Source organism: Antedon mediterranea, chromosome 6 (genome assembly GCF_964355755.1).
Source record: "Antedon mediterranea chromosome 6, ecAntMedi1.1, whole genome shotgun sequence".
In the NCBI taxonomy this organism is placed as follows: Eukaryota; Metazoa; Echinodermata; class Crinoidea; order Comatulida; family Antedonidae; genus Antedon; species Antedon mediterranea.
This window is the reverse complement of record NC_092675.1, coordinates 26,812,101-27,063,431: the sequence shown is the minus strand read 5'-3', so window position 1 is coordinate 27,063,431 and position 251,331 is coordinate 26,812,101. Positions and strand designations below refer to the sequence as shown.

The following is a 251,331-nucleotide window of genomic DNA, read 5'->3' as shown; positions in this document are numbered from 1 at the left end:
AACAAATTATATTTTACGACAATGACATCAATTTTTAAACTGAATTTTTAAATAAAATATTTCCAGCTGTTTTAAAAAAAATTTCATTTCTTTGCGCCTCACTCCACAAAAAAAAATTTAAAAATGCGAAACAACACATAAACAAAATAAAAAATAAAACCCAACAATTCAAGAATTTAACAAAGGAATCAATTTGGCGACCACTTGTTAATGGTGAAAATGGATAACGAACAAGCATTCAAAGTAAGTAATATACCTTGCAAGAATTTTTCCAAATATATTTCAGTAGATAGGCCCTATATTATTATATAGCTAATCTATCCAATATTTAGTCTGATGGCAAACTCTACAGCTCACTATGTTGGTCGGTCGGTTGGTTGGTACACACTAACTAAAATGTGTGCACTCGACTACACCCATGTATATGGCCTTGTTGAAATTGCTTTCAATCTTCGATGCAATAGCGAAGTTTGTCCTACTGCATTTTTTTTCATGTAGACTCATTAAACTAATATATATTATAATTATTACATAATGATATTATTATATTTAGCTTATGTTCCATAAAGGACAACTTCAAAAATGTTTTAATTTCCTTATTTAATATATTTCATACTTTCATGCACATTATGATATATACTCGAAAGACAACTACCGTACTGTAATAACATTAAAACTAACCAATATGGGTCAGCAAGTAGGCCTGGTTATAACATAGACCCCAAAGTTAAGGAATCAACTTGCTAGAATTATAAGGAAGAGAGTAAAAATATATCAATGTTTAAAAACAATTCTATAAACAATTATATTTGTGAAAATTGCCATTCATAAACTTCTATGAAACTGCATTTCCCAGGCTAAAAATGATCTTAAACCCGGAAGTACAAATACGAATATTTTATTTCAATGGTTTGAGTTCGTGGTAAATAGTAATTTCCGTGTTATTCCATACATTTATCGACCCTGAAAGCAACACCACTATGCTTAGGGTTATACAATGGCTAATATGTGTTTCAGTAGTAATATGCATGTTAAAATGGAAAATGGCAGAGGCTGAACAATCATGTCCTAAGTAAGTATTCATTGTTCATGTTCCTTACATAAGTATGATAAAACCAAACTATCGCATACAGTGATAACTTTATATAGACTACGGCGGAATTCACTATGTTATTTTTCACCAGTGGTAGATCTATCAGTAAATATATGAATAATATGTTATATTACATAGCCTATGTAAATACGCTAACGTGATTGGTTGAAACTGCATCACATGACTACCGCTGCGAGGATCGTAAATCGTATATATCCTCGAGAACGATGATATTGACTGTGTAATTTTCGCGTAATTATCGTGTCCCCTGTCATTAAACATATAGATTCTCGAGTACGATGATATTGACTGTGTAATTTTCGTGTGCCAACACTCGCATTGCCGATAAATAAACAAAAGTCATCAACTCGATCTTGAACTCGGGTGGAATTGTCACTCCATCGCAAGACAACGCTTCAACCGTTGCGCCACGAAAGTTGCTTGAAGAAATTAATCTTCTAAACTATTTAAACTATGCATACATAGCGCCCTCATTTGTTATAAGTCCACCCTAAATGTGATGAAACACCGTTTGTGATTGGTCAATACTCACGGTAGTAACCTAGTAACTAGTACGCGCTGAACATCCGGTGATTCGGCTCCTCGAAGAAGATCGAGAAGAAGACGAATTGTTTATTCGGCCTACCTGATTATAATTATTATTATTTTTAATAGGCTTATTGATGGAAATTCTTCTGTTAATTTAAACGACCTAGGCCTAAGTGAATATTTTATTGCCAAGGAATCATTAATTAGTAATTATCTGTATATTATTCTTCGCAAGGTAAGGTGTCTTTCTAGGCAGGCTTGTTTAAATACAACAATACAAATACTATAGTAGGCCTAGGCCTAGTCTAGCTTCACCCAACCCAGCAGACTTGTTCTTGGCTATATAATATAACAGATATTGCCTTTTATATCGGTTAAATATAAGATTTGACATCCCCTCGGGAATGATATTAAGTTCTCGTGGAATATATATTTCCCTCAGCTGGCGCTTCGGGAAATATATAGGCCCTATTCCCTCGAACTTAATATCATTCCCTCGGGGATGTCAAATCTTATATTTAACCTCTAAGCAGTCAATATCTGTATAGTATTGTATTCACAGCACGGAATGTATAAAAACAAGCGATGAACAATATATTTGTTATTCTAGTGTTATTTCACCCAATACATTGCTACCTGATATACCCTGAAGATGGAGAATGGAAATACAAAAAGGGACGACGCGGGCCGAAGTTTAATAGAGGTTAAACAATTGTCACCATTATTGGATTCAAGTTTGACTTTTATATATAAGATATAGATGTGTTTAATCAAATTAATATTATAATTAATATTTAAACAATTGTTCCATCATTGATCTAAATAATTATTAAAACAATGAGGAACGTCTAACTACTATCTACTTTTATCTTTGTAATTATTAAATATATTTAGCCTACTAGTAATAGTATATTAAATGTATTAGTATAGTATTAATGTTATTGTTTCATATTTAAATTATAATAAAATCATGATGAGTGAGACAACGTGTTATTAGTAAAAATATGAATTGATATAATTTTATAGACAAAATGTGTTTCAATTCACTTATATTTAAAAGTAAAAACAAAAACAGTAATGACTGATTGAGAACAAGTCATAAAAGACATTCTAATCGTGAAATTGAATACTAATTATTTTCTTACATTCACTATTTCGTCATCAGTACAATTGATTTATTTGCAGGCGGACCCGTATACAGCAACCCCAACTGCTATAAATTTATAAAAGTGGACAAAAAACCTAGATCGTGTATTGATGCCCAACGTGAATGTGAAATGGTTGGCGGGAATATCACGGTTATAAATAGCGTTGAGGAATATGATCAATTGACAGATCAAGTTTTAAATGTTCTTAGTAGCTATTCTATTAGTACGTTTAATGTCCATGTAGAATCAGAACGACTCAAAAGAAATATCAACAAGGGATGCGCAATAATCAATGTGCATGATGGAACTTTACATTATAATACCAAAAAAAGCGAAAACACCAACTGCACAACAACTGGTGAGATAAACACCATTATCTGTGAATCTACTGGTGAGTATAGACAGCATTTTACTACATTGAGTACACTATACCTATTTAATGAAATCTAATTTGCACAAGCCACCCGTATAGTCTATTCGAATCAATGATGTTGCAAAAAAATTAACAAACCTGGTATTGGTAATTGTAATTTAACTCTTCCCTGTAATAATACAGTGTGGCAACAATATAAGAATTTTCGATTAAATTTTGATTGTCTGTGATAAAATTGATTGCAGACAATCAAAATGTAATTGTAAAACTAAATTATTATAATATTGTGTGACAACCGTTCCGTCAGTACTTTTATCAAAATGACATTGTAAAATGTGTGTTTTGATGTATTCATTAAATGCCGATGGTAATGTCCAGTACAAAAAAGAGTAAAACAAGTCAGAAACTATATATATTATGCATTAAGTTATTATTTTTTAAAGTATTATTTGAAATATTGTTGACGTATAGAAATCAAATACGCCTGCAGAAAATCAGTATTTATAATAAAATAATAAAGTTTGGAATTCAAGTCCTCAAAAATACATTACCTCTCAATAGAAAAGTTGCAAAATGGCAACAGGACAATGATAGCACATGTCCATTATGTAATAAAGGATCTGAAGATCTAATTCACTTCGTGTTTATGTGTAAATGTCTGAATGCTATCAGAGCCAGTTTAGTTTAATAGTTTTAATAGAGTTATTAATCTCGAAAGTGCCTTGGTCTCATAATGTTTTGTTTAATTATTGGTCTCTTTTTTTATTCATGGTGATTTAGTTTTCAATTTAATTCTTGGCAACTCTAACTACTTTAATAATGACCCGAAATTTAATCTTCTGTATGATATATTTTTATATTTCTGTAAAAGTTATATTAAAAAGACATAGCTTTTACGTTATTTACTGTAAATGTTCAATATATTATATTTTTCTTGTTTATTTTGATTGTATTGTTTTATATTGTACTTTTGATAATGTTTTAATTTGTATATTTAGGATACACTATCATTTGGTTTGTGCCGCGTTGTAAAAGCGTTAATCCAAATAAAGTTATTATTATCATTATTATAATAAAAAAAACAATAATGAATTGTCGATTCTCTTCTATCTACTTTTGGCCATTAATATTAAGTATTTTGTGTGTTTTTCATGTTCTAAAACCGGGCGGTTGTCCAGTGGAAATGTATATAGCTTGGTGTATACTTGATATAATACTTTGATCTTTCGTTTATAAATTATTTTTACAAATGGAATCTAGTAGGCCTAATTGAATTTGTTTGATTTAGCATTATTAATATCATTAGATCATAATTTTATTGAACTGCTATTCTTAAAGATGAAAAAATAATTGTTTAAAGTTTTTTGTTTGTATAGATCTGAAAAAAAATTTACCTGGAAAGCTTTATTTAAAGCAAGAAATACTCAAATTGGCTTCCAACCAATGATTTATTTGTTGAATTTAACCATTTATTATGTTATTTTATAAGTGAAAACATATTTTTTTTTATTTTGTGTTTATGAAAACTATAAAATAACCTATTCAAAGTCTGATTTAAATAATCTTCATATATAAATCTTTAATACATTTGCAATTAAATTCCAAGTTTCATCTGAGAAAATATAATATATTTGAAATTTCTACAGATATATCTCCTGAAATATGCCCACTACCGGCCACAGCAATAACCTCCGTGTCAGAATTACTGGAAACGTCATCAGTAACGTCGACAGGCGGCTATACAGATTCATCAACGAATAACATAATATCTCAACCAAATGCATCTGAACAATCAAGTACTAATTTAGTGGTTGCTATTTGTGTGCCATTAGTCGTGGTTATAATCTTGATTGTAATCATTGCTTTCTTTCTCATTCGACGGAAAAAGAAAAAACGACAGATGGTACATAAAGGTGCGTAAAGTTTGATACACAGGGTAACATTTTGTTAGTAATGTTAGAAAGGTGTAACTTTCTCTTCTAATATGGTTAGGTCTGATATCCTTTATTTTTCATTTTATGCTATTTTATGTCTATTAATACTTTATGTTCTAAGTTTTTTAAAGATAAATTGTTACAATTTTCTACCGATATATTTCCTGGAATATGTCCCTTCTTTGCCTTCGCCAGAAACCTAGATAAACAGCAACCGTGCTTTTATAAGTTTTTCAATCATATCCTTTATTTATGTTTGTTGTTTATTTTAGCAGGTTTTTCATATGGTGATGGAGTACTTATCCCCACACACTCAGACGAGATAACGTCACCACCAGAAACACCAATGAACGCTGCTCTTTTCAAAGGCACAGAACATACCCAACATGACATGGAAGCAGCCACGTCCTCACCAGCAAATCCAAACAATGTGGCAATGGCCCTCTATGCCGTACCAAATAAAAAGAAACACAAGGATGAAGATTCTAGCGAAGCTTACGATTCGTTAACTGCTTCGGACATGCCACCGGATAAAGCAACAGATAATAATGGTGACGTAACGTATGTAAACACAGACGAACTACAGACTGGTGGTGAGATGTATGATTGCATAAATGCTGCCGAACTGAACTCGGGCAAGGAAAAGCATAATAACGAGAACAAAACATATGAAAACACAACAACAGAAGCTTATTACGCTAATTCTACCAACATGCAGTCGACAACAGATACAAACACTGACGAAAAACCCGATGGTGACATTTACAGTGCGGCCAATGAAGAAGCTCATAATAATGACTTCGGCAATGAATATGGAAAGCTGGACATAGATACTTCACCACAAAATGACGGCATGTACTCTTTTGTGGACACATCAATAAATACGTCACCAGAAGATTCTACGTATGATCGGCTTCAACGTAATAAATAATAAACTTGTAACATAGTAACTGACTGTACTCTTTTAAACATGTTCAAATATTTTACTTCAAAAGAAGATATTTCATAAATTACTTGCTTAATTTATTCATGAGATTGATCATTTTCATCTAATTTTTAAAATACAGTATATAATAATTAAGATCAATCCAAATCATGAAAACAATAATGTTATTTTGATATGTAAATACACAACGTAATTAAACCAAAGATATAGTAGCAAGGATTAGTAGTAGCATAGACTGATACGAGTATGGGTTGGTGCATATCTTGGAGAGGTGAAACCATGTTGCTCCATGGTGGAACTATTTTTAGGACATTTCCGGGGCTGGAAGCAGAATGAACAAATGAAACTGTACTTGATGACAGGAAATTGTATCTTACACTAAAAAAAAGAGAAGAAAAGATCAAACGCGACTCTATAGCTCACTATGTCGGTCGGTCGGTAGGTAAACACTAACTCAAATTTGCGCGCGCGACTGGGCCAGCCAATGTATATGACCTTGTTACTTTCAGAATTAAAAATAGCAACTAATCTGATTTTGTACTGGCCAATGCAAATTTAAAACCCCGGAACCAACCATAAACCCGTACTTACAAATTTTACTTTTAGACCAATAGCAAAACATTGGGGTTCCTCTAAACGCACACAGCTAAGTAAGTAATTAGTGCTATACGTTTTAATACAAAAAAATAATAATATAAAAATATGGAACAGATGCAATTGCAAATAAGTAGAGGAATAATTGGTTGATATTGTTTGACGGAATATTAATAATTTAATTTGCACACCAGGCGTCCCTTCTTCTTAAAACTGTTATAGCAGCAAAAGATGTGAGCTTTTTTGCTTGTTAGAAGCGGCACCAATGCACCATCTGAATACCCCACCTACATCCCCCACCCCCTCCATTCCATGCCCTTATTAGAAACACAATACAACATTCCTACATTTGCCTACATTTTGCACTATTGCACTTTAACCCGTCGTTAACATTTTCATAAATGTTCTGAGTGAACAAATATATTAGTTTTTATTTGTTTATTTTGTGTAGGTGTGGCGACTAAACATCATTTAGCTCGCTATATGGATGATGATACTGAGAGTATAATGTTTCTAATTTTTGGAATTTTACTTTTGTATTATTATGTCGAATTGTCTGTATCTTTATATGGTTTTTTTTTATGCTATAAAAGATTTATGTATATTAATATGTATTTCTATGGTGTTAAATGCTGAAATAAAAGATTATTGATTGATATTGATTATACTGGTAGGCCTAACCTAGTCATGGAGAATTAGTTTAAACAAACTACTGTCAGTGTCCATTCTATAAATAGTTGTAGGGAATATCCCTATGTTGTTTGCCTTCCAACGATCTTAGTGATAATACAAGGAAATGTTAAATCAACATTAAACTACTTGGCTTAGCCGCATTACATGCCATTCGAAGTTAATGTGTTATTATGTGTACACTCGAAATGCGCCATTAAAAAAAATCAAAATCCATTATGTTGTAGCATGACTATGTTGTAGCATGATTATTTGTAGCATCATTATTTAATACCATGAATTCATTTACACTTATCTAACTTGCATACACTAAATATATTTAAAAGCTGAATAATTATGATTAAACTTTTTAAGATTTGATAGCATTTTATTGCAATACCTACTGTAGGCTATAAATACAAACTGGTACGGAAGAAATGAAGGGAAATGTGTTCTTTAGAAAAACTCGCTAAATCACTCCATTTTTACCATGTTTATTATGAGGAGTTCAACCTTACATTTTGTTGAGTAATACAATTATTCTTTTCCCTTAACACGTTGAAGGTTGTTTTTTTTTGGAAATTAATAGCAATAAAATTATAATGTATTACAAGTGTGTATAATGACACGTACGTCTTTTAGTGAAAGATGTTTGGCATACGTGATTTGTACTTTTAAACATTCGCACGTAATGGGACTCGAACCCATGACCTCCAGATCACAAAAAGTATGCACCTAATCTTTCCAATGTTTGAATTCCTACTAAAAACATGATTCAGTAAATTGCATAAAATCATGCATGGCGATTATAAGAATATATATCATGATTTGTTTAACTAAAAGTACGGCAGACAATCCATTGACCATTCTTAGAATAGATAAATGGATCTCTTTGTGGCGCGAAAACTGGAAATAATTTCTGTATGAAAGAATTAATATTGCGTTTTACACGGAACAATGTCTGTAAAACAACTTTCATTCATAAATGTATCCGTGTAATTCAATATCATAACAAGGACATACTAATACAATCTTAAGATTTCACTTTTGTGGTATAATTAAGCAGTAACTTCCGTGTCGTTCCATACACGAACAGCTTAGCCTGGAAGCAGTAGGCCTAAATATGCACAGGTTTATACAATGGCCGAAATGCGGGCCGAAATGTGTCTCAGTAATAATAATATGCATGTTAACATGGGAAATATCATGGACTGGATCATGTCCGGAGTAAGTATTAGTAACATAAATATAAGTACACGGAAGTAGGCCTAATAGTCTTTATATTTATAAGAACTGAAACTTTTTTTAAAGAAATGTAGGTCTAAATACAGTATAGTACTATATTGCAATTTGAAATTGTAGACACATTTTATTGACAAATGTTTAGAAATTGATATGAGGTGTAGCTCACTCATTTAAGTTACTGCAATGTACTGTATTTTGCTTAAGCTGCCCCTGCCCGGCATTTCATATCTTTGTTGTTTTGTTTTTGATTTATTTTTTAATACCCGGTATATTGTTTTGATTTCATGCTGGTCAAATAAATAAACGAAACACTAGGAAATGTAAGCATTAATGAAGTAAAACTATATAAAAAATGTTTAGAACATAATTGTATTACTGTTCTGACAAATGCGTTGGTACGTTGATAATTATGTGTACACATAATAATCAATAGCTGGTTTAAGGTTTAAATCTAATGTATCACTCATTTAATGTTACGTTACGTTTGGTTTGTTTTAGTGGTTTTGAGTGTTCGGGTAAGAATTGCTATCTGATATACCCTGTGAATGGGAGATGGAAATACAAGAAGCCAAATGGAGAAACGAGGGATGCAAGTATGTTCTTCACATTGCTTGGTTAAGATAAAAATAAAAAACAATAGAAACAATCAACTAGGTCAAAATAGCAGTATAATAATAGTGATAATATAAACAAAACCATAAAATTAATATCCGCGAAATGATGATATATTCATTGGATAAAATAATATAACAATTTCAATAAATGAGGCATGCCTTATTAAGTTGAATTATTCTTGGATTATAGTTATGTAATAATAAAACAAGTTCAAAGTTCAAAGTTGCAGGCACTAAAATATGAAATAACCTACCAACTGAAATTAAATATTCCCCAACAATATTGCTTCATTCAAAGCTAGATATCGATCTTATTTTTTTTTAAACAAAACTAAAAATGTGTTTTTCCTGATTTATTATTATTTATTATTATTTAAGACAGGACCACAATGCAAAACAGGTTTTATTTTACCGGATTGTGTAATCATGTATAAAGATGTTGTTAAATAAATAAATATTATATACGTCATTCAAATATGCAGAAACTTCTAAGTCAGTTACGTTTTTTGAGCAGGTGGAGATGTATATAACAACCTTAACCACTATAAATGTATAAAAGTGAGTAATAAAAAAGATCGTGTATTGACTTAAATGTGAACACAAATAAATATTCACAAAGTAAATATTACACAGTATTTAAGATAATCATTAGTAATACTGTACATTCGATATATACTTTATGTATCTTTTGCAGATGACGGACCCGCATACAATAACCCCAACTGCTATAAATTTATAAGAGTGAGCAAGAAAAGATCGTGTATTGATGCTCAACAGGAATGTGAAAGGTTTGGTGGAAACATCACTCTCATAAATAGTGTTGAGGAATACGATCAATTAACAGATAGCGTTTTAGATGTTCTTAGTGTCGGGTCGGGTAGTAAGTTTAATGTCCATGTGGAATCAGAACTAACCCTGAAGAAAAGGCTAAAGAAGGGATGCGCAATAATCGATGTGTATGATGGAATTTTGAATTCGCATGACGTAAACAGTGAAAACATGGACTGCTCAACAACTAATTTGATAAACACCATTATCTGTGAATCCACTGGTGAGTATAAAAACAATCTTCAAGAAAGTAGACAACTTAACCACCTACAAAATAATGTGTATGGCCTAAATGGATATTTACCGACATTTTGTGACAAATTAAATCATTATTAAACCGACAGCAGACACTATAAAAGTATAATTGACAAAAAACAAACAGAAAAACCACCAGACTAAACTCAGTCTATATGCGTTGGCTCGACAATGTTCCCAAAATGGGCTGTGCAGAGGGGCGGTATAAATTGATATTTTAAACGATCATATCTGTTTAAGGGCAGTGTTTATGATATCATAAAATAATGTGGATTGTTCCCACTCTACAGATATACATCCTGGACTATGCCCAGTTGGGTCACCAACGACCCCCAGATCAGTATCAACGACATCTTTGTTGAAAGCGTCATCAGTAACGTCGACAGGCGACTATACAGATTCATCAACGAATAACATAATATCTCAACCAAATGTATCTAAACAATCACGTACTAATTTAGTCGTTGCTATTTGTGTGCCGTTAGTCGTGGTTATAATCTTGATTGTAATCATTGCTTTCTTTCTCATTCGACGGAAAAAGAAACAACGACAGATGATACAAAAAGGTGCGTAAAGTTTGATACACATGGTAACATTTGTTAGTAATATTAACTAAAGAGGCGTAACTTTCTCTTATTGAATGGTTAGGTCTGATATTGTATTAATAATGTTTTCTTATCTTTCTTTCATTTTATGCTTTGTCTATTTATAATTTATGTGCTAAGTTTCAATTTTTTTAAAAGCTTAATACTTATTTAATTATTACAATTTTCTACCGTATTTTAAGTGTAAATTTCTTTGCAACTAAGACTACAATTATTGACGGTAAATTCTACGCTACTGAGGAGAATTAACAAACTATCAAGTGTTATGGAAAATAACATAATATTTTGCTCAAGAAATAAACCTGTTTAATTGTTGTTGTTTTTCGCTGGTTAACTTCACGTCACCTTTAACAGTTTACAAAATAACAAATAAACGTGTTATTAGTGTATGCATTTTTTAATTGGCCTAACTGTATTGGAATGGTAATCCTTGATCTGCTTTTTATGAAGGTTGATAGCTTTTCAAATTCCCATTTTTAGTACATTGCTTGTAAGCTTGTTCTCATATATTTTCTAACTGTTTTTGACCAAATGATTAAATAAAAAAAAAATATTTATATGTTTTCTTCCGATATATATTCTGGAATAATGCCAATTGCAATCAACATAATCCCAGATAAGCATCAGCAACGTCATATGATTTGTATCATTGTTTTTTAATTTATTTTCATATGGCAATGGAGCATTCATACCCACACACCCAGACAAGATAGCGTCACCACCAGAAACACTAGGCAATACATGTGAAACACATGGATGCTGCATTACCGAATATGGATATGATGAGCAATCTAGATACAATTGACCATAAAGATATGTACACTACTCGCATAAATGTGGTCGGATTGGCTATACATGTTGGTTTGGTTACAAAACTATACAGATGAGCAACTATGGTGGTCAATTTTAATTTGTTAATTTTATCTTTGTAGATTCTAAGGTTGACGGTAACTCTATTAAACAAGATAAACTCCAGACTGGTTCATATAAGCATGGTGCTGCTGTTCCATCAATTGACCAGAGTGAAATGTACCATGATACTGTCGTTAAAAATGAAGTGTATGGTTTGATTTCATAAAGATGTTGCACACATTAACTATCTGTATGTCCTAAGCCTAAATTTCATCATAAAATGCATTAGTGGCATGTTAGCTACAAAATCGTTACCTGAATAGGCCCTATCCTAAGTATTTTATATAAAATTTAATTATACTAATTTATATCAATTTTCATTGTAATTAAGTGCAAAGAGCAATGTAACAGTAACATACACATAATACGTATGATATTGATGTTTCTTTTGCTTGTGATTTTATTTATGTGTATTTAGGGATCTAACGAGAGTAAGTATTTTTAATTTAATTCCTTAAAAAGGTCGTTTATTCTATTGCTATTTTTAAAATAAATTTAAAATAAATGTCAATTAATAAATATAAATCATTTAATATTTAACTATAATAATTAATACCAGAAAAGTGCAGTAATGAGGTTGCTAATAATAGTCTGTGAATAATGATCAGGCAATGCTTATTATTTATAAAATTAATAACAGAAAAAGTGCAGTATTGACCTAGCTAAAAATAGTTTGTATATAATGTTATTCGGTGCTACTAAGCTTGAAAGCTTATCAGCTGAAAAGTTTAAATAAAATATATATTGAAGCACATCGTACCAAGTTTCTATGAAATATAAGCGTTTATTTATTATACTGTAGAATTTACTTCTTTTTTTTTCGAAACTGTCGATGATTTAATTTTGGACAGATGTGATTTTAACGGTCGACTAATACTCAACATTGATTAAATCTGCATTAAATGAAAACGACTACCACAAACATGCATTGACTGAAATGATAATTAAAATGCATCAACTAAATGCTTTCTACATCGACTGAGAATACACTGTACTAAATCTTCTTTGACAAAATGCATTGACTAAAATTGAACGACTCAACACAATCTACTAACATGTGCTGACTAAAATGCATTACTTAAAAATATGAGTAAATGAGAAAAACGAAGGATTCCTCCACAAAACAGTAAAACAGTTAATAGAAGGAAGAATTTGGTTTCTAGCGGTTGAAACATAAATATGATCCTGAAAAGAAATCATATTATATCTAAATTTAATTGAGTTATTAAGTACAATGCAGTACACTGAAAAATACGATATAATAATAACAAATTATATTTATACGACAATGACATACATTTTTAAACTGAATAGGATGTGCTTCATTGTTGTTCCTCAAAAATATTTCCATTTTTTTTTTCATTTCTTTACGCCTGACTCCACAAAAAAAAAACAAAAAAAATGCGAAAACAACAAATAAATAAAAAAAATAAAATAAAAAAACCAACAATTCAAGAATTTCACAGGGAATCGATAGGTTTGTTTGACGACCATTAGTTAATGGTGAAAATGGATAACGAACAAGCATTCAAAGTAAGTAATATACTTTGTAAGAATTTTTCCAAAATACGCAGTACCGTAACTAAATCTATCCAATGTTTAGTCTGATGGCAAACTGCTAAAATAAGCGGTAAAATACAAAGCTATGTTAATAAGCGCACACCGTTTACTTTTTAGTCGCGTGCTCGCGACTCTACAGCTCACTATGTCGGTCGGTTGATCGGTTGGTCGGTCGGTCGGTCGGTAAACAATAACTAAAATGTGTGCATGCGACTGCAGCCATGTATATGGCCTTGCTGAAATTGCTTTCAATCTTAGATGCAATAGCGAAGTTTGTCCTACTGCAATCTTTTCATGTTGACTCATTAAACTAATAATAAATTATATATTATAATTATTACATAATGATATTATTATATTTAGCCTATGTTCCATAAAAGACAACTTTAAAAAAATGTTTTAATTTCCTTATTTAATATATTTCATACTTTCATGCAGATTATGATATATCGAAAGACAATTACCGTACTGTAATAACATTAAAACTAACCAATATGGGTCAGCAAAGTAGGCTATAACATAGACCCCAAAATTAAGGAATCAACTTGCTAGAAGTATAAGAGAGAGAGTAAAAATATATCATGTTTAAAAAACAATTACTAATATAAACAAATATATTTGTGAAAATAGGCATTCATAATTAAACTGTATTCCCCAGGCTAAAATGATCTTAAGCCCGGAAGTACAAATACGAATATATTATTTCTATGGTTTGAGTTCGTGGTAAATAGTAATTTCCGTGTTATTCCATACATTCATCGACCCTGAAAGCAACACCACCATGCATAGGGTTATACAATGGCTAAAATGTGTTTCAGTAGTAATATGCATGTTAAAATGGAAAGTAGCAGAGGCTGCACAATGTCCTGAGTAAGTAATGTATTCATTGTTCCTTACATAAGTATGATAAAAACACTAACTATCGAATTGTTTAATATCGCATACAGTGATGTCTTCAAATTTAATAGAACGGCGGAATTTACTGTCACCAGTGGTAGATCTATCAGTAGGCCTAAGCATAATGTGTATTCATATATAGTATGTTGTATTCACAGCACGGACGGTATAAAAACAAACGATGAACAATATTTTGTTATTCTAGTGTTATTCCAGCATCACCTAATACATACTCTCCTCCTCTTCTACATAATCTGATTGATTAAATTCTAAATGCTAATCGTATTATTATAATATTTTTACACATTTTACGCCCTCTATGGGCCCGCTTTCAGACGTTTGTTTTTAGTTACCCGGTAATTTGGTGACCTACTATCCCACCAAAGTTAACGATAATTGGCCCCTGAATTTGAAATAAATTCATTCAACTGAATCACTGACTCTTAAGGTCAATAGTCAATCACCATTATTTGACAGCTTTAATTTAATCAAAATAGGCCTATAACAGATAGTAGCCGATATAATTAAAAAACTACTATTAAAAAATTACTATACTACTGTACCTGTATGTATTATTAATATGTATGAAAGTAACCCTCGTAATACGTATTTGAAGATTTAATGAAATACTATAGCAGTAGAAAATTAAAAACCGTAAGCCACATAAATAAAACACAACTAGTTTTAACACTACAAAATAGTGTTGGGACATGATTCAATGGAGGAAATACGTTTCTTTGACACTTTTTAATTGTGCTACATTATAAATCTTTTATTTTTAATTATTAATTATCGTTGTTTTTTATGTTGCGTAACTCTGTTAAATAAAGTAAAATAAAATTTAATTAGTGCATAATGCTGTATAGAGAATAGATAAGCAAAATGAGAACATATTATTGAGGCGCATCCCGTCAACACTAACGAGGTCGACCTCGTCAACACATGTTTCGTTTCACGGCGCTGTCATCCGTTTAGTTTTTTTGAATTATTATCTGTTATACTTTTGTGTTATAGTGGTTTTAATTGTTCAGGTGTGGATAAGTGCTACCTTATATACCCTGAAAATGGAGAGTGGAAATACCAAGATCCAGAAGAAACAACGTATGATACAGGTTAAACAATTGTTTGTATTTGGATTACAGTGTAGCTTTTTTTATATAAATATATATGTTTAAAAAAAATTAATAATAATTATTATTTTAACATATTGTTACATCATTGATCTTAATAATTATTAAAACCGTGAGGAACGTCTAACACAAAATACTTTTATTACTAGTAATAGTATATTAAGTAATAATAATTTAAAAAAGTATAATAAATGTATAATTTTAGTATTAATGTTATTCTAATATCAAAATATTGTTTCATATATCAATTATAATTACTTGTTTGCATAGCTATCCCCATTATTGGGGACATTTCGCCGTCATTGACATTATGTTGACATAGCACAACAATGAGAGACATTAATTTTGATGAGAAGGTCATGGAACACTAATTAATTTTAAAAACAACAATGTTTGAGACAGTGTTATTAGTGAAATATTTATTTGTATAATTTAATAATAGACAAATGTTTACAAAAGTAATGACCAGTAAATAGTGATTGTGATCAGACATCAAATTATTTGATACCATAATAAATATAAATATTATTTGAATATCTAAATCAAACAAATGTTCAAAAAGTGTTTCAATTCAATTCAATATTTTCGTCCAACAGACAAAAAGGTAAAAAAAAAAAAACAGTAATGACAGATTGAGAACGAGTCATGTAAGTAATAAATTATACTCGTGAAATTGAATACTAATTATGTTCTTACATTCACTATGTCATCATCAGTACAATTGATTTATCCTTTGCAGGCGAATCCGTATACAGCCACCCCAACTGCTATAAATTTATAAAAGTGGACAATAAACAAAGATCATGTGATGATGCTCAACGTGAATGTGAAATGATTGGCGGGAACATTACTGTCATAAATAGCGACGAGGAATACAAACAATTAACAGATCAAGTTTTACATGTTCTTAGTGCCCCGTCTAGTAGTAAGTTTAATGTCCATGTAGAATCAGGAATAGGTCTACGCCTACCCAAGAGAAATCTTAACAAGGGATGCGCAATAATCGATGTGAATGATGGTGCTTTCTCTTCAAATACCAAAGACAGTGAAAACATGGACTGTTCAGCAACTGATGACGTAAACACCATTATATGTGAATCTACTGGTGAGTATTAACAATATTTAAATACACTGAGTACACATAATACATAACCAATGGCATATCATTTGTACAAGCCTCCCGTGTAGTCTATTCGAGGCAATGAAAAAAATCCTCTTAAAATAATTAACAAACCTGGCACTATGAGTTTATGGTATTGGTATAGGATTTATTTCTATTATTAAATAAATAACACTAATAACACAGTATGGCAACAATATAGGAATTTTCTATTAAATTTTGATTGTCTGTGATAAAAATTGATTGCAGACAATCAAAATTTAATTGTAAATTATTATATTGTGACAACCGTTCCGTCAGTACTTTTATCAAATTGAAGATCACATTGTAAAATGTGTGTTTTGATGTATTCATTAAATGCCGATGGTAATGTCCAGTACAAAAAAAGAGTAAAACAAGTCAGAAACTATATCTATTATGCATTAAATTATTATTTTTTTTAAGTATTATTTGAAATATTGTTGACGTATAGAAATCAAATACGCCTGCAGAAAATCAGTATTTATAATAAAATAATAAAGTTTGAAATTCAAGCCTCTCAAATACATTACATCTCAATAGAAAAGTTGCAGAATGGCAACAGGACAATGATAGCACATGTCCATTATGTATAATAAAGGATCCGAAGATCTAATTCACTTCGTGTTTATGTGTAAATGTCTGAATGCTATCAGAGCCAGTTTAGTTTAATAGTTTTAATAGAGTTATTAATCTCGAAAGTGCCTTGGTCTCATAATGTTTTGTTTAATTATTGGTCTCTTTTTTTTTATTTATGGTGATTTAGTTTTCAATTTAATTCTTGGCAACTCTAACTACTTTAATAATTACCCGAAGTTTAATCTTCTGTATGATATATTTTTATATTTCTGTAAAAGTTATATTAAAAAGACATAGCTTTTACGTTATTTACTGTAAATGTTCAATATATTATATTTTTCTTGTTTATTTTGATTGTATTGTTTTATAACGTTTTAATTTTTATATTTAGGATGTACTATCATTTGGTTTGTGCCGCGTTGTAAAAGCGTTAATCCAAATAAAGTTATTATTATTATAATCAAAAAAACAATAATGGATTGTCGATTCTCTTCTATCTACTTTTGGCTATTAACCATTAAGTAATTTGTGTGTTTTTCATCTTCTAAAACCGGACGGTTGTCCAGTGGAAATGTATATATAGCTTGGTCTATAATTGATATAATACTTTGATCTTTCGTTTATAAATTATTTTTACAAATGGAATCTAGTAGGCCTAATTGAATTGCATCACATAGAAGCTGTGATATAATTCCTGTTTTGTTTGATTTAGCATTATTAATATCATTAGATCATAATTTTATTTAACTGCTATTCTTAAAGATGAAAAAATAATTTTTTAACGTTTTTTGTTTGTATACTCCATTTTAATATAACATAATAGTTATCCACTTTGAGCAAAAATTGGATCTGAAAAAAATTTACCTGGAAAACTTTCTTCAAAGCAAGAAATACTCAAATTGGCTTCCAACCAATTATTTATTTGTTGAATTTAACCATTTATTATGTTATTTTACAAGTGAAAACATTATTTTTTTCCGTTTTTTTTCTACGAAAGTGAAAGTGTTTATGAAAACTACAAAATAACCTATTCAAAGTCTGATTTAAATAATCTTCATATATAATCTTTAATACATTTGCAATTAAATTCAAAGTTTCATCTGAGAAAATATAATATATTTGAAATTTCTACAGATATATCTCCTGAAATATGCCCACTACCGGCCACAGCAATAACCTCCGTGTCAGAATTACTGGAAACGTCATCAGTAACATCGACAGGCGGCTATACAGATTCATCAACGAATAACATAATATCTCAACCAAATGCATCTGAACAATCAAGTACTAATTTAGTGGTTGCTATTTGTGTGCCATTAGTCGTGGTTATAATCTTGATTGTAATCATTGCTTTCTTTCTCATTCGACGGAAAAAGAAAAAACGACAGATGGTACATAAAGGTGCGTGAAGTTTGATACACAGGGTAACATTTTGTTAGTAATGTTAGAAAGGTGTAACTTTCTCTTCTAGTATGGTTAGGTCTGATATCCTTTATTTTTCATTTTATGCTATTTTATGTCTATTAATATTTTATGTTCTAAGTTTTTTAAAGATAAATTGTTACAATTTTCTACCGATATATTTCCTGGAATATGTCCCTTCTTTGCCATCGCCAGAAACCTAGATAAACAGCAACCGTGCTTTTTAAAGTTTTTCAATCATATCCTTTATTTATGTTTGTTGTTTATTTTAGCAGGTTTTTCATATGGTGATGGAGTACTTATCCCCACACTCTCAGACGAGATAGCGTCCCCACCAGAAACACCAATGAACGCTGCTCTTTTTAAAGACACAGAACATACCCAACATGACATGGAAGAAACCACGTCCTCACCAGCAAATCTAAACAATGTGGCAATGGCCCTCTATGCCGTACCAAATAAAAAGAAACGGAAGGATCAAGATTCTAGCGAAGCTTACGATTCGTTAACTGCTTCGGACATGCCACCGGATAAAGCAACAGATAATAATGGTGACGTAACGTATGCGAACACAGACGAACAGCAGACTGGCGGTGAGATGTACGATTGCATAAATGCTGCCGAAATGGACTCGGGAAAGGAAAAGCATAATAACGAGATCAAAACATATGAAAACACAACAACAGAAGCTTATTACGCTAATTCTACCAACATGCAGTCGACAACAGATACAAACACTGACGAAAAACCCGATGGTGACATTTACAGTGCGGTCAATGAAGAAGCTCAGAATAATGACTCCGGCAATGAATATGGAAAGCTGGACATAGATACTTCACCACAAAATGACGGCATGTACTCTTACGTGGACACATCGATAAACACGTCACCAGAAGATTCTACGTATGATCGGCTTCAACGTAATAAATAATAAACTTGTAACATAGTAACTGACTGTACTCTTTTAAACATGTTCAAATATTTTACTTCAAAAGAAGATATTCCATAAATTACTTGCTTAATTTATTTATGAGATTGATCAGTTTCATCTAATTTTTAAGATACAGTATATAATAATTAAGATCAATCCAAATCATAAAAACAATGATGTTATTTTGATATGTAAATACACAACGTAATTAAACCAAAGATATAGCAGCAAGGATTAGTAGTAGCATAGACTGATACGAGTATGGGTGCATATCTTAGGGAGGTGGAACTATGTTGGTTTATGGTGGAACTATGTTTAGAAATTTCCGGGGCTGGAAGCAGAATGAACAAATGAAACTGTACTTGATGACAGGAAATTGTATCTTACACTAAAAAAAGAGAAAAGATCAAACGCGACTCTATAGCTCACTATGTCGGTCGGTCGGTCGGTCGGTAGGTAAACACTAACTCAAATTTGCGCGCGCGACTGGGCCAGCCAATGTATATGACCTTGTAACTTTCAGAATTAAAAATAGCAACTAATCTGATTTTGTACTGGCCAATGCAAATTTAAAACCCCGGAACCAACCATAAACCTGTACTTACAAATTTTACTTTTAGACCAATAGCAAAACATTGGAGTTCGTCTAAACGCACACAGCTAAGTAAGTAAGCAGTGCTATGTTTCCTTAATACAAAATAATAATAATAATAATAACACTATTATTAATAATAATAAAAACAAAAAAATATGGAACAGATTGGACTAATTGGCTAATTATTGGAATATTTTTAATTTAATTTGCACAACTGGTGTTGTCGTCCCTTCTTCTTAAACTGTTGTAACAGCAAAAGGGGTGACTTTTGTTTTGCTTGTCAGAAGCGGCATACACCATTGCATACACCACCTACAGCCCCCCCCCCCCAACTCTTTCCCACCCCACGCCCTAATATTAGAAGTAGACAATGGAACATTCCTAAACTACGCAAAGCACACTATGATGGAGATTTTAATTGAAAACCTTTTCTATTGCCTACATAACGTTTTTCCTTGTCTGGAAATCGCGTTTCCATATTATCAGTAAATATAGATGAAGATCTTAGCTATTGCACTTTAACCCGTCGTTAACATTTTGTATAAAACAGTTCTGATTAGCTTTTATTTGTATATCATTTGTCTAGGTGTGGCGACTAAACATCATTTTGCTACGCTATATTACATGGATGATGATACTGAGAGTATAATATTTCTAATACTTGGAATTTTACTTTTGTATAATTATGTCTGTATCTTTATATGACTTTATATGTTTTTTTATGCTATAAAATATTTATGTATATTAATATGTATTTCTATGGTGTTAAATGCTGAAATAAAAGATTATTGAGTGATATTGATTATACTGGTAGGCCTAACTAGTAATGAAGAATTAGTTTAAACAAACTACTGTCAGTGTCCATTCTATAAATAGTTGTAGGGAATATCCCTATGTTGTTTGCCTTCCAACGATCTTAGTGATAATACAAGGAAATGTTAAATCAACATTAAACTACTTGGCTTAGCCGCATTACATGCCATTCGAAGTTAATGTGTTATTATGTGTACACTCGAAATGCGCCATTAAAAAAAATCAAAATCCATTATGTTGTAGCATGACTATGTTGTAGCATGACTATGTTGTAGCATGATTATTTGTAGCATCATTATTTAATACCATGAATTTATTTACACTTATCTAACTTGCATAAACTAACATTCAAAAGCTGAATAACTATGGTTACACTTTTTAAGATTTGATAGACATAGACATAGACATCGCTTTATTCATCCATAGATTTGGAAATTATAGATAGCATTTTAGTGCAATACCTAGTGTAAAATACAAACTGGTACGGAAGAAATGGATGGAAATGTATTCTTTAGAAAAACTCGCTAAATCACTTCATTTTTACCATGTTTATTATGAGGAATAGTTAAACCTTATATCAATAACTATACAGTGCATTTGGTTGAGTAATACAATATTCTTTGACAAATTTATTATGTATAATATTTATCTTAGCTCGTCATTGAAGGTTGTTTTTATTTCTATTTGGAAATTAATACATTTATGATGTATTACAAGTAAGTATAAGAATGAACTTTTAGCTAGTGACACGTAGGCCTACCTCTTTAGTGAAAGATGTTTAATGCTAAACGTGATTGTACTTTTAAATATTTGCACGTAATGGGACGCGAATCCATGACCTTCAATGTTTGAATTCCTACTAAAAACATGATTCAGTAAATTTTATAAAATCATGCATGGCGATTTAAGAATATATACCATGATTTGTTTAAAGATGTATTGTCCCTTGAAACACAAAAAAATGAAGGTCAAAATATTCTAAATTTAAATTGGCCATATCCAAGTAATATTAAAGTTATTCACTTTAATTCGAAAATTCGAGCCAAAAACAACAAGTTTACGTAATTAACAGGTACATTGATTTGCCGATTACATTTCGTCTGGAAAATCGTCGCGAGCAAAAGTAAACAAAGATTTCAAACCACGAGTACTACGCATTATGCATATGCTAATTAGGATTGTTTACAACTCGTCACGGTTGAGAAGGTATTTTTACACAGATCGTGAGGAAGTTTTATGATTATGCATACAGAGTAGCCAAACAAGCGCGTTTCATTATGGGATATGTTTTGATTGAAAACTTTGACTGGAAGTCAATGTTATTTTTTTAACAAAAAAACGTCTGTATTTCAGTTAAATGATTTTTTTTTAAACAAATTTTTGGTGATAGTTAATAACTGTTATGATACTTCAAAATGACCCACCTTTTTTTGAAATCTGTTATTTTTTATTTTTTTGGAATTAGTCAAAGGGACAATACATCTAAAAGTACGACAGAAAATCCATTAACCATTCTTAGATAGGATCTCTTTGTGGCGCGAAAACTGGAAATAATTAATATTGCGTTTAACACGGAACAATGTCTGTAAAACAACTTTTCTATTCATAAATGTATCCGTGTAATTTAATATCAAAACAAGGACATAGGCCTACTAATCTTAAAATTTCACTTTTGTGGTAGGCCTATAATTAAGCAGTAACTTCCGTGTCGTTCCATACCATGAAAAACAAGAGCACGAAGCAGTAGGCCTAAATATGCACAGGTTTATACAATGGCCGAAATGTGTCTCGGGGGTAATAATAATATGCTTGTTAACATTGGGAATATCCGGAACTAGATGTCCTAAGTAAGTATTAACATAATGTAGGCCATTGTCACGAATAGAGCGGAATCAGTGAAGAAATGTAGGCCTAAGTACTGAGCAACACTGTGTTATAGTTTGCAGTCTAGGAGTCATATCTAGGTGTTAGGTTAGGGAAACAAACCTTAGAACAACATCAGAAACAATTCAAAACTGTTGTTCTATAAGTGTGATCGTTTTCGGATTCAACTGAACCATCAATTTCAAATTTTTTGATGTTATTATTGTACTATTTTTATTATATTTATACAATTGTTAGGAAATGTAAGTAGGCCTACACTCATGGAGGAAAAAGTAAATACATACAAGTACCGTATCAATACGACATTTCGAAATCAAACACAACTAAAAAAGGAGTTGTCTATTGAATATAGAGGAGGAATAGGAGGAAAGAAATAATAAAATAAAAAATAAGAACACAACAACAGTTTTAGAAATGAATGTGTTTTATGGGCAATTGCATTCCATACATTTAACATTCTATAAATTTGCGCTAAAAATATAACATTTGAAAATATTAACGCTTATTCAATTACGTTAATACACCGTATTCGCCTAATTCACTTGTAGATCAGAAGTTATGCAGTTTAATGTTCTGTCAAATAAAATGCGTTGATATGTATATATTGTATAAATTAAGATAATCGAATAGCTATTAATCGTTACTTGTAGTACCAAGGTTTAAATTTAAATGCATCACTTATTCAATGTTACGTTACGTATGTTTGGTTTTGTTATAGTGGTTTTGATTGTTCAGGTGTGAATAATTGCTACCTGATATACTCTAAAGATGGAGAATGGAAATACAGAGACCCGAAAGGAGAAACGCATGGTGCAGGTATGCAGGCCTACAATACTGTGTTAATAGCATTAGCCTATACATAATGAAAAAATACGTTATATATGTATTGATTTAGTTTTTCATAACATTATCAAAATAAACAATGACATTTGTTTTGCATAGGTTTTTTAATTTTGTGATTGTCATTACATTTTCCACTTTTTGTTGGTAGATGACAATGTATACAGCCACCCCAACTGCTATAAGTATATAAAAGTGGACAATAAACCTAGATCGTGTGATGATGCTCAACGGAAATGTGAATTGGTTGGCGGGAACATAACTGTCATAAATAGCCTTGAGGAATACAATCAATTAACAGAAAATGTTTTACATGTTCTTAGTGTGGGGAATAAAAATCGATTTTATGTCCATGTGCAGAACATGGGATGTAAAATAATCAATGTGCATGATAGATATGGATTATCGAATACCGTAACTAGTGACATCATCGAATGCTCAACAACTGTTAGGGTAAACAGCATTATCTGTGAATCTACTGGTGAGAAAAAGCAACGTTTCTGACATATGTTCACGACCAGAGTAGCATACAGTTGTTACTTAATGGGAGGATGTACAAATAAAATATGGTCTCATAACCTCTCATACCCGCTGATATTCAATATTTACATTTTCCTGAATTATTAGGAACATATATTTTAACGTTATGTCTAAAGATACGGTACCGTATCCATACTTTTAAAAACTAAAGGTACGGTAATTATAGAGGGCGCTATGTAATGTGGATGTTAATCAAATAGGTTATTGCATTGGGTTACTGTAAGCCGGCTGTGTAGCCTTGTGGGCATGTGATGAGGCTTTGGCTTAAGGTGTAGGGGGTTCGATACTCTTCTTGACGTCTTTTTTTTATTTTTTTTTTTAGTTTTTAATTTAAGAGAGATTATTTAGAGGGTTAGGTTTTTAATATTTAGGAAGGAGTTTAATATTTAGGAACGAGTTTTATATTTAGGAATGAGTTTTATATTTAGGTACGAGTTTTAGGAATGCAATTTTATACCGTACTTTTAGCAAACGGAAGCGCCCTCTATATTTACCGTATCTTTAGTTTTTAAAAGCATGGATACGGTACCGTATCTTTAGCAACGGCGATATTTTAAAGGTCCACCTTCTTACTGCAAAATTGATAACAAATTATTCCACTCGTAATTACATCTAAATTTAATTTAAAATTGTGTTTTTTATTTAGGCTTCAGACTGTTAATTAGTAGCAACCTCTCCATTTTTCTGTAATTATATATTGTTATATCAATTTAATTAAAAATTCAGATAATTATAACTTTTTACAGACAAAACGAAAATATGCCAAGTGCCGACAACATCGACTCCCAGATCAGTATCAACAACATCTTTGTTCAATACTCAACCAGAAATGTCGACGTCTGAAAATTCACACCCAATCAACACAGACAAAACGATTTCATCAACGAATATGTCTTCACCAAATTCAAATTTTACCTCCGGAAATAAACAGGCTAGCGATGATTTATTGGTTATTATTTGTGTACCGTTGGTTGTTATAATCCTGGTAATAATCATTGCTTTATTTCTAATTCGACGGAAAAAAAAAAAGCGAAATACTTCAAATAGCAATTATGCCAAAGGTACGTACATTTTGGTAGGGCCTACACAGGATACGGTAAAATCTATCGCCGCATGTACACTTATGAAACCATCAGAAAAGTTACTTTAAATTGACGTGCCTCTTTAAAACGCGGTTAAATAATGTGTTCGGTTTCATTTTTTGATTCTTTTATCAAACTAATTACGAGTACAAAAATCTCAAAGATTCAAGAACAATTAACTTTAAAAAAAAAATCCCCAGCGGCGGATTTATGAATGTCACCCAAACAATCCCTTTCTTCTTGGTTGAGAACCGGAGACATTTCGGCTTCTCGTTTAAATCCACCTATGTGATCGCCATCTGTATAATTTGTTCAAGATTTAAGACATTTTATTGGTCCACTTTAAAACGGAAATTTGTTTTGCTTGGCATAGTTAAGACAATAAAACAACAAAGCAAAAATATATAAAATTGCATATGGCAATGTTAAAATACTATTAAAATGTTAAAATACTGTTTAAAAACTATTAAAAGCGCCAAAGGCTCTGTAAAATACTGTTAAAATTTAAATTTAAAAAATACAACAAATATTTACGACGAACGTTACAATTGTACATATTAATGCTATTTGCAACAAAGGACTTCCGTGTTCTACATACATTGATTTTAGGGAGTCTTAGTCTAATACCAGATCTATTAAAATTGTTTCCTTCAAGTTTGAAGTATTGTATACGTTTTGTTCTCTTCTATTCAATAGGGGGCCGAGTTTCATATTCTAATGGCGTACTTATTGACACACATTCCGGCGAGTGTACGGAGAACGCAGCCATGTCACCACCCGCAAACCAAAACGACGTGGCGTCAAATGTGTATGCCGTACCGCCAAATTTGTATGCCGTACCAAATAAGAAGAAACACAAAGATTCCGGCGAAGCCTACGATTCGTTAAATGCTTCGGACATGGTACCGGATACAGAAACAGATGCTGACGTAACGTATGGAAACACAGAATTTCTTTCAATTAAGAATGGTGGTGAATTTTACGATAGTATAAATGCTGCCGACATGCAGTCATACAGGGTAGGGAATGACAACGAAAACATACCATATGAAAACAAAGCAGAAGCCTACTATGCCAATTCTACCAACATGCAGTCGACAACAGGTACAAACACTGACGAAAAACCCGATGGTGAGATTTACAGTGCGGTCAATGAAGAAGCCCAGAATAATGACTTCGGCAATGAATATGGAAAGCTGGACATAGATACGTCACCACAAAATGACGACATGTACTCTTACGTGGACACATCGATAAATACGTCACCAGAAGATACTACTTATGATAGGCTTCAACGTAATAAATAAACGTTTACAAAAAATGACCGTATTAATATTACGCTTTTACAAATAGTTACGAAAAGAAGATATTCAATTATATCACTGGCTTATCAAATTGATACATTATTTATAATTCACAGTAATTAACATCAATTCAAATTAAGTATAGGAAACGCTCCTAAACTAAAATCTATACAAATGAAAATGAAAAGGAAATGGACATTTTAGATCTATTCATACTGCATTCGGCCACAACAAGATTAGTATGTTCTTACTTGTCTGTTTAAGTCATCAAAAGTATTAGTTTCCGGATTATTAAGTACAGTACGACTATACGATAGTTCCGATCCTGTGCACTTTACCCACGCAAACGGGAAACCTTTTCATAAACCAATTTTTTAAAGCAGGAAATAATTTATATATTTTGCTATGGGCCTAGGCCTACATGGGTTGTAACTAGGTAGAAATTTGCTATGCAACACATCGTCTAGAATATTCCATAACTTTGCTAATTGGATAATTAGTTTAAAATGTCAAGAGATTAAAAAAAATCTATAAAAAGAGAATATCTAGGTTTGTTGTAGACTGCGATTAAAAGATAGCATGTTGGCACACATACTGTAGCGTTTCATGGAAAAAGACAATAGCTATATATAAACTAGATGTTGGGGAAAGTCCCTATGTTTTCCTGGTGTTCCAAACCATCTTAGATTTGAAAGGAGGAAATGTATTTACTATGTTATATCAACATTAAAAACTGTTCGAGCTTAAAAAAATACATTTATATTAAAGGCAAATTATTGTACAATTAATATTTCCATGTAATGCAGGAAGTCAATACTGTAGGCCTACATTATTCAAAATGCAACCATTAAATAAAAAATAAAAACCAATAATGGTATCATACTATTCATTTAATATCACAGAAATCATATTACATTTATCTCGGTTACATCAATTATAATTAGAAAGCAAAATTTAATTATTATTTTGTTCAAGGTGTAGTAATTTTACAGTAAAATAATGCTCAATGTAAACTATGAAAAATAATGCACAAAAAAAGGTGGGGAGGGGTTCTTCAGAAATAGCGCTAACATATGCTTTTGGCTGTATTAATGTAAAATATAATTGTTATTGCATTAAATACATTTTTATTATACAATGTATATGTATATTTTTTTTCTCAAAGAGTTTTAAGTATGTTGCAAAGAAAGATAACACAGCACACATTCATATTTGGAAATTATTAAAATTTAACAATAAGACAATTAAAAATAAATATAACTTTACTACATTTTTTTCAACCATCAAAGTACTTGGCCTTGGCTGTATTGGCCTTGCCTTCAGAAAAATCATGGAACTGTTACAGGATTTGAACCAATGTCCCTGGGATTGGTAGGCAACCACTAAGATTGTTTTGCTTTTGCTATGTACCTTAAGCTCTGTCTACACTTTATGTGATGTGCCCATATATGGACACGATGATGTCATATCACTACCATAATTGGGCAAAGCTTTTTGTCTAACAAATTTGATAGTATAGAGTTCTAGTTAAGGGTCTCATAACATTTTATTGTCCAATCCTCTTCTTCATCTTTTGGAAGTAAATGAAGTGCAACCTATAAAAATATTAGTAATGTTAAAAAGATTGTTGCTAATAATACAGTATTTTATAGTATTTAAAAAAAAAGTTACAGTTACACTCACTTAATTAGACATAAACTTACATACTACTTCCTTATTTTGTTTTTAGTTTATAGTTTTTACTGTACATTATAATTTAAGTACTATTTTACTGCGTACGTCGCATGATGATGATTTGGGAGTCCATGATTGTTTGAAATAAAATAAAGTTGAACTTTAAGCATAAAATAAATATGTCTATATTTTGTACAGTAAAAATACAGATAAATGTCCACGTATAAAGGAATACTTTCTGTTTGCAGACAATGTACCTTGCTAGGTTGATATAACAATGATGTATTATTCACCATATGCTTATTAAAAAATCTGATAATGAGTAAACTTTCTCTTTAAACCGAAAGACAGAGAATTTCAAAAGGATATTCATTCATTCATTCATTCAAGTAAACATTTGTTTCTTTCAAAATTAGATTTAACGATAAAAAACATTTCTTTCACTTTACAAATAAATTATGAGATTAAAACATTAAAAAGAAAGAAGTTTCTATAAAAAAAATGCTAATAAATTTCCTTAAGTTATGAAAGTGGCAAAGTCCAAAAAACTACAATAAAATATATATAAACCACCGAACAATGTGTAAATATAAATACAACTTACTTTCATTGATGTTGGTGGAATCTGCATTGTCCTTTCCATATCATTGATGTTACTGACACAGTTTTGGCTTTTTCCAAAATCCAACTTGACTACAGCACGACTGTTGGACTGTTAATAGATAAAATTGTGTAAGATAGTGTATAAAACTACAGTAAAATATCAATATTGAAGAGCTTAGGGAGGCTTTCAACTAATCTTAATTAGATGCACAAACCCAGTTATTATTGATTGCAGATCATAAACTGTGTTTAAAGTTAAGCGTGAAGAGAAAAGATTTAAGGTAATCCGAAATTATATCCTGTGTAAAGAGTTGAAAACTCGAAAATTCTCCAAAACTTTTTTTGAGGTCAAAAAGGACCTAGATTCTTTTGACAATTGAAACATTAATTCAGATACCAGAACTCATTACTTTCGCAATATTGGACGGTTGTAATATAAACTTAAAAGTAAAAAACAAAGCTCAGGATGACCCAATAAAACCTTACGGTTTACTTCCGTTGGGGTCCTATAACAAAAAATTACCGGTACACTCCATAACATTTAAAATACATTAACCCCCAAAAAGAAGTCCATCTTTTTAAAAAGCCCATCCAAGAGTACTAAAACAGAAAGAAGCCTTCTTTTCGAGGTAGTTCAATTATTTAACTCACTTGATTCTGTATAGCAACAGTAACTCTACTGTCTCCTGTGTAGTAAAATGCAGTTACATCTTGGCTTATACTACTTGATTGTACATCTTCTGTGGCTTTGACGGATTCACATACGGCCCGATCTAAAGCCCGCCCTCCCATCTGAAGCTGGAGAACTTTCAATCGACCTCTCGATTTTTCAGTGTATATATCAATTCTATATGGGCAAGCCTAAAAAATAACATGATTAATACAGTGTGTAAAATATTGCCATAAATAATAGTAAAATAAGCGCTTAAAGGCCAATTTACAAAGACGATCGGTAACGATTGGTAAAGAAAACAAGCACACCATCTTTAAAAAAAACAGGTATACTGTACCTCATCCAGTTTCAAGTCATCAGCAAACCCCATGGAGTTAAGGGTAACCCAGAGGTCTTCAGTGTCCCCCTCTTCGTCATTTGCTTCCATCTGGTTAAGCTCCATGAAACCTTTTTTGGTGAGTTCGCCTTTCTTTAGTTCAAAGTTTTCTACAAAATATAAAATGGATAACAAATAATGCGTTAACTGTTAAATCAATGCTGTAAATCATTGTGAACTTAGCCTAGGTTTACAGCGGACATGTTCCATGATTTTTATGAAGTCTTTTTAGAAAAGCTACAGTGTACACAAGTACACAATTTGTTGTTTAGAGGATATGGACATTACAACACAAATATTATTTAATGATTTGTAATGCCACATTAATACAACAATATATGTTCAATTTTTGTTAACTTTAACAACTTTGTGATCCAGAAATATAAAATTGTTACTTTATAGCTTATTCTCAACTGAAACTAACTATAGTATTACATTGCCTTCTTCTAATAATACTTCCTTAAAAAAAAAAAAAAAAAAAAAAATACCTTATGTGATCATTGTAAACTACGGTAAAATCTAAAAAAAGTTTGGTTCTCACTCACTATCATTCAACGCAAGGACGTAAGACGAAACGCAAGACCAATCCAAGCAATGGATCATTCGAACGGTTTCTTGTGATTGCTCAATTCACTTGCGTTGCGGCTTACATCGTTGCATTGCATTATAGTGGGAAGGGAACCAAGCTTTATCGAAAAGAAACCCCATAATATAGAAAAGAAAACAATCTAGAAAAGAAGCTCACCAGACACCCATGGGCTTGTTTTAGAGGTTTTACAATAGGCAAATTACAAATAAGAAATTGTAATATGAAACTATATCAATACCTTTTTAATTAACAACTTTCCAATCATTATTTAGTGTTACCTAATTGCTTACTATAAACCGAAACTAAACTCATTACTTTCGCAATAAAAGCATTTGAGTTCCCTGTGAAAACAATGCCACAATATCGAATTATGAATGTTGATTGGCTATGTAGATTGCAGTCAAATATTTCAAAGATTATGAAGACTTCAAATATAATATTTACTTTGGATTAATTGTTTGATTTACTACAATAACATTATTTGTTCCAATGTACAGGTTTATATAAGGCATTGTGTAAAAAACAGTGTGATTACCCCAACTCCTCACCAACAAATGTTTGTTAAAAAATTGAATAAAACTGAGTAAAGAGTAAAATATAGTTACTGCAGTACAATTATTTTGACATGGTCCCTCCTTTTTTTTACTGGGCACAGCATGATACATGCAGTACAATGTAACCTCCAGTACTCATTAACAATATGTTGGTTTTTTAGTGTTGTATTCAATAGAACTGTGCTAATAATGTTCTATTTACAAATTTCCTGGAATGTACAGTGTTTTTATTGCACATTTCGTAAGAAATGGTAAATGCGATACAATAAGGATATTATTCACATTATACAAGCCTTAATTGTTTCCTATTCCTTGTTTATCTAACACTTGATTCATTTTAGAACTAAAACAAACTCATTGTCTTCGTATTTATAAATTTTAATTCCTCTTCCTCATAAAAGCATTGATAATAATAACCCCATGGACCATTCTAAACTATGAATTGGCAAGTTTTCCTGTTTCTTTATATTATATTCAATAGAATTACCTTTATTATCAGTGAAACACATCATTAAATTGTGGATTCAGATTACAAAATACAAATTACTTATACATGTATTAGTTATTCCATGCTTTAACTATTGATTGAATATAGGGAATGGTCCAATCTTAACTTCATATCATTCACATTCCATTTGTGGAAAACAATGTGGGGACTTATTCTTGATAGTACTGTGTATATACGTACACATACAAGGCTATGAGACTGGATAGCAGGAATCCAACAAGAGAAATTTATTCACAGAACAACATTTGAAACTTGTATATAATTTTTATTGTTATTGTTAATATATACTGTGTTATATGTAGCTACAGTATACATATTTATATAAATCCAAGGGCAAATTACTCAATGATGTGGGTATCAGTGGCTGAATCTCAATGGAAATACAAAAAAATAGCGAAAAGCTAAATCAAAACGATAAAATAAAACAGCCAGAAAAGTTAGCAAAAAAAAATGACTGTGGTAATAATGTTCAGCGTATAGAGGTTTCACAACATTAGGCGCTATATAAATCAAGGATATTATAATACAGTACTACTGTATATTATTTTACTGCAATTAACTTATGATCATAGTCTATTTCAATATAGAGATTAGAAGGCAGTTACTGCAATAAATAATCTTGCTAAATAATTGTATAAACAGGTTAAAGAGTAAGCAAAATGTAGTTACTGCAGCAACCGCAGTAAGAATAATTTTTACATGGTCCCAAATATTAAATTATTTTTACAAACCTTCAACAACTTCCCAAGCATCATCATCAACTGCTTCACCACTTGTTCTTAGCTGGAACAAACTAAACTCATCTCGACTGAGAAGTCCATTGCAATCTAAATCAATTATTTCAAATACATCCGTTAATGTGTCCCTGAAAAGAAAAAAGAAGATGGAATATTGTTGAACATGGCCAGACTCCATGGTCTAATCGCTATTATACTTAGTCTGTGTTGAAACTAATATTTGAGCACATCACACTTGTTTTGTCAAACTTGTTTGATAGTCTAGACAGAGCTTTACCAGTCCTAATTCTCAAATAGAAAGATAATTTTCAATTTTCACTACCCACCCCAAATTGCATATAAATACAATGAAAGTAAATTCATCATTAATTCAACATTTTTGTTCTTTGTTTTGCTGCAGGTATGCCGTCCGACGTGAATTGCCTGTACAGTAGACTAGTAGTAACTATCATTGTAGTTCTGAACACAACAATTACATACTAATATTTATATACAGTACCAGTTTCTCACATAAATATAACCTCTGTCCACATTCCTTGAATCATCAGATTTTTTTTTAAATGTCAAAAACTAGTAACAGATTTGAATCCAGCCAGAGAAATGTTTTCATCATTTCTTGATTGTTCATGAGCACTATACTTATTTTTTCTTTGTATTGTTTATATACATTTAAATCAGCCAAAGGCACCCACTCCATAACATACTACATTATTATATCTACCGTCAGTAATTCTACATGCACACTGCCCTCTATAATTTGCGTTAATGCCAATGAATTATTTCTATTTGTGATAATTAATATTTCTTCTTTAAATTGAAATTTTTCATGAATGCGCTGCTTGCACAGCATTTATTGTCAAATATATTAAAAAAAATTGGATTAAACTAGTGTTCGCCAAGCTAAAATGATTGGTCAAGTGGTATGGACGTATAATACCTCAATGGTCTAAGGTATCGATACTCATCGATAGATTATAAAGAGGGTTAGGTTCAGTTAAATTTAGATAGGTCAGTTATCTTGAAATTCTTTTATCACAGAAAATAGTGTATTATTCATGATTTCTGCTGTAACCAGATAGGAAAAAAAATAATGCATCCTGGGTATGACCTACAACACAATTCCAGATCAAATTTCCACATTCTTACTGGCAGTGTTTGAGGGCTCACTCTCTATGCTCACCTGAAGGCTTTAGTCAGCTGATATTCATCCCCACTTTGTTCAACTAACTTGGCCTTGTCTTTTATTTTCCTTGTCCGAGGCTTAAAGAGACATCCGGAAGTGAATGGAATCAAACGATAGCTTCCTGCTTTGAGGCTCTTATTAAGACAAAATTTCTGTAATGAAATTAATAGGATTATATTATTGTTACTGTCAATTGCAGCACAGATTTAGGTTACAAAACATATGACCTTTGAATTTCTGAATGCAATTTTAGATTAAATTATTAAAATTAGATGGTACGCTCGCGTACCATCTAGGTTGTGCCCACAGATGGTTCTCGAATACATAATAATTTCAGCGTTAAAAAACTGGCGATTTCAAATGTACGTACCGCAGAACAATAATACATGTTGTTTACAGAAACGAATAAATAGTCACTGTGATTTATGTACTCAACTAAAATTAGCACCCTGGGAATTACTTCCGTAAAAGAAACTTGTCACAAAATGTGTGTCAAATTTAAACAAACTTAATTTGTGTTTTATATGTAACATTAGGGTTGAGGGATGGGGAAGAGGATGGGTGCAAAGAGGAACAATTTTTAAATATATTCTTTATCCATTTAGTAACGAAATATTAATTGTTTTCATGTTGTACAACTAATATACCACTAAACACAGTAAAACATTGCGATGTAATACTTGTTGAAACTATCACCGTCCTAGTCGATTGAAATAGTACAGTAGGCCTACAGTACATGTAACGATACATCACTACGACAACGTGTATATGTTTATATAATGTAAAACAATTTGTGAAAACCACCTCTATTCGGGGCAAATCATAAATTCGACTTAATCGTCAATATATATTAAATTATCTAACTCAACTTAATTAGTAGGCCTAATGGTTTTCAATTGTTTCTTAGAGCCAATTCATACTTAAGTTGGTTCCTACCCTACCCACCAAAGTTGTTCTGCGTTTAGGGCATGTGATGCACTGTAGGCCTATCCTCTACTGGATTTACAACGCTACTCATGCCAGTGAGGGATGGGTGGTTTAACTGCAATAATAAATATTTGTACATAAATATACGGCGACTGAAAACGCTAGCTCATTATCTGTTTAAAAAAAATGTATATCCAACCTCTGCAGCACAGATTGAAAAAAAAAATGGATCGAATTTCTGTTATGAGTATACAGTACTTGCCTTTACGACGCCTGAGGGAATAGACACTTGTGGAACAGAGATTGGAATATTCCATTCATCGCAAATCAATACATTTGTAAAAACGTATATTAAATCTATCAAAATAGCATTTTTAAAATAAAATCGGCCTGTCTTCAACATTATGATGCTGTACTCGAACTGTTCAACCGGTTTTCAGCTATTAAAAACAATTATCGTAGGAGGAGATGGGAAAATACGAAGTGTCCTCGTATTTTTCAAATTGGACATCCATTAGACAGTGTATACCACGATCGGAAAACACCCCTATTTGGGGCAAATCGTTGAACCTAAATTCGTTTTAATCGTCAATAACTAATTATCGAATTCAATTTAATTAGTAAACAGGGTTACATCAGGTGGTTAAAATCAGTACCGAAAGTACGAACCAACTTTACATGCCATCGAGTATTTTTCTAGAAATAACGCGCGATTTACCGAATTTTGCCCTTACGTAAATTTATATATAGATATGATTAAATGTTAAAAAGAAATTAACATTTATTTTATGGGAAGATGTAATATCCTATCCCCTGTTTAAGGTGGGACATAAATGAAATGAGATTTTCCCATTACGTAAATATTCTCTGAGAAAATATTCTGAGAAATGTACTTTATGGCTCAGCAATGGATGATGCAAACAGGTCCATGGATGGATGATTGTTATTGTATCTGGTTTTTTTGTATAGTTGTGTATATAAAGAGTCAATTTTTTTTATGTCATATTTTTATATGTACAATGATTACAAAATAAAGAATAAACGAATGAATAAGTTGTGCATAAAAGAAAAAGTATTGGAAACATTTTTTAGTATTCTTTTCTCATAGTTTGGATAAAGATAAAGATGTTACTGCATGTTATGTATACATCTACAAACAAATTCACACAGACACTAAAAAATAAAGTACAGTAATAACATAAAAACAAATCAAACCTGTTGATTTTTAAGGTGTGTGTAGCCAACATACTCTCCTAAAGTTCCATCATCATTTTGCTCAACAATAAATAGCAAAGTGTCAATAACCTTTTGATCTGAAATATTGTTTTAAGACAAATTGAGTATCAATGCTGTATTCATTTTAAAGTAATATATACTTATTTTAATATAAGTAAAAGGAAGAGTTACATAACACTTAAAAAGGGTTGTTAACAATATAAACAATAGACTCACAGAAATAAGTCAGAAAATATTTTATGAAAATATATGTATTTTGATGATCACCAAAAACAGATCATAACAATTAAAATACAGTAAAACTCGTATTCAGGAGGAGGAGGTGCCTGTTTAAAGGGACACTTTAGTGAATCAAATCCCTTATAGCTCTGTCTACACTATCAAACTGTATGTGACAAAGAAATGTGATGTGCCCATATATGGACATGATGATGTCATATCACTACCATATTTCGGCATATCACCGGCCTATTTGAGCACATCACACTTTTTGTCAAACTCATTTGATAGTGTAGACAGAGCTTTAAGGGGACACTTTGATTGGTCCTGACGTTATCTTCTTAGGAGTTCTACTGTAGTTTTATTATGCTAATTACTTACTTATTTACATAAAATATGTCCTATTGGTATATAAGCACTTTAGGTGTTGTTTACTGTTCTGATGATGAGAATAGTTTCTTGAAACATGTCACATTTACATTTTAAGGCAATTTGCCTTTTTATTAAATGCCTCGCTATAGTCATCCTAACTCGTAAGTTTGGTGGTATTATTCATGATTTATCTACTGTAGTAGTTTTTACCTGGTTTTAATATAGATGGTTTTATTGTCATCCATACTGTAGATGCTGTTGGTAGTTCTAATAAATACTGATGTGAAATAATCGAGCCATTCTCCTCAAAATGGAAGCATCCTTTACTGAATACATGGTGCCACGACTTGAGCATGCGTGGTTCCGTTACACGGGGCGCCACACGTGTTACTGCTGGAAGGGTGAATTGAACAGGTTCCGACTTCTTTGTTTTTGAGGAACTTGAATCCCGCCTTCTTATCTTGGATTCTGATGAGCTTGGACGTCGGTCTGTACATAAAAAAAAACATAAAAGTAAATTGTATATAAAGGAGGTACAGACTATTATTAAGGCCAGGTGTGTGATGACGATGGGAGTACCATCTCTGAACATAAAAAAAAAATGTAGTAGTAAATTGTATATACATGAAGTACAGACTATTATTAAAGCCAGGTGTGTGATGACGATGGGAGTACCATTTCTGAACATAAAAAAAAAATGTAGTAGTAAATTGTATATAAATGAAGTACAGACTATTATTAAGGCCAGGTGTGTGATGACGATGGGAGTACCATCTCTGAACATAAAAAAAAAATGTAGTAGTAAATTGTATATAAATGAAGTACAGACTATTATTAAGGCCAGGTGTGTGATGATGATGGGAGTACCATCTCTGAACATAAAAAAAAAATGTAGTTGTAAATTGTATATAAATGAAGTACAGACTATTATTAAGGCCAGGTGTGCGATGATGATGGGAGTACCATCTCTGAACATAAAAAAAAAATGCAGTAGTAAATTGTATATAAATGAAGTACAGACTATTATTAAGGCCAGGTGTGCGATGATGATGGGAGTACCATCTCTGAACATAAAAAAAAAATGCAGTAGTAAATTGTATATAAATGAAGTACAGACTATTATTAAGGCCAGGTGTGTGATGATGACGATGGGAGTACCATCTCTGAACATAACTAAAAAATGCAGTAGTAAACTGTATATAAATGAAGTACAGACTATTATTAAGGCCAGGTGTGCGATGATGATGGGAGTACCATCTCTGAACATAAAAAAAAAATGTAGTAGTAAATTGTATATAAATGAAGTACAGACTATTATTAAGGCCAGGTGTGTGATGATGATGGGAGTACCATCTCTGAACATAAAAAAAAATGTAGTTGTAAATTGTATATAAATGAAGTACAGACTATTATTAAGGCCAGGTGTGCGATGATGATGGGAGTACCATCTCTGAACATAAAAAAAAAATGCAGTAGTAAATTGTATATAAATGAAGTACAGACTATTATTAAGGCCAGGTGTGCGATGATGACGATGGGAGTACCATCTCTGAACATAACTAAAAAATGCAGTAGTAAATTGTATATAAATGAGGTACAGACTATTAAGGCCAGGTGTGTGATGATGATGATGGGAGTGCCATCTCTGAACATAACTAAAAAATGCAGTAGTAAATTGTATATAAATGAGGTACAGACTATTATTAAGGCCAGGTGTGTGATGATGACGATGGGAGTACCATCTCTGAACATAACTAAAAAATGCAGTAGTAAATTGTATATAAATGAGGTACAGACTATTAAGGCCAGGTGTGTGATGATGACGATGGGAGTACCATCTCTGAACATAACTAAAAAATGCAGTAGTAAATTGTATATAAATGAAGTACAGACTATTATTAAGGCCCGGTGTGTGATGATGATGGGAGTACCATCTCTGAACATAACTAAAAAATGCAGTAGTAAATTGTATATAAATGAGGTACAGACTATTAAGGCCCGGTGTGTGATGACGATGGGAGTACCATCTCTGAACATAACTAAAAAATGCAGTAGTAAATTGTATATAAATGAGGTACAGACTATTAAGGCCAGGTGTGTGATGATGATGATGGGAGTACCATCTCTGAACATAACTAAAAAATGCAGTAGTAAATTGTATATAAATGAGGTACAGACTATTAAGGCCAGGTGTGTGATGATGATGATGGGAGTGCCATCAACAGTTGGACACTAGATATGTACACAATGGGAGGTAAAAAACCACTGTCATACAATGTGCGTGCGGATGTGTGTTTACATAATAGGAGGTAAAAAACCACTATAATACAATGTGCGTGCGGATGTGTGTTTACATAATAGGAGGTAAAAAACCACTATAATACAATGTGCGTGCGGATGTGTGTTTACATAATAGGAGGTAAAAAACCACTATAATACAATGTGCGTGCGGATGTGTGTTTACATAATAGGAGGTAAAAAACCACTATAATACAATGTGCGTGCGGATGTGTGTTTACATAATAGGAGGTAAAAAACCACTATAATACAATGTGCGTGCGGATGTGTGTTTACATAATAGGAGGTAAAAAACCACTATAATACAATGTGCGTGCGGATGTGTGTTTACATAATAGGAGGTAAAAAACCACTATAATACAATGAGCGTGCGGATGTGTGTTTACATAATAGGAGGTAAAAAACCACTATAATACAATGTGCGTGCGGATGTGTGTTTACATAATAGGAGGTAAAAAACCACTATAATACAATGTGCGTGCGGATGTGTGTTTACATAATAGGAGGTAAAAAACCACTATAATACAATGTGCGTGCGGATGTGTGTTTACATAATAGGAGGTAAAAAACCACTATAATACAATGTGCGTGCGGATGTGTGTTTACATAATAGGAGGTAAAAAACCACTGTAATACAATGTGCGTGCGGATGTGTGTTTACATAATAGGAGGTAAAAAACCACTATAATACAATGTGCGTGCGGATGTGTGTTTACATAATAGGAGGTAAAAAACCACTATAATACAATGTGCGTGCGGATGTGTGTTTACATAATAGGAGGTAAAAAACCACTGTAATACAATGTGCGTGCGGATGTGTGTTTACATAATAGGAGGTAAAAAACCACTATAATACAATGTGCGTGCGGATGTGTGTTTACATAATAGGAGGTAAAAAACCACTGTAATACAATGTGCGTGCGGATGTGTGTTTACATAATAGGAGGTAAAAAACCACTGTAATACAATGTGCGTGCGGATGTGTGTTTACATAATAGGAGGTAAAAAACCACTGTAATACAATGTGCGTGCGGATGTGTTTACATAATAGGAGGTAAAAAACCACTATCATTTGATTATGTGTGTGTATGCATAATAAGAGATAAAAAACCACTGCCATTTTATGCCTTTATATGATAAGAGGCAAAGACCACAGTCTAATATGTGCATAATAATGAGGTACAGAGCATGGTTAATGGGGAATAGCTACAGACTAGAGTCTCCCAATGTGTCAATGTGTATGTTTTCTAATGTGTATAACATAAGCTTCAGACCGTTATAACTCGATGTATGCGAGTGTATGATGATAAGTACAGAACATTTTACATGGTTGCCCAATACAATTTTTCAAGACCACATCTAAACATTTACCGTTTTTGATATCTCTTGAGCTCCCTCTGCGAGATGATGAATCGGCCTTTGCCTTGCTATCCTTTGATCTGTGCTCTATTCTGCTTAACTTATCGGCACCTTTTTTCTTGCATTGTTCCACGGTTGAAATAAGCATCTTACAAAACTGAAAAAAAAAGTATCATCATTTTTAGCAAGTTTCTTCATTATTTAAACTTTACAGATATAGAAACAAAAGGAATGTAATTAATTTACCTCTGTATAGTTCAGCTTTTCATCACCATCTTCATCAACTTCTTTTATCATTGACTTAACTTCTGATTCAGACATTTTTTCTCCTCTCTAAAAAAAAACAACCAAGCTTATATAAAATCAAGGGGAACTATGGGTACATAAGGGGAATTGTATGTGACCCAGTGTATATTTAGATAGACTATGGTATTTCTAATAAAAAACCCCTATCTTTTTCAGTTCTAATCCGTTCTTATTTTGTACTTCCCCATCAATCAATGCTTTTACTATTAAAGATATATTGTGACCCTGAACAAATTTTGTTTATGAAATTTGTTTGTTGAATAGGCCATTTTAATATCAATAGTTATTCCCTTTGACCAAAATTTGTATAAAAAAAAAATGTAATTTAAAGCAAGAATTGGTAACAATACATTGAAAAGTTTTTTTTTTTTTTTTTAAACTGTGAAATGGACTATTCAATATCTTTTTTTTTTTATTAATTTTTATTTCATGTGTTTATACATCTTTAAATGTATTATGAATAGCAGACTTCCTAGAAAACTGACATTTTTGATTTGGCTAGCCCAGATATGGGAAAGTTGACTACTGTATACACATCTTACCCCAGTTAAAACCTTTTTCAATTCTTTATATGTAATAAAGCCATCTCCATTCACATCTATCTTTTTGAAAGCTTTCTCAAGTTCACGTTCATTCATCACTTTTTCATCTTTCATTATCTTGCAGAAGTCTTGATATGTTAATGAAGCTAGTATAAAATAATAAAAACATTGCATTAGAAACTTTATTTAAAAAATTTGCCATTTAACTCACAAATGGAACTTTAGAAGATGGACTACTCTACTACTGTTATGGTAGTAGAACAACATTTTAAAATTAATGGCGACATTGATACTTACTTGTATTGTCCTTCCAGTATGTTTTAAGGCTCTTCTGTGAGGGGTTACGCCCAGCATGGTGCAACACTGTATAAGTAAAAAGAATTAATTATGCAAGTTTAACAAAAAACAAATAAATAATATTGATTGCTAGGGGTTAGACCAAGAGCTATTCCAACATCTGTTGTACTGAAGTAGGTTTTTAGTGATAAAATTAGAGAGTCCGACAAATCAGATAGAATTCACCATACTGTAGGTAGATTCAGAGAAGGGCACAAACCACCTGATCTTTTGAAAAGGAAACTTTTAAGTCATGTTTGCTGTGGCAGGACCCTCTACTACAAGTCACCCAGCTACCTGGGTATGCGGATACTTGGAGGTCTGCTTACTTTGAACGAGCTGGCTTTTGGATTTAATATTGTCTTTCATGTTGCCAACAATCAGTTTGTACGTCATTCGGCACTCATCATCAATGCTTTTCTCATCAGGATTCAATGCACTGAAGTTGGATGCACTTTTAAAACTTTTCACAGACATCGTCAGGTTTAGCAGCTTCTTGATTGATATGATAAAAGAAAGAATGAAAAGAAATTACATTTTGAAATAGTTTATATAGGCCTATGTTCAAAATCAAAATAATATGATTAAATATAATCAGGCTCATATTGTCATTATTTACCCATTTTGAAGAGATTATAACTTTTAAAAAATAAATAAAAATCATTATTGGTGAACTGGAAGTGGCTTAGCCTAGCTAGGGCCTATGATAATCTAGTTAGGGCGGTTCTACTAATATTAATAACACTCGCCAGGGCGGTCCAACTAACACCCGCCTGGGGCTACTACTGGCTGGGGAACACCGAAGGACTAGGCTAGAAGGCTGGCTAGGCTAGGGCCAGTTAGGGTCTAGCTAGGCTAGTAGCCAGCACTAGCTAGCTAGCTTTTAAGTTTTATTTATTTTAGGAGGCCAAGAACAAGATAATCGCACCCAGCAGGCTATGCTAGACTCTCTAGGCTAGGCCTACTACTTTATTCTAGACGGACTGCTAGGTACGCCTAGCTAGTCTATATTATATCCCGCCCGCCCCTACTAGTAGGCCTACCTAGCTAGCTAGCTAGGCCTACTAGTACTAGGCCTAGTTAGGCTAGGCTAGCTAGGCCTAGGCTAGCCCTAGGTAGGCCTACTACTACTAGTACTAGCTAGTAGTAGGCCTAGGTAGGCCTAGATAGGCTGGGGCCTATGATGCTAGATTACGGCCTAGGCCTAGCCAAGTCTATCATAAACGTTTTTGTTGACTACCTTATCTTGTTATAATGTAGGCATATTATGTTAAAAAGCAAAGGCCTACCTAGGCTAGGCTAGTCAGTCATTCTCTCTCGACGAACCTTTTTTTGTTTACCACCTCCTATATTTAGATGAACTATGACCCAACTTTGATCACTAAGAACTATCCTCGTTCAAAAAGATATAAAATATTATTAAATTAGGAAAAAAATTAAAATTACTGATTCGAATAAATGAATTATTATTTTTTTAAATGCGATTAAAAAATACAGCATAACTTACATAATCGTTACGTTTATTTTAAAAATATATAACAAGAAAACACAAAATCTTATACTGTAAAATATAATATGATGAGCACTTTTTCGTGATGAGCGCCATCATGGACGAGTAAAAAGTTTTTCCTAGCGTTTTTCCTAAAGATTCAATGAGATGTAAGTTAAGACTAAAACAAACGTATCGTGCAAATAATTATGTAGACTCCCACGATTTCTAAGTTGTGGTTACGACTACGATTATATTACCCACTTTCGAGTTTCGATGCTGGTACAATTAGATTTAATTAAACTTCTGATTCAATGTAGACCTAATTTGTGTAATTGAGCAATGGGAAGGTATGTTTTTATTTTCAGGGTTTGATAATAATAATTTGATTTTTTAGGATAACAAATTCAAGTTTAGGTCTGTGGCGTGCCTACATGGTAATTGATTTTACAGATAGACACATAATTATTGTGTGATGGGACTTTATATACACCTTCTTCTATGAATATATATATATAGACCTACTGTACATTATAGGCCTACTCATTAAATTGTCTTAATTATGAGCCGACCAATCGGCGTCTTATTTACACAACGTGCTTAGCAACTAAAGCCAGATGTCAATATCATCAACTTGTGGTGAGTACGTAATTCCGGAAATTATACTAATGTCTTCGTTGTACAAATCATACGCATAAGAACTCTTTTATCGACCGGACACTCGGCAAATGTCGGAAAAATATAATTGTTTATATTTTATTTAAATCAGACGGTTATTGTCACGTGTTGTTTTTATAGAAGTTGAAACCGATTGCTAGCTGTTGTACGAAGACCGGGAAATATGATCCAAATGTCGACTTGTGTCGAATCAAACTAAATATTCTTGACAGGTAGAAACTTCAGTTTATGGTTTGACAGCACACAGCATCACGCACCTTAAAAATTGTCATAATTCAATGTGTTGGTTTATGAAGTATCTTTACCTTCAGTTTGTGCTGAATGTTGGCTTATACACAGTTTGAAGTTAACAAGAAACATGTGGACATCTACGTTTCCTATTGTTTTGGCCGTCATTGCCGTAACGAATTCCGTCCAGGTAAGAAAGGCCTAGGCTAAATTATAATTAGATTTAATAGTTTGGTTATTGTTTACATGCCTACTTGATCCATTGAAAATGGTATTTAATGTTGTGCTGGTATATAAATCACGAAGGGGTATATATTGTATTATACCTCCATATTATTTATATTAAGACATTTAAAACAGTAGCGGATTAATAGGCACATTTTAAACTCTGTATAGTAGAAACGAATTCGATCTAAAGTTATAATAAACGTTATAAACATGTTTTAGTTTTCATGTTTTGATAGATGCATTTAAGCATCTCATGAGAATTTGATTATAGGTGCGTTGAGGGATTCCGCCATTAATCATTTGGTTTTATCGGTTTGTCATTTCCTTTATACATGAGTCATGGGTGTTACATTCGTAATTAATATTTTCCTCACGCACCGAGGAGCTGCTTTAAGTTCCTTTTAAGTCCCCCTTTGAACCGCAATGCATGCAACAAGTAAAGTTGGTACCGGGCCGTTTTACTGAGGGTAATAGCTTACTAAATGTATTTGCCGCAGAAGAATTCTCTGATCTCCCCACCCCAATATAACACACCGCCGATTGGTGCATTTACAAAAAAACAGCAGTTTAAATTGCTTTTATATGCCTACAAATAGGATCTCGATGTTGTTTTGTTCAATCTTTGATTTGTTGAAGGAGTGAAGGAGTAAAGGGGTGGGGGCGTTGGAGAAGAGGGTGAATTTGTCGAGATTGGGGAGTGGGAGAGGTCTGATGGCCAGTCTGATTAGGCCTACATGCATGTTCCCAAAGCAGCCTCGCACTATAAGTTTCTTTGTTTCAACGCCAATTATGTTACGCTTTCCTTAAGCCATGAACAGAGAGATGATTATTAAACCTCAAATTAGGTAACGAACAGTAATTAGTTCCATCTGATCGGACTTGTCAAGTCGCACGCTTTTCACACCGAACAATAAGCCCTTGTGTTCAAGTACTTTTACGTGTTTCTCATTAAAAATAATTATGCAACTCAAAATGTCACTCAAAAACGCAAAGAGGAAATATTGTCAACACCAAACATTTAGGAGTATTCATTTTTATTACATTCACTTCTCAGTAAATTTCAATTTATAATCATCATCACCATAAACACAATTATGCCTAATTTATTTAAAATTATGTTTTAATAAAAATGTGGTTTTTTTTCAGGTAGACCAAATTGAAAATATTTTATTTAAATCAGGTAGGCTACTGAAATTAATAAAAAAATATATTTGGCCGAAATAACTCTTTTTGGAGAACCTTTGGTATTAGAGGTCTTTCTTCCAATTTCTGCTGCACACACAAAATGTATGGATTTTTGTTTAATAAAGACACCACCAGTATTTATTTATAACAACTCAGTTGTTTTGAAAACTCGTATATTATTATAGGTATAGGCTCAGACAAGGAGGTAAATACAGTTTAAAAACATGACATACAGCACAGTAATAATATATCGTATCGTTCTTTCTTATTTTCTATTACCTTCAGATACAATTGTTGTACCATACAAATCAACTAAACATGGTGAATTCCTTAGTTTTGATTTATCAGAAAACGTGCCGTTATTATATATTACTATTAAGATTTACGATATTAAGTATACAATGGACTTGGTAAGAATTGAAAATAGGGAAATGTTCTCTGTTAAAACTTCGAACAATCGTTCAACAACATACGACATAGGCAATGGATATTATGCAGGGAACATCAATGGAATCTTCTCAACAGTTGAAGTAAAAGTGAATTATGGAATGGTAAGTTGTTTTAAATATTTTCTAAAAAAATTCCATTGAGAAGAAAAACATTGAAATTTACAAGAAAAATTTACAAGAAAAATCTACAAGACGATACAAAACAAGTCGAACCAAGTTGTTAAGCCCTACATAGAAGACTAAGATAGGGAGGTTGCGGGGGTTGTGGGGGGCGGGGAGGGTGTTGGGGAGGTTGTGGGGTTGTGTGGGAGGGTGTTGGAGAGGTTGTGGGTGTTGGAGAGGTTGTGGGTGTTGGAGAGGTTGTGGGTGTTGGAGAGGTTGTGGGTGTTGGAGCGGTTGTGGGGGTTGGGGAGGTTGCGAGGGTTTGGGAGGTTGTTGGAGAGGTTGTGGGGGTTGGGGAGGTTGTGAGGGTTGGGGAGGTTGTGGGAGAGGGGTTGTTGGGGATGTTGTGGGGGTTGTGGGAGATGGTGTGGTTTGGGTTGGGTGTGTGCGACTAGGGAAGAGTAATTTCACTCTTCCCTAGTGTGACTGTTAATGTAACAACTGCTTACAATTAATTTTGCAGCAAGGTGTAATAAAAGTTCGGGACCATGCGTGTATAATTGAATACGTCACAAATGATGAAGATCAGTGCCGTCAAAATGGCTGCCCCCATGTTCTTTACTGCCACGCAAATAATAACGGAGTAAATCCAGTTGACGGTGCTAGGCCTAGTACTAGTGATCCAGTTGAAAGTGAGTAAAAGCCTGTTAATAAATCATTATTGTTGGCAATATAAATGCTTGATTCAAATATTCATATAAGGCCTAGAATTTGAGTAACTATTCGTTCATCTTAATTACATTGTATTTTATTAAAGAATCTGTCCAAAGAGCACGAAATCGTCGGTCCCTCAAAGGACCGGTCCGTTATATCGAAACACTGCTTGTTGGTGAATTTAGTATGAGTGAATTTTACCAAGATACCGTGACTGAATATTTAGAATCACTGATATTCAAGGTAAGCAAACATTCTCTTAAAATATTAACAACTTATCATTATTACGCATAGTCCAAATCACACATGCGTTTAGGCTCGTTACCTGGAACGCAGCGCAACGACGTAGGCACAACGCAAGTGAGTTGACCAATGACAAGCTTAACAGTTTGGGTGATCCATCCATCTAAATTACTTGCGATGCGTTTTAAACGTCATTGCGTTGGGTCTAAAGCGTGGTTTCCACTAGAACGCAACGCAGCGAGGTATCGACGCAAAGTCCTGTATTGCGTAGTCAGAAGTGGGAACCGACTATGCAACAGTGCTGCAAACATCGCAGGTTTGATTTCACGCAGGTGGGGACAAACACAATTATTGGAAGGAAATTTTCTTACGTTGCGTCGGTTGCGTTGCGTCGCGTCGCCAATGGGAACCAAGCTTAAGTGCGAACAATCTTTACAGGTATAACAGATATCAATTGTAGGTAAATAATTCAGAGAGCAAAAGTATAGTATATTATTTATTAATACTATTACTTATTATTTACTTATTATTTGTTTAGGTCAATGAGATCTTACAAGATGAAACTATCGGCATAAATATTCAAATTATCATCACCAAAATAGTTCTTTGGAGTGAACAAGAGGTAACAATGATTGTTTTTATCTCTGCTGGTAGGCATGATATAGAAACATTTTATAACATTGTTAACTACATTATACATAATACGATACGTTATAAGAAGGAAGGAGGAGTCCTGTTGTAACTAGTATGATTAGCATTACTAATTCAAAGTATTCATCCGTTTTCTAACATTGTTAAATAGGCCTACCCAACTAATACATTGTATACATTTTGTCGGATTAGTCACTTGTAACTACTATACTATCTTGTATAATTATGAACGACGATGGATCGCTTATTCATGAAATACCTTAAATATATTGCTAAAATATTTACCGTGATATACCGGTACACTTTTCTAAATAACGAATTTATAATTCTTTTTTTTATCAATCAATCGATAATAAATTTATTTCTCAAATAAAAACAAAGTACAGTTAAAATTTTCTAAAATAATAGATAATAAATGAGAAAAGGTGTACCCCACTGGAAGCTTAAGCTTTAAAATGTGGGGTCCAGGCAACATAATTAATTAAGGTAAGAAACATGTAAAAAACAATATGATAATGAACCAAAAAGGCATTTAACTTAACGAATGCAGTTATGATTTAACTTAAAACAGATATAATTATTATAACCTTAAACAATAACAGTAAAAAAGGGGGTTTTCATGAATTTGAACTTAAAACAAGATCTAAAATTAATAATTTTTTTTAATACAGTCGGCCAACAAAATAGTAAAGACGAGTTTACAGCTGAGTCGTAGCAGAGTGTGCTCGTGGGCTAGGATGAATCAAGACATTGATGATGCAAGCGAAGATCATTATGATTTGGCCTTATTTCTTACACGGAAGGAACTTTCAAAATCTGGTTAGTGCATTCGCATTTAGTCAATTTGTTTTTAAGCGATTATGTATGTTTATCGTACTAAATTTGGCTCACTCGGAAAAATATTAAACCCGTGACTAGTGCGTCTTGCTACGATAAGCGGGACTGATTGAACTTTTATTTCAGTTTTAATAATTGAGTTCCTACACAGAAGGTAGTATTATTCATCATAAACTTAAATAAGTATAGGCCTATAGAAAAATAAATTTGTGTGCGTATTGAATTGCTTTACACACACATAACCAAAACATTCTATCTCATATTATCCCTGAGCGGAATTCGTCAAATATAAAATAAGGTTTCGGAGAATATTACAATACTGTATCTGCTTTATACTAATCCATGCTCTTACAATATCAGCCGTTTAAATTTGTATTACAATAGGAAACACTCTTTGTCGGATTAATTCGTTCAAATTTGTCCGTGGGATAAACCCTCTCTAGTACTAAAGTGGTGTCCAAAAAAACAGTCTCCGAGAGTCGAAGGACTTATGCCGATATTTATCGTGGTGTGGGAACCTTCCGGTTAAATTGTTGTGATATATTGAAGTTAAACAAGGGAATTAATTATTATCATAACTATGCAAAGTAACTTCCAAGAGGGATTAGAGCAAGTTGTATATTTTTTAACAGACACGCCAACTCGCCAATTAGCGAGTTGGGTACACACTGTAAAACAATATAGCGAATCGCGATATGTTTTTGTATGCAGGGAAGTTTTTTTTTAAAGAAAGATGTACACAAAAGTGTGTACAAACTGCAAAATTTGTATCAAAATATCACCTCAAACAGTTTGTTATGATTCCATTGAATTGTATACGTCTGGCCCATTTCTCTCTATTGTCACGCTAAACATCAGATTCTGTGAATAGATCTATATTAAAAAACGACAGGCCTACAAAGTTATACATAGTTCGGCTTGATTGTAGTTTTAACTCCCATTATATTATGTTTTATTGCGAAAATAATTCAAAAAACAAATTTGCTAATATTTTGTATTGCAGGTTATGAACAAAATGGCCAGATGTGTAGCGAGTTTAGAAGTTGTGCTTTAGTACAAGACGAAGGCTTCACTACCTCATTTGCAATCGCTCAGGAAATAGGTCACCTGTAAGTCTCGTCACCATGATTATTGGAGTCATACCAAGAATAACAGTTTCTCAACCATTTATTTATTTTATTTTTTTATTTTCAATCTTTCTACATAGCAAAAAAACAAACATATAAGTATAACAGGGGAGTAGCGGAAAAGCAAAAGTATAAAACTGTCATCTTGTGATGTGCTTGACCAGCCCCTGTCAACTAGAACGATAGAATAACACCGACATTTAACAAATTTAGAAAAATACAAAGAAAAATATGGTATAATAAAATGTTAACAAAAGTGTTATAAAAATGCAATTGCTATCTGGAGTTCTAGTGAGTTCTAAATTGTACCATTTTGCTTGCTCTCACACTCTCACAGGTTATTATTATTGTCTGTTATTCCCATTTGTCATTTATCTCATTTGTTGTTGCCCGTGTTATTATTGTGTCCAGTTCTAGTTTACTTTAGGCCTATTGCGTTGGTGTGTCCAATTCCCTTGCTTGATCTAGTCCCTATATCCCCTTTACTTGTAATCTGCGGATTGCTCCAGTGCGTTCAAATGTTTATAATTGCTTTCTCTAGTCTCTATATCCCCTATATCCCCTTTTATGGATTGCTTTAGTGTGTTCAAATGATCATAATTGCTTGTCCTAGTCCTATATCCCCTTTTATGGATTGCTTTAGTGTGTTCAAATGATCATAATTGCTTGTCCTAGTCCTACATCTCCTTTTATGGATTGCTTTAGTGTGTTCAAATGATCATAATTGCTTGTCTTAGTCCTAGTCCTATATCCCCTTTTATGGATTGCTTTAGTGTGTTCAAATTATCATAATTGCTTGTCCTAGTCCTATATCCCTTTATTTACGGATTGCTTTGTGTTCAAATTTTCATAATTGTTTGCCCTGGTCATTATATCTACCGACCTGCGGTCTGCGGGTTGAGTTTGTGGTGCGTCCACTTCCCCTTTGATCTAGACCCTATATCTCATTTACTTGTCTGCGGGTTGAGTTTGTGGTGCGTCCACTTCCCCTTTGATCTAGACCCTATATCTCATTTACTTGTCTGCGGGTTGCTTTTGGTGCATTCAATTCTCATTATTAGTCACTCCAACCTGATACTACCCCTATAAAAGGCCCCTTCGGTTTCGTACTGTCATTTATTTTATGTAATTCGGCTTCAAACGAATAGAGAAAACGTGAATGCATTTTTGTATTTTCTGTATTTGTAAGATTAACAATTTAATGCTATTATTATAATAATTAGTATTCTTTCCATTTTCAGACTCGGGTTGAAGCATGATGATGACAATGGATGCGCCGATGATATCTTCCGTGGTAGCATCATGTCAAAAGTCATTCGGTCAACATTCATTCGATATCTCTGGTCAAATTGTAGTCGAGAAACCATGCAAAAGGATATCAAGTAAGTATAATTGTAGCGTATTTATGATTGTGGTTTATTTGATTTTATACTATTATTTAGCCCGTGGCTTAAAAGCTAAATCACGGCTAAATAGTGGCTAAATAGACACTACGGTAACATTGTAGGCCTGTGAAGAAACTCTAATTTAGGCCTTGGTATTACTTGGTTGGAATCCCCTTTTCCATGATGCAAATGAAGGTAACAACTTTAGTCTAATATCAAACATTTGTGTTTTAAATTCTTCTAGATCATTCCGATGTTTACGGGACTATCCGCTGTCTATTCCTTACCCACAGCCGAACAGGAACATCGGAGAGAAATTTTCCTTAGACGAACAGTGTCAATACATTTACGGTGGAAACTACACTGCCTGTCCATGGGTTACGATAGAAAACAGGGTATTTGCATTATTGTAATATTGATTGCGCTGTTGGCAAATGATTAAGAAGTGCAAGCACATTACTCAATTAATATAAATATATAGGCTTAAAATGTCAATGTTTTTAACACTACTGTGTCATTTTTTTTAGGCTGACCCGTGCAATATTCTACTGTGTTATAATCCGGATGAAAGCCGGAATTGTATTCCAGAGAAACGGCGCTCGCCGCCATTAGATGGTACGCAATGTGCGCCAAATATGGTAAGTTATCTTTATCTTTACACTCGCTTCAAAAAACTTATATCTTCTTTTATAAATAATGTTTCAGACTATGCTATGATAATATGCTTACTTTCGTTCACTTATCCAACTCAACCTCTGATGCAGTTGCACTGTCACATTGTAGATATACATATGACGGTCTTATATTCTTATTTTAAAGATAGCTCCGAATTCAACATTGTTATAAAATATAACCCTCTGCAGCAACATTGATAACAACCCGACTAAAGCAGAACGAGCGTGACATAAGCCCTACTTTTAAAAGTGGTGCAGACAGGTTTATGTTTTAAAATAAGAATAATCGTTTTAACCCCGGAGTTCCCTTTTAAGAAATTAGTAAGGAATTCACAGCGTAATTGTTTAATCACCATCATCTCTGAAGGCTCTAAAATAGCGAAGGAACTCTTGGGTATAACATTTTATATTTGATATTTATTGATGTACACGTCCATGCTTATAATTATGTTTATACATGATCTTCATCTAAATATACAATCGATCTTCATTCAAATATATAATCAGTTTACAAAAACATATCTGATGATTGTAATCGGCTATAGATTTCAGCACAGTGTATGCTCATAGCCTCTCCAAACACACTAATATATACGTAGGTTTGATTTTTAATTACTTTGCTGTACTTTATAGTGGTGCCTGGGAGGACGATGCTTAGCTTACAAGAAACGGAATGGGGCATGGGGTCCATGGAGTGCATGGGGGCCTTGTACTAAATCGTGTGGGATTGGTGTTAGTAAGAAGACAAGGAGGTGTGATAATCCACCGTAAGAATCTTCATTTTAATGCTTCATACTATTAACTGATTACTGATCATTTTCTGATGATATATTGACACCGATGATGATATTAATTGGAATGGGATTAAAATAATCAGTTACTATTTTGATTAAGAATAAACGCTATATTTCACAGGCCTCTCAAAGGTGGCAGAAGATGTAGAGGTAAAAGTAAAGATTTCAGGTTCTGCAATGCTGACGTAAGTATAATGCAGTCCTACTGTACTTCTAATATAATAAACATTTTAGTATTGTTGTTGCACATAATGAATATAGACAATTAACGCCCTCTAATATGATAAATGAATAGAAAAATGGGTTGTATGTGGTCGGTAACGCTTGGTTCCCACTTGCATGCGACGCAAGTACGTAGGCCGCACGCAAGCGAATTGACCAATCACAAGCGATGGATTATTCCAACTGCCGCTTGTGATTGGTCGATTCGGTTGTGTTGCGGCTTACATCATTACGTAGTGTCTTGGTGGGAATCAAGCTTAGAACATAATTTTCTTATTGAACTACTAAACGGGGCTGAACTTAAAAGACATGGTTTGGTTCAAGATTAGAATTACAAAACATTAACAATGCTTTTCTAAATTAATTAACAATGCTCTTAATTGTTTTTTTTTTTTATAAGGATTGCGTCAGACCGACTGAAGATTTTCGGGAGTTACAGTGCCGACGTCGTTCCAATGACGTAGATAACCTATGGGTACCATATGTTACTGGTAACGGTACGACACAAAAAAAATTATTATTATTTAAAAAAAAAGTAACTACAATACTTTGAATAGTTTTGACACTGTCTATTATCTTTAAATATTTCCGACAATAACTGTCTATTATTTTTGATTATTTCCGTTACGAGCTAATCTGTTAGAACGATAAAAGATAATCGTCTTTTTTAAAACAGAAGTTGCAAAGGAACAGTGCCAACTTTCATGTACATCGCTTCTAACCGGATCCATTAACAAGACAAGACAAAATGTTATCGATGGAACACGTTGTAACTACGACGATACTAATTCAGTGTGTGTCAATGGAAATTGCTTGGTAACTATGTGAATTTTGGTTAAATCACAAACAGTTCTCTGATTTAACTTAATTTGGGATTTCATCTAAGCAACCGTAAAAAACAAATAAACATCTTCAATGTTCAATTTACAAAGGCCTAAAGTCTAAATTAATGTAAGCTATGTTTGTTTTATTTATACCTGCCTGGTTTTATTTAGCTAGTTGGTTGCAATGGCATCAGAGGCTCGAAGCGTGTCCATGACGTATGTGGTGTATGCGATGGAGATGGCTCGTCTTGCCATCAGAAACAGGGACAGTTTGATGGAATTATAGTGCCATGTAAGTCAGTAATGATGGCGGCCTAGGATGCTAAAATAGGACATAAAATTATGAAATTAAGTGCTGAATATTATTCATATTATTCGTATTTTTTGCAATTTTTTGTAATTTCAAAATTTAAGTAGAGGGAGGGCGGTGTGGGATTTACGCCGCTCCGGATGTTTATAAATTTCTATTCCTTTACGTCTCACGGGGCAGAAATCATCCTAGACGTTCACAAGTCTGTAGTATTGTCTTTAAGCCTTTTTTTTTAAATTTCAGTCCACCAGTACGAAACGGCCAAAATATTTAATCTTTTTACTAATATTAGGTAAAAAAAATCAGTCTACTATAAAATAATCCATGCTCGAAATACAAATACTAATTTGATTTAAAAAATGAGGAATGTTATATACACAGGTACCATATTCATTAAACTATAGGCGTATCAGAAAGGGGTTTCTAAAAATTATCGTTTATCTCCTAAACTATTGGAGTTAAGATATTCGTAGTATTTAAACTATTTTCAGTTTTGTTTAGTCCGATATCAGTGTTATTGTTGAACTTATATCTTTTCAGATGGTACTGAAAGTGTTGTGATAATTCCTAGAAGGGCAAGAGAAATAGTCATATCTAAACCAAGAAATTTATATGTTATTTTTGGTAATTTTTTTATCCTTATCTATGGAATAAGATAATACAATAAAGTGTACAATGTATGTATATACATTTTTTTATTTGCGACATTACCATTTTTTTATTTAGTTATTGAAGATATAGTATCAAACCACTATGTTTTCGAGAGTTCTAACAAAAATGAAACTACAGGATTTGCCGTATGGGCTGGTACGAGGTTTGCGTATGAACTTGGTAGAGAGAGGGAGTTCATAGCCGCCAAAGGACCACTGTTAAAACCCATCCGTGTTATAGTAGGTGAAATTATTATTACACAACCTTTCAATCGATTCATGACATAATTATATCGTTTAATTGTTATCTACTTCAACATTTTTATTAAAATCACTGAATAGTCAACGGAATATAATTACTGTATAAAATATAAACTTTATTTACTCACGAGACTGATACAGTACAACTCGTTCAACCAACATTGATTGTTTTTACACAAGTTCGTAATATTAGCCTCTAAATAATCCAACACCATATAAATACGAAAAAATGAAACATCTGACACCCCTATTTAGGAAACACAATACCGGTACTTCCCGCGTAAACGGGAACCCCTATTCTACTTAACTGTACAGTACAGTAAAATTGTCTTAGAGTCTCACTTATATTCAAAACATTATGTGCAAACTATAGATAGGCCCTACTCCTGTCTTCAATTTGATCAGTCTGCCAAGAGAAACAACAAAGACCCATGATACATATTCATATTTATTAGTATTATTATTACTTTAGGTGAGTTCAACGGTTGGCTATTCGCGTTTTGTTGAAGTACGATACCAGTATGTTATACCTAATGAACCAGACTTGACCACACCCATTCCTACAACTACAATTGCAACTACAATCCCGTCAACAACTCAAAAAACAACCGTTGCTATACCATTATACAGATGGGAATCATATGGATGGACAGTGTGTACAAAAACGTGTGGTGGAGGTGGGTACTAATAATTAATTTGTACTTTCAATTCGGAATGAAAACAATTTTAGCGGATAAGCAAAACTATAAGTGAGCGGGGATGGTGCGTTGTAACCCGAATTATACGTATAACCAAATTCTAATAGTGTGACTGCCCAATTTAAAATTCAAGTCTCGCTTAATCTCGATCGCGGTAAGTCGCGCCAGCCTTGATACTGTTGTGTGACCGTAGCCATATATAAACACTTGGCGAACTAACACATTTTATAATCGTTATTATATTTTTAGGTTGGCGATATTTTCAGCAAGAGTGCCGAAATACAAAAACCCGTGATCGTGAAAATGATTCAAAGTGCGACTTCAAAATCTTTACACCAATGTCTATCCGAAAGCCTTGCAATGAAGAAGAGTGTCCTTCGCCAAGGTCCGTTATTTTAACAACATTTGTGTTATTATATTAGGAATAATAATAGAAATCTAATCTAGAAAACTGGCTGTACACTATCAAACTTTATGAGTGACAAAAAAATTGTGATGTGCAAATATATGGACACGATGACGTTATATCACTACCATATTTGGGTACATCACATTTTTTTGTCACAAAGTTTGATAGTGTAGATCGAGATTTACAATCTGTACGTTTCTTACCTTTATTCTTCATTCTAACTTCCTTTAGAACATACAGTAGTAGGCGCTGAATCTGCCGTCCGTACATAATAATGGGACAATTCCTATCAGGCCTAGGCCTGCACACATTGAATAACTAAATGTAGTCGGTCAAAGCCTTCTTTACCTCTCCTACAAAGTAGATTAATTTTCTTTTTTGTTTATTACGGTGTACAATTTCCTTGCAGGTATCTTTGGGAAACAACGGGTTGGCAACGTTGTTCAAAGCGATGCGGTGCTGGTGGCATTCAAACGCGGTCTGTACAATGTGTCCGCTTGTACAACGGCACACAAACATCTGTACGTTCCAGCAGATGTCAAGGAATGTCTCCGCCACCTGTATCAAAAACATGTAATCAGAGACCATGTCCTGCATACTGGAAAACAGGAAAATGGTCTCAGGTTTGTTTATTTGTTGTTGTTTTTTTTTTTTTTTTTTTTTTTTTTTTTGTTGTTTTTTTTTGTTTGATTGATTTATTCATTCATTTATAAACCTCTTACCATGTTTGATACTTTTCGTATACATTACAGAAGAGCTAATTTTGAGAGACGCTCAAAGCTAAACTACTTTTTGCTTGCTTTCTCTTTGATATCGAATGTTCTAAAATTAATTAACTTTGTATCTGTAAGGTAGAAAAAAAGAAAGTTTGGAATCTATTTATTTATTTAATTTTTGCAGTGTTCGGTAACATGTGGACTGGGAGTTAAAATGAGGTCTGTCAAGTGTTCCAAACCATCGAATGCGGATAGCGAGTATGTGTGCTATGATTCTAAGCCAAAAACAATAAAACAGTGTCTCAAACCGTCTTGTGATGAAGGTTAGTGTAATGTCTAGGACCGTCAAATAAATTTATTTATTGATTATACAACGGTATTGATTAAATCCAAGATGTAAAGCTTTATAATTCTAATGAATTATATGAACATAAAAACAAAATTGATTGATCTCTATAAGCAAACTTTAAACGCCATGTGTGCCAACATGTTATCAAATAATAAGTCGAATCACCGCCAATTAACAGTAGTTCTATTACATTGTTTATTTCAGGGTGCAGAGTGGTGAATAATCCCATGTGCGGACCAAGTTTATATGAAACATACTGTACTCTACGTGGATATAGAAAGTTTTGTTGTAGATCCTGTGAGGAAATGGAATTTATTTTCTCAAAAAGTCAAAAGAAAGGAAGAAAGAAAAAATAATTTTGTAAGAAAGAAGTGACAGAAAAGAAAGAACCATTAGGCCTATTAAGCAAACATGTTGCCGTAAATTGAAAAGATTATGGTGGTCTATTTGTAAACCTATTTCAGTTACTTAGTTTAGTTAGGATATAACCCAAATGTCCGTCTATTTATGTATAATTAGTAAGGTATCATTATTAATATTTTATACATTTATATATTTAACGTTGTGTAGTCCAACATTGTAAGTACTTTAAAATGGAACTATTATGCTGTACCGTGATCTCAATCCAACAAATAAAAAGTAACGAGATCAAATTAATAATTAATTTACAACATTGATGGCCTGTATTAATATTGTTGAAATAAAATAAATAAATAACGAAAAGTAATTAAAACAAGAAACAAGTTATGTCAAATAAAAAGTTATTTATCAAAATTGAACATTACGATTAATTGTACATATGGAAGTCGAGTACTTAAGTAGATAATATTCATATCTGGTTACTTAAGAACCTATAAGCTAATACGATCGTCATAAGAGTAAATACTGTATCATGTTAAGCTTTATGTAGACCGGCATTTACATAATATATGCAGAGCAATCATTTAGCAGTATTTTTTTAACATAAAATGCGCTCTCTCCAGCTGGTACATCCAGATAACTAACGACTGCGAGATCATTGTGCCCAAGTTTTTCCAAACATTGGCAAGATAGGCCTGGAGCACATTCGACAGATACACACTTGTATTCTTGAAATGTTTGTTTGAATTTGTAAACTGGTGGTTTTGCATCTGGAATCTGTTAATGACAATTATTCTTTATTAGGCTCTGTCTACACTATCAAACTTTACGTGACAAAACAAATGTGATGTGCCCATATGTGGACATGATGATGTCATATCACTACGTTATTTGTCAAATTAGTTTGATAGTTTAGTCAGAGCTTTATGTTTGGGTTTCGTCATAAGTTTACAACGTGATGATTATACGGTAGCTTAATAAAGTACAGTCTCAAATATTTACAACTATAATTACGGATTCTGTGGGTATTTCTTAAGCGTCAAGCATTTCATGCTTTATAAAGAGACAAACATTGAATAAAATTAAAGAAAAAAATCATATTAGTTATATAGTACCTATTAAAAAGTGTTATACAAAGGTCAAATCAGTTAATATATACCAGTTTAGGTTTACAGTAGCTGAGCAGATTAAGTAGCCTACTTGTATATACTTCGCTCGGAAGTGTAGATAATGGTTCTCGGAATGATAATGACTCGGGTAAAAAGGTTTGAAGGACGTTCTCTTTTTCCATTGTGCTCGCCTATGTAGGAATTAACCATAATTTATATATAGATGAGAGTATTTCGTTAGAAGACCTAGCGTGTCAATAAAACTTACTTGAGGAATGTAAACTGGCACTCCGTTTCCATCCAAAGCCAGATTCAAAGTTACGTTGACAACCTCCAGTGAACACACGTTAATATTGGCCGCCCTTCATTGAAGTGAAATAAAACAAAATAAGTTAAATCTAACCAAACTAAGGTCTACAAAAATTGTGTTAATATTATATTATATATTATTTAGAATGACACCAACAACATGATGCTAAATAAAGAGGCAATTATGAAAACTTACTTACGCTCTTTTACCGAAAAAACAGCTTCCCGTTTTGTTATTATGACTCATCTCCTTAAAATATTCATGATACAATTTTAAGAGCGCGAGCCCTTGGATGTTAGTCAAATTTATCGGCGGCACCGTCGTGTTATAGACTCTATCCCGACGTTCATCGCATGGTAGCTGCATAAGTTCTCGATAGAGATTGTTCAATATTCTTGCTTGCTCAACAGTCAACGAAGGAGGTTTCACAACTGAATCAGTTGGAATCACGTCTGTTTCAGTGCAATCAGTTGTGCTCCGACATGATAGGGAGCATTGAATCAGTGCAAACAGCATAAAACTAACAGCAATCATTGTACAGTTACAGTAATTGAGTATACTCACATCAAATCCTACAACACCTGTAATAGTTTCCGAGTAGATTCTAGGCCGTGACACAAGATGCCTTATAAGGCTTTTGTAATTAATCGGGTGCCCCTGGATAGGATCTGTCTTTTTCATTGATTAAAACAATAGAGGGAGATGTTTCTACTGTACAATTAAATTATTTATATAGTTATACCCTATAATTAATTTTACAGTTTGAACATTAAGCGTATTATCTCATGAAGCTCTATGATAATGACGTATTAACCTGAGTGATCTAATGAGTTATCAGCCGTTAATATTTAATCAAAAATATTAACAGCCTTAATAATAGCTGACGTATTTTGTGCGATGCTTTTTTTTTATAAAATTACTTTCGTTTACTGATGCAGATGGCTGCGTCATCAAACCCATATCTTAAATGACGAATATAATAACATTCATCTGGCAGTAATGTTTTCCGATTTACATCGGAATGCGGAAAAGTTTCTTTATTTCTTCTAGGCATGGAGAATTGGACCAGAAAAGAATAGTAGTGTTTGTTCATTATAAACTAAAATAAAAGTTCTAATCTACTAGTAATGACACAATTGATCCTAACTAATAGGCCTGGCTATTTTTTTAAGACGAAGACTTTATTTTATGTGAATTCGGTGATAACAATAGTTAACGTATATGACTAAGGATTTCCAAACACTTCTGTTGTGGTTGTCATTTTCATTAAAGGTGAAGACAGAAATAAAATTATTATTATTATAATGATGTTTCGAAAACACACTAAATACTGTTTTTTTATAGCATACTGAAAGTGACGTTTCGTTTCGTTCCGAAAACTGTTAAACTCATTAAATACTGTTTTTATAGCATACTGAAAGGCATGCAGTTAGCTAAGTGACGTTTTCCTTTAAAGAATGATCTACCCTCCGGATTCAGTCTTATTGCCTGTGTCAAAGTTCATATCATATTTCGCATAAGCAATTTTGCAAATTGTATATAGGCCCTATCTTATAATCAAACATTATTACTCGATTTTCAAGTAGTGTTAATTCATTTATTTGACAAAACAATGATTTCAATATCAACAAGAAGTTTGCAAGCAATAACGTTAGAAATTGTATAAAATTGTACCGTTATAAGAATAAACAATAAAAGCAGAAAAATAACATAACTTTTGACCAGGATAGCCCAAAAACTAGATGTATATATATTATTTTATTATATATTATTTAAACCACTTTATCTAGCAAGCTACTGGGTATGTTGATCACAAACTTTCTTAAGATCTGTCTACACTATCAAACTAGTTTGACAAAATAAGTGTAATGTGCCCAAATATGGCAGTGATATACCCAAATATGGTAGTGATATGACATCATCATGTCCATATATGGGCACATCGTATTTTTTTGTCATTACATTTATAGGCTACTACGGACGATAACGATCTACGATATATATACGTTTTCCTACAGAAAACATAAATCAGAAATGTTCCATCCTAATAACACTGTCCAGTCAAATGACGTCATGATCAAGAAGAACAATAACATCGTTATTGCTTTATTTGAAGATTATGTGACCTATACAACATTTTATATTTATTATTCATATTTATCTTATTTGTGTAGTGTTAAGTTGTTTAAAAGTAATTTAGCCTAATATGATGAAACATATCATATTGTTTATATTCAATATCCAAAGAAACAACTTAGGTAAAATAAAAACACACTGGGTCTAATCATGGAGGGAAAACAAAAATATTTTTTCTTCCATGGTCTAATCATTGAAATTAAAAATGTAGATCGTTCTAAAAAGTATATACCAAGCTGAACAATTGGTTGGCATTTACATAATAAGATATGCTGAACAGTCTGTTAGCATTATAGGTTGGACATAAAACCTACATCCTAGCCCTCCTGATGCACATTCAGATGGTGTTGCATTCAGATAACTAACGATTGAGCGATCACTGTGCCCAAGCTCGTGCAAACATTGACAAGATAGGCCTGGAGCACATTGGTCAGATGCGCACAAGTATTCTTGAAACGTTTGATGGAGTACGTAATATGGTGGATTTTCAGTTACAATCTGTTAAGTAAAGAAATACATTTATTGATTATTAGGTTGGGGTTTTCGAATTGTTCGTGATCCGCGGCCAATAGAGAATGTCTCTGGTGTTTAACCATGCATTGACTGCCTGATGTTTATTGGCCCATTGTTTTGTACTGCCAGTACATTTCTGAGAGGTACTGCTTGTCAGCTCATTTTATCAATGCGAGAATAAACACATTTTTTGACAGGTTAGTATTATTTTACAAATGTACTTATAAAATATTGATAATTTGAACAAATAAATAATAAAACAAATGGTCATCAGACATTTCTACATGCAAATGTATTTTTATTATAAGGTTTTTAGCAATATTTGTACAGCTAGCAAGGTCTAGGCCAAGCTAGCTAATAATAGTAGTAGTAGCCTACTAGACATAGGCCTAGATCATTTGCGGACAATGATAAACGCGAAGTTGGCAGTCAATTGGTTAAATAACAACTCGGGTTGTCAGTATACTTACTTGAGGAATGTAAACTGGGTCTCCATTTGCATCCAAAGCCAGATTATAAACTACTTCAATAGGTTCAAATGAACATACGTTACTAGTAGCCGCCCTTCATTAAGTACAAACAAATATGAAAGTTTTTTATATAATTTATTTCCCTTTACAAATAACGTATATAAAGTGGAGGAGCCTAACTGAAAACATAGCTTGTAGTGAATATACTCCTCAAAATGACCAATGTAAACAATAGACCTACTTTAAAAAAAATTGCTATTTAGTTAAACCTAAGACAAAACTGTTGCCTCTGGTTAAATACACCACCATTTCATGTCTGTTATTAGGGACGTACCATATATTAATTAATGTTTTAACATTTAACATTAACATTTAATTCTTTGCATTCTTGTTCCAAAAAAAAAATGTTCTATTTATGATTAATCAGCAGTTTTCAGACAAATCAGTAGGGTAGTATCATATTAGAGAATGTTATGGTCATATAAAATAATAACTTAGTACATTTATAGGAAATGTAAACAATAATAGAAAGAAACTTACGCCTTTTCACTGAGAAACAAACAGCTTTCAGTGTTGCTGCTGGAAATTTTACCGGTGTCGCTTCTAAAATATTCAGGATACAAATCTAAGAGCGCGCGCCCTTGGCTTTCGGTCAAATTTATCGGCGGCACTGTCGTGTTATAGATTCTCTCCCGACGTTCATCACATGGTAGCTGCATAAGTTCTTTATAAAGGTTGTTCAGTATTTTTGCTTGCTCAGCAGTCAACAAGGGAGCGGACGCAACATTTGGAATCACGTCTGTTTCAGTGCAATCAGTTGTGCTCCGACATGATAGGGAGCATTGAATCAGTGCAAACAACATCAAACTAACAGCAATCATTGTATCAGTGGTATGTCTTTGTAGCACTGCGGTATCACCTTAAATAGTTTCCGAGTAGACGGATGGTGACTTAAAATGCCATATTAGGCTTTTATTACTTTCGTTTATTATGGATGAGAACATTATACGTCAACAACAATTGGTTTTGTAATATAGTTAAAAATAGTGTGTTAATGTAGGCATCGGTACAACAATTGTACTGTTATACCTTGGAGGAATTATATTTACTTCTAAATAGGCATAGTTTTTCCATGATTATATTATACCATTCTTTATTAATACAAATCGAACAAATTTGATTAAAAAACAAGGCCAACAGCCATTAAGTCGCGTGCTACAATGCATAGTGATACCGGACCGACAGACAGACAGACCGACAGACAGACAGACCGACCGACCGACATAGTGAACTATACTGACCGAAATTACTGAACATGTTTAAAAATGTTGAAATGTTTAAAAACATTTATATTTTTTTAATTTACACGTGCGTAGCCTGTCACGTTTGACGTGCTCGTATAACGTAATTTCGAGTTGAAAAGTAAGTCAAGAAAACAGAAATCGTGCAAAAAGAGTGCGCAATAACATTTAACGCGCAGTGCGCGCGCAAAAATATGCGCACTCATGGCAATTTTGTAAACGCTTAAAATTGCCTGAAACGTACTCGTATTTCATCGAAAATAAATTTTGAAAATTTTAAGCGCGCGTACGCATGCGCAATTGTATTGCCATATGATGATTTATGCCCTGACATTTATGAGTACCAAATTTAATTTAATTGTGATTCATGGTTGTGAAGATATGATTACAAACGTGATTTCGTTAAATCGTGCGTAGACCGCGTAATTTTTTATTGCGCACCGTGAAAACATAACCACATTGATTCCTGGCCATAAGAAATATACTGTAAAAAATTGACCTAGCTAGATTAAACTGATATCAAGATGAGGTCAGAAAGCGATAAAACGCATAGTGATACCGGACCGACAGACAGACAGACCGACAGAAAGACCGACAGACAGACAGACCGACCAACCGACCGACATAGTGAACTATAGAGTCGCTTCCACGCGACTAAAAACCGGTTCAGCAACGTTTGTTTCAGCAGAGTGCATTCAGTGAATCAATGCCAACAACATTTCCACTAACGGAAATCATTGTATCATGAGTGGTTATTTAATAGTTTCCAAGTAAATTCTAGATAATGACACGAATAAATAATATTATATTGAGCCAAACCACAATTTATATTTTATGACACTTTTAACCGACATCACAGTATGATCAAGGTAGTACAATGTGTATCTTAACACATCTACCACCACACAAGGAATCCCATGTGTCACAATGGGTGTCACGAAACCTAAGACCCAAGACCTAAGATTACAAATTCTAAGATATACGCAAGCTTAAAAAAAATAATTGTTTATCTATATGCCTACACAATTTTAAACATAGTAGGTTTCATTTATTAATGTTTTTTACCATAGGCCCTAAATGTAATTAAATACTTACCACAAACAGAAATAAACTCACAATATTTTCGCCTGTTGAGTAAATATATACCTTTGTTTCACAACAAACACACTGGACGGTTTGTTTGTTGATATATATTACTCCATTGTGTTTGTTTCTAGGGGTGTTTCCTTTTCTCACCTGCACTGTATTTTGACTCCAAAATAATTCAACTAACTTTATTTTGAATGCCACACCTTAGAATTAGGCCTCATAAGTACTTTTATGAAAGAGATTCACATAACTGGTCTGGTATTCAGGATAAATTTGGTTAACAAATTTAGAGTTAAAATACAAGGCAGGTGCGAAAGAGAATTATTAGTAATCTTGGGTCTTGGGTCTTAGGTTTTGTGATCTCGTTCGACGACAGCTTGAAACGAAAGCGTTAGTTAGGCAAATCTGAACACTTCTGTTACGACGCTAATTGTAATATGACATTGCTTGCGATACGAAAGTATAACGCCATAGATCTGAACATACCCCATGGTATGTTCAGATCTATGGAGTTAAGCTTTCGTATCGCAAGCAGTTATTATGTGGAATTTGTTTTTAATAGCTCATCGAAATAATATTATATTGAGCCAAACCACAATTTATATTTTTATAACACTTTTAAAATGACAGTTCTTCTCGTTCGTTGTTTCTCATACCTCATGATCACATAGTATCGTTTGTAAATACGATATGTCAATTATACTGTACAGTTATTTTTAGACATCTGGTACAGTGCCTTTATTGTTGTTGAAGTACAGTGCGTTCTCATCCTATATATATAAAAAGTTGGTATACAGTATCTCGTGTTCAGTAAAACAACAACACTAGTATAAAGGCAGCACAGGTGCAGAATTGACGTATTGTTTACAAACAAATTATATAGAACATTTTTTTTGTATAAAATCACAAATTACAAAATAAATTGTTACCAATATATATTGAGTCTTTTATTTGCTTGAAAATTCTATAAAATTTGAAAATTGAATTTATCTGAATAACTAAACCAGCGTTTAAAAAAAAGGCTGTTGTTACTTTTTTAAATAAAATTGCTCTTCCGTCTTCATCGAACTTAATTCACTACCGGTACTCCAGAAGACGGTATCGATGCAGACCGTCGGTTTTCCCGTTTTTGAGCCTGTCAATCCTTAAAATGTAATTAAAGGGCCTTGTTTTGAGTAGGCCTATAATAATGAGATTCATTTTCAAAGCAATAAACAATTTGGAAAGATTACACACTGTCTAGAAAACCTATATATCTATAATATAACCATATTTTTACAAAACGATGATGGTCCATTACTTACAATATTTATTTGAGTACTTAGTATTTGAGCTGTTCTCACACAGTAATTAATTATGATGACATAGTTCATTGTTTATATTCCAATTTTTACAGAAACATGTTATGTTTAATAAATTAACTTAATTTCAACCTATTTGAACAAATCGTACTGACAGCATTCTTACATAATCTACCCACCGCACAAGATCTATTCACATTGAAATTAGTAGTCAGGCATTTATATCATATGCTAAACAATCTATTAGCATTATGTCTGTGACATAAAATGCACTTGTTCCTGGTGGTACATCTAGATAACTAACGACTGCGCGATCAGTGTGCCCAAGCTCTTCCAAACATTGGCAAGAAGATTGGCCTGAACATTCGACATATGCACACTTGTCTTCTTGAAACGTTTGATCGAGTACGTAAAATGGTGGATTTTCAGTTGGAATCTGAAAAAAAAAGAAGACATATCCGACACTTATTATGTTGGGGTTTTCGAATAAAAAGTTTATAATTAGTCGTGACGGTGGCCTAATAAAGTTAAAGTCTCAAATATAAAACAACCAACTACAATTTTATTGTGGTCATTAAACAACTGTGGTTTTAAAGAGCAACTCGGGTTGTCAGTATAGCCTACTTACTTGAGGAATGTAAACTGGGTCTCCATTTCCATCCAAAGCCAGATTATATTCAACTAGCATAGAGTCAAATGGACATATGTTAGCAACAGTCGCCCTTCATTTATGTGAAAAAAAAATGAAAACATGAAAGTTACTTTTGTAAACTAATTAGGCCTACTTAAAAAAAATTATTTATTCATTATTTATTCATTTATTTATTCACTATACCGTAATCGCAGCACAAGGCTGAATTAAAACAATATTAAGATGATAATGTACACATAAAAAGGACAAACATCTTAAAAATTTACAAATATAAAGGTGCAAAATAAAAATATAAAGGTGCAAGACAAAGATAAATTGTTGGCTTGAGTTAAATACATCATTACCTGTCTGTTTAGGGATGTACGTGTTTTTATTCTAATTAATTCTATAGAAATTAATTGAAATTTGAAAAAAAAAATGTTTATTTGTTACGTTACGTTACGTTGTACGTTATGATGATTATTTGATTATGATGATTACGATTACGTTACGTTGTACGTTATATGATGATTATTTGATTATGATGATTACGATTACGTTACGTTGTACGTTATATGATGATTATTTGATTATGATGATTATGATTATTATATGATATGCACGTCAAGCTTGGTTCTCACTAGAACGTAACGCAAGGACGTGAACGCAACGCAAGCGTGTTGACCAATGACAAGCGAATCACAAGCGAATAAGCCATGGCTTGTGATTGGTCAATTCACTTGCGTTGTGTTACGTCCTTGCGTTGCGTCGCTAGTGTGGGAACCACGCTTATGTACGTTACGTTACGTTGTAGTTATTTTCATGTTGGCCTTGCTAAGTTATAACTAATAGCTGTCGGCATGTTGTTCTATAATTCATTCAGCAGTTCGAATTTGTTTACTAAAGTTTCCACTAATTGCTTAAGGTTTGTTCTAATGATAAATCAGTGGGGTTTCCTTTTCAAAAATATCATATTTCAGAATACATGTTCAATTAAAATAATTAGAAATAGAAACAATAATGGATAGAACTTGCGCCCTTTCACTGAGAAATGAACTTCCAGTTTTGTTGGAAACGTCACCGGTGTCGCTTCTATTTTTAAAATATTCAGGATACAAATCTAAGAGTGCAAGCCCTTGGCTTTCGGTCAAATTTATCGGCGGCACTGTCGTGTTATAGATTCTCTCCCGACGTTCATCACATGGTAGCTGCATAAGTTCTTGATAAAGGTTGTTCAGTATTTCTGCTTGCTCAACAGTCAACGAAGGAGCGGTCACAACTGGATCATTTGGAATCACGTCTGTTTCAGTGCAATCAGTTGTGCTCCGACATGATTGGGAGCACTGAATCAGTGCAAACAACATCAAACTAACAGCAATCATTGTATCAGTGCTTAAGTGTTGCGCTACGGTATCACCTTAAATAGTTTCCAAGTAGACGGATGGTGACTTAAAATGCCATATTAGGCTTTTATTACTTTCGTTTATTATCGTTTATTATGGATGAGAATTATTATTATACTTCAACAACAATTGGTTGTGTAATAAACAACTGTGTTATTGTAGGCATCGGTACAAATGGTACTATTATACCTTGGATTATTTATATCTAAATATACATAATTCCTATGATTATACAAACAAATCCCGTCATTATAAGAAATATATCGTGGTGTGAATCTTTCAACCGATCAGTAATTGAACAAAACGCATAAATTTAGGCCAAACAACAATACAATTTCTGGGAATTATTGGTGGGGGTAGGTGGGGCAGGCGTCCTTGGATCAGATGAGTCGTCTAAATCTATCCAACATTCAGAACACTTCGTATATGCCTAATAAAGGGATTAATTAAGTTTGACTCTTTACCAGACGATTTCAATATAATGTACGTATGTATTGTTCATAACATAATTTAAGAAGAGAATTACATAACAGTTAGTGAACAAATAATCTATTGAGCATGCGCATTGTTATTGTGTTACTGTCTGGACTATTATGAGTTTTACTTTATTCTGATTGATGACAATTTATTTTGAAGAGTATTAAATAGTACTGTAGTAAAGTAGTATATAAACAGAGTCAGTCTTATATACCAATGCATTGACTACCGTATGTGTTATTGAGAAAGTACAAGTCACGTATTTTCAGACAAAAATCAAAACGACGACGTGTGGAATAACATAAAAAAAGACAATAAATACAGACTTGGAGCAAGTCTAGGATTTCATGACAATGGATCATCAAACGAAAATCATTGATAATATTCGTTTGTGTAACGTTCCAACCGTAATACTGTAATAAACACACCTGTTGTAATATGCCTTTGTAAAGGTAACCTCTCCACACCAGCTACGTCATCCAAACACCATTTTTAATGGCTTTATGACTGGTATATAATTGTCATAATTCATGACGTAAATGCATTCCTCTGACATTAGTATGTTTTCCGATTTACACCGGAATGCAGCTGGTAAAAGGGGAATTCCATAATTCTTATTTTTTGGATGTATGAGAAATCCTATATAAGACCATTATGTTGTTAATGTTGCAATTGACACGTCTGTAACACGTAGGCCTACACCCGTATAAAACAGGTATACGCAGATGAAAATACTGAATGCAAGTTACCTGTGAAATGTGTTCCACTATAATTATTATATAAAACAGGGGTGATTTGGTGACAAGATTTGCCCGACCGACAGTGAGTGGTGAGGGAGAGGCTTACTCTATTGGCTTGGGCCGCCAGAGGTCGAAGAGACATCGAAATAAATATTAGATATCAATATTTATTTTTATCAGGAAATATAATTTCTTCTCACCGACAAACATGGTCGATCCTCCCCGATGGGCGCTCTCCCTGACGCACAATCATGATGTAGCAAATAACCCATGTACTCAAGTACATCCGCAGACAGAGATGATGCCGTGCAATAACAGTTATATAAAAATATACTGTATATAATACAATAATTATAAGGAAAATGATGGCGACGATAGGGCATGCGCAGACGCTTATTTCACAAAAGTTTAAAGTTAGTAAACAAAAGAATATTCTACAGAAAACGTTAAGAAACGAACTTTTCCAAGAAAGCTCTTTTGTATCTAGAAATAATGTAGAAATACTAAAGTAAATATTACTTGTTGTTGTACAAACAAGCTAACCTACCGCCTGGTGTTTACCGTATAGTGTCAAGTCATTTCCTTTGCAGGAAGAATGTAATACATGATTAATGAACAAATGGTGTAAACAATATGAAAGAAACGTTGGATTGGAGCTGATCATAGAGATATTATATAATATCTCTATGAGCTGATCGACGAAGGAGTTCTTCCACCAGATTCCCAGAGTTGTATCTCCACATACTATCTATCATAGGCCTTGGTAATACAGCATCACATGTAGTGCCTGTATCATGTAAGGTTAGGTGAAGGGTTAGGTTACTCTAGATTCATGTGAAACACATGTGATGTTGTATTACCAAATATTCCTATGATATGCCTACTTCGGAAATAGATACAGTACCGAGAATCGGCTGGTTCTTCCCGGTTTACTACCAAAATATCCGTCACCTCTCTTCTGTATCTGAATGCTTATTATCGTAGGTCATCTCAACTAGTATTAAGAAATCATTAAATAATTCATCTCCAAATATTCTTTTTATTTTTATAATAAAAAACAATTCAAATAAAAACGATTTATTCATGAAACATTACATTTGTTTTATTAGTCAATCCGTTTTGTAATTCTGTCAATACTGTAACGTAGGCCTACAGACACTCCAAATGAAATAAGACTCCATCTAACATTCTTTATCAATTTATATTGTTTTTTTATATATGATATATTTCAGTTTCAATGTTTTCATGTTTAGATGACTAAGTGATTCTGCCGGATGATGACATCAGTTCCGTGCGTCTGTTGCGTGTTGTCTTGTTATCATGCAATTATTATTTGTTGTGATTGTTGCTTAATCATTATTTTCACAAAAAGGGCGAAACGACGGAAAAAGAACTTTTCCGAGAAATGTTATAACGCATCGAAGACTCTATTGTATTGTGCAAAATAAAAAATGAATAAAACGCAGCGTGTTTCGTTGCCCCGAATAAAGAGTTTGATTTATGTATCTTTTATGTATTTTTTGTAAGTTAATACAAACAAAACTATAAATAGAAGAAATACACGCTCCAGAGCAAAGCCGATAAAGGGTGAAAAGGTAAATGTATGTATTCTCAACAGTGGCGTAGGTACCTGGGCCCCTGGTTAAAGCTTGGTTCCCACTAGAACGTAACGCAAGCGTTTTAACCAATGACAAGCGAAGTTAAAGACAGTTAGCAATCACAAGCGAATAAGCCATCGCTTGTGATTGGTCAATTCACTTGCGTTGCGTTACGTCCTTGCGTTGCGTCGCTAGTGTGAACCACGCTTTAGAAACCCTAAGTGGCCCTCCAACTCTGGAGACCTCGGGTGTTTTAAGCCTTTTCCGACATATGCTAATCCCTGTTTTTCGTCTGGATACTGCTCAGAGGGACAACATAAGCTCAGGGGCCCCTGGGTTTAGCCAGTGAGCGCTCATAGCCGTTACACACTGATTCTGAGTCCTCAAGCCTAACTGGAAACAAGCCAGGTTGTTTTATTTTGATAAAGTTACTTTATTGTATTATTAATCAAACGTATCAATCAAAACACTAAGCAATCGAAATAATGTTTATTTGAATTATATAAAAGGAATTACGTTATACCACACCAGTACTATCTTGTCTTTGCCATTAATCTGTAAGATAAATTTACAAATGCATGACGGCCTATTATAAATGTAATAACATTATTTTACAGGAAAAATTATTTCGATAACATATAAACGTCATTGTTGCAGTTGAGGTATGAATTAAAACAATCAAACATGCAAACAATACCTTTTGGCTTGAATTCAAAATTGTCGATGAATATATTTTCGGAACTACCTTCTAACAAACCTTCAATTTCAAACTAGAAATAAATTGGAAAGAAAAATTAAGAATCTAAAATAATATAAAACAAAACAAAAAAGGGTAAAAAATCATTATTTGTAGATTTGACACTATATTAGCATTTTGGTAACTAAGAACATTGAGCGATATTTTACACTTATTTAGTAGGAACAGGTATTGAACTTTTATTTCAGTATTGGTACTGTATAAGGAAATATAATTTAATAAATAATAGTTTATAGACAGCAAGTGCTTTCTTTTATCTAGGCCTATAGGATGTGGTATATAAATGTGGGTAGATTTCAGAGAAATAGAAGTGTTAAGATAATGACAATATATTTCTGTATACCAACGGGTAGGCCTATATCTCATAGTGGAGTCACAAAACTGTAGGATAGGCTAATTTCTAATTGGCAACAATAAAAATTCAGAGTGTTTTTAGTTGGTTACTATAGATGCATACTAGCACACTTCATTGTTAAATTAGCCGTTCAGTAGTTGTACAAACGTTTAAATCTTCCCACCCACTTATCCAACACTTAACTTCAACACAGGCGCCTAGCATATGACAATTGAACCACGTGTTTTTATATCAAACCATCCTTTAAAGATATGAAAATCGGGCAATAACGTTTTGTGTAGGCCCAGTCCTGCTAAATACGGTAACAAATACAGAAAAAAACACACACACCCGATTGAGCTCATACCCTCTCGCTATTCTGGTGGAGCTAACAAGAAATGTTACCTATGCTACGACCAAATAGAGCCTTGGCCGAAATACTACAACAAGTCGAGCGATTTGCGTGCGGCAACTGCTACTTCTGTTTTACGTGATACCGCAAGGCAGCACTGTGTTGAATACATAATAATCTGGCCTTTGGACTTTGACAAATAATACTGTATCTAATAATATTATTATATAGATCCAATAAAAGTGGAAAATGAATCACAATAAACACTAGGTGAGATAAGTTATAGAGAGTTCACTATAATATCTCTGTGGATATCCGGTTTCCGAATGAATGAAATACCCGCCCAGAGCGATATGCTATTACTACATCAGAGCATTCTGTCAAGAAATATGACTATTATACAAATTTAGTTTACATTGGATGGATACAGAAAATAGAACTATATTTACATTCGTTTTGTAATGAGAACTAAGCCATCTGATGAAAGTGATTATCTTACAGAGATAAAGCACTGTACATTTACTAAGCAAAGATTATAATTTTGCTGATTTTAATCTACAAGTTACACGCAATATACTTTTGATAACTTAAATGTTATCGATTTTTAAAAAAGATTGGTAATCCCTAAAAGAAGGAAGATGAAAACATCTTACCCTGAAGTGTGTCGAATCGTCCATTTTTACGTTCACACTCATTGGAACCCAAGGTCGGTCCATCTCTGCTGCCATCGGCACCCATGGTCGGTCCATCTCACTGCTAGCTAGATAAATCAACTCCCTGTTATTATTACTGGCTGTTTCGTCGTATCGTATATATACACTGATACTTGCGAACTTTGCTGTCTGCTTATCAGGAATATAGTACTGCATCTTTAACACACCACTATTTCCGAAGAACCATGGTGAAACTAGATTGGACATAGTTTTACCGCTCATCGATGCTGTTGCATCAGATATCATAGAACACCCTACAACGTAAACAATATTGTAATTGAAAATTGAGGGATTTATATTCATTATCAATTAAAATAGATTGGTTAAGAATTATTGATTGATCTCAGTTTTTTTTTAATTTTGAACAAGACGTACCATTATCGCAAACTCTTCGCCAAAGAGAAATAAAGTCGGTCGTAACATCTACAAAGCCGCATTCGTCTACCTCAAACCCACAGATGATGCTTTTCAAACCTAAACATTGGTACGGTATGTAATTTACAATAATTATATATTTTTTATATTTTTCTTCCTGAGAAGGCAAGATATCTATACAATTTTGTATCTCTATTACCATGGTAGATAAATAAATAAAATACGAAACAATAGTAATTCCAAACAAAAGTAATTCCAAACAAAAGTAGGCCGAAACATTTTACTAACACTGCATTAGATACATTGATTGTCCCCAGTTGAAAAAATGTAAATGTTTGTGTTGCAAATTTGTTTTCACAATTATTCACTTTGACCAAAAGTTGGATCGAAAAAAAAATTATTTAACTGTAGTTAAGCCAACAAATTTGCTGCTAGCCAATGGGTTTTTGATTGAAATCAACCGATTATTTTGTAAACAAATTTTGTCTACGAAATTAACTTTATTAACATACCGGCCCATTCAAAGTATGATTAATCATCATTTAAATTGGAGAATACTTTTTACCGATACCTCTTTAACGTTTGGAATGACTATATGCATTTCTTTGTCCAATGCTGGTGATTTGTTAGGTTGACTATAAGTTTCATTTTATAAAACATTATTATTCAGAGTCATATTATCATTGCTTTAATTCCTCTTAGAGCGCCACCAACTAGATTTAGATAAAAATGATGCATACAAAATTGTTTCCTTAGCAGGTACTTTGTAAGGTATACAGTGGTGTGATGGCGCTGTTTACTATTATTTTAAAAAATATTATGTAATGTCCATTAAAATAATGTGGCAACGTGTTCCCGAATTGATGCAGTTGAACTTGTGCCATCATTATCTTACCAGAATTCGATGTTCCTTTAGTTTGTGATTGCTTTGACTTCGCTCCATGATGCGACGAATTAAGTGTACTTATCTATAAAAACGACAGGTTAAAATAGTAATAATCATACTTATCAAACAACTGTATATATGTACTGGTTTATTCAATAGATGAAAATACACACCTTGTATAGATAATCTACATTCCATACAAAACAATAATAATAATAAACGATACGGTACCTTTTCGTTCGGCAGTTCTTCAGAATTACAGAGGTGATCTCCAATAATGAGAAGTGCAAATGCCAAACGCACAGCAAAATGCATGACGAGCTTGTTTAACGAACTGGTTTAGTTTACGCCAAACACTGAGAAACAGGTCTAATGCATATAGTACAGTACATCACCTTTATTAACTTACATTCCTTATCGTTAAAATATTTATTTAAATAATTTAGATGCACGATATAAATAATTGTGCAAATATGCATACAGATATGTTTATCAAAATAATTAAACAACCAAGTCAACCAACACAGGTGTAGGTGTTGATCAGTAAATAGCGTGCTGATTCGAACTTATCATCTGGTTGTACCAGTTTTCTTAATCATCAGTTGTTATTGCTACAATAACTGTTTTTGAAACAACGTTTATTTATTGTTACTAACATTTATTTTTACATTTACCTGCGTAAATGTAAAAATACTTTTATTTTAATATATCGTTTATACACACCAATGAAGTGGATGCATTCGCGATTTATCATTCCACATTAAATTAAAACATTTTCTACCTAAAATGCCATTATTTAAATCACAATACAAAAACACTGCTGTTGTTGATACTGTTGCTATTATTGATGGTGTTGCTATTGCTGCTAATGTTGATTAATTAATTAATTAATAACTTTATTGTTTCTCTTTTATAACAGAGGCACAATTCTCAAGAGATGTGCAACAACAAAAAAATAAATATGGACTTATCTTACTACACAATCAAATACAAACATTATAAATTATTACATTAAAAAGTATATACACAGTAGGTTATAACAAGGCCAACAGCCATTAAGTCGCGTGCTACAATGCATAGTGATACCGGACCGACAGACAAACAGACCGACAGACAGACAGACCGACAGACAGACGGACCGACCGACATAGTGAACTATACTGACCGAAATTACTGAACATGTTTAAAAATGTTGAAATGTTTAAAAACATTTATATTTTTTTAATTTACACGTGCGTAGCCTGTCACTTTTGACGTGCTCGTATAACGTAATTTCGAGTTGAAAAGTAAGTCAAGAAAACAGAAATCGGGCAAAAAAAGTGCGCAATAACATTTAACGCACAGTGCGCGCGCAAAAATCTGCGCACTCATGGCAATTTTGTAAACGCTTAAAATTGCCTGAAACGTACTCTTATTTCATCGAAAATAAATTTTGAAAATTTTAAGCACGCGTACGCATGCGTTACATGCGCTACGCACGTAATTGTATTGCCATATGATGATTTATGCCCTGAAATTTATGAGTACCAAATTTTATTTAATTGTGATTCATGGTTGTTAAGATATGATTACAAACGTGATTTCGTTAAATCGTGCGTAGACCGCGTAATTTTTTATTGCGCGCCGTGAAAACATAACCACATCGATTCCTGGCCATAAGGAATATTCTGTGAAAAATTGACTTAGCTAGATTAAACTGATATCAAGATAAGGTCATAAAGCGATAAAACGCATAGTGATACCGGACCGACAGACAGACAGACAGACAGACAGACAGACAGACCGACAGACAGACCGACAGACAGACAGACAGACCGACCAACCGACCGACATAGTGAACTATAGAGTCGCTTCCACGCGACTAAAAATACATTCAATACATTTGAGCGAAAAGTAAAAGATTGTGTTATGGACGGATATTATAAATTTCGTTGCGTTCTTTCCATGCAGTTGTTAAAAATAATTTACAATATTTGTCAAATATGTTACTTGCTAATACATAGTTAATATTGTTTATACATTGGATTTGATATTCTTCATCAATTTCTAGGTCGTCAAAAAAAAGGTGATATTTAAGTTCATGTGAGCTTGACATGAATAAGTCCCATATTTTATGCAAATCATTGTTGTATAGATCTTCTTTAAGTTGTTTAAATATTGAGTTTCTAATATTAACTAATCAGCAAATTTGGGAAACTAAATTATAGTTTATACACAATACCATCTGGAGTAACCCGGACTCCACTACAAGGGCATTGAATATCAATAGATAATTATACCTACACTATAGTGACCTCAACAAGTGACAGTTGATGGATGGGTTTGGTACTGCCTCCTTTAAGTCTACTTTTTTAAGGAGAATTGGTATTGTACACAAGGTTACCGTACTAATAAATTAAACTTAAAAGACTAGGCGACATATTTATATGTCAGGTATGATTCTGCCGAAATCAGGACTTCCGCCAATTGTTGAGGGACACCTCATTTATTTTGTAACTCACTGTCAGAAAGTACTGAACCTAAAACTCCATACAATCAAACTCTACCTGGCAGGAATTCGCTTTCACTATATCAAAGCGGGTCATCAAGATATCACATTGGGAACAGAGAGACTACAATACATACTTCGCGGAATTAAAAAATCACAGAACAATAATCAACAAAAACGTTTACCGATTACTGCAGATGTACTAACAAAAATGTGTAACGTACTTTTGCGGGGTGTGTTTTCCCCGTTTATGGACCTTATGATTCAGTGTGTGTTCAAGTTAGCGTTTTATGGTTTTTTAAGATGTGGTGAGTTCACATGTAAACGAAAGACTTCCTGTAACGATTACTTAAGAATTAGCGATATTACCTTTAGCCCAGATTGCCAATTATATGTTTTACATCTGAGGGCATCCAAAACGGACCCCTTTAGATTGGGAATCGATATAACAATCTTTGAGAACAAAAATTTATATCCCGTCCATAATATGTCTAAATACATTGCCCTTAGATTGTGTAACGGTGCACCCTATTCAGCCCCGTTGTTCGTCGAGAACGAATCAACACACGATCCGTTATCAAGGGAACAATTTCTAATGCTTTTAAGGGAAGTTTTAACCAGAAGTGGGATAGATAACCGCAATTTTTCAGGTCATTCATTTAGGATAGGGGCTGCAACATCTGCTGCTGCAGCAGGTGTAGAAGACCATGTAGTACAAACCATGGGTAGATGGTCCTCTAACTGTTATATTAGATACATCCGAACGAATCGGAAGGTTTTAAAAGACGCTCAAGCAAATATGTGTAAATTGTAATACTGTACAGTAAATTACCAAGCCTTGCAATTACCGCAAGCTCGACTTCATCCTAGGGAATCTCCAATAAATTAAACGTATTCTACAAGTAAAATTTAAGGAGTTAGTCTACGCTACGATCTGTCTCAAAAAAAAAAAAAAAAAAAAAAAAAAAAAAAAAAAAAAAAAAAAAAAAAATCCCGCCGGGCTCATCCCCGGGATTAAATCCAGCCGGGCTCATCCCCTGGATAATTTTGAGAGATCAACAGCACCTATAACTAACACAACCACTTGTCCCGTCGGGCTCATCCCCGGGACAAGTCTAGATGATTTTCATGAGTTTAGCTACGCTACGATCTCTCTCAAAAAAAAAAAAAAAAAAAAAAAAAAAAAAAAAAAAAAAAAAAAATCCCGCCGGGCTCATCCCCGGGATTAAATCCAGCCGGGCTCATCCCCTGGATAATTTTGAGAGATCAACAGCACCTATAACTAACACAACCACTTGTCCCGTCGTGCTCATCCCCCGGGACAAGTCTAGATGATTTTCATGAGTTTAGCTACGCTACGATCTCTCTCTCTCTCAAAAAAAAAAAAAAAAAAAAAAAAAAAAAAAAATCCCGCCGGGCTCATCCCCGGGATTAAATCCAGCCGGGCTCATCCCCTGGATAATTTTGAGGGATCAACAGCACCTATAACTAACACAACCACTTGTCCCGTCGGGCTCAACCCCGGGACAAGTCTAGATGATTATCATCGTAGGGATCGAATGTCCTGTATCCTAATATTTTTATTTTTTTTTACAAGAGCAGTATATTTATGATTTTACGTTTTCTTTTTATTCTTCTTGGTATAGTATGTTTACCAAGAATTAAATGTAATATCATTTTTAAAAACTATGTAAATAGTCTTTTCTCGTACTAGGCCGTTTAATAGGCCTACCTTATTCTTTTTAGAGCCTGTTCTTATACAATTTAAACTACTTTTATTAATATACACTTTGGTTTATTTCTTGGGGGCTTTCTCTCATGCTATTCGCTCAATTGGGCTGGTATAATTCTTGACAATTATCTCGCCCCCAATAAAATATTATATTCCACGTAGGCCTACTCGGTACTAATAATTTACCGACACTCAGTGGAATTCACCTGGGTCCTACTCAGGTCTCATAAAATATCCGTAACACAGCGAACTAGTATGACAAGAGTAGCCCCCGAAATAGCCAAAAAACAATTAAGAATTAAATTATTTAAGGTGTGTAGATCACAGTAGTAGCATAAATATATAATACATAAATAAGCAATAACTAGACATGAAACTCGTCACTTTGACGAGTTAGTTATCCGCACCACGACAAACGCCACGTGCACGTCTTACGTTGGAATATTGCACACAGGTAAAGATTATGGCATTATGACAAGAACTGAAGAATATGATATGCTGTTAGTGCTGAATTCTGTCAATTTTGTGTCATATAGTATACATGCAAACAGTATAATCTGTATACATATTACATGCAGTGTAGAATAGGTGAAATTACGGGACCCGCCATTTATTCCAATTTTTAACATGGCGACGGTATCAAAATGAAACACTTAGATAGCAATTTCAGAAGGAAATTATCTCAGGAACAACATATTAACGTGTAGAAGAAATTTGAATACGTAAAATATAGATGCGCACCCTTTTAAATGTGATGAACTATTACGCAAAATATGAAAATACGACTTTTTTTATTCAACTGGCCATATGATGACGTCACAACATCCGATTGGCAAAATGTTTACATGAATTCGTATCTACAATCCAATAGCTTCCATAAAACGTTTTAATCGTGATTATCACATTTTATTCTTACGAGCTATTACAGATTAAAATTTACTGTAAAGATGAAATTAATGACCCACGTAATTAAAATTTTTTGGCATGATGACGTCATAAAAATTAAAATATTTTTATCTCATGCTAAAGAAAGTTGATTGACCTACACAATATATAAATGTAGGAGAAAAAGGAATACAGATAAGCGTGATGCGCTCCATTGAATGTGATGAGCAATAACGAAAGAGACAAAAATCCTATATTTTACATTCGTGTGGCCATACGATGACGTCACAATGTTTTTTTAGCCTTATCGATGCATGATCCGATATCTACAACTCATCAACTTCTAGATTTTGTAATAAAAATAAACGGTTCACGGTTTACTTTAGAAACTATGACTGTTTAAAAAAAGACATAATTTTGACGATTTTTTAAGCTTTTTCATAAAAAACGCGCATGAAATGTTTAATTCAACGTGTTCGTATGGCGTTATTTAAATTGGAAAAGGTCTAAATTGTTTTCAAAATTACTAGGAAAAGCTTGAAAAATATGATTCAAGGGAAAAAAATATGTTTTTAACGCTACGTGCGCACCGCGTGCGTAAAAAATTGCGCGCCCGTGGGAATTTTTGACATGCTCAAAATGACAAGAAACGCATAAAAAGTTGATTAGAAATTAATTTTGCGCATTTTGAAATTTTAAATGCGCGTGCGCGCGTAACTTCTTGTGAAACATGCCATTTTTAATCCGTAGAAAGTTTGCCCCTGATATGACTTAAATTTTGTCAAAGTGTCAATACTAAATGACTTTTAGTTTTTAATCTATGATCAATCATTGAAATTCATAAAATTGCGCGTAAGTTACGTTGCGCAACTATGACATCATTCAAAAATAGGAGGTGCACAACTTCACGTAAATACCCATATGTTGTCAAAGTTATGAAATGTTATGTTTACACATTTTAGAGAAACGCGATCCACAAAAAGGAAGGATGGAAAGAAGAACTAGACATGAAACTCGTCACATTGACGAGTTAGTTATCCGCACCACGACAAACGCCACGTGCACGTCATACGTTGGAATATTGCACACAGATAAAGATTATGGCATTATGACAAGAACTGAAGAATATGATATGCTGTTAGTGCTGAATTCTGTCAATTTTGTGTCATATAGTATATACATGCAAACAGTATAATCTGTATACATATTACATACAGTGTAGAATAGGTGAAATTACGGGACCCGCCATTTATTCCAATTTTTAACATGGCGACGGTATCAAAATGAAACACTTAGATAGCAATTTCAGAAGGAAATTATCTCAGGAACAACATATTAACGTGTAGAAGAAATTTGAATACGTAAAATATAGATGCGCACCCTTTTAAATGTGATGAACTATTACGCAAAATATGAAAATACGTCTTTTTTTATTCAACTGGCCATATGATGATGTCACAACATCCGATTGGCAAAATGTTTACATGAATTCGTATCTACAATCCAATAGCTTCCAGAAAACGTTTTAATCGTGATTATCACATTTTATTCTGATGAGCTATAACAGATTAAAATTTACTGTAAAGATAAATATAAGTGACCCACGTTATTTACATTTTTAGACATGATGACGTCATAAAAATTAAAAAAATTTTTACTCATGGGTAAGATAGTTGATTGACCTAGAAAATTTCAAAATCTGGGTTAAAATGGAATACGGATAAGTGGAGAGGCGCTCTATTAAATGAGATGCGCTATGACGAAAGATACAAAAATCCTATATTTTATATTCGCGTGGCCATACGATGACGTCACAATGTCCCGTTTGCCATATCAATGCATGATTCCTTATCTACAACTTATCATCTTCCTGGATATGTAATTTAAACAAAGTTTACCTCGTAGTTTAGAATCTATGATTGTTTAAAAAAAGGTATAATTTTGACAAATTTTTGAACTTTTTCCTCAAAAACGCACATAAATTATTCAATTCGACGTGCCCGTATGACGTAATTTGAAGTCGAAATTGTTTCAAATTTGGTAAAATTACTATAAAAGGCTTGAAAACATAAATCACGAGAGTAAAATTGTTTTCAACGCTACGTTCGCACCGCGCGCGTAAAAAAAAGTGCGCGCGTGGGAATTTTTTACATGCTTAAAATGACATGAAACGCGTAGAAAGTTGATTATAAATTGATTTTTCGCAATTTGAAATTTTAAACGCGCGTGCGCGCCTAACTTCGTGTGGAACATGCCATTTTTTCTCCATAGTCAGTTAGCGCAAGATATAACTTAAACTTTTTTTCAGTTTCAATTTAAATTGTTATATGGTTTTCGATCTATGTTAAATACGCGAAATTCGGAAAAACGCGCGTAAGTCATGTTGCGCAACTCTGACGTCATTCAAAAATAGGAGGTGCACAATTTCACGTAAATGCCCACATGTTGACAAAGTTATGAAATGTTATGTTTACACGTTTTTGAGTTACGCGAGACACAAAAATGACAGAAAGAAAGAAGAATACAGAAAAAAAAAAAAAAAAAGATGATGAAACAGGACAGTTACAAGGAGTTATCCGCTCAATGCGGATAACTAATAATACAGAAACTAGACATGTAACTCGTCACTTTGACGAGTTTGGTTATCCGCCGCGCAAGTGGTGCAACATTAACATTAAGAGGATAGGTTGAGGACAAAAGGAAGTGTTCACGTTGGCATTATGACCTGAACTGAAGAATATGATATGTTGTTATTGCTGAATTTTATTATTTAAATTCATATATAGTATATACACAGTATAATCTGTATCCATATCACATACAGTGTAGAATAGGTGAAATTACGGGACCCGCTATTTATTGCAATTTTTAACATGTTGACGGTTTTAAAATGAAACGCGAAGGTAGCAATTCCGAAAAGAAATTATCTCAGCAACAACGTATTAGCGTGTAGAAGAAATTTGAATACGTGAAATATTGATGCGCGCTCTTTTAAGTGTAATGGATTATGACGCAAAAGATGAAAATACGACCTTTTTTATTTAACTGGCCATATGATGACGTCACAACATCCGATTGGCAACATTTTAACATAATTTCGTATCTACAATCCAATAGCTTCCAGAAAAAGTTTTAATCGTGATTATCACATTTTATTCTTACGAGCTATAACAGATTAAAATTTACAGTAAAGATGAAATTAATGCCACACGTGATTTAAATTTTTAGGCATGATGACGTCAAAAAAATTAAAATATTTTTAACTCATTCGAAAGATAGTTGATTGACCTAGACAATATCAAAATCGGGGTGAAAATGGAAAACGGATAAGTGGAGATGCGCTCTATTCAATGTGATGAGCTATGACGAAAGATACAAAAATCGTAAATTTTATATTCGCGTGGCCATACGATAACGTCACAATATCCGGTTAGCCATATTAATACCTGATCCGATATCTATAACTCATCTACTTCCAGAATATGTCATCCACAAAAAGTTGACCGTCTAGTTTAGAAATTACGACTGTTTAAAAAAAGGCATATTTTAAACGAATTTTTTAACCTTTTCATAAAAAACGCGCGAAAATTGTCCAATTCGACGTGCTCGTATGACGTATCTTTAAGTCGAAATTGTTTAAAATTTGGTAAAATTACTAGAAAAGGCTGGAAAATTATAAATCACGCGAAAAAAATACGTTTTGAATGCTACGTGCGCACCGCACACGTAAAAATGTGCGCACGCGTGGGAATTTTTGACATGCTTAAAACGACATGAAACGCGTAGAAAGTTGATTATAAATTAATTTTGCGCATTTTGAAATTTTAAATGCGCGTGCGCGCGTAACTTTGTGTAAAACACGCAATTTTTTTTCAACAGAAAGTTAGCGCATGATATAAATTAAACTTTTGCAAAGTTTCAAGTTGAAATGTTATTTGGTTGTCGAGCTATGTTAAATACGACAAAATCGTTAAATCGCGCGTACGTCACGTTGCGCAATTGTAAACATCATGAAAAGCTTCGCTGCACATCTTCATGTGCATGACGATATGTTGAAAAAGTTACAAAATGTTATGTTTGCAAGTTTTAGAGAAAAGCGTTCCACAAAAATCATACAGAAAGAAAGAAGAGAAATAACTAGACATGTAACTCGTCACTTTGACGAGTTAGTTATCCGCACGACAAACGCCACGCGCACGTCATACGTTAGAATATTGCACACAGAAAAAAATTATCGCATTATGACCTGATCTGAAGAATATGATATGATGTTAGTGCTGAATTCTGTCAATTTTGTGTCATATAGTATATACATGCAAACAGTATAATCTGTATACATGTTACATACAGTGTAGAATAGGTGAATTTACGGGACCCGCCATTTATTCAAATTTGTAACATGGCGACGGTATCACGATGAAACACTAAGATAGCAATTTCGGAAGGAAATTATCTCAGCAACAACATATTAACGTGTAGAAGAAATTTGAATACGTAAAATATAGATGCGCGCCCTTTTAAATGTGATGAACTATTACGCAAAATATGAAAATACGACTTTTTTTATTCAACTGGCCATATGATGACGTCACAACATCCGATTGGCAAAATGTTTACATAAATTCGTATCTACAATCCAATAGCTTCCAGAAAACGTTTTAATTATGATTATCACGTTTTATTCTGACGAGCTATAACAGATTGAAATTTACTGTAAAGACGAAGATAAGTGACCCACGTTATTTACATTTTTAGACATGATGACGTCATAAAAATTAAAATATTTTTAACTCATACGAAAGATAGTTGATTTACCTAGATAATATCAAAATCGGGGTGAAAATGGAAAACGGCTAAGTTGAGATGCGCTCTATTAAATGTGATGACCTATAACGAAAGATACAAAAATCCTTTATTTTATATTTGCGTGGCCATACGATGACGTCATAATGTCCGGTTAGCCATATTAATACGTGATCCGATATACAACTAATCAACTTCCAGAATATGTTATCCACAAAAAGTTGACCGTGCAGTTTAGAAATTACGACTGTTTAAAAAAAGGCATAATTTTGACAAATTTTTGAACTTTTTCATCAAAAAAGCGCACAAATTGTTAAATTCGACGTGCTCGTATGACGTGATTTTAAGTCAAAATTGTTTAAAAGTTGGTAAAATTACTAAAAAAAGCTAGAAAAACATAAATCACGAGAAAAAAATATGTTTTCAACGCTACATGCGCACCGCGCACGTAACAATTTGCGGGTGCGTGGGAATTTTTGACATGCTTAAAATTACATGAAACGCGTAGAAAACTGATTAGAAATTAATTTTGCGCATTTTGAAATTTTAAATGCGCGTGCGCGCGTAACTTTGTGTGAAACATGCCATTTTTAATCCACAGAAAATTGACTCTTGATATAAATTAAATTTTCACAAAGTCTCAATACAAATCGACTTTTGGTTTTTAACCTCTGATCAATCATTTAAATTCATAAAATTGCGTGCAAGTCACGTTGCGCAACTCTGACGTTTTTCAAACATAGGAGGTGCACAACTTCACGTAAATGTCTATATTTTGACAAAGTTACGATATGTTCTGTTTACACATTTTAGAGAAAAAGGGCTCACAAAAAAAGGAAGAAAGTGAAATTTTAAATGCGCGTGCGCGCGTAATTTCTTGCAAAACATGCCATTTTTAATCGATAGAAAGTTAGCGTAAGATATAAATTAAGCTTTTGCCAAGTTTCAGTTTAAAATGTTTTATGATTTTCGATCTATGTTAAATACGCGAAATTCATAAAATCGCGCGTAAGTCACGTTACGCAACTCTGACGTCATTCAAAAATAGGAGGTGCACAAGTTCACGTAAATGCCCACATGTTGTCAAAGTTATGAAATGTTATGTTTACACATTTCAGAGAAACGCTCTACACAAAAATGGAAGGAAAGAAAGAAGAACTAGACATGTAACTCGTCACTTTGACGAGTTAGTTATCCGCACGACAAACGCCACGCGCACGTCATACGTTAGAATATTGCACACAGAAAAAAATTATCGCATTATGACCTGATCTGAAGAATATGATATGATGTTAGTGCTGAATTCTGTCAATTTTGTGTCATATAGTATATACATGCAAACAGTATAATCTGTATACATGTTACATACAGTGTAGAATAGGTGAATTTACGGGACCCGCCATTTATTCAAATTTGTAACATGGCGACGGTATCACGATGAAACACTAAGATAGCAATTTCGGAAGGAAATTATCTCAGCAACAACATATTAACGTGTAGAAGAAATTTGAATACGTAAAATATAGATGCGCGCCCTTTTAAATGTGATGAACTATTACGCAAAATATGAAAATACGACTTTTTTTATTCAACTGGCCATATGATGACGTCACAACATCCGATTGGCAAAATGTTTACATAAATTCGTATCTACAATCCAATAGCTTCCAGAAAACGTTTTAATTATGATTATCACGTTTTATTCTGACGAGCTATAACAGATTGAAATTTACTGTAAAGACGAAGATAAGTGACCCACGTTATTTACATTTTTAGACATGATGACGTCATAAAAATTAAAATATTTTTAACTCATACGAAAGATAGTTGATTTACCTAGATAATATCAAAATCGGGGTGAAAATGGAAAACGGCTAAGTTGAGATGCGCTCTATTAAATGTGATGACCTATAACGAAAGATACAAAAATCCTTTATTTTATATTTGCGTGGCCATACGATGACGTCATAATGTCCGGTTAGCCATATTAATACGTGATCCGATATACAACTAATCAACTTCCAGAATATGTTATCCACAAAAAGTTGACCGTGCAGTTTAGAAATTACGACTGTTTAAAAAAAGGCATAATTTTGACAAATTTTTGAACTTTTTCATCAAAAAAGCGCACAAATTGTTAAATTCGACGTGCTCGTATGACGTGATTTTAAGTCAAAATTGTTTAAAAGTTGGTAAAATTACTAAAAAAAGCTAGAAAAACATAAATCACGAGAAAAAAATATGTTTTCAACGCTACATGCGCACCGCGCACGTAACAATTTGCGGGTGCGTGGGAATTTTTGACATGCTTAAAATTACATGAAACGCGTAGAAAACTGATTAGAAATTAATTTTGCGCATTTTGAAATTTTAAATGCGCGTGCGCGCGTAACTTTGTGTGAAACATGCCATTTTTAATCCACAGAAAATTGACTCTTGATATAAATTAAATTTTCACAAAGTCTCAATACAAATCGACTTTTGGTTTTTAACCTCTGATCAATCATTTAAATTCATAAAATTGCGTGCAAGTCACGTTGCGCAACTCTGACGTTTTTCAAACATAGGAGGTGCACAACTTCACGTAAATGTCTATATTTTGACAAAGTTACGATATGTTCTGTTTACACATTTTAGAGAAAAAGGGCTCACAAAAAAAGGAAGAAAGTGAAATTTTAAATGCGCGTGCGCGCGTAATTTCTTGCAAAACATGCCATTTTTAATCGATAGAAAGTTAGCGTAAGATATAAATTAAGCTTTTGCCAAGTTTCAGTTTAAAATGTTTTATGATTTTCGATCTATGTTAAATACGCGAAATTCATAAAATCGCGCGTAAGTCACGTTACGCAACTCTGACGTCATTCAAAAATAGGAGGTGCACAAGTTCACGTAAATGCCCACATGTTGTCAAAGTTATGAAATGTTATGTTTACACATTTCAGAGAAACGCTCTACACAAAAATGGAAGGAAAGAAAGAAGAATAATACAGAAAAAAAAAGTGATGATCCCATACAATAACAAGGAGTTATCCGCCAAGTGCGGATAACTAATAATACAGAAAAAAAAAGTGATGATCCCATACAATAACAAGGAGTTATCCGCCAAGTGCGGATAACTAAAAAGTTGATGTTGATGATTTCGTACAATCACAAGAGGTTATCCTGCAACTTCGTTGCGGATAACCAAAAAACTGTTGATCTCATACAATAACAAGGAGTTATCCGCTTGGTATACCAAGCGGATAACTAATTATCCGCTTGGTATACCAAGCGGATAACTAATTACTAAGGTATTTTGTTATTGAGAGTAAGGTACCACGGCAGTGGCTGGTATTAAATATATAATAAATGTTAACCGATGTATTACTGTACTTATATGGTGTTGTGTATAAAAGCAAATTTGGGAAACTAAATTATAGTTTATACACAATACCATCTGGAGTAACCCGGACTCCACTACAAGGGCATTGAATATCAATAGATAATTATACCTACACTATAGTGACCTCAACAAGTGACAGTTGATGGATGGGTTTGGTACTGCCTCCTTTAAGTCTACTTTTTTAAGGAGAATTGGTATTGTACACAAGGTTACCGTACTAATAAATTAAACTTAAAAGACTAGGCGACATATTTATAAAAACAGGTGTCCCTATCAAATAGATCAGATTGACTATACATAGTATAACAAACTGGACATGTATCATTGATGTTACAGCAACACGCTAGCATCAGTCAGATTTTATTTTCCCACCCAACCATCCCCATCATCATCCCATCTTACTATTATGGTGCTACTTAGCTAGTCGCTCAATTGGGCTGGTATAATTCTTGACAATTATCTCGCCCCCAATAAAATATTATATTCCACGTAGGCCTACTCGGTACTAATAATTTACCGACACTCAGTGGAATTCACCTGGGTCCTACTCAGGTCTCATAAAATATCCGTAACACAGCGAACTAGTATGACAAGAGTAGCCCCCGAAATAGCCAAAAAACAATTAAGAATTAAATTATTTAAGGTGTGTAGATCACAGTAGTAGCATAAATATATAATACATAAATAAGCAATAATTACTAAGGTATTTTGTTATTGAGAGTAAGGTACCACGGCAGTGGCTGGTATTAAATATATAATAAATGTTAACCGATGTATTACTGTACTTATATGGTGTTGTGTATAAATAGTACAATGATGGTGTGGCTATTGTCACTGTTGTAATGTTGTTGCTGTTTACGTTCTTGTGTTTCGTTTTATTTACCCAAGCTTTACTGTTGTCACTGCTGTAATGCTGTTGCTGTTTACGTTCTTGTGTTTTGTTTTATTTACCCAAGCCTACTGTTGTCACTACTGTAATGCTGTTGCTGTTTACGTTCTTGTGTTTCGTTTTATTTACCCAAGCTTTACTGTTGTCACTGCTGTAATGCTGTTGCTGTTTACGTTCTTGTGTTTCGTTTTATTTACCCAAGCTTTACTGTTGTCACTGCTGTAATGCTGTTGCTGTTTACGTTCTTGTGTTTCGTTTTATTTACCCAAGCTTTACTGTTGTCACTGCTGTAATGCTGTTGCTGTTTACGTTCTTGTGTTTCGTTTTATTTACCCAAGCTTTACTGTTGTTGTTGCTGCTGCTGCTTTTAAACTGTTCTTGATATTACCCTTTTTTAAATATGGAGGCTAGTTGCGCATACCCATATAATGTTAGTCATTTATTACTGATACCATCCGGTTGAGAACTTATTATCCTAACATTTTAAAAACATAATTCGAGAATATCATCATTAAGTTTATTTTATATCATTGTTGTTACTTTGGGAGTACGGAACCTGAACTCTTGTTATAGTGATTAGGTTCACTTTTAGGTTCCTGCCTACTCCCTTAGTTTCTGTGTTCTGTTTGTTTGTAACTGGTTTTTGGCAATAAATAATAATAATAATAATAATAATAATTAATTGTGAATGGGATTTGTGTTACAGTTAGAAATATATAGGTATTTGATGTAACAATAATAGTAATTGTTTGTACTGCATTACTTGACCGTTTTAGTATATAGTTATAGTGTACAGTACAAAAAGAACCTTTCAGATACTAGATACTTTAGTACCGTCATACAATTTTTTTGATTATCATAAATTAGGATTCAAATTCTAGATTATAATAAATAAGCTTAATAAAAGGCAAAAGAAATATTAAATTCAATTAGTATAAACTATATATTTGCATAAATCCTTGCTTGGCTATTTTAAGCTTGGTTCCCACTAGCGACGCAACGCAATGACGTAACGCAACGCAAGTGAATTGACCAATCACAAGCGATGGCTTATTCGCTTGTGATTGCGAACTGTCTTTAACTTCGCTTGTCTTTGGTTAAAACGCTTGCGTTGCGTTTACGTCCGTGCGTTACGTTCTAGTGGGAACCAAGCTTTAGGAAGGAAGAAGGGTCATTACCTTTTAAAGAAACATTTGGCCTAAAGCCTGTATTTTATTTATCATTAATTCGAAGATTGATTGGTTGCACAGTTCGAACAAACGTAGAAGCTATTCAAAACCATTTTCTAAATCGAAAAAAAAACTCTAGGAACTAGAATTCGTCAGAGAAATGAAATTATGAACAGCACAGTGGGAAAACAGGCATAGTCTTTTCTATTCAAAGTTGTAGGTCTATACAAAACCTGAACAAGAACGTAACTGTATGTCTGCTTGGTAGAATCTGAGATTATTCCCTTTCAGATAACTCACAACAGCCATTGCGTTGTGAGTAAATTGATTGTTGCAAGAGCATTGTAAGCCTCCCCCGCAGTCAGTACTCAAGCAAAGGTTTTCTTGAAACATTTGTAGAAGGTTGTATCGCGTGTTCTGTGAATATAACAAAAAAACAAATTTGTTAAAGATGAAAATTTTACAGATTTCTGGAATTTACGTACACGTTACGGACATTCTTTGATTAAAGATGTATTGTCCTTTGAAACAAAAACAATGAAGGTCAAAATATTCTAAATTTAAATTGGCCATATCAATGTAATATTACAGTTATTCATTTTAGGTCGAAAATTCGAGCCAAAAACAAAAAGTTTAAGCAATTAACAGGTAAATTTATTTGATTACATTTCGTCTGGAAAATCGTCGCGAGCGAAAGTAAACAAAGATTTCAAACCACGAGTAGGCCTATGCATTAGGCCTATGCATACTCAAAATATGATTAACTTTTTTAAAATTAATACGGCGCTTTATTATAATCTTCGGTGCAGGGTGACTCACAGAATAAAGTTCTTTAAAATAGTAAACATAATGATGATTTGATTTGAATTTTTTTTTTTTCTGAAAATATACGATACATCTAAAATTGAATAGAAAACGAATAGGCTGATATACACACTAAAAATATTATTTTCATCTATTTAGCGTAACTTCTAAAATTTAGCGTAGCCTACCTGTGCCACGTAAACAGGAGATCCACGCTTATCTAGCGCAAGGTTAAGGGCTATATCTGCGGTTTCAAATGCACACACGTTTGCGGCGTTAACACTCCGTTTTTTAGACAACCCAGTTCTGTAAAACAACATTTTTTAGTACCATATTCATTATAAATATAACATTGTTTCAAATAACGTGTGCTATAAGGTGTTCTATGGTATATTCGGAGGGTTTTTTAATGCTTGTATTTCATACGTCTCACTTCAACTTTTTTTGTTATTGTTTATATTATTATTTTAATAGATGTTTAAACTTACTCAATCTGGTTACAACCATTTGTCTGGTTATTTTGACCTGTGTTGTTATTTTTAAGCTCGGGAAAAACATCTTTGAGAATCATCGCCTGGTTGCCGTCTAACTCTATCGGTGGTGAAGGAAGTTGTGTTGTATTGTAAACAGTATTCTCCAATTTGTCACATGATAGGCTGTCTAGTTGATCACCTAATTCTCGAAGGATGTCTGACTGTTCATCCGAGAGTATGGGTGGTGATGCTTCTACACCGGAGATCAAAGTTAAGCTGGGCTGTGTAGTTGTTGTCTTCTGTTCTTCGGGGCACACGGGGCAATCTGATGTACTCCAACAAGACATTGTGCCCGGTATTGACACACAACACAATAGCATTTGGAAAATAGACAACATTATAAACTATAACAAATGTTTATTTTTTACAGGTTTATCCTTGTTAGCCTAATGCGAATAGGCCTTCTACTGAGTGTAAACTCTTACGTTTGAGATAACTTGAAATCTAAAAATAAGAAGATAATAATTTGTACTTCAAAGCAGCAACGTACCGGAACTATAATCCCGGATTTTCCTACTTATTGGCTTAAACGAATGTAGAGTAGCCTACGAAAGAAATTTACCTTTATTTTTCAAATAGTTGTCACTATTTCTGAATAATTATGTTGTAACACATGCGAGTTATCAATCCGTGTGTGTGCCGACGTGTTAGATGAAATGTATTTCATTCGACAATGTTGTGCTTGTGCAGTTGTGCGTATTGTGGAATACATCATGACGCTTATATAGCTCAAAGAAATATTTCAAACATTCTGCAGATTAATTCATCCGTAATGAAATGGGGAACTCCCTGTGGTATCGACAGGATTACTGTCGCATTCAAAAGAGTCTATCCTGCCGCAACTTTGAATGCCGGTTGCTGAGCATCAGACAAGTTAATTGCAGTAATTGGCAGTCCACGCTAGAGTGAGTAGGAGCATGGAGAAATAAGTCTCCATGGTAGGAGTAAGAACGACGGTTATCAATGTTTTCATGGTTCAACTCTTGATTTATTAAATAATTTCAATAGATTGTTTTCTCTATGAATGTATTTCCCCTTCTCATCACAGATAGAATGAAATGAATAGAGCTATTGTGGGACTGTAATACATAAAACACATGGTGAAAACCACTAATACTGCAGCATTCACTATAGAACTGCCTACAATCACTGTAATACATACATAAAACACATGGTGAAAACCACTAATACCGCAGCATTCACTATAGAACTGCCTACAACTGTAATACATAAAACACATGGTGAAAACCACGAATACCGCAGCATTCACTATAGAACTGCCTACAATCACAATATACAAAGGAGTTACATATTTATCTGGAACAGAGCACAAATGCATTGGACTAATTACAGTTATCCACAATCAAATAGGTAGAGCACCGGATGAAAAGCACCGGATACTACTTCATTAGATACACCGTAAACGTTGTGTAGGCCATATAGGCCTACTCGGGGAAAGGTGAAATTACTTTTTCCTGATATAATTAAAACAATAGTACCGAACAATTATCATTCGTTGTTGTATCATGTATGAGAAATTGGTAACACGCGTCAAATACAGACAGGCAGTAGACAGCGACATCGAATGAAGACCGACCGGCTGTAGCATAACAACCGAATCATCGAGACATTTCGATAGGCCTACTTCCTTTCCTTTGGGAAACAAAATTTAATATTGTTTATTAGCTATTGTACATTTGTTGATATGGATGAAATTTCCGAAATAAAAGAAATTGAATTGAATTAATAGTTATAACACATACACGTACAATGACTAGGTGTAATATTGGCAAAATTATATAATTACAGAATATTCAACATTTCTAAAATGATAGTAATGAAATAAAATGTCCACTCCTGTTATCTCAATTATACAATATGATTACTATAAGAATATTATTATTCATTTCGTCAGACAAAAAATCTCTAAAAACACGTTTCCTGTCACAAATAACATTCTTTCCACCAGAAACGCGTGCAAATGTCAATAAACGCAATGCACCACCAACCACCCTGGACCAAACTGGATGATTTCACTGCTGCTTTATAAATATGATACATAACATTATTCAAACCAGAAACTATGAAAATAATCTGTTGTATTTGTCCAGATGTAACCTCGAAATATACAAACGTAGTTTTTTTTATTATGGAAGTTCACTCTGGAATGGCCTACCTTATGAATTAAGAAAACAAAACAATTATAACCGTTTTAAATCACTTGTTAAGATTCATTTATTGTTGCCGGTGGTATAGGATGGTTGCAGTGAAATATATTTAAATATGGTATAAAAGTTATAATAATAATGAGAACATGCATTGAAGTTTAGTTTTAGTTTAAGTTTTAGTTTAAGTTTAGTTTAAGTTGTTTTCAAATTTTGTTTAAATGTGCCGTAGGGCCCCTCGGAAGAGCAGTTTTATTTTATTACTGAGAGGGCTACCCTACTGAAAGAAAGCGAAATAAAAAATAAAAATAAAATAGAGCAACATTATTAAAGATAATAGTTTATGATAAATAATAATTGTACTATGATGAGGATATAATAATAAAGAAATGCCGACATCGTTGGTATCTTTAATTACATTGTTCTGTAAATTCTTTTTAAGCAAGTCATTTGGCCAAATTTATGGAATGGTCACTTATGCATAGGGCTACCTTGTGTATGAATTATATACCCAAGTCCACTCTCTAAGTACTATTGACACGTGGTAGAATACCTCTATGTATAGAAGAAGGGCCCAACTCCTGGGCCTTGGGCCCTTCTTACACACAATTGATAGCGCTCTCCGTTGACGAATATGTATGTTTCACTATACAACATGATTATAAGGGCCCAAGTCCATTGTCTTAAACGCGTTCCCATGATGCAACGACAGAAGCGCGTATAATCATGTACTATATCATTTTACATTTAGATATGAATACATAAGTTGTCATATAAACAAGAATACCAACAAAATATGATGTTTTTTGTTCTCAAAACACTATTGTGTGGACTTGGACCCTTCTTATATTCAGGTATTCAGCAGTTAGGCCTACATGTTAAATGGTCGTTGTTATGATTTTGTTTTGATTCAAGTGGCCTACATTGATATTGTTATAATTTTTAAAACACTTGATATTTTCAGTATAATATAGTTGAATAATTACCAATATAATTACAGACATTTTGTTTTTGACTACTCAATCATGGTGTTCTTGATGAGATATTTTATAGCCAATTTATATATACCAAAGTAGCCCTATATGCTATACTGTAAAGATATTAAAAAAATTAGCTATTATGTGTTTTTTTATTTTATATTTACTATGTGTAAATTCAAGAAAATAATGAAAAAAGAGTGTAATAGAAAGACAAATATTACCGAACATCTTTAATGTATTTGAATGAATAAAAGTGGTAGTGGCACAAAAGAGAAAAAAAGAACTCACCTTGCTGTAAAAATGGGAAATCGAAAAAAAAACACCACTGTAAAAAGCCGCACCCAACAATGGACTTTACCATTGTAAAGTGGGAGTCACTGGACAATCAATTTGTATTCAATTGTGTTATTGTGAATAGCAATTTGGGTGTATGTGTTATTTAGAAACAATGCTATTGTTGAAGGTGTGGCTATATTGCTGCTATTGTTGAAGGTGTTGCTATTGCTGCTATTGTTGATGGTGTTGCTATTGCTGCTATTGTTGAAGGTGTTGCTATTGCTGCTATTGTTGATGGTGTTGCTATTGCTGCTATTGTTGAAGGTGTGGCTATATTGCTGCTATTGTTGAAGGTGTGGCTATATTGCTGCTATTGTTGAAGGTGTGGCTATATTGCTGCTATTGTTGAAGGTGTGGCTATATTGCTGCTATTGTTGAAGGTGTTGCTATTGCTGCTATTGTTGAAGGTGTGGCTATATTGCTGCTATTGTTGAATGTGTGGCTATATTGCTGCTATTGTTGAAGGTGTTGCTATTGCTGCTATATTGTTGATGGTGTTGCTATTGCTGCTATTGTTGAAGGTGTGGCTATATTGCTGCTATTTTTGAAGGTGTTGCCTAATTGTGAATTGGATTTGTGTTACAGCATAATAATGTAACTAAATAGTAGTAATTATATCATTACATGAATGCTCTAATAAGTAGTCACTACATATAGAAGGTGAACACACGTACGTGCAGACGGTTTTGATTCGCCTAAACAAATTCGCTTAGGTGCAAAAAAGGCTTAATCTTTTTCTATTAAAAGGAACAATCAATGATACATTGACATTATAAGAGTTGTAGGTCTATACAAAACCTGAACAAGAATGTTAAAGAAACATTTGGCCTAAAGCCTGTATTTTATTTATCATTAATTCCAAGATTGATTGGTTGCACAGTTCAAACAAAAACCATTTTCTAAATCGAAAAAAAAAACTCTAGGAACTAGAATTCGTCAGAGAAATGAAATTGCGGGAACATGGAAATATGAACAGCACAGTGGGAAAACAGGCATAGTCTTTTCTAATCAAAAGGAACACTTGTTGATCCATTGACATTATAAGAGTTGTAGGTCTATACAAAACCTGAACAAGAACGTAACTGTATGTCTGCTTTGTAGAATCTGAAATCATTCCCTTTCAGATAACTTACAACAGCCCTTGCGTTGTGTGTCAATTGATTGTTGCAAGAGCATTGTAAGCCTCCCCCGCAGTCAGTACTCAAGCAAAGGTTTTCTTGAAACATTTGTAGAAGGTTGTATCGCGTGTCCTGTGAGTGTGAATATAACACAAAAAAAACTAAATTTGTTAAAGATGAAATTTACGTTACACATTACGAATATTCTTCGATTAAATAAATACTTCTACCAATGTATACTTAAAATATCAATAACTTTTTTTAAATTAATACGGCGCTTTATTATAATCTTTGGTGCAGGGTGACTCACAAAAAAAACCCACAAAGAAAAAAGTTCTTATAAAAACAATAGTAAAACATAATGATGATTTGATTTGATCAAATTTATTTCTGAAAATAACTTACATACTGTATATCTGATACATATAAGGAATAGAAAACGAAATAGGATATACACTACAATACACACGCTTGAGTCTGTCGCGACGAAACTCATTAAATATGCATGGGATGACCTCGTGCGGGTCACACAACAAACTGACCTGCCGTGTTTTCGTTCGATCAAGCGTAACATTTTCTTTCGAGAAATGGCAACTAAAACATGTTCGCTATTACAAAATCTTTTGGAAATATCAATTAAAAATTAAAATTAAAAGTTTATAGGCCTAGCTAGGCCTACGCAGCACATTGTCAGAATTTACTCGCCTGAGCAACTTGCTTATAGTGGGCTCAGACTAAAGATTTGGATAGGATGATTTGATTGGGCTTAGGCTGAGATATATGCTATAATAATGTTTTATGATAAAAAAATGTCATGCCACCATTATGTTAAATGCTGTTTGGATATTTATTGTTTGTTTTAATGCAATTTATTTAGTAAAAACTGCCGAATAAACAGTTTGCTTCATCAACCGGGCGCTACCGGGCGTATTATTTTTTTTGCTATTAGGTTAAGACAGAAACTATAGAGGGCGTTCATATATCATGCATATTCATGATGCATGTCTGAGCTCATGACGTGATACTGGCAAAACCCACTGTCTGATTTACGGAGTAAGCAAAGAATATATATCACAAAAATGAGTATTCCGCGATTTTTGCATGAGAAATTTGCAACAGAGAGCTCCAGAGAGTGATGCCCGCCCTCATAAGGGCGGATGTATACATACCAAATAAGACTTGATTTGATAGATATTATACATGTCACATTAAATAGAATTATGATAATATATTTTGCAATTGTAAACTATTTCATAATACAAATTTATTAACAACCTAGTGTACATTCACTTTTACAGACAATTATTTACTAACATGCTAAATTAGTTCACAAAAAAGGCCTAACACAACAACACCAAAAATCAACGAATCGTTACTCAGCACGGCCTATTCTTTACCATTGCCGCGTACTACCCTACGCCCGGTAAATTAAGTATTGTTTTTATGATACAAATTAGTATAAAATACATGTTATTAATAGGATAAAATGTTAAATTTCATTAACATTTATTTGTTTTACCAGAAACAAGTTAAATATAGGAATATTATTATTAAACTATCCTTCGTGAAAACGCGTAAACACCAACACGCCCGGTCACGCTATCGTAGCGCCCGGTTGATAAAGCGAATTTTTTATACGGCAGTTTTTACTAAATAAATTGCATCCAACAAACAATTAAATATCCAAACAGCATTTAACATGATGTTGGCATGTAGTTGATAACATTTTTTATCATGAAAATACTACCGGTGGTCCAGCCTTTGATTAGTGAAACCGTCACAAAAAGTTGTATATATCCCAGATACATCCTCACTTATGGCGGCGCCCTTCCACATGGACAATATTACTGTTATGTTACAGGGAAAATCGCGGATTACTCATTCTTGTGATATTCTTCGAAGTAAGTTACTGTACTCTTTTTCTCTCGATGTTCAAGACACTAGACCTGCAATTTGTGGCGTTTTGTAAAAATAATGCATATAAATTATATAACTTTAAAAACATTAAATCTTAGATAATTTCTTGTCATCAGTGTGCGTTCTATTATGACAAAAGAGAAAAACAATACACTACCTAAGTAGCTCGCGTCGGAATTTCTCTCGTAGACGTTTCTAGGCCTAGTTGGGCTTAGTTTTGTAGGCCTAGCTGGTAAAGAGCGGTAGCGTACGAACATCGTACGCTAGCTATAGGCCTAGCCTGACGTTGTCGCGTTGCTGAATTAATTTTCTTTCTTTTTTGGCAGAATCCGTTAATATGTAGGCATAGCTATTGATTGTAAGGTTATGTGTGAGTTTTAATTTGTAATATATATTCATTTAATAAATATTTCAGAAACATAAGCAACATAATATGTTATAACGTTTTTATTTTTATTGTGTTTTTGCACGGATCATTTTCGGTTAAACTGCGTAAAAATTATTTCCAGGGTTTCCGTCACATCATGAACATTCATGTATGGATTCAGGCCCTCTATAGTTTCAGCCTTAACCTTATAGGAAAAACAATAATGCCTACCGGACGTGGTGTTCACGCGTTTTCACGAAGGATATTTTTAATAATATTTCTAGGCCTATATTGAACTTGTTTCTGGTTAACAAAAATTAATTTTATTTAAATTTAACATTGTATCCCATTAATAACATGTATTTTAGAGTAAATAGTCGGTCGTCGAAAATCGAAAGTTCCCTCAAATATCGAAACACTCGGCTTTATTATTATCAGTCTAAATCAAGAGAAGTGGGTGAGAAAACTACTTAGCGAGGCCTACCTGTGTAACATAAACGGGGAATCCATGCTTATCTAGCGCAAGGTTAAGGGCTATATCTGCGGTATCAAATGCACACACGTTTGCGGCGTTAACACTTTTCAAAAAGTCAGTTCTGTAAAAAAGAAAGATATATACAGTTAGGCCTACATTGTTTTAAAGAATTCAGGCATCGTAATACATAAACTAAACAAATAAATAAATACTTGAAAACATACCAAATTTAATAATGAATGATAGTGTAAATCTATAGCCTGAATTGTCGACATTCAACATTTATAATTGTTTTATATTTATTATGAATTAATATTTAAACTTACTCAAACTCGTTACAAGCATTTATCTCGTTTTCTGTAGGCCTATCTGCATTGGTTTTTTTAAGTTCAGGAAAAATGTCTATGAGAATCATGGCCTGGCTGACATCTAACTCTATCGGTGGTAAAGGAAGTCGTGTGGTATTATAGATAGTATTCTCTAATTCTTCGCACGACAGGCTGTCTAGTTGGTCACCTAATTGTCGAAGGATGTCTGACTGTTCATTCGAGAGTATGGGTGGTGATGCTTCTACACCGGAGATCAAAGTTAAGCTGGGCTGTGTAGTAGTTGGCTTCTGTTCTCCATCAGAGTCTGTCACGGGGCACACGGGGCAATCTGATGTACTCCAACAAGACATGGTGCCCGGTATTGACACACAACACAATAGCATTTGGAAAATAGACAACATTATAAACTATAGCAAATGTTTATTTTTTACAGGTTTATCCTTTTTAGCCTAATGCGAATAGGCCTTCTACTGAGTGTAAACTCTTACGTTTGAGATCTCTTGAAATCTTAAAATAACAAGATAATAATTTGTACTTCAAAGCAGAAACGGACCGGAACCATGATTCCGGATTTTCCTACTTATTGGCTTAAACGAATGTAGAGTACGAAAGAAATTTACCTTTACTTTTAAATATTTGTAATTATGTTGTAGCACATGCGCGTTATCAATCCGTGTGTGCCGACGTGTTAGATGAAACGTATTTCATTGACAATGTTGTGCTGTGCATAGTGGAATACATCATGCCGCTTAAAAAGCTCAAAGAAATATTTCGAGCATCCTGCAGATTAATTAATCCGTAATGAAATGGGGAACTCCCTGGTATCGACAGGATTACTGTCCCATTCAAAGGAGTCTACCCTGCCGCAATTTTGAATGCCGGTTGCTGAGCATCAGACAAGTTAATTGCAGTAATTGGCAGTCCACGCTAGAGTGAGTAGGAGCAAGGACGACGGTTATTTCAATGTTTTCATGGTTCAACCCTTGATTTATTAACTAATTTCAATAGATTGTTTTCTCTCTGAATGTATTTCTCCTTCTAAAAAAGAAATAAATAGGCCTATTGTGGGACTGTAATACATAAAACACATGGTGAAAACCACTAATACCACCACATTCACTAGAACTGCCTACATTCTCAATGAGTTACATATTTATTATCTGGATCAATGCATTGGACTAATTACAGTTATCCACAATCAAATAGGTAGAGCACCGGATGAAAAGCATCGGATACCACTTCATTAGATACCGTAAACATTGTGCAGGCCTATACTCAGGGAAGAATGAAATTATTTTTCCCTGATATTATTAAAACAATAGTACCGAACAATTATCAATTGCATCATGTGTGAGAAATTGGTACCACGCCTAAAATACAGACAGACAGTTAGACAAACAGCGACATCGAATGAAGACCGACCGGCTGTAGCATAACAACCGGGTCCTCGAGACATTTTCTCAACCATACTTCATTTCCTTTGGAAAACAAACTTTGTGACTGGTGTTTATTCGCCATGCAAACCTTTAACCGAGAAGAGAGATATTTAATAGTTAAACACATACATATATACTAGGTGTCATATTAGAATATTCAACATTTCTAAAATGATAATATGATTAACACGTTTCCTGTCACAATTAACATTCTTTCCACCAGAAACGCATGCAAATGTCAATAAACGCAATGCACCACCAACCACCCTGGACCAAACTGGATATAATTTTACTACTTTATAAATATGATACATAACATTATAGGCCTAAATGAAATAGTAGAGCAACATTATTAAAGATACTAGTTTATGATGAATAATAATTACTATGTAATGATAAGGCAGAGAATTCGAGTGGCCTAGATTGATATTCTCAAAAAATTTCATCTGGTTTCAAATGGATATTTAACAAGGCCAACAGCCATAATTCGCGTGCTCTCAGAAAAAAATGAACTTTCAAAAAGTCAGTCTGTGCAATATCCAACCCATGAAAAAGGGGGGACTTATTGATCATGTTTACATCAGATCAGAGAGAGGTTTTGAACTCTTTACACATTGGCCTTACTACTCTGACCATGCTGCAAACTGTCTTGTTTTGCATGAATAAAATGTTATATAATATATAAACTTTGCTCTTGCTGTTTCTTGTTTTGCATGAATAAAATGTTATATAATATATAAACTTTGCTCTTGCTGTTTCTTGCTGTTGTTCTTGCTCTTTTAATAAACAAGCACAGTGAACTCTTTTCTGTTAGGAAGCTTAGATAGAATATTAAATGACACAACAGCCCGTATATAATAACTTAAAGTGACAGAACAACTTAGAAATGTAATGCCTTAGAAAAAGTATCAGAAATGTACATAAGTCTTATAAATGTACAGAAGTCTCAGAAATGTACAGAAGTCTCAGAAAAGTACTTTAAAACTTGTCTGTACATGAAAACAGTTCAAAAAGTACAGAAAAAGCGATAAAACGCAAAGTGATACCGGACCGACCGACCGACCGACCGACATAGTTAAAACTTGTCTGTACATCAAAACAGTTCAAAAAGTACAGAAAAAGCGATAAAACGCAAAGTGATACCGGACCGACCAACCGACCGACCGACCGACCGACAGACCGACCGACATAATTAAAACTTGTCTGTACATCAAAATAGTTCAAAAAGTACAGAAAAGCGATAAACCGCATAGTGATATCGGACCGACAGACAGACCGACAGACCGACCGACCGACATAGTGAACTATTGAGTCGCGTCCACGCGACTAAAAATAAATGTTAACCCTGACGAATGACAGAACATCATGTCAACGCCATTTGCGTGACCAAGGCTACTGAAAATAGCCGAAACGTAGCAAGTAAGTACTTGGCAACTGGTTTATCAAACAAGTTAACATTTATTTTTAAATACATTGATATTGTATTCAGCAGTTCCATGTTAAATGTTCGTTGTTATGATTTTGTAGTGATTCATAATTATGTGTAAATTCAAGAAAATTATGAAAAAAGGAGGGTAATAGAAAAGAAAAGTATTACCGAACATCTTTAATGTATTTGAACGAATAAAAGTGGTAGTTTACACCACAAAAGAGAAAAAAAGAATTAAAGAATCACTCACCTTGCTGTAAAAATGATGAACATTACTTTTGACAATAAAAGACAAGGCCATATAAATGGCATCAGTCGCGTTCTCAAATTTGAGTTAGTGTTTACCGACCGACCAACCGACCGACCGTCCGACCGACATAGTGAACTGTAGAGTCGCGTTGTACGCGATTAATAAAACTATAATAGCTTACACTGCAGCATTTTGATATGTTTGTCCAAGTCCTCTTTCAAATGTTTTTTTTTTATTATACAGAGTATATTTTATTTAGATCGTTAATGGTACAACAAATGTAACTTTTCTTTTCAATTTTAATCATAAACTAAGCCGGTAGTACTGAAAAAATCTTAATATTCTATCAGAGGATTTCCGTTGGAACAGACTCAAGCATCGAATATAGTGTATCTTTAACAAAGATAACGTTAACATTCTTTAAATTCCAAGACTAAAATTGACTTATTAAATTGAACTAAAAGTGGGCCTACTTAATACAGATTATTTATGATACTAACACCTTCACTCTTCCCTGCTAACACCAAAGATTCGTTAAGTGTCCTTGTAAGTCCAAATATAAGCCGTTTTGGAAGCGGTGTGCAAAATATGATTAAATAATGAAAAAAATGTTCTTGGTTTGGCGATTAGGCCTATTGTCAGTCTGAAGGTTGAATTTATAAACATCCACTAAAATAAATCATTGACGTTTAGATATTATTTGCGATTGAATCATCGTATGGAGTAAGGACCGTTTGAGATAAGTATTATCATTATAGGCGGAACGAAAATTTTATAACTGAAAATTATTAGAACAATTTGAGTTTTATAATTTCAGCCCGATTACAATCAACATGTTAAAGGTTGTTATTTTGATGTTAACATTTATACATGGAAGTTATGCAACTTGTTGTTGTTCGGAATCTGCTTCGGTGTTTCCACGAGTTGAATTAACGAACGAACAAAAACAGCAACTGATAAACTTGGCGAATTTTTTGGAAAGTTTACCATGTGATCAACGAATGAACCGTACCTACAATATGACACAACCACCTATACAACTTTCGGATTCACAAATGGTTGGTTTAGCTCAGCGTTATGGTGGAAGTTTCCAGGAAGCCTCCGATGTTGGACCATGTCAAGAACCAATGTGAGTTGCTATAATCAAACTTTACTTAGCTTTACTTTAGCGAATGTTTCCACTGTCTGGATAAATTCTTTAAAACTAGCCTAGCAAAAGGTTTGATGTAAATCAGTTGACAAACTGCAGAAGTCTACAATAGCAACTTTTAGTCTGTAAACTCCGAGTTATCTAGTGTAGACTAAAAACAGCAGATTATTTCTCTCATTGTGTCTCTTTAAATTGAATAAAAAGGTATTATAATTCATTCACTGAAATTGATGCACTGCCGAACTTTTCTTTCTAAACTTAAAGTTTGTTCAAAACATTTTTGCAGACTGAAATGCATTAGTGTGGTCTACATTGTTGTTTAAAACTAATTTATCAAACTGAATTTGCTTTTTCTGTTTTTATTATCTAATAGAATTGAACAACCTCGACCATCCAGAAAACGTCGAGCAACCGATGGAACTCCAGTGTGCCGCGCAACTGTGGAGGATAATAAAATGCTATTTGTTGCTTACAATAAAAATGGAGAACTTGTGTACATTCCACAGGTAAGTACATGGTACCGCATTCACTAAAACACAGTACTTCAACAAGCAGTAGGCTTAGGCTTGGTTCCCACTAGGACGAAACGCAAGAACTTAAGCGCGCCGCTAAGTAAATTTACCAATCACGACGCGATGGATCATACAAACATTCGTTTGTGATTGGTCAACCCACTTGCGTTGCGCATACGTCATCTCCTTGCGGGCAAGAGTTGGAACCAAACTTTATTACGTATAGGTCTAATATAAATTATTAACATAATTTAAACAAAAACATTCATTTCATTTATTAATGAAGTCAAACACTCTTTCTATTTCTACAGCCTACAACAGGCAATGGGTTTCAAATGGCACAGTTTTTCTACGAATCGGTTTGCTTGGATGCTGGGTGCGATGGTCCTGCGTGTAGCTGCTCCACTGACCTTATTCCATCTTCAACATGCATTGTACATGTAATTCAGGGGAACACAAATACATTTACACAGCAGACCATAATGACCCGTAGATGTAATGCATTTACATAATGATAATTATTCAATTCAACTTTTTTTCTATTCATAAAACTATAACATAGGAACATAGGAAGGAGATAGAAAAAGTAAAATAATTATCCAGTCTCTATAAAATATATGTTAATTGTGTGATAATAATAAATACAAATTGGTTATATAACAGTGAAGCCAATTATTTTATATTCTTTTGTAAAATTCAAGTTAAAATGTATTTTAAAATGTAACAACATTATTAAAGTATTTCATTAACATAATACATTGTATGTATTTTCTTTCTTTTTAGCTGTAAGTGATAGATTTGTGTCGGTCGGAATGTGAACGTTTTGCTGTTATTATTATGATTATAACAATACAGCTACAAAATTAAGCAAAACTAATTTTCGTGCAAATCAATATAGTATATTGATTACAATTAAAGTGAATAAACACAGCCACACCATGTCGTAACATTGTATAGGCCTGCTAACTTCTGTAAGTCATAAAGTCCTCGTAAATATAATGTGAAGGTATTCATACAGGATAGCGAATGCGTTATCATTTTTAAACGAATATTAAACCTGGTAGATAGTTACCATGGTGTGTTCGTTTATTTCGGAGAATTTAGGTGAATTAGAATCAGTAAGTAACCACAAAACAAATACCTAAATAAAATGAAATTTAGATTGTCATCGTTATTCATAAACCGGATTTAAGTCAGTGTATTGTGACCTACATTCCTTCTCACTCACTTACAATTACTGTTGGCGATTTGTATAATAGAAAATACGTGTTAATCTTTTAGTTAAATCATTGATGCCACGGAATGAATTACCATGCTTAAGTGTTTATATAAGTGGTATAATTCTACTCAATAGGATCGCCCTTAAACTGTCTTAAAGAATATTTACCGGTCATGATTTGCTAGGCGATTCTTGTCATCATTTGTGTGAACACTTCTGGACATACAGGATACTGTAGGGTTTTGCTTTGCCGCCCTGTTACCTACTAATAGTAGTTATACTCTACTGACAAACACGACTGTTCATTATCTAACCTACATATTTAATTTATTAATTTCTTACAATGATATACTTACTGAAGTATTTGGCGTTGGTTGTAATTTTCGCGCATGGAAGCTATGCTTGTTGTTGTACTGAGACCACTTCGGTTTTCCCGCGTGTTGAACTAACAACCTAGCAAATGAACACGCTAACAATATTTGCAGACTATCTAGATAGCTTGCCATGTGACGAGAGATTGGAATGTATGCTAAATCTGACGCAGCCTATTATACAGCTTACGGATTCCCAGATTGTTGCTTTAGCCCAACGCTTCAAAGGAAGTTTTCGAAACCCTGTAGATATTGCTGAATGTGTTGAACAAGTACAAGAGTAAGTTTCTGGAAGGCCTAGCATAAATCTCTTCCCGGCATGTAGAAGGCTCAAAATATGGTTCTTCTGCATCACTTATTTATTTCATGAAAGCCTTATATACACTTATAATTGTTGTCTTAAGAATTCATACCACTTCCACAAAGAGCCGATGAATTTATATATTAAACAAAAACTATAATCTAATCGTTATAGTTTTTATTATTGTGTATTCATTGATATGTGGATATGTGTTTGTAAAATAATTGTTTGTAAGCTGCCTTTTGTAGTAGTTTCCATTATTAAGTAAAAGTAGTTCATTTCATATAAACACAAAATATTATTTAAAAAGATTACTATTTTTTCTGGATTAAAGTAAAGATTGGTTTAATTATTTTCTTCATACACTGTCATTGCGTTGATGGTAGAGACCACTTGGTTGACTTTTATTTTTTTCAGCTGCAGGCCTACCTTTAAATCTCTATAAATTCTCAGCATTATCACATTATTTACGCCCTTTTATGCATATAATTTAAAGTTAACTTTAACACTTATTACTTTTAGAAAATACCAACCAATGCGCAGAAGACGTCGACAGACGGCTGGAACGTCTGTCTGTCGGGCTGTTGTGGAAAATAACCAACAATTGTTTATTGCTTATAACACAGATGGGGAGCTTGTTTACATTCCGCAGGTAATCATTTCTAGAATCAACACCAATTATTTTTATGAAGTGTATGATGTACGAATATTAGTCTTATAGTCCTTCAAAATAAGTTAGAGCAGATTCGGACAAAAAAATATCTGTATATTTCTTAGTTCATGTTTACTTTCAATAAGCAGTATAATAATCCAATGATTAAAATTTTTTTTTTAAATCGAAACTTTTTTTTTAATTTGTTGATAGCCCACATCTGCAAATGGTTTCCAAATGGCTCAATTCTTCTACGAATCAACTTGCTTAGACACTGAATGTGTCGGATCTACTTGCAGCTGCTCTACCGAACTAATCCCTTCCTCAACGTGCGTTGTGTACTTGATTAGAGACGGCACAGGTACATTTTCAGAACAAACCGTAATGACACGTTTATGTCAGGCGTTCAACTAATCCTTTCGTCAACATACATTGTGTGATGACGCCTTTATGGCAGGCGTTCAACTAATCCTTTCATCAACATACATTGTGTGATGACGCGTTTATGTCAGGCGTTCAACTAATCCTTTCGTCAACATACATAGTATGATGACGCGTTTATGGCAGGCGTTCAACTAATCCGTTCGTCAACTTAGATTGTGTGATGACGCGTTTATGGCAGGCGTTTAACCATGCCTTCGACACGTGCACAGGTACGTTTCAAAATAGACACGATGAACATTCATTCACAGTGTCCATCTTCCGAAACTACACTTTACACAATTTGTTCCCATTATTTCATTTTTGTCTGTTTAAAAGTATTATTTAATGAAACGTATTTTCAAAGTTAAGTATGTTTACCATTTTACGAAAGACTATGTCTGAAATAAAATTATAATTTGTAAATTATTTATTTTTTAGTTTTAATAAACTTTAGTGTGTACGTTGAATGGGAGAAGCAGTTTAGAACAATAATGTGTAATATTGTATGATAATATTACAAAACTGATTGAAAAATGTTATAAGATAGAAACAGCAGATGTGTTATTCTCGCAATAAGACCCAATATGTTTTAGGAATTAATTATTTACTTTAGTAAAGCCATTTTCAAGTAGTTTTACAGTAAACAAACAATTAATATTATCGTATAAAAGGGATTTATTTTGAAAAATTCAAAATAATAACATATGTTTTGTGAATTAGCTAGATAGTATTATATGTTTACTGGTTTTTATTCTCTATTTAAATCTTAAAACGTTTTAGGTATCGTAATTTACTAATATATAAGCTTAAGATAAATTCTAAATGATTATATAAATATAGTAAATTAACATGGAGAAATAATAACATATGTTTTGTGAATTAGCTAGATAGTATTATATGTTTACTGGTTTTTATTCTCTATTTAAATCTTAAAACGTTTTAGGTATCGTAATTTACTAATATATAAGCTTAAGATAAATTCTAAATGATTATATAAATATAGTAAATTAACATAGAGATTCAGCAATTACAGCTAATTTTGAACAATTTAACTTTTATTTTATCAATATTATATTTATATATAACAATTAAAGAATGTTTATTTTGTCATAAAATGGTTCCATCTATAGCTGCTTCTGTTAAACGTAATTATGGATGGTTATTTTTTTTGTAAACTCCTAACTTTGTGGTTGTAGAAATCGGGTACTTATGAATGGTCTTAAGAACTTGATCCAAGGTAATAATAGGTGCTATAGCTTGATGCATTTATGATCCAGTAACAGGACCTAATATTAAACTGTTTACTCAAAATTAGAGCACGCATTCAAATTATAATCTACATACATGGTCATTGATTGAACAAATCAACATGAGTGTGGATTGGCAGATTGTCCAGTATAGGCAAGTTCCGTGATCAGAATCACATGTGCTACACCTATCAAATTCTTAATTCTGGAAGGTTTGGTTATAATGAGGGCAAGAAGCCTATGCATGATATTATATAATGGTAATAGAATCAAGTCACTCTTTCTGACGGTATTAAATTGAATATAGGCCCTATTACTGATAATTGACTAAAATTCACACATATACATGTATGTATGATGCACCTTCGAAACATAATGGTCAACATTTTCCATCAGTTCTTGATAGGTACAAAAAGACCATACTATAGAGGCAGTCTAAAGGTAGTCGAAAGTCTTTAAAAAAAAGAAAAAAAAATAGATACTAGGACATATGTCTGGTTAAAGGTTGACGATGATCTCAAAAATTTAAAAAAATTTGTAGTAGGCCTATTATAATATCAACTGGAAGTAATGGAATACTACCAAATGTCATAAGAAGATGGTTAGGCCTATTTCAGAAAAGCGAACGACGACGAAATTGAGAATGATTAGAAATTACACGGATTGAAATGAAGGGTGGGGCAGTTACTTATTTTACTCAGATATTAGTAAAAAGGTTAATGAAAAAGTACAGTAATATTTATAATAATTGTATTTTATTTATTTAGGACGAAGGAAAATAATACATATCATAAAATAATTGTGAACGATTAATTATGACTTCTTGTTATTATACGTTATATTTGATATATTACTAAATTCAAATTACTGAATTTGAATTGTTTTAAAGATCCGGTTTGATATATTCAAAACGGAAATGGAATTAAATACCAACCGTCATTGGAGGTTAAAAGGTGTTATATCAATATTAATTGATCTTTTATTTTGCAATGTACTGTATTTTAATTAAAAAAAAAAAGTAATTTACTTAACTTTACTTGAATAAAAAGTATTATAGTATATTGCCTGATTCAAATACAAAACAAATTTACTTTGTTAATTTTTGGCTTGTTATTTTTGGGTGAAATTCCATTCTTCCACGTGTTATACCCTCTTCTTTATGATAACATTTTAAATGTAAGAAAACCGCAAGCATATCTAGGGAAGGAATATCCAAATCCTTCTATGAACGGATAGAAAACATTTCTTTCTCCTTTAAATTATATGTTCTTTTATTCTAGCTGTAATAACTTAATCGCGGGGTCTGTGTATTCCTAATCTTACAATAACCTTTCGTAATTACCGGAGGAAATGCATTTTAACCATCAAAACTAAACTTATAAACCAAGTTAATCTTAACTTATTCATTGAGTTCAGTGTGTTTTTATCACATTTGTTGTTTTCATTTTCACATCAAGATGGTCGTATCTTCAAGAATCGTTGTAATTATAATGATAATGTTTAATATCATTCTTGTCAATTGTCAAAGAACCTGTGATAGTCAACGGAATGTCGAATTAACGCCCGCACAAAGACAGAAACTGTTGAACATCGCTGAAGTGTTAGAACTATTACCTTGTGAACAACGAGAAAAATGTGTATTTGAAATGCAGGAACCACCTATACACCTGACAGATACGCAGCTCAATGCACTGGCTGATCGATTCAATGGAAGCTTTGAAAATCCTTATGATGTTGGAACGTGCCAAGAATCAACAATGTACGTTAGTATAAAAAATAACTATTTTTACTTATTTTATTGTTTTGCTTTAAATTTTGATTTGGAGAACATATTCTGAGATTTCAAATAATAGGTTTTAGAAATCATTCAGAGCCTATTACATCGCCTTAATTATATGATCCCACTACTAGAGCCCAATTTGGATACAGTCGGAACATAATTAGAAAGTCCAAAAATGGGGTTTTTTTTCTGTTTCCGTCTTTGTAGAATCTTGAATATAACTTCGAGATAAAACAAAGACTTATGTATAAACTTAACCTCTCTAAATAATATGCCACCTCTGCAAAAGCTAAAGAAAATAAAATTTACACTATTTGAAAACTGCTTCTATCCAGTATTTAGGCCTAACCATTGACTGACTTATACAGCTTTAGACAACAAAACAGCGTTAATTGCTGACGACCAATTTAACTACAGATTTCTATAATTGACGTGGTGACTGCTTCCTATACCTAAATTATTATTCCTCCTATAAGGTTTACATCAAAAGTATGTTTTTATTATACAGGCAGTCAAGTTCCGTTTCAGTTGCATATGAAGAAACTGTATCTTTTCCATCTCTTAGTTTTGGCGGCAAACCTTTACGACGAAAACGTCGTGAAATAACGCCGACAGCTCAACCTGGCACGAGCGTGTGTAGAGTAAATCGGGACGATAACAAGATGTTATTTCTTTCCTATAACAAACGAGGTGATCTCGTTTACATAGCACAGGTTAGTTTTTTTTTCTCAAAAAACATCATCTGTGCCTCACAAGCAAGAGGTTTTGCAAATGAAGGATGTTGTGTTGTAGGCCTATTTAACGTATCTATTTTTATTTCTCGTTTTATAGCCATCTATTCGTAATGGATTTGTAAAGAAGCAATTATTTTACGAGTCGACATGTTCAAGTAATGTTTGTGAAAGTGGATTAGCGTGTGGCTGCTCTACTAAACTGGTACCTGCCGCAAAAGCAGTAGTATACGTAATCAAACGTGGCGAACAATCATCTTTTGTAGAAAGCCCAGTGATGACGCGTACTTGCGTCGCAGTGGTATGATGACGCGTTTTCAATGCGTTACGCAATCATTTTTGTCACAAAAAAAGAGTATTTTATTTAGATTAACAATTTATTGTTGAATAATATATACATAGTTGTTTACACAAAATTTTTATTTCATAACAAATTATTATAAAAACAGGCAATGTTTGTAATATTACCATATGTAGGCCTATAATAATTTAATTTAAGGCCTTTCATTTCGAATTCCACAAATCTTCAAAACTAATTTTCAAATAAATTTCTTTAATCTTAGAAAGGCACATAATATAATTTTATTTTATTACAACTTATAAACAAGTCTGGAATCAAATAATGGTAATAACATCCATGCTAAATACAAAAAAAAAAAATAAATAATTTAAAAATAACATGATGTTGACAATTATATAATAATATTATTATTAATCATTAGCTCAAGCTTTTAATATTAATGACTTGTAGTAAGAGATATTGTACATCTTTAAGTACTTTTCTTAATTTTATTTTACTATGTTAAGACATACAGATGTGTAATGTTTCGTTTTTGTAGTCATTTTGTTACCTTTATCCCCGACCTGCAAGTTCATTTTGAACCAGACGTCGTTGTGCATCACAAGTTGTACAACATATCTGTTCATATCCGGGTAATGTGCAGAACGTCTGGTACATCGAAGGCTCACAAGGACCGCGAGACAACGGTTTACAACCTTGCTTGCGAATAGCTTCTTTCCTACGCATTTCGTCCTCTTCCTCTTCTAAAAACAGAAATGGAATACTGTTTATCAGTTTCATCATTTTGTAATTTAAAGGTAAATCTACACATTACAGATCATATGCCTACTCATGCAAATTCTGGTTGAAGGGCTTTTGGAAAAACCGCCAATCTATAACCTTATTCCGCATGGGTATTTGATTAGATCACTTTATTTCAGGAAAAATATTCCATATATACTATACAACAACAAATAATACAAAACCGGAAAATCAAACTAAAATAGGATTTTGTTGATTATCTGAAAAAATAGTTCGTGGTACACCACCTAACCAGATCGTTTTTCATCGTTTTATATATCGGTAACACTACGGTAAAATAGACACGCTCCGACACGCATGCTCATACACATGAACATGTGCAGAATGACTTTTTACTCGAGAGAAGCCGGAAACTTTATAAATATAAAATACTCTACTAACTTGACATGCAGTCGCCTGGTGAACATTCTTGGTATTGTAGTGGTCTGTTTTCTCGACAAATATACGAATTTGGATATTTTGCTGGAAGTTTGCAGTAGACATCCCGGGTTCTTGATCCTCGGCCACACGTAACAGAACACTAAAATTGAAGTCATATTATACGGTATTAATCTATAAAGTATTTAATTTAATTCACAAAATGAAATAACTGTTACACCAATAAACCTCATTATTTACAAAATCTGTAAAATCAAACGCTCACATAACTCCTGTTCTGATGGATTTGCATTGGTTGCCTGTTCAACAACGTATTAAGTACAAACTTGCGTTGTTTTTATTTAAGATCCTAAATTACAGTGCTCCTGCTTATTTATCTGACCTTGTGGATCGTTACGAATCATCCCGCAGAGGCCTACGATCATTGTCACAAAACCTTCTTCAAGAGCGTAGAGCGAAAAATCAATGGGGTCAGAGATCTTTTTACGTTGCGGCCGCAAGTGTATGGAACAGCTTACCAGCAACAGTTAAATGCTCAACTAGTCTAAACAGTTTCAAGACCAACCTAAAGACGTCGCTATTCGCTGATGTTCTCGCACGTTGTTAATGCACAAAGCGCCATGAGCGCCACATGGGTGGAGGATACCGGCGCTATATAAGTTTTCATTTATTATTATTATTTATTTATTATTAAAATGAACTTACATCAGACCATTCTGTTGTTTCCCATTTTGCAGCACATCTAGAAAGGCCTGTGCAAGACTGTTTCTTGGCGGGTCTTCTACCTCGACACAGAGACTTTTTAGTTTTAGTTGTTCGACCCATGAACGACTTCATACACGTAACTTTCCGCAGCTGTATTCCATGCGAACCACATGTTTTTGAACATTCTCCCCATGTACCAATCGTCCAATCAAACCTATCAATACAGATATAATCGGCAAACTTAGACGCTACATGGCTAGTTCAGATAAGGTATAATTCAACGAATTTGTTTGCAAACAGATGTGCAACCTTTCATACACATTTCGAAGCTCATCAGACAGATTTTTCATTCATGTTTATAATAAGAAACAGTCGTAAAGATAACTAGCAATATCTATAGTAGCAACTATGAGTAGTATTAGGCCTAGATTAACAGTTCACGTCCAAGTTTTCCCTCTCTACTTACTCTGGCAGAGGACACCTTCTCGAGTTACACGATGCTCTGTAGTCGTTTTGATTAAAGTTCTTTTGATTGCAGTGTGATTTTTCTACTTTCTTTCTATCGGAATCTCGGATACATTGATACCGATAGTATGTAAACCCTAAAAACACAAAATGATAATGAAATCAAAAATGTTGATACGAAGTTTTTTGTACATAAGGTATATTCTTTGAAATCAAGTATGTAAGTTACTGCACGCACGAAGTCAGCATTATGAACCGAAGATTGTGTAAGAAAAGATTGTGTTAGGCTTCTGACTATTATTTGGCTAGGCCAATTTTCTATAGTACGTCCTACTTCTCTGCTGGTATTTAAGAGGAGAAGATGCTTAGGCCTTGATATAGAGATAAAGTATATACAATAAATAGTGTCGATGTTACAGTAGCTTACATTCATCTATTATACTGTTTTAATATTCTGATTAATGTTGTTGTAAATTCTTCAGAAGTGTTCATGAGTAATAACAACCTACCTCCACCACATGATTTGCTACACTTGGACCATCCCATACCAGTCCATGTGTATGTTTCAGGTGCCTCTGTCGTAGCAATAACAGAGTTCACTAGATAATCTTTATGAACAGAATAACTGTAAGTTACGTCAGCTCCGGGATTTTTCCTTACGTCGATTGGAGTAAGCTAAAAATTAATTTAAAAAAAATTACTATACGATAAAATATGGGTAAAAGGGAAACTGGGTTTACAGTTAAAACCGTCAGGATACATTCAAGCACAACAAACTAAAGAAATATGAAACAAACGTATTGAATTTAAAAGAAAAACATTTCAATCGATAACCATCATCTTTTATCAAATCCTCCGAGCCGACAGAAACAGGTTAATGCATCATTTTCAGTTACAATCAGAAGATTGGAATGAGTTGATCAAATCTCCATTAAACAACTATTATATTGTTGAAAGTAAAAGTTCACCCTCCTGCTCTCTAGTTGCGCAACTTTATTCGACATTATTCCTATATGTTATTCTTTTAATTAGTTTTTCTCATTTCATTATTTGAATATAATAATTGCACTTAAACGTACTGATACTTCTATATCTGTATTCATTGGACCATTTGCAGTGATTTGCTGCTGTTGAGCTTCGTTTGTTGTAATAACAAATCGTGTGTGTGCTTCTACAACCTGTGATGTATCTTCACCAATACCTTTTGTCTGCAGTATTATCTTCCCAGTTCTCGCTTCACTTATAACTAAATAAATACAATATTTATTATATTTTATAATCATTTTTAAGCTAGTTTCTAGGTTTTTTGGCACACATGGTATGTCATATATTGAATTCAAACGACCTCTGTTAGCACTCATAAACACATTTATAATTTTTTAATTTATATACATTTTTATTTTAATCTTAGCATATTTAAATATTAGGTAAAAAATAAGTAAATAATCGATTTTCCTGAAAATCAAAAATGTGCAAAGCATGGTGTACTAGGGGCAAAGTTCTATTTGTAATATAATATATAGAGTTGCATTCTTATATACTTTTATTATCACAGCGAAGTAGTGTTTTTATTATGTAAGCCATAACCAAACTTACCAATATCGTAAAGTTCATCGAATGGCCTGGTGATGATAATGTTATGAGCTTCGGCTGGAACTCGTGCTATTAGTTTTCTTTCTGAAAAATAACATTAAGAAAGAACGTCTCTTTAATACAAGTAGCAATCATTTTGTATATTCTCCTAATCAATAACCGAACTAACTATATACTTGAACAATAAAGATATGTTTACAATAAGTGATATTTAGACGCGGTACAATCATGGTTGACTTTATTTGAAAGGAAAACCAATATGATCGCAGATAAATTAAGAATAAGTGAATCCATAGGATATGGCCCAACTGGGTAGACTTTCTTAAACTCAGATACGATATGCGGTATAGAAGACAGAAAGAGAATCTTGATACAGTGCAATCTGAAATTGATTCCAATTGCCTACCCGTATCTAATGTTTCAATGTAAGTTTCTTCTGGATACTGACATTGGGAGTTGTCACCTCCACATACACCACAATCGTCCGCCATCATGTTTGAGTCAAACTCTTTATCACACCCAATGGTCTAGATTAAAAACAATTCGAATTATTAGATCCAGGTGAACAATTAAATAAGATAAGTAATAAAGTGTAACGATACAGCTAATTAAACAGAGTTTAAGGTAGGATTTTTGTTAGGACGCTTTACTAATAAAGTTGTTTCACTAATTACTAAAGCATTAAGAATAGTGTGCACTGAAAGACCTTTTTAGCAAACTTTTCCAAAGTTTGCAGACGTTTATACTGTGCACAAAGTGTGCTTATGTAGACCAGTTTTCAGATGATTCGACTGTGCACCTTCTTAGCAAGCTAATGTGCTGAGGTCTCAACGAATCAAAATAACAAAATGTGTGATTGTGTGATCATGTAACTGGACAAAGTGACAGCCTCCGGTAACCTCAGTGTTTTAGAAAAACATTACAAACTTCTTCAAACAGTGGTAAACTCGGAGTTTGCAAACGTGACAAAGGTGCTGTGAAGTTTTCTCGTGCGTTTAAGCGAATCGAAAGCGTCAGCTTATACACATGCGTATTCATGTTTCCATCTTTCAAATCTCTCTCCACGCATGCGTATAAGCTGACGTTTTTGATTCGCCTATTTGACAATCGTACTCTTATAACAAACTTTACTATCTATGAAAATAATGTCTCAGGAGAGTTTTTTTTAAATATATGAAATTCATACCCGACAATACCCCTGTACACAAATTCCATACGGGTTTTCGTAAGAACATGATACGCCATCACTAATGAAGAAATCAAAAGTTTTTACTTCGTTCGTATCACGGTTTTCGCATGTTACCATACATAGACGATCTTCTGTGATTTTAAAGAAAAAAAATTACAGATCAATAAATATACAGTACTGTAACTTTGAAGTATTCGATTTATTTTATCAGGGAATAGTAAAACACAGTATGACGTTACATAGGGCCTATAATTCAGTCGTCTTACCATTCACTCTTACCAAGAAAGAGTGATGTCATTGGAAATTTCACTCTTCCTTGATTAACCTGAGAAACAGCTTATACTCAAATTAGCTTCAGTGTTTAAAAAAAAATTACTTAGTGTATCTACCGTGAAATCAATCTACAATTTACTAAAGACATAAATAGTTGTAGGCCTACCATCTTCAAGTTGATGAGGTTTCCAATCCCCTTTAGTAATTTCGTTACCATATGATTCACAGTAAAGCGCCCTCATATCTTCAGCTTTACCTTTACATTTCTGAAATGTCAAAATCATGACAACGTCGTCAACGGAAACATCATAATTTATCATTTAGTATTTTTAACTAGTAGTCTACTTATTAATCTGTTATAAGTTCGAAAAATAATCTTATACATTTTATGTCTGCTAAGATTTTAAATACAGCTTAAACGTGGATATCATGTTACTAAAAATAAATTGCTGAATCGATCTCTAAACTTTGAAACTGATTTCAGATATAGCAATACCTAGTTATGATGAGCAGAATGGCTAACATTAAAACGTGGAGCACCCATGTTTTACCAAATGAAAGCAATAGATACGTACAACACTGAGCATCATCAGTTTTGATTCAGTAAACATAAACATGTTCAATTGCGAAATTCGCGAAAATGTTGAGCATTACAGTATGAACGAGCATTACAGTATGAACGAGCTTAATGAGATTATGCATAGGTCCGAGACCTGACTGTAACTATATACTTCTTGTATCCTTAAGTAAGGTTCTTTACTCTCCTTGCCTCGTCCTTCGGATAGGACGTAAATCCGTTGGTCCCGTGTGCATGATGCACTTGATACACTAGAAAATGTAAGGGATAGTTCCCGGTGTGCTGATCGCTTATTTGTCGTTGGTCCATAATCATAGCGGGCCTAGTAGTCCTCTCATGACAGCAATATCACATCTATGTATGACTCAAAAGTCTACACATTATAATTCTTAATTGAATGTTGAGTTTGAGTAGTTTAACTATAGCTGGTTATAGCCGGAATTGCAATCTTTCCTGGTTACACTACATTTATGTGCCTAACTGTGGACTATTGGAGGTTTAAAAATATATATTAATTTAAAAATCTGTAAGAGAATTACGTGTGAATGATTACCTCTTTGTTACAAACTTTGAATTCATCCATTTCGCCTTCACAGTATCTACCTCCATTTTCAGGCCTATAAATAAATTAGAAACCGTATTCAGTAATGTAATGAAGATTATTCCTTATTTTTTTTATATGTTGAATACACATTTTTTTTATACATAATGTTCCAAGTACAGCATAGAGTTTCATTTTCCCTACGGTAATTTGCATATATTCACAATTACCGTAAAATGTATGACTAACATATTCCAACCACTAATTGAAACGTTAACTAAAAGTTCAGCGTCTTGTAAAAAAAAAACCTCTTTAACGGAAAAGATAAGCGCCATGTATTTCTTACGTACGCTTAATTCCTACGGTGTGAACTTGCATAGAAATTCACGCCCACTGTCTGTTCTATTCTCACCTCTCGGCGGGCAAATTCAGGCTACTGCCCCTGCTAACCTAACATACAGTAGCACTCAAAGTCTGTTAGACAGTTCTTTTGAGAATTAAACAGGTATTCTACAAGGAGATTGGAAATGACCTATTTCCTTTAAACATTTAAACTTCTCCAATAGTATCGTTTCTACTGTGAGGCTACTTAGGAACTTTACGATGATCCTAATGTTTAATAAAGTCTATAGTCTATCTATGAAACAATTTTTATTTAAATATTTTTCGAAATAAGCTCTGATTTATTTTGACAAATATTATAATTCAAATTGCGTGACAAAATCACACTGAATTTAAATTATTGTTTTGATAAATATATAATTTAGGGGTTTTTTCCCCTCAAAATTGTATTGTTTACGATATGCACGTATAACAACAGTTAATGAAATAAGTTAATTAGGAATACTTTTCCAATTGAATATTCAGCAGACGGGATGCTAACATGACCTTTTGATACTTACTGTGTAATGTTATCGTTATGACTAAAATAAGGTATATACATGTATACACATACAATGTACAGACACGATGATTAGATTCCCGCCATTAATCTTTCAACAGAGTTATTCAATGACCAGACGTATTATTGTATAGAATTGCCTTTCTTTAATTCGAATATTAGTCTTGTTTGCATTTTATAATTAATAATGATATTAAACGTTGAAAGAAAACTAGGAATATCCTTGCGTGGTTAACCTATTTTCAAATCAAAACCAAGCAAAGCTAATATCATATTGTTAATTTAGCAATTAAAATAAGTGTATCTAAGCACAATTAACATTTAGTTTCTTCGTTAATTAAAGGTAGGCCTACATATGCTTATGAAATTAAATGAGACCAATCAGGAAGTATGCATTTGTGGGGAGAGATGGATTATATAAGTTAATAAACCTATTTTACATACACGCCTGAGATGAAAATATTTACTCATTGTAGGCCTATTTACTGAATTGTAAACAAACATCTTAAACATAAACAACAGACTCTCAAAAACATGCTTTATTAGTTTGTATCCTACAGAAATATGTAGGTACCAGTGTATTTGCATAATTAACAGGTTCTTTTGTAACTCGTTCACTGATTGGTCGATTTGAAAATTCAATATTGTGTGTTGTAGCTTGTGTGGTGACTCTTTAGTAAAAAACCATCGGTGTACAATTTACGTTTATAACCAACAGATACTTGCGCTTTTTGTCAACGAAGAGAAGTCTTTGATTTTAGAACTTGAATATGCCTACATGCTAACATAAAACATGGTATGGTAAGTACAAGAATTCGGTTGTTACTCACTAAAATGCATTAGCAATAATACCTACCTTGGATTTGAACATTCTCGAGTTCTGCTTGTAACACCGCCACCACACGGATATGAACATTGAGTCCATGGGCTCCAATCTGTCCAGCCTCCGTTTATTTGATTCATAAATGTACATTGACCTCCTTGACACCACTGTGAATAAACCATTCATATACATACAATAACATGTTGTCAATAGAAAATGTTGTTTCAATCACATTCAATTACTTTATGCTTAAACAGTAATTTAAATATAGGCTAACATGACACAGTGTGATTAATGTGTATATAACCTTTGACCCTAGGCCTATGGTTATTTTCGTTTTCATTCGATGTTACTATCGGCTTACCGCATCATCTGCGCATGAAGTACCGTCCAAAGCTGGTGAGTTTGCATGGTCATGCGCACAAAGTGTTGCATTTTCGGGATCAGAGCACATTAAGGTAAAACATGGATCAATCTATTGGATTATAAAACAAAGATGGTAGCAATTTATATAAATTAAATACACATTTTGTCATCATCAATATAGTAAAAACAAATATTCTTCTTGAATATCGGCCGATAAAAGTAAACATTTTTTATATAATTTGCTTTTTTAAATAGTGCATTGTAGAACAATCAACATTCACATTTTCCACTTGTGCGTGTGGAAAACAATGCATAATTGAATTGAATGGATATATTTAACAGTAAAATGTACCTCAGTAGTCTTCAGATTTTTTGGCAGAAATGTACATACACATACATCTAAAGGCTTGTCTACACTGTCATACTTTAGGTGTCAAAAAAAGGTGATGTATCCATATATGGACATGATGATGTCATATCACTAACATATTTAAGCATAGCACTGCCATATGGGCACGTCACATTATTTTGACACATAACATTTGATAGACAAGATTTAAGACTTTATAAACAAATTATATTTTAATATTAAGTATTAAGGTACGTTTACCTATTGGTTACAATATCTGTTTAATCCTAATCTTAAAATAATGTGAATATATGTTGGTATTTAAAAATAAAAACGGTGACGTACCCCGTACGATGGGATAGCCCATGGACACGCCCCAAACCTTTCATCGTGTATAAACCGACACTGATCTTCGAACGTATACAGGGAGCCTGGGTTTTCCACAGGTTCAAAGAAGTCTCCTTTAAATGGATCGTCCACTAAACATGGATACTTGCTGTAAAATAGAATAAAACGTTAGTACTGTGTATTTGGTGATAAATAATTGTCTGTCATTGAACCTAAGTTATGGAATAATTTACCTATTAATGTGCGTATAGCTCCAAGTGTACAATGTTTTTAAAAGTTGTTGAAGAGTTTTCTTTTCCCTATACTAAGGAATAATTTAGATGGTCTATTTGTCTTTTTATAGGCTACTGCTCTGATTAATGTTCAGCGCTTTGGTCTTCTTTTTTTTTTTTGGAAAAGTGCTTTATAAATTTATATAATATATTATGTACACGTAAGCCCCAGAACTACTTCCGTTAGGCTGCATATTTATTACAAATATAATCATAATTTTGACAAATCAACACACTTTTATTATTGAATAAAATTGTGTTTAAATTGTAATATTCCAATATAGACGAATTATATTCTAAAGGCAGACATAACATTTTGAAGAAATTTAAGCAAAAATCAGCGAATGGTATAACATTGCTTAATACAAAATTTAAATTGTATACAGTAGGCCTACAAGTCACAATAAACACAATGTCTAATCGTGAATAAAAAAGAATAATTTGACTATGTTGTATGCTTCTTTAATAAACTGATTTAAGCGTGGGAAATACAGGATACATTAAAACAGCACATGCGTCACTTACTCCATATTATCAGCAAGCTGATTATTGGTGCAATTTGACCAAAAATGGACATCATAGTTTGAAATAACAAGAGGCGCCATGATGCTGCCAGTTTCCGCCGCTTCTGAGCAGTTATTCTTTTCCGTGTCATGTCCAACTCCCAATCTTTAATAGCAGTGGGAAAAAACAGTTAGGCCTATTGTCCTATTTGAAACTGTATTTATATCGTTAAATTAGATATTTTTATAGTGATTTTAACTAATTAAACATTAACTAATTCTAGGTTTCATGTGCATTCTCTCATTCTATCTAAAATAATTATTTATCTGGACCTAATCACAAATATTGAGGCCTATATATTGTTTCATGACACACGGAAGACGCTGTATATCGCGAAATTAGTCAATCACAGAAAATTGTAAATTCAGTCGAAAGAATCGGTCACTTATAGTTGTAAATTGTACCTCCTCAGCTTTACTTGTTGTTTTTGACGTGAAAAGAAGTAGATAAGAAGCTTCAATATAGAGGTGTGTTACTTAGGTCTAGAAAACGGCATGTTAACCTAGTAAAATCAGTAGTAGTAGGTAATTGATTCCGAGTTCTATTTTTCTTTAATTTTTCACTTTCAGTGATGAAATTTACGCCTTAAATGTCACGCTTGGCACAATTTCATGAAGTTTACAGTATGTTAATTCGAATTTAAACGTATCAAATTATTCAGCAAGAATGATAAGGCATATATAATGCAGGACAATCATATTTTTGTATACTTTCTAATCATCATTAATTTCTCCAATTTCCGCATAGACGCCCACTAAGGATCGAATCACAACGACTAGCTGAAACTATGCATTATTCTAGAGAATTGTAACATATAAAAAAACATATTATTATAATGGTGCATACACATTAAGTCACATATCCTAGTAGATTGTTACACTACAGAGATTACAATGCATAATTTAGTCGGTGTTTCAATATTTCAACTTTCATCATTGTTTTGCAAACGTATCGTTCGTTCGTCGTCGTTATATTATCTTGTTTCGTTAATTTACTTTATTATGAGCAGGTAATTCATTTGATTTTTGTAACAATTACTTTGAGCTTGAAGCCCTATATGAACATTGCACTTTTTGATTGACATTAAAAAAAAATGTCCTCCTTCAATCTGTTTATCCTCAATAATGGACGTAACATAACGTACGGCAGGATTTCAGACAACACAAGTGTTATTATGATTTATAATTACATTTTACTCCAGACTTTATCATTCAAAACAATTCACAACAATTGGCAAAAATACAATTGATAATTAGAACTAAAATAGAAGCTGGTAAACTTACAAGTGAGAGAGTTCATGCGCTACTATGTACGCTGATGGAAGACCCTGGTCACGTACCACTACGCAGTTTTGTTTCTTTTTGCACATTCCACTCACGAGTGCGATTCCTGTAGAAAAAAACAGAAGCCAACACAAACAGTGCGGTATTTGAATAAAGTAGCAAGTAATGTAATGTTTTCTATGGGAGACAATTCTGAAATTTGGCTGCGCTAATAAGTCTACATACACTGATGAGCCAAAATATGAAGTTGATAAAAAACTAGAACCCTGCGGGGACCGGGGTTCATATGGTTTTCTTCGTATGCATTGATTGATCAATTGATGATGTAGGCTTACTCTAATGATGACAGTTTAACATCTTACAGGATAGGCCTGCACGATATGTATTATCACTTTTGGAAATACAAACGTAACATTCTTTTTCTTGACGGTAAAACAGACAACAACACATTAAAGCATGGGGTATTGCATATTAGGGATCATACACTTCAGATTCAATAATTGAATATTGTATTGTAGCCTACAAGAGAGGCCAATCATTGTAATGAAATATATCATAGAATGCTTTGTAAGGGTAGACATTTAATGAAGATACATGACTGAGCTTTACATTGAAAATCAGTATTCGTACCAGCTTTGTCCATGCTTCGTCTCGTAAGGAATACTAAAGCATCGAAATGATCAGGATCAGCATCGTCATCAACGTGTTGCTTGGAGAACCACTCGCATATCTGCCGTCTGCTGATATTTGGATTGTCGTCATCAATCAACTGATCTGACTGTGGGTTAAAATTTTCAAGATAAGTACTGGGACAGAGATCTGAAAATGTCCATATACATAATCTCAAGACGTCAGGCATAGTTTTGTAAAATATTACTATCCAGTGCATGTTGTTGAACGTCTTACTGTAGGAAAAGCACAGTTTTCTAGTGTTACTGGCATTATTTACATCCTTGAAACTGCCAGGAATTTCTTGTCGCTGACAGAAACAGTAGGTGAAACATTTCGTTTAAATATGAAAACTATTTACCTGTTTCTTATTGAGGAATGTCATTCTGGAAACTACCACATGAATGTCAGCTCTCAACGAATCATGTTGAAACGATTCGTGGACCTAGAAAAACATAAATTAAATCTCCCCATTACTTTTGATCATTCAGTAAATAGCTCATAGTTTTTAGTGGTCGGTCAATTTCAGTGTAAATAGACAGAATCTTACAATATCCATCATCGTTAGATAGTACTGCTCGGCTCCCTCTCCACCGTACATTTCAATGACTGTGTTGTCACCAACAACGTACGTTTCTATAGAATACTGTTGATCATATGAGATTGCTCTCTTTCTTCTATTGTTGTTATCTAAAAACGCCTCTACTGGACCTATCATGTCGTCTTGAAGGTTGACACCTAAAGGGGTAGAAATAGGATATGGTAGAGGGTTGCACCATGGAGCTATACAATTAGTTTTAATGTTATAGCTTCATGGTTGCATCTACTCGACTCTAAAGCTGTCATTAGATAAAGTCTAACTGACTATTGCAAGTCATCTATATACGGCCGTATTAAAGTTAAATTATTAAACACGATCTGTCAGTAGGTTAATATCTATCAGTATAAGGTGCAATATGTTACATCAATCAATTGATCCCCCGGCAACGCTCTTGTGTTTAAATACGCAGAGCGTCAACACCGGCACATTGTATTTTGCAGTACAGTGTAATTGGTGCTTTACAGTCATGTGATCCCCCAGAAAGACAAAATTACATCCTCCAGTCACTAGTCTAGTTACAAGCAAACAAAGTTTGTGTAAAAGTTTGCTAGTGTAGATTTGCTTTGATTTGTAGCTCCATTATACATAATCATTATGTAGGCCTATAACGAAGTAAAGTAAACATAACAAATTACATGATTCAAAATGCGTAATTGTTTGTACAAACCGGACTGCTGTTGAAAAGGAGGAAACAGGGGCTGACATAATTTCCAAGGGGAGCGTGAATCAAAACGCAAAATATATGTATAAGGAAATAGGTCTCCAATTATTACATGACGTAATTTAGTTTTTACAATCCAGTTCTAGTATCACGTGACCGATAATAAAGGAAATTAAAGTCTCATCAGCGCCACTGTTATTACGTGAAATGTATTACATAAGTATTTGTAATACTTTATGGGGGTTTAAATAAATTTAATACAATAACTTTAGTCTTACGAAGACGTTATAATTTTAGCTGACAATTGTAAAATACCGTGGGTGTAGTGCCTCTATATCCCTAGTTGGTTAATAATTATCTTGTAGTTTAGCTTGATGAATGTAATTTAGTGTATAGCAAATATTCTTTTCGTTTACAAGGAATTTGAAAGTATTTCCGTCATTCGTTTAAATAGTTACAAACTGTATTTTGGCCTCCTCCAAATACAAAGCAGTAGTTTGAATGATAATTGTAACAACATTAGGTAACATGCATTATTGTTTAAAAATTTAGATTAGGATTCGTTACCTTTGTTCACTGGTGGCTTCGCGGTAGATCGTTATTTCTTATGATATGTTCAATAATAAAATGTATGGATAACCTTCAATTGTATGTTATCTTATCATTAAATTGTATGGGATATCATTTATTTCCTTAATAAAAGTTAACATAACATACATACTTTACTTGACATTTTCAAAAACGTTATAGGCCTAGTGTGATCATGCATTATTAGAACGTGTATACAACACATTGATCAGCATCATTTCCCATGACTTATTAATGGATTTATTACATGTTATAGTCAGCATGAGGTAGCGATGTTGAATTCTCTCTTGTTTATAACGGTTAATAAAAATTTACAGGGGTTAAATAGTGTGAATAGTTAAAATTTAAAAAAATAGAAGATATTTGACATAATTTTAGTTTTAGTGTAGGCATACAATACACCGTATACAATAGAAACCGTTTCACTTTTGTCTGTGGAACAAACGAGAAGAAATAATATGCTTTAACACTTGGGTAGCATCTCTCTTCAGGGATACCCCTATTAAGTTAATTAGATGTGTTTAGTTGATTGAAACTAAGGACTTGGCTTTCCCTCGTTGTTCCATGTTCTGTTATTGTTACGTATCATTAGTTATTGTTACGTACTCACCTAACGTTATACCATCTTGATCCGCCTGTGCAGATTCTTTAATATCTGATTTCTTATAAAACACGTGATACTGATCTTCTTCATGTCCATCGACATCCAACGGTTCGATGAGATGATGTTGTTTATCCATATAAATCCAACCCATCTAGTACATTAAATTGGGAAATTATATTTTTTGAGCCGCATTAATTTTATTAATTTATAAAGAGATAATCATGCATATTGAAAATTAAGAACTAGTAAAAGTTGAAACTGTTGGTTGGAAAACTATTGTGTTATAGTCAGCAAACATGAAAGTTTATTAAATGGGCTAACTTTCTATTGGGTTTAGAAAATGTACCTACCATGCCATTGCAAATACTAATTGAAACTCGGGAATGTTGATCGCCAGGTACGTTTCCATTAAAATGGCACTTTCTCCTCACAAGCTTAGATGACGAGGTACCATCTTCTCTGAAAATGTTAACTTTAGTTCCAGGTACAACCAACCGGTCATTCCCAGTTACATTTAAAACTAACTCCTCTTCGTGCCTGGTAGAATTTAGGTTGAAATGAAATTGTTCAAAATCTTCAACGTCACGTGGTTTACGCTTTTTAAGTTTACCAGTAACCTTTTTGTACTCATGTTTTCCTCTTTTAAATTCAGCATTTAATAATTTTGATATATATTTTCCCTCTGACGTTGATCGGTAAGGTTTGATTATTAAGTAGTCTCGTAGTTGTGAGTTTAAAATCGCTGAAAGAAAAGTTTTCCGCAAGTAAAAATCATTATGCGGAAACAATTGGATGGCAATATAAAACATTTACAGCAAGTTGTCAAATTATGTACTTCAAATAAAAATTTTGTATGCTTTCAGTGCACATGACACATACATTCATAATAGTAAACAGTATATTCTAGACAACTTAATATTTGTAAAATATTGGCACATACTGCGCTCATAAATTATTACAGAACTGTAAATGACGCGGGGCAGATAAACAGAACAATAAATAAAAAAATCATGGTAACACCAAAATAAAGAGATATAATTCGACATTTCTACGTATTTGATCATTTGTTGAGAATCTGATGAGCTTAACTCATGTTTTGCATATACACATTATCTACAACTGATTTACTTGTCACGTGCGCTAAAAGCATACAACATTTTGACAGTGGTCAATTCAAATAAGATTTCTCAGTCCAATCAAATTCTTTAAAATAATATCGATCGAATATGTGTTCATTCTTGGAGTTAACCACTTGTATTAGTTTGTCTGAAATTATGCAGTGGTAATAGTAACATTATCAACACGTTTTATCATTTATTATTTTATTGTCTTAAAAGATCATAATGTGCCAAGAAAGACCACAATTGCTTCCATCTACTTAATATGCTATCTATGTTAAATAAAATTGTATCAAAATGTTATGCTTATATTATTGCATATTTTGTTCAGAAACGTTGAATGTTTTATACAAGCTTAACATAAAATAAATGTCATTTTGAAACAATACGCCATCAGACATAAGTAATGTTGGTTAATGTTTTCATAGTCACTGACCTCTAACCATAAAGTTGAACAGAGAAATGAAAGTTGAAAATTCATAAATCATTTTATTTCTCAGGCAATTCAATTAAAACTTAAACAAGCACTCCAAGTTGGTACGGTAACGACAAACCTAAACATCAACACAATTTTTTATTGTATCAACAACTTTTCCTGAATCCTTCATTCAAATTATTTACTCATATTTCGGTAATTTTCAAATGTATTCCTAAAAGGAATAAACCGACCTTTAAACTAATCCTGGTGTAGACTATACATATTTATTAAGTTAGTATTTTGTAAGTGAAATATTAAATAAAGACAATATATAGGCGTGTGCTCTTTCAATTAAATTCGGTTCTTTAAAATGGAAACTTTGAAAAAATGACTAAAAACTCTAACTCAAAACGTTAACCAATGTAGAAAATGTTAAAATAAGAACATCGAAGAGTTCAACAAACTATAAGAAACATTATTGTATTACTATGCTAGCCACGGATCAATTTCATGTTTGAAACATTGTGCCCTATTAAACGTAAGTATATTTTGTAAGTGACCAGTTAAATAAAGTCTAAAAAGCGCAAGGGGACCAAGATATAAGCACACTCTGGTCCCAAGAGCACGATAATCATTCATTGTTTTTCTCAGAAAACCTTATTTCAGAAATGTACTTTACGAAACTTTAAGCATGGAATTGGATGAGTATCAAGATATAGATGTTGAAAACAACATAACAAAAAAGAAAGAGCACGTAAGTTTGATTTTGCAGCATATTTTGGATACATTCCATGCATGATTTTCTATGTTATCTGAACTTGACAGGTACGCAAAAGCAACGCAACAGAGGTTACGATTACAGACTATATGAGTACAGCACGTTCCTCTGCTTTATACGTCCTTAGTCCAAGGGACTTCGACTCTTAATTCACAGGCAACAGAGGTCTGTTTGTGACAACAGATAATATTATTTTAGGCTTGTGTTTTATAGTATCGACTGCAAGGAATGGATAGATATGATGGTAAAGATAAGATTTGTATCAGTGGCAATTCAGACATCTTCACAATCTACTCCTAATCTCAGAGCATTTTCAAAGTATATAGGTCTGGTAATCATAGAGGGATTTGGGAAAATGATAACAACATTAAAAAAAACTTTGAATCACTTAAAGGGACATATGTTAAAGGGCCTAATCGTAATAGTGAAGTCACAACATAGTTACGCTCACTCCTTGCCTTTAAGAAAATATATTTTAAGAACAGAAATATCTGTGCAGCAAGATATAATAATTATATAATTATCATGTTTTAGTTATTATTCTTTTTTATTAGTAATCATTAAAATTATTTATGATAATGAAATGTTTAGAATTAAATTTTAACGAATTATGGCATGAAATACGACGGGTAGGACTCCTAGTTTAGAGTATGTATGTTGAGTGGTGGTAAATGGGGGTGAGCAACCAACAGGGCATAAGGCTTAGATTTTAGATTTTGCAACCTCAACACAAACGGTTATTATGTGCCTAATTTGAGTATGCTATCATCTAGGCATCAATCTCAAATAGATAAATATAATTATGATCAAATGAAATGTCTCTATGTATAAAATAACTATCCTTTTTTGTATACACATACAAATACCGTATATTTTTTTTCCATTCCAAGTGACGCATTCGATAGCGAAAATAAAAACGCCAGATATACAGTTTACGGTATTATTGCGATTTGTCGTGTTTGGCTTTTTGAGCTCTATAATTCGATTTACATAATCCTACTAATTGTCTGTCGATTTCCGCACTTAACGTTCATAATGTAACTCGCCAAAACTTGATGTACGCATGCATTCTGTCAAATCATCTTCCGCACTTCGTGGCAATTTATGTTTTTAAGAGAATGTCACAATTATGGTTCCCTCTGAGAGATCAAATAATATTAAATATTTCAGTCTTTCGGGAGGAAGGGGCGCTCACAAAAATTCATCTTCCTCTTTTCCTGTTAAGAAGTACTCTTCATCACGTTTGGACACATACTGTACCGGTCGTTAAAATGTTGTTTTTAACTCCATTTTTTAAAAAATTGAAAATAATCTTATATTTTAAATAAAAAAGAATAATTTGAAAAAAAACATTTATTTATAATCGTTTTAAACATTATTGAATTGTTTGTTTGTTCCTAGCTTTTTTAACTACTGGACACCTGGATAGGGCGATGTAATGGGGGTGGGGGAGGGTGGTGTATGTTAAGCTTTGTATACACCATAAAACTAGTTTGACAAAAATGTGTGATGTACCCAACTATGATAGTGATATGACATCATCATGTCCATATATGGGCACATAACATTGTTTTGTCACATAACGTTTGATAGAGTAGACAGAGCTTAAAAAACCCGAGAAAAAAAAAACCAATAACTTCAATAACAAATGTGTGAATACAAAATATACTATGTGGAAATAAAATATATTGCATAGACGATTCATTTTCACTTGTGAACATGACTAAAGTACAAATTTCAAGTGATGTTTTTCTGGCACTTATCGAATTGAATTCTTAAACCAACCAAAGGGAGTAATTTGACATATTAATGAATAATGTAGTTTAAAGTCCCTGAAGAATGACCGTTTTATTATCATTAAAAGGTTGTAGTTATAATAATAATGTTTAATAGTTCCGAGTTATGGACATCAACAACAATGACGTCATGAAATGTAGAAATAGATCCCATTGGCTGGGCGTTACAGTTCGTTGTACGCACCAGATATGGGAACAGTCTCCTCTCGCCTCTTGACACGACAGCCCTGGATATTTAGGCTTTACAGAAACTACATCATGAAAACATTTTATAAATCATGATTATAACTTTTAATAAATTTCCTAGAACCCGTTTTTTAAATGAAATTTATATGAAATATAAACGTTTTATCTACATTATTTGCGATAAGATTTATAAGTATTTACATTTTATGTAAATCCCTTATCGTAAATTAGTCATTTTTATCTGCAGAAAATTGTTTATAAAATACCTTAAATGGATATAAGAATCTTGGTTAAGCATAACCTGAAAACACACACGATTTTTTGTTTTTCATATAATTTAATTGAAATCCTTGGGGAAGCATGCGGGTAATCGAAATGAGACATGTTAGTTAAATTGTCTACTGACAGATTTCAAAATGATTGACTGCATCACATGGTATATCATCAAACATTTATATTTTATTTAAATACAAGTTAGGAATATTTAAAATGTTTAAGTTTGATACTATCAAGACGCAACCTAAGGGCGTACGTGCAACGTTATTTAACCAATCACAACAGTTTCGAATGATCTATTGCTCTTTATTGGTCAAATGTTTTATTTAAGATGTACCTAAAATTAAAAGTTTTGGGATTCTTTACACGGATTGCTTTAAATTAACTATTACTGTACGAACAAATGAACATGCAATGGTCAATTATCCAACAAATACCAATTATGAAATTCTCTCCATACTCACACGCACACACATAAATTATATTTATTTCTTTAGAAACTCATTATTAATAATTACAAATACTTACATTTCACTTGTTTGATGTTCTTTTTCTTAGAGTTACTATTCTTCTTTCCTTCAATCTAGAATAAAAATATATTTAATGTTTTATATAACGTTAACCTTACTATTGAAATTGATTTTGATCAATGAGTAAAGCACAGGTAGTAACTTTAGATAGCTGGTAGCTTTACACAGGTGGTCGCATACTACATGCTAGTAGCCAAAATCTGGTAATGTATGGCAATGGTTGCCTAACTTCTCTACCTCGTCTTTATCAAACACATTCTATTTGCATATATCACAGGTGGTTACATTGTGAACGTAAAATGTAATTTTTTTTTTCGAAATCAATAATTTGTTCCTAAAAAAAGGAAAATGTAATATTAACCAAAAGAAAACAAATATTGCGGATCAGAGATAATAATCAGAAATCAAATAATAATAAGAAACAATCTTTAGTAAGGTATGTTTCTCAAATAAATATTTTGTTGGGTGTTTTAGACTTACTTCTGGATTTCACTTAACCTATCACACAGTAGGTTCTTGTTGACTGGCTAGATTTATTTAACCAGACATTGGGAATTAATAATAAATTGGACAATGAACTTTCGGATTCGTTTCTACGAACATCCGGGTGTTTTTCCCCCTCAAAATAGCAAATCCACTATTTTACTTCAGATTAAACTGTAAATGTGGGATACTTTTTACTAATTCTTTAAAAACATAAATATTACGTGTTTTAACAATGAGGAACGTCTTCAAGTTGTTTTCAAGTCATCAATCAATGAGACAAAAATGGTAATTGTTTAATTGCTCAGATTATCAACAATAATATTGATGATATTTGGTATTAATTTGGAATTACACTGTACATTACAATTACAGCTGATATTGGTTAGACGGGAGATTCGCTGTACACACAGCTCCTTGTTTGGCTAAACCGGCAGTTGATAAGGAGGTGAATTTCCTTCCACAGCTGGGCAGACGATCTCTCGTGTCTATTAAGTAGTGAATCCCATTTATCACAAACAAGTTAAAATACAACAATACAGTAATAATTTTCCGTTTCTGTAATATGTTTTTAGTCGCGTGGACGCGACTCTATAGTTCACTATGTCGGTCTGTCTGTCGGTCTGTCGGTCTGTCGGTCTGTCTGTCGGTATGTTGATCTGTCTGTCGGTCCGGTATCACAATGCGTTTTATCGCTTTCTGACCTTATCTTGATATCAGTTTAATTAATTAATTATATTCCTTATGGCCAGGAATCGATGTGGTTATGTTTTCACGGTGCGCAATAAAAAATTACGCGGTCTACGCACGATTTAACAAAATCACGTTTGTAATCATACGGTATCTTCACAACCATGAATCACAATTAAATAAAATTTGGTACTCATAAATTTCAGGGCATAAATCATATAGCAATACAATTACGTGCGTAGTGCATGTATCGCATGCGTACGCGCGCTTAAAATTTTCAAAATTTATTTTCGATGAAATAAGAGTACGTTTCAGGAAATTTTAAGCGTTTACAAAATTGCAATGAGCGCGCAGATTTTTGCGCGCGCACTGCGCGTTAAATGTTATTGCGCGCTCTTTTTGCCCGATTTCTGTTTTCTTGACTTACTTTTCAACTCGAAATTACGTTATACGAGCACGTCAAAAGTGACAGGCTACGCACGTGTAAATTAAAAAAATATAAATGGTTTTAAACATTTCAACATTTTTAAACATGTTCAGTAATTTCGGTCAGTTGGTAGGTTGGTCGGTCGGTCGGTAAACACTAATGAGCACGCGACTGCAGCCATCTATATGGCCTTGTTTTTTTTATCTTAGGTAAATTTGTTATTTCCATACATAAGTTCCTTATCTGTTTACATACATTTTCATTTCAGTACACCTTGCATATTATTCTATTAACTATGTTTGGTTTTATCATCTCCGTTTCTAATTTGTTTATTTGCGCGGACTTTTTTGATGAAAAGCATGCCAGTAGAAAGAGCTACATTTCGCACTTTTCACAACGAAAGCCGTTTTGTTATGTAATGTAAAATGATTGAAAATTGATACTGTCGTCTGTGCAATTAAGACGCGCATGGGCATAGAACGTGTATCATAATTATTCTGGTTCGAACTCACGTTAGTTATAATCTAATAAATATCTTTGAGGATAAAAGTGACCAAGACGACCAAGATACCTAAAATGTACAACGTGTAGGATAAATAAATTTGAACTTTCCACTAACAGGTTATGTTATGTTATTTTCTAACCCAATCTAAGTAGGATATACTATATTGGCCTGTTATGTATCAGTGATTATGACCGCCTCAGTAACTTGCTTTTATCGTCACTTTACAAATACTAAGGCGTAGGTAGATCTAATTAAACACAACGTCCACATGACATTACATTACTCATTCAGCAACATTAAAACGTTATCAATTTACTAATATACAGTACTGAATTATGAAACATTATTTGTGAACATTCACAGACGTTTATCATTAACATTAGGTCATGTTCACACGCGTAATTAATTATATTCCAATCTTAAAACTATTATGGTTGAAGTTATAAGTGTAATATCACTCTCACTTCAGGACACTTTTCCGCAAAGATTTTAGACACATTAACTGTAAACAATTTTGACATAAACAAGAGTAATCAGTAATTTATTAAAAACTGTCAGAATGCAGTATTATATATGTTAATGTATTTACATCAAAGCATTTTATTTTTTAACCGTTACTAATTATAATTAATATCGTAGGGTTTATGCGGAAAATATTTTTTTTTTATTTCTTCAACAACGTCGAACTTTGTAACTTCAAATTATTCATATTATTGTATCTATAGGCCATTTTGAACTTAACCTCATATATTACTATTATCAAATTGATATCACATACTAAATTTAAATTATACTGACTAAATAGAATATACCAACCGCATTTTATTTCAATCGATTAACAAATTATAGTACACTTAAGCCTCTGTTTATTCTTTTAGTTTAAATGTTGGTTTTTCATAACTCAATAGGTTTCAATTTGATACACACAGAAAATCCTAAGTTGCTAATAAGACCAAACAATACGGTAACATTTTGAAAAGCAGATTTCTGTCAATCAAAGTTGCGTGTGTGTTTTTTTAGTCGCGTGCGCGTTCAAACGCGACTCTACAGCTCAATATATCGGTCGGTCGGTCGGTCGGTCGGTTGGTTGGTCAGTTGGTCGGTCGGTCGGTAAACACTTTCTCAAATTTGCGCATACGACGGCAGCCATGATGTATATGGCCTTTTTAAATCTATCTTAAAAGTAGCAAATCTTTATTAACTTATTTCACGGCGATCCACTGCTTCACCGTTGAAGAAAAACAAACATAGTAAGCTCGGAACTAGCCTTTAATAAACATATATCGGCTTCGGATAAAATAACCTAATACCAGTAGTGATTATGAAATAATGAAATGCTAATCTTAAAACGATATACAACAAAAATGTAGGCCTACTATTGGTTGTTTATGTGTTAAGAAATACTATTTGAAATGTGTAGTCTAGGCTTTCAGAGCCATGTTCTAATATGATATATCCGAAAAATATAAATTTGAAATTAAAATGTTTATTAAGTGAAGTGAAAACTTCAAACGTCATTTCCAGTGTTATTTATAAATAATTTTTTTTCAACTTTTAACATTTAACTTAATATTAAAAATAATCACACATTAAGTAGATATAAATTTGAGTTCAGAATATCAATGGGAAAGTACTACTTAATCCGTATTATTCATAGACCCATGTTTTGAAATTTCGACCGTCTGTAATTTATTTATTAATTTTCACTTAAACACAGCGGGTCATAGTAATTTGGTGTTATTACTTGTTGGGTTCTTAGGAGGTGTCTAATAAGTAATGAATTAGCCACAGTTGGTAAACTCTGATATTTTAGCACAAAAAAATCTAAAATGTTAAAATATGAATTGTGTTAAGAATGTATGCTAAAATGATTAAATTTAAGAAATGAATATGTTTAAGAAAATGAATACATAGGCCTATGTGTTAAGAACTTAACATTTAAAGAGATGTACTGTATACGTTAATTAGTTATGAATATTATGAAATCAATATGTTTTTAGTAATCAAAGAAAAAAAAACACCGATATTTTATTCCGTAATACTTTATACCCGTGTTACATGTTCATAATTAATAATTTTACTTTTACGCCACAATAATAATAATGTATTTTTTTATGTTTTACAATGTTCTGTTTCTTTCTGAAGAACTTGACTTTGAGTTTAACAAATGATGCATGTACCATTTCGAAAATTTACTACAAAAAATAGATAGTGACGGTGCAGTATCAGCTGAAATACAAATTTCAATAAGACAATAACAATTATAACAACATATCTAGTTGATAATGTTTCTATGTGATTGGAAATAAGATTTGCTTTGTATTTTTTATTTCATACCGTATCCAAAAGCAAGAAACTCACCAAAGAAGATAGATAGAAGTCCATGGATAAACTCAAATATCGGGATTACAAACGTAACATGAGTTAAACCTTTGCCTCTATGTCAGAATTGAACCCCTGGATATTGGGATTGGAAGGTAAGCACATACATGAACCATTACAATGAAAGGACATTGTCTAAAATATACGGATAATTTTTGTCTATTTTATTATGTAAGAAAGAGAAGAAAGACAAATATCCTGTATATACTGTAGTACACGTAATAGATAGACACGTCATGACATCTACATTTCGTTAGCCATATCTGTCTTAATTTTAAAATGAATATTTTTTTTTATCCGATCCGATTACATCTCGCTGAACTCAAAACCGATCAGCTCATCTGTCATTCATTGAATAACCTATAGAATAAAATCATAAAACGTACTTTTCTTCCAATTTCCCTTTGGCACAATCTTTCTTCATAAAGTTAAGATTACATTTAAGTTTATGCTATTTATATAAACTAAAAAACATACAATTTGGATATGAAGTTATATTCATACACCTTTTAGTATACTTTATAATTAATTTAACCTGTATATCAGTTTGACTTAAGGAATATGTTTTCTTATTATATCATTTAGAAAACGTTCAGAATATAATTTGTACTAGGCATATACTAACTATAAACATGTTCAACTAAAAACGAAAACCTATATCATTTTTTTTAACTGGCATGTGTTACATTTATTTGATGGTAAATGTGTCTCTAATGATTAACACACTAATTTACTTTCGTTATATTAACCATAGCAGAATCAGAAGGAAAAAAATTAAATATTTTAAGAATATTGTTTTTAAAACAGAGTGATTCGACCTAATGTGGAACAGATTTGAATACATCAACCGTGTTTATATACCTGTATTATTAGATTTTTTGTAAGTTTGGAACAAAGGCTTAGACCACTCCAAATTAGTAGACTAGACGATAAGATGAAAAGTCTGTTTGCTGAATCTGGGGATTGCGCTCATACTCAACGTTGCGTTGCATTGTTAAATCGAAAGTTAAATGATTTAAAAATAAGCCTGTATCTTATGCAATCTGAAGGCTTATGCATATATTATAAAGGTATTTTCTCGTGTTGTATCATGTTTTGCGACAATAAACAGCCTGAAGTATCGTATCTGCTGACGACTAACCAGTTATTTCAAAACCTGCGTATTGTCTTGTTAGAGTCTCTTATAGACATAATTACCATACGAGAAAAGAACAATGTAAAGCAAACTACCTTGTCAGTATTTCCACATTTTGTTTAACTCATTATATATCAGACTGCCCTGATTTCATTGATAATAATAATAATAATAATAATAATAACAGGATTTTTATAGCGCACACATACCACTCAAGAGTGCTCAAGGCGCATTAAAAAAAATAAAAACAAATCATACAAATGCCTGACAAATAAAATGCAATTTCTTTAGAGGGTCCCCATCCGTTCTCGTTCTGTCGCGGTCCCGGACCCCTACCTAGGTGACCAAACAAAGGAGCAGGATACACATTTGCCTTGCCACAGACGACCGGGTGCTCAGAGACAACAACCAAGACAGAGGCACCCCAAAGATAATGCTGGTCAGGAAAAAGTATACTATAAAATTCAAGAACTTTAAGAAACCTCATGATTTCCATATGCCTTAATGAATAAATGTGTTGACCAATTATCGCTAACTTTGGTGGTTACATGTAACCAATTTACCCAGGTAAATTTATATCCTGCTCTTTCTGAATCAAGATTTTTCAGTACTGCAGTTGAACATTTCATGGTTATAACACCTAGATTCATAGTCATTTGATTGGATGATCGTGGGCCATAGACTCGTGAAAATAGAGCATTTAATTCCATGACAATATTATTTTCACCATGTAGACTGTGGAGCTGTATAGCTTGGTTGTTATTGTGATTGCCTTCCAATCCCAATGTCCAGGGTCCAATCCTGACCTAGTGACAGGATTTTAACGACACGACTTTTTTTAACTCCACTCGCTGAGCCTCAAATGAGACGACAGACGACAATTAATTATAAACAAAAGTGTATCCATCTGTAATTGGCGAGTTTCTCATTGTTTGATGCGTTATGAAATAAAACCAATAGATAAAAAAAAATAGGAACCTTTCACTTCATGAAATTATTTGCACCATCGCACTCATAAACATTCATTATTCTGTATCTTACAATGGGGTCTTACAATTTTCCTCTTCCGTTGTATCCTTTAAAGATGTATTGTCCTCCCAAAATTTGAAAAATGATAATTAATTAAATCAGACTTTTAATAGGTTATTTTTTAGTTTTCATATAGTTAATCCCCTTCCGTAAAAAAAAAACGTTTACCATGTAAAATGACAAAATAAATGGTCAAATTCAACCAAAAATCCATTGGCTGGCAGCCAATTTGACCATATTTTTCTTTAAATTACAGTTTTTTTCAGATAGGCCTATATACATTTATTTTAAACTAATATGTTATATTAAAATTGCATATTCAACAATAATTGTGTTCAGAATAATTTGTTCAGGGGGACAATACATCTTTAATATTTGGTTTTTAACAAAGTGATTGAACTGATGAACTGGATAAAATGGAAGCAATTCATTATCAAACATATTAACAACAATTAGTTAATTCTAAGGTGGCAATCTGTTCACAGGAAACGTACTTAAAGACCATCTACATAAACACAAGTTGTTAGTATAGCAAGTCTTTGGGAGTGGAGTTTGCCTGTATATCAAAATAAAATAATTTTTCTAAATCTTGACAATATAAGGTTACCATGTGTGTGGATGATGCATTGAGTATAAAATGTTAGGGTTGTCATATTTTAATCATAATTAACAGTAGAAGGATATACTTATTTTAGTCTGAAAACTATAATTGAGATACTTAAAGCATTAGAAGTATTGAAGGCTGTGATATCAATATTAATAGATATGCAAATATACATTAATAATTATAATAACAATTTGAAAAAAAAAAATCTTTAAATATGAAAAAAATGTAAATAATCTTTAAATATTTTGTTTAGAACGATAAATTATTTAAGTTAGTGTAGGATTAACTGATTGTGATTAATGTTTTCAAGTTAAAAAAAAACTTTTAGCAATACATACAACGTTTGAATATTCTTGTTATTCTTCAATCTAGGCCTTTAACAATGTCAATCAAATTGAAGGCCCAGGAAAGAGTGTAATTCGTTTTCCCGGGGCATGATCTTCCCGGTAAGCTTTTGCATTAAAAAAAATAAGCCATGGAAAATGAAAACAATAACATCTAGCAAGATTGAATTCACTTTTCGATAAAACAAATGTAATCGTATCACTCGATCTCGTACAATACAATAGCATTGCAATACGTTGCAATATCACATCGAAACAGTCTTTCCACGTGGAACTCAATCAGTTCCGTGATGATATGTATCGGAAATAATTCATTATTAAATAAATGGTAATAAAAAGGATGTGATGATGGAGTATGTATATTGCTAATTATCATAAATATGTAATGTTTGTTGCACACTAATTATTACTAATTGACCACATTAGCAACAAGGTGGAATAGAAGGATTTCTCTTACGATTTTTTTGCATGCTAACATTTCGAAAATGTACCGGTACACAAGTATTACTGGCGGTGCATTCTCAAGTAAAATACATTGTAACAATGGTCTGTATAATACTTGGGAGATTGAATCTCTTGAACGACTTTTTGATACTCACAGATCTCCTCACCTTCGCCGTTTTCAAAATAATAAATTCAATCTCCACTCCGGGGTAGTTAGAGATATATGCCTGTGTTATATGTTTTAATAAGAAAAACTTAAGTGTTATCTGTGTGTCATTGCTTTAATTAAGTGTATCCACTATTTTTAATAATTATTGTAAAGGAAGTTAAAATACTGGCCTACCTTTCAGGTGACAAACAATATAAAAACTTACCGTTCCGAAGAAAAACAAAGCGCAAACAACTAAAGTGTATAGCATCCATTTTGAAACCGCCATCATTCTTTTTTCAAATATAGCAATCACTTAAATTTTTCTTTACAGGATTGATATCATGCCAACAGGAATTCTCTGCAAATACAAACCTCGATAAACGGCTAAAAAGTCATTCCTTTAGCGATGAGACAAAAAGTATGTTTGCGCTTGTCTGAAGTTAGTGTTTTTAATCCATACATGCTAAATGCCCATGGTACTTTCATTTCCTATCACACTATAAGCTTGCCAAACGAAGGCTTTGCTAAGATGTTGAAACGTCTCGGAAGAACTTAACGACCTTTAACAAATTCAAGAGTTTCTTCAAAAACTTTTGCGAGGGCGCTATTTAAATAAACGAAATCATAATGGAAAAGGTGATTAGGCCTACTTCAGTTTTGTATACTATTTATTTATTATTCGTTATTAACATCGTTTTTACTTTGGTGAGTTCAATCCCAAGTTGTTGGAGAAAAATTAATGAAGAAGATGTTGATGGCAATGCTAATAATGATAATGTCAAACGATGATGTTGGTACAATGAACTCATAAACTTTATGTGACAAAACAAATGTGCTGTGCCCATATATGGACATGATGATGTCATATCACTACCATATTTAAGCATAACAATACAATATTTGGGCTCATCACACTTTTTTTTGTCAAACTAGTATAGACAGAGGTTAAGGATGATAAAGATTTGTAGAATATATAGACACTAATCAACTTACGAATATATTGTTTTAAATTTAAACATGTTTTAAATTTAATCGAATGGTTTTCAGTAGGCCTACAAGGTTTGTCTATAATTTGTATTATGACAAACTAACATTTAAAATTAATTAATGTGTATACATAATTTTTGTTTTAAACAGCTTATTTAATTGTAAAGTAGTTTTTTCCTTTAAGGTTGGTTATTTTAGTACCGTACAGTTAGTATAGTACAAACCATGTCTTTAAGTTTGACGGACGTCTATCTTCAAAGCCCCTGTGGTAAGACAAGGACGTGTGACTGCGGCAACCACTTCCCATCCATGATAAACACTACATCCCTTGGATATAGTTCTAGCAACCTCATTACTAATCAACAAGTAAATACAGTAACGAATATAATATAGCGCCTCCAAACAACCGCAAAAACCAAACAAATCATTTCGGAAACGTGTTGGATCTCTTGCACTGTCGCATGGGACCTCAGGAAGCTGGCAGCGCAGTTTGACAGTAGTGGCTTAGCAGGCAGAAGCTTAATTACCGCCTGATTTACGCTCTCACATGCACTCTGTGTGCGCACGGGTCTAACAATTTGTAGGAGTCAGAAATGGCACAAAAAGGACTTACTACTTGGAAGTTTACTTATCTAGGCCTATTAGTCATTTGTTTTTGTACCACGGTGAGTGTCGAATTAAACAATCTTAAATCTAAATCTTTTTAAGAATAAGGTGTACTCATAGCATTTTTAATTATTTAAATCAGTTATAACATTTTAATTGAAGGACGCTTGGTTTAGGCCTACTCACCTTAAAGATATATTGCCCCTCTGAGAAAAACATTTTTTTAAATTGTATGTAGGCCTATTTTATTTATTTATTTATTTTTTATCACATTTATTACTCGTGAATGACTTCAAAACATCCTATTAAAGTTTTACCTTATACCTTGCATGTTTTTGTCAAACACTCTCTGTTGTATTACTATAAAGAAGTTTTATTCTGTTTTATTCCTTACAATAAAGGTTTTTCAAAAACATTTTGAAAGTGGTAAGATTTTATGACAGAATTGTTTTTAATGTGTGTCTATACACATCACGAACTGTTATTCTGTTCAATTTTGAACATACATTTTCCTATTTTCCCGGGAATAGGTAAAGACATGGTGCTAGCTAGTATTTGATTTAAAGTATTAACAAATTAGAGAAAGAATTCCTATGTTTATATCGCGTTATGAATGTGAACAAGATATAAGTATGTAACAGTGATTTTATAATAATTTAATGTTTTACCTACATTTAATTAAGAACGCGTATAACCAGGGAAGTGTTAAATTAATTATAATTTGTAATAAATTGTAATTTAACTCTTCCCTGGTATAACAATGTTGAACCTGTTGCAGGCTGTCATCCGCAAGAGAAGACGTTGATCTTATTTTGTTACAGTTATTCCAATAATTGATGTGAATCACAGAGCACGCTGTTAAAATAACAATCCCATCATTGTTATGGAATATTAGATTTGTATTTGATCTTGATAATCTAGTTAAGTTAGTTAAATTATGTATGTCCACTGTACTGTGTCATATTACTATACGTTTGCATGGGCGATCTTAAAGAGGTATTCTACGTCCTTTGTGCTCGAGTATTTTTTAAATAAAGTGGACAATATCATTTCCTACGTAAGGATTATCGAATCAGGAAAGAGGGAAATGTCACTTTCCGATCAAGATGTAATATTTACTACAATGTCTTTAAAAACGACACGTTATATTTTGTGTTAGTGTCGAGGAGATCAGGCACTTAGCAGTCAGGTACTGGATATTTAACAAGGTCGTACGCAAGCCAGTCAGGATGGTACGTACGACATTACCTCAAAACAAATAAGCAAGTAGCAAAACACAATTGGATATAATTTTGTCTACAGTAAACAGTGTAAATTGTTTGGTTCCAATAAACACACTTGGACGGAAGGTGGGACAAGGATAATTAGTGGGGTGTCATTAAAGTATACTTAACTAATTATCAGTGTGCAATTAAGTAGGCCTACACTTAAATTATTAAATTAGTGACGTTTGTGAAAGTAGGCCTAGTGACACATCCGGCTGTATAGATACACGATAACAATCTTAAGGTTCTTCAGTCATGATGGGCCATGATGTACTATATATTTAGGGGGACGTGACCCCTTGGTTGCAAATTGTCATTACGTGTGTACAGGTATGTCTGAGAGAGGGTCGGCCATAATCCCATTGCATAGAGAATAATTAAATATTCCAAACTCCAACCAAACTATGTTGTGTTGTAGGCTTAATCACTTTCAAATACCCTAACAGGACAATGTAGGCCTACCTTCCCCTCCCATGTCGAACCTTAAAATCCCTAACATTGTTAGGGTTTTGCTGCAAACATCGAAACGAACATAGGCCTACTCGGTAAACTCAATATATACGTATTCAAATATTTTTTTCTTTTGGATGATTTGGATCATCAAAAAGAAAAAAAAACGAACAACGAACGTATTTAAAAAAATTTATTTCGTGATGAAGTGAGGGTTAATATTTTTATATATTAAAGATATAGTATAACAAAATTGCAAAATAAAAAACAAACAAAACAAAGCTTAGGCAATTATTACAATTGTTCGCCGTTTTCTTTGTAGTTACGATTCCTCATAATAAACCATACTAATTGGTACCATACCACAGTGAAGTTCCTAGTAGGTGTCCTGTTAACATTATTCCTTTTCAGGTCACAGTATAATAATATAATAATGTGCATTAGGTCAACCAGAGGTCGGGACATCATCTTAAAATCAAATTTGCAAACTTTATTTTTCATGGTGAGACAATCAAATTGATTTACATTGCTATGCTTTGATATATTGCTATCAAATTATTGTGTGACCGATCTTTTGATTATTTGAGTAATAGAACATAGCCTACCAATAAAACCAGTGAACATCCAACAGCTTTTAGTTTTCCTACAACACATACGTATTACCATTGATTTTATTGTATTAACTGAAAGGTGTAACACTAATCATCCCTCTGCTCCCTGCTGTGGAGATGTAATTAGTGTTGAACCTTTATATATTCTTAAAGAAGAAATTGACTTCATCATCTAAGATTAAAAAGAAAAAAACAACAAATGTTAAATTTGTTTTTGCTTTAGGTTACTTTGAAAACTTTTAAATTGAATTAAACAAAGGCGACTGACTTAAAAAAAAGTTAAAAATTATTTTCTTTTTTCTCAGCAAGTTTTACAAATCTAAGTCCACAGGGAGGTAACTAAGCTGTTAATGTTATTATATACTAAACTTTTTAGATATGCATCATGTTTTTAATATAAATTCCAAGAAAAATAAAAAGAATAAGCTATGAAACGCATTTCAAGATATAGCATGCTTTATCCAAGTATTATACAATATAGGCCTATCAGCGATGAAAAACCATTCCAAAACACTTGATGTTATGGTACATCTAACTAATGGAACTACTGCAGTAATCCTATCAAGTTGTATTAATGTCCCATTAACATGTTAAAACAATCGGTATTTATAACATATTTCACACATACACATAATTTAATGATTATTAATTTGTTTGAGTGGTTGTACAACATTTTTATTCGAAATATTGTGACGTTTTAATATCATTCATTTAATTTCGCTCTCTATTCATATAACTTGTAATGCAGTACCAACCATTTCCTATGAGTACGTTTAGTAATTATTGACGGAAATGGATAAGAAATTTAAAAATTTATGAAAATTGATTTACCGTTAAGCACTTGAGAATATCAAACATCAATCATAAAGTAAAAACTATTTTTAATATTCGTTAAAATCTAGACTTTTATTGACTTTACTCCGTTACTCGGTTTACAAACACCATTTTAAGTTAATACTAAACAAATGCCTACCAAGAAAATATCAAATTAAGAAATAAAAACGGAAATATTGGAAAGGTAGCTCCGTGTTTAAGATTTCTATATTGTTTATTGTAAAATGTAAACCACAGCTGTCTAAAAATAGGTTGAGTTTTCAATGCAATGTTGTCGAAATAGTTATTATTTTGTAATACTAAGTAATATAAAGTAAATTGTAAAACCAGCTGAGCCATTCTTTAATTAGTAAATACAGCAATAATCTTGAGAGTGTACTCAACTGAACATACTCTCTGGTATCGTTAAGTTTCTTCGACACTAATCATTATCAGTATTGACCATTCATCGTTAGTTACTCACAAGTTATAATTTGAGTGTATTTTTATCGTATTAATAACAAATATTAGAACTTGATAAGGCGGGCTTCCTTTCAAATTTCACTTAAATTTCTACGGAGCTTAACATTTTTTTAGTCTGAATTGGAAATTGGCAACTTTTCTAATTTTGTTTACATGTAGGTATGTCGAGTCATACTTGCACTTATTTTTACAGTATTCATTTCATATTATATATAATAAAAAAAGGAATTGACCTACATGTTCAATTCAATTACATAACAAACCAACCCTTGAGGAAACCGCCCACACTTCAGTGTTCTTCATTTTTTGAATATTAGAGCAACATTTTAACATTAAATACAACAGTTAACATTTATGTTATGTTTATAAATTCGTCTCAATTATGAGCTTATAGAGTAAACAAAATTAAGCAAAAAAATATAACGATGCTTTTTGCGATGGTTAAAGCAAAACAGAAAAAAAAATCGCCTGCAGATCATCAGTTCGTCAACTCGTTATGTCATTTCACCCAGGTGTCATAATGATGTGGTAGTCTAGAGCATCCACCTGTTGTCAAACAAAAACATTATTTTTTTTATTTTAAATTGAATTCAGTTATACATTTACAGTAGTACTAGTACGGTATACGGATAAAGTATTTCTCAGTTGAACTAAATATTCATTTGGAGCAATTTCGTTATGTTCATTGTTTTCCAAAGCAAGTTTATGTAGGTGTTTATTAAACTCATCAAATGCCAACAATTATACAGCTGCGTATGTTCAGTATACTCATTATTGAATAACGGGAATTAGGAAGAAACTCACATGCAGAAGAAAAAAACTCTATTATATATATACAGATATTTGTATTAATTAATGATCTCTCGTATATTCATTTCAATATTTAATAATTTTAATGTATAATCCATACATGTGCAATATGATAATATGCAATAATAGAGGGTGTGTACACAAACCATATAAGTCATGTCGATGCACATAAATATATAACTTAACATTTTTATTATTTATTTTCTATCAATTATGTATATCGTTTATAGCCTGGGTGCAGAACAATTATTATACACATTTGCGGGAAAAAAGTATAGGAAATTTTTTTTTTTTTTTTCTAATAGAGTATACCATATAGAATGTCAGAAAAAAAATCCCCATCCCAGGGTCTTGGGGAAAATTTTTTATGGCACTTTTAAATTTTGGCCTATATAACACACACAAATTCCTATTAACACACACAAATACCTATATATAGGGGATAGGGAAAATCAATTAACAGTTTTTGTTACTTGGGGTTTTAATGATTAAAATTAGTAGAGGCTTACTTTAATAACTACTTCTCATAGTAGTTGATGAATCAAGTCGATACGATGACATCATCATGCCAGAATCCAATATGGCGCCCAATTTGGCGGGAAAAACAGGGTATTGCTAAACCCCTGGAAACCTCCAAAAAAAACATAGAAAACCCCACCGAACCAACATAAAAGTGATTGAATCATGAAGTGTACGACCCACTAGGTATGTCCATGTAAAAAAAATAAAAAATTTCTACTGTTAACTACTTATTTTTGGGGTAAAACATCATTATTTGGTTAAAAATTAGCAATCATTTTTTACCAAAAAATAATGTTTTACCCCAAAAATAAGTAGTTAACAGTAGAAATTCAATATTTTTTTACATGGATATACCCAGTGGGTCGTACACTACATAATTCAATCACTTTTATTATGTTGGTTCGGTGGGGTTTGCTATGTTTTTTTGGAGGTTTGCAGGGTTTAGCAATCATTTTTGACCAAAAAATGATGTTTTACCCCAAAAATAAGTAGTTAACAGTAGAAATTAATTTTTTTTTTTTACATGGATATACCCAGTGGATTGTACACTACATGATTCAATCACTTTTATGTTGGTTCGGTGGGGTTTGCTATGTTTTTTTTCAGGTTTGCAAGGGTTTGCGGGGGTTTAGCAATACCCTGTTTTTTTCGCCAAATTGGACGCCATATTGGATTCTAGCATGATGATGTCATTGTTATCGACTCGATTTATCAACTACTATGAGAAGTAGTTATTAAAGTAAGCCTCAGCAAATTTTAATCATCATAACACAACTCCAAGTAAAAAAAACGTGAATTTGTTTTCCATATCCCCTATATATAGGTATTTGTGTGTTAATAGGCATTTGTGTGTGTTATATAGGCCAAAATTTGAAAGTGCCGTAAAAAATTTTCACCAAGACCCTGGGATGGGGATTTTTTTTCTGACATTCTATATGGTACACTCTATCAGAAATAAAAGAAAACAATTTTCCTATACTTTTTTCCCGCAAAATTTGTACTGCACCCAGGCTATTATAGAAATCTCTTAATATACAATAGCTGCCCTATTATTTTTTGTATTTAGTGTACTTGAGTATAATACGGTATTGAGTTGCATTATTTTGCTGTTAATTTACAAGGAAGCTGTCGTGTTATAGTAGCATTGATTTATTATGATTACATTCATGATATTAACGTATAGTTGGCTAGACGTGTACATACACTCATTGACGGCAATGTTAAAAGTCACATCCTTGGGGAAAAATTACAACATTGACACGTTCCAAGAATGTTTTGATAACAAAAATGAATGAATTGAAGCAAGATAGTTGAAACATTTCTACCTGTTCATAAATGAAGAAAATTGCATCTATAGTATGGTATATTGAATTCATTTGTTTGTGTTTTATTTGTTTTTATTTCGTGTTTTTTTTTCTTTGCTTTTTTTTTTTTTTAGAAACTTCATTCATAATTTTGAACGAAATGAAAATTACAAACATATTCTTAGACACATTAAATAAACACATTACTCCTTCTTGGCTACGTATACATAGGTGTAGATTATGAAACACGTAGCTTAATATTCTAATATAATTGGAGGATTAATGTGATTTTCACGGACACTATGTTTTGACTCGACAATGTATCAACCTACATCATTGTCCTAGGCCTTACTCAAGTTTTCAGCTTGCCTCGTTAAAACTCCAGAGACAAAACGAAATATTTACCTCTAGAGAAATACATTAAATTTGACTTAGGAAAAATCTCATGGGTGTCTGGAAATACAAAACCTCATACAAGTTAAACTTTAAAATGTTGTAAATGTGGTGAGCTATTTGTTGAGGAACTCTTTTGATCGAGACGTGATTCAAAGATGCCTTGGCTTTTCATAAATGTCAATCAATATACATGTCTGGATTTCATCTGGAAGGTTTGTCAGATTTAGGAGCTTCTTTCCATTTGAAATATGCACGATGTTGAAGAAGAAAGAAGTCCTTATGTTTGACCTTTATGTTTGTAGGTGAAGAGAATGAATGAACCGTTCCTTCAAGAATTCCGCACATTAACCCACAAATCAATTCTAGTTTTAGACGTTAAGTCTGTTATAAAAATGCATGTTGGTTTCTGCAAAATGGGATGAAAGACGGGTTGGCATTTGATATTTAAAAACATTTCGATCATCACTACCCTACTACCTATATCAACATATAGTTCGGTGATTATTTTAGAAAAGACTTATACGTGACATAAAACAAAAACAATTTAGTCTAAAACAGTTGTAAGATTCTAAAGATAAGCAAATAAAAAAACAGCAGTATCACTAAGTTTCTAAGTTTTATAATGATTAGGCCTACATAACATTATTTAGGTATATACTTTTTGCATAATTTTAATAAAACCCGGTTCCTTATTATTTTAGTACCGTACACCCTAGATAGAGTGATGCTGTCTAATTTTATTTCATTATTCTATGCGTTTTATCACAGTTTATTAGCCGTAGACACGTTGATCTAACAGCTTCTAGTCGATCAAGTATAAGGAAGGCTACTCAAATCTACGAAAAGCAAATTGCTATAAAATATAAATAATAATTTGTATGCGGAGTAGACAAGAAATTGAGATTCTAAATAATTTACAGGAGGTGTCTGTAGCCTGCAATAAAATATTGTTTATTTCTCACAATTATTCTATATACTTTCTATGTTTTTGCAGGTAAGAGGAATTGGATTTGAAGGAAAACATATACAAGATGTAAAACGTAAGAATTGAATATCTTGAATATCTTATAATATTTAATAGATAGTATTGTTTATTATTGTTTTTATTCAACTTTTAATATTGAATCAACGTATTAGCACAGAAGCAACGTTAACGCAAGCGTACAAACATGGCGTCGTACCATTTAGAACACGTACATAAAACGTGTCTCTTCTCATTCAACATACACCGGTAAAACATGACAGTAATAAGTATCACCATCTTTATACAGGTTTTAAATTTACTCTTAACATTATAATTAGCAGATACATTTACACGTTTTTTTACATCCTCAGACAAATTAAATTCCCAGCTGTCGTCGTATACTCTGCTTAGACCATACAGATCCACTCCAAATGGGGAGTTCTTCCAACATTTACTAAACACGGAATACGAGGGTGGCCTACATGAATTTCAGGAAGTTACACACCATCGGAAGCGTCGTGATGTCAATTCTATCAACCCAAAGTACTTTTATTTCAACTTAAAGGGTGACGGAATTGACGTAAAGCTGAACGTTACAACGAATAGGTGGTTAATTAAGCCAGGGTTAAAGGTCGAGTTTGTTCACAACAACGTCACAACCAGGACAAGTCCAGTTTACCGGAGGTGTCACTACTTCGGTCAGGTGGATGGAGATCCTGACTCGAAAGTTGCGATTAGTACGTGCCATGGTTTAGTAAGTTGAACATCATAAAAGAAAAAAAAAATATCACAAAAGTAATCACAATCATTTCTTCTATATATTTAGTTTTACTTTCTTTGTTATGCTTAAAATACAAACACACTATTACTCATAAAACCTTCATATCTAGGCCTATATATTAGCACTACTCAAATATAGTCCCCATAAATAAAAGAAATCTCCTTCTACCAGATCCATATTTTGCTAGATTCGTGTGGACAAACGTTGATGATGACGACGGTGATTATTGATATTACATGGGCTATTTTAAGGAAGATATTTTGTATTTATTTTTGCACTTTAGCACGGGTGGATTCTTCACAATCGAGAAGACTACCTCATTGAACCGATTACCTTAGACTACGATCCAGTCGCATCAGCTGGCCAACTACATGTTGTCTACAAAAAGTCTGCAGTAAAGTCTAATGATTACACAAAAGGAAACAAATCAGGTAGGCCTAATAGGATTCTTTTTTTTTTAGTTTTATCTGATATAGACTTGCGGTAATATTTATAATTTTTTTTTTTACAAAATAACAAAAATTGAGACTGGGATAATAGTCTTATATCACATATTCTTGCCATTTTACCATAACGATAGAAGAATAATAATCTGACATATTACAGAAACTCAACAATTTTGTCAATGAATGAAAACAGAGCTTTTAACTACGGAAATAGTGAACTATTTGTAGTTAAAGTGTCAGATTTAAATTTGTTTTACTTTCAAAATTGACAGTTTTAAATTACAGCAGTTCGTGTATTTTGACCTACTCGACGCATAATAATGTAGATTATTTAAATAGTGCATAATGTCATTACAAAGTATGCTCTATTCAACACATTGTAAATATTCTTTAATAACTATACTATCGCATAAAATTATTAATTATTTTAGTCAAAAACTAATTTAGTGAAGACTTTTTTAAATGTTTAAATAGGTATATACATTCTATTATATTATTTTTTTATACAGTATTTTTTTTATTGTGTTTTATGACAGAGTAAGACATACAGTATTCAGTTCGGGTTAATTATTACTTGCTCCTTTTTAACTTATCATTCAATATTTTGAATTTTGTCAATTTAAAGATATAATTTAAAAATAATTTAGTCCGAAGCTACTAATATAAGCAGCAATGCTTGATGTTCAAAGTTGAGTTTAATGGTGAGGCCTGGAGAAGTAAATTTACAACGTGGCACTCTGCTACGTGCTATTGTACAGGCCAACAAATGAGACAATTAATAACATCCTGCAACAGAGAACCTTGATATTTGACAGTTGAAATATGAAATATAGAAACTCAATTTGTTATTCTGAAATCATCACGAAATTTAATTATTTAATTACCATACACAGTAGTTGTTTTATGTTATGTGGTTATAGAGAATCATTTCTTCCTTCCAGCCTTTTAAGTGAAAGATAGAAAGAAGACTTTAAAGACTTTACATTTCAGAGATACTCCAGAACCATAAATAGCGTAAACAAATTTTAAGTAAACACGCAATATTTAGGAATAAACAAAATTAAGTCAAACATTGCCAGACAGTAGTCCTAAATTCCTGAAAAAGAATCTTCATATGTTTTATTATTTCTTAAATAATTCTTTAATCCTTTACTTACGTATTTATAAATTCAATTTTGGTGGAATGACTTTAGTATCACTCATCCCTGCGCTACCGGCTTAAATTTAGCAAAGTAGGCTATCAATAAAAGTCAAGTTTCCTCAAAGTTAAAGGGCAGATTAACTGTTTTACAAGCTACCGATAGACTGAATTACGAACTATTCCAAAACATCAGAACTATATTAAAATAGTACTGTTAGTGGTAGCTTATGATTAACGTGCTTAGTTCAGGATAACCAACGACTCTTCCTACTCCATCCCTAAGCCTAAAAATGTTTTATCCTCTAATTGGCGAGTTTCTCCTCGCTGTTGAATGTCTGAAATAAAATAAAACGTTGTTTTAGTTTGAACGTTGGAATATGATACAAATAAGGGAAGATACGTAGATGAAATAAAGTTAGTAAAAAAATAAGAAAGAGCCATTTTGTTGGAAATCTTTAAGAACCTAAAAAAAATATAAAACTATAGTATTGTAATGTATTTTTTAATCGACTATTTGTTCATAATTATTGTTTTAAAGTATTATCAGGTTCATATTTAAATGTAATACTTCACTCAGAGGCTCCTCACAAGGCACAGCCTTAGTCTTAAGAGCCTCTGCAACATATAACAAATATGAGTTTAGCAACAGAAGGTGGAAATATATAACAACAAAAAATCTAAATAGTAAATCTTTTTGTATCAACTAAATATAATGGTTCTTCCTTAATACATGTGCTTTTGAAGTACTTGCAAGGCAAGAGAAGATAAATAATTTTATAAATTGTTACATTTTTTAAAGGAATCGATTTGTCAGACGATTTCATAATGCTCAACGACACAATTACAAAAGCAAAAAAAATAAGGGAACGAAGGGCAATATCTAAAGACCATGATTACACGATTGAACTAATGGTAGCAGTTGACTATACCGTGATTAAGATGCATGGTGAGGCCAAAGTTGAAGATTATGTATTGACCATGGTGAACATTGTAAGTACATTTAACTATTAACTGTTGATGTGTCTTACTGATAAGAGAATATTATGTTTTAATCTTTTTAAAAAAACGATGTTAATTCTATCAGTCAGTGGTTAGATTATTGTATGTCCTATTACCTCAACCATTTAACCTGTATTTATAATCATTGGAAGTACTTTTTCAAATTACGACAAAATACGTATCGCAAAGTAGGCAGTTTTATTTTGAGTGGTCAATCCTTCCAGGAAATTAGAAATTAGTTTGAATCCGCAGGAGTGACTGTTTCTAAGATGGTATTTTGTAAAACACTCAACAGTTTTTCATACACTCTCTAGTTATACCTTAAAATGTGTAAATTTTAAATGTAACCATTGATTATGTTTTTAGACAATTTTAATAACTTATATGAAATCTGTAATTATTGGTATTTATTTTTTAATATATATATATATTTTTCTATATTTGTAATATTCATATTGTATACATGTCAATGTTATCTGCATGTATTTGTATTTGTCCAATATATATATATTTTTCTATATTTTCAATATTTTATATCGTAAATACAAATTGTAAGTAGTAGTTGTACCAAGGTGACATCGGGTATGAAGCGTCTCACATACGCACAGAGCCAAAATTGCATCTTGGACATGCACAGTGTATGAACTCTAACCTTACGGTTTTCATTAAATATATCATTGCATGTTATCATTCTAAATATCTAACTTTCACATTTTTGCATCCCTCTTTTTCATTTCATCCTTTTTATCTTGGTGAAAAGGGAGGATACTACATTTTCCTCCCCTGAGTTTATAGCCTCTCTACTCGAACACAAATAATATCACAAATAAGATAGTTTAAAAAGAAAATTTTAATCATGTATTTTACCGCCATTTTTCATTTTTACATTTTAATTAACATCGTATTTAAATTTTTAATGAAAACAAATATGGTGAATACTGAATTCAAGCATCTTATTATGTAAATATACCTGTATTTTAACTACTTTAAACACTTACTTTTGTAACAAATGTCACAAATGTACTTATATGTATATAATATATTCACCAATGAGAATTTAAATAAACGTGAGATGAACTCACACAAGACAAAAAAAAATGTGTAAATTCAATAATTACGACAAAGGTATACGAATACGTATATACAAGAAATTAATTTGGATCCGCTGCAGAAGAGTGACTGTTACAAAGATGATATTTTTATACACCTCTCTAACAGGTTTCCATACACTCTAGTTTTACCTTAAAATGTGCAAATCTGTCTGATAATTGTATAATCTAACCACAAATATTCTGAGTCATTTTATTACGTTAAAACGATACCTTAGTTTAATTGCTGCTGAATTCTGATAAACACCATTTGTTCCGGTATTAGTTGTATGTGCCAAGAATGATTACATTTAGAAATAAGGTTTCTTTTACAGTTGTGATTAATTTTATATAAAATTCATCAAACATCCCTATTCATATAAGCCTTTCTGTTGATATCAACTCTTTTAAGACTTCAATTATATTGCAGATAAGTTTTTATCCATTAACAACTTTAACGATTATAACTTTAATTGTACAGATTATATATACTTAACTTTGTTCTAAACATTTTATATTTTATATGAATGTTTGCATTTGCATGTTTATCGAGGGCTCTTGGAGAAGTCATCTTATTAAAGATGGTATTCAGCAACATTTCAAAACAAAAATGGAAAAGAGTGTCTAGACATTCATTGTATGACTTGAATATGCTGTATATAGTATTGGTAATATATTTTGTTGGTTTTTTTCTTGTAGGCAAACAAGGCGTATTCTCATCCGACTATCGAGGCAAAACTAAAAATTGCGGTCGTCAAAATAATGGCCTTGGATGAAAGATCGGTAAAATGTCATGAATTAACAACAAAAGGCAAATAGAACCAAAGTGACATTGTTTTATAATTGTCAGAAACCATTTCAAGGCTGGGTTTAAACTTAAAACAAAAACAATTATTATTTATTCTTTTTAATAATTTAGACTTTTCTTTGTCAATTATTTCAGTCAAAGCATATGATAGTGGAAGGCAATATGGCGTATAGTCGTCACGTAGTGTGCGCATGGTCATCGACAATACAGAACGTAGATGATAGCCATCCAGATCATTTTGATGCAATGGTGTTCCTCAGCAGAAGAAAGTCTAAACAGGCAGGTAATAATAGTTATTGAATTGATTCTCTTACTTTAGGATACTTTGTGTCTAATTGTAATTATGTTTAGGCATGAAAACTAATGTATACAATAAGAATATCAACATTAAGAATAATAAGTTATGAAAAGTTGATCTGGGAGTCCTCTGATCAGAGGTGGATCCGCCACTTGATAGTGTAGAATACGGTACCTCGAGAATTTCCCCGATGTATGTTTCCGTGTTGTAAAGAAAATATCACATACTTTTCATTTACAGGTATAGCAATGGTTACAGGCATGTGCAAATGGACACAGAACTGTGCAATCGTAAAAGACCAGGGTTTACCGTCAGGCTTTATTGTTGCTCACGAACTTGGTCATCTGTAAGTAAAGACACGATTGCACTTCTCCAATGCAAATCCCTAAGTTCCACATAATCTATAACTACTACAAAAAGTCGTACATAGGTCTAACAAACAGACAACACGTTGATAATGCTGTTTTGAAGGCCTACTGTATGATTTTTGTTACCAGACTTTCAATTTTTAAGGCTACCATATCCAATAGCCAATAGGTTGACGTGTATCACATTATTTTAATTCTTTTCTAGAAAATGTCAGTTTGTATAATATTATAGCCTCTCTCTACCTACTATTTACAGTGTTATCCATCTTTTCAGTATGGGCATGATGCACGACACGACGAGCAACAACTGTTCTTACGAATCAACCATTGGCAGTATAATGGCACCACTGGTTCTATCTAACTACAACCAGTACTTCTGGTCTAAATGTAGTAGAGACTCGCTGAAAGCGTGGATGCAGTAAGTAATATCTTTAATGATTTTTTCCTTCACCTCGGGCAAATATCATTTACTATAAATACTACGGTTGGGATATTCATACTTTCACTATCAATTTAAGAAATGTATCTCCTATTGGTTCGGAATATTGAGTAATATTCCAATCAGGGGATACTTACGAGAAGTGTCAAATTTGAAAGGAATGTCCCCGTTAATAGGGACTTGCCGTAGTTTTAAAACATATTGCCGTCTTTCGTTTCACGAGAGAGTGTCTTCTTAATATGGCCTCCTGGGTGTCCCCTTAAAAAGGATTGTACCTTAATAGTGAATAAATAATGTGTAGGGGCCTACCAATAAATGTAGACGTTACTTTCTACCTACAGTGTATTTACGTGTCTGGTTGATTCACCTTTTGATGCTGGTTTTCCAGAACCATCAAGTCACCCAGGAAAACTATACACACTCAGTGACCAATGCCGATTCGTTATGGGCGATGGTCATCAGGTGTGCCCATGGGCAGTTTCATACTACGGGGTTTGTAATTTCTTAAGCAAACATGTATTATATATTTCAACAATATAATGCTTTACACGTGTCGTGTCGTCGTTTTTCTGTTTCTGTTTACCTGCTTTCTTTGCAATCTTAATTAATATTATAATTTTTTTATGCTATATTACTCTATATTATATATATTGTATAATGAATACACTGTAAATATTTCTCACATTTAGTATGACCCATGTCAAACACTTCTGTGTCATCATCCACAAAACGGATCAGTATGTGCTCATGATTATGCAGTGTCACCAGCCCTCGACGGAACTCCCTGTGGAGATCAAGGGGTAAGCATAAATAAGAAAAGCAAAAAGAAAAGTCAAAGGTTGTGGGATAAGTGAGTGGTGAGATGTCGCAAAGATGAGAAAGGAAGCGGTACATACCGATATTACACTTCATAACTAGGCTATAAAGCAACTTATGTAAGTTATTTCTGCATAATATTTCAGTGGTGTCAACAAGGAAGATGTGCACGTACCAATAAACAGCATGGAGCCTGGAGTGCCTGGAGCGAATGGAGCAGTTGTTCATACGGCTGTGGAGGTGGAGTCAGTATACGAATAAGGGAGTGTAATTCTCCGGCGTACGTAATATTTCAATGTTTTTATATGCATTAAACTATAACAGATTCGATATACAATAGATGCTATTGTTCAGTTCCAATGTGTTATGTCTTATCCCCCACACATTATTTTTGTGTAGACCACTTTACGGAGGTGATGATTGCGCTGGTGATTATATGGAATATGAAGTGTGTAACGAAGAGGTAAGATTCACATTGTCTTGAAAGTTGCCTCAGCCATTAACAGTTTTCATCTTGAAACCATTAGTTTAGTCAAGATTGACAGCGTATTAATTCGGAACTCATTCATGTCCGGTGCTGTCATTGTGATAATCTTAAGTTTTGTTCCCACTTGAAACGCAATGACATACGCGCACTGCAACTAATTTGACCAATCACGACGGGATAAATCACCCAAAAGGTCGCTTGTGATTGGTCATTTAACTTACGTTGTGCCGTTACGTTGCGGAAATGTGACAACCAAGCTTGAATTGTTAGATAAAACAAAAGTTTTTGTTTTTCATGTTCAGGAATGCGAGTACACGAGAGAGGACATCCGGGAATTATATTGTGAGCAGATGGGAGAGTATGAGAACACGTATGAAGGATCAGTAGGTATATGGAAGCCATATGAAGGCGGAACGGCAGGTAATAACCACATGGTAATATTGACACTAAGGAAATGACAGGTCTATAAGAATAAATGTTTTCTATCCGTCATGTCCTTTTTAAATAAAAAAATTGCGTCATATGTATCTACATTTTCCTCAATACCACCACAAACCACATTGCTATTTCGACTGGCTTCGTTGACAACCATCCAAAAATACATTTTTAAAAGGATATCAGGATAACCTATTACAATTATAAGTGGCCGATTTATTTTAAATGGGGTCCAGAAACAGTGTGTAGTATAGTAAATAAAAAAACGGTAAAAAAACATCTTCTTAGTAGAAATGTTCACAATCGTTAATGATAGCAATAACAGTCACATTCGTATAAAGATGCAATGAATACGTCAGGGCGATTTCAAAAGATGACAACGATGAAAATGATTTCATCACTTCAATCAATAAATTTGAACTAACAAATAATTGTTTATATTCAGGAGATGAAAGATGCGCACTTTCGTGCATAAACCGCCTCAGTGGAGTACACAAGAAGTTTGATTTCCTTGTGGTCGATGGTACCCCGTGCTCTTATGACAGCCAAAATAACTTGTGCATGTCGGGAAGGTGCAGGGTGAGTACGTTACGATTATTTTCACTTCATTTCACTCGTCATTTATTAAAAATAAAGGATTGTTTACGACTCCTACATAAAGCGTGGTTCCCACTAGCGACGCAACGCAAGGACGTGACGTAACGCAACGCAAATGAATTGACCAATCACAAGCGATGGCTTATTTGCTTGTGATTGGTTAAAACGCTTGCGTTGCGTTTACGTCCTTGCGTTACGTTCTAGTGGGAACAAAGCTTTATGGAGGTTAGCGAATGGGTATTTATAATGCATTTACATAGTAGGCCCTTTACTTATGGTGTAATTTTTACCGTTTGTGTGTTTTTCATTTCAGAAAATGGGCTGTGATTTTGTTCTAGGCTCATATAAAAGAGAGGATTCATGTGGCGTGTGCGGAGGTGACGATTCCACGTGTGCTTATCCGGACTACAGATACAAGAAAGCCTTGACACAAAGTATGTGGTATGAAATATGCCAACACCAATATGGACAACCGATATTTACGAATCCTACTTCCCCACCCCATTATAATCACATTGTTTTTTGGATTAAATAAGGTTTATCATTTTTATATAGACTCATTGTGACGTATGTTTTTTATGTGACGCACAATGATTTAATTGCATATTTTTTGTTCACCTGTTGCTATGTTCCAGTGAGATGGAATGCATTCGTAAAGAGTGGGTTGCTGCCAGGCAGGTCGTTGTGAATGCAACAGGCGGATATACCGTGCTGAATAAAACCCTCATGTAATAACATAAATTTAATTTCTATACTACACAGCTTTACAGAAAATCTATACTTTTCCACGGAATTCAAGACACATAGAAATAATACGACCGAAAAATTCCTATTATCATTTAGGTAAGTACATTTATGATAGTTACCTAGCGTAGCCAATCCAAATCAAGCGATCAAGACGTAGGCTACTTGATTACTATAGTAACAATGATCGATTCTCAAACACCGTACTTTACCCACATACGATACAATGAGAGTGTTTGCATTGTTTGCGTTCTGTTTCGAGTTACTAAAGAAAACAAAACGTCGAGGAACTCAACAGGTCTTTTCAGAACATACAAACGTGTGTTTCGCAAACTTTTATCATCATATAGACTGCCATGCAAACCTTTAGCTATCTGGTTTCATAACACGTTGTACAATTTCGACTAGTTACATTTCTAATATTGTTCCGTGTAGTTTATAATTTAATTCATCGTTTTACATTGCAGCCTTTCAAAATGCCGAGACCGGTAAGATTATGTTTAACACTAAAGATACTGACGGCCGATCAAATCAAATTATTGAAGCTCATTCTCGTTTCGTTGTGACCAACTTGCCGAAATCTCAGCGAGTATTAACAAGAGGACCGCTTAGCTATCCCGTGACACTTTTAGTGAGTATTATAATGTTGCATTTTCTCCTTGTATAAAGTTATACTTTTCTTTAAGATTGAGGTCTAAAAGTGGTTAGGATTCCGGCAGATAGATTCAGAATCAACGCAATTGATTGGTGATCAATTAAAAATCGCGGCTAGGGGTCTATTGGTTTTTTAGGTTTAATTCTCGATAAATTTTTTTCCATTTGTTTTATTCAAAAAATTGTCCAGCAATAATAAAAGTTGATTTCACTGCAGTAATGTTTTCGTTTCATTATTGTAGGCAAATCCAATTTACAACAATTCTGAAACCAAGGCAGATGTCACATATAGATATATCATTGCCGGAAACCAGTTCGTTGAGCTGACAACTATAGCTCCTATCACGGAACCTCAAGAAAGGTACACATGGACACCGATAGGTTGGACAGAATGCAGCAAATCATGCGCAGGAGGTATGTCCAATTATGAATATCATTCACACGTACTAATTACATTGTTCTTGTTGATATGAAGTATATTAGTTCTGAAAATAACTGTTGAGTTTCTCGACGTTTCCATCAATTTACTTTGATCGTCCTCATGGGTGAGAATGCAGAAAGTCCAGGAAATATCCTTGGAATATAAGTAGAATACTTGGTGTACCGCAAACTTTTTATCAACATTTAATTTCGCCATGCAAACCTCCAAACAATATACATTGTTCTTATTGACAGTATCTTCTCTCGATTTCGTTTATTAAGGTTTCTTGATCATTATTAGCGAGTTTTCGCTTCGGGACTATACTGTAGATGAAGAAGGACGATTACATTTTAATCCTTACAATAGAGTATTAAGCATATGCTACGTATGCCCAATAATACACCGTTACGTTTCTTATCGGGACGGTCTTCCGCGAAACGAAAGCTCGCTATCATAGTCACCAGAACCATCGTTATTGTCATTAGTATGATCATGATCATTAGTATGATCATGATCATCAGTATTCGTACCTCACCATTCACTGTATTAAATGTTTGCTGTTTCTCATAAGGTTGGACTTATTTTGAATATAAATGTATACGTGACAGCGATAAGAAAACAGTGAAGAAGACACAGTGTGGACAGAGTGAATATGATGCAAAGAACCTCCGCTCAGAATGTAATACACACGAGTGCCCTGTCCCCACGTAAGATTTAACTTGTTCACATACTTGTTATTGTAGGCCTAACCCTATTACAAGTTTGACTCGTCAATGCGGTTCTTTAATTCAACTGTTTTATCTTTCACCAAGCGTAACGTAGTTTGCATAATTAGCCAATAACAAACAAATATTATTAACATATTAACAGAACATAGGTGACAAACCCTATATGTTATAGGATCATAACTGCTATTATGTATCATTGTTTTTCAGTTTTCGATGGGAGCGATTTAGTTGGGAGGGCTGCTCAGCTACCTGTGGCAATGATGGTGTCCAAAGTCGCAAAGTGAAATGTTCGAAATGGTTCTTGGGTAAGGAGTCATTTGTTAAACCAAAAATATGTAAAGGTATACCTCGACCAGAACGGAAACGTCCATGTAACCGAATGCTTTGTCCAACGACTTGGAAGGTTGGAGACTGGAGTCAGGTATGAAAATATAATATAATAATTATACATCTTGTTTTCATTTCTTTATCCCTGAAGATTTAAATTCTGGTTTTACTGAATTACTATTACTTTACTTTAATTTATTGCCAACAAAAACAACATCAACATATCATTGACAAAAGGTGATAAGATAGGTTGTAAGTTTTGTATCCAATGTTCATTGTTGGTACACAGTGGATGGGTCAGTGTATATACATGTTAACAGAACGACGTAACATTGCAGTTCTATGTTCTTCAGTTCGTGTAAAAAAAATGTACTATAGGCTACTAAAGGCATAGGCCTATATATTGTTTGTATTTATTTGATGAGTCATTTGGTTCTAATATAAAAACTATTGTTATTATTTACAATTACCTTTACGGTATAAAATTATATTGAAGTTTCAAATTTTTGAAGAACGGAGAGATGCAAATGGTTCTCTGCCTCAAGAAATGTGTTGTGTGTAAAGCCCTTTAAACCATTATTATTATTATTTGAAGTGTTCGTCAACTTGTGGTAACGGAACAAGATATCGCTCAGTCGAATGCGACATTCCAAAGGGAGGAGTAAACGAATTCGCCTGCTATGATGAAGCACCATCAGATTTTCAGAGATGTGAACTAGAAGACTGCAACAGTGAGTAATGTTTTGGCAAAAGCTTGGTGGTTTCCAACAATCGCACAGTATAGTTACGCTTTATGTTAAAAAAGTAGGCTACTACTTGATGAAACAAATTTATGAAATGTTTGACGAAATAAAATTTTACTTACAGTTTCGGGGATTGTTAAGAGTAATGAAAATATGGAATTCCATTACGTCATTATGCTATTTATAGTAACAAAAACAAGCTAAGATGTCTCGAAGTTTTGGTTCTTGTAGCTCAACCGTCTTATAGAGTAATCTGAACGGTTGTGGCACAATAACCTAAGCGTCGATAATCTCTCAACTTTATATATTTCAATATGGAAACATGCATTAATATCTCAAAACTTACATGTGTTTCTTCGTTAATAATTGCATTATGGTGATAAAAGTTCTTCATTTTTAATGCATAATTTGAGTTTAGTCGTAGATTCTTCTCCAAACATGGTTGTAACAATCAAGTTGAGCCAGTTCTATACTCAGAGGGCAGAGTAATGCATACTGCTACTGATAACGTCATCGAAGAACTATATAAACCGACTCAAGACCTGTTGTTTGCTAGGCCCATTCATCACAAGATTAATGTATGCGTTATTTTGTCTCACTGAGTATAGATATAGTTGATCCGTAAGTCAGTTTTTGTTTATATTTAATATATAGTTGTCCAAAATTTACCAAAAAATAGCACATTACATTTAGCAGATTGACATCAATCAGATCAAGTTAAATCTGTTCATTATAATTGTCAGGTATGATTGGGTTGTCTCCGATTGGAGGGAGTGTTCCTCGCCATGTGGACTAAATGGTCGCCGTAGCCGGACCTCTGAGTGCACCTTGGTACAAGATGACGGTACTAGAGTGAGGGTTCCTGCTGACCAGTGTAAGAAGACCAAACCTGGCACAACTCGGGCTTGCAACCGAATGCCATGTCTGCCATATTGGTATGCGGAACCATGGGGAAAGGTAATCACTAATATTATTGTCAAAATTGTTATTTCAAGTGAATAATTGAATCGGTATTAATACAGTATGTTGAGGAGAGAGCCTTAAACATATGCCAATATTATTTTCATGACTGTGGTTTGCAGTGCCCCTACTTAACCAACTGAGAACCACGTAACTATACACTTTGCTTTCTGCTTTCATTCAGTGCATGGGAACATGTGGGCTTGGCGAACAACATCGATCTGTGAAATGCATTCATCCATTGGATGATTCAGACGATAAAGGCTGTGAAACAGAAAAACCACCTCAGACCAGACGTTGCGTTCTTAAATCATGTATACCTAGTAAGAGAACGTCTTTATATTACTATTGAGTTGTGGGGAATAACTTAGTTAAAAGCCCCATAGCGTTTGTTCTTGGTAATCGTAAGAAGCTCCTAATCATTATCGCGTCGTGTGATTGGTCACCTTACATCTACTTCGCCTGTTTTGCGTTCTAGTGGTGCATTGCCGGTCTTCGCTTGTGCTGTAAGTGGTGGACATACAATATTAACAACGTTTAACCATTTATTTTTTAGACTGCCAAGTCGTGAACAATCCTATATGCACCATCAACATGTACGAGAGTTACTGTTCACTACGGGGCTTTATGGGATTCTGCTGTCGAAGTTGTGAAGAATTACGAGTTATTTATGGACACGAATAAACTACGTCTGAAGATTAGGGCTACGTTCAGAAATAAGATGTTACGCTGGCGTAACGTTCAATTCAGTGCGAATCCATATAGGAGAAACAAACATGCATAAAGCTACATTTTCAATTTTTTACAGAACAAGAGTGAGCTTAAACAGCAGTAGTAATCGTTAGTTACGCTAGCGTAACGTTTTATATCTGAACGTGTGGACATGTACACAGCACTCAGGATTACATGGCATTATTACAAAAACGTTTGTGGGTGCGTGTGACCAATGACATACTCTACCCTTATTCTACATGATCTATCTGTTTTTTAATTCCCCCTCTGAGTTGTATTATTCGTATTTGCTAACATTTTATACATCTTTTGATCTAACCATTAATGTAATACCTTGATATTTCGTATTATGTAGAGTAATTAATACAAAACATTTAGAATTACTATTTAAATGTCTTATTTGACCAAGGGATAGTGTTCTTTATTTACAATGTACAATGTACAATGGTGATATTCAATCTGCTTTGAACCATATCATGAAATCCCCAGTATAATAGTAGTTAGTATAATGAAGGTAGGATATCTGCATATCAAAAGAGTTCGATTCTCAGTTGGGGCGGCGGCGGCTTTTCTCATTCTCACAGATTTCCTCATCTTCGTCGTTTTTAATTAAAAGTACAATGGCCATCTAATCAAATACAACTATCTTTATAAGTTTTTATTAAAAATAATAGTTGATTATATGCCAGTTGCACTCTCTATATGCAAGTGATATCCGGTATGCACCGTAAGGGCCTCTAGGTGTTGATGATGCAGTGCGTTTGATTGCCATGATGATGACGACGATGATGATGATTATGACGACGGTAATACAACAAACTATTATAAACAACAATGACATTGATAATGAAGTATATCGAACCGTAAGTCATCAATACCGAATTCAACGGTTAATATTATGTTTTCGCAAAGAGCATTTCTATGGGAGAAGGCTGCTGGTGTTGGCTATGAAAATTCACTATTTTACACAGACTAAAGCTATGTTCGCACTGAGATTTCTCTGGCCACCGGACTGAATCATTGCTCAATGTGAATGAGCACTCTCAAACTTTATGTGACAAAAAATGTGATGTTCCCATATATGGACATAGTGATGTCATATTATCACTATTATATTTGGGCATATCACTACCATATTTAGGCACATCACTTTTTTTTTAAATCAAACTAGTTTGATAGTGCAGACAAAGTTTTACGGAAAAAAAGAGAAAAAACACAAACACTGTAGTAGAAGCTGGAATATATTTCACCACACTATACAATACAATGGACATGCCAAATCAAATTAAAAGTAATATGACATACGAAATAAATTCAATGTACGTTCCCTCTGACTGACAACCACATCAATCAACTGCATCAAAATAGGTTCGACAAACGGTGAGGCGATAGAGCTCAGGTAATATACGTATGAAACGCCATGTTGTTACCAATATTAAATCGAATTGCCAATCTGTGCAAACTTATCATTATGATCCGAGTAATACAAATATTTAACTACACTACATACTAATTCTACCATAACGCAATGAGGTATATTTCTAGGAATCTTGAATACATGCTAACTACACATTAATTAAAATTACATCTAGGATATTCAACACTTTTAACAGCTTAATAACAGATAAATATAATTATAAAACACATTTAAAAAATCTTTAAATTATCAGTTTCAAAAAAGGCTATATAGAAAATAATTTGACAGTATGATTTACACTGTATATAGAAAATAATCTCATATAAAAATTTGAATAATTGTTCAATTTTATTGTAATAATAAGTTACATCTAGTATTCATTTAGAGAAAGGCTAAACTACAACAATGCGGTGTGATTATTCTGGAAGATTATTGATAATATGATGCCAATATTTGCACTACATACAAGCATGAGTTTGTATAATACAGATAGATTCTCTTTAACTGGTCTCATGCAGTTAAAAACATGCAGTTACTGTATGCTGTTATTGATGGCTACCACTACCTTATGAAACCATATACATGGCTGCAGTCGCGTGCTCAGTTAGTGTTTACCGACCAACCAATAGACCGACATAGTGAGCGGTAAAACACTAACCTGACAAACTGACACTTTTAGAATTCACCCTTTGAAAAAATAGTAAATTGTTCCAGAATATTTGGCAGACACTGATTCAACATTGACAATTATAATACAGCATTTTAAAAATTGTAAAAATTAAGTGGTTTTCTGCAGTATGGACATGCAGTCATTATCTTCTGTATATTACCCATGATATACCATTAAGGACTTGGTCGTTTTAGGATTGGAATAGTTACTACCATCTGGTATTCATTCGTACTCATACAATAGTCTTAGCAAGGTAATCTAACACACTGAGCTCGGCTTGCCAGGATAGGAACTCGTAACAATCCTTTGATCTTATGTCTGGCTGCGACAAATACCAACAGTACTGTACTATGTACCGTGGCGTGCATGTCTGTTAAGGGGTGTGGAATTGATTGTGTTGCAGCCACAGATAAACCCTTAGATCTCTGGAGCTCAGCATCCTGTTGTCAGATTGGTCTTAAGTTAAGTTCCTCAGTAGTGTAGTATGTGCCTAGTAAAATGTGATTGATTTCATTCAATGGTATCATACTGATTAAGCTAGATCAATTTCACTTATAATCTGATTTACAGGCGGTTTTATCTTTAGTTTAAAACAAGAAGAATAGTCATGTTTTTTTTTTCTTCTACAACCAGCACCACTATTGTTTCACTATTTTTCCTACATCATGAAAGATTCTTATGGTTTTAGTTCCACTATTTAATTCTCACCACCAGCTAACGCTATTAATATTCTCTTGTAGTCGCCAGAAGTGTCACCCTGAGAGAAAAGATAACGAATTAGTCAATAATAATGATATAGAACCTTGGTTATGTAATACACAGTATTACTATATAATACAATATAATCCATTTATTATAGGAATGTCCGATGAATGGCCATAGTGTTAAAAAACTTCATTCATTATATGAAAGTGCGTGACCTTAATAATGTGTCCCAAATGAGACGTATTCCTGTACTGTATCAGGGCATGATTTTTCAAATTTCAGTTTTAGTGCACTAATTGGCCAATTTTTATTGGGTATTATACAACAAATTCTAAGCTGGTGATACGTGTAAAAAGAGCATTGCAAACCAAACTCAAGTCCACGACCTACTAGACACCTGGGCAAGTTTATAGGAAGTTAGGTTGACTAGCCCGGAGTCATTTTTGAGGCCTGCTATTTGTAGAAACACTTCCAATGTTACAGCTGAACTCTTAACTCAAAGTCAAAAAGTCTAGACAAATCATCAACTGAAATAGGTTATACAAAAACAAATGTACTAATTCTTTTGTTATTATGCCGAAGATGAAATAGTTGGTGTGTCACACTGAAGTTGAAAATGTAAGACATAACAGAGATGAAGTACAGTGTAATATAAACTTACAGATATGAAGCGACCTAGCGTTTGTTTGTAACTTCGTTTGAACTCCTCTTTGATCTCTACCATGTCAATCTCACAACGTGACACCATACACCTTATTAACGTCGTGTCATCTGTTCCAAGTCCCTGTAAAAAATAAGAATACATATAACTTAATGTTATTTATTTATATCTTGTACATAATTTAGTTTAAGTTTCCTTGTACTGTAAATAGACCTATTGTTAACATTTTTTTTTTTAAACTTTTATTTTACTTACTCTGGACGCACCTTCATTCAAGAAGTGTGCCACTGTTTCAAAAGTGTAGCTTCCAAATAAATTATTATTATTATGCAAAATTGATTGACAAGAAATGCTATATAAAGTGATTTTGAAGTTTCGTGTCCTAGATTAATAAGGCATTTCTATGCTGCTGCTGATAATTAAGAATATGAATTATCAATAATGTTAAATTTTAAAAATGTATACTATTTCTTTAGGAGTCATGTCAAATTATTATACTGCAGTAACTCAATTTTATTTGTCCATTAACTTGTTTAGTCAATTATTTAGCACATTGTTTAATGCAGTATTGGATAGGATATCTCATAAACCTTTACATTGAATATTAATTTCATACATTAATGCAGTAACAAATGTAAAATGTACTGCAGCAACTGCAGTAAAATAATTTCGACATGATCACTTATACTATAATACAAAACATAGATGACAAACATAATGAATATTGTCCTTACTTTCATTGATTTGTAAAGCCTTTCTGCAAAATATTTAGGCGTGTTTCTCACACAGCTTACTGTTGAAAACAAAACAATATAAAGGTAAAGGTATTTTATACTGGTCCTCAAGTTTAACTGTTGGTTATTCTTGTATTGTGTGAGTGAGTGGCCGAGCGGTTAAGACAGTGGAACCGTAATTACGTAGCCATAACATCGGCAGGGGTTCGAGGCTCACTCACTCCATGGTTCTGGTGGTAGAACGAGTCTTCTCGGATAAGGACTATAAACCGTGTGTACACATCTAGCTCGTGTGCACTAGTACATCTTTCGAGACGAGTAGGGGGTTACCCCGGTGTATTAGTACATCACAGCCACTGATCACCAACTGGGCCCTCTGGGAGACCAGTCTTTGACTGAAGAGGTTACCCAGTATAAATATAAATTTCAATCAATTACCATTATTGAATAAATTTTATATTGAACTTAAAGAAATTTGGATTGGCCTCTGAGGACCCATAGCAGCGCCTACCAGATCAGCACACCATGAGACAATCCCCTACTCTTTTTGAATAGTGTACCAAGTTCTTTAACATGCACTATACAGGTATGTACACAGGACCAATAGGTTTTGGATAGTAATCAATAAGGAAACATGTACATACAAGTGACAACATTCCTACAGTACATGATGTATATGGTTGGACAAAGGCCCACCATTACCAGTGACAACATTCCTACATGATGTATATGGTTGGACAAAGGCCCCACACACAGATGAGACTAATAATATACAAATGTAATGTACACATTTTTTTCCACACTAATTCTGCTTTTAGCCTGCAATAATGATTTTTGTGGAAAAAAGAACAAAGAAAATCCTAGCTACTGGCTTATAATTAAAGAAATGACTTACTAATTGTAAGCATTCCATTCTCAAGATCACCAGACATTTCACTTTTTATCGTTGCTTCCATGCTGTTCCGGCTGATTTTAGTGTACTCTTCAAAAATTAAACGTAACTGAGGAACACTGCGGGATGCAAAGATGGCATTGAATCTGGATTCATCTGTTCCCCATCTCTTCTCTCCTGCCTCATAGAGGGCCTGTAAAAGAGTTATTAAAGATTATTATTAACATGCCAATTACATTATGGATAAACTATATCATGTTTATAAACTCTAAAAAAGTCACATTTGAAGTTTAGGTAGGGGAGTAGAAACAATCTTGAGTTAAAACCGTGGCACTATGTCATGATTGAACTCTGAACCTTAGGATTTCAACATCAAGCTACAGCTCCACTATTAAACATAATCAACATGTGACCTAGATATTAGACTGGGTGACAGTGTATAGATAAAAGAAAACATGTGGCACAGTGTGTTGCACGTTGGATTACTGATAGTGACTCTTGTCCCATTGCTTGTACCTTAGGCAAGATACTTTACTTACGTTTGCCTCTCTCCACCCAGGTGTATAAATGGGTACCCGGTTAGATCAAGACACAACTTTGTGCTGATTACTAGCTGCATTATAGAAGTATGTTTGATAAAAAAAAATAACCGAGGTAATCATGCGAAGGGCTTAGAATCATTGTGCAATAAATGCTATATAAGAACAAATATTATTATGGCTACCTTTTCCAATTTGAAAATGTTTCTATTTACTAGCATGAACGTACCTTCGCATCTTCCTTGGCCTTGAATGTATCAGTTTGTAAACTTTCGGATCGACCACCCTGTACCATGGAGACTAGTAATCTCTTGAAATGTCCAGATGTCTCTGAAACAATATCCTTCTCAAGATCTCTTTTGAATTCTGTAAAAATATGATTAAATGTTAATATTACAATAAATGTCTTGATTGACTTTGTATCATATAACAAACATGTTTATTCCACCCATAAACAATATTTTATGTTCATCTTTAACAAAAATAGTTGCTAGGTATTTTGGTATGCCTGAATAATTTGCATGATAAAATTGTCAACCGTAACTGGTAGCCAAAATTGGAATGACGCTTTCTGGTATGGTCTAACCATTGACATTCAAGTCAAGATGGAGACAGTATATAATAATTCATATTATAATTATTCATTGATTTATTTTCATTCAGCCTGATCATTATATTGAACTTGATTTGGTCATACTCATTATTTTATAATGTACTGTTCTGTGTTGGTTTCTATTGAAGAATTTCTCAATACATTATGTAATTTGTAGTTAATGTTTCACTTCTGTTTTAATGAATAAAGGTAAGATCCTCGATTGTCTGTAGTATCCACAATATTAATCCTTCTACTTTCTAAAAGGCAGGTAAAGGTAATTTCGTTAGTTTACCTTTCTTATACGCTTCCTTGATTTCTTTTATTTGCTGATTGCTTCTGCTGCAAAGAATTTCAATGAGAACAGCCTCGTCCGTCCCAACACCCTATTAAATATTTAAAATATTAACATTGTTAATAATGAGATATGTATATATAAACTTCCCAAACGCTGTAAATCCATATTAATATATTATATGGGTACAGAGTCTGTTAGTTCATGTATGAAGGGTCAAAAGGGTCCTTTAATAGAGGTCATAATGAGATACAATACAGTACAGATTTTTTTCAATCAAAATTATGTTAATACTAATTACAATTAATTACTAGAAAACAAGTATCAATTAAATAACAAAATGAAAAAAGAATGTTTTCAAATAGTACTGTTTCTTCAACAGGGTTTCTATTTTTGGTACTTTGGATTATTCTTAGCAAAGATAAATTGTTAATTAATTTAGTCGTCAAAATGACAGATTCTAAAATGCATAGTTTTGCACAATTGTGTAAATATAGTAAGCTGTAACGGAGGAGTTCTGAGGACACTTGTTATACCTTCATGGCTTTTCGGAGCTGGTGGGCATCAAAGACAGCTGGTAACTGTAGAAGACCAAGAACAACATCTTCAAATTTGCCTTTTATTTCTCCCTTCAAGTTGCTGATGAGATCCTGCAAAATAAAAGAAGCTTTTAACAAATATAATAATATACTTTGAAAAAAATAAACAATAATAATAATACAATGTAATATTATGAGAGAAAGAGAAATGCATGTGTTTGTTGTATCAACACTCCTGATTGTATTCTTACAATTTGATTGGTCAATTATCCATCATATGTCATTTGGATTTAACCCTATTTAACGAAAAAGTGATAACTAATGGTGATAATTAATGCTCTCTAATGAACGTTCAGGTTTCTGCATTTTTGCCACGTGACATAGTTGACTGGAAAATCAACTTGGGATATCAAAATGACCGCAATTGTACAGGGAAAATACGTTATCATATATAAATAAATTATCAGCCATCTAGAATCCAATATGGAAGCCAAAATGGTGTCTCAATTCCCCACTTGGCTGAATTTGTACATTTATTCATTATACATATTTACTATTGCATGCATCCATACACATGCAGTATCAAAATGATAGGAATTGTACTGGAAAGGTTTTAAACAACATTTGAAACTTCTGTTCTTTGCTAGTAATTAGTAATTAGTAAATAAATAATTACCTTTCCATACATGGTCTTGTAATCAAGAATAACTTTCTGTCGTTGTTTGTTTGAACAACTTGTGAGTACGTCTATAATTGCCTTTTCATCTGTGCCTGAGTATTTATGAGAAACACAGTGTGTTAATTCATGGAGTAAACACTCCATGGTTAATTTAAACAGATATATAATAATTTTTAAAAAAAGAGACAGGCACAGCAAAATATTGGAGGCAGCTGATTCTCATGTTTCAGAGAAATATCATGCTGAACTAAACATTACAATATTGTAAAATTGTACTTTACCAAAAAAAAAAAGAAAGAATATTTTCATTGAAATAAAAGTGAAGCATAATCTATTTCAAAAACATTCTTTTAAAGTTTCTTTTTTTGTTAGAAAAAGAAACAAATGACAGTGACCATTTTAATACCTATGCCTTTCATCGCCTTGCGTAATATTTCGGCTTCTCTATGTCCGTCAAAGCCTGGTTTATCTTTAACAATACCATGTCCCTAAAACATAGATAATTTATTATAATTATATTCATTTTTATTACATTTTTAAATATGATAATTTGAAAACAAAAAATGTTAAAACACATCATGTGGTGTTTGACACCTGATTATGCCCGTCTATGATCTGAGTCAATGCTATTGGTTGCGCTTCGAAAAGCGACTTCTATTAGGTTTAAATCTCTCAATGAAGACACGTAATCCCTTGCGAAAAATATATTTTTTTCAGGAAATATCAAACTTTATATTACACCTCTAAGGAGGCAATACATCTTTTTTAACGTTGTTGTATATGAAGAATAGGGCTTGGGACAATTTAATTACCATTACACTGTAACAAATAGTACCACTGTCAAATACTATAATACTCCTACCCTATATTGGTACGATCCACCGATAGACATATTTGACATCTGACTGGATGGAGGCTGACTGGCATGTTGACTGCCTTGTCGGCTGGGTTGTTGGCTGGGTGGTGGTTGATAATGTTGCTGGGGTGGGGCTTGGCTTGGTGGTTGGTACTGAACAAAAAAAACACAATATATATTTGTAAACTAAACTGAAATGAACTAATCCTCGATAATGGGACCGAAACAAATGTTGGGCTAGGTATAGATCAAAGTCAAAACCATTCTACAAGCTTTACAAGGTCTATATTATTTTTTGTCTACTGTGGCTGTATTCACCAATTATCCTTACTGTAGATGAGAGATATTTATATATGTACAGTAGTAAGTATTTCACTTAAATCTATAAATATTTAACGATTTTCCTTAAGAGGTATTCATGTACATGGGGGAATGTTCAAGTCTTTATCTTTACCTAAATGTCAATAGAACCACAATTATTCTTACTGTAGATGAGAGATATTTATATAAGTACAGTAGTAAGTATTTCACTTATAAAATATTTAAAGAATAAGTGGTATTCATGTACACGGGGGAATGTCCAAGTCTTTATCTTAGCCTAAATGTAAATAGAACCACTGGAATTTTAAATTAATCTAATATCAAATATTTATTTCATACATCATATTAGTATCAGTTTACTGTTCATAAAGAAAGAAATTACTGTAACTTACTGGTGCAGCAGCCGGTACAGGAGCAGGCATAGGCATGGTAGACCCTGCTGTATGCTGGGGACGAAAGGCAGTAGTTGCCATTGCTGCACCCTAGAAAATAAAAAAATTACATAAAATTTTTAACTTTTCAAAATGCTCTTGCATGGTTTGATTTAGCAGTAACATAGTATAAAAGCGCTATGATCTGTGTGGGCCACAGTGATAAAATTACTGTAGCTCCAGTTCTCATCACAACGTCAATAGCCAGCTTTGTTTTCTTTGCTCAAAAGAAATACACCACTACGTAGAAAATTATGAACAATAATTCATTGTATACTGAAGAATCTTTTCCACACATGATCAGTTCTCTGCTCATAAACAACTCTATAAATTGAATCATGCCCAACCTACAGTACTCTGTCTACTTTCCCTGCCCCACCCTCAGCTGCTTCCCAACACAATTCAATATGTGTATAAACTAATTGACCAAGTTGTCTTCTAGTTGGCATAAAAAATAATGGCAAGAACAAAGCGTTTTCAGTTATAATAATTAATTGATTAAACATTGAAGATGAAACATAAAAAAATGTAGAAAACTACGGTGGCCCACAACTGTCACGCACACTATAACACAGAATCACACAATTAAAGAAGGAATTACACAATTAAAGAAGGAATCACACAATTAAAGAAGAAATCGCACAATTAAAAAAGAAATCGCATATAAACAAAAGAAAGCATGAAAATACAAAACGAAATGCACAAATAAAGAAGAAACGCACAATTAAAGAAGAGCTAAGCACAATTAAAGAAGTCCGCAACAAATTCGAAAGCTCCTCGCACAATTAAAGAAGTCTGCAACAAATTTGAAAGCCCCTCGCACAATTAAAGAAGTCCGCAACAAATTCGAAAGCTCCTCGCACAATTAAAGAAGTCCACAACAAATTCGAAAGTACCTCACACACAATTAAAGTACAGTAGTCCGTATGGAACGCCATTGCTGCCTCCGGCAGGAAACTTTAATTCTATTCGGCTCTTTTACCATTACGTTCGGCTCTTTTAGCATTCGGCGCATTTCTATTCGGCCCATTTACCATTACGTTCGGCTCTTTCAGCATTCGGCTCTTTTTTATTCGGCCCATTTACCATTACGTTCGGCTCTTTCAGCATTCGGCTCTTTTTAATTCGGCCCTTTTTTATTCGGCTCTTTCTGCATTACGTTCGGCTCTTTTTGATTTGGCCCTTTTTTATGCGGGGCGCAATTAAATTCTAACCTTTTACATGGGGTCAAATGGAAGAAAATCAACGGCTGGAAATGAGTCTATGAAAAGTTTACAAAACATATAGATGCAGCATGTAGAGTGTTTGGTTGGTTGAATTAAATGAATTTGAAGGCTATTTCAATATAACTAAATCATTTTATTGACATGATTAATGTGTTAGTTAGAGAACTTGCAATTGTCCTACCTTATTAACCATTTTGAGAGAGAAAAGGTTTGATTTATGGCCTAGGCTAGCTAGGCCTCGCCTAGTGTCAGCCAAACATTTAATAATAATAATTTACCCTTTCTCTCTCAAAATTTGTTAAAAGATGAATTAATTTAGGTTATTCAACACATCTTTAATCGGTTGGCTACTCATGGTTGGCGCCATGATGATGAAATGTTTGTAAACTTTTCATAGACTCATTTCCAGTCGTTGATTTTCTTCCATTTGACCCATGTCAAAGGTTAGATTTTAATTGCGCCATATAAAAAAATGCCGATTTAAAAAAAGCCCAACGTAATGCAGAAAGAGCCGAATAAAAAAGGGCCGAATCAAAAAGAGCCGAACGTAATGTTAAATGGGCCGAATAAAAAAGAGCCGAATGCTGAAAGAGTCGAACGTAATGGTAAATTGGCCGAATAAAAAAGAGCCGAAAGCTGAAAGAGCCGAACGTAATGGTAAAAAATGGGCCAAATAGAAATGCGCCGAATGGTAAATGCGCCGAATGGTAAAAGAGCCGAACGTAATGGTAAAAGAGCCGAATAGAATTAAAGTTTGCTGCTGCCGGAGGCAGCGATGGCGTTCCATATGGACTACTGTACTCTAATTGTGCGAGGTACTTTCGAATTTGTTGCGGACTTCTTTAATTGTGCGAGGTACTTTCGAATTTGTTGCGGACTTCTTTAATTGTGCGAGGAGCTTTTGATTTTGTTGCGAACTTCTTTAATTGTGCGAGGAGCTTTCGAATTTGTTGCGGACTTCTTTAATTGTGCTTAGCTCTTCTTTATTTGTGCATTTCTTTTTATATTTTCATGCTTTCTTTTGTTTATATGCGATTCCTTCTTTAATTGTGTGATTTCTTCTTTAATTGTGTGATTCCTTCTTTAATTGTGTGATTTCTTCTTTAATTGTGTGATTCCTTCTTTAATTGTGTGATTCCTTCTTTAATTGTGTGAATATGATTTATATAGTGTGCGTGACAGTTGTGGGCCACCGTAGAAAACAAATAAAAAATGAAGGAAAATAAACACTGAATTGACATAGCGAACAAATAATAAGTAGTCAAAAAATAGAAGAAAAATAAACACATAAAATACAATCATTAATTAATTAAAAAATAGTAATTAATGTTGTGGACAAATAAACACATACGTATGATACGTTACAATCATTGTGTCTTTGTTATTTGAAACAAATTATAATAAAGTAAAAAATATTTTATGGAAACAAATACTCTAAAATGTTTTAAACTCATGTACATTTCTATAAATTAATAATATTCAATATAATTGTCGATTTCCTTCCTAAATATATTATGAAGTTCAATAATCCGCTAGCCACACCTACGATTGCACTTCCATGCATACAAGAAATCAGAAAATTCTATAGATCAGGTCTCACACAATCTATCCATGATTATTTGGAATATAACTTATATCAAATCCCTATTTACAAATGTAATAGTACTCACGTAAAATAAAAGAAATTATTTTTTAATATAAACGTTATCCCAAAAATTAAACAATTATAACAAAAATAGTAACTTTGAAGGTAGCAAAAATAAACATTTTCAAGATACTTTTGACTGTCAATTTTGAGTATCAGCAATATTAACAGTATATCACAATCACTATTCAATAACCCCAACAATCATTCAATCACAAATGAACTTGATTAATGAACAGATTAATTACGTTTTTTTAGATTAATTAAACTCGATTTCAATAGTATCAACATGATTAATAAGTAAATATTAACGTGGCAGAAAAATTATTAATTATTCTGATATCAGTAGGTTTTATTGGCCAAAGGTCATTTGTTAGACACTTTCAATTTTCAACAACCTTATTCTTTTCCTAATTTTTTTTCTGGGACATCCCTATACTGTATAACTTTCATATTTATTTGAATAAACGCCCCAGGGTGTTTATTATTCGGAAGGGTTTTTAAGTGGGATTTTAATGGAGGTGGGGGGGGGGGTATTCGAGGGAGGCATTTATTCAAAGGAGGTGTTTATTTTTTTGGGTGTAATATGGTATGGTATAATTAAATAAATACAGTAGATAGAAAATACAACATAATTAATTTCAAGAAGTGGTAAAATACATAAAAAATTGTATAAAAATGCTTGATCAATTGTAGATCATGGAAGTCAAGGAATTCAACTACAAAGATTATTTAAAATGCATGGATAAAATAAATGTGCTAGGGCATTTATTCCAAAGGATTGTCTTTTACTCAAGGGGTGTGGGGTGTTTATTGAAAGTGAGGCATTTATTCAATACAGCATATAGGGGATATAGGCGGTCACTGTATTGTAACATTAAACAAGGAGCAATTTTTAACACCATGGCCAACCACTCCCTGTTAAAAAAGACAAAGTAATCATAATCATACACAGTCCAAAGTAACATAGTTAAACAGAATGCAAATATTTGTTATAATTCTTGCGATGCAACCTCTTTCTAAAGTGTGAAATAAAAATAACAAATAAAAATAAATAATAAAATACGAACAAATGAAATTTTGTTTGATTTTTTTTATCATATTGCATCAGACATTGTATTGATTGAAGGATTATGTCATAACATATTCTGTGATATTAGAATACTTCAAGGTTACTTCATTTTATAAATGAGATTCTGAATATTTAACAACATTTAAGTACAACCACTTTCTCAATTAAGTCTATTTTCATATGTGAAATCAAGGAAAATGGAAATGTATGTTATAGGTAAATATACTGTAACTAGGAGAGGATCTTTCAGTATTTTTTAAATGATCTTGCAGTATTTTTTTTAATGGAAGACAGTGATCACTAACAAATAAAATCAATAGTCTGACAATAAATATAGATTTCTAGCACACTCCCTTAGCACTAGATCTGTTCCAATTTGTTAATGCAATACTAATGTTAATATTTGTTATTACAATGTCTTGAAGTAACATTAATTTTCATCTAATTAAACCAATTGTTTTAATATGAATGCTAATAATAAATTTAAAATTATGATAATCCTCTCTGTTAATATCACTGCACAAAATATTTCTTTGAACAATTTGTATCATAGATTATAATCAGTAGGGAATCATTTAATAGTGATAGTAAATGACAATGAGTCATGAGAAGAGTAGAGTATTAAGGAGCAATTATTGAATAGAAATAATTTATCATACTTAAATTCATCATATTTTTATAATTTATAGTTTAGTATAATTTTATAATTCCATGTTTTTTAACATATTTTTTACTGTAACAATACATACAGTATACTGTATTCCTGGTCATAAATTTGATAAGCTTCCTTTTTAAATTCATGCGAGAGGATCATTATATTCCGTAAAACTACGATGTATGCTCATGATAGCAAAACTGGTTGAAGACTACTGTTATAATATAATCATCAAACAAATGAAAATAAAACAAACAAGTAATTAATAAGTGTTATTATTAGATTAGATTTTGAAAAACATAAGTTTATTAATTAAAATTGTGAATTGCACAACACTAACATATTAAAAATATACAACATCTTTTTACACCTAATCTTGTTATGTAAAGCAATAATCTATGTAGCTTTGCTTCCATCCAGTCAGACTATGCTACATTAGCCCAAGAAATAGAGTAAACATAAGAATATTGGTGTCAAAAGGGTTATAAGCAACTCAGAAAGAAAGAAGAACACATTCAAGCACTCAAAAAAACATCTTAAACTAAACTTACATATTGATTGTTAGGTATTGGCTGTAAAACATTATAAAAGTAAAATTATAATATAAGTAAATACATAATTTTTGCCATGAAACTTTAGAATGATATGATAATAAAAATAAAAAATTAATCAATATAAATATTAAGATTATTTAATTATACATAAACCACTGGCTTAAGGTGTTCTGACATGCAGTTATGCAAAATAAGTAAAATACAAATTTTAAAGTACATTCCAGTGCTCATTTAATCAGTGTACTGACGACAATAAAATTGATCTGAAGGTTTTTGGTTCAAGTCACACTTAAGAAATAATCACAAAAAGTACAATTACGTATTACTGTACAAATAGAGCAAAATACCTGATCCATTAACAACAAATTATTATGAAAAGATGAGTAAATCGTTTTATGGAGATGGCAATTTTCCTATATTTTGTATTTTCGAAGTAATTCATGTTTGACATAAAAATGCATTTACTATTTATCAAGTTGTAATAATTTGTTACTTACTGCAAATCCAAGAGGACTTGGGTTGTATGGAAGGCCACCCCCTGGTTGATAGCCTCCGCCGCCTGGTGTTGGCATGCCACCCTATAGTATAAATAACAAGTATGGATGTAACAAAAGTATTAATTTTCATTTTTCATGTTTTTAGGGAGAAAATACATGTACAAGTTTGGGCAGAAATTCATTTATTTTACATTTGCATACATAAAACACTGTGCTATATTTGAATACTGAAAAAAGTCAAAGGGAGCTTTAGTGCTGATTATTACACCACATAAATTATTCATGGCGCAACAAGGTTAAATAAACAAACGAAAGACCTTTCATGAGATAAAGATAAAAACATACTTACTGCAGGTTGTGGGTATCCAGCACTTGGTTGTGGTGGATAGCCAGCCTGCTGAGGAGGGTACCCACCTCCAGGAGGGCCACTAGGAGCAGGGGGATAACCACCTCCTGCTGGGGAATATCCACCAGCAGCAGGAAAGCCAGGCTGTTGTGGTGGGTAGCCACCACCTGATGGAGGATACCCTGGTTGAGGAGGATATCCACCTGCTCCTCCCTGTGGTGGATATCCACCAGCTGCTGGAGGATAGCCCGCCCCTCCTGCTGGTGGATAGCCCGCTCCTCCTGCTGGGGGATAGCCCGCCCCTCCTGCTGGTGGGTATCCACTTCCGGCGTATGGTGGATAGCTCATATCACTATCAAACGAAAAATCTGAAAATGAAAAAAAAAACATAATAGGCCTAGATAATTGGAATTTTCTATTTTTTATTTTATAATAACATTAACAAAGTCTTCTCTCCTTTTAAAAAATCATTTGGTGCACACTCAGAAACTACTGAATTTTGTATGGGAAATTCGTTATCACATCATTAAAGATTTTGTTGAAATGTTTTTGTTGAATATGCCATTTTTTTTGTTGATTTTAATCATTCATTTTGCCTTGAAAACATTTTTTTTTTTTCTACGGAAGTGATAACTTTATAAAAACTGTGAGAAAATGGCCTAGGCTATCTAGGCCTATACAATAAATTAACGCCGTGGTTTGGATTCCGGCACCGGAACTCAACTGCCCACCGTTAGGGAATCCGACACGCTATTGCGCATTCCCAGAGAGCTATGGGAAGTGAATTATAGCTTGCACTAATAGTACCACACCACGGAGAGTCGGAGTGTTATAGGGATTTACTGTAGCCTAGAATAGTCGTTGCGCGAGCGAGAGAGCGATGGATGAAACTTGGCCTATGCCATACAAGAATTAATAATTAAAATACGACTACGCCCACGCGTTAAAATAATTATAATGATATTAATAAGTATCAGTATCTATCTAAGAATCGTAATGCTGTTTTTAGCTTTGTGACCCTGACTTCCCGAACAGTTTTTTCACATCCACGCGGTGGCTGCCATCAACAAATCAACTTGTGATTGCATGTTGTTTATGTACAGTATAATGCGTTATGAAAAATCATAAAACTAGTCATGTAATTATATAATTCATAATGATATGAAGTTTATATATGAATGAAGCAACCACTTTTTAATTACAAAATAAATAGGCCCACTGGTCACGTCTAACTGGTAGCCCTAGCTTAGATTAGTGGATTCCGTATTAGTAGGCATCTAGGCTAGTTCGCCGTGTGGCGCAGCTATGAAATGATCCATCGCTATTGATAAAAGTATAGAGAGTCGCCGATTACCTCGATCTGGGCATGCGCAATAGCGTGTCGGATTCCCTAACGGTGGGCAGTTGAGTTCCGGTGCCGGAATCCTAACCACGGCGATAAATTAAATTTTCATGTGTTTTTAGGGAGAAACATGTCAGCTCCAGGGTACACCTTTTAGGTCTAGGCCTAGATTAGTTTAGTTAGGTCTGTCCTCCAAACAAATGCTAACAGATCACATAATGGATGGTGAAGCTACTGCTGTTTCTGACTAGGCCCTAGACTAGTAGGCCTAGTTCCTCTATCAATGGCACTATGGGCGTTCCATAGATATGGTAGTATTATTATTGTCTGTGGCCGAAGTTGGCCTAATCCGGCCTAGTAATATAGTACTAGGCTAGGCCTAGCTAGTAGGCTAGGCTAGCCTGTCTACTCACACTCTCACTCTGCACAACTCCCTTTAAAATACTTTCTTGAAGTACAACATAAAAACTGGACCTAAATAAGTGTTGTTGTCATTAGAACTTACCTAGGCCTAGGCTCTAAGTTTTAGAAAGAACAAACTTTAATTTTTAGGACACCCGACCTTACCAAAAACACGTAGAGGCCCTACCTATGTCGTATAGGCGCGCCGTAAACATACAACAAAAATAGGTATGATCAAAGATAGTGTAGTCTTTGGTATGATGATTAAAAAGAGAAAGTGGGCGTGTTTTGTTAAATATAGATAGAGGGCGCTATATATAAATTATCAGAGCCATAATTATTATCTATAATTAATTATATTGTAATAATTATAATATGGCTCTGGTTTTAAGGCTGTGGTTTTATTGTTCTTTTGAAATATAATATAACTAATCTTCTCTATCAGACTATCAAATTATTAAAGAACCCCCCCCACCCCCCCCGCCTAGAAAAATATTTACTTGAACCATTAGACTTCGAAAGCGCACTAGTAGGCCTAGGCCTATAGCATAAACATTTCGTTCTAATACGTTATTACCATTAAACAGACGCTATCAAGCTGATACAACAATGGAAATGATTTTTAGTTCCTTGTTATTAAATCCTGTACTACTTTGTATTTTGTACATAATTAAGTTTTCTTTTAAAAAGTGTAGTTTCCAAAGTATTATTATTTTTATGCTCCATGATCCATGACAATAATGATTAGGCCTATAAATTCCAAAACCGTGAACATTGTAATCTGTTTGTACGAATAAGTAAAAATTGAATAATATTCAGACAGCATATTATATTATGCCTATCATATTATAGGTATAATTGACAAAAAATGAGCAAGCCCAAAGAGGTGAACCCCTGAAATTGATAACCCGATTTTTTACTATATCTATGCGTTCACACATCGAAGCCGGTTGATGTTGGATTTAAGCTGATCTGAAACATATCAGTGTTCATACGACGACGTAACTGTTTTTACGATAAACCTCCGTCCACTCCCGCAAAAACCACGAACATCGATACGGCAAGTCCAACGTGTGTGGCTCAACAGCGCGCTATGCCTGTCACATTTTATATTATTGAACGTAGAACAAGTTAAACCGATAATAACTCCGATAGAGGGAGAGCTTAAATTAACTTTCCATAGAGAAAAAAACAGAACTAAATTAAACATTAGGCCCTAAATACGTTCCAAAACACTTTTCAATCGTTTCTAAAACCTTTTGAGAATAGGCTTATTCATAATATTTCGATGGACATATGTTATTTCTTCGGACAATGGTATTTCGTCGAAGTTACTTTGACTGTAAAAGTCAATTTAGTGCCTACGTATTGAAGAACTGCCCGTTGTTCCAATGGCTATCTGGATGAAACGGTTTTGTTTTTCCGTCAACGGTTATTTTTATTTCAATATCATATTGAGGTTCTATACTAGAAGAAAAAAAACTATTCTTGTCACGTAAAAGACTCTATCAAACTAAAATAATAGTTAACATGTAAACAGATTAAGTAATTGAGACAATAAATTAATCTATAAAAAATAAGAACAAACAGCAGTATAACGACATCAGATTAGTCATTATAGAAACGTTGTCAACGTTATTTTAACTTTGATGAATAAATGTAATCATGTAATAAATTTGATTATTGTCTATCAAACCATATACTCTTATAATTTATTATTTAACACAATTACTATACAGAATAAAAACAGTCGAAAAAAAATATGCTAGACCCCTCCCAACACCTCCTCCGTGAATTTATTTTTTCTTTAAAGGTAGGCCATACTTACTTCCAGATCCCGTCGGACTGAAATATGTCGGAGTTGTAGTTGCTGGTTCCATAACACAATTAGAGCTGTTTTCGAATTTCTTTGCCACTGAAAAATGTATAGTTTTATTAATTGATTGCAAAAAAATCACAATAACTTAGGCCTACTTTAACACCGAACTTTGTTTTAAATAACAACATTAGCTCCAATCATGTTGTCGGACTGACACAAGGAGTTACTGGTTCCATAACACAATTAGTTCAATTCAATTCAATTTCTTTATTGCTGCAAATGCCATCAAGGGCTAATATCCGCTTAAACATACTACATCATACAAAAATAATTATACATATTTACATTTAAAATTTAAACACATACAATTATAGTCATTACTACTGTAGTAGTTATTATTATTTTTATTCATTGTAATTATTGTTATTATGATTATTGTTATTGTTATAATAATAATTAATATAAGTGTAATAAATTATAGGTTAGTTTTAATGTCAAGCACAGAAGAGGAAGACACGTTAAGATGAAAAGATTGAGCGAGTGAGAGTGAGTGAGGTAGAGTAAAGTGAAGAACACGTATGTCAAAGGGAAGATGAGAAGAGTGTCGATTATGGCGAAGGACCATAGACAGGAGGAAGAAATGGACGAAGAGGGTGTTCAGGGGACTGCGTGATGGCACAAAGAAATTTAAGTAGAAAATACTGATGCCTTAAAGAGAACGGAATAATATTGAAATTAGAAAAAATCGCGGGATTGGTGATCAGAGAGAGGAGTTTAGCGACATAGAGTTAGAGGCGTTTAATTCGGGCGATTTCACATTGGGGGAGGAGACCATCACATTGGGAGAGGAGACCATAGGCAGAGCAAGCGTATTCAATAGCAGGTTGTATGTAGGATTTATATAAAAAAGCAATAGTATCAGAATCAAAGAAGTGTTTAAGGTATTTAAGAATAGAGATTTTTCTGATAGCAGATTTGTAGACAGAAGAAATTTGAGTGTGCCACAAGCTGTTTTCAAATTTCTTTGCCACTGAAAAAGGTATAGTTTCATTAATTGATAGGTTGCCTTGAAAAAAAATCATAACAATAACTTACTTTTATCAAAATCACTTTAAATAACAATTAACTCCAATATTCAATTTCATTTAATTTATATTCATTTTATACTATTTAACTTATTTTAGAAATAAAATGTTAAGTGTTGATCAGTTTAGTGCCTACCATATTGTTCAATTGTTCTTGATCCACTGAAGTCACCAGCTTCTTTAAGCCTTTCTTGAAACTTTTTCAAAGATGCCACATCAGACTTATCCAATATAACCTTCTGTTCCAGGTGTAACAGCACTTTCCAAATGCAACTGAAATCTTTTATTCCGTACAGAAATTGAAATTCTTCCAAATCGCCTGTAAATTGAAGTCCAACTTCCACCAAGGCAAGACGAAAGTCAGAAAAGTGTTTTGACTCCTTTGTTACATCGTACTTATAGTCTGGAACCTTCCCGTTATCAGCAACCAGTTTTTCTCTGACTGATGTCCACAAGCGTTTGTTTCCAATCAAAAGTAGAATCTCATACATCACAGACACATCTTGGGTTGTAATTAGATTGTGATTCATCAATTTTTCAAAATAATTAAGTGTGGTGCTTCTTGTGAACTTTTTCTCAAAAGCAAGCAAACTTAAAATGTTCTTTTCTTTTGAATTGGTTTCCTGTTTAACATAAGTAATGGCCCTTAACAAATTGCTCTTGTCCACTGAAGTTAACGGTAACTCTTCCATGATCTTCGTAGTAGCCGAGACAAACTACCTGCAAATAATATATAAAAAATTGATGAAAAAAGTTCTGCAAAGTAGGATAAAATCAACATGATTATTGGAAAAAGCTGAGTATGTTACTATCAACTAGATTATGTTGCGATCAAATCTTACATAACATAAATAATTATAAACTTTTAAATTATCGTATTCATCAGGAAAGGTTATCGAAAAAGAAGATGTGTTTGGTGAATCAGTGATGATGTCATTCTTGCTCGCATGCACGTGGCTGTAAGTATCTTATATCTATTCATATTTTCTGACGATGGTAAACCTATGACAAATGAAAAATAAATTTACAGCAATACATGATCGTTTATTATTAAATTTGACTTTTAGAAGGATTCTTATTTTTTTCAGATATTTTTCCATCTTGTGAATGTATAAATAGCAAAAATATATTATATATAAAAAAATATATATAGGCTATAGGCCAATTATATTACTACAGGGGTTAGACCCGCTATACCGAGTAAGGGAATATCTAAAAAGTCGTTAAAAATTCTTTATTTTCATCAAATCAACATGTTTTGGTTGGCTATTTTTCACAAGGCCATATACATGGCTGCAGTCGGTCGATCGGACCAACCAACAGACCAAAAAACCGACCGACATAATGAGCTGTAAGAACAATGAGAAAATAGACTTTAGAGTACTGGACATTTTTACAAAGATGCGCATATCAATATCTTATCAACACTTCAGCTGCGCTTTCAATAATGGTTGAACCACGTGGTTAAGGTATACTAGCGGATGAGGCTGAGGTGGCTAGGCCAAGTCAAGTCAAGTTGGCTTACTTACTTACTACTATCTGAAATAAGATAAATTAATACTTATAGGCCTAATAATACTTTGCTTACCTAATACTAGCCTACTATTTTTAATCTCTTATTTTATCCTTAGTGTAAAGGTTAAATATTATAGTATTTTTAGTAGCTTATGCAAAATATATGGTAGGCCGAAATGTTGATCGTGAAGCGTACCAAATACAACAAAAACAACAGATAATTGGATAAAAATATGTAGCTAGTAGAGAATCATTATTCCTTCCGGGTTTACGAAATCGGCCGGACGATTGTATATGCGATGTGTATCAGTCTAACCCGTAAATAATCAATCTAAACCAAACGAAACTGAACCTACATAATCTAGTCTAATTAGCAAGTCCCGGTTAAGCCCTTCTCACCTTTAAATAGATATTAGTCAATTTCCAAGCACAGCAACTCAGCTTTTAAAAAACCCCATCAAATACCACAACATGTATTTTTAGAAATGCATTGTTAACATCTGAGGAAGCGATTGGAATCAGTGTTATGCAAATTATGTTTCCAACCGAGTGTTACGCTTTAATGAAAATGAATCATAGAGATAAAACATAATCATAATTTCACACTTAACAGGTTTGATCACGTATATTGAATTCACCTCCACCATAGATTACTGTTATGATCATATGTAAATCTAGAAAAGGTTTCTGTTATAATTTGTTAGTAGTAATTTGGAGAAGCTAATTAATTTATGGTAGGTGGATTCAACAGGAATTTAGGTATGAGTTTAAATGGTTTGAAATGTTTATATGACCTTAACTTTAGTTTGTTTAATCTTAAGTTACCTTACCAAACCTCGTGGTCCATAAAGCTGCTGCTTCCTGGGCATTATTAAACTTAAGAAGATTCAAAATCGTGCAACTTAGCAGAGCTGCAACAACCGCCATTGGTAGAAACGACAAGCCTGTATGTACACAGACAGTAGAAAACAAAAATTTAAATTTCTTATTTATTTATTTAATTCTTTAATGCAACAACCATAGGCTAATTCAATTAGATTCAATTCTGAATAATATCTCCACTGTTGGTAGTTTATTATTCTGTGTGTATACAGCCTACTGCAGGAAGGCAAATGTGAATTATTAAGTATGTTGAGAATAATGATTCATTTTGTTTCTATGTACATGCACGGTTATAGGTTCTGAATTTACCGTAAAACTATACTGCGTGAATATTGCCAAGTGCGAATCTTCCGATGACATTCTGGGTAAAACTACCGTTACCATTTTTCAAGTTCAGTGCGAACAAGGCTTTAGTTTAAAATACAGGACTTTTGTATTGTTTTTAAGAGGGCCTCTTTAAGTCAGCGTATTGCTGTAGTACAGCTTTTTAGCTACCCTCATGAAACAAAGTTAAATAATAAAAAAATAAAATAAATAATATAAGATAAATGTTTACTCTGAAAAGAATACCAGTATATTTTGAAACAAGACATATATTATGTTTTTGCATGTTAATAAGTCATCAATTATTATACCTCCTTTTTTTTAAATAATTAAAATGTTTTTTTATACCTAAAATTGTGGTTTATTTTCAACATAAATTAGTCTATCAAGTCATGCCATATAGTTTACCTTATATTCAATCCTTCCAATTTCATTTATCATGATTCATTTTACTTTTTTTAAATGATTGGTAGGCCTATAAAAACGTATGTAGGCTTACAGCATCCCCACTTTTACAGTGGTAAAGTCCTTTTTCCTTTTTGCCCCTGATGAGCCGACAGTAATTAAGTGCACTATAGTTATTTTTTGATTTATCAAATGTACCAAAATGCTGCGAAATCTTTACCGCTTTAACTTCAATGTTTTACGATGTATCCCTGTAGCTGATACTTACAGTTTCTCAAGTCAGAATTATGGACGTTTATATAGCTCATCCGGTAATATAGAGAGACGTCAAATTTCTACAAATGTCATCATTGATACTACCTCTGAAACTATAGTACTGGACGAAGGGGACATGAAGATTCGGTGTCCGTTTATTTGGTTACGTGATAACTGTCGTTGTCATTCTTGCTACCAAGAAACCGCTGGACAGAAAATCACACTTCTGAAAGAGCTTGATTTAGATGTCTATCCATTAAACGTTGGTATGCACGATGATCAATCGATTACTGTAGAGTGGTCAGATGCACACAAGAGCCAGTATCCTTTGAAGTTGTTAAAAGACGTCAAATTCCCAGCTTCACTTAATCCACTTGATGGAATTGATTTGAGGTACTGGGGTTCTGAGATGACCAGAGACAAGATACCAACATTTTCCTTTAATGATGTTATTTCTGACGAATCGCGGTTGTATTCATGGCTTGAAAGTCTTCATACACATGGAATCTGTATCTTGAACGGTCTTGGGAACCATGCTGGTAATCTGACCAGATTGGCAGATTGGGTGACACATCCACGAATGACGTGCCATGGGTAAGGTGATAGTATACAAGAAGTAGCTTAACACACCGTTTTCAATTAAATCAATCTCTTTTGGAAATAAAAATAAATATATTTAAAAAATGGTAATACTGCATTCAGACACAAACCTTTCTTTTTTAGTCTAACAATTTGTATTAAGGGAATAGATAAGCTTAGTTAATCTACAGTTACCACCATGGTGAATGGCTTTTATGCGTTTCACTTGGACGTTGTTTAATCCTCATTGATTAAGTTGATCCTTAAATAATAGAGATTGAAAACGATGCTTGGTCCTTTTGATAAAAAGACCTAGTTTTTGACCTTTAATATTTAGGGACTAACAGACGACTTCACACAACGAATAAACAAACTAATATTATTATAATTTTACACAATTTTGTTTAGTATGATGACGCACATAAGATGCCCAAACCAAATTTAAAATTGACCAAAATAAAATTGACCCATGTACCAGCATAAGACACCAACGATAATCCATCTTTTATACTTCAGTAATAATATAATGCTTTTGTCGTATATTGATAAATACCTATACTGGTGTACGTTACATATAACGATAAGTTTTAAACTAAATACATTGATAGACTTTTGTCAGACAGACAGAGCGACATGTGTAGGCTTACTGTACATAACGAATGCTCAAACAACCATAGTGACAGTAAGCAGGAATCGACCAACAGTACGACGACCAAAGCACACTACCAAAATATATACTTATAATTAAATTTTTAATTATTTTAATGTTTTGACGTGAAGTGAAATAACGTGAAGTAAATTTCTCTTTTTAAGGTCTGACTTCGCTGTGAAAGCCACGTCTGAAGCCACCAGCTTAGCTTTCACTGGATATCCATTGGAGCTTCACACGGACCTTTCGTATTACTCATATGGACCTGGGGTTAGTGTCACTTATTATACCATAGGCCTAGTGGTTTATAAAAACACAAAATTTGTTGGAAATAATCTCCTGATATTCATTGAATGTCAAAATTCCAGGGAATGTCACACTACAAATGATATTTTGTATAATGTATGTATGCATAGGAGCTCTAATTTTTGCCAACAAATTTATAAATATTTATCTAGCTTTCCTCATTTTTTTTTCTGGATTGGATGAAAGAGTGGAAGTTACGGTGAAATCAGTTGTAACTCTGTTACTGTATTATAGCTTCAAAACAATATAGAGTTGCAAATACGTTGCCGACATGCCATACAATGAGGATTGAGTATTTTCATGGAAATACCCAATCCTCAACGAATTTGGTTTTACAACTTTGACAGTTTTCTCTTTGATATGTGACTGTTCTATATTAATAATCAGCGGGATGACGAAACACAATGAAGTAATATAAATGTGAAGACCACAAAATTACTTAGTGACTGTGACTTTTGTGACAGACAACAAATGAAATAAAGAAGTATAGGCCTATAAAAATATAATGTTATAAGTTAGGATAATTATTGGAATGGATTGGATGGAATCCCCTCATCACATATAGGCCTACCCACACGTGCAACCACCCCCTTCTTAACAACCAATCAAAAAGATCCGAGCAAGAAATTAAATCGCGAAGTATTGTATGTAATTTTTTACTGATTGTAACATAATCAAATATAATTTAACAAAATTATTAAATTAAGGAGACATTAAACTCAGACATTATTGGAGGCATTTTTGGGGGGTTTTCCAGTATCTCAGTGCGTAACATCAGTGCAATGTTAGGTTACAGTAAATTACCTTGTTTTTAACAAATAAAACTTTATTCGAACTAGGTTCAACTTCTACATTGTATACAAGACAGTGTTAATGGTGGACTAAGTGAGTTTGCCGATGGTTTTAAAGTGGCTAACGACTTAAAAAGAGACGACCCAGAAACGTTTGAAATACTCAGTACCGTGCCAGTGGCAAATGTATATGAAGGAATACACTCAATATCAAAGACTAAGTACCTTCTTCGGGCTTGGAAACCAATTATTAGGTTTTTACTTTTAATTATTATTTTTTATTCACATCTTTCAACCGTATCCAGACAATAGGTACTCACCGGAGAACTACTCCCTAGGCCTACCCCGAGTACTTTTACCTCTATAGGAAAATTAACCTTTAAGCAACTTAAAGTGAAGTATTTTTGCCATGTCACTTTAAAAGTAAGCCTACATGGTTTCATCCAAATTAATTAATCAATTATTAAACTATTAATGTTTTATCAATTTTGCTTATCTTTTAGAATGAGCAATAGTGATCATGTCGAAGATGTTGTATTCGCCTATTCACATCAAGATACTTGTATGAGCGTCGAGGTTAAAGACGTCAAGAAAGTGTACAAAGCGATGAAGACTTTCCTGGACAACCTCTATAGTCGAAACAATTTGATATCTCTGAAACTACAGCCAGGTATAAGATGACTTTGAATTAACTTTATTCTAAATAATGCAACCTAAAGTATGGTAGTGATATCTCAACCGAAGACAATGAAAACACTAATGAAAATACGAACATAGATGCCAGCTCATCTAGTTCTATCCAGAAACAGAAAAAAAAAAGGAAGCGCATGAGAAGCAAATCAACATAGGGTCAGAATTATCCTTTATCATTATTATTATTAATTTATATACCTGTTATTTTTCTGTTTGCATTGAATTGATTTACTATATCTAATTATGGCTAAGCAACAAAATGCAATCTTACATTGTGTATCCTTGAATGTAAGAGGACTGCGAGTCAAACAAAAACAAAGAAAAATTTTTAATTGGGCTAAAGACAACAAAATTGATATTTTTCTCATCCAAGAATCTCATCTGACAAACATCTTTGTCTCCAACGAGAATTTTCTTTGGGATGGAGATGCTTATCATAGTTTTGGTAGCTCTTTTAGCAAAGGTGTCTCAATATTGATTAAGAAAGACCTTCAATACAAACTTATAAAACAACAAATTGACATTAATGGAAGATATATTCTGTTAAAAATTGATATCAATGGTACCCAATACACGTTTGTAAATATATACTCGCCAAATGATTCAAAAGTAAGAGGTTCTTTCTTTAATAATATTGAGAAGCAAATTCAAACATTTTCGATCACTGATGAGTATATCATTATCGGCGGAGATATGAATTGTATTCAGGATAGGCTACTCGATCAAAAAGGTAGCAAAATGAAAACGGATAAATCTGTCTTAAAAATTAAACATCTTATAAATAAACTGAAACTAGTAGATAGTTGGAGACTTCTAAACAAATTAAAATCACAATTTACTTGGTGTAGGAAATCGGCCAACCTTTTTAAACGTCTAGATTACTGGTTTGTATCAAAAAGTTTGCATGATACAGGAAACATTGTCTCATGCGATATTAGACCAGCGATTTCTACTGATCACCAAGGAGTTTCCATTAAGATAAATATATTTCAAGACTCTCGTGGTCCAGGATTATGGAAATTAAATTCCGATTACTTACAGGACGAACAATTTCTCAACAAAATTAATCAGATAATAGATAGCTGTTCACAGCAGTTCTATTTTCTTAATAACATAGAAATCTGGGAACTAATTAAAATCAAAATCAAAGAATTTTCAATCAACTTTGGCAAACTAAAATCGAAAAATAGAAATAGAAATAAAGAAAACTTACAAAAAGAAATTCAACAACTAAACGCTAAACTAATGAACAACGATAGAGATGAATATGTGAATGCAGAAATTGAAATTAAATCTAAAGAATTAGAGGATATATATGACTATGAGGCAAAAGGGGCTCAAATTCGTTCAAGAGCGAAATGGGTAGAAGAAGGAGAAAAGAACTCCAAATACTTCCTTGGTCTGGAAAAAAATAACTGGAAAAGAAAACAAATAAAAAGATTTAAAAAATCTGACGGAACATGCGCCAAAAAAACTAAAGATATCTTGATTGAAGAAGTCAAACACTTTGAAAAGTTGTATGCAAAAGAGGACATACAAGCAAATGATATTCAAAATTATTTAAATTTAATAGACGTTCCAAAGTTAACACATCTTGAAAAGGGGTTATGTGAAGGAGAATTAACCTCCGTAGAATGCGAAGAAGCGATACGGAGTATGAAATTAAATAAAGCGCCAGGTACCGATGGTCTCACGGTAGCATTCTATCAGACATTATGGCCCAAGATTGGCGTATTAGTCTGCAATGCTCTCAATCTATGTTTAAAAAATGGAGCACTATCAAATACGCAAAAAAGGGGAGTAATAAACTTAATATTTAAAAAAGGGGATCTCGAAGACCTAAACAATTGGAGACCCATAACTCTCTTAAACACTGACTATAAAATTGCCGCCTTTGTTTTAACAAAAAGGCTACAAAATGTTATTAAAACAATTGTGAGTAATGATCAAAAAGGGTACATTAGAGGCCGTTTTGGTGGTGAAAACATCAGATTGATCGAAGATGTAATTGAATATATGGATACTAGCAAGTTATCAGGGGCATTATTAAGTTTAGACTTTAGAAAAGCTTTTGACACAGTAGACAGAACTTTTCTTGTTAACACTTTGTACCATTTCAATTTTGGACCGTCTTTTATTGCATGGGTCAGAGTTCTATATGCTGAAACAGAATGTATTATTTTAAACAATGGATGGTGCTCAAAAAGCTTTAAAATGTTTAGAGGTATAAGACAAGGTTGTCCTTTATCCGCACTTCTGTTCATCTTGGTCGCTGAAATTATGGCGTTAAAGATAAAACAGGATAAACTTATTAAAGGTATACTTTTACCAAACCCAGTTGTCGAGGTCAAAATTGCACAACTTGCAGACGACACGGTCTTATTTATGAAAGATGAGAACAGCATAAAAAAGTGTATTGATGTTGTCATCAAATTTGGTAATGTGTCTGGGTTAAGACTTAACAAAGAAAAAACGAATGCCATGTGGCTTGGAAAATGGAAGAAAAAGGACAACATATTGGACATTAATTGGATTTCTGACGGTTTTAAAGTTTTAGGTGTTTATATTGGCCATGATAAAGAATTTTGTTTTGCCAAAAATTGGTCCGAAAAAATCTATTCGTTACAAAACACACTTAGATCGTGGAGAAAAAGAAATCTGACCATTTTTGGAAAAATAATTATCTTAAAGACGCTGGGCCTGTCAAAACTTGTTTATGTTGCAAGTATTATAGACACGCCTGAAAGTGTTCTAAAACGTGTTGATAACATAATTTTTGACTTTTTGTGGGATGGAAAAAGAGAAAAGGTTAAACGAGTAGTTCTTATAAACGAATATGAAAGTGGTGGTGTTAAAGCGCCTGATTTCAGGTCACAGGTTAAATCTTTAAAAATATCTTGGCTTAAAAGATTGTATAACAATGAGGATTCAAAGTGGAAATGTCTGCCAAACACATATTTTAATAGAATAGGCCCAAAAGACATTATTGATAACATATCATATATTGATAAGAAAAATGCTATTTTTAAAGCCATACCCGATTTCTATAAATCTATACTATGTATTTTAGTCAAACTTAATAGTGGTATGACTAAACGTCAATTATGTTATGATGATATATTGCATCAACAACTCTGGTATAACAAAATGATTTTATACAATGACATGTCAATATTTTTTAGAAACTGGGTAAGGTCAGGTGTGCGAAATATTAAGGATATTGTAATTGAGAATAGGTTCATTAACGCAAATGAATTACTAGATATGCTTAGGTATAAATCAAACTGGATTGCTGAATGGCAAATTGTATTAAACGCAATTCCAAAAGAATGGAAAGAGAAAATCTTTTTAAGGGATAAAAACCAAAAGCACTCAAAAACAACACACGTTCGATGTTTGAATATGAGTAGCAAACAAATATGTTCTTTCTTTATTAAGGAAAAATGTCTAGAACCATCCAAAAGTAAAACAAAATGGGAAACATATTTTAACATGGAGAACGATTGGTCTGTAACATGGAAAAGAAAAATTAAAGATATTAAAGATAATAAACTTAAACAGTTGAACATCAAACTATTGCATTGTATAACACCTACCAAAAGAAGGCTGTTAAAATGGAAAATAAGCAACACAGATACTTGCCTACAATGCAACGTAGTAGAGGATGATGCCCATTTCTTTTATGAATGCACTGAAGTAAAACCCTTATGGGAATATATTAACGTTTACACCATGCACAAATTTGGGATCGAGGCAAATTATCGAAACATTGTACTAGGTACAGGAAACAAATATGTAGACCACATGTTCTCTATTGGATGCTTCAGCGTTTACAAGGCACATACTTTGAAAAATGTAAACAAATGGACCGGATCATTGTCTCGTCTTTTTATGGCGGAAAAAAACAAAAGATCTTACCTTAACCACCTATTATAATTTATATTGATGTGAATCTGATTATTTAAAATATATTACATAATAATGTTGTATAATACACATAGGCAGTTTCATTTTATCTTATATGAAATATAAATAAAAAAAAAAAAATTGTATAAATTAATATTGAAAACAAAAAAGAAACGTAACGCAACATAAGTAACGCACGAGAAGATAAGCAAACAAATATAACCATGAGACATAAAACTAGACACAGGAGTAAGAAAAGCATTTTTAATATTTTTGTTTTTGTTTTTTTTATTCGTATTTTAAAATAATGTATATAATCTGTATATAGGGTATAAATGAATTGTATGTCAAAAATACTACCGAAAATAACTATACAACATTAGTAAATGTATCTCATACAGTACATTTATTAGTTAAGTGTTCACAATGTTAGATGTTGAGAATTATAGAACAAAAAAAATACTAGAAAATTATGAAAAAAGTGGATAACAGAAAAGAAATAATGCTCTGATTCCAAGAACAGTAACGTTGATAAAATAAAAATAAAAATATATATATATATATATATAAATACACCAAACCAAACAAAAGTAAGAATAACAATGAATAGTTATTATTATTATTAGAAATAATTGTATTAATCTGTTGATGAAATGAAATGAATAAATAGTGGTTAACGCCACAAAAGAGAAAAAAAAAAAAAAAAAGTATGGTAGTGATATGACATCATCATGTCAAGTTTAATAATGTATACAGAACCTAATACCGGTTATTTAATTTGACAACGTGAGTTTTTATAACCGGCATAAATGTAATGTTTACCCTTTCCCCATGATGGGCACACGAAGGAACTTTGTGACATAGAGAACTGGATTGTTATGTTATGTTCATTACAAATAAACAATATTACAAATAAAGAGTTAATAAAACTAAAAAGTTTATTTCTCGTAAAGTGTTCCATCACCAACAAGGACAAGTACCCTACGGTATTATCTTTGTATTTATTTACATAAAAGGAACATATGTATATATATAAACATTTTTTTAGTAATTATTGTTTTTCAGAAACAATACAAAAAAATAAAATCAAACTTTGAACAAGCCATCTTTTTATAATGTTGCCAAATTATGAAAAACATTATAAAACAAACACCAATAAATATTGATAATAAATATACGATGTACTTTCTTTTTTACTGTAGGTGAAGCAATTTGTTTGGACAATACTCGGGTATTACATGGTCGAACTGCTTTTGAAGCAGGGTATTCGATACAGCGTCATCTACAAGGGTTATATCTCGACTGGGACGAAATATATTCACGAATGAGGGGAATTTCTGGCAAATGAAAATGCTGAAATTCTAAAGTGTTACAAGTTAGAATGGAGGATAAGCACAGTGAAACAAAATGAATCCAGTTTAAATGCATTAATCGAAATAGCGTAGTAGGCTAATACTTAATTGTTTTCTGTCTATCTTTCTTGAGGAAACCCACTTTTAATTCAAATGATCTTTTAGTATACGGGTGTTACAGGTTAATCGGTATCAAAATCTAATAAAATACGTCTATATAATTTTTAATGATCCACCTCTGTTGATTGCCTATAGTCGGCGACTACAAAGTTTGTAAGTTAAGTAATATTCTTCTAATGAACTTTTTCATAAGTTGGACATCTCTCAGAGTTTACACTAGCACCAACGGCAGCCGCAGCTTTCACAGTATCATGGTGCAATGTATCCTGGTAGATTGGTAGGCCATTACTACTGCTGATAGCCTCGGTTTCATCCGGTTTAACCGACTCATTAACTACAACACTACTACTTCGTCGAAATTTGAGAGCCCCCCCCCCCCCCAATAAAACGGTTGACCAGAGTTTAATGGTAAATTGTCACTGTCCATTCGTCCTTGTATAGAGGTAAAGTTCAAGTGTCAATTGACACAACCCTTTTTCCAATGTTCAATGTTAAAGTAATTGACCTTTTCATGTTTAACCCTAGTTTAAAAATAAAATGTCCTCTTTTGTAGAGTTGTAACCCTTATTGAGTTTGAGCGCATTTGTTAGGTACCGGTACATAATTAAGTTAGGTGGCTCGTTAATTGGCATTTTAATGTTTGCATAGAAATCTCACTGTAACCCTAATAATCAATAAACATTTAGTTACAGTCTCTCTTTATCTATATTTGTGAGGTCAGTATACAGAGAAATAATATAATACCTTAACCACTAAAGATATGTTATTCATGATATTAAGTGTAAGAAAATTTATTTTTTATTATTGAATACGTATACAGGTTTAATCATAAATGAAATTTAACACAATAAGTGACTATAAACTTATAAAATGGTGTACATTAATTTTTCTCCCTGTCTTGACCATTTTTCCCCGGTCTCGACCATTTACTCCAAGTCTCGACCATTTACTCCAAGTCTCGACCATTTACTCCAAGTCTTGACCAATCCCCATTGACCATAACTAAAGTTTTACACAACTTTTATTAATGGACAGTCTCTCTTTATCTATGTGTGACGTCAGTATACAGAGAAATAATATATTACCTTAACCACTAAAGATATGCTATTCATGATATTAAGCGTAAGAAAGTATTTTTTTTTTATTATTGAATACGTATACAGGTTTATTCATAAATGAATGTTAACACAATAATTGACTATAAACTTATAAAATGGAGTACATTAATTCTTCTCTGGGTGTCACGAAACCTAAGACCACGAAAGCTAAGACCCCCTAAGACCTAAGATCACAAAAGCTAAGACCTAAGATCACGAAAGCTAAGACCTAAGATCACGAAAGCTAAGACCTAAGATCACGAAAGCTAAGACCCAAGACCTAAGATTACAAATATTTATCTTTCGCACCTGCCTTGTATTTTAACTCCCAACATTTATTCTGAATACCACATCTCAGAATTGGCACTTTTATGAAAAAGAATCACATAAAAAGTAACAAATACAATTTTAAATTGATGATTTTACAGACGTTTTTCTCGCACACAAACTGTTTGCGAATTTCGCATGACTAGCCTACAGTACAGTAGGCCTGGCCTACCCCTGTTCAATGTTTTTGTTTCTATGGAACGTCAAAAGAGCAAAAATTATATAGAGGGCTGAAAACTCTGTGGAGTCCATCTACAGTGTGGATGGAACAATGTAAAATTAAAATTGTAATGATAATAGTATAATCATGCAAGTACGAAGAAATAAATACTGGCAAATAAATTTTAATTTAAAAATCATGATAATAAGTTTTTTTGTTTCGTTTTCTTTCTGTTTTTATACTTGTACTATTATTGTTGCTATTTTGGCGCTTCATAGAAACAAAAACATTGAGCATGGGGGGGAGCTCGAGGAGTTACAGGTAGAGATATTATAGTTCACTATAATATCTCTATGAGTATACAAAGAAACATGTCTGTAAAATCATCAATTTAAAGGATTTATTTATTTGTTTTTATGTGTTTCTCCTTCTGAAAGTAATTATAACTCCTAATTTTAAAGTGTGGTATTCAGGATAAAGTTAGTCAACAAATTTGGAGTCAAAATACAAGAAAGGCAGGTGCGTAAGAAAAACATCCTCTGAACCAACACAATGGAGTAAATATATACTAACAACCCGTCAAGTTTGTTTGTTGTAAAGAAAAAAATATACATTTACTCAACGGGCGAAAATAATGTGAGTTTATCTATGTTTTGCGGTAGTATTAAATTATATTTATGGTAATAAATGAAACCTACTGTGTTTAAAATTATGTATGGATAAACAAGTATTGTTTTTAAGCTGTAGTATATCTTAGAATTTGTAATCTTAGGTCTTGGGTACGTCTTAGCTTTCGTGATCTTAGGTTTCGTGACACCCATTTTTCTCTCGGTCTTGACCATTTCCCCCCGGTTTTGACCATTTACTCCAAGTCTTGACCAATTCCCCTTGACCATAACTAAAGTTTTACACAACTTTTATTATTAGAAAACCTAATCCTAAATGGTTTCCAGTCCACTTGTATTTAAACATTGTATCAGAGAGTTGAAAAATAAGTTCCCTGAACATGTTATGCGATGTGGTCATCATAAGTGTATAGACCGCATGGCTTTATCACCAACGAGGATGTCACAAGCCGTGGAAACAGAAAAGAAGAACAGGCGACCGTGTCCACTTTTTAATGTTCAGATCATTTTCGGCCGATTTTGATGTATGGAAGAGATTAATTAGTGGGTTAGGTTCAGCTTATTTAGGTATTGATATTTTTGGAAGTTAGTAGGCTGTTCGTTTTTTTGTTTTTGTTTTTTATAATTATTATTGACCCGTTCTGATAACCGTAGAAACACGTCCGAAAAAAACACATCGTTCGAATTCTCTGTGGACAAAGTATCATACACTCAGCAAACAATGCCTACTTGAATGATTGTAGGAATACAGTAGACTTCAAGTCTTCAGTTAATCAGTTATTGTACTGTTATATTGGTGTATCGTACATTCGTTTCTTTATCGTTATAATATACTGTTTATTAATAAACTTTTATGTTTCGCATCCTGCATTACAGCTCTTTTAGACCGTTGACAAGTCTAAGCTCCTGAGAGGGAAGGCAGAATGCAATCATAGGCTATAGGCCTAATCTCAGAATATTAACTTCAATTTTCCGAACAGTTTAAATTACGAACGGCAAAAGACCTGTACCTACAATTCAAGAGGGTGTGTGTGTTTGTCACGTGTAGGCCCTATACTTAAAATACTAAAGTTGATATACCTGCTGGAGGTATTGTTTTTAGTGTTTGGTTTGTATTTGTTTCTTAATGGTAATGCCACGTTACATGTACACGTAGACATGTACACTTTTATAAGCATTAGTTTAATGTGTGAACTTTTTTTGTAAATTTATTCTATACACTTTGTGTAAAATTATTTTTGTATACTTTTTTTTAAATAAAAGCTGTACACCTCGTTTTAAGAATATCTGTGGCCAATGTACACTGTAGGCCTACACCTTTATAAGAATTAGTTTACTGTGTGATTTTTTGTTGTTAATTTATTCTGTACATTTTTGTTAAGTGTCAAGTTATTTTTGTACACTTTTTTTTATCGAAATAAAATCTGTACACCTTTATTTTCTTAAATTCTAATAATTTGTTAGTGTTATTGTTTAAATAATTTGTGAAACTAATTTGTATTGTTTACCGCATGTTACAATATTGATGATTTCCTACAGGTAATGAACCGTTTTAGTGGTTATACTTGTTAACTTTTTAAGCAACATCACACTCATTTTAACCAGGTGGAGATACAATGCAAATAAAACGATTTTTATAAAGTAAACATAAATACAATTTTTACAATATATACCAACAACATGGAGGCCTGCAAACTTTACAAGTATAAACAAGTAATAAACTGTACTAGAGAAACACTATCGACATTAACATACATAATTATAAACAATGAGATGGTGTAAACAAAGAAAAACACAAGTTACTGTATAACAATGTAAGACAAACTTTTTATCCCCATTATCAATTGTTTTCTCGTGCCGCTATGCAGACTCAATCGTACATTGAGTATAAATCCTTTAGAGTAATATTCATGTTTGTTATGAGCTGGTAAGAAAAAAAGTAAAGATATAAAGGATTTGTGTAAAGATATTACACCTGATGAGTTGAATAATGTGATGTAATAAAATGATGAGTGACTAGCAAAATATATATCGGTAGATATTTTACAGTAAGGTACTAGCAGTATGATGCGACGCAATTTGAAACTGTTTTACAATTGGAAACGTTAAACGCGTTAATTTACGTTAATATAACTTCGAGACGAAAATGATTTGTTTGGTGTATTTCCTTTTCTTTTGTCTTTGTTTCATTTATTTATTATTTAACTAGTAGCTCAGCTTTGTGATTGGTTGATGTTTTTTGCTGCTGTCCGGTAGTTATCGTGTTGTAACGTATTCTTCATTGACGCCAGCTGTTCTTGAATGAGAAAACCTTTTAAAAATAGTGACATCATATTTTGTCTAATATTCCCTGTCGATGATACCACCTAGCGCCAGTAATAAACCCCTTACTGAGGAATCTTTCATAAAATGGTGCTAGATTAAGGGATGTGAGAGAGCTATAGGTAACCATCAATAAGAGAACATTTACAAAGAACCGTTAAAATGTATGTCGTTATAAGGTTCCTACAGAGCGAAGACACAGGCCTGTAAAATTGCTAACGAAACAGCGGAAGTTTCATAAAAAAAGTTTTTAAATAGTCGAAAGATAAACATGTAGAAAAAAAAGTAGGCCTTAGAATAACTAATGGAAATAACCTGCTTGTAAACAAATTAAAATGTGTTAAGTGTAAAGAAAATACAATTGGCAACCAAAACGTCTATCTGCCTTCAAATTATGATCGACCTGTGTTTGAAATTATGATAAAAGTAATATTAAATAATACGCAGACCATTCTCACCATTGAATTCTAAATTTATTTACAATACCACTTACAGTAAAACTACTGTGGATCTACATGGTCTTTATTGTAATAATATTAATCACACATATTTAGATAACTTATCGATACATGTACGAAATATATGTTATAGGCCTATAACGTTTCTTTTAATCTACCAATCCGTTTCCTACGTTACGACATCATTTATCCGTTTCAAGTACCTGTTTCTCTTGAAATTACTAACTAAACGGTTAAAACGCTTTAAAGAAAAACTTACACACTTGTTAAAAACATAAGAAACTGTTAAATGTATTTATAACAATTAGAAATACAATACATTTTACTTTTAAGAGATTATTTAATTTTTATCCACACAATGAGAAACAATCACATGAATATTAACGATCAATGGAATTAGGTATAGATCTAAGTGAATTTCAATACAATAATAATAATAATAATATCAATACAATAATACAGCTATTTGTAGGAATAGCATCACAAACATAATTTACTACTATACATCAATCACAATTTTCCCAATTTCTTTATTTTATGGTCAAAATTTGCACCAGTTTGACCATTAACTGACCTTTACGTGATATGGTCAGTGGTTGGAAGTACGTTTTGTTTACTACCATACATTTTGCACGTTATCAACATAAGAGAACAGGCTTTTATTTGGGTAGAGTAAATGAGATTGTTTAAGCGGCAGATGAGATATTCTTAATTTATCCTTATACAGTGTATACTGTGCGGGGGTCGTTAGCCTCTATCGAAAGTTAATGGTCTGTTTTCAGCAATGGAGGAAGTATATATAAGGAGATAAGATTAGTACTAAGCTTTCTCTATATTTACTATCAATCATTCAATTTATTGGAAAACATGTCCGATACAATGACCGTACTAAACAGATCATGAACAGTAAATATTCTTGAGATCTGCGACAACTATTAAAAACTGTAATGTTTGCGTGAAATTTCTCTTATCTTTTAATGTCTCTAAACGTGTGATTTATCTTGGTAGCTTGCTGTTTAGGCAGTGAATGGTACCAGTACTCATTAGTGGGATAATTCATCATTAATAATGTACCGTGTTTAAGATCAACAGTTACTGGCTCAATGATTCTTTTGGGACTCTTACCCCGTGTATCACCATGCCGAAATCTAAACATACGTGTTTGCCCCAATGATACAGAGAGGCGATTGGACTAAAGTGATTCATGTCTTTCTCATCATCTTTGTGTTCACCAATGTAATCACTACCAGTAGCATATCTGAGTAATGACAAAATACAATAACATGAGACCAAAGAAAACCTATTATCCATCGGGGGTGTAAAGTAAAATAAACACTTGCATTAGAACAATCTTATCCCGCAAATTGTAAAAAATTACTCAGTTTGACCACTGATATCATTGTTCATGCGTATAGTTTTAGAGGTAAACGCTGGACCTTTTTAATCAATCAAAAAAAAACAAAAAAAAAACAAGAATATTTACCCGGTTGACCAAAACAAAATTGAAGTAATGTCCTGTAACCGATTTTAAAAGATTGCGGAGATCTTCCTGGAACGGAGGTTACGGTAAAGCTGGTACTGTATTCCCTGAAAATGTGTAAGTTAAGCCCGAATCGCCGAAAGAAACCTGCAGAGAGGAAAATCATACAAAGAAAGTAATTAATGAAACTTATCTGGCAAGATGTAAATGAATACGCACAAAAAAAATATTTGCAGTAAAGCGTGGTTCCCACTAGCGACGCAACGCAAGGACGTAACGCAACGCAAGTGAATTGACCAATCACAAGCGATGGCTTATTCGCTTGTGATTGCTAACTATCTATAACTTCGTTTGTCATTGGTTAAAAGGCTTGCGTTGCGTTTACGTCCTTGCGTTATGTTCTAGTGGGAACCAAGCTTAAGCGAGTAAATAGCACCGAACTACTCAACGGTAAATAAATAAGGGAAGAAAATACTAGTACATCGTTAATAATAATACAAAACCACGATGAAAAACAAATATAACGGAACTAACCGGTCTTCTAGGAATTTGCAAGATCACCGGTAAAATAGTCAATCTCTTCCTCACATTTATTAAGCAATGTATCGGCTGCTCTTTTATCAAGAAGTTGAAGGTAATCACAATCTAAATTTTCTCTTAATATCTTTTGCACCAATAACCTATCGGGGGATAGCAACTGTTGTTCTGATTTTAAATACGTTACTTTTAGAATCTGTTTCTGTACTTTCACGTAATTCTTCCATGTGGAACTTTTTTTGAAGATTTCTTGCATTCTATGCGTTTTCTTTTGGAATCGCTGTATTGATCTTTAAAGTACATTTTAAAAATCCTGCTGACAGTTTTTCATAAATATAGAAAGTGGTCTTTAGGCTTTAATCTGGCTAAGCTTTAGAAAATACAATGACGGTGAATGGAGAGAGACAGCGAGATACAAATCATCGCTGTAAGTCTAAAATGAATAACTGTGCTCGCCGACTGTATACAAACAGGCCGTTGGAAAGAAGGGGCACTAACGAGTCTTAACTTCGCTTGAATCAGGTCCCATATATATACAGTTTAAGTAGCTCGTTACAGTAATTAGCCTAAAGTGTTAATAATTGTTCTACCTGTCAATTGTCTCCCTGCAACTCGTGCGGATTAAAGCATTGTTAATTGTTTGTTTTCCGGACAATCGTTTTCCGTGGCACGTGCGAAACACGATTTAGATATCCTCACACAATACCTTATAAAGATTTTCTGAATTAGTCATGGTATTTACGAGAAAGTAAACAAAATGTCTATACCTAGGTAATGAATATTCCGCGTGCATATTCAGCTCACTGTACATGGTATCGTCTGTAACATAATCTTTATCCAGAACCTCCCGATAAAAATATTCAATCTGTTCTTCTGGAGATTTCATACAGCAGCCATAACAAGCCGCTTTACTTAACATCCAACACTTGTTTAACACTTGAGAAACAAACACTTCTCTGGCTAAATATTCCAATTTCAATAAAAATTATCTCTCCACCTCATCTACGTACGTAAATATACAACTTGTAGCTCGGCTACCCCTCTCGTCTCCTTCATCAACACCGGCGGGTACACCCTCATTAGTCCGCATGTACCGATCACCGATATCGCTACCTGTAACAACAGTCTCCTCATCATCGCTACTAATTATAACTGTATCTACATAACTATCTTGCGAAAAAACTATACTTCCAGACATAGTGAAATACTGTAACTCTACGCTAAAATAGACGAGGCAATTGGAAAGAACACAAAAAGCAGTCCCTTTTCTTACAATGTCTAAAAAGAAACGGCGTTAAAATATCAAAAACAAAACTATAATCTTGTACCAAACAAAAAGAACAATGAACAAAAGAAATTAGGATATATTAAACAAAAGTGACCTATGCAATGGTCAAACCGCCTAAAAATAACAATAGCAATCCTCAAACAAAGAATTACCTTCATTAATTTTTTTTTAAATACAAATTCATCACTAACTACAATTATAACCCAGGCCAAAACGAAAACCCCGCCAAAATAACAATAACAAACCTCTAACCTAACAAAGAATGACCTTTCACTAATTAATATTACAATAACAGGAAATTAAACAATAGAAAATATGATATATACCCTGGGGATATGACATTCCTTTTGGGTCTGGAATACTCCTGCCCTGGGGGTATGACCTTCCTTTTTGGCCTGGTTTACCCCATCTTCTACTTACATCGTGTATCACGGGTATTTCCACCTGGCTCTTGGTATTTCCATCCTTCATTCACAGGGCATATCAGGTAACAATCCGGTCCTGAACACTCAAAACCACTATACAAATACAAAAGATTCACCGAATTTAGTTTTTTAATAAACACATCATAATCAGAACTAACTAGCGTGTTAGTTCGTGATGTGAGATACGATATTTCCTTATGAAAACATATACATAGAGAAATAGTTTTATGTTTCAATTTTTTACATATTTAACCATATTTTTATTAAAACATAATTGTAATTTTCTTACATGCTATTCACACTTTATATCTTAATTGTGTATAGTTTTATATTTATAACAATTTCTCATAAAAATCTAACTTTTTCTAATAGAAGTATTATTCAAAGGAAGATTTAGAAACTAAATCTATGTTATGGCTCGCAATCAATCAATCAATCAATCAAAATCAACATTTATTTCCAAAATGGTGGCGTCATCAAAAAAGCAAAGCTTGTGTCTGGGACGCCCAAACAAAACAATCAAAAGCAAACATAACATATAAATAAGCCACAGAAATGAATATAACAATAAAACGTAAAGCGGTACATTTCAATTGTAGTATAAATCATATTAATACATTTTCAATATTGCTAAATGTAAATATATTAACAAAAAAAACATGGCAGCTAAGTATTGTTTGATAATAAATAATATTTTGCAGTTTTTTTGAAATTATTTACATTATGTACGTTTTGTAACGAATGAGGCAAAACATTCTAAAGTTTTCCACCAGAGTATCTAATACTTTGGTAAAATATAGTAGTCCTGTGTTTTGGGAGATGAATATAAGAAGATGACCTATCTTTGATAATTCTTTGCTTGTGTACATTTTCTTATATAGGGCCTACATAATAATGGTTTTTTAAAAAATTGTTATAATAATTTATACTTTATCTTGTATCTAGTCATCAGAATAAATATCTAAGACATTTCTTCATTTTTTATTTTCTTTAATTATTAGAGGTAAGCTTTTGCAAATTTGGGAAATAGGCCTACGGTAAAACCTATACATGGCTCAATCCGGATCATGAAATTATTTCCACCAGATGAAAGATTATCTTTCTTTCAGTGAATCAACATGTTTTAGTTTGCTATCTTTCACAACAAGGTCATACACATGGCTGCAGTCGCGTGCTCAAATTAGAGCAACCGACCGACCGACAAACCGACATAATGAGCTGTTGAGTCGCGTTTGCACGCGACTAAAACAATGAGCATACTAATAGTACAGTGTCACGATATTACTGCCAGACACAAACACAAACTAGTAATAATAATATGTTTAAATGATTTAATAGTCCAACAAATACAGTTCGTTTCAAATGGCTATATTCAATGCAAAATAACAGTCCACGTGACTCTGTCCGTGTACTTCGGCGTTCACAATGAATTGTTCCACAGTGTTCCAATACTGCAATGATCACTAGAAGACTTTATCTTCGACGTGCCTCTACACTACTTCTTATTACAAATAACTTTATATGGAGATCAGCTTCTCCTCCGACCATCTATAGTAACATAAAACATGCATTTTCTAATATTTACGATTCCATAAGTAGAACACAATTATACTAATAAATAGTTTACAGTTACTCTTATAACGATAGTAGTACTCACGGTCGTTATTTCTCCACTTGGGCTTATTGAGTTCACAGTTTTAACGTGTAGCATTAGCTACCTTTTATCTATGTATTCTGAATAATGTGCCTTAGCTAAGGTGTACATCAACACTCTCCTAGCCCACATCTATTCTCTACGCCCCGAACTGTGCAACTGCTGATTTAAACCCGTGGTAGAACATTCTATCCTGCTAATTTGCATAACAAGTGATACCGTGTGTGCAAGTGAGTATCCAATCACAGACTACCACTTGGTACATACAGAAATATAAAGCGTGTTCTGCACTGATGAACTTCTATTGTATTGTAAAAAAGATCGTAAGGTAACTGAAAAACATAAATCTAACTTATCTCGTGACATACAGAAGTTTCTTGTTTATAGACGTTACAGTACTAGACATTTTTACAAAGATGCCCATATCAATATATTATCAACACTTCAGCTTTCAATAATAGTTGACCATGTTGTTAACAAGGCCATATAGATGGCTGCAGTCGCGTGCTCATTAGTGTTTACCGACCGACCGACCAACCTACCAACTGATCGAAATTACTGAACATGTTTAAAAATGTTGAAATGTTTAAAAACATTTATATTTTTTTAATTTACACGTGCGTAGCCTGTCACTTTTGACGTGCTCGTATAACGTAATTTCGAGTTGAAAAGTAAGTCAAGAAAACAGAAATCGGGCAAAAAGAGTGCGCAATAACATTTAACGCGCAGTGCCCACGCAAAAATCTGCGCACTCATGGCAATTTTGTAAACGCTTAAGATTGCCTCAAACGTACTCTTATTTCATCGAAAATAAATTTTGAAACTTTTAAGCGCGCGTACGCATGCGTTACATGCGCTACGCATGTAATTGTATTGCCATATGATTATTTATGCCCTGAAATTTATGAGTACCAAATTTTATTTAATTGTGATTCATGGTTGTGAAGATATGATTACAAACGTGATTTCGTTAAATCGTGCGTACACCGCGTAATTTTTTATTGCGCACCGTGAAAACATAACCACATCGATTCCTGGCCATAAGGAATATACTGTGAACAATTGACTTAGCTAGATTAAACTGATATCAAGATAAGGTCAGAAAGCGATAAAACGCTTTAGTGATACCGGACCGACAGACAGACCGACAGACCGGCAGACCGACCGACATAGTGAACTATAGAGTCGCGTCCACGCGACTAAAAACGTCATATATTTGGGCTATAGGCTTTATTAATAGAGGCCTCGAATTTGCGAGTATCGCGCCTTTTGCTTCTTCACTCGTGGTCACTCTTAATTTGAACAAAGATGCTAGCCAGCTCTATAGATCTACTATTAGTAGTTCAATACTAGCGGTTGAGGCTGGGGTGGCTAGGCCAAGTCAAGTAAAGTTGGCTTACTTACTTACTACTATCTGAAATAAAAAAAAATAATAGGCCTAATAATACCTTGCTTAACTTATACTAGCCTACTATTTTAGTCCGTTAATATTCTTATTGTAAAACTTAAATATTATAGTAGCATATGCAAAATATATGCTAAATGTTGATCGTGAAGCGTACCAAATACAACAAATAAAACAGAATGATAATTAAATAAAAATATGTAGCTAGAGAATCATCACTCTTTCCGGGTTTACAAAATCGGCCGCACTATTTTATAAGCGATGTGTATCAGTAATTCAACCCGTAAGTAATCAATCTAACCTTAAACTGAACGTAACATAATCTGGTCCCGTTAGGCCCTATTCACCTTTAAATAGATATTAGTCAATTTCTAAAGCACAGCAACGGCTTTTAAAAAAACCCATCAAATCCTACATTTATTTTTAGAAATACATTGTTAACATATGTGGAAGTGATTGGAATAGTGTTATGCAAATTATGATTCGAACAAGTGTTACGCTTTAATGAAAATATATCATAGAGGTACAACATAATCATAATTTCACTCTTATACCTTGGATCACTTATATTGAATTCACCTCCACCATAGATTACTGTTATAAAAAAAATGTTTCTGTTATAATTTGTTAGTAGTAATTTGGAAAAAGCTAATTAATCTATGGTATGTCGATTCGACAATGGCCTTCACTCTAGTTTGTTCTGTTACCTTACCAACCCCGTGGCCCAAGGCATCTATCTTATGTTTCCTGGACATTATTAAACTTGAGAAGATCCAAAATCGTGCAACTTTAGCAGAGCTGCAAAAACCATCATTGGTATAGAAACGACAAACCTGTATGTACACAGACATGAAATGATTGGTAGGCCTATAAAAAAATATATATACCGTAGGCTTACAGCATCCCCACTTTTACAGTGGTACAGTCCTTTGTCATTTTTTTCCCCGTTTTTGCCCTTGATGAGTCGACAGTAATTCAGTGCACTCGTTGTTTTTTGATTGATCAAATGTACCAAAATGCTGCGAAATTGTTACCGCTTTAACTTGACAAATGTTTTACGATGTATCCCTGTAGCTGATACATATAGTTTCTCTAGTCAGAATTATGGACGTTTATATAGCTCATCCGGTAATATAGAGAGACGTCGAATGTCTACAAATATCATCATTGATACTACTTCTGAAACTATAGTATTAGAGGAAGGGGACATGAAGATTCAGTGTCCGTTTATTTGGTTACGTGATAACTGTCGTTGTCATTCTTGCTACCAAGAAACCGCTGGACAGAAACTCACACTTTTGAAAAAGCTTGATATAGATGTCTACCCATTAAACGTTGGCATGCACGATGATCAATCAATTAATGTAGAATGGTCAGACGCACACACGAGCAAATATCCTTTGAAGTTGTTAAAAGACGTCAAATTCCCAGCTTCGATTAATCCACTTGATGGACTTCATTTGAGGTACTGGGGTTCTGAGATGACGAGAGATAAGATACCGACATTTTCTTTTCATGATGTTATGTCTGATGAATCGTGGTTGTACTCATGGCTTGAAAGTCTTCATACACACGGAATCTGTATCTTGAACGGTCTTGGGGACCATGCTGGTAATCTGACCAGATTGGCAGATTGGGTGACACATCCACGAATGACGTGTCATGGGTAAGATGATAATATACAAGAAGTAGCTTAACACACCGTTTTCAAATAAATCAATCAACTCTTTTGGAAATAAAAATAAATATATTTAAAAAAATAATAATACTACATTCGGACCCAAACCTTTCTTTTTTAGTCTAACCATTTGTATTATTGTGATTCTTATGGAAGAGAATAGGCTCACGTTACGTTACAGTTACCACCATGGTGAATGACTTTTATGCGTTTCGCTTGGACGGTGTTTAATCCTTGTTATAATAGAGATTGAAAACGATGCTTTGTGCTTTTGATAAAACTGCCTAGATTTCGACCTTTAATATTTAGGGATAAACAGACAACTTCACAAAACAAACTAATATTATTATAATTTTACACAATTTTGTTTAGTATGATGACGCACTTAAGATGCCCAAACCAAATTTAAAAATTGACAAAAATAAAATTGACCAATTTACCAGCATATGACACCAACGATAATCCATCTTTTATACTTCAGTAATGCTTTTGTCGTATATTGATATATACCTATATACTGGTGTAGTTACAAATGATGATAAGTTTTAAACTAAATAAAATAATAGATTAATTGTCAGACAGACAGACCGACATGTACTGTACGGTACATAACGAATGCTCAAACAACCACAGTGACGGGAAACTGGAATCGAACAGTACGACGACCAAAGCACACTACTAAAATAATTATATACTTATAATTAAATCTGTAATTATTTTAATGTTGTGATAACGTGAAGTAAATTTCTCTTTTTTTAGGTCTGACTTCGCTGTGAAAGCCACGTCTGAAGCCACCGACTTAGCTTACACTGGCTATCCATTGGAGCTTCACACGGACCTTTCGTATTACTCATATGGACCTGGGGTTAGTGCCAGTTGTACAGTAGGCCTAATGGTTTATAAAAACACCCAATTTGTTGGAAATATTTTCCAGTCACTGAATGTCGGTGAATTTCACATCGACAAATGATATTTTAAGTCAGCGTTCCGCAACTTTTTTTGACCGCGACCCCATGATCCTATTTTGGGAATTTCGCGACCCAACATTGCGTATTTGATCTTACAGAAACACCCACACCCCATCCATCATCTTTACAATGTTCTACATTTGTTCCTAATGTGCTGACATATGTTCTTAAAATTGAGGGCGCTAAGCATAACATTTACGAGATCGAATCCACAGAAAAAAAATACTGACTGAACCAAAATTTAAGTGACCTTGTACTATTGTCATAGTGTCCTCTCCCTACATCTGGTAATGTCGTGGAAACGACCTCAATGCTGTGGCAGAGACATTGTGTCGTTTCCACGGCATCACCAGATGCATTGACTTGCTTGTGTGGTGGAAAGGGGGACGTATAATTCTGTGAACCCCAAACACAGTAGCTTTAAATCTTTTCCACCACGAACCTATGACATCCGTGTTGTTAACACGACGCTGCTCTGTCGACTGAACTAACCGGTCATCTTGGATATAAACAGGTTAATACCAACTTTGACGATCATGAATATATTTATGACATAACGATGAATTACGTAATATGAAGTACGTATAAATAGACTATTGTCCGACTGCTCAGTCATGTATTTTGTAACGGGTAATGCTCTGTTCGATTACTCTAAGCGCTAGTTTGGGTTCGAAACTCTGCGGATTTTTGTTTTTGTTTTTGATGAAATAAATATTGTTTTTATTTTATTTTGAAAGATATTGAGTTAAGTTAATTTAGGAAATAGGTAAGCTATCTTTGCGATTTCTACCGTAGGGTCGTAGAACCAGTTGGTAGGTTATTAAATCTACGCCCTAAAAGGGATTCCCCACTTGTATATTAACAACAAACTATGCGTCAAAAGTGTTTATTTTTTCGAGAGGGAGTGGAAGTTATTATATATCATACAAACAATGTAGAGCCGAGTATTTCCAACGAAATGGGGTTTAAAACATTGGCTGTCTTCCCTTTGTATGTGAATGATCTATATTAATAATCAGCGGGATGCCGAAACATAATGAAGTAAACGTGGCCGTGACTTTGGTCAGAGACAACGAATGAAATCAAGGAGTATATAAAAATACAATGTTATAAGTTATAGGATAATTATTGGAATAATTTGGATGGAATCCCCTCATCGCCTATAGGTCTACCAACACGTGCAACCACCAATCCACAAGATACAAAGCATCAAATGGTTAAATGTTTTAGAAATATTGTATGTGATTGTTTATTGGTTGTTTCGTTGGGTTCATAAAGGTTGGATGTAAAATTTACCTCAAGCCTATATTGTTTATTGAAACAAAAAATCAAATATAATGCAACAAATTACAGTAATATGTAAAGTCAGACATTTGAGGCATTTTGGGGGTTTTCCAGTATCTCAGTGCGTAACATTAGTGTTTAACATAATTCTATTTAACATATAAATAACTTTATTAAAACTAGGTTCAACTTCTACATTGTATACAAGACAGTGTTAATGGCGGACTAAGTGAGTTTGCAGATGGTTTTAAAGTGGCTTACGACTTAAAAAGGGACGATCCAGAAACGTTTGAAATACTCAGTACCGTGCCAGTGGCAAATGTATATGAAGGAATCCACTCAGTATCAAAGACTAAGTACCTTCTTCGGGCTTGGAAACCAATTATAAGGTTTATTATTTGTAATATTATTTTTTACACACATCTCTCAACCATCTGGACAACTAGATACTAACCGGAGAACTATTCCCTATGCCTACATCGATTACTTTTACCACTAAGAAAATTATCCTTTAAACAACTTAAAGTGAAGTATTTTTTGCCATGGTGCTTTAAAAGTAAGTCTACATGGTTTCATCCAAATTAATTAATAAATTTAATTATTAAACTATTAATGTTTTATCAATGTTGCTTTTCTTTTAGAATGAGCAATAGTGATCATGTCGAAAATGTTGTATTCGCCTATTCACAACAAGATACTTGTATGAGCGTCGAGGTTAAAGACGTCAAGAAAGTGTATAAAGCGATGAAGACTTTCCTGGACAGCCTCTATAGTCGAAACAATTTGATATCTCTGAAACTACAGCCAGGTATGAGATGAGATTGAAATAACTTTTATTCTAAATAATGCAACCTAAAGCTGTCTACACTATGAAACTAGTTGACAAAAAAGTGTGATGTGCCAAAATATGGAAGTGATGCCCAAATATGGTAGTGATATGACATCATCATGTTAAATTTGATAGTGTAGACAGAACCTAATATCGTCTATTTAATTTGACAACTTGAGTTTTTATAACCGGCATAAATGTATATCTTTACACTTTCCCCATATAGACCATTTTTATAATGTTGCCAAATTATGAAAAAATATCATAAAATAAACACCAATAAATATTAATAATAAATATATAACGTTCTTTTTTTCGGTCTATAGGTGAAGCAATTATTGTTAACAATACTCGAGTATTACATGGTCGAACAGCTTTTGAAGCAGGGGGTCCAATTCAGCGTCATCTCCAAGGGTTATTTCTCGACTGGGATGAAATATATTCACGAATGAGAGGAATGTCTGGCAAATGAAAATACTGAAATTCTAAAGTGTTACAAGTTAGAATGGAGGATAAGCACAGTGAAACAAAATGAATCCAGTTTAAATGCATTAATCAAAATAGCGTAGTAGGCTAATACTTAATTGTTTTCTCTCTATCTTTCTTGAGGAAACCCATTTTTAATTCAAATGATCTTTTAGTATAGGGGTGTTACAGGTTAATCGGTATCAAAATCTAATAAAATACGTCTATATAATTTTTATTGAACCACCTCTGTTGATTTCCTAGTTCGACTACAAAGTTTGTAAGTTAAGTAATATTCTTTTAATGAACTTTTTCATAAGTTGGACATCTGTCAGAGTTTACACTAGCACCAACTGCAGCCGCAGCTTCCACAGTATCATGGAGCACTGTATCCTGGTAGATTGGTAGGTCATTACTACTGCTGACAGCCTTGGTTTCATCATAAACGCCTCATTAACTACAACATAAATAAGCATTATCATAATGATAACCATCAACTTTAGTAACTTTAAATTACCAGTAAAATTCTGTAAAATAAGTACGTAAGTACACAGGTTCATTTTCGTGTTGGGAGTCCTAGGCCTAGTACATAGGTGAACATTCCAAAAAGAACGAATATTGCATAATGATTTAAAACCGGCAATCAGTTAATGGTAGCCTACATGCCCAGCTAATAATATTTATCAAATCCGTGTACAAAAATAACAATATTATAGATTGTGTAACTTGTATGTCCTACCTTTGCCATGGTTTCTGTCTGATTTTGTTGACTTATTTCGTAGAATGAAAACAAAACCTATAATTTCAATAGTAATGATGACAGCAGACGACACACTTATCCGGGCAACCACTAGGCCTACACCATAGCACTCATTACATTCAAACAAATCGGTTGGTGTATTCGTATTTACATTTGTGGTGGTGGTAGTAGCACCAATCTTAACATCAGCTCTAGTTGTTAGATCCACCGGTACGGGGCATATTCCAGGATCTAAACCTATAAGGTTATAAATATTTCAAAATTTAGTGACAACGAAAAATATTTTTTAAAATAATTATTATGAGTGTGCGTGACACAACATTTAAGTTTTTTTCTTGTTTTTAACCTAATGCAGTAGTGTGTATTCGATCAAGCAGACTACAAAACATACCATAATAATAATACGTATTACTCAATGCCAACTATGTACTTATTTACTTAAATACTTTTCTTATTAAAATATTATGCAGCTTTGGATGTCAGCAGATATCCATCAGACTGAATAATATTTCTTGATTTCTTTCTTTATTTATCCAAAAATTAAAAACATAATACATAAATATAACATTATATTATATAAAACATTTAAATAATTGGATGAAAAGGAAGAAGAGAAAAGGCAACTTCATGCCTATCTAGCTCTACTCTCTGTATAACTATAATATTTAAATTTTATTCAAATAAAACAAATCATATTATGATAAATTTAATTACTAATAAATAATAGTATAATAGTAATAATAATTAATAATAGATGTATATATACATATATATATATCCAAAGGCAAATTACTGAAAAAAATGACAATGCTGTGGGTATCAGTGGCTGGATCTCAATGGAGATACAAAAATAAAAAGCGAAAAGCTAAATCAAAACGATAAAGTAAACAGCCAGAAAAGTTAGCAGAGCTTTCGGGCAACACTAGCCTTTCATCAGTGCAAGTGAAGGAATTTATATATATATAAATACAAAGGCAAATTACTGAAAAAATGACAATGCTGTGGGTGTATCAGTGGCTGGTGGATCTCAATGGAAAAAAGCAAAACAGCCAGAAAAGTTAGCAGAGCATATATATATGTATATATACATACATATAGTATAGATAAATACTTACATGTAAATGCATAAATAATTTTAATATTAAAGTATAAAATATATTTATTTTAGATGGACTCCTGTATGTACAATTTAATGGTAAATACCAGAGTCTAAATTCTGTTTTCCACTAGTATGAATATTATTCGCGCGAATCAAACATTCTTGAGTTCTATTGGTTGTGTGCATCCGCACATGCGCATAATGCTAAACGCTTTCGAAAAGCGCTAAGTGGAGACAGGCTTAACGTGAATAGTTAGATAAGACTGACCCTCATTATAAATTGTTATTGTGTGTGACGTAATTTTGTTTAAATCGATTTATTGATTATATATATATCGGCTTATATGGCAAAATTTTAATTTTTATTGTTAATAAGAGAAAGTTCATTACGATTGTACTGTAAAATATGTGTGGATTAATTGGCCCGTGCCCTAAAGATAAATAAAGCCAGGCATCATAGCCTGGAATGATGATGAATAAAGAATACCGTATATCATTTGAATATCTAAGATGTTTTGGAGCCATCTCTAAATTTACATTATGGTATTGGTTGGATTTGGTATTTTATTTAGACAGATACTGTTCTTAAGTATGTGTGTCATACACTCACCAGTAGATTCGCAGATAATGGTGTTTACCTCATCAGTTGTTGAGCAGTCCATGTTTTCATTAATTATGTTACTCGTTCCGACTATCATACACCTCGATTATTGCGCACCCGTTCGAGAAGTTCCTCTGCAGATGGACATTAAATTTACTACTAAAGCCGAGATAGAGTATTTCTAAAACATTATCTATTAATTGATGGTATTCATCATTACTATTTATGACAGTGATGTTCCCGCCAATCAATTCACATTCTCGTTGGGTGTCAATACACGATCTCTGTTTCTTGGTCACTTGAACAAATTTATAGCAATTCGGGTTGCCATATACATCATCGACAGCTGAAAAAGGCAAATAAAAGTCAAATATTCCATTACCGAGTTATTACGTGACCATATTATACACAATTCACTACCGTATTAAAAATTGTATTGTATTATTGGAATTGTAAATATAAAATTATTGTTTCAACAATAATTGAATGAAGCGTTACATCGCAAAATCGGCCATTTCATTTAACATTTAAAAAAAGATGTTGTTTATATTCCGGGCCAAAGAAAAATAGTTGGTCGGACTAATTGTCAAAAAGAGTACAGAAAGCGGATAGAATTGTGTACCTAGATGACGTCATTGTAAGTGCGATGACGCTTAAAATCACCTTTGAATTCAGATCAAAACAAATGATCGTGCAACAAACACGTTCATGTTAAGCGCGTGTATCCATCCAAGCAGAAAGAGAGAGAAAGAAAGAAGAATTAAATAAATCGGGTTTTCTTTCAATCACAATAGAACGAATCACCTATAGGCCTACTAATCTTCAAATACAATACATAATAAGCCTATGTAAGTAAAATGTTTAAAGATATATTGTTCCCCAAAAAACATGAAAAATGAAGATTAATTAAGTCAGACTTTGAATAGGTTATTTTGTAGTTTTGATAAAGTTAATCACTTCCGTAGAAAAAAAACCCGAAATGTTTTCACTTATAAAATAACATAAAAAATAGTTAAATTCAACCGAAAATCCATTGGCTGGCAACAAATTTGATCATTTTTTGCTTTAAATCACAGTTTTTCCAGATAAATATTGTTTAGATCCAATTTTTGTTCACAAGTGGATAACTATTATGTGACATTAAAATGGCATATTCAACAACAAAATTGTAAAACTTATTTTTCAGGGGGACAATACATAATAATATTGCCATTACGTACGTGTATCACGGGTATTTCCACCTGGCTCTTGGTATTTCCATCCTCCATTCACATGGTATATCACGTAACAATCCGGTCCTGAACACTCAAAACCACTATACAAATACAAAAGAAATACAATTACAAAAAATCAACATGATTTTAGTTGTCACAGTATATTAGAGGTAAGCTTTTTCTTCTCTCTCCCCATTTTGTGAGGATTTCACCGACTTTTATTTTTGTTAAAAACACATCATATTTCCTTATGAAAACATATAGGCCTACATAGAAATAGTTTTATCTTTTATTTTTTACATAGAAAAACATTATTATTAAAACATAATTAGGCCTATAATTTTCTTACATGATATTCACACTTTATATCTTTATTGTGTATAGTTTTATATTTATAACAATTTCTCATAAAAATCTAACTTTTTCTAATAGAAGTATTATTCACAGAAAATAAAAAAAGATTGTTTAGGCAACAAAAAGAGTTTCAATTTCTTAAAATGTATCTCCTGGTGGGGCTAAGGCCTCTTTCCACCCCGGCCCTATTACAAAAATTCTTTAATAGCACAAAATCCCTTTTTGGTGGTGAACATTTAATGTATATTTAGATGGAACGATCCGAAGTTTTAGTAGGCTAGTCTCTGAATAATTTAATTGTTGATACCCAAAAGTTAATTTTAAACGAAACATGAGTAGGCCTACTCACGGTGGGCACTGTGCCCAATTAGGACAACTTGGCAAACAAGCACTAAGAGTAAGACAGACTTCATGAATTCAGGCATACTAGTTGTATTCATAGAACTGATATACCACTACAAAATCGACGAAGTTACAGTTAGTTCAGTGTTTTCTTCCTTATTATGATTGCCTTTCGCTTTATGTTTTAGTGCGTAAAACGAATCAAACAACAGAATATCAATAACAAAACATTAATATAACAATAGGATAATGGATGATTGATTCATAATCATTGCCTATGTCTATTTATAGCTAAAAATCTAAAATTTTCAGTTTTTAAAAGAGGACATGAACAATACGTTTGTTAGCTAGACCAATGCACGACAAATTCACTTTTCCCTGTCATTTTAATCATTCACGGAATAGATTGGAAATAAAATGGACAGAAAACAATTTTAACTTATATTATTTATTTGTTATTCAATTGACATATTTATCATCCTTGACTTTTATTGTACAGTATAGTACAGCGTATTTCGCTGATTTTTCGTTGGGTAGTCCTCTACACACAATTTATGTAGGCCTATCGCAACATAATTATACATGTCCCAAACGGTGCCCCGTACGCTGTAGTAAAGTGCCAATATTCAGCTCTACAATATGGCCTACAGTTACATTGCCCTAAGCGTGCTAATGTTTAGGCTCATTTCTGTATTCTTGTCCGTGATATTTTATATTTCAGATGCGTCATTAATGTTTTAGTTAGACTAATTATTCTTTGTAAGCTTTAACGACCTTTAAACAGCTTATCATTGAAAAACAATCAAAGTGGTTCGTATAACTGAATAAGAAGCAGTTGTTTGTTATGTTGGAGTATAAGAACTATTAATTTATATATTTGCTTTGATAAACACGCACAGGACTCGCCGGGCTTATCTTTTTAAGTGGGTGCTATAAACACAAGTTGGCTTGTACCATTTTTTAAGGGATGTTTATTCTACATATAAATGATCACGCTGAAAATCGTACTAATTGTCGACTCGGCGGTAACTGGAGGCAAAGGTCTGTGGGGTGGCAAATGTGTATTATTATGACGTATTCGTGTCACATGTACTCTGAATAACGACACTTACAAGTTTTCCTGTAATCTTACTGTGTACTTATACGTCCAGCACGATTGTTCCGGCAGGATAATTAATGTTTTGTGGGAGAGACTCCTGGCTACAGACTGGACTTCTCCTATGTCCCGACAACCTCGACCGTCGGTTTCGAACTTTGCGGTGGTAAAGCACGGTGAAATCAAATACTTGCTAATAACAGTTTGTGTTTGTTTCAGATTTAGTGAGGCTTACAGATATAGGAATCATTAAACAAGGAGCGCATAATCCCCCGCCACATATAGGAGGAATGTACCCCGCACCAGTTTCAGGGGTGACCTATTCTTCTTCTTTACCAGCTGTACCAGGAAATGGATCTTATCCCCCAGCACCTGAAGGTGGACCAGGTTATTCTCCACAGCCTGTGCCAGCTGGAGGAGTGGATTATTATTATCCATTTCCAGCAGGATCGGCTTATCACCCACTAGCAGAAGGAGCAGCTTATCCCCCACTAGCAGAAGGAGCAGCCCATCCTCCACCTGCAGAAGGAGCAGCTTATCCGCCACTATCTGCACAAGGAGCAGCCTATCCCCCACTACCTGCAGAAGGAGCAGCTTATCCCCAACTACCTGCACAAGGAGCAGCTTATCCCCCACTACCTGCCGAAGGGGCAGATTATCCCCCACTACATGCAGAAGGAGCAGCTTATCCCCCACTACCTGTACAAGGAGCAGCTTATCCCCCACTACCTGTAGAGGGAGCAGCTTATCCTCCACTACCTGCAGTAGGAGCAGCATATCCCCCTCAACAACATTCGGGTTATCCTCCACCATTTGCAGGAGCGAGTTGTCTCCCACCACCCGCAGTAGTAAATGGAAATCCACCAATGCCTATGCCACAGTCTGACAGGCTTTATACTGGTGCTGGAAACTTACCTGCTGTCGAGGGTAATCTCAAACCCTCTGGTGACTTTCTAGAAGGGTGGTACCCACCGAGTCAACAACCTGTCTCTCCACATCTAACACCTACAACTGGATATCCTCCAACGGTACGATAATTTATTTATTTGTTGCTTCTGATTAGTTTTTATCAAATAGATCTGAAATATAATACTTTTTTAAATAGTTAAGTGGTAAAACGATTTCACCACAGTTCTGGTGGTAGAGGAAAGACTTAAAACTGAGTCTACACATTATGTGCACTTTAAAGAACCCAGTCTGTCTTTCGGAAAGGAGTTCTGGCAATGGACTATAGTATTGTGTGTTCTGTTTAGGTTATAGTTTTGTAGTGTTTATTTTTGTTTATGATTTGTTAAAATTATAGATTGGTATGACGACACCAGGCTACAACCCAGAAGTTCCAGGTCTTCCATACAACCCAAGCCCACTTTCAGTAAGCATTTTGAGAGAACTCTCATTTACTGTAAAATAACCATTATAATTATCAAATTAGACCCATTAATTTTATATTGTGTATTATTTATACAAATTATAATTTAATATACATATTTATATTCTTGTGTATTCTTTATAATTTGTGTTTATTACACATATTCTTCAAACTCATTATCAATAAGTTTAGTTGCGGATCGTGAATTTTGGCTTTAAACCTTAAATGGAAAAGAGCAGACAAGATGGCAAAAGACGAAACGTTGACGTTGTTGCAGCCTTATGTCTCAGCCAGGATGATGAAAAGGATATTTAACTTTTTGCTTCAATGTATTCTTCTTTCTTGTTCTTTCATTTTTGTGTCCTTTACATGTTACATCTCATCTGTCGATAAGCTGTATAGGCCTATAGTAATAGGAGAAACAAATTTCACTCCTCTCTGGAGCAAGCATCCATTTAATATTTTTGTTCTTGTTCGAAACAAGGTTAGAACATTGCTCAGTATCAATGAATCAGTGTTTTATTAACATTTATGGTCTAACAATAGGCCCTAAAATGAGTTCAGTGTGTGTGCTAGACAAAGTCAAATATCAATATAGAACTTATCTGATTTCTAGGCAAAAGGCCATGGAAAGGTTAATCGCAATGAATGTTACATTCGATAAGGGGTGGGCAAAGACTTTGGACAGTGAATTATCATGCAATTTGAATTGTGGTAAATACATATAGACCCTCACAAAACAAAACACTCAGATTCAGTATCAGTATTTATTATACCTAACACAATTTGTTGTGTAGTATATATATCATTCAATTCAAATAATTAGTCATAACAGCTACTTTGATTGTATTTTCATGTTCAATTGTTTGTTTCATTTTTTGCATTGTTTACCTTATCTTTTATTTATCATACTATTTACAATCAACAGTGTTTACGTTGCTTTTCATATTTGCATTTACGTATTTATTTTTGTATGAAAATGTGATATCATCTACTTGAACAAAATATTTAGTGTTTTATAGGCCTATATTGTTGAACGAGCCATTCTTAGAATACTACAGTCTGTTGACTCATGGGTTGAGATACATGGGCAATAGCATTTGCTTGCAAACTCAGTGTTTGAAAACTAAGGTTTACTAGTATATACAGTACTTTTGACTTATTTTCTAAAGTTTGCCGAGGGTTGTCAACTGGTCTACACCAGGAAAATTTAGCAAAGTTGTTTTTGGCAAACTAGGAGTAACTCTACGTTTGCAAATTAAAGTTTGTTTGTGTCTTTTTTTTTATAAACACACGTACTATTCTAGATTAAACTATAAATGACTGATTTCGTCTTTAGTAAATGAATTTCAAATGAAATTAACCATTGAAGTGGCAAGGGTGCACCCGTTGTAGCCTATTGTGATCGGGAGATACTAATCAGTGAGCGTACATTAAATGCGTCCTCTAAATAAAAAGGCAATAATCGGTGTACCCATTTGTTGGAAAATTAAAAATACTATAATAGATCAGGGCATAGGGGAAGCTGTTGACCAATCAGATGGCTTGAAATTAGGCAAGGTATACTGTATATACATTTGAATAGCTGGCAACTTTTTCCCACACAGGAAGATTTGTGTGTTTTATAAGAATGAATGACTATTTAATTCTTTCTATACGGGATTATAAGTTAATAGCTCGATATACAGTGAATACTTTTTACTATTTTTTTAGGGGGCACCAATGGCATATCGTTCTCCACATCCAGAAGAGCCTACCATGCCTATGCCCGATCCTGCACCAGCTGCTGCACAAGTAATTAATTCTTTTTTTTATAAAATGTTGTGTTATACAAAATGGTGTGTTAATAATTTAAATTTTGAATTCTAGATAAGTAATCAATAACTTATCCAGAGAAATTGTTATGTTATTCAGTATCAATCACCAAGCCAAGTACCGGTAACACCTGAGGAACATTATCAACCACATATCCAACAAGCCAATCAACATCCCAGCCAACCTCCATCCAGTCAGATGTCGAATATGAAAATCAGTGGCCAAAAAAAGCAACTAAAGGTATATTATGTGATACCAATATGTATTTTTATTTAATATTTCTAATATCGTATCTCAAGTTATGTTCACAACGAATTTAAGCTCATCCGAATCATCTGATTTGAATCCGCCGTAACTGTTTGTATCATCTGTTAACTCTCTTTTACCTATCTGTTTATAATTACGATCTCTGATGCACCCGCACAATTCCAGAAGTATGTAACGTTATACCACACAAGTTCGAACGCGCGCAGAAGACTGCATTTATCTCCGCTAGAAAAGGATTTCTGTAAACATCTTTACAATAGTCGTGTTACTTCTAAAGTTTTAACCACAATAATCCTATAATTGAAAGCAATGTAACCTTTTTTTTGTAATGTATTATACCATATGGTAAAAATTGTCCAAAAAAAAATTGAATTGTTGTTGTTGAATTGTTGAATTATGCTTATTTTGGTTGTAATTTTAGAATAGATTCAGATTCATGATCCTTTGCATGTCATGCTTCTGAGACGCTTACATGACCTTAACCAGTTGCATTCACTACAGAGGGTGATCATGTTTTAGCATAATTAATTTTGCTTTTTTGAAAATGTTGCTGTAAAACAGCGTCTAGAAATATCTTCATCAATTTTATTCGGCATGCCTTATTGATTATACTTTCAGGTTTTATTAAATCGGATGTTCTTAAACTGCAGTAGACCTACTCACAAGGCGTACAGAACAAACTTTGAACTTTCTGAATGATAGAATAGTGTTATACCTGTTTGACATGAAAATTTAAATGCATCAGAAATTAATCACTTTGTTGTTGTTTTTGATCAATATGTTAACTCAATCAATGTTTTCTGTACAAGGATATTAAATTAATTATTAATATTTTGTTATTTTTACACCGTGCTTATTTCCTGTTTTAGAAACAAGATGCTGTCAAAGGTAAATCCATTGACACTAATGATGGAATATTTGAGAAAGCAAAAAAAGAAATTGGTATGTTTCTTTTCTTTATATTAAATGCATGTACTATTACCCAAATATGCTTATGATAAACTTCGAAAATATTTACAGTAGAATCGGCTAATAACTCATCAGAAAATACTGATGGTAGATTTTAGTCATGTCATATTATTTTCATTATAGGTACTTCTATAAGTTCTATTTCATCTTTATTTAAATCTGAGGATAAGGAAGAATCAAATGAAGAAGGATCTGACCGACCGGAAGAATCTGAGAAAACTGATAACAGTGATGCATGTGCTAGAGTTCAGACATGTGATCAACCTTCCGAGTCTGAACAAATTGAAGAAAGTGATAAGGTTGATGTACATGTCGAAGTTAAGACATGGTGTCAAGCTACTGAAGAAGATAATCAAAGTGTAAAAGGTGATCAAGTTGATGTATCTGTTAGAGTTGAGACACATGAAGTGCAAGGAGGTTATCAAGATGCAGGAATGCATCAAAAAACTGAGGAATATCATGAACAAGTCGAATTTGATGATGATGATGAGAATTATGGTGATGGTGATTATGATGGTGATTATGATGATGATGATGATGATGATGATGATGATGATTATGATGATAATGATGATGACTGATTAACTAATTTATAATTATTTGAAAATAACCACCAACTCATCTCAAACTGAAGATTTTGATGATAGTAATAAGGAGAAGAGTGACGATGATAATGATGATGAGGAGGATGATGATGATGATGATGACTGAATAACTAATTATAAAGATTTGAAAATAACCACCAACTCACCTCAATCTGAAGAGTTTGATGATAGTAATAAGGAGAAGAGTGATGATGATAATGATGATGAGGAGGATGATGATGATGATGATGAGGAGGAGGAGGAGGATGATGATGATGAGGACAATGACAATGATAAATGATTAATTAATTTATAATGATTTGAATGTAACCCAACAAACTCACCTTCAACTGAAGATTTTGATGATAGTAATAATGATAAAGAGAAGGATGATGGTGATTATTATGATGATGATGACGGATTAACTAATTTATAATGATTAGAAAGTAACCCACGAACTCACCTCCAACTGAGGTTAAAATTTATGCGATTTCCGCAGAGACAAACAATTTTGTTTAACTTCTTACTTTTATATTTAATTTCAATACACTTTTATGCTGTGTGTTAATACAACTTATTTGACTGCTTGGAATGTCACTAGTCATACAAGTACTACTGCTATAGATGTTGTTAGTCATGTTGCCTTCTTTGTTAACCCAAAATTGCTTTCTGTGTATGAATGAATAATTTTAATGATAATAATAAAAGAAACAACAACTGAGTGATAATACATGTATACACGGGTTAAATGTTAACAAATGTGGACGTAAAACAATCAATTAAATGTTTGAGTTGTAGAAAAACAAATGATAAATTTTCGTATCGTCATTTGTTCTACATATTATTTTTCTGACATTATAACTAGAGTTTTCTTAAAATTGATCTTCTATAAAAAAAAAAACCTCTAATATTATAATACTTTATAGTATAGGATAATTGAGAAATAAACGTAGGTTTGAGGTTAAAAAAATATTCAAACAAGTAACGTATATATCATATCTAGAAAAACAATTAAAATACAAAAATTTGAAGTTGAGACGTCAACTGCATATTGGTGGCGCTGTTGCATTTATTCTTCTGACAGCAATGCCGACAAAACCTTTCAGCTAACGACAAGTAACAGTCCACTTCACATGTTTCGGCACAACCACGCTATACGTGCGTCTTTTTGTGGTATTATAATAGTTCACATTTTTCTAGAGAAAATATGAATGAAATAAAATATATATAAAAAATCGATGTTGTATTTCAAATAACGTTTTGTAAAAATAACTGAAACTCTGCTATCGATTTCATTTTTTCGGCGTTGTCGATTTCATCATAATTCCAAATATATAAACAAATCAGGCAAAGAACATTAATTCTAAACCGCCCGGTGATATACTGAAATTTAATTAATTAATTTGAAACGATAAAAAAGAGGAAATCTGTGAGAATGAGAAAAAGTCGCCCCAACCGAGATTCAAACTCGGACCGCCTGCTTGATATGCAGATGTCCTAACCATTAGACCACTGGGGCTTTCATGGTATTGTTCGAACTCGATTGGATAGCGACTCTTTAACATTCTCGGCGTGGTACGGCGGAACAGCACTAGTCCTCAGTTGTACGCACGCGCACCAGAGATCAAATTGATACGCCCTCATCTTACAGTATTTTTATTCACGAGGCGGGATGCTCCGAAGAGATACTTTTAAATATATAAACAAATCAGGCAAAGAACATTAATTCTAAACCGCCCGGTGGGTGATATACTGAAATTTAATTAATTAATTTGAAACGATAAAGATGAGGAAATCTGTGAGAATGAGAAAAAGTCGCCATAACCGAGACTCGAACTCGGACCGCCTGCTTGATATGCAGATGTCCTAACCATTAGACCACTGGGGCTTTCATGGTATTGTTCGAACTCGATTGGATAGCGACTCTTTAACATTCTCGGCGTGGTACGGCGGAACAGCACTAGTCCTCAGTTGTACGCACGCGCACCAGAGATCAAATTGATACGCCCTCATCTTACAGTATTTTTATCAAAGATCTTATATACTAAAGATGTGACACTACCCGCGTTTATGCGTAACACTTTAGAAGCGTCAAATTATAGTGCGCCCCCTCGCTTAAACAAGCAAAGATCTTATATACTAAAGATGGGACACTCTCGGAATTTTACGTGCAATTCATGTAACACACATGGAGCTCATTTTATAGGGCGCCCTCTCGCTTAAACAAGTAGATTTATGGATCAGATACGTCTACTGTATTGTAACTGAATACTCAATTTTTTTCATCACAATAATTGTGGTAATGTGCGATTAAATTATAATGATATACTTATTTCCTGTACTTTGTATATCTATTTGTTTTAATTACTGAATATTGTTGTTATTATTGAATGTTTATCATCATCCTCAAAATTATCATCTAGGAGTAGGCCTAATCATCACTCACATCACTACTACTTATTTATGCGAGAGTCGGTCCCTCTGGTATTAACACTAAGCGCATCGTATTCCGTTTATGTTCTTGATGTGTTGTTCTTTCATCCAGCAGCAAAACAGTGCAGATTAGGAAACTATATTAGTCAAATAGTGTGTTATAAACAATTAAAAAAGAACAAGAAGTCACTTTTTAAAATCACTACTTCGACTATTTTATTGCAGTAATTTTTCGGATTATATTTATAAAAAATCATAGGCTTAAGCCTACAGGCATGATATGAAACAGATTATGATAGTCAATTCTGAGACAATTCATACTAGGCATACATGTACCCATCATTCGCCATGACATTCATTTATTATTTTAATTTATGTAAAACCTGAGATAACAATAAGTTATGTTATAGTAGTCTCAGTTTAAAATTAACTCAATAACTATTGCGAAATGATGCACGGGCCACCCAGAGGAAATATAAAAAATGTAGAAACATTGAAATAAAATCATCATATTTACAATTATTCAATCATCATACCAGACCGTCGTAATGATCATCATTTCTAGCCGATAATGCACAGACCGGGGCGCGTACAGACCTCCTACAACTTTGACTTACCTCATAAATGTGATACTTTAATTAATTTTTTACTCTTCTTCTTATCACTGATTATGTCTCTGTTAAAGAATATGCGTAGGTTTACGTACGTTTCAATTAGCAATGTTTCAATTGCTGGTGAACAAAGATTCAACTTCATACCAAATCTATGTAACATGGTAGCGATTTTTAACTTTATTTTTCTGCTGATGTTTGATGTATGTAAGTATTTGTTAAAGTTAGAAACAAAAATCTTTTCACAGATAGATAGGACATTAACTACTTGGTGTGGTGGATTTGGGACATCAAATATTGTAGGGACTGCATTCCATACAATCTTCTTGTGACCATCAGTATTTGAGATTCTTCGAAATGAATATTGCACAAGTGGCAATTACGGTGTAAATAGGAACTTGGTTTCGTTCTCAAATCCGCGCGTCGTGTGTTCTGGGCCCATTTTGCACACCTGTAAATTAATAATTGTCTAGTGAGTTTTTGCTTTATCATAATTAACGTTTACGTAATTATAGGACGTCTACGTGCATGCTAATTGATTTTCAAATTGGTTAGGGCCTAAAATCAAATACTTAAGCCTAACCTGAAACCACTAACTAACTAACGGTTGAATTTCATAAATATTAAGTATAAGATTCAATTAAAAATTGTTTGTTAGGGCTACTCAATGGATAAGTCATATAACCAGGGAACAATACAAATAGTGTAATTTCACTGTTATTATAACTAATGTCCTAGCCTAATAATGATAATAATAATCATTTCATGCGTTAATATACTGTAATGTATGTAACGGCTAGTTAAATTAAACGAAATAAAATAACCATGAGACAGAAAGCAAATATTAACCATGAGACGGAAAGCATGAAATAATCAAGATCACAATTTGTTTATATTAAGTATTATTATTATTATTATTTGTATAATGTAAAAAGAGGGACTAGCCTAGGCCTACAGCGACATGCCAATTGGGCTTCTTGTAGTCTTTCGACCACATTTTTACTTATATGCCAACAATTGTAATGATATATATTTGGTCAATAAATGTTTCTTGAATTGAAAGTTTTAAAAATTGTTTGTTAAGAGTACTAAATTTTAAAGGATAAGTAATATAACCAACTAATGTACTAGTAGTAGCCTAATAATGATACTAATAATCATTTCATACGTTTAAATAATAATTATTAATAATAGGCCTACCTAGCCTAGTTTATTAATATATGTATAAATTGAATACAGCAAAGTAAGATTAGGCCTAGTCCCTAGGCCTACATAGCATATATTAAGATGTAGGCCTAGGCTACTTATTTAATTACATAAATTTACCTGTTCTTGTCTTTGGGAAAATTGTAAAGCTTAAGTTCTGGGTTGGCCTTTGAATTGCTTTTACAATTAATTGCAGCACAGTACATCCCTCCACTTTTTCTCTTTTCATTCATTGTTTCTTAACCATACAAACTTTGGCGCGACTCCTCAATCCCATTTTCTAAAGAATACTGCGATCATCGTCACGCAAAAGTTCGTTACTTGTTTAAGCGAGGAGGCACACTATAATTTGACGCTTCTAAAGTGTTACGCGTAAACGCGGGTAGTGTCACATCTTTAGTTTATAAGATCTTTGATATTTATTCACTAAGCGGTTTCTCGAGAGATACTTTTATATATATATAAACACAACAGGCATAGAAATAAATTCCAAACCGCCCGGTGATACACGGAAAATTATTTAATTAATTTTTGAAACGATAAAGATGAGGAAATCTGGGAGAATGAGAAAAAGTCGCCCCAACCGAGACTCGAACTCGGACCGTCTGCTTGATATGCAGTTGCCCTAACCATTAGACCACTGGGGCTTTCATGGTATTGTTCTTTAACTCGATCGGATAACGACCCTTTAACATTCTCGGCGTGGTACGGTTGGAACACAACTAGTCCTCAGTTGTACTCACGCGCACCAGAGATCAAATTGATACGCCCTTATATATAGATATAAATCCAAAGGCAAATTACTGAAAAAAATGACAATGCTGTGGGTATCAGTGGCTGGATCTCAATGGAGATACAAAAATAAAAAGCGAAAAGCTAAATCAAAACGATAAAGTAAACAGCCAGAAAAGTTAGCAGAGCTTTCGGGCAACACTAGCCCTTCATCAGTGCAAGTGAAGGAATTTGGATAACGTCATATATATATATATAATATTGCTAAACAGATACGATACTGCAGTATTAAAAATAGGAACTGGAGGCATGTAATAAATAAAAGAACTTGTATAAACAAGGTCATGTGGATTTTGAATAATAGATTGATATTTGGCGAGAATTCCTCTCTTCCACTGACATTTCAAAGTGGTATAATATTACACCATAGAAGCATAAAATAAATAAAAACGCCCTGGAAACCAACAATAGGCCGACGATGCTCAACTGCACTGTATAATAGTTCAAGCTTAAACGGATTACCTGGTCATACGCAACGCCAGATTTGGAACAATAAATTGCTAGTTTGTGCAAATACCTACTCAATCCTAAGGTGACCAGAGGATATAAATAGCATCACTGTTATCGTGAAAACGTAGGGTGACATCAAGTAGGCCTACATTTTCACTTAATTCTTTTCGGCGAGAAAATTTCCTGCCTATTCAAACAAATAACCCAATATACAATGCATATGGGTGGCAATTCACTCATTATTTTAGAAACAATAATAATAATATTATAATATAAATGAAAACTTATATAGCGCCGGTATCCTCCACCCATGTGGCGCTCATGGCGCTTTGTGCATTAACAACGTGCGAGAACATCAGCGAATAGCGACATCTTTAGGTTGGTCTTGAAACTGTTTAGACTAGTTGAGCATTTAACTGTTGCTGGTAAGCTGTTCCATACACTTGCGGCCGCAACGTAAAAAGATCTCTGACCCCACTGATTTTTCGCTCTACGCTCTTGAAGAAGGTTTTGTGACAATGATCGTAGGCCTCTGCGGGATGATTCGTAACGATCCACAAGGTCAGATAAATAAGCAGGAGCACTGTCATTTAGGATCTTGAATACGAACAACGCAAGTTTGTACTTAATACGTTGTTGAACAGGCAACCAATGCAAATCCATCAGGACAGGAGTTATGTGAGCGTTTGATTTTGTATAAGTTACAATTCTAGCTGCCATATTTTGCAAGCGCTGCAAACGTTGTATTTGAGATTTTGGTATGCCAAACAACAAGGCATTACCAATGTCAATTTTAGAAGTGACAAATGAGTGTACAATCAATTCAGCTGTTTTCTTGTTAAGATTACCGCGAATACGACCAAGGTTCCTAATCGATATGCATGCTGCTTTGGATACAGTTGTTATTTGTGCTTCCATAGTGAGATTACTATCCAGCATGATTCCCAGATTCCGGACCACCGATGAGGGAGCGATGTTAGAGTTTCCGATTCTGATATGTGTGATGTTGATTTTGGAGATGTTACATTTAGACCCGACGATAATAAACTCTGTCTTTCCATCATTCAACTTTAGGTAATTTGTTGTCATCCAATTGCGAACATCTTCTATACAGGCTTCCATCTTACTGATTGCTGCAGCAACATTCCTTTGCACTGGATTTACTGACACATAAATCTGTGTATCATCTGCATAGAAATGGAAATGTAGACTGTGTTTGCGAATAATGTCACCAAGGGGAAGCGTATAAATGGAAAACTGGCCAGGCCCAATTACTGACCCCTGTGGTACACCATATTCCAGGCAAGCTTCATCTGAGAATGCATCATTGATACAGACTAGCTGACGTCTTCCTGTAAGATATGACTGGAACCAGTTAAGAGCAACACCATTTATGCCAATGCGATTTCTCAGACGGGTTATCAGTCTTTGGTGATCAACTGTATCAAACGCTGCTGACAAATCCAACAACACCAATAGCGTTATTTTCCCATCATTCATTCCTTGTAACAAATCATTCTGTATCTTTAAAAGGGAACTCTCCGTGCTATGACATGCACGATATGCCGACTGGTAATTCTCATTTAAATTATGCTTTTGAAGATATGGAGTAATGCGTGATGTCACTACACGCTCCAGAGTCTTTCCAAGAAAAGAAAGATTCGACACCGGGCGGTAATTTTTCAGCGTGTTATGATCCAAGTTTTGCTTTTTTATTAAAGGACGAACGTGAGCAATTTTCAGTTCATCTGGCACTATGCCGGTATTAAGAGAATGGTTAATGATTTCCGTTATTATTGGAACGACTGCGTCTATACACTTCTTCAGTATAGAAGTAGGAACTGGATCTAACCTGCATGATTTTGTTGGTGATTTCATCAGAATGTTGCGGATCTCATCTTGAGATGCTGGTGTAAATGTTGTGAGATGCTGATGAACAGCTGTCACAGGCTCATTAAATGACATGTCATCAATCTTGAAGTCGTCTCTGATGATCTTGATCTTGTCTGTGAAAAACTGACAGAACCTGTTCGCAAGATCTAAGTCAGAAAGACTATCTGGGAGAGGTGATACCTGGCGATGATGAAGGAGTTGGTTAACAATTTTGAAAAGTCCTTTCTGATCTGCTGCATGTTCTTCACACAAGCCAATGTAGTAGTTGGCCTTTGCCTTTCTTACCATGGAATTTACATTCCTCTTCTGTGCAATGTAAGCTTGACGATCTATTTCCAGATGAGAGATTCTCCATTTCTTTTCAAGCTTACGCTTTGTTCTTTTCTCAGCATAGATGTCACTGTTATACCAACTAGTGTTTGGTCGGACCTTTACTGTTCTCTTTTTCGGTGGTGCGTGTTTGTCAAGAAGTTCACTCAAAGTGGTGACATATAGTCGTACTTTACTTGATAAATCAAGATTTGAGAGCGAAGTTCCGAGATCAGACTGTGTGATATCTTTACTTAATGTCTCAAAATTTATAGCATTCCAATGACGAGTTTCGATGGATTTAGTGATTACGGGTGGCTTCTTGATAAGGAGATTACATGTGATTGCACAGTGATCTGATATACCATCAATGACATTAAGGTTTGAGAAAACAGGAGGATCAGATGAACGAGTGATCAGCAAGTCTAATGTATGACCATGTCGGTGTGTAGGTGTAGACACATGCTGTTGAAGACTGCTTGCTACAAGTAGATTCCGAAAATGAATTGCATCTGCATCATTTGGCATATCCACATGGATGTTAAAGTCTCCAACGAATAGTATGGGAGCCGGCTTCAATACATAGTGATCAACCAAAGTTGAGAATTCTTCAGTGAAAACATTTAGACTGCAACCCGTTGATTTGCTTTGAGGACGATATACTGCTACGAGGAAAACTGAGGATGCATTGCTGACTATTTCCACATTTAGCAGTTCAAATGATTTTGGTAATAATCCCGTGTCATAACATTTAACCGCTATTCTTTCCTTGTAAAGAAGTGCAACTCCACCACCTCTTTTAGTACCAGCACGGGGAGCATGTTTGAGAGAGTATCCGTTGGGTGTAATATTTCCTATAACTGATGTGTCTTCTGGTTTAAGCCACGTTTCCGAAAGGGCAACAACATCCAGATTATGTTCGATAACGAAATCCACAAATTCTGTTGTTTTGTTCCGAACGGATCTTGTATTAATACTGCAAAATTTAATATTGTTTTTAGATAAGAGAGAGTTTGATGATAAGTCCAGAAATGATAGATTGTTTTTAGTGTGTTTGTCACGCCCAGCTCTTGTACCACGCCTGGTTTTTCTTTTTGGCCTCCTTGGTAATAGGTGGATACTACAGCTACTGGAGTTCAACTTAAAAGATTGTATAATTAAGCAAGATTCTTCAAGAAGTTCACAACTGTTATTGTTGTTGGTTACACAGCCCTGTAAACCATGAAGAAACTCAGAGCTATAGCTAATTAGCATGACAACAGCAGATCTTCATATTGTATATGTGTTTCATTATAACAAAGTAGAGCTCAGAACCAAAACCAAAACCAAGATGCTGCTGCTATGTTTTTTCTACCAACGTATATTATACAAATAATGAATGTTTATGAGTGCAATGGTACAAATAATGGCACGAGGTGAATGATGAAAGGTTATATCAACGAGGCAAAGCCGAGTTGATATAACCTTTCATCATTCACCAAGTGCCATTATTTGTACCATTACACGAATACAAAACATTCATTATTTGTTTTATATAACATCTAGACGTTTTTTTTTCGTACACAAAAATGTTTCAAAAAGTACTATTTAACGATCGTTGAATAGTGCGTACTATTGCACGCCATGTGACCCACATTCGTCCAATCAAATGACAGGAATTTATATAGGTGTTATATAATAACAATTATACCATGTATGTTATGCAAATGATATATATGGAATTGAGGCCGTTATGAAACATAGGTTAAATAACAATAGTCATAGACATAATAAAATGTATACAAAAATCTACAATCTTTTTAGCGGTAATATGATGTTTCCCCAACACACATACTTTCCTTTCGATCCGTGTATTAAATTATATAAGATATAGTCGCTGAAGGTCAACCCTTTGTTTGTTTGGTATAACTTTGATAGGTTATTGTGATTATTTAAGTAAATACAAATCACAATAGAACGATTTTTTTTCACACTAAATTAAGAACAACCTAAAGGCTGTTCACGCACTATTTAGTATTACTGGTACAGCTTATGTAATGCCACTGTCATAGAATGTCACACCAGCACGGAATTCGATTAACCATAAATAAATAACAATAATAATTGCTTATATAGCGCTTTTCCAAGTTGATCAAAGCGCTAAATTACAATTTTTTATATAAGAATAGATATTTCAATGAATTAAAATCACATATAAGAAGAAAATATAGAAGTCTCCGAAATTTAACTACTTGGGAAATAAATGATTGAATGCTGATTATTTTAGCCTCGATTCTATTATAATAATAATATGCTGATAGATATTGATGTATTGTCTGTATGTAAATGTAAATTGAGCAATGTATGTGATTTTTTTTTGGGGGGAGGGGGGTGTGTGGAATCTGAAAATATAAAAAATAAACTAACGCTTTTCTATAACTTCACCATTGTTTGTTTGTTTATCTGTCTGTTTGTTTGTTTGTCTTGTAAGTATACTTTTCAGACCTGCTAGTGTTAAAAGGTAGGACAGAATTTTTCAAAAGCCGGCGAGCAGTCTTAAAGTAACAAATAAACTGAAATTGCATTTTCTCGAGAACTACTTGTCCAAAAAACTTCATTTTTGTACAAGAGGCAAGAATTTGTGATTTGTAATTTTAAAACATAATTTTATTTAATGTGCAACTTTTTTTATGCGAGTAGTTTAAAAAACCTATTTTCAAATTCGTTTGATTTTCGCGTTGCTGTGATTGTTAGTCAACTGAAGCTATTCAAACTCACATACACATGATTGTAGTGAAATTAGCCTAAATCACAAACATCATTAAGACACACACAAATGTATATATATATATATATATATATAAATCATACTGTAAATTATAGAAACAGTGCTCATATTCGGAACATGATCTCATAATCGCGTCGAGCATAGCTCATTGGCGAAAGTTCCGTATTTTTTAGTTGTATGAAAAAATGTCTCTGGCGGGATACTCGCCCTGTAAGCGAGAGGTAGCAGGTTCGAATCCCGCCAGAGACATTTTTTCATACAACTAAAAAATACGGAACTTTCACCAATGAGCTATGCTCGACGCGATTATGAGATCATGTTCCGAATATGAGCACTGTTTCTATAATTTACAGTATGATTTATATATAATTTACACAGTGCTACGCAACATCATTGATTTATATATATATATATGGTTTAAGAGCATCGATAAGAAACAACAACACAACTTTATATGCTTCGACATCGTAGAATTTTACCCCTCTATCAGCAATGACCTGCTGAATAAAGCACTAGACTTCGCTAAAAGATACGATGATATTACCAACGACGAAAGAGACATCATCGTACATACCAAAAAATCAGTACTATCACACAAACAGCAACCATGGCAAAAGAAAGGCCCCACAGCATTCGATGTGACTATGGGTAGTTATGATGGCGCAGAAACATGTGAACTTGTTGGAAGCTTCCTGTTACACCAATTACAACAGAAACTAGGAATCAACATAGGACTTTACAGAGATGACGGCCTTGCAGTCACAGACACCACACCTAAAAGCACAGAAAATATTTAAAAAGACATATGCCAAATATTCAAAGATAACGGCCTACGCATTACCATAGAAGCAAACAAACAAGTCATCAACTTCTTAGACGTCACACTCAACCTAGCGAAGAACACATACCAGCTCTACACCAAACCAAACGCCACGTTACAGTATATCCATCAACAAAGTAACCACCCACCGACCATCCTAAAGAATATACCCGCCGGAATAAACAGACGACCTCGTCCTTGTCATCCGACAAGAATTCATTCGACCAAGCCGCCCCTGTACACCAGAAAACTCTCAACGACAGTGGATACCAGTACACTAAAATACGAGCCGGTAACCCAGACAAGACGAAAAAACAGACAACGAAAAGACATTCTGTGGTACAACCCACCGTTCAGCAAAAACGTCAGCACAAACATTGGACAGAAATTCCTATCCCTAGTAGACAAACATTTTCCAAAAGATAACAAACTAAGAAAAATCTTCAACCGAAACACTATCAAGATTAGCTACAGTTGTATGAACAATATGAAACAGATAATAGACAGTCACAACAAGAGAATACTCAACCAGCCCGAAACAACATCCGTGGAAAACACGCAAGAAAACAAAACATGCAACTGCCGACAGAAAAACACATGCCCGCTAAGCGGAAATTGCTTACAATCATCTGTAATATACCAAGCCACAGTTACGCGCAAAGACAAAACCACCTCGGAAACTTATATCGGACTAACTGAAAATGATTTTAAAACACGATACAGAAATCACACCTCATCATTCCGTAATTCACGTTCTAGAAACTCAACTGAACTCAGTAAACATTTGGACACTCAAGGACAATAACACAGACAATACAATCTCATGGCGCATCTTGACATCTACTAAAGCATATAGTAGCACAAACAAAAAATGCAATCTCTGCCTCAAAGAGAAATTATTTATCATCCACCACCCTGAATTATCGACATTAAACAAACGTAATGAACTTGTGTCCGCCTGCCGGCACAGAAAGAAAGCATTGTTACATAACAGCTGACATTCCAAAACATATCACATGTAAATGCTAATTCTACAAGTAAATGTGCTTATAAGCAGCGTTGTAATTGATTCTTCTCATTATAGTCTTCTGATGAGTGAGTTGCACGACTCACGAAACAAGCCTGTAGAGACCAAACTGTAGTTTTTACTTCTTTTCCAGACTTAACGTATATTTTAGCTCTACTTTACCGTATTGAGCACTTTCTAGACGGTTACATTGAACCGAACATTTATATATATATATATATATATATATATATATATATATATATATATATGTATATATATATATATATATATATGTATATATATATATATGTATATGTATATATATATATCCATCCAAAGGCAAATTACTGAAAAAATGACAATGCTGTGGGTATCAGTGGCTGGATCTCAATGGACATACAAAACTAAAAAGCGAAAACCTAAATCAAAACGAAAAAGTAAACAGCCAGAAAAGTTAGCAGAGCTTTCGGGCAACATTAGCCCTTCATCAGTGCAAGATATATATAAATCCAAAGGCAAATTACTGAAAAAATGACAATGCTGTGGGTATCAGTGGCTGGATCTCAATGGAGATACAAAATAAAAGCGAAAAGCTAAATAACAACGAGAAGCAAAACAGCCAGAAAAGGTAGCAGAGCTTTCGGGCAACACTAGCCCTTCATCAGTGCAAGTGAAGGAATTTGGATAACGTCATAGTATAAAGCTGGCAAGTGCTGTATAAACACATCAGGCAATGAACATTAATTCTAAACCGCCAGGTGATATACTGAAATTTTTAATTAATTAATTTGAAACGATATATATTATATTTCCCGGATCTTTGCCTATCTTGCGCCGCGTAGCGCGGCGCTATATAATCTTTGCTATTCCAATCGTAAACGTTTACAAATGAAATTTTATCGGAGCGCCTAAAACAGCTCCATAATGAACAAATCTTTTCATCATATTTAGTATTTAGTACAAGATCACGCTAAAATGCCTTGAAAACTAGCAGGTTGCTGTTACGCTAGTACACTGTAGCTAGGCTAGGCACTCTAGTAATACTAATACTAATAGGCCTAGCCTAGGCCCCCTTAAAAAGCCCAGGCCTAGCCAACGAAGTGGCGATATCTGTGTGTTGAGGCATTTATGTTCGGGGTATAAGACGCACCCTTAATTTAGAGGTTAAATTTGCGTGTCATTAAAGTGCGATTATACACCGAAATATACGCTACGTTATTATTTTTATTGTTTCATCCTCGCAAACTCGATTTTTACACCTTTTCGGCCAAAAAAAAATCATAAAAAAACTTATTTTTAAAAAGCGCCCTCAACGTAAAAAAAACCTTTTTCTTATCTCCGCCCCAAATTTTTGGCGAAATTAGGGGCGGCGGATGACAGCAACAAACTTTTTTTTTTTTTGGCCCAATATCTAAAGCCTTAACCCAGGATGTTGTAGCCTCGGCCAAGACTAAGGAACTAACGAAATATTGAGGCGCGTCCAAAATATGACTGTGGTAAATTTGAGCAAAGCGCAGGACGTGTTGCTTGGTGCTTGGCTGCCTAGGCCTAGTAGCGTAACATCAAAGCGAGTGAAGACTTTAAAAACTGCTATTTATCCAAATTGACTTGGCATTTTAGTAAATTACTTTAGTAAATTACATTCAATAAATCTATAATTATATTATAATCATGAATCATTTCTGATTCAAATGCAAAATGTGCAAATAGATCAAAAACTATACTCGTTTTGTAGTTACGAATGTGACTGGTGATATATTCGTCAACACGAATACGCTTTACGAATATGAAATGGGGATCAGCTCAAAAGTTTCACAAATGTATGACGTATCCGTTTTCGTTATCGTATTCGTAAGGTTGCGAAACCTCCCTCCATTGTCCAATTGCGAAATTTAAATTTAACCTTCTTCTTCTTTTTCTATCATTTCGTTCTTAATTATACCATGGATTAATGAATAATTAATGAATCCATAGTCATACTGTACTAGACTTCTCATTTTATCCAAATGCATAGACCAGTATTTGTTCTTTCTTCTTTTAGATAAATTTTAATTTAAACAACTTTATGAAAAGGAATAAGGAAACTGTTATATGAGTTTACCTTTTTTTATCGATCATTGCACTTCAATATTCAATACAATTAGCCCTATTCATACTGGTATTTACATAAGAACACAACCAAACTCCAATTGTTTGGCATGGTTTACGATCTGCACCAAAAAGTAAATGTTTAGTGAGAAAATGGCGTGTAACGTACTTAACCCTATTCTTATTTTCCTTAGCTTTCAGTTCTCTGCTGTTGTAGGCTATAAACAACCTAACGTAATATTCATTTTGACAGATGACCAAGGGTATCGGGATGTCGGATACCACGGGGCGCTGTTCGATACCCCTGTAATAGATAAATTGGCTGCTGAAGGTGTGAAGTTAGAAAATTATTACGTTCAACCAATATGTTCGCCCACCAGAAGTCAGCTGATGACCGGTCGATATCAGGTAAGATCGATTACATCTACTGTACGTGTTCAGAAGATTTTATCAGGTAATGTGTTATCTTATTTTATGACCAAGAATTCATTCATCAACCACTGAAATTAAAGCCCTACGAAGCGAACTCAAAGATATGATGGCTCAAATTAATACTAAATTTGATACGGGAATAGCGACTATTCAAACAACCCAACAACTATTATTGAGCAGGATGACTAAATTGGAGGAGAAACAAATAGAGTTGGATAGATCGCTTGAATATTACACTACGACAATAAATGAAAATGAGTCTAAAGTAGGTGATCTTGCTACACACAAATGGTAAATATAGAGATTGAACTTCAATCAATCAATCAATTTATTTCTCAAATAAAAACAAAATACAGTTACATTTTCTAAAAATAATAGATAATAAATGAGAAAAGGGTACCCCACTGGAAGCTAAGCTTTAAAATATGGGGTCCAGGCAACATATTTAAAAATAAGGTAAGGTAAGAAATATATATAATTAAATGATAATGAACAAAAAAAGACATTTAACTTAACAAATGCAGTTATAATTTAACTTAAGACAGATATATTATTAACTTAAACAATAATAGTAGAAACAAGGTATTCATGTAATTTGAACTTAAATGAAGATATAAAATTAATAATTTTGAGTTCTTCAGGTAAAGAATTCCATATTTTTGGTCCTGGAAAATTTATATCATGCTTGCCAACCTCCGTATTAAAACAATCATAAGCATAATCTAATTTATTTCTGGTATTATAATTATGAACTGAACTAAAAGTTTGAAAATAAGTATCAACAATTCTGGGCAGTTGATTATGTTTGAATTTAAACATAAATAAAGCAACATTTTTTGTAAGTCGTAAATATTAAGTGTATTTGATAAGACAAAAAGAGGAGCAGAATGGTGGAGGTAATGTACATTACAAACTGATCTTAAAGCTAAATGTTAAACAGAAAACAATAAGTTTAATTTGGAGGCTGAGGTACTAAGGATGGAGAGGCACTTGAGAAGTTACAACTTAAGATTTGGTGGTATACAGGAGGACGAAAACGAAAATACGCTAAATAAACTACAAGATATGTTAAGTAAACATTTAAAAATTGACGACATACAAATTGAAAATGCGCATCGGACCGGTAAACAAACAAGGAATGCTAAAAGCCCAGGCACATAATAGCCAAATTTATTTACAGGCCACAGGGAATTCAATCTAACTCGGCCCTAAACCGTTTCGGCCAAAGTCATGTCGGCCCCACGTCAAGTCGGCCCCAAGTCAAGTCGGCCCCACGTCAACTCGGCCTCAAGTCAACTCGGCCTCACGTCAACTCGGCCTCACGTCAACTCGGCCTCACGTCAACTCGGCCAAAAACTAATCCGTCAACTCGGCCTCTAAAAACTATGGAAAGCAAATAGATGAAAGACCGTACCGTGGTCATCATACCTGAATCAGTACCCAACGCATTTGTACCTAGTATGTGAGACATAACTCGCGGAGATCAGTTGTGATAAACAGTACAGTAAACTGTTACTTTTTTCCCGATATTTTACTGTTATTCTTTTTTCTTTTTATTTATTTTTGAAAAAATAATTAAGTTTTTTTTAAAATTAGATGTCTTTTGTATTACAAACAAATAATGAAGAAGAAAACAACATTATAACTATACCAAATTACTTTGAAAACAAATATATAAGTGTTGATGATTTCAAAGCTAAATATTGTTCAGATGATGTATCAAAGAATTTTTTAATATTTTCGTTAAACTGTAGAAGTATAGTAAGAAAATTTGATAAATTATCAAATTATGTTTCACGATTTGACTATGAATTTTCTGCGATCGGTCTGACTGAGACATGGCTCTCTAGTAAACACTTTACTGGTCTGTATCAATTAAATAACTATACAGCAATATATAACAATAGGGACACAGGTGGTGGTAGCGTTGCTTTATATAAAGTCAAATTTGTCTTATCGATTAAGAAGTGACCTATCGCAGCTTCTGCATGCTGCTGAGAGTATTATTATTGAACTTGATACAGACAATAAGACAGTTATTTGTGGAGTTATTTATAGACCACCAAAGTTTCTAACTTTAACGCTCAAATGAGTGAACTCATGAACAAATGCAATAGCGAAAAGAAACAAACTTATCTCATGGATTTTATGTTTAAGGTACTAAAAAAATTTAATTTTGGAGAATCCTTTTTAAAATGGGTAAATACAATTTATAGTAAATTTGAATGTGTTATTGTTAATAATGGTTGGATATCAGAAAGTTTTGAAATGGAATGCGGAATAAGACAGGGTTGCCCATTGTCGGCGTTACTCTTTATTTTAGTAGTAGAAATTATGGCGTGTAATATAAGAAAAGATAAATGCTATAAAGGAATATCTTTACCTAACAATGATAATGGTGAGGAAGTTCGCATTGCGCAGCTGGCAGATGACACTGTACTCTTTGTGGGAAATGAAAAAAGTATAGAGATTGGTTTAAACATTGTTAATAAGTTTGGTAAAGTGTCTGGTATGACTTTAAATAAAAAAAAAACCAACGCTATATGGATTGGCAAAAATGTAAACAAAATTCAAAAACCATGCAGTCTAAATTGGGTTAATGAACCAATTAAGATTTTGGGTATTTATGTGGGATATAATGAGAACAAATGCAGTGAATTAAATTGGGATAGTAAGGTGGCAAACTTAGAAATGCTACTCAATAGATGGAAAGGAAGAAACCTAACCTGTTTTGGCAAAGTTACCATTTTAAAAAGTTTAGCTTTGTCTAAACTAACAAACAATGCATGTATAATTGATGTACCAGATGATGTTATTTTTAAAATAAATAAATTGATATATAACTTTTTATGGAATGGAAAAACAGAAAAAATAAAAAGAAAAACTTTAATCGGTAAGATGATTAAAAGGGGCATAGGTATGCCTGATTTCGCATTACACATAAACTCTCTGAAAATGATATGGGCAAGAAAATTACTGTGTAGAAAACACGTAAGATGGAAAATCTTACCACTATACTATTTTAATAAATTTGGAACCGAACAACTAATTTTAAGTATGTCAAATATCAATTTTCAAAATAACATGGGCTTAGATACTATACCATCTTTTTATTATAATGTTCTAAAGTGTTGTGTTGAATTTAATAATATGAATAATGAAGGTACAATTAACGAGTATGAAGAAGTGATAAAGCAAAACTTATGGGGTAACAACAATGATATTAAATATAGAAACAAACCACTATTCTTTAAGAACTGGATAGATGCAGGTTTTAATCAAATTGGAGATATAATTATTTTCAATCGTCTAATGAAACCTATAGAAATAATTAAACAATTACGTATTAAGAAAAACTGGATAGCTGAATATGTTTCTCTAACCAGAGCTATTCCAAAAGAGTGGTTAAGTATAATTAAACATAATATGCCAAATATGAACCAATATATGAATGTGAATCTGGAATACAATATCAACAATATAATTAAGATGACAACAAAAGATGTTTATTCTAACTTTGTTAATAATGTTTTTATTCCCCCGAAAAGCATACTTAAATGGAATAACATATTTAATGAAGATATCAAGTGGTGTGATGTCTGGAAAAGAAAAGTGAAAAACGAAAAAATTAAGAAATTTGCCCAATTGAATTACAAATTACTAAATAGAGTTGTACCTACAAATCTAAAACTGTATAACTGGAAACTGAAAAATAATAACATATGTAACAATTGTGGAGTCATTGAATACGAAAAACATATGTTTTATTACTGTAGACGTAATCAAATACTATGGGAAAAAATTGACAATATTTTTAAAAAGCTAAATAACAGCAGTAGCTCGTTCTAAGAACTCCTGTTAGGAAGTAAATGTCAATTAAAAAACCAATTGTATTCAATAGCTGTGTACGTCATATACATAATTAAAATTAAAACTGAACTTAAAAAACCTGTATGCCAGAATCCCTGGATTCAGTTTAAATATATTTTAAAAGATATGAATACACTAGGCATGTTGTAACTTATAAGTGGCATCCATTTTTGTATTTTAAGATGTACAGTTTTTGTATGCATATAATCAAACCACTATATGTATAAAGGTTAAAAGAGTAAAAATCAGAAAATAACGAAAAAAGTAGAAAACAGAAATTTAATGTATGAAAATGAAATGTGAACGAAATTTGTATGAAAGAATAAATAAAGGTGGTGGTTAACCACAAAAGAGAAAAAAAAGAGAAAAAAACTTATCTCATGGGCGGCTACAATGTTGACCTAAATATGTACAACTCTGTGGTAATGTCCAAGAGCATGTCGATTTTATGATCTCAGAATCATTTATACCCCTAGTAAATAAACCGACGCGCATTACTGAGGAAACGTCAACAATAATAGGCAACATTTATACAAACTCTCCAAACACTCATGACATTGAAACTAATATTTTGTTTAGTGATATATCTGATCATTGTCCAGTAATAAGCATTGATAAATCACAAAAATATACGGAAAGTAAAACAAGCACATATGTTTTTAAGCGTAACTTTTCGACTGTACAAAATCAATTATTTCGAAATGAGTTACAAAATCAACAGTGGGATAATGTCTTAAATTGCTCTGATGCAAATGTATCATATAATCGATTCTCAAATACAATTACAACACTAATTGATAGATGTTTCCCGTTAAAAAAGGTTAGGTTGAAAACCGATAGAATAAGGTCACCCTGGATGACTGATGGTATATAACGGTCTCTAAATACTAAAGAGAAATTATATATCAAATATAAAAAGAATCCTTCTAGTGTTAATAAATCAAAATATAAAAAATACAAAAACAAACTAACAACAATCATTAGACAAAGAAAAATAAGTTATTATAAAGAGGACTTCGAAAAACGAAAAAATGACATGAAATGCTATTCTGGGAAGAAATAAAAAATCTAAAATCCCAGCAAAAGTGACATATCGTTCTGAAACATTTGAAACTCCCACTGATAAAGCGGAAGTCATGAATTCTTATTTTAATAGTATTGGTGAAGAAATGGCAGAAAAGGCAAATGAAAATTACCCACATGTAAATCCAATAGACTACATGAATAATTATAGCATACAAAACTCCATGTTCTTTACTCCGTTAACAGAGTATGACGTCAAAACATACCCATCGGACCTGAACACAAGCAAGTCACCAGGCCACGATGATATCGAGGAAAAATACATAAATAAAAATGCTGATATATTAACTAAACCTGTTACGTATTTAGTCAATCTATCACTCAGCACAGAAGTCTTTCCAAATAAACTTAAATTGGCAAAAACTATACCGGTATATAAGAGTGGCGTTAGAGACGATATACGAAATTATAGGCCTATATCCATACTATCTTGTATATGTCAAAGGTGTATGAACGAATTGAGAAAATATCAATGGCAATTGACAATAAGCAGTTTGTTTATGGCGTATTTCTCGACCTATCTAAGGCCTTTGATTCGATAGACCACAACATACTTACTAAAAAATTACCCTATTTTGGGATCAGAGGTATTGAACATAAATGGTTCTGCAGTTATCTAAGCGAAAAAGAACAATTCGTAACTATTGACGGAATAAATTCCGACAAAAAGTTGATAAAATACGGTGTCCCTCAAGGATCAATCTTGGGTCCTTTATTATTCCTAATGTTTGTAAATGATATGCAATCAGTGTGTACCAGTACACAACTAATAATGTTTGCCGATGACACAAGTGTTTTCTTACAACACAACAATGTAAATGAAGCTATTGATATTATGAATAATGAATTAACAAAATTGAATTTATGGATTAAGGCAAACAAACTTACCATAAATACTAAAAAGACCAAATTTATGGTTTTTAGTGGTAGAAATAGTACTATTGATACATCTCATGTAAACATTTTTATTGATCAAGACGTTATTGAAAGAGTTTATCAAACAACATTTTTAGGAGTCGAGTTATACTTGATGAAAAAATAAATTTCTTACAGCATATTAATGTAATCACTAGTAAGATTTCTGCCATTATTGGAGCTATGAATCTCTTAAAAACCATACTACCATATGAAATATTGCTCATTATTTATAAACCCCTTATCCTTCCCATCATTACATATGTCATTACTGTGTGGAGTACTGGTATAATAATTTAAATAGAATTCACGTTTTACAAAAAAGGCCCTCCGAATAATATGTAAAGTCCACTACCTACATCCATCTTCTCCATTATTCATTAAAACTAATACCTTAAACATATTCGATCTATATGAAAAAAATGTAGCAAATTTAATGTTCCTCTACAAAAATGGAAAATTACCAGAGTCATTTTATGGATTTTTCCACACCTTCGACTCGTATCATGATTATAACACGCGCAATAAAAACAATCTTGTAATAGATCTGAAGCATACAAATGTTGGCCGTCAAGGCTTCTCGTATACTGCAGGGTCTAAGGTGAGGAACAATCTTATCTATCGGATGATCTAAAACAATGTAGAAATACATCACTATTTAAGAAGAAGTTAGATTGTATTTATATTGAACGTTATCATTTATAAAGTATTTGTGTCAAGAAGAAAACTGTCTTTTTTGCAGAGAAAAAATGTAATCAATGCTATTAATTATATGTATATATAAGTTAGTATAGTTTCATATTTATTATCTTGCAGTACTATTAAAAAAAAACTGTTTTTAGTAAATTTCGATTCTTTCATGCATACTATTAAAATAATTTGTTTTATATTTTTAAAGGGTGCCACAGTTGTAAAGCTTTGCTTGTTCGTGGTTGCCCTATTCCTTTTCATATTATTGCATTTGTTTTAAAATTGTTAAGTAAAAAAATTGTGATTTGGAATAAAGTGAAGGAAATATAAAAAAAGAATTACTTGATTCTATCCATCTGCAGTGCAGTAACAGTCACACGATGATAGTTATTAAAAAACGTCAATAAAACCTGCCAAAGCATGCCAGTGTGGGTAGAATTTACCTGAAATAGTATTAATAATGTGCTACTCGAAGACAAACAAAATGAACCTTCAGATGAAGCAAGTTTATTCCTTTTTTTTTTGGTGGTGTTTAATAATTTTTTTTATCGACGCATTAAGAAAGACAAACGATATATTTTAGAATAACGTTTGGTTTTCTTTATTTAGATTCGTACAGGATTACAGCATGGCGTTTTCACAGATTCGATACCATCTTGCTTACCAACTGACGAAATAACTTTAGCTCAGAAGATGAAAGAAGCTGGCTATTCTACTCACCTGGTAGGAAAATGGCATCTAGGTTACTATGATGAGGCATGTCTTCCAAATAACAGGGGTTTCGATTCATTCTTGGGTAAATATTGATTTGCATAGTAATACCGCACCTTATAATTATTGCATCTAACTAAACTACTATTATAAATCCAAAGGCAAATTACTGAAAAATGACAATGCTGTGGGTATCAGTGGCTGGAGGTTTCAATGGAGATACAACAAAAAAGCGAAAAGCTAAATCAAAACGATAAAGTAAAACAGCCAGAAAAGTTAGCAGAGCTTTCGGGCAACACTAGCCCTTCATCAGTGCAAGTGAAGGAATTTGGATAACGTCATAAAGTTATCCAAAGTACCCTCTATTATAACATACATCCTATACCTTTATTTTAATTGTGGATCACATGATACAAAGTAAGTGTAAGAATCGGCCTCGAACCCATGCCGATATTAAGTACGGTAAAACGCCCATGGTTTAATCGCTCGGCCATTTGACACGCTCAACAAAATTGTACTAAAATAATTGTAGTTACCGAAAGAATAAACAATATTATGTCGCTCGATTGACGTCCATTGGATTACAGGAGCGGCAGCGTATACTGATAAACTGATAAACTTTATTAAACACACGCTTTTGTATCAGCGGCACGCGTTTATAAGACTGTTCATTTACAAGTCAATAAAAAAACAAAAAGTATCAAATATAACATTTAAGTCTTAAATAAGAAGCGAATTATACAAGTAAATGAAATAGTAAAACCAACGTAATCTTACAGATCGAATAATACTTAACCTATATGATCGAGTTAATGTTATTATCTATTTATTATTATTATTAGTGTTGCAGAATAGGACCTATAAAACTGCTCCTAGTAACAGTTGATGATCTAGTTCGCATGGTTACCTCTGCTTTTTTCTTAACCTTTGCGAAGTGCAAGAGTGTGTAATAAAAGGTATCCGAATCTGAGAAATAAAATTTCTAAACTGGATATGCACATTACCGGATATAAAGATAATAATTACCATGGTGATGACAGTGATTAATTAATTAATTGTAAACATGACAATTATTTTTTTTAATATTAAATATCTTTTAAATAACGTCACACAATTTAGTTGCACATTTCATAACTTAATGTAATCAAACAAAACGTATGTTCTGTTTAGGGTTGTATCTTGGTTTCGGCACTCACTATAGTCACAAATCTCTACCACCACTGGTTGATGGCTACGACTTCCATCGAAACTACTTACCTGCATTTGAGTACAATGGTACATACTCTACTCACGTTTTTACTGATGAAGCCATAGACATAATAAAGAACAAAACGGAAGACAAGGTAAGGCAACTATTACCACCCAACCCACCCATGCCTATCTCTCATCAATGTAAAAGTCCAGGCCATTTACTTATACGGTATTAATTTAAATATTTAATAACATAACACTCATTTTTTCCCAGCCTTTGTTTTTGTACCTGTCGTACCAAGCACCACATTCTCCACTCGAAGTACCAGATGAGTATAAAGAACCACTGCGCGGTATATTTACTGATGAAAACAGACTTTCTTATGCCGCGATGGTGAGTTGTTTAGATGAAGGCATTGGAAAGGTAATTTGACATGTTACTCAAACTAAGGTTCCTTATTAAAATTTTTATTATTTGACACTTTGTAATAAGCGTCGAATTTTGTAATTTAAAACGTATAATAATATTATAATTATGCTGTTGTAACACTTGTAATAAACTGAACTGCCGCAAGTTGTTTTATTGCTTTTTTCCTGTAAGGAATTAAACGATTTTGCGTACATGTTGGATGAATTACACCGTACAAGATTATAATGTCATTTACAGTACGGTATTAGGCCTACTCATAATTGTAATTGGTTCTGCCTTATAACAGTTCTTTACCCATGCAGCATCTTATTTACTTGGTTCTGCTGACTGGCAGTTCTTTACCCATTCAGCATCTTTTTACTTTGTTCTGCTCTCTGACATTTCTTTACCATGAAAGAAATGGATGTATAACTTCTTGATCAGTCTAATATAGACGCCATAGTGATTCCCTGTCAAGAATCACTATGAGTGTACTGTTCAATGATACTCTTCGGTCTGATGATCTTCTTTTCCTTAAGCCAGCCTGTTAGCAGCTTATCCAGGACATGGAAATAAACATTATTCCTCTCTAATGTTACTATGTATATCCCTCTTTCCAATCTTCCTTTCTAGAATATCAACCACTTAGTAAGCCGGTATTTGATAGTTTTTTGACAGTTTTTTTTTATATGACCAATATTGCGCCTATGTGTCATTTTGCTGGTGTCATGTCGGGTCCTGTAGACTTCCCACATTCACGGAAGTGAGGGTAAGATATCTGTATGTACGATGATGTGTTTTGAAATCACATTTATTGTTTTGAATATTATGATATTTAAAAATTATATTATGATTTAATAATATTAATTAGGTCATAGATGCATTGAAAGAAACTGGAATCTATGAAGACACTATCATAATATTTTCTAGTGGTGAGTATTACGTTGTTATCGCCTAATCCAAAGTAAAGCAACATTTTTGTTTGATTTCGAAATAACAGAATAGATAATTTAAATAATAGATATTATCATTCTAGATAATGGTGGCGTTGGAGGAAGTGAGGGTAATAACTGGCCATTACGTGGTTTAAAGTTCTCGCTGTTCGAAGGAGGTATCCGAGCTGTTGGATTTGTCCATAGTCCATTACTTTCGGTAAAAGTTAAGGGCACTATTAACAATGGACTGATCCACGTTAGTGATTGGTTTCCCACCATTGTTGAAGGTATAGCTGGATGGAACACAAACGGGACAAAACCACTGGATGGAATCAACCAGTGGAATACTATCAAGTATGATTCTTAAAACATTACAGTCATTTCCCAAATTGACAATATTTAATGACATAATATTACTGGTATCTGGTGTGTGGGATCAAAGGGTAGCTCAAAGTTCAAAGGGTAGCTCAAAATTCAAAGGGTAGATCCAGGTTCAAAGGGTATAGGTCCAGGTTCAATTGTCAATACAGGTTCAAGGGGTATAGGTCAAGGTTTAAATGGTCGATCCAGGTTCAACGGGTAGATCCAGGTTCAAATGATAGCTCCAGGTTCAAAGGGTAGCTCCAGTTCCGAAAGGTAGATGATGTTGTAGCCTGGTGGTTATGGTCATTGGCATTATAAAAAAAACAAAAACAAAAGGTAGCGCCAGGTTCAAAAGTAGCTCCAAGTTCGAAGGGTAGATCCAGGTTCAAAGGGTAGCTCCAAGTTCAAAGGGTAGCTCCGAGTTGAAAGGGTAGATCCAGGTTCAAAGGGTAGATCCAGGTTCAAAGGGTAGATCCAGGTTCGAAGGGTAGATCCAGGTTCAAAGGGTAGCTCCATGTTAAATGTAGGTCCAGGTTCAAAGGGTACCGGTAGTTCCATGTTCAACGGTTAGCCTCAGTTCAAAGGGTAGATCCAGGTTCAAAGGGTAGCTTCAGGTTCAAAGGGTAGATCCAGGTTCAAGGGTAGATCCAGGTTCAAAGGTTAGATCCAGGTTCAAAGGGTAGCTCCATGTTCAATGTAGGTCCAGGTTCCGGTAGATCCAGACTCAAAGGGGTTAGCTTCAGGTCCAAAGGCTAGATCCAGATTCAAAGGTTAACTCATGATTTAAAGTTTCTATTGTTTTGCTGAAATAAGGGGGTTATTATTGTTGTTACAAAGCTTCAAATTTTACGACGGTTACGAAGGGTACCGGTAGTTCCAGGTTCAACGGTTAGCAGCCCCATGTTCAAAGGGTAGCTCCGGGTTCAAAAGGTAGCTCCATGTTCAAAGTAGGTCCAAGCTCAAGATCAATAAGTAGGGTTATTATTGTTGTTACAAAGCTTCAAATTTTATAATAAATAAATATAAATTCTAAACCCAGGAGAGGTAGCCGTCGTAATTCAAAGGCTCCTTAACATCCACTTTTATGTGTTATTAGTTATTTTGACAATCTCAATCAACAGGTATGGTACTTGTTCTAGTCGTCTTGAACTTTTGCACAACATCAATCCATTGAATGTAGTTTCTGGTGGTCGAGATTGGATTGTCGATATAAGCCTATTTAATGTCAGTATTGAGGCTGCAATACGATACAGAGACTGGAAGCTTTTGACTGGAAATACTGGTGAGTTTTGCAATGGTACTGAAATACCCGCCCCAGAAAAGCGGGTACCTCTCCCCAGAAAAGCGGGTACCTCTCCTCGATCCCACTCCTTTAGTTTAAAACTTTCACGGTCATGTTGATACCTCTATCAAAAGTAGTCTGAAATCTTCCCATAATTCGGGTCATTTTTATACCTAATTACTAGACTCCCCAAATCAAAATCACTCCTCCATAACAGAGGTAGTTTCTCTTTCTTTCCCTCGCCTATAGACACTCCCCCCCCCCCCCCCACCATAACTCTCTCTCCCCGTTTCGAACACATAAATACAACAAGGCCATATACATGGCTCGGCTGAAGTCGCGTGCTCAAATTTGAGTTAGTGTTTACCGACCGACCGGCCATCCGACCAACCGACCGACATAGTGAGCTGTAGAGTAAAAAAATAGTGTTGATGGAAAAAGAAACGAAACATTTTGGTTTCCTCTAATCGTGTCGGTCTAAATAATGATGTATTTTCCTTCTATTACGCCGTTACTTTATTTTTTTACAGGGCAAACAGATTGGATAGCACCTCCCGATTCCGGCCTTACCACAATAATTGGGCAAAGTAGCCATTCCGATCAAATTGTTTGGCTGTACAATGTCAGGAAAGATCCACTTGAAATGAATGACCTGTCTGAAGCGTATCCTACGGTTGTTAAGTTCTTATTAACTAAACTCTACAACTATCACAACCAGTCAGTACCTGTATTTTTTCCAGCTCCTCAGCGAGAACAAGCTGACCCATGCCTGAATGGAAATGATTGTGTCTTCGACCCATGGGAACCAGTACCATAAAATAAATAATATACAAATACATAGGGATTAAAATAGAATTCATATTCGTTATTATTATTATTTACCCATTGATTTTGACCAAATGAATGAATGACCATCTTGTATTTTAACTTCATTACTTTCCCACGAGCAGTGGTCAACAAAATTGTAATTACTAGGACCTATGACGTATAGTTTACAAAATCTCTAAACTTGTTGAAGACCGATATTTCTCGAAAATGAATAATCCAAGGTATCTAGAACGCGGATGTATCACAATTTAATTAATGTATATACTAATATGCTTATGTGAGTAGAAAGAGAGTAGTAGAAATGTAACAAATCATCATTAAAATTAACTTTAGCAAATTATTATGCGATATGTTGTTGCTTATTCTATAATATATCTGGACACAAATAATGTTAATATTGGCTGAAGGTCAAAATTCTTATTCTCATGTGTTATGGTGAATTAAAATTAATTTTTATTGAAATAAGAAACGTATTATTATATGCAATAATATTACATTGTCTCTAATAATGCTATACAGTTTGACCAGGTATATTCGCCCCAGACCGGGTACCAACACTCCTCCTCCTCCCCAAATATTTATGAACATAACATAATAACATGTCTATTGTTTGGAAAATGATTTATTTAATTTGAAAAAAAATATATACAAATATTACCATTATAGCGCACATTTCTATGAAAAGCAAGGCAAAAACGTGTTATTAAATTGAACAAAATACGGAATTATCTTGAAGGCGTTTATAGGCCTATAGCCTTGATTATGTAATCTGCATTGAATTAACACAGTCTTGGTGGTATCTTAATATAGTTAAGAAAGTTAAAACCATCCACATTATGTTTGAAGGATTGCACGACGATGTTGAAATAAAGTTTGCGGTACACCGCGTATGTAGTTCTGTAATAGTAGGAGAGAACTCAAAAGTACATCTCAGAACACAATAACTATATATTATATTCATATTTCGGAATTCATATTGTAAAATGCAATACATTTATTACATAGAAAAACACAGTAGGCCTATAGGTAGGTCCGTGTAAGTCAATTACAAATAGGCGTCTTTAAAAAACAGGGAATTGTTTTTAAACTTAAAATATTCCTTTACTACTGCATGTGTTGTAAAACAGATAGTTGATAATGTGTGTACTCCTGCAAAAAAAACACCTCCATTTGTTGTAGCAACCATTCACAGCAAAAAAAATTAGATTAACAACAAAATTGTTTTGATGTTTGATCCAACTTACGTTCAGTTTATAGTTTTCTTAGAAGTACTCTCTAGAAGTTTTATCAGCTCGTCTATGTTGGCGATCTGCTTTTCTATACACAAATACCACCAATATGTATATGACCAAATATTTGCTGGTTTCGTTTCTGTAGCACCTCACTAGCACTGCAGATACCAAATGGCATTCTTAGAAAACTGTATCGTCCAAAAGGAGTATTGAATGTACATATATCTGCGCTAGCGTCAGTAAGAGGAACTTGCCAGTACGCATCTTTCTGGTCAAAGACAGTGAAAAGTATTTTACCTGACAGCTGACTCACTACGTCCTTACAGGTCGGTATCATATGATGTTCACGTCTAATGGCTTTGTTCAAATCACGTGGATCCAAACACAACCTCAAGGATCCGTCTCGTTTCTCCACTATCACTAGGCTGTTGACCCAATCTGTTGGTTTGTCGGTCCGTTTAATCACGCCCCTCTTCTCCATATCGTCAAGTTTTTCTTTCAGCTTGGTATGCAGACTAAGTGGCACCCTGCGGGGTGGATGGACTACTGGAGAAACACCACTTTTCAACTTGATGTCATAAGGATCTTGATATTTACCTAAACCTGTAAATACATCACGATTCTCTCGAATCAAAGAATCTTTAGTTCGTGCATGTACATATTTATTATTTATCACATTATCACTACACATCATATTGTTACCACGTTTGATCAGACCAAGCTCCCTACAGGCTTTCAATCCAAGTATAGGTGGACCATCAACATTAGTAATAAAGAAGTCATAATCATTTTGGATGTTATCAACTTTTACATTTAGAGTAACTTTACCAATATGTATATGGCCGAGCTGTTGAAGTTCACACTGACCATAAACCACTCGAAACAATCACACGTAAACCACTCCATAAAGCTAGTCCTAGAATACAACAAATGCTGCTCAAATTGATAAAGTATGAGCTTGATGTTAAGTATGTTCCTGGAAAGTACATGTACATAGCTGATGCTCTCAGCAGAGCATATCCTGATAAGGTTGATCGTGATGCCCAACCCCTTGAACAGTTGAAATATAGGGTGCATAGTCTAGACGAAATATTGCCCATGAGTAAAGCAAAAATTGAAGAAGCAATACGAGCTACACAGGCAGATGTGGTACTCCAAACTCTAATTCTAACATGCAAAAGCGGGTGGCCTAAACATAGATGGGGTGCACCGGAGCAAGTTAGGCTTAAATTTCAACGATTCCATTTTGAGTGAATTTCCACTATTCTGACACCATATTACAAGTGTGACTCGTCAACACGGTTCTTTTAATTCAACTACTGTTTTATTACTTCACCGAGCGTAACGTAGTTTGCATAATTTGCAAATAACAAACAAATATAATTAGCATATTAACAGAACATATGTGACAGTCTATATACGTCATTGCCATGTGTAATGTATCATTAGACAGCTTCTGATTCCCTCCAAGTGATGGCAAAACTGCGCGAAGGTCGTCAAATGCCGTGTTCAGACAATCCATTCGACGACGCTCTCGTGCGTTCGCGGCCAGGCGACGAACAGGACTATTCGAGGGACTTGTTCGTTCACACTGACGTTGGCATGACCAATCTTTGCAACATGACGAAAAGTTAACAGTTCGCTTAGATTGACTTTTTCTTGCACTAACTCGTGATTTAGCAAATCTACTCAAAGTTCGTCGTCGAATTGTTGAAGGTTTATCTATTACTTCGCTAGGTCTGACTACAAATGTAAACTTCTCCGTTTCTTGTTCGTCACTCAAATCTATGCTCTGTTCGTTTTCCATGTCTTTGAAACAAGTAACGAACTTTTGCGTGGCGATCGCAGTATTCTTTAGAAAATGGGATTGAGGAGTCGCGCCAAAGTTTGTATGGTTAAGAAACAATGAATGAAAAGAGAAAAAGTGGAGGGATGTACTGTGCTGCAATTAATTGTAAAAGCAATTCAAAGGCCAACCCAGAACTTAAGCTTTACAATTTTCTCAGACAAGAACAGGTAAATTTATGTAATTAAATAAGTAGCCTACACCTTAACATATGCTATGTAGGCCTGGGGACTAATCTTACTTTACTGTATTCAATTTATACATATCTTAATAAACTAGGCTAGGTAGGCCTATTATTAATAAACGTATGAAATGATTATTATTATCATTATTAGGCTACTACTCCTAGTACATTAGTTATATAACAGTGAAATTACACTAATTTCACTGTTCCCTGGTTTTATTACTTATCCTTTAAAATTTAGTACCCTTAACAAACAATTTTTAAAACTTTCAATTCAAGAAACATTTATTGACCAAATAAATATCATTACAATTGTTGGCATATAAGTAAAAATTTGGTCGAAAGACTACAAGAAGCCCAATTGGCATGTCGCTGTAGGCCTAGGCTAGTCCCTCTTTTTACATTATACAAATAATAATAATAATACTTAATATAAACAAATTGTGATCTTGATTATTTCATGCTTTCCGTCTCATGGTTAATATTTGCTTTCTGTCTCATGGTTATTTTATTTCGTTTAATTTAACTAGCCGTTACGTACATTACAGTATATTAACGCATGAAATGATTAATATTATCATTATTAGGCTAGGACATTAGTTATAATAACAGTGAAATTACACTATTTGTATTGTTCCCTGGTTATATTACTTATCCGTTGAGTAGCCCTAACAAACAATTTTTAATTGAATCTTATACTTAATATTTATGAAATTCAACCGTTAGTTAGTTAGTTAGTGGTTTTAGGTTAGGCTTAAGTATTTGATTTTAGGCCCTAACCAATTTGAAAATCAATTAGCATGCACGTAGATGTCCTATAATAACGTAAACGTTAATTATGATAAAGCAAAAACTCACTAGACAATTATTAATTTACAGGTGTGCAAAATGGGCCCAGAACACACGACGCGCGGATTTGAGAACGAAACCAAGTTCCTATTTACACCGTAATTGCCACTTGTGCAATATTCATTTCGAAGAATCTCAAATACTGATGGTCACAAGAAGATTGTATGGAATGCAGTCCCTACAATATTTGATGTCCCAAATCCACCACCACACCAAGTAGTTAATGTCCTATCTATCTGTGTGAAAAGATTTTTGTTTCTAACTTTAACAAATACTTATACATAAATCAAACATCAGCAGAAAAATAAAGTTAAAAATCGCTACCATGTTACATAGATTTGGTATGAAGTTGAATCTTTGTTCACCAGCAATTGAAACATTGCTAATTGAAACTTACGTAAACCTACGCATATATTCTTCAACAGAGACATAATCAGTGATAAGAAGAAGAGTAAAAAATTAATTAAAATATAACATTTATGAGGTATGTCAAAGTTGTAGGAGGTCTGTACGCGCCCCGGTCTGTGCATTATCGGCTAGAAATGATGATCATTACGACGGTCTGGTATGATGATTGAATAATTGTAAATATTATTTCAATGTTTCTACATT

At 33.3% G+C, this 251,331-nt stretch overlaps 19 protein-coding genes and 1 long non-coding RNA gene across 28 annotated transcripts; 12 read left to right on the top strand and 8 right to left on the bottom strand.

Annotated features, from left to right (window-relative positions):
* The first annotated feature begins 2,276 nt into the window (after positions 1-2,276).
* On the top strand, positions 2,277-6,028 carry LOC140052548 (uncharacterized). Its single transcript, XM_072098157.1, has 4 exons — positions 2,277-2,345; positions 2,828-3,181; positions 4,810-5,076; positions 5,373-6,028. Exons 2-4 carry the CDS (start codon positions 2,920-2,922, stop codon positions 6,026-6,028), a joined length of 1,185 nt encoding a protein of 394 aa, XP_071954258.1. The 5' UTR covers positions 2,277-2,345; positions 2,828-2,919.
* A 2,409-nt stretch (positions 6,029-8,437) lies between these two features.
* On the top strand, positions 8,438-12,455 carry LOC140052273 (uncharacterized). Its single transcript, XM_072097745.1, has 5 exons — positions 8,438-8,533; positions 9,050-9,144; positions 9,860-10,216; positions 10,539-10,814; positions 11,786-12,455. The coding sequence occupies exons 1-5, from the start codon at positions 8,493-8,495 to the stop codon at positions 11,929-11,931; spliced, it is 915 nt and encodes a 304-aa protein (XP_071953846.1). The 5' UTR covers positions 8,438-8,492; the 3' UTR covers positions 11,932-12,455.
* Positions 12,456-14,099: 1,644 nt separating this feature from the next.
* On the top strand, positions 14,100-21,812 carry LOC140051365 (uncharacterized). Its single transcript, XM_072096557.1, has 5 exons — positions 14,100-14,195; positions 15,237-15,334; positions 16,092-16,457; positions 18,204-18,470; positions 18,767-21,812. The coding sequence occupies exons 1-5, from the start codon at positions 14,107-14,109 to the stop codon at positions 19,420-19,422; spliced, it is 1,476 nt and encodes a 491-aa protein (XP_071952658.1). The 5' UTR covers positions 14,100-14,106; the 3' UTR covers positions 19,423-21,812.
* A 689-nt stretch (positions 21,813-22,501) lies between these two features.
* On the top strand, positions 22,502-27,358 carry LOC140051668 (uncharacterized). Its single transcript, XM_072096956.1, has 5 exons — positions 22,502-22,677; positions 23,433-23,530; positions 23,706-24,035; positions 24,841-25,155; positions 25,873-27,358. Exons 1-5 carry the CDS (start codon positions 22,586-22,588, stop codon positions 26,481-26,483), a joined length of 1,446 nt encoding a protein of 481 aa, XP_071953057.1. The 5' UTR covers positions 22,502-22,585; the 3' UTR covers positions 26,484-27,358.
* A 578-nt stretch (positions 27,359-27,936) lies between these two features.
* On the bottom strand, positions 27,937-42,345 carry LOC140051667 (EF-hand calcium-binding domain-containing protein 7-like). Of its 4 annotated transcripts, none has more exons than XM_072096952.1 (14): positions 42,262-42,345; positions 41,302-41,467; positions 40,934-40,999; positions 40,637-40,782; positions 40,035-40,121; positions 39,801-39,945; positions 36,342-36,620; positions 35,520-35,617; positions 33,375-33,529; positions 32,189-32,322; positions 29,768-29,916; positions 29,409-29,618; positions 28,759-28,866; positions 27,937-28,075 (listed from the first exon to the last, which is right to left on the bottom strand). In XM_072096952.1, the coding sequence occupies exons 2-14, from the start codon at positions 41,447-41,449 to the stop codon at positions 28,004-28,006; spliced, it is 1,797 nt and encodes a 598-aa protein (XP_071953053.1). In that variant the 5' UTR covers positions 41,450-41,467; positions 42,262-42,345; the 3' UTR covers positions 27,937-28,003. The 4 variants fall into 4 exon arrangements, with proteins under 4 accessions (XP_071953053.1, XP_071953054.1, XP_071953055.1 ...); XM_072096953.1 differs by having other exon boundaries at positions 41,302-41,464; positions 42,262-42,323; XM_072096954.1 differs by having other exon boundaries at positions 42,213-42,308.
* Positions 42,346-43,152: 807 nt separating this feature from the next.
* LOC140051879 (A disintegrin and metalloproteinase with thrombospondin motifs 3-like) lies at positions 43,153-56,834 on the top strand. The gene is made up of 23 exons (XM_072097210.1): positions 43,153-43,557; positions 44,742-44,775; positions 45,066-45,331; positions 45,855-46,023; positions 46,149-46,288; positions 46,827-46,910; positions 47,611-47,758; positions 48,780-48,885; positions 50,145-50,285; positions 50,533-50,683; positions 50,816-50,926; positions 51,596-51,729; positions 51,878-51,941; positions 52,379-52,475; positions 52,655-52,794; positions 52,974-53,094; positions 53,653-53,736; positions 53,839-54,002; positions 54,496-54,700; positions 54,971-55,106; positions 55,540-55,753; positions 56,031-56,169; positions 56,400-56,834. The coding sequence occupies exons 1-23, from the start codon at positions 43,498-43,500 to the stop codon at positions 56,549-56,551; spliced, it is 3,060 nt and encodes a 1,019-aa protein (XP_071953311.1). The 5' UTR covers positions 43,153-43,497; the 3' UTR covers positions 56,552-56,834.
* A 148-nt stretch (positions 56,835-56,982) lies between these two features.
* LOC140051880 (uncharacterized) lies at positions 56,983-58,704 on the bottom strand. Its single transcript, XM_072097211.1, has 3 exons — positions 58,174-58,704; positions 57,933-58,026; positions 56,983-57,332 (listed from the first exon to the last, which is right to left on the bottom strand). The coding sequence occupies exons 1-3, from the start codon at positions 58,653-58,655 to the stop codon at positions 57,114-57,116; spliced, it is 795 nt and encodes a 264-aa protein (XP_071953312.1). The 5' UTR covers positions 58,656-58,704; the 3' UTR covers positions 56,983-57,113.
* An 853-nt stretch (positions 58,705-59,557) lies between these two features.
* On the bottom strand, positions 59,558-66,820 carry LOC140051416 (uncharacterized). Of its 2 annotated transcripts, none has more exons than XM_072096629.1 (3): positions 66,451-66,820; positions 61,094-61,187; positions 59,558-60,608 (listed from the first exon to the last, which is right to left on the bottom strand). In XM_072096629.1, exons 1-3 carry the CDS (start codon positions 66,795-66,797, stop codon positions 60,366-60,368), a joined length of 684 nt encoding a protein of 227 aa, XP_071952730.1. In that variant the 5' UTR covers positions 66,798-66,820; the 3' UTR covers positions 59,558-60,365. The 2 variants fall into 2 exon arrangements, with proteins under 2 accessions (XP_071952730.1, XP_071952731.1); XM_072096630.1 differs by lacking the exon at positions 66,451-66,820 and adding an exon at positions 61,634-62,024.
* A 3,350-nt stretch (positions 66,821-70,170) lies between these two features.
* On the bottom strand, positions 70,171-72,366 carry LOC140052547 (uncharacterized). The gene is made up of 4 exons (XM_072098156.1): positions 72,165-72,366; positions 71,730-72,043; positions 70,331-70,403; positions 70,171-70,188 (listed from the first exon to the last, which is right to left on the bottom strand). Exons 1-4 carry the CDS (start codon positions 72,364-72,366, stop codon positions 70,184-70,186), a joined length of 594 nt encoding a protein of 197 aa, XP_071954257.1. The 3' UTR covers positions 70,171-70,183.
* Positions 72,367-88,148: 15,782 nt separating this feature from the next.
* Positions 88,149-90,682, bottom strand: LOC140051212 (uncharacterized). Its single transcript, XM_072096349.1, has 4 exons — positions 90,298-90,682; positions 89,691-90,179; positions 89,391-89,508; positions 88,149-88,815 (listed from the first exon to the last, which is right to left on the bottom strand). Exons 2-4 carry the CDS (start codon positions 90,071-90,073, stop codon positions 88,621-88,623), a joined length of 696 nt encoding a protein of 231 aa, XP_071952450.1. The 5' UTR covers positions 90,074-90,179; positions 90,298-90,682; the 3' UTR covers positions 88,149-88,620.
* Positions 90,683-93,662: 2,980 nt separating this feature from the next.
* On the bottom strand, positions 93,663-98,235 carry LOC140052118 (uncharacterized). The gene is made up of 3 exons (XM_072097538.1): positions 97,420-98,235; positions 97,103-97,214; positions 93,663-94,466 (listed from the first exon to the last, which is right to left on the bottom strand). Exons 1-3 carry the CDS (start codon positions 97,821-97,823, stop codon positions 94,272-94,274), a joined length of 711 nt encoding a protein of 236 aa, XP_071953639.1. The 5' UTR covers positions 97,824-98,235; the 3' UTR covers positions 93,663-94,271.
* A 2,960-nt stretch (positions 98,236-101,195) lies between these two features.
* LOC140052405 (uncharacterized) lies at positions 101,196-102,856 on the top strand. Its single transcript, XM_072098016.1, has 3 exons — positions 101,196-101,666; positions 102,061-102,193; positions 102,511-102,856. The coding sequence occupies exons 1-3, from the start codon at positions 101,371-101,373 to the stop codon at positions 102,709-102,711; spliced, it is 630 nt and encodes a 209-aa protein (XP_071954117.1). The 5' UTR covers positions 101,196-101,370; the 3' UTR covers positions 102,712-102,856.
* A 5,013-nt stretch (positions 102,857-107,869) lies between these two features.
* On the top strand, positions 107,870-109,230 carry LOC140052546 (uncharacterized). Its single transcript, XM_072098155.1, has 3 exons — positions 107,870-108,171; positions 108,701-108,905; positions 109,024-109,230. Exons 1-3 carry the CDS (start codon positions 107,870-107,872, stop codon positions 109,228-109,230), a joined length of 714 nt encoding a protein of 237 aa, XP_071954256.1.
* LOC140051669 (A disintegrin and metalloproteinase with thrombospondin motifs 3-like) lies at positions 109,134-137,479 on the bottom strand. Its single transcript, XM_072096957.1, has 23 exons — positions 137,298-137,479; positions 128,876-128,930; positions 124,126-124,517; positions 123,782-123,926; positions 121,872-122,059; positions 121,683-121,766; positions 121,283-121,430; positions 120,653-120,758; positions 119,331-119,474; positions 118,531-118,681; positions 117,835-117,945; positions 117,504-117,637; positions 115,759-115,822; positions 114,795-114,894; positions 114,353-114,486; positions 113,573-113,693; positions 113,170-113,250; positions 112,653-112,819; positions 112,083-112,248; positions 111,575-111,710; positions 111,109-111,322; positions 110,407-110,545; positions 109,134-109,967 (listed from the first exon to the last, which is right to left on the bottom strand). Exons 1-23 carry the CDS (start codon positions 137,361-137,363, stop codon positions 109,777-109,779), a joined length of 3,237 nt encoding a protein of 1,078 aa, XP_071953058.1. The 5' UTR covers positions 137,364-137,479; the 3' UTR covers positions 109,134-109,776.
* Positions 137,480-138,530: 1,051 nt separating this feature from the next.
* Positions 138,531-161,023, top strand: LOC140052713 (A disintegrin and metalloproteinase with thrombospondin motifs 3-like). Its single transcript, XM_072098402.1, has 26 exons — positions 138,531-138,726; positions 146,316-146,361; positions 146,657-147,039; positions 147,350-147,497; positions 149,453-149,643; positions 151,440-151,523; positions 151,684-151,831; positions 152,087-152,192; positions 152,489-152,632; positions 152,995-153,145; positions 153,343-153,453; positions 153,616-153,749; positions 153,869-153,932; positions 154,259-154,376; positions 154,837-154,970; positions 155,302-155,422; positions 155,751-155,831; positions 156,200-156,363; positions 156,629-156,800; positions 157,379-157,514; positions 157,743-157,956; positions 158,458-158,593; positions 159,214-159,226; positions 159,349-159,562; positions 159,750-159,888; positions 160,122-161,023. The coding sequence occupies exons 1-26, from the start codon at positions 138,655-138,657 to the stop codon at positions 160,247-160,249; spliced, it is 3,552 nt and encodes a 1,183-aa protein (XP_071954503.1). The 5' UTR covers positions 138,531-138,654; the 3' UTR covers positions 160,250-161,023.
* A 497-nt stretch (positions 161,024-161,520) lies between these two features.
* LOC140050957 (annexin-B12-like) lies at positions 161,521-182,258 on the bottom strand. 5 transcript variants are annotated; one of them, XM_072095976.1, is made up of 17 exons: positions 182,186-182,258; positions 180,408-180,991; positions 179,196-179,282; positions 175,627-175,991; positions 175,278-175,358; positions 174,778-174,798; positions 169,590-169,679; positions 168,883-169,029; positions 168,427-168,508; positions 168,018-168,112; positions 167,339-167,452; positions 166,803-166,893; positions 166,145-166,281; positions 165,380-165,569; positions 164,485-164,543; positions 163,751-163,873; positions 161,521-163,141 (listed from the first exon to the last, which is right to left on the bottom strand). In XM_072095976.1, the coding sequence occupies exons 2-17, from the start codon at positions 180,961-180,963 to the stop codon at positions 163,082-163,084; spliced, it is 2,298 nt and encodes a 765-aa protein (XP_071952077.1). In that variant the 5' UTR covers positions 180,964-180,991; positions 182,186-182,258; the 3' UTR covers positions 161,521-163,081. The 5 variants fall into 5 exon arrangements, with proteins under 5 accessions (XP_071952077.1, XP_071952078.1, XP_071952079.1 ...); XM_072095977.1 differs by lacking the exon at positions 182,186-182,258 and adding an exon at positions 181,983-182,103; XM_072095978.1 differs by lacking the exon at positions 174,778-174,798 and having other exon boundaries at positions 182,186-182,257.
* Positions 182,259-183,599: 1,341 nt separating this feature from the next.
* On the top strand, positions 183,600-192,156 carry LOC140051736 (gamma-butyrobetaine dioxygenase-like). The gene is made up of 5 exons (XM_072097031.1): positions 183,600-184,246; positions 185,045-185,150; positions 186,026-186,198; positions 186,481-186,647; positions 191,779-192,156. The coding sequence occupies exons 1-5, from the start codon at positions 183,600-183,602 to the stop codon at positions 191,922-191,924; spliced, it is 1,239 nt and encodes a 412-aa protein (XP_071953132.1). The 3' UTR covers positions 191,925-192,156.
* A 12,639-nt stretch (positions 192,157-204,795) lies between these two features.
* On the top strand, positions 204,796-209,283 carry LOC140052096 (gamma-butyrobetaine dioxygenase-like). Its single transcript, XM_072097499.1, has 5 exons — positions 204,796-205,493; positions 206,265-206,370; positions 207,941-208,146; positions 208,399-208,565; positions 208,913-209,283. The coding sequence occupies exons 1-5, from the start codon at positions 204,844-204,846 to the stop codon at positions 209,056-209,058; spliced, it is 1,275 nt and encodes a 424-aa protein (XP_071953600.1). The 5' UTR covers positions 204,796-204,843; the 3' UTR covers positions 209,059-209,283.
* Positions 209,284-217,645: 8,362 nt separating this feature from the next.
* On the top strand, positions 217,646-218,903 carry LOC140052655 (uncharacterized). The gene is made up of 3 exons (XR_011845643.1): positions 217,646-217,680; positions 217,801-217,941; positions 218,838-218,903. It is a non-coding gene; the product is annotated as an uncharacterized lncRNA (long non-coding RNA).
* Positions 218,904-234,051: 15,148 nt separating this feature from the next.
* Positions 234,052-247,113, top strand: LOC140052714 (arylsulfatase J-like). Its single transcript, XM_072098403.1, has 8 exons — positions 234,052-234,307; positions 241,499-241,685; positions 242,771-242,943; positions 243,066-243,215; positions 244,072-244,132; positions 244,237-244,489; positions 245,620-245,780; positions 246,311-247,113. Exons 1-8 carry the CDS (start codon positions 234,053-234,055, stop codon positions 246,595-246,597), a joined length of 1,527 nt encoding a protein of 508 aa, XP_071954504.1. The 5' UTR covers position 234,052; the 3' UTR covers positions 246,598-247,113.
* The last annotated feature ends 4,218 nt before the right edge of the window (positions 247,114-251,331 follow it).

Bases quoted from the DNA above. Each gene is read 5' to 3' on its own strand.
- LOC140051416 (XM_072096629.1), bottom strand. From the start codon at position 66,797: ATGATTGCTGTTAGTTTGATGTTGTTTGCACTGATTCAGTGCTCCCAA. The intron at 61,188-66,450 runs GCAAGTTCTATC...TACTTAATGAAG, and splicing joins TCATTTCTCAGTGAAAGGGC to GGCGGCTACTAGTAACGTAT. The intron at 60,609-61,093 runs GTAAGTATACTG...TTTACTTAACAG, and splicing joins ACCCAGTTTACATTCCTCAA to ATTGTAACTGAAAATCCACC.
- LOC140051667 (XM_072096952.1), bottom strand. From the start codon at position 41,449: ATGTCTGTGAAAAGTTTTAAAAGTGCATCCAACTTCAGTGCATTGAAT. The intron at 39,946-40,034 runs GTAAATTAATTA...TTTTTTTTTCAG, and splicing joins AAAAGCTGAACTATACAGAG to TTTTGTAAGATGCTTATTTC. The intron at 33,530-35,519 runs GTTTGATTTGTT...ATTTCATTACAG, and splicing joins CACACCTTAAAAATCAACAG to AAATTTTGTCTTAATAAGAG.
- LOC140050957 (XM_072095976.1), bottom strand. From the start codon at position 180,963: ATGGAAGAGTTACCGTTAACTTCAGTGGACAAGAGCAATTTGTTAAGG. The intron at 168,113-168,426 runs GTATTAAAATGG...ATAAATACTCAG, and splicing joins CAAGGCGATGAAAGGCATAG to GCACAGATGAAAAGGCAATT. The intron at 166,894-167,338 runs GTATAACAAGTG...AATATTTAATAG, and splicing joins AGCTCCGAAAAGCCATGAAG to GGTGTTGGGACGGACGAGGC.
- LOC140051365 (XM_072096557.1), top strand. From the start codon at position 14,107: ATGCATAGGGTTATACAATGGCTAAAATGTGTTTCAGTAGTAATATGC. The intron at 14,196-15,236 runs GTAAGTAATGTA...TTTGTGTTATAG, and splicing joins GAGGCTGCACAATGTCCTGA to TGGTTTTAATTGTTCAGGTG. The intron at 15,335-16,091 runs GTTAAACAATTG...TATCCTTTGCAG, and splicing joins AGAAACAACGTATGATACAG to GCGAATCCGTATACAGCCAC.
- LOC140051668 (XM_072096956.1), top strand. From the start codon at position 22,586: ATGCACAGGTTTATACAATGGCCGAAATGTGTCTCGGGGGTAATAATA. The intron at 23,531-23,705 runs GTATGCAGGCCT...TTTTGTTGGTAG, and splicing joins AGGAGAAACGCATGGTGCAG to ATGACAATGTATACAGCCAC. The intron at 24,036-24,840 runs GTGAGAAAAAGC...AACTTTTTACAG, and splicing joins CATTATCTGTGAATCTACTG to ACAAAACGAAAATATGCCAA.
- LOC140051212 (XM_072096349.1), bottom strand. From the start codon at position 90,073: ATGTTGTCTATTTTCCAAATGCTATTGTGTTGTGTGTCAATACCGGGC. The intron at 89,509-89,690 runs GTAAGTTTAAAC...GTTGTTTTACAG, and splicing joins AATGGTTGTAACCAGATTGA to AACTGGGTTGTCTAAAAAAC. The intron at 88,816-89,390 runs GTAGGCTACGCT...TTATATTCACAG, and splicing joins CTCCTGTTTACGTGGCACAG to AACACGCGATACAACCTTCT.
- LOC140052405 (XM_072098016.1), top strand. From the start codon at position 101,371: ATGTTAAAGGTTGTTATTTTGATGTTAACATTTATACATGGAAGTTAT. The intron at 101,667-102,060 runs GTGAGTTGCTAT...ATTATCTAATAG, and splicing joins GGACCATGTCAAGAACCAAT to AATTGAACAACCTCGACCAT. The intron at 102,194-102,510 runs GTAAGTACATGG...CTATTTCTACAG, and splicing joins AACTTGTGTACATTCCACAG to CCTACAACAGGCAATGGGTT.
- LOC140052548 (XM_072098157.1), top strand. From the start codon at position 2,920: ATGGTTGGCGGGAATATCACGGTTATAAATAGCGTTGAGGAATATGAT. The intron at 3,182-4,809 runs GTGAGTATAGAC...AAATTTCTACAG, and splicing joins CATTATCTGTGAATCTACTG to ATATATCTCCTGAAATATGC. The intron at 5,077-5,372 runs GTGCGTAAAGTT...TTATTTTAGCAG, and splicing joins ACGACAGATGGTACATAAAG to GTTTTTCATATGGTGATGGA.
- LOC140051736 (XM_072097031.1), top strand. From the start codon at position 183,600: ATGCTGCGAAATCTTTACCGCTTTAACTTCAATGTTTTACGATGTATC. The intron at 184,247-185,044 runs GTAAGGTGATAG...TCTCTTTTTAAG, and splicing joins CCACGAATGACGTGCCATGG to GTCTGACTTCGCTGTGAAAG. The intron at 186,648-191,778 runs GTATAAGATGAC...TTTTTACTGTAG, and splicing joins ATCTCTGAAACTACAGCCAG to GTGAAGCAATTTGTTTGGAC.
- LOC140052547 (XM_072098156.1), bottom strand. From the start codon at position 72,366: ATGGTAATAGAGATACAAAATTGTATAGATATCTTGCCTTCTCAGGAA. The intron at 72,044-72,164 runs GTACGTCTTGTT...TTTACGTTGTAG, and splicing joins GCGAAGAGTTTGCGATAATG to GGTGTTCTATGATATCTGAT. The intron at 70,404-71,729 runs GTAAGATGTTTT...ATTTATTTCTAG, and splicing joins ACGATTCGACACACTTCAGG to TTTGAAATTGAAGGTTTGTT.
- LOC140052713 (XM_072098402.1), top strand. From the start codon at position 138,655: ATGGCACAAAAAGGACTTACTACTTGGAAGTTTACTTATCTAGGCCTA. The intron at 151,524-151,683 runs GTAAAATGTCAT...CAATTATTTCAG, and splicing joins TGGCCTTGGATGAAAGATCG to TCAAAGCATATGATAGTGGA. The intron at 156,801-157,378 runs GTATGTCCAATT...GTTTCTCATAAG, and splicing joins CAGCAAATCATGCGCAGGAG to GTTGGACTTATTTTGAATAT.
- LOC140051880 (XM_072097211.1), bottom strand. From the start codon at position 58,655: ATGAAAAAGACAGATCCTATCCAGGGGCACCCGATTAATTACAAAAGC. The intron at 58,027-58,173 runs GTAAGTAAGTTT...ACTTCAATGAAG, and splicing joins TGTTTTTTCGGTAAAAGAGC to GGCGGCCAATATTAACGTGT. The intron at 57,333-57,932 runs GTAAGTTTTATT...TGTCATTAACAG, and splicing joins TGCCAGTTTACATTCCTCAA to ATTCCAGATGCAAAACCACC.
- LOC140052714 (XM_072098403.1), top strand. From the start codon at position 234,053: ATGGCGTGTAACGTACTTAACCCTATTCTTATTTTCCTTAGCTTTCAG. The intron at 243,216-244,071 runs GTAATTTGACAT...AATATTAATTAG, and splicing joins TAGATGAAGGCATTGGAAAG to GTCATAGATGCATTGAAAGA. The intron at 244,133-244,236 runs GTGAGTATTACG...TTATCATTCTAG, and splicing joins TATCATAATATTTTCTAGTG to ATAATGGTGGCGTTGGAGGA.
- LOC140052118 (XM_072097538.1), bottom strand. From the start codon at position 97,823: ATGTTGTCTATTTTCCAAATGCTATTGTGTTGTGTGTCAATACCGGGC. The intron at 97,215-97,419 runs GTAAGTTTAAAT...TCTTTTTTACAG, and splicing joins AATGCTTGTAACGAGTTTGA to AACTGACTTTTTGAAAAGTG. The intron at 94,467-97,102 runs GTAGGCCTCGCT...TCACACTCACAG, and splicing joins TCCCCGTTTATGTTACACAG to GACACGCGATACAACCTTCT.
- LOC140052273 (XM_072097745.1), top strand. From the start codon at position 8,493: ATGTTAACATGGGAAATATCATGGACTGGATCATGTCCGGA. The intron at 8,534-9,049 runs GTAAGTATTAGT...GGTTTGTTTTAG, and splicing joins TGGACTGGATCATGTCCGGA to TGGTTTTGAGTGTTCGGGTA. The intron at 10,217-10,538 runs GTGAGTATAAAA...CCCACTCTACAG, and splicing joins CATTATCTGTGAATCCACTG to ATATACATCCTGGACTATGC.
- LOC140051879 (XM_072097210.1), top strand. From the start codon at position 43,498: ATGTGGACATCTACGTTTCCTATTGTTTTGGCCGTCATTGCCGTAACG. The intron at 46,024-46,148 runs GTGAGTAAAAGC...ATTTTATTAAAG, and splicing joins TACTAGTGATCCAGTTGAAA to AATCTGTCCAAAGAGCACGA. The intron at 53,737-53,838 runs GTAATTTTTTTA...TTTTTTATTTAG, and splicing joins AAATTTATATGTTATTTTTG to TTATTGAAGATATAGTATCA.
- LOC140051669 (XM_072096957.1), bottom strand. From the start codon at position 137,363: ATGATGGCGGTTTCAAAATGGATGCTATACACTTTAGTTGTTTGCGCT. The intron at 121,767-121,871 runs GTAAGATTCTGT...ATGTTTTTCTAG, and splicing joins ATCTAACGATGATGGATATT to GTCCACGAATCGTTTCAACA. The intron at 110,546-111,108 runs GTAAGTTCATTT...CTTCAATTTTAG, and splicing joins AAACAACAGAATGGTCTGAT to TGTTCTGTTACGTGTGGCCG.
- LOC140052546 (XM_072098155.1), top strand. From the start codon at position 107,870: ATGGTCGTATCTTCAAGAATCGTTGTAATTATAATGATAATGTTTAAT. The intron at 108,172-108,700 runs GTACGTTAGTAT...TTTATTATACAG, and splicing joins ACGTGCCAAGAATCAACAAT to GCAGTCAAGTTCCGTTTCAG. The intron at 108,906-109,023 runs GTTAGTTTTTTT...CTCGTTTTATAG, and splicing joins ATCTCGTTTACATAGCACAG to CCATCTATTCGTAATGGATT.
- LOC140052096 (XM_072097499.1), top strand. From the start codon at position 204,844: ATGCTGCGAAATTGTTACCGCTTTAACTTGACAAATGTTTTACGATGT. The intron at 208,147-208,398 runs GTTTATTATTTG...CTTTTCTTTTAG, and splicing joins GCTTGGAAACCAATTATAAG to AATGAGCAATAGTGATCATG. The intron at 208,566-208,912 runs GTATGAGATGAG...TTCGGTCTATAG, and splicing joins ATCTCTGAAACTACAGCCAG to GTGAAGCAATTATTGTTAAC.